Here is a 288,358-nt window from a genome sequence, read left to right as displayed (position 1 = left end):
AGATTTGTTATAAAGTAACTCAGGCATGTCCAAACTACGGCCCTCCAGCTGTTGTGAAACTACAATTCCCATCATGCCTTGCCACAGTTTTGCTATTAGGCATGCTAAAACTGTGGCAAGGCATGCTGGGGTGTGTAGTTTCACAACAGCTGGAGGGCCACAGTTTGGACATGCCAGCAGTAACTGCACCATTGCTCACAATTAGGGAAGCCAATCCCAGAGCATTTTTTCAATCCCGGAATTCGGGATTGAAAAATGCCCAATCCCGGGATCCCGGGATTGGCTTCCCTAATTAAAAAAACCCGCCCCGACTGCCCCGCATATTTACTTACATGTGCAGTGCGGCCGGGCGGGTGTTCGGTGAAGCTGGGAGGGTGGGCGGTCCATTGCTGGAGCCGGGCGGGAGGCGGCCACTTCACTTCCGGAGCCGGGCAGGGAGGTGTGCGGGCGGCCGGGCAGGCGGCCGGGCGATGACAGGACGGGGCTGCGCAGCTTCTTGGCCTGCGCAGCGTGACCTCTGGCCTCGTCACGCTGCGCAGAGCCACAACGCCGGGACGGGAGTAGCCGGGCAGCGTCTGAGCACTTGCTCAGACGCTGCCGGCATTAGACTGCGCATGCGCAGTCTAATCCCGAAATCCCGGGATTGGAAACTCCAATCCCGGGATTGAAATCCCGGCGTTTTAGGGGCCAAATCCCGGGATCCCGCCGATCCCGGGATTGGCCACCCTACTCACAATCCACATTCTGAGCGAGGTTTGAGGCTGGATAAACAAATCATGTCTGGATTCCTCCTGTGAAAAGTGTCCTCTGCCTATTACATCTGCTATATTTGTTTTTTTTTTCCAAAAATGAGTTTATTATAGAACTGCACAAATAGTATAAATATTAACATGAATTATAGTAGAGTCATTTACATAAGTAGATAACAAATCACATATACAAATGAATAAAATCCTGTTTAGGCTTCGCTGCACATTCGCAGGGTTTCGGAGGGCTGCAGCATTCGCTGCCAGCCCCCCCTGTCATCCTATTCAATACCGCAGGGGCTCGTTGCCCCTGAAGGTGAATTTTAACCCTTGCGGTGAATACCGCAGGCAGCCGGGGGACGGAGGCAGGCAGGGAGATGTAAGCCTCCCTGCCTGCCCCACAATTTGTGGGGGAGGGCTCCCGGGGACACAGGCAGCAGAAGCTGCCCCCAAGGAGAGCTGCGACCAGTGTGAAGTGAATATAAGAATATTTAATGAGCGGCTCCCGGCCCCCCTGCTGGCGAATGTGTAAAAAAAATAATAATAATTTTTTTATAAAAATTAAAAAATGTAATATATATTAAAGTGTTTCAAGCACATGAATAAAAATAGCATGCCCCTTCACAAAAAAACTATTTCTGATTTTTGACACCGAAAAATAAAAAAAAATCAGGGAGAAAGCAATTCTCTTGGTGAATCCCAGTGAAAACCCCATTGAAATACACCAGCGAATTGCAGCGAGCATGAAACAGAGAACTGTCCGGCATTCACTGTTCGTTTTCGGTGAACATTGAATAGGGTGAATCAGATTTTCAGTGAAAAATATTCACTGCAAGGAGTGAAAACAGCCCGATTCGCCGAAAAAATGGTGAATCAGGAGCATTGAATAATGGCCATAGACCCACAAGAACCAAGAAAACATGAACCAATATTACTGAATAAAGAACAGTTTATGGACATGCAAAAATCAAAATGGAGGATTTCCTAAAGTTGAGACTTCTAAATTGTTCCATGAGGTTAATGATACAGTATTACCGATCAGATTCAATTTTTAACGGAGTGATCAAGAGTATGTATGTTTGCCAATGTGGATAGTGTTATTTTTTTTTTTAACTTGTGTAAAAAATAATAATTATTACATTGAGTAATAAACTAATAAAAATAATTGAAAAAAACAAAGTCAAAATAGTTTGTGTTGTATTGTAAAAAAAGAAAATAAGATAAAGTAAAATAAATAAGTAAATGCAACCCCAGCATTCGTGCCTAGTATTAGTAAGGTGTGTAAGGTGTGTAAGGTGCCAGAGTCCCAGAATTCCCCAGCTCAGTATCGGTGCAGGTCCCACCACCTGCAGATGGTGAGAGCCTTCCTCAGCTACCAACACATTTCCACCTGGCTGTATCTGACCGTGACATGTATTTCTATTGCAGCTGCCCTACAAGTGAAAGTCTGGATAAATCTCTGCCTTTATATTTGACCACCTGTCTATTGGCCAAAACATACACATCGCATCCTATGGAGGAGGACAGCTGAGATGGACAATATTGTGCTCAAACATTTAGGTTTCACCAAATGCAGGGTCATAGATACTGAAGTGGCTAAAATTAAAGCAGTTACATGTTGGTCCACAGAGGCTGAGACTGTGAGACTGGTATTAAGTGTTGCATGGAAAAGAAAAGTTTTCTTTGAATTAGTTTTATGCTATGTACTCACTGAATGTCAAATAATCCCTAGTACATACCTTTAGGTGGATGTAAACAGATGTATAAATAACGATCATTATCACCTAATTAGACCTTATATTTGTGCTTTTTGTTCCATCACTAATTGAAGGCTTATTTTCCGTTTCAATGTTTTACATCAACAGTTGAAAATTAACATTTCTCTCAATACGTCCACATTCCTGTAGCGAAGATGCCTTTACATGAGTGTAGTAGTAGTAGTAGTACGTTTATTTATAAGGCGCCACAAAGTGTCTGCAGCGCCGTACATAGCAAACAAAAAACAAATTACAAGGTAACGTACAGGGTGTGTTGATAAAATACAGCATAAATAAGGGTATAGCTGGCAGAACTAAAATCAGCATGAGTTCAGAAGTAGGTGTCGAAATTGTCGAGGAGACTGAAGATGAAGTAGAGGAAGGGAAGACCAGGGCAGGAGCACTGGTGAGGTAAAGAGGTAGGGTGAGTACGTGAGGAAGGAGGGCCCTACTCATAAGAGTTTACATACTAAAAGTATGTGCTTGGTGTGTATATGTACATGCATATTATACTTATAGATAACATGAGTTAGATCAGGCATTCCCAACCACTGTCCTCAAGGCACACCAACAGTGCAGGTTTTAGTGATATCCAGGCTTCAGCACAGATGGTTTAATCAGAATCCCTCAGATACTAATTAAGTCACCTGTGCTCAAGCCTGGATATCTACAAAACCTGCACTGTTGGTGTGCCTTGAGGACCGTGGTTGGGAATGCCTGAGTTAGATGATTCATTACATTTCATAGGTATCAGAATGAATCTCCAATGGCTGCAGATGTCGCTGCCTGCGAGTTTGCAACACATCAGACAATAGAACAAAAAAGGATATAGATCCTATACCGCTAAAGGCGCTTTACTGTGAGTGTGCTAGGCTCTAAGCAGCAATCTAAAAAAAGGGCAGTCAACCCCAATTAACATTTAAATGGCAATTGATTCAACATGTCCCAGTGTATAGTAAGAAAGGATAACAATTTAATAATAAAATATTAAAAACAAGTAATAAATAAAAAATGACATTCAGATCAATAGTCACCCTGAGTGTTTTCCAAAGTGCCAATTTATACCATGTTCTCATTGCCGCCCCTGCAAAATCCCGGGTTTTTCTTGCCGGATTTTTGGGGGGGCACAGAGCTTCTCGGCTCAAAAGACCCCTTCACACTGCACCTCAGACCCGGGAATTTCCCGTGTCTGCCCCTTTCACACTGCTTTCCATGGTCTGCCTTCCAACAAGTGTATGGAATGTAATAGCAGCTTTGATTGGCTGTAGGGAAATTTGTACTAATTACTGTGATTGGCTGTTTAAAAACATCTTTTATTGGCTGCCTAAAGATTATGTCATTTTAAATAGGGCTTTTTTTCACCAGCACACTGCATAGATTTTATCATGGCTATTACAACATTTAATAAAATATTAATAATAAGGACAAGACAGTTATGTTTTTATGTACATATTTTAATCATATGTACATTAAAGTGATTTTCACTATATACGTACTTGTATAGCATATAATGTATACGTACTTGCGTATAATGTATAATGCGTATATTGTATATGTATAATAATTGCGTATAATGTATACGTACTTGCGTAGCATATCATGATGGATGTCACATATCACATGATTACATCCCCCAATGAGCTTGTTTTTTTGGTATCATGTGTGAAAAACACGGGTTTGTGCTGTTCACACTGATGTACACCCGTGTATTACCCAGGAAAAACCCTGCAAAAAACCCGGGTTTTTGCAGGGGCATAACGCCCGGGAATTTCACAAAGACCCTTTCACACTGAGACAGGACATGGGAATTTTCAGCTTGCCCGGGAAGTACCCTGGTTTTTGCGGCAGTGAGAACGGGGTATTAGTTAGACGCTAGCAGACAACATACTGAGTGAATCCAACAGATTTGTATTCCAATTAATGGATGAGGGAACTCCAGGTTTTTTGGTGAGCTCTTACTCCACAGATGGTACCGGGCCTTTAAGAAGGTGGCGTGCCTAAATCCCACAATTAATTACCATACGTTGCCTTCTAATACAACACAGGACTTTTTTTCCCCTAAGTGGGAAACAAACTGAATGTGAATTTATTGGAATGTGTCTTCCAGTCCCTATATTGTACCACTTGATTTTTAAATTATCATTGTTTTTATTGTTGCTTGTTTTTTTTATATAAATTGAATTAATCAATATGAAAATAATAAATTGAATTAAATTTACTAAGCTGTGTGGTGCTCTCTTATAAAAGGGAATTTGCAAGTGACTATAACTTCACATGCATCTTTATCATTTATATAAAATTGTCATATGTCCACCCCCGTACACGTGCGTCACGGCCGGATTACCATACGCACGCCCAGAGTTTTCATGGGAACGCCCATGAAACGCAGGGCGTACGCATATGTTAATGAGCCCAAACAGCCCTTCACGCCCCTCTCCACCCCCTGTTCGGATTGTTCCAACCGATCGTTTTCTGTACAGAATTCACGCCATACTGTATTGCGCAGATACGCCTCTACACATGCGCAAACACCAACCATCGGCCGGCCATCCGCATTCGGAGCCATCCGACTCAACCAGAATAAGGGCCTAAGTTCAGTTCTCACAGATGTGGCATTCAAAGTGTAAGATTAGTCTAAATGTATTCTGAATTAATTACTATATATATGGACGCCTTGGCCATGGAGCCACATCAGTAATGTCTACTGTATTGCTTGCTGCCTGAGTGTGTGGACATTTCAGTCTTAATTTTGCTGCTTCTACTGTCACTTTGATTCTGGACATAAAGTTCCGTCTGTGCTGGTTCTTCCATGTTTGCCCGTTGGGGGCTCATTTGGATGTGGTGTGTGTGTATATGTATATATATATATATATATATATATATAAAGAAACATTCAGGGTATGGCACAAATCACACGATTACAGCAGGTGTGCCACCTGCTACAGACCGAAACCAGTTGCTCTCTCAGAATGGTCTCAGCAGCTGTGTAGGGAAGAGATTCCCCTGTCGCTCACTACACCAGCATGATGGAATATTTTGGCCTGCAGTTTCTAGCACCCCCGCAAAGTAAAACCCATTAGTTGGCACCGCTCTATAGACTGACCCCAAACAACCATTCCGATGTAACTATCACTGTGTGCCTGATTCAGCTCTATTTGATGGGCTACCAATTTGCAGCCAGAGTGATCATCGGGTCTCCTTTCAAACAAAGCCAGAGATGGGTTGTCATCACTGGCCATCGCAACAAGATTGACAAGCGGGAGTGCTGCGGAAAAACACAGACTGCTCTTGGCCATTGGTAGGGCTGCTGATGTCAGCAGTGTCCCTGATCTCCACCGGGCCAAAGCAGTGCTGAGTAAATCTAGGATAACGTGGCTGCTGCACATGGGGGAAGGTGTGTGAGGGAATCCATTCGATGATAAGTGATTGCAAATGGATTTCCCACTATTTGCATGGCCGCAATGCCATTCGCAGCCATGCACAGAGAAGGTGACTAACTGCAGAAAGTAGCAGCCCAGCGATCAGGCCTGAATCGGGCCCAGTGACTCTGAATTTTGCCCATTACCACACTATTTGTGTTATAGAGTGCAGCTGCATAATATGTAGTTGTCAGACAATAAATACATACGAGATCTGCCTTCATCTTTGTGTAATTATTTTATCCTGATGCTGTTTCTCCGAAGCTCATATAAATAGTTATATATAATTGCCCTGGTGTCTAGTCCTATCTACATAAGCCATACAATCATACATGATAGGTGCAGTCATGGTAAACTGCTCCTCTTGCCACACCAAGTACAGTGAGAATCGGATGCATAGGCGTGCGCAGCCCATTTCCTTAGGGGGTGCACCATTGGAGGAGCGTGTCCATCACTGCCTACTGGGCATGTCCATTGCCGCCTACTTGGCGTGTCCATCACAGCCTTTTTGGGCGTGTCCATCACAGTCTACTGGGCATCAATGCAAATGCAAACTTAATAGAAAGTAACTTATTTATGTATAAAAAAGTTACACCATAATGCCTATTACACATCACACACCCATTACATAGTAAACCACATACCACAATGCCCATTACACGTTATACCATACACTGTAATTCCCAATGCACATTACACCACACACTGTAGTGCCCATTATACCACACACCATAATGCCCATTACACCACAATGCCCATTACATGTTGTGCCTCACACTGTGATGCTCATTACACATTATGCCTCAGACTGTGATACCCCTTACACGTTACTCCTCAGACCATGATGCCCATTACACATTATGCCACATAAGTGCTACTTGCCTACATGCTCATTGCCGAGGGGTTTCTTGCTTGATGCAATGGGTTTACATGCTCATTGCCAGGGGTTTAATGCTCATTGCCATGGGCTGAGGGTGCGGTACATTTTCGCTACCCGTGGCTGCAGGAGCACAGCGTGCCAGTACTCCAAGAGTCAGCTGTTCTGGGTAGTGGTGGGCATACTGACAGATGCTAGAGGACCTTTAGCATCTGTTTCCTTTAAGGTGGTGGCCATTTTTTGAGTAACGCAGGGTCTCTGAGCCTCCACTTTTTTTACTTGAACAGCAGGTGCGGGATCCAGTTGGAGATAGGCAGCAGAGCGGAGTTCACTGGATTGTCCCCCTCCCCCCCCCCCGCTTATCCAGTGCTTCTGCCCCATACCTGACTGCCTTAAATTACCCTCCCCCAACGCGCGGTGAATAGCCAGCAGAGCGGAGCCTCTCCCTGGCAGTGGCGTCCCCTCACCCACCCGCCAAGCATTCCATGTTCCTGCTAGCGCTGCACTCGCGGTGCTCACCTCAGCAGAATCACCTCCAATCAACAGCGTCTCACTGAGATGGGGGAGCGCGGTTATTGGGAGGTGCTGCAATCGTGCGGGGAGTGCGGTCATTAGGAGGTGCCTGTGCACCCCCCGTGCGCACGCCTATGATCGGGTGTTAATTTTATGTCTTTTCTACGAGCCTCCTATCACTAAGCTGGGACTATTGCAGACACTGATGCACAATATTCTTATTGTAGAATTATGTTTGATGAGGGGAAGGACCTTTATTCATTGCTCATTACTGATTGCTCAGATTTATTTATTTATTAACAGTTTCTTAAATAGCGCATACATATTACGCAGCGCTTTACAGCGTATAGTTGAACATTCACATCAGTCTTTTTTTTGAATGCATGCAAAAAAGTTAAAATATACTAATGTGTAGTATGTTCAGTACTTGTTTCCTAGCACGATGCCCCCGATTTTGATCAAAGTGCATCTTATACAATCGCATCGCATGCAATATAGCGGCATGCAATGCGATTCGATTTTTAATTGTACAAGCACCCTAGAGGGTGCTTACAATGTTAAATGCACCCCCATTGTCAACGCCACCCCCACTATCAACGCCAACCCGAAACGTGGCCCGCGAGGGGCGGCGGTACGCGTCCTTGACCTTTTCATACCCCCACTATCCACGTCGGCGTGGAGTTGATTTTAGATAGTGTGGCGAGCGCAGTGAGCGGACACGGATTACTTTACATGTATTCCGCGTCCCCTTGCGGGGCTCGCTGTGCTCGCCACGCTTCGGGCTCGTATTCCGCGTCCCCTCACGGGGCTCGCTGCGCTCGCCACACTATCTAAAAAGAACTCCACGCCGACGTGGATAGTAGAGGTATGAAAAGGTCGGAGGACGCATACCGCCGTCCCTTGCGGGCCACGCTTCGGGTTGACGTCGATAGTGGAGGTGGCGTTAATAATGGGGGTGCATTAAACATTGTAAGCTTGTACAATTAAAAATCGCATCGCATGCCATTAGCTGGCATGCAATGCTATGTGATATTTCATTGTACAAGCACTCCTGTTAATTTAACGAGAATATCGCATCGCACACCACTAAATACGGTATGCGATGGGCGCCGTGCTAGGAAACAAGTACCGTATGTTCTATACAAAAGAATATAAAGATCAAGTGAATTGCAAACAGATCATACTCCAGTCACTTGATGGAAGGACGGGAATGATTTTTATTACAGTGTTTTAAAATGTTGCGAAAATACAGGGTCATTGAGTAAAAAATATATTTGTAGAAAATGCATCTGATAAAGAGAATTTGGTACTCTTTACCTAGAAGGGCACCCATCACGGCCATTGCAGCCATCGCATGTACCAAAAAATCGCATGCGATGCGATTACCGCGATTTCCCAGAGGGAACAATTTTAAATGTCCCAATTGACCCGATTTTCCATAGGGAACAATGTTAACGATTTTCCATAGGGAACTTCAGCTACCCTGAAGTGTGAAATGGCCCCCCCAATTGTTAACGCCACCCCACGATCAACGTCAACCCGAAGCGTGGCGAGCGCAGCGGTACGCGTCCTACGACCTTTTCATACCCCCACTATCCACGTTGGCGTGGAGTTGAGAATAGAAAGTGCAGCGAGCCACCGAGCCCGAAGCGTGGCAAGCGCACGCGGACACCTGTGAAGCCCGCGAGGGGATGCGTATACCTGTGAAGGTGTCCGCGTCCCCTCGCCACGCTTCGGGCTCGCTGCGCTCGGCACACTTTATATTCTCAACTCCACGCCGACGTGGATAGTGGGGGTATGAAAAGGTCATAGGATGCGTACCGCCGGCTCGCTGCGCTCGCCACGCTTCGGGTTGACGTTGATCGTGGGGTGGCGTTGACAATTGGGGGGGCCATTTCACACTTCAGGGGGACTATTTGGCCTCTGTGCTCCATTTAACATTGTTCCCTATGGAAAATCGGGTCAATTGGGCCATTTACCATTGTTCCCTATGGGAAATCGCGGTAATCGCGTCGGTCGCATCGCATGCGATTTTTTTTTTGGTCGCATGCGATGCGACCGACGCGATTTTTTTTCCTTACGATGCCCAAGATCAAAATCGTGGGCGCCCTTCTAGGTAAAGAGTACCGAGAATTTTACTTCCATCATGGTTTTTTAACAGGGCGTTCATCAATTTTTTGTTCCTCACTTACGTAAGTACAGAGTGAGAGAAACTCAACTGAGTTTTATCACAGCTGCTGATCAGCAAAGACGGGGCAGGCGCTGACGTCATGTGACATCAGCCACCAACCCCGAGCAAGGAACGCCATGCCTGTGTTCACCCCCCCTACCCCTATGCCAAATACGCGCATGCGCAGGACTCCCACCATCGGAACAGGGCCAAATGTAGCCCCGTCCAATCAAAGCTGAATCATTCTCTTTGTGAACAGGGTCAGGTTGCAGCACCCATGATATTGTGCGCAATAGATGCTGCTATGTGCGCTTCTGCGGCCACCCCTGAATCACGCTCTGTATGGGGATAGGGTACATTTCTCTGAATATTCAGTATATATCACCCCTTCACACATACGGTAACATTAGTTTATCAGCTACATTAACACATATTACACATTGTATTGTTCAACAAACTACCCATGGATGTTTCCTATGTTATAAAGAAAACGCATTTTATACAAAGCTCCCCTGGAAAACATTGTGGTAAATGTATTTTTGTGTATTTTATACACAGCTTCCCTTGAAAACACATTGTGAAACATTTAAGTAAGATGATCCCCAGCTTGGAGTTACTGGGAGTGCACCACCTCTCATTGTAAAGTAATTATGGCTGGCCAGACACAAGGAGATGTCCTGCGTGGGTGCTGAGGTGAATCATGTGGATTGGGCCCAGTCAGACGAATGTTTTTGCTTCCAAGGCGTAAGGCCTGGGCTTTGTTATTCTTGACAGTTCATGTAGCAGCCAATCCACATGTTACACTGACTGTCTCACACTGGGGCAATTCATCAGCCGCAGCAGCCACTACATGGAAGTACTGTAGGGCGCAGTCTCTGGGATCAGTGCCCCCAAATTATCTTTTACATGTTTGTTATGGGCACAGCTGTTATGTAGTATAATAAACAATAGGCCACATTTAGGCTTTTAGGGATTATCTGCCCCATAGTAGTTTTCAAGGCATCATCCTATTATTACAGAGGCTCTTTACTGTGCTCTAAACACCCCCAAAGTTTTCAAAACATTTTTTTTTTATAAATAGTTAACTGGATGCACTTAAAAATAATAAAAGTGTATGTGTATGTATATATATATGACACGGCACTCCAAGGACTTTTAATAGCAGTGATATTTAATGGCAACGTTTCGGAGCCTGTCGCTCCGTCATCAGCAGTGTAGACCCCTGGGCATAGCAATGTATTGGGGCACCTACCTATCCTACAGCGATAGGGGTGGTGAGTGCTATGGGCGGAAGATTTGATGTCCCGCGGGTGGTAGGGGGTAGTATATCAACCGCTCAGCATGTAGGACCTGGATCAGTAATTTCCACTAATTACCCCTTTACTGCACAGATGGTGGGAGATGGGGGCATTGGGCTGAAAGAAGGAGCCCTGATACATAACTTCCAGGGTGGCAGAGGATGTTTAATACGCAGAGGAGGGGTGTATAGTGGAGTGGGCTTATTATTCATAATTTTCTGGTGGGAGGACAGCTTGCTTGACTGCAGATATCTCCAGTTCCTGGAAATAGATTTCTTAGCTTTTAATGGAATTAAAAACTAGAGAATCCCAACTACCAAATAGTACTGGAGACTAGGGGATCAGAGTCCAGGAGGCAGAGCAATCTGCCAACGAGTATATAAAACTACATACCAGGTGTGTGGAGCTGGAGCAGTAACCAGCTGCTGGAAGGCCGATATCTCTGGTTCTGGGAACAGTAGAGACAAGCTACTAGTGTCCATCAAAGGGGGAGAGTCCCAGCTTTTGGAATATACCCTCAGAAAAACGCTTAGTCAGAGAGAACCTGAAATATCTGACTGAGAAGAGCAATTAACAGGTTTGGATGGGGACCACTGCTTTGAAGTCAGATATCTCCAGTTCCCCAGGGCCGATTTTTTTTAAATTCTTGTACCCATGGAAAGAGGGGACCCTCAGCTTTCAGTCTAGAGCCAGCTTTTAGTCTAAGATTCCTGGGGGGGTTTCTGGGTACCCAGAACCCCCCCCCCCCTGCACGCGCCACTGTTAATGGGATTGTGTTTTGTCTCACATTCAAAACCAAGCCACCATTTGTATGGAGTTTATTTGTTCTCCCCTTGCTTTGCTCTTGGTAATTAGTTTATATACCCATGCCTCCAACACATACTGGTAGATTAATTGTGTTCTGACAAATCTGTAACCCTACTAGGTATATTTCCCCCTGTTTTAGGGAATATATATTGTAAGTTCTTCTGACTGAAATATTCACTGTGTGCAATATTTGTGTGCTATATATACAAGTGTTAGTAATTATATGTAAACCGACTGTGCTTATGTTATCAGACATGTCTTTACTAAGCCACTCAAATAAGCAACATAAACCTTAAAGGATGCTGACACCCAACGCTACTCATTTGTACTGAACATTTACTGACTAATGACAAAAAAAAGGTAGAACTGTTAGTAATCTCTCACGAGCAGGGCCCTTTTCCCTCATGTGTCCTACCTTTTTTTTACCTGAACCATCAATACTTCCTTCGATGGCATCTAATCCCTATTACTGATTTTAATACTGTCTGCTGATGCAGAAATGTTTATATACCCTGTCCCTTTACTTGTCCTATGCTGCTTTCCCACTGCCAAGCCGTTTAAAGAACCGGTATTTTTAAACGGTATTTAAAACGGTTTTTGGTTTCACATTGCAGTAGATTACTGTTTTAATCTACTGCAGGGACCCCCGCCATTTAAGTACCATGCACATCACAGTCGTTTAATCCCCTCGTGTCCCCTGATACCTGTTCTGCTCCCCATCCCCCTGTACCTGCCAGCTTGTACCCTCCCTCCCTGCCCTGGTACCTTGCTCCCCCCCTCCCCTGGTACCTGGCAGCAATCCATCTGGGCAGCAGGGCAGTGCAGTAGGCAGCGGCATGCCAGGGCTCCTAGTCGGCAGGTCCACCACTGATGCAGGAGCATGATTTAGCAGCTGGTGCACAGACAGCGGGGGCACTGGGGATCCGGGCAGGTCCGTGCTCAGGAGGAGGAAGCGGAGGAAGGTCCATTAAGAGATTGTCATTTCATCGGCGTTGGTCCCTGCCGCGAATGTGAAATAGCGGTCCCGAAAATTACATATGCACATATCTAATTAGTTGCTGATTAAATATGCGCATATTTAATGAATGGCTCCGCTATTTCCCATTCGCTGCAGGGACCCCCGCTGATGAAATGACAATCTCCTAATGGACCTTCCTCCGCTTCCTCCTCCTGAGCACGGACCTGCCTGGATCCCCAGTGCCCCCGCTGTCTGTGCACCAGCTGCAGCCTCCTTCTGCATGATGCTTTCATGTATCAGTCTGGGACCTGCCGACTAGGAGCCCTGGAATGCCAGCTGCCTACCCTGTCTACCATGCTGCCCCGCTGCAAGGTACCAGCTGCAAGGTACCAGGGGAGGGGGGGGGGGAGACTAGTGTGGGATTTTAAATACCATTTCAGAGCCATTCTCACTGCATAAAAAAACGGTTCTGAAACGTTTAGGACTCTGCTTTGGAAACGGGTTGAAATACCGGTTAACATTAACCGGTAAATCAACTCTGGCGCTTTCCCACTGCAGCCTTAAACGTTTAGAAAGGGGAAAAAAATGGCAATTTACCGTTTAAGACCTGCAGTGGGAAAGGGGCATTATACTGTTTGGATTAAGTCACCGTTTTCTTGTTGTGTTTACATGTTTATAAACTCTGTAACGTGGGCGCTTCTGTTCCCTTTGGCCGCTATATAAATAATTGATAATAATAACAATAAAAATAATAAGGCCATAATTAACTAAATCTCAGTTACAACATTTTATTCAAGTACTTTTTGCCTGTCTTGAAGTCAGGAAATGTCTTTTTTGCCCTCCTTTCATTAGTTATAAGATCTTTAGCTTTGTCCTTAGACCCCACACAGTTCATGTTTTTCCAGATCACCTGTGTATTTTTAAAAAGTGACAGTGGTCCTGCTGGGTGACTTGGAAAACATGAACTGTCTCGGGTCATGAGGACAGAGTTTGAGAACCACTGAGCAACAGTAATGCATAAGAACATTGGCTCCTATTAAACCTTGTGTATCCTGTGATTTCTGGCTGAGGCCTCCGAGTTACCATCTTACCTTTCTCATATTTGTGAAAATGGCATTATGTAGTACTGAACATTGCGTAGGAATTCTAATTTCTATTGTGTTTATGAACATGCAGAGAGTGACCATTGTGCAACCTGATGCAGGAAGATTGTGCCACCTGGTGTGGAATGTACTGTAATTCATATAATATATTAACTGGTTTTCTCTTACGGGGCCAGATGCACTAGTGCTGCACATACACTTGTAAGATATTGCATACAATCATTTGATTTCAACCACATCTGGCCGATAAATCAAATGATTGTATGCATTTTAAAGGCATCATCCAACATGATGCTTGTGCCCTCCATCGAATGTCGCGTCGATAGATAGTATGTGCTGCACATAATACTGTGTATATCGAATTGCAAGAACAATCGCAAGTGGTTTTTGACCACATGCGATCGCTCAAATAAAATCTGGGTGGGGGGCGGAGGGAATGCATTAGTTGGTGTGGGGTTTGGGAAGATGGGGCCGGAGGGGGCCGAAGGGACTTCTGGTGGTGTGGAAGAGGGCGGGCAGATGTCGGTGGAGTAGCCTAGCGCGAGAAGTAGTGCTAGTGGGAGGCGGGGGTCAGCGGAGGTGGTATAATTGTTTAAAACACTGGTTAGCCCTCTGATTGGCTGAGCTCTCTCAGGAAATCAGAGGCCCACCCTGTGTTTAATTTTTTTTTCAAATTCTGCCGCAACGCTGACCCCCACCGCCTGCTAGTGCTACTTCTAGCGCTAGGCTACTCCGCCCCCCTCTGCGTGCCCTCTTCCAGCACCCGATGTGCCATCCCAAGATGGCATGCGACATTGGGGTCTGAAAGAGGGCAAGTTTTGCACCATGAGATTTGATCGGATTCGATGGACAGCGCTCTTCGATGTTGCCTCGAATCTGATTGCATAAGTGTATTGGCAGCATAAGCTTTAAAAAGTGATAAAATAGAGAGTGATAAACTACCAGCCCCTCAGCTCCTAACTGTCATGTTACAGACTGAGTTTGAAAAATGTCAGGCAGGAGCTGATTGGTTGGTTGTTTATCACTTTCCATTTGAACACTTTTTAGTTTAGGGCATCTGGCCCCAGGTATGTTTCCCACTTGGTCTGCGCTTTACCATACAAAGATATGAATCTCACATTTCTCCCCTGCTACAGTCCTACTTGAGTGTCCCTCAAGATTATAGAGTATAAAGGAGAAGACATAATACCTGGTATACACTTTATTATAACAAGTAAACATACATTTTAACACAGACATTACAAAACTTGTTTATTTTATAAATAAAATATATTTAGCATATATACAATATTTACACATCTGTTTTAGTAGTATGAACATATATGCAAGTAATTAACTGCACCCGCATTCCTCAACAATCATTTCTTCATGGTGTCTTAAAACCACATCCCTTCCCTCATAATATAGCATGGACAGGGGGCTCATCCTTATTGGAACGCAGGAAGGACATTCCACCCTCTCGGGTTGGTACAGCTTCACCACGCTCTGCCAAGAGATAAATAAGAGAAATAAGTTTCAGGACTAAATACACATAGGCACATGTCAATGAGAGCAATACTGGTTTATTACAAGGATATACTATGCTCACAGGTTGTCTAAATACAGCACCTACTGTATAGCAGAAGGTTTTGGACATTGATGGATTCCTGGTAAAGCTTGTCATTATATTGGCCATGGGACCTAGTGCCAGATGTATTAAGCTTCAAAAAGTGATAAAGTGGAGAGTGATAAAAAAATCCAATCAGCTCCTAACTGTCATTTTTTAAAACCCAGCTTGTAACATCACAGGTAGGAGCTGATTGGCTGAATGTTTACCACGCTCAATTTTATCTATTTTTGAATCTTGATACATCTGGCCCTAATGTTCTTTAGTTAGTATTACAGACATCAGCTTACCTTCATGTAGGCATGATTTGTTGGCTTGAAGGTCTCATTCAGTGGGATCGGACAGGCCCCCTCACATCTATAGGCATTGTATCGTTTGGGGTAGACAATCCAGCTTCCCCATCCAATTTCACCAAAGTCTACAATCATATCCACTCTTCGGCAAAGGGGAGTTCCATTTTCTATGGGTCTAAAGGGCACATTGTTCATCAGCGAATGGCTGTTCTCGTGTTTGTTCCTTCTGTGTCTTCTAATGCCGGGCAGTTTGGCAACCTTCTCCAAAATGACATATTTAGAGGACTCCACTGTTTTAATGAGACTGGGAGACCCAGAGATGCTGTTGAAGGAATTGTCCTTTGCAAATACCACCAACACAACTCTCTCTAGAGTGGACTCATGGACCCTGTTTGCGGCATGTTCTGGTTCTGCTTCCACATTGGAGTCCGAGTTCATCTCGGTTATGTATATGTCCTTCATGTGCTCACTATCCATGTATGTTTCTTCCTGGTGGAGGAAGTACTGAATCATTTTGGTGAGATCAAAGCTCATCCAAGCAGATCCATGTCTCTCAGTAGGAGTAATCTTGAATGATCCCAGGAAGATCTGTCTACCTTTCCTGCTGTGATAAATGTCCAAAGTTACGTTACGGGACATAGCAAAAGAAGGGAGGTGGATTCTTAGTTGTGCCAATTTTAACTCGTTGCTGGTGGAGATCGAAGACATATCGAATGATAGCATTAGATGGTTATTGACCTCAGTGCAATCTGGAAAACACAAAGCAATACAAAAGTTTAGTATGTATCATTGAGGTACTTAGGGCACAGAGATTAACACAATACACGTTATATACAATTTGAGCACTGTCCATATGACACATAGACAAAATAATTCACAATAATGAAATTAAATTAACGATAGCAATTTAATGGGTGTTATTAATCACTTTTTCACAATGTGGACATCATGCAGAACCCACATTGCTTTGGATAAGTATGATAATGGGCCAAATGTAATACCGGTACTACCCAAGTCCAACGGCTGCGTGGGATGCCAGCAGAACTCAGACTTTTTTTTTAAAGGGGCAATAACTTAGAAGGCATATTTTTTTTTCAGCTGGAATCCCCCATGGCCACCGTACTCGGGTGGCATTACATTTGGCCCAATGTGTTTGTCTGCAATCCTTAAATTGACCATCGTTAACGTGGAAAAACAATCAATATTTTTAAAACAACCAAAGTTGCTACTATGACATAGGTACTAATATAATGATCATGTAGTGTAGATAATGTACTCACTTTTCGCCACAAGGCTTAGAACAGTGTCATAGTCCGGTCTGTCCTTCTGTTCTATATGGGATATTTTGGTCTCGTTTTTCAGTAGAGTATGGTACAGCTGCATCATGTAGAGGGGATACTTTGCGTCATGTGGATGTCTATTTCCAGTAAGGATGGATGAAGCTTTCAATCCCAAGTAAGATCCTGAAAGCCCAATCTTAGTCTCCATGTCCAAAAGACCGGGCATCCCCTGGACCAGGGAGAGGAGTAGTAAGCACAGGGCAGTCCTTGGTGTGGTCATATCTGCACAGCTCAGGAGATGTGACTATCTCTCTCACCCTCTGGTTCAACACTGGACTCACACTGTATATATAGCAGGGAAGCCTGAGCTGTTGCTTTGCTCTTCACACCTAATGAGCTTTTTGATCTAAATGACCTCTGTATCAAAAGCCAATAGCTTCTAGGGCTGTCAACTTAATGGTTCCCTACTGTTAAACTAATGATATCACAGTGGGGTTCTTGTAGATATACAGTATCCATACAAGCCTCATTCCCTGTACAGATACAGTTGTTCGGTTCAAATATACACTACAATGTATCTAAAACATACAGTACACTTATGCAAATGAATTACCCGCCGACTTATAATGCAAAACAGAATTATTGAAAATTCAGACATGCCCTTATGTCTGAATGTTCTGCAAATTTAGCTCTGACAATCGCTGTGTGCTGAGCGATCTTGCTGAGCGTACTGAGCGATCTAGCATTGCTCAGAACACTCTGCAACTCTCTCCGTATATAGGCCGCCTAAACATTTTATTTAAAAATGCAGAAATGCCTATCTATGGGGGAGATGTACTAAGCCTTGGAGAGTGATAAAGTGACCAACCAATCTGCTCCTAACTGTCACGGCACAGGTGGTGTTTGAACATTGGCAGTTAGGAGCTGATGGGGGGGTTCACATTTTTACTCTCCAAGCTTAGTAGATCTGCCACTAAGGCTACAGACCATGCTTGGACTTGGTGTAAGAAGAGGTGGGCAACATGGGGAAAGTCTGTAGTGCAGAGAAATCAAAATGGAGCTAAACCACTTTGGAAAGATAAAGTGGCAGGAGGGTATATATATAAAATAAATCATAAAATGAGGGGCCACTAGCTTAGTCTAGGGCACTGGTGTTTCCATAATAGGTGAAGTGTGTGCGGCCCCTGGGTCCAAAGGGGTGGGGGGTCACCAACTGCACACACTGTATCACTGTTTTATTACTTACCTCACTGCAGTCCAATGTTGGAGCTGCAGCCTCTGTGAAAAGTTACGCCCTTGCCCGCAAAGCTGCGGGTCCTCTAAATGCCGCCTGCAACCTACCCCCCCCCCCCCCGCACACCGATTTCCCTGGGCAAAATAATTTGATAGTTGCCGACCATCACATGATTTGTACAGCGCTCGCAGATCTAAGACACCTTTCTGGTGTCTTAGATCTGTGACATCCCTGTGTGTGAAGCGAGCAGCTGACATCAGCTACCCGCCCCGGCACCCACATCACGGGCGCATTTCCGTGGGAACGCCCAGTGTCTTCATGGGTGCCACCCCTTGCCACCTCCCCACGTCCACCGCTAGCACTGCTAGGTGCGAACGGGCCGGTGAATAAGCAATCCGCTGTGCCCGCTCCCACCAAATGGCTGCACATGCGCATAAAAGTTTACGCACATGTGCAGTAGCTAAACATTGCTCAGCAAAAGTGACCTGAATCAGGACCTATATCTATGGTGGAAATATTCATGAGAGACATACTGTAGGGCCAGATTCTCTAAGCTTCAAAAGTGATAAAATAGAGAGTGATAAACAGCCAGCCAATCAGCTCCTGTCTGACATTTTTCAAACACAGTCTGTGACATGGCAGGTTGGAGCTGATTGGCTGACTGTTTATCACTCTCCATTTTATCACTTTTGAAGCTTAGAGAATCTGGCCCACAAACAGATGAGCACATATATACTCCCTGGATACCTTGTTATCAGAAAACATAGCCTCATAAATTATTTTTCTAAATCGGCACATATGAAGAAATTTATGGCTGCTTCATAATGGCCCTTTGTAGATGCATGCTTTTCTTGGCTTGAAGGTCTGCACACCCTTACATCTGTAGGTGTTGTTTCCTCATAGCTAGACATTGTGGTTAACACAGTGGTTCCCAAAGTTTTTTGAATCACAACACCTTAAGGAATAATCATTTTTGTCACAGCACCCCTAGTATAAAAGTTACCTACCCTCCTGCATTGTGCAGGTGACTCCCTGAAATAGCAGCAATCTCCCTCTCTCCCTCATTAGTCTAGCAATCTCCCTCATTTCACCTAGCACGCATTACACGGTTACATTTTTGGGGAAAAAAGGAATGAGAGACAGATACATTTTCATTGAATCATCAGCGCCATTTGCCAGCACTTTATCGAGTATAGCAAGTCTTACTAACTGCTTTGGGGCTCATCTACATTTGGATATAAGTCAATTTAAATTACACACCCATGCTTCTAGGTGCCACTTTCACATTCACTTTTCACAATCTCTCCATATATGGAACTAGACACGCCCTTTGGGAGGAACATGACACGCCCCCTGAATGGGGCGCTTTGCAAAATTCTACTACCAACTATAATCTCCCTGAAACTAGTTTTCAAAAGTAGGCATGTATGGTGAGGGGGAGTGACATCACTGAAAGAGAATATCAGTCAGTGTGTATGCCCTATATTGTTGTCTTGTGGCAATGCCATTCTAGTTATTTGCTAATGTGTATCCAGCTATAGGTTGAGTTATGCGGTGTTTGCACTTCTATTTTTCCACATAGTTTAAGATTGACCGCTACCAGTCATGAATAATTTGCATCAGTTCTAGACCACCGGCCCAAGGCACCCCTTCAAATGTCCTGTGGCACCCCAGGGTGCCTATGCACACGGTTTGGGAACCACTGGGTTAATCAAGGTCATCAAACTCCACCCCTTTTTCTACAAAGGGAGCGCCATATTCCACTGCTATGGATGGGAGCTGTCAAAAACCAGGTTATCCAAAAATCAGGTTATGCTTTATCAGGTGTCTATGTATGTATGATGCTTTACATTCTTAATGAGCCTGGGGCAGACAGCATAGCACTTGTCCCTGGCACCCACAATATTTGACCATTCACATCAGACTGGTGCTAAAAAAACTTATGGCCCAAAAAGAATAGGTGTATGAGGACACCTCTGTATGCACTGTGCTGTATGCACTGTACACCTTTATTGAGATAGGATACATATTTAAAGACATCATGCAACGATCTGCTGCTCCTTGGAGGAAAAACAAAAGACATTTTAGCCTTTAGACAACAAGCAAAACCACAGTTTTGTGTAATTGTGTCCTCCTGCTCTCACAGGTAACATGTCAATCATGAACAGACAAAACAAAAACTGTTTGGCCAAATGTCACCACATGGAGATGTGTATTCGGCTCATGCACTGGTCTCAATACACAAAATGTAAGGGCACAATGAGACACTCATCCATCACCATGATAAAGGAATAATGAAAATAAACAGGTCACAATAAACCATTAGGATGTCTGTCTGAAGAAAAGAACTCCTATTTGGGAAACATAGGAGTATTCAGTTAACTGTATTTTAATGCATGTAATATTTATACAAGATGTGTCTGCCCTCTGCTGGTCTGATTGGAGATTAAGAAGAACTATAGGGATGGAGAGACTGATTTACCGATACAGTGCCATGTTTGACAGCCAATAACAGAGATGAGACTAGGGGCAAATAAGTCGGTCATAGCTTTATTTATCGTTACGTGCCACCTGGGGCAGGCACGGACCACTCCTGTAGGCACAGGACCACCCACTACCAGCTTTTTCCCATGGGGCTAGCCCAGCCCAACCTTCGAGGCATGCAAATATGCCCCCTAAATTTTTGGAACCAGTTACCATCTTCATAGCACCCTCACGTGATGTGTAACCCATATGACCCATGCCACATTTTGCTGGATATAAGGTGTGGGGCTGGCTGTTGGTGAATATGTGAGGCGTTCTGACAGTCCCCCACTTACCATCCTTGCGCACTGCTCCTTCCCTGCCACACAAAGTTCTAGCGACCTAAGGACCAAAGCCCCCACACTGCGGCCCCTACCACTCCAAGCCTTCCAGAGAATCCTGCAAGGCAGGGATTAATATGCCTGGGCTTATTTTGGATAGGTGTCCTCCATTGCTCCTGTACAACCCCCCTACAATATTCTTCTACATTGTTGAGCTAAATTGTGTTTCCTCTGTTAGCTGCAACCAATTTACTGATGGTTGCGTTTACTTTTTCCCTGGCCCTGGACAGGGGCGGATCCAGGATAAAATGACAGGGGGGGCACCATGATAAAAGAGGGTTTAAGTGGGGGAGGGGCGGTGTTAGTGGTGCCTGTGTACATGCTAAGAGAGCGGCAGAGAGAGGGTGGGAATGGGATTAAAAATAGGCCCTGACATTTAAAGTACGCAGACCCACCATGGCGACAAAAGTGAAGGATGTAGTTGTGCGCGGGCCGAAGGCGCGCTCCGGAAAAGGGGGTGTGGCCACTCAACAGGGGGTGTGTCCTTGAGTGTAGTGTACAACACCATATACAACTTCTACACATTATGCAACAAAATACTAGACCCCATTATACTTGCCCCTTACACATGATGCCAAATGGAATGAGCCAAAATTCACATAATGCCACATGGATTGAGCCAAAATTCACATAATGCCACAAGGATTGAGCCAAAATTTACATAATAACACACGGATTGAGCCAAAATTCACATAATGCCAAATGGATTGAGCCAAAATTCACATAATGCCACATGGATTGAGCCAAAATTTACATAATGCCACACGGATTGAGCCAAAATTCACATAATAACACACGCATTGAGCCAGAATTCACAAAATGCCACACAGATTAAGCCAAAATTCTCAATACGCTTCATAAACAGGGACATTGTCCACCAAAGGCGCCCATTAAACATTTACACCATTACGTGTCCATTACACATTAAATTACACGCCAAATTACACGCCATTGTTAAATTACACGCCACTACTTCCGGAAGAGGCCGGGGGTGGTCGCATGGACGTGGAGCTCCATCTCCCCATCCACGGAGCTCCACCATCCCCGGCCTCAGAAGCAGCGTTCAGCGAGTGGCGGAGGGTGGACAGGGATAGGCAGACGAGGCGGCCAGGCAGCGGAGGCTGAGGAGGAGTGTGCGCCGCCGGAGAAAGGAGGAGGCTGAGCGGCGAGCGCCGTGGACTTTGGAAAGCAGTGCGCCGCAGCCCCCGCAAACACCATCAGCCGGGAGGCACCCGGCAATGAAAAGCAGTGCAACGCACTCCCCCGGAAACATCATCAGCCGGGGTGACCCAGGACACCATAGAGGTACCCGGTCGTGAAAGCAGTGCGCCGCAGCCCCCGGCAACACCATCACCGGGGGACACCCAGGACATCAGAGAGGCGGCACCCTGGGAAGGCAGATCACCTTCCCTATGGTCACAGAGGGCCGGGCACAACCACAAGCAGACCCCGTGAGAAGGGCTCCAGCTCACTCTGCGAACCATCCCAACCCTCCCCCCGGCTAGGACAGGAGGGGGGCCATCGGCATTTACACAGAGGCTGGTAGGACAACACCCCCCAGCAGGCCACATCAGCCCCGGGTAATTCCACACCCACCCCCCACTGACTCTCCCCCGGCCTCGCTGACTGACTCTTTCTTCCCACGCCCTCACCACCACCCACGCTGCTCTACAGGAACATTCAAGATGGCGCCGCAATGGCTGCCTAGGAACTGTGCACTCAGCAATATGTGTTTCCCGTGTCTCCTGTGTGATAACTGTACTGTCTCTGCTGTAACTTTGCTGTCTTTGCTCATACTATTCCTCATACCATGCTCATACTGTTACCCCCCTGGCTGCTGCAACGACCAGTGGCGCCGCTGATGGCTGCCTAGGTGCTGTGCAGCTCGGCGGGTATGTGTTCCCTGTGTGATTACTGTACTGTCTCTGCTTATATTGTCACCACCTGGCTGCTGCAACGACCAGTGGCGCCGCTGATGGCTGCCTAGGTGCTGTGCAGCTCGGTGGGTATGTGTTCCCTGTGTGTTAAACCGTATTGTCCCTGCTTATATTGTCACCACCTGGCTGCTGCAGCGACCAGTGGCGCCGCTGATGGCTGCCTAGGTGCTGCGCAGCTCGGCGGGCATGTGCCCCCTGCATGTAATGTCTTAATGTAATGTATGTAATGTCCCCCCCCCTTCATCCCCTGCTTGATGCTGCACTGTAATCCGCAAAAAATTCCTAGTGTGCGCAAGCACACATGGCCAATAAAGTTGATTCTATTCTTTTCTATTCTATTCTATTATGTATTATGCCTAACCTTAATGCATATTAAAAATTATGCTACATAAGTGCTGCTTATTTACATGCTCATTGCCAAGGGTTCCATGCTCATTGCCAGAGGTTCCATGCTCCTTGCCATGTGGGATTACATGCTCATTGCCAAGGAGGAATACATGCTTGCGGTAAATGGGGTTCAGCCGCGCCAGGCAGAAGTGATAGCCACTGACAGTGGCAGAGCCTGGCTATATTCAGAGCACTGCAGGACCCGGCTATTTGAAATAATACCCTTAATCATTTTTTCAATCATATATGTTTATTAAGAGATCAAAAAATTAATCATGAGTGCTTTTCGGAGGATAGCAGTAGAGATGAAAGAAAACAAAAAAACTACAGAGAACGGCAAAACAAATTATATACTTCACTTGAAAACTTGGGGTGACATTAAAGATGCGAAAATTAGATTTTTGCCATTTTTTTTCCGCCAAAAACGTCCGAAATCACACTTTTTCACGAATTCGCAAAGTTAATGAGATGCGAAAAACGGCAAAACCGCAGATTCTGAAAGTGCGATTTTTAGTCGCGCCAGAACTCGCATCCAGATGTTTTCCCATTGAAAAGTATACAATTTGCATATTTAATGAGATGTGAATTTGGGAAAATTTGTCTAAAAATCGCCAAACATGCAGGGTTCTGCAAATTGGCCAGAACCCTGCACAGATCATTGAGATCTGTGCAATGTCCTGTGTAAAAAAATGTGTGAAAGTTTTTTTTTTTTTTAAACGGCGTGAGGTCCCCCCTCCTGAGCATAACCAGCCCCAGGCTCATTGAGCCGGATCTGGTTCCAAAAATACGAGGGACAAAAAGCATAGGGGTCCCTCCGTGTTTCTGAAACCAACCCCGGACTCTTGGACCGGTCCTGGTTCCAAAAATACGGGGGACCAAAAATCTGGGGGTCCCCTGTATTTTGAAACCAGCACCGGGCTCCAACAGCCCGCGGTTTCATGTCACAGCCGAGGGACACTTTTTATATAAGGTCCCCCGGCCGAAACATGAGCACCGTGGCTATTCAGCCTTGGACGGGGTCCCTCCACCAGGATTCACCCGTCCAGGGATGAAGCCCGGGGCTGTCACCGGCATCCGTGGCCAGTGGACGCCGGCCTGATAGGGTTAAATCTCACATACCTAGCATTGCTTTATGCAGGAGAGCTACAAGTGCCAGCAGACCTCCCCCGCATGCTGGGACTCGGTGAACCACAAGTCCCAGCATGTGGGGCATTAATGGGCCCATTGGGACTTGTAGTCCACCTGTAAAAAGAATGTTAAAATAAAACACACACACAGAAAAGTATAACTTTATTTCACACACAAACACACACCTCACTTTTACACCAATATACTTACCAATCCAGGATCCAGTGCTGGTCTGTCTCCTGCATAGCCAGCTCACCAGCACTGACAGCGGGGTGATCCGGCTTTCTGCTGCGAAAGTAACACCTTCTGTAGCGCTGTCCCAGCACTACAGAGGCTGTTAGGGTGATTGGCCGATGCGTCTCCCTGATTGGCTGAGCTATGCATCTCCATGGAGACACATAAGCCCAAGATGCTATCAGCCTCTGTAGCGCTACAGAAGGTGTTAGCTGCGCAGGAGAAAGCCGACTCACCCCGCTGTCAGTGCGGGGGGAACTGGCTATGCAGGAGACAGACCAGCGCTGGATCCTGGATTGGTAAGTATGTTGGTGTAAAAGTGAGGTGTGTGTTTGTGTGTGAAATAAAGTTATACTTTTCTGTGTGTGTGTTTTATTTCAACATTCTTTTTACAGGTGGACTACAAGTCCCAGTAGGCCCATTAATGCCCCGCATGCTGGGACTTGTGGTTCTCCAAGTCCCAGCATGCGGAAGAGGTCTGCTGGCATTTGTAGTTCTCCTGCATAAAGCAATGTTAGGTATGTGGGATTTAACCCTATCAGGCCGGCGTCCACTGGCCACAGACGCCGGTGACAGCCCCGGGCTTCAGCCCTGGACGGGTGAAGCCTGGGTGGGACCCCCTTTTATTTGGGGGGTCCCCACTCCTCCAGGTACCTCGTCCAAGGCTGACCATCCATGGAGCTCATGTTTCGGCCTGGGGACCTTATATAAAAAGTGTCCCCCGGCTGTGGCATGACACCGCAGGCTGTTGGAGCCCAGTGCTGTTTTCAAAATATGGGGGACCCCCAGATTTTTTGTCCTCCGTATTTTTGGAACCAGGACCAGTCCAAGAGTCCGAGGCTGGTTTCAGAAATACGGGGGGGCCCCTATGCTTTTTTCCCCCGTATTTTTGGAACCAGGTCCGGCTCAATGAGCCCGGGGCTGGTTATGCTCAGGAGGGGGGACCTCACGCCGTTTTTTTTTTTATAAACACAAGTCCGCACATTACCTCAAATTTGCACATTTTGATGCCTAAAAATCGCAAATTTTCATGCCTAAAATTCGCACATTATCGCACTTAATCGCACTTTTTTCCCCGGAATACGCACCTCATTAAAAATGCGTATTCACAGCAAAAAATGTGATTTAAAAAAGTGCAACAATGGGCCGAATTTGAAAGTGCGAAAAAAATCGCATTCTATTAAATGTCTCCCATGGTATTCAGCGGGAACAATAGGTAAATAAAAAATAGAAAATAACTAATAGTAGATAAAGAGTTAAGGGGTGTACAAACAGTTCTGTAGTATCCACTTAAACAAGATGGTAGCTATGAGTCCAGTTTGGATAAGGATACAGAGAAAAATGAATGGCGAGAACAGGATTTGAGATGCGGATCTCAGAGAAAATAGCTCAACATAGCAATAAATGAGGGTATTACCAAGAGCGCTTGGTAGATCAGGAGTAAAGAGTTGCAGACTAGAGTTCCCAGAGACTGTGGGAGAATAGAGAAGTGGGAAGTCTAATGAGAAGAAGTAGAAAATAATTAGACAGGAAAAGTATAGAGCAGAGGATGGGAGGGAGAGCAATCCGGGAGCGGGAAGAAAAATAACCAAACAGAAAATTAAATAGGAGAAAAAAATAGGGGACTTTGAACAAGTAGTAATGGGAAGCGTGGGAAAAAAAAGGAAAGTTGTCAGGAGAGCAAAAAACAAACAAAACAAAAAACCATGTAGTTAATATTACCTGGGAAGGGTTGCATTGTATAGCTTGTACCATGGTGCAGTAATGTTCTGGAGGCTGGTGAGGTATTCCATTTTGGCCACCAACCAAACATGATTATGAAGTTCCTGGTGGGCCGGAGGGGAAGGTTGTTTCCATGATCTAGCAATCTGGTATTTAGTTGCACAACTGATGTGTAGCAACAATGTATTCTCATATTTGGATAACTATGTAAGTATGGGATCACAGAGGACACAAGTGTGTGAACTATTGACCAAAAAGGAGCTCATTCAGGGTACGTCCACCATAAGTGGAAAAAAGATCCTACCTGACCACACTGCCGCCAACACAGAGCAGTGGTATTGGAATAAATTTGATGTAGTCATTCTAGGGTACCAACAGTTATACACTGTCACATCCACCATGGCATTTACCCAAAACCCCTGTGCTGTACTCAGCCCTAGGCTCTCTAGCTGCACTTATAGAACCATGGCGCTCACCTCTGCTTGTGTTCCTGGCTCCGGTGGGGTACATGTGGCCACATTGTCATCGCGTGGTGACACTGGTGCCATGTTCTCCGCTCCTATGCAGGGTATGGGTGGCGTGCCGCCATGTGTGTTTGTGCCTGGATAGCTCTCTGACTGAATGCCGGCGTTGCGCAGCTGCGTACATCCAGGCCGTCTGAAATCTGTCGCCCTCACTGGCGGGCGCCATCTTGTTGGTTACCTCAGCCTCTCCTGTGCGGCTCTGCCTTCCCTGTCAGATTGCCTGACCTATCGCTGCACAGTTCACCTGTTAAGTACTGACTGGCCGAGTTAGACCGGCAGTCAGTACAATGATGTCGATCCCTCAGCATCATTGCTCCAGCCTGGCTTTGTAGTTATCCGCTACAATCCTGAGCGTTCCCTCTGAAGATTTCCTGCTGGTCGTTTACTGCTCCAAGTGCCAAGGACTCCCTACCGCCAAAGAGGATCCAGCAAGGTTAGCCCTGCCAAGGGGTCTCTCCTTGCTTCCATTCCCAACAGTTACTTCCACGGCCACCTCTGTCTGCAGCCACGACCATACTCAGCAAGGACAAGTCTTCTTCATTTATTTATTCATCCATTTACCTCCAATCTTCATTCACTCATCCAAGCTTCTACTCAATCATCCAATCCTCCATCCAATCATTCAATTCTCAATCCAATCCTCCATCCAATCCTCCATCCAATCCTCCATCCAATCATCCAATCCTCAATCCAATCCTCCATCCAATCCTCCATCCAATCCTCCATCCAATCCTCCATACAATTCTCAATCCAATCCTCCATCCAATCCTCCATCCAATCATCCAATCCTTCATCCAATCCTTCATCCAATCCTCCAATCCTCAATCCAATCCTCAATCCAATTATCCAATCCTCAATCCAGTCATCCAATCTTCAATACAATCATCCAATCTTCAAATCCGATTCTTTATTGTTCCTACAACTCGTCAAACAATCTTGCAATATTCTTTCAAGACCAAGCATCATCATCTTCTGCAATAATATATTGGACTATTGACTCTATATTTTCATATCTGCCATATATATTTTATGCCATCAGTATCATTGTCTTGCAATACCTTTTACTAAATCAATTTAATTTTATATTACTTGTTTCACTCCATTCTGTCGTGGATGCAACCCCCATTTGTTAAAGCACCCAGCCTACGTTACTCTGCAGCTGGTGCTTCTAAAAGCGTGACAGTTTGTACTGACTCCATGGATCTAGCATCAGGTCCAGAGAGAGGTGCTGTTCCTGTACAACAACTTGCAGCTCACCTGGATCAACAGGAGGCTGCTCAGGAGCAGGTTATTCATGCCCTCCAGAGTCTGACACAAAGACTGGACACTATTCAAACTACGTTGCAAGGTCAAGGGCCTGTAGTTCCATCTGCACCATCGTCTAGACCTATGCCTAATGCGACAGGAGTTACTGCTCACCTTCAACTGCCTACTCCAGCTAAATTTGATGGGAACCCCAAAAATGTTAGGTGTTTCATCAATTAATTTGAGATTCATTTTGAACTCCAATCCTCATATTTTCCCACCGAGAGGTCCAAAGTGGCCTATGTGATATCTCTTCTTACTGACTCAGCCCTCAATTGGGCATCTCCCTTATGGGAAAAATCAGATCCTCTACTAGCAGATTATACCCGGTTTATCGCTCCTTTCAAAATCATCTTTGATGAACCAGGGCGTGTCAGTTCCGCCGCTACAGAAATCCTCAGGCTGCGTCAAGGATCCAGAACAGTGGGTCAATACCTACAGTAATTCAGTTCAAAATCTTAGCAGCCGAGTTGGCGTGGAATAAGGAGGCCTTTTTAGTAGCATTTATGAATGGACTCTCAGATAAAATCAAAGATGAGCTTGCTGCTAGAGATCTACCCCCAAGCTAGAAGATCTAATCTCATTATGCACAAAAGTTGATCTGAAGCTCAGAGAAAGGAATCAAGAGAGAAACAGGACTGATCCTAAAACTATTTTTCTTCGTACTAAGCCATCCTCTTTATCAGCGGACGAACCTATGCAGGTTAACCAATCCAAATTGACTCCAGCTGAGCGTAAACGTCGCCAAGTTGAACATCTCTGTCTGTACTGTGCTGATCCCCAGCATTCCGTCGATTCCTGTTCTAAGAAGCCGGGAAACGCCAGAACCTAACCTGTACTAGAGAGGGCAGGTTAGGGGTTGTTAGTACCTCTCTAAACACCAAAGATTGTATTTTTCAAATTTCTTTGCAGGCTCAACATCAGCTCAGACAGTTTCCAGCTTTCCTCGATTTAGGAGCAGCCGAAAGCTTCATCACCACTGATGTTGTCAAGCATTGGCAGTTACCCACTACACCGCTTCACCGACCTGTATATCTCACGGCAGTGGATGGGAGTCGTATACTGTGAGAGACTGTTACCCAAAAAACCAAACCTTTGACTATGCAAATTGGCCTACACAGAGAAAAAATACAGTTCTTTGTCATTCCCAAATCCTCCTACCCAATTGTTCTGGGACTCCCCTAGCTACGTACCCATAATCCCAGTATCTATTGGGCAACTTCTTAAATCCAAACTGAAACTGTACTAACTGTACTAAATTATGCTTTAACTCTTTGGTACCAACCCGTCAAGTCTCTCTTCAAGTACCAGAAGAGTCAACCAATCAATACCAAGAGTTCTTTGAGGCCTTTTCTAAACAGGCCATAATTAAATTGCCTCCTCATCATTCATGGGACTGTTCTATCAAATTAGTACCAGCAAAAGTGGAAGCCATTCAGTCATGGTCTTGTCCTCATACTCTCCAAGGTATCCAAAGATTCCTAAAATTTGCAAATAATTACAGGAAATTCATTAAAGACTTTTCCACAATCGTTGATCCCATAACTGCTCTCATTCGCAAAAATGCTAAATCTCCCAAATGGGATACTAAAGCCACTGATGCCTTTTTGTTAATCAAGAAGAAGTTCATCTCTGCACCAGTGTTGACTCAACCGGATGTCTCTTTGCCTTTTACTCTCGAGGTTGATGCTTCTGCCATTGGTATAGGTGCAGTTCTTTCCCAGGTGAGAGCTGATGGACAGTTGCACCCATGTGGCTTTTTCTCTAAAAAATTCTCCCCGGCAGAACAGAATTATGCTAAAAGGGATCAAGAATTATTAGCGTTTAGAATAGCCTTAGAGGAGTGGCAGTATCTTTTATAAGGGGCAGTTCATGTTATCAATATCATTACTGATCATAAGAATTTGCTGTATTTAAAAAATGCTCAATGTCTTAATCCCCGTCAAGACAGATGGGCATTATTTTTTTCAAGATTTAATTTTAAATTGTCTTTTTTCTCCTGGAGCAAAAAATCGAAAGGTGGATGCCTTGTCTAGGTCATGGGAGACTGAGGAGGAAGCGAGATCCTATAAAGGAAGCCCTATTGTCGATCCACTGGCTTTTGCTATAACAATGGTGCAAGTTCCAGTACCACCAGGTAAAACTTTTGTCAAGTCTAATTCAAGACAACAGATTCTTCGTTGTCTTGTCTAAGTTTTCTGGCCATCCAGGGGTTCAGAAAACCTATGAATTCCTGTCACGTCAGTATTGGTGGTCGGGTCTGAAAAAAGATATTCATGATTATGTTGCTTCCTGTCCTCACTGTGCCCAGCACAAATCCTCCAATCTTGCTCCAGTAGGTCCATTAAGACCATTATCTATTCCCAAAAGACCCTGGTCTCATTTTTCGATGGACTTTATCACTGATCTTCCACCATCAGAGGGTTATACCACCATTTGGGTCGTCATAGACAGATTCTCCAAGATGACTCATTTCATACCTCTTCGAGGTCTACCTTCAGCTCCCAAACTGGCTGAATTATTCATTAAAGAGATTTTTAGGATCCATGGGTTACCTGAGGAAATTGTGTCCGATCGGGGTGTACAATTTGTGGCAAAATTTTGGCGAGCTCTGTGTAAAGTTCTCAAAATCCAGCTTAATTTCAGTACTGCATACCACCCACAGTCCAATGGTCAGACGGAGAGGGTCAATCAAGACGTAGAGACTTTCCTTCGTTTACATGTCTCATCCTCTCAAGATGACTGGGTGGAAGTATTGCCGTGGGCCGAATTTTGGCATAATAACCAATACCATTCATCTTCTTCTTCTACTACTTTCTTTGTTAATTGTGGCTTCCATCCTAGGGTTCCTGATTTTCAGCAAGTACCTGTGACATCTGTACCAGCCGTAACTTTGTCTCTCCAGCAGCTTCGACAGCATTGGAGAATAGTCAGGAAATCTCTAACAAAAGCCTCACAAAGGTATAAAAGGTTTGCAGATCGAAAAAGAAGAGCTGCTCCTACTTGGAAAGTAGGAGACAAGGTATGGCTTTCCACCCGAAATCTTCGTCTACGTGTTCCATCGATGAAGTTTGCACCTTGTTTCATTGGGCCATTCCCGATAATACAAATTCTCAACCCAGTTGCCTGCAAATTAAAATTGCCAAGTTATTTAAGGATTCCTAATTATTTTCATGTGTCATTGCTAAAGCCGTTTATACTGAACAAATTTCATCATGCCTTGCCTAAATCTCCTAAAGTTTTTACCCATAGGGGCATCGAGTATGAGGTGGCTCACATCCTGGACTCTCGCATCCGGTACAAGAGGTTACAGTATCTTATTGACTGGAAAGGCTATGGGCCGGAGGAGAGGGCTTGGACTAACGCCTCTGAGGTACATGCTCCTGGAATGGTAAATAACTTTCACAGGAAATTCCCAAACAAGCCTAGAGACTGTCCTGGGGCCACTCATAAAAGGGGGTATTGTCACATCCACCATGGCATTTACCCAAAACCCCTGTGCTGTACTCAGCCCTAGGCTCTCTAGCTGCACTTATAGAACCATGGCGCTCACCTCTGCTTGTGTTACTTTCTTCCGGTGGGGTACATGTGGCCGCATTGTTATCGCGTGGTGACACTGGTGCTATGTGCCCCGCTCCTATGCAGGGTATGGGTGGCGTGCCGCCATGTGTGTTTGTGCCTGGTTAGCTCTCTGACTGAATGCCGGCGTTGCGCAGCTGCGTACATCCAGTCCATCTGAAATCTGTCGCCCTCACTGACGGGCGCCATCTTGTTGGTTACCTCAGCCTCTCCTGTGCGGCTCCGCCTCCCCTGTCAGAATGCCTGACCTATCGCTGCACAGTTCACCTGTTAAGTACTGACTGGCCGGGTTAGACCGGCAGTCAGTACAATGATGTCGATCCCTCAGCATCATTGCTCCAGCCTGGCTCTGTAGTTATCCGCTACAATCCTGAGCGTTCCCTCTGAAGATTTCCTGCTGGTCGTTTACTGCTCCAAGTGCCAAGGACTCCCTACCGCCAAAGAGGATCCAGCAAGGTTAGCCCTTCCAAGGGGTCTCTCCTTGCTTCCATTCCCGACAGTTATTTCCACAGTCACCTCTGTCTGCAGCCACGACCATACTCAGCAAGGACTAGTCTTTTTCATTTATTTCTTCATCCACTTACCTCCAATCTTCATTCGCTCATCCAAGCTTCTACTCAATCATCCAATCATCCAATTCTCAATCCAATCATCCAATTCTCAATCCAATCATCCAATTCTCAATCCAATCATCCAATCCTCAATCCAATCATCCAATCCTCAATCCAATCATCCAATTCTCAATCCAATTATCCAATCTTCAATACAATCATCCAATCTTCAATACAATCAACCAATCCTTCATTCTTCAAATCCGATTCTTTATTGTTCCTACAACTCTTCAAACAATATTGCAATATTCTTTCAAGACCAAGCATCATCATCTTCTGCAATAATATATTGGACTATTGACTTTATATTTTCATATCTGCCATATATATTTTATGCCATCAGTATCATTGTCTTGCAATACCTTTATTAAATCAATTTAATTTTATATTACTTGTTTCACTCCATTCTGTCGTGGATGCAACCCCCATACGTTAAAGCACCCAGCCTACGTTACTCTGCAGCTGGTGCTTCTAAAAGCGTGACATACACTTTGTAGGAGATGTTGAGACGAATCACCTCCCATTTTTCCTCCCCAGAGTATTACCAAGATCCAGTTCCCAGGAAATGTTGTAAGTCGCTAGGGCTGAGTGATCTTGTGTTTAGTATTAGGGATGTGCACCGGCCACTTTTCAGGGTTTTGGGTTCTGGTTACCTTGAGGTTTTGGGTTCTAATGGGTTTTGGCAAAACACCTCCTAAGTGTTTTGTGTTTGGATTTTTGGGGTTTTGGGTTCTGATTTTTTTGTTAAAAAAGCATAAAAACGGCTAAAATCGCAGATTTAGGGTGTTTTTTTTTTTTTGCTCCTACGCTATACTAACCTCAATAACATTCATTTCCAGTCTATTCTAAACACCTCACACCTCACAATATTGTTTTTAGGGCAAAAGGTTGCACCGAGGTAGCTGGATAACTATGCTAAGCCACACAAGAGTGCGGCACAAACACATGGCTCATGTAAGAGTGGCACTGCAGCGGTAGATACGGCAGTACTAGGCACCAGACAGGTAGATAAGGCAGTACTAGGCACAAGACCGGTAGATACGTCAGCAATACTAGTATGTGCACCAGCAGAATTTATAATAATGAATTTTATTATTAGGTACTGCTTGGCAGTGGCACTCAGTGGCACACGTCAGTGCACCAGCAGCATGGAATTATTTTTTACAGTCCCACAAAGCACAAGTATTATTTTTTAATTAAATTAGATATAGCAGCCTAGTATGTAGTTGTACTACTAGGTAGGTACACTTAGGCAGTAACACTGCCAGTGGCAACAGTGGACTGAGTAAATAATACTGACAACCTCTATTCACAGTATTCAGTGCAGGCAGCACCAGTGGACTATATATAATTCAATTAATTAAGTATTAATAATATAGCAGCCTAGTAGGTAGAGAAAATAAACTACTAGGTAGGTAGGCAGGCAGTAGCACTGCCAGTGGTCACCACAAAAGGTAGTTATATTACACACCACCAGTAGCTTTATGCAGTGCACCAGCAGAATTTATAATAATTAATTTTATTATTAGGTACTGCTTGGCAGTGGCACTCAGTGGCACACGTCAGTGCACCAGCCGCATGGAATTATTTTTTACAGTCCCACACAGCACAAGTATTATTTTTTTATTAAATTAGATATAGCAGCCAAGTATGTACTATGTAGGTACACTAGGTATGCAGTAGCACTGCCAGTGGCAACAGTGGACTGAGTAACTAAATAATACTGGAAGATTCAGTGCAGGCAGCACCAGTGGACTATATAAATAATATAATTAATTATTCATATAATATATATTACAGCACAGCACCAGAGGTAGGCCCCAGCACAGAGGAGACAGTAGTTTGAAAAAACTCAGGAGCCCGAGGTGTGCTCCCCACCACCAGTGCTGTGCCTAAACACGTGCAAAGGAGGCCGTGCGATCGAATGGGTCCGTCTCTGAAGAGACAGGGCCCCGTTTTTCCCCTAACCCCTCTCAACCATAAGGCCGAAGAGGGGAAAATAGGGAACGGTGGGTCCTCTTCGCCTAAGCTCAGAGAGACCCTCATTCCTCAACCCCCGAAAGGGTTAGGACGGTGGGTCCTCCGCACCCTGTGGTTTGGAGGAACCCGCAGTGGACTTCCCTCCGCCTTGCGGCTCGGGGTCGTCCTCGGGGGGACCGAAGCTCTCCCCAAAAGGCGAGAGCTTCGGCACATTGGGGAAATGGAAGGCCCAGAAGGGTCGACCACACTACCCAAAAAAACGTGACAAACTACAAAAAAAACAAGGAACGTGAAAAGTGACAAACGTGAGAGGGGGAAGAGAAATAAATAATAAAGGACCCTAGCCAGAAGGCCAGGGTGGGGGTGTGAAAAATTGTCCTACCCCATCCAAAAGGACGAGGTAAGGACGTGAAGCGCATACCTAGAGGGAAAGTGCGCAGTGCTAGTGCTTACTAGTGCATGGTGATTTTGGGATCACCCGTGCATGTTCGGCACCCCCGAGTTTCCCCGGGGGCACAGTGCAGCCTCGGACTCCAAGCAGCCAGCCAGTCAGCGTCCGACCAAGTGTTTCTCCGTCTCAACAGCAGGCACTTTCCAGCCCCTGGCATGGGAATGGGTACTTCACTGGGCTTTTCGAAAGACTCCCTTAGGGGCTGCACCCCCCTCGGAAGAGCAATCTACTCAGTCCCAGTGTTTCTCCGCTCCCAGGGTTAAGATACTAAGCTGAGCTTTTCGCTGTGCCCAGGCCGGAGGCTCTGTTTCCCCCGACCTGGACCAATCTACTCGGTCTCAGCTTTTCTCCGCTCCCTGGGAATGGATACTAGACTGAGCCTTTCGCTGTCTCATCCTTCGGGGGCTACAAACCCCGTCAAGAGAGTCAAACTACTAGGCCCAGTGTTTCTCCCCCCCTCTTACCAGTGGATTTACGGAAACAACACCTCCTACCAAAGGCAGAGGTGAAGATACTCAGTGAGACTTTTCACCACTCCCAGGCAAAAAAGAGGGGTCCCACACCCTCCGCCCATCAGAGCAGCTACTCAGTCCAACCTTTCTCTATTCTCTGCCAGAGGCCAGTCCATACCCACTGATAAGAACAGATACTACACTTGATCTTAGCCAAAAGGGAGAGGAGACAGTAGTACTACAGGTACACAGTTAGACTGTCCTCCTTGCTAGGGAGAGCCTACCCTAAGCAGAGAGGAGAACAGAGTACACAGCAGCACTGAGGGAGACAGCCCCAGCGAATAAAATAATTACAGCACAGCACACCAGAGGTAGACCGCACAGAGGAGACAGTAGTAATACAAGTACACAGTTAGACTACACAGCAGCACTAAGAGACAGTGAATAAAAAATATTGCGTTCAAGGTCAAGCTCAAGTTTAAGCCCCAGCAGCAGCACCAACACACCCTCTCCCAACCCACTACTAGACTGGAGTGAAGATGGCGGGCGCAGCAGCTGCTATTTAAAGCCTCGCGAAATCCGGCGCCGGGAGATGACGTTCTGACCACGCGAATGGACCCGAGGCAGACGGGAATCTCAGAGCGCTGCTTGGAACCGGGCTCGGAATGATGACGTTCGTGGGGTATCTCTGGAATCCGAGTCTGCACATCTCTAGTTAGTATAGCAAGATATATGTGGGAGATGGCACCTCTATCAATGGACCAATAAATACAGAGATATTCCATCACCGTAGGGTTACTGGGTCACAGTCTATTTTTCTATTCAATTTTGATGCTGCAGGTTCACACATTGGGATCGAATGCGTTTGGTTTCCATTTGTTCTCAGTTCAATTTCATAGATAGAATAGATGAAATATAATTGTGTATACCCTATTACTGAGTTTTTTACAGAGCGCATATGCAATATTTATATTTATTTATCTCATGGTTAGATTTAATGCTACACTCGAAAACCATAGTCTCCAAAATGTACTTTTCTTTTTTCTTTTTTTACTAAAAACCTACTGGCTACATCTGTAACTGGCACTACTGGGGAAATAACATGTAACTGGCACAACTGGGGAAATAACATGTAACTGGCACTAAATATGTGCAAGGACAGGATTTCTTGGCATTCACATTCAGTTTCTGAGATAGGACACAAACTTTGTTTGATTTTTTTATAACCTTATTTCATACACAAATAAAATATATTTGTGTGAATTTCATGTGTTTGATGTCCTTATATGGCATAAATGAAAGATACCTCATACAAATATAAATATATTCTAAAATATGGAATAATCCATTATCCAAAATTCTTCTGGTCCCAGGCATTTTGGATAAGGGATTCTCGACCTGTTTTGATAAAAAAGGGCTTGATCGAAAGCCCTATGGATGGACATTGGAAACACACCATCAAATAATGGTTGGGCTTTGGTTTGTTCATATGTTTGTAAATCCAGTCATAAGGACACAGAGACATGGGAGTTCACTGCTGTGCTGTTTTATTCCCTCCAACTGCAGACACACTGCCTCAGGATCACCCACTTCACATCATAGGCTTCTGCTATCTAATCTTTTGATGTGATGGTAACTGAAGCTTGCAGCTTACCGAGAACCTGTGTTGCCGCCCTGTTGAATGCCCGCCTCCACCTACCTTTTTCCCTCACAACCGTACAAAGGGATGTGTTTTGAGGACACATTGCCTCACATGTGCCTGCAGCAGGAGAAATTATTTCCTCTACCTCCCCATGGCAGCCAACTCATGGGTTAAGTCCCGAAGGGTAGTACTCTGGAAGGAAACAAAAAAGGAACACTGGCCCCTATATAAGCCACACCTCCTAAGGACTCAGTGTCTTTTTTTTTCCTTCCAGGGTAGTGGAAGGGCTTACCCTGAGCTGCGGCCCTCTCCGCTGCCTAGAGCAGTTGGGGTTGAGGCATGGATTAAAAATACGGGTCCCCGCTGTCGAGGGCAGTAAGGGGTACCTAGGGTCTGCTGGAGCCGGTGGCCGGAGGTTTTTTCTAATGTTGTGAGCAGTAACGCTTGTCCAGGGCAGCGGCAGCGCGAGCATGGGACCTGGAGGCTGGCGTCTGGCGTCGGGTGTCCGGCGTATGGCGTCTGACGTCAGGAAGGCGCCGCGCGGGGACGCAGAGACCGGGCGCCCGTCGGGCGTGTAGCCCAGGGATCACATGCAGCGGGCGTCTGACGTCACGGGGGCGCCGCTCGGACCACGGGCGCGTCACTGGGGCGCGACAGGAAACCTTAAAAGCGGCGAATACAAATAGGGAAACTGCTGGTGAGCAGTGGAGTGTCCGGACGCACGTGCAATACATTCCAGCAGACGGTAAGACTCCGCTGACAGCGTTAAGCTGGAGGAGTTGTCATAATCCTTATTGTATGTCATTGCTTTTAGCTGCAGGCTAATAAAGCTGTCAGTATGGATGAGGAGAAGAAGCAGCAGAGAAAATCAGGGTAAGCCAGAGATAGGAACTGTTTTAGGAAGCATTAATGGTACTGACTATTATATGTATGATTCTAGATCAGATACAAGCAAGGGGCAGGCGGAGGCAAAGGCTAAACATAAGAAACATCACCCTGCTAAATGCAGCCTGTGTGATAAAGCCCTGCCGGATAAATGGATAGGATCCGCGTGTAATGCCTGCAAACTAACCCAGCAAATGGGTATGCCTCAGATGACTGAATTGGTGTCTATGCTGAAGACTGCTTTGGCTGACACTTTTATGACTAAGCAAGATGTGGAAAGAATGCAAGCAAAAAGGAGCAGAGCGGAGCTCTCGGGGGGTCCCAGGACTCTGCAGAGGGTCCAGCTTTTAGAGAAGAGGAGGTAGAAGAAGGAGAAATAACGCAAGATAAGGCGGAGGCAGACTTTAACCCCGTATTATTGGAGAACCTGTTGGTTCTTATCAATAAGTCTCTGAAAATAGAAGAGACTCAGGAAGAAGAGAAATTGCAGGACCTGCTTTTCCAGGACAAGAAGAAGAAGAGCAAGACATTTCCATTATCAAAGCAGAATATATTAGAAGACAGGGTAGGGATTGTCAGAGGTGTGGTGCACCAAGAGAGAAAAAAAAAAAAAAATTTTAACACATAAAATATACCTTTTAATGGTTTCTTTTAAAACTGCGAAATATACAGACTAACATGTAACATAGAACAGTGAGTACAGTGATTTATTAAAAACTGCACGTGCGGTATCAGCATGCAATGCCTCCTACTGTGGTGATCCACTCTCCTAATATCTTGTACACGTATATGTCCCTTATGGTATCTGGTGGCTTACATTAGCCTTATTACAGATATCCGCGGGTGAGTGTACTTATACCAGGATATCGAGTGATCTGTATAGATATCACTAGTGTCTCTTACTTTGATATATTAATGTCCCTGAGTCCGTGTTAGGGTTAGTGGTCAGATTATCACTGATGAATAGGAGATTTTTTATATATATGTGTATTAGGTGATATCCGATTGAACCAATCCCCAAATCTCCTGGTGTGTATGGTATTTTCAATATATGCGGTGTTTAGTGCACATTCAGATTGGAGATCTGATGTTGGCTTTTAATGGGTATGATAAATCACTTTATTAAGGGGGATAATGTCCCTATTGGGTCCCCTTTATCCTTTTCCCACAATATATAGATTTTTGCACTATCTCAGTTCTCCAATGTTGGTTTTATACACATATTCGCGGACAGTGTTTAACAGGGTATATGTCTGCTGGTGAACTAATCTGATTAATATCCTAATTATAGGTCAGTTATTGTAGTATTTAATTAGTGCTCTCCACGGGGTTTAGCAGCAAAAATAAGGACAAGGACAGTATTTGTCTTTCATAGGTTATTGTCCTGCTATTAATGGCCCTCGTGGGTGATGTTACAAATAAGCTGATACAGTATTTTGTTAGCGCTCTCCACGAGGTTTTAACGGCACAGATAAGGACAGAGACACTGTTTGTCTGCAATAGATAACCGTCCTGCCGTTAATTGCCCTCGTTGGGTGGCGTTACAACTGGTTAATGCTCTCCACAGGGTTTTGACGGCACAAATAAGGACAGAGACACTGTTTGTCTGCAATAGATAACCGTCCTGCCGTTAATTGCCCTCGTTGGGTGGCGTTACAACTGTTTAATACAGCATATAATATGATATGAGCCGCTGCATTTAGTTAAATCAGGGGTATGACCGTGAGTGTCAGTAACTTTTATAGCCGGCGAAGTACAGCAGTGTGGAAACGGAGCGATCGGTTCTCGCATAACAGGGCTGGAGACCGGATCCTGTAACCCTCTCGGGTGCTCAACGGAGTCCCTAGAGCTGTTAGGTTCACTTTAGGCAGACATAATAAATTATTTAAACATTTAAATCATTAGAGTCCTTACAAGGACTAGCATCGCGGACACAGTGATTAATATTAATAGGAGTCCTTACAAGGACTATATCAGGACACAGTCTGAGGCATGCATGTGAGGCGACCGCACGGCTAAGGTGGCCGGCGTACGCTTCGCAGATCTTCCTCAGGGCAACCTGCGCTGTTGTCCTGAGTGGGTTTAAGTAGGCAATGTATTATTTGAATTCTCCAATCCGCAGCTTCCATCGCCGCGTCATGCCCATAGCGTCATCCGTGTGACGTGGGTTTTGACAGTACTTCTTGATGCAGGTATTTGGTAACGATGTGTCAACTTATACTTTGTTGTGAACTTGTTCGTTTGATTTGCAAGTGTGTCATCGCTAGTGTTTAAGGTTACTTATGTATCAGTCAAGGCTCCAATTGTACATTGTTGTTTTAATTGCGGACATCGCCAGATAACGGCAGGTAATTAATGCTCTACACTCCAAATGGTAGGTATAATTATTATTTATAGTATGTCCTTCGTTCAAGCTATTTTATTGAGCTCATTCTCATCAGTTTTTCATATGGGAGTTTAATATATTGAGTATCATGTCTATGCGGTTATTGACAGTCGTGAGCAGGAGGCTCTGTTCATTCATAGGTTGGTTCGTGGATTAGTATCCTTTATTGGTCAGGGTGTTCAATCTGGGGTTGTTAAGATCGATTGATTATGTTTATTATTAACAGTCATATTTTTAACTTTTTATGCATTATAGTAATAACAGATTGGTTAATTTTTGTTTATTCATTTGCAGGTTCACCACCGAGAGTGTCCCGGGTCCTGACATATGCAGGTAAGTGATCATTCTTATGCATCTAGGTGCTTGACATTATTGGTGTCCAGTGTAATGGTACTGATTCAAGGTATTGGGGCCAGCGCGTCCAATTGGTCTATTGGTATTTATTTTAAGCTCTAGGAAGTCTCCTGATATCAGATGTTTTTTATAGTTACTATAGCAGTGTCTTATTATTGTGTACCAATGTGTAGGGTTGGTTTTAATATTGTGATAACCAGTGATATTAGGTAAGAAACCAAATAGGGGAAGCGGAGGGGTGGAAATTGCTAATATTCCGTGCCGTCGACACTACAATAGGTCGATTGTTGTGTCGTCGGAATTATTCATGTGAGTAGGCTGATGCAGCGTGAAGTTGCATTTTGAAAGTGATAGTATGATGCCAAGTCCAATTGGATCCTGAGCAGTGCTAGGGGTGGAAAACGTGATAACCAGAAAAACACTTGGTGCAAATATTGTGAGAATTGATTTTAAAACAACCGTGATTGACTGCTAGGATGTTGTTGTGTTGCAAATCCATAATCATCTATGTCAGCATGCATTAGCTGTGCATAATATTTTGTGGATAGTGGTGTTGTGGGAGGTGATAATATCCGAGTGAAATGGTGTATAGGTCCTGTAGATTTATAGATTGGTTGACCAGTGTGTGGTTGTGGGGATAGTGGATTAGGATGTTTAAATATGATAGTATAGGGGTCACATGAAGGTGAATCGAGTAATAATTCGGGGAACAATATTATCGTTCGTTTATCCAAGAAAAGCTGCATAACTATTTTCCTCATTAAGACCCTGCGGGGTCATTGTGTCCATGAGGAAAATGAGCCTAGTTTCCTGTTTGAGCAGTTCCCTGTCTGTATCCCCTTTTCTGATACCTAAGTTGACTCGTAGCATGCCAAATGCTTGTAGGCCAGCTGGGTTGCTCTGATGGTTTTTATAAAAGTGTTTGGCCACTGGGGTCAAGTTCTTCATGTGCATTTTGTCCCTGCTAGCATTTCGTATGCTGGACATATGTTCAAGTAGTCTTTGTTTCAGGGGTCTGATGGTCTTTCCAATGTATACACGATTGCAGGGGCATCGTAGATTATAGATCACTCCCGGAGTAGTGCAGTTGATTTGGTCTTTAATTTTCCAATTTTTGTCAAATTTGTCTGTGTAGGACGTTGTGGTGACCATGATTGGGCACGCCTTGCAATTGCCACATTTACGGGATCCTTCCTTCGATCTGTTACTGGTGTTTGGTACATTACTCTCCAAATGACTGTGGACTAAAATGTCCTTTAGGTTCTTGCTCCTCCTCCAGCACATTTGGATGTGGTCACCCAGGATGCCATCAAGGTCTTTGTCTGTTCTCAGGACACCTATATGTTTATTCAGGATTCCTTGAATGGTTTTCCATTCCTGGCAGTAGGTGCCTATAAACCGCACCTCATTGTTAGGTCCTTGTGGGTCCCTGATTTTGGGGATTAATAGCTGGTCTCTTGGGTATTGACTCACTTCTCTGGCTGCTTTTCTAACTGCTCTCCTGCTGTATCCCCTGTTCTCTAGTCGGTGTCCCACCTCTTTGGCTCTTGTCATGTAGACCTCTTCATTAGAGCAATTCCTCCTTGTTCTTATGAATTCCCCTTTGGGGAGGCCTTTGAGGACTGGTGGGAAGTGGGAGCTGGTCTGGTGCAGTAGGGAATTGGTGGCAGTTTGTTTCCTGTAGAGGTCAGTGGAGATATGTCCATTCTCCTCAATTGTCAATCTGAGGTCAAGGAAGGTAACCGATTCTTGACTGAGGTCATAGGTTAGTCTGAGATTATAAGGGTTTTGGTTGAGGATACTGATGAATAGCATGAATATCTCCCTGTCTCCCTCCCAGATGATCAGGAGATCATCTATGTATCTCAGCCACAACTGGACATGTTGGGTGTAGGGTTCGTTGGCCTCGCAGAAGACCACCTCCCTCTCCCACCACCCCAGGTACAGGTTCGCGTATGTCGGTGCACAAGCACTGCCCATAGCGGTCCCCTGTACCTGGAGGTAGAAGTTGTCATTACAAGTGAAAAAGTTGCGTTTTAATACAAATTCCAACAAGTCAATCAGTAAGTCATTGAATGTGCTCTCCCGTTCCATACTTGTGAAATATCTGATGGCATTGATGCCATGCTCATGTATGATGCTCGTATAGAGGCTTTCCACATCCAGAGTAATGAGCCAACAGTTCTTATTGAGGATTACATCCTGGATTTTGTTCAGCACATCCATGGTATCACGGATGTACGATGGCAAGGTTAGGACATATTTTCTCAGCCAGTGATCTACGAATTTGCTAGCGTTTTCTGTAAGCCCCCCCATTCCCGAGACAATTGGTCTCCCGGGTGGGTTCTTGTCATCTTTATGGACTTTGGGTAGCAAATATAATGTTGCTACCCGAGGATGTTCTATGTCCAAAAATTCCGCTTGGGATTTTGTTATGACACCCTCATTAAGGGCTCCCTTTAGCAATCTCCTGTATTCAGTCTGGTATTTTTCCAGGGGATTAAATGTCAGTTTTTGATAACACTTCTTGTCCTTCAGTTGACGTTCCAATTCACGGACATATCTGTCACGACCCCACAGGACAATATTACCACCCTTATCCGATGGTTTGATAATAGTGTCATCCCATTTGCTGATTTGGTTGACTGCCTGTCTCTCCTCCCTCGTAAGGTTGCCTGGTAGGTGGTCAGATTTATGCTTCTCTAATGAGTCCAGGTCCCTACTGACCAAATCCATGTATGTCTTAACCTGCGGGCATAGTTTGGAGTCTGGGTAATATTTCGACTTCTTTTTCAGGGGGGTGTTGGGAGTTCCAAATTCTCTTGGTTCGTCCTCATTTAGTTCTCCAGGGTTTTCATTTGCTAGTTCTTCCAATATGGCAAGAGTATCTGTATCTTCTTTAGAAAAGAAGTCTGTAATTTTAGTTTGATCCTGAGCTTGGTTCATGTTTTGTGATATATATTGCTCCTGTTTGCAGTATAGTTTTTTCAGGATGAGTTTTCTCCCAAATAGGTTCACATCCCGTTCAAAATCGAATCGGTTAAACGATTGCGATGGACTGAAGGAGAGGCCTTTACCAAGAACTGTAGTCTGTAAGGGGGTTAGGACATGATCGGTGAGGTTAATGATACGGAGACTGTCTGATGTTTCTAATTCCTGTATTGCCTGTTGTCCCTGTACTCTTCCCTCCATTCTCTGTTTGTTCTTTTTCTTCTTTCCCCTCCTGATCTTACGGGGTGACCGCCTATATTCTCTCTGGTTTCCCTGGGGGTAACCCCTAAAAAATCCTGTGTTGTTCTGCGTATATTTTGTTGTTCATGTGTCGATTCACTGCCAGAGGAGTCAGCATCGGATGTGGTATAATTTGTGCCCCTAGTATTAGGTGTTCTCCTGTTAGTATGACTCCATTTATATACTGTATTAGTTGTGAAATCCTGTATGTCTCTTTGAAGTTTCGATTTTTTACGACTGATGGTGTCTCTTTCCAGATTATCGATCTCACTTTTGAAACGGTGGTACATTTTTTGGAATTTGTCGAGTCCCTCAAATTCTTTTAATTTTGAGCTAAGTCTGGAGATTTCTGTTGCGTACTGTTCCAGTTTTATCTCCTCATGTTTTGTCAATATATTGATCAATTTGAGGGAACAGTTTGTCAATGTTTGTTCCCATTCTGACTTTAAGTTGTCGGAGGCTAGTTCGAATGATGGGAAAACCCTGGGGCGTAGGCCTCTTGGTGTGACCCTTTGTTTGGTGTAGCTGTCAAAAGTCGCCTTATTCCAGAAGGCTTTAGATTGTTTTATTAGTGTGAATTTTAGTGCATGCAGGTCATTGACCCAATCATCGTTTGTCTGTATTTGTGAAATGTCCTTGGTTAATAGGGTATCCATACAGTTTTTAAGTTTGGTCTGTCTCTCCGTTAAGTCTTGGCATAGACTAAAACTAGTGGACGCCATGGTGGATTCCGTACTGGACATTTCGTTAAGGTTTTGCTACTTGTCCCACTCAGAAATGACAACGCGGTTGAGTGTTATTATTTGATATGATAATCTTTGCTAATCACTCTTTATGTAATCTGTGCTGATTGACCAGGAACGTGACTCAAGGTCACATGCAGAGCAAGGCGAAATGGGGTTTTTTGGTAGGTTCAGTCGCACAAGATTGTAGTATTAGAAATAGGTGATGATCTTATCATAGGCCCTCTGCAAATATTAGTGTCTATGTAACACTTGGAGGTGCAGGGGTGTGCTACCACAGACAATTTTTAGGCAGAATATATTAGAAGACAGGGTAGGGATTGTCAGAGGTGTGGTGCACCAAGAGAGAAAAAAAAAAAAATTTTAACACATCAAATATACCTTTTAATGGTTTCTTTTAAAACTGCGAAATATACAGACTAACATGTAACATAGAACAGTGAGTACAGTGATTTATTAAAAACTGCACGTGCGGTATCAGCATGCAATGCCTCCTACTGTGGTGATCCACTCTCCTAATATCTTGTACACGTATATGTCCCTTATGGTATCTGGTGGCTTACATTAGCCTTATTACAGATATCCGCGGGTGAGTGTACTTATACCAGGATATCGAGTGATCTGTATAGATATCACTAGTGTCTCTTACTTTGATATATTAATGTCCCTGAGTCCGTGTTAGGGTTAGTGGTCAGATTATCACTGATGAATAGGAGATTTTTTATATATATGTGTATTAGGTGATATCCGATTGAACCAATCCCCAAATCTCCTGGTGTGTATGGTATTTTCAATATATGCGGTGTTTAGTGCACATTCAGATTGGAGATCTGATGTTGGCTTTTAATGGGTATGATAAATCACTTTATTAAGGGGGATAATGTCCCTATTGGGTCCCCTTTATCCTTTTCCCACAATATATAGATTTTTGCACTATCTCAGTTCTCCAATGTTGGTTTTATACACATATTCGCGGACAGTGTTTAACAGGGTATATGTCTGCTGGTGAACTAATCTGATTAATATCCTAATTATAGGTCAGTTATTGTAGTATTTAATTAGTGCTCTCCACGGGGTTTAGCAGCAGAAATAAGGACAAGGACAGTATTTGTCTTTCATAGGTTATTGTCCTGCTATTAATGGCCCTCGTGGGTGATGTTACAAATAAGCTGATACAGTATTTTGTTAGCGCTCTCCACGAGGTTTTAACGGCACAGATAAGGACAGAGACACTGTTTGTCTGCAATAGATAACCGTCCTGCCGTTAATTGCCCTCGTTGGGTGGCGTTACAACTGGTTAATGCTCTCCACAGGGTTTTGACGGCACAAATAAGGACAGAGACACTGTTTGTCTGCAATAGATAACCGTCCTGCCGTTAATTGCCCTCGTTGGGTGGCGTTACAACTGGTTAATACAGCATATAATATGATATGAGCCGCTGCATTTAGTTAAATCAGGGGTATGACCGTGAGTGTCAGTAACTTTTATAGCCGGCGAAGTACAGCAGTGTGGAAACGGAGCGATCGGTTCTCGCATAACAGGGCTGGAGACCGGATCCTGTAACCCTCTCGGGTGCTCAACGGAGTCCCTAGAGCTGTTAGGTTCACTTTAGGCAGACATAATAAATTATTTAAACATTTAAATCATTAGAGTCCTTACAAGGACTAGCATCGCGGACACAGTGATTAATATTAATAGGAGTCCTTACAAGGACTATATCAGGACACAGTCTGAGGCATGCATGTGAGGCGACCGCACGGCTAAGGTGGCCGGCGTACGCTTCGCAGATCTTCCTCAGGGCAACCTGCGCTGTTGTCCTGAGTGGGTTTAAGTAGGCAATGTATTATTTGAATTCTCCAATCCGCAGCTTCCATCGCCGCGTCATGCCCATAGCGTCATCCGTGTGACGTGGGTTTTGACAGTACTTCTTGATGCAGGTATTTGGTAACGATGTGTCAACTTATACTTTGTTGTGAACTTGTTCGTTTGATTTGCAAGTGTGTCATCGCTAGTGTTTAAGGTTACTTATGTATCAGTCAAGGCTCCAATTGTACATTGTTGTTTTAATTGCGGACATCGCCAGATAACGGCAGGTAATTAATGCTCTACACTCCAAATGGTAGGTATAATTATTATTTATAGTATGTCCTTCGTTCAAGCTATTTTATTGAGCTCATTCTCATCAGTTTTTCATATGGGAGTTTAATATATTGAGTATCATGTCTATGCGGTTATTGACAGTCGTGAGCAGGAGGCTCTGTTCATTCATAGGTTGGTTCGTGGATTAGTATCCTTTATTGGTCAGGGTGTTCAATCTGGGGTTGTTAAGATCGATTGATTATGTTTATTATTAACAGTCATATTTTTAACTTTTTATGCATTATAGTAATAACAGATTGGTTAATTTTTGTTTATTCATTTGCAGGTTCACCACCGAGAGTGTCCCGGGTCCTGACATATGCAGGTAAGTGATCATTCTTATGCATCTAGGTGCTTGACATTATTGGTGTCCAGTGTAATGGTACTGATTCAAGGTATTGGGGCCAGCGCGTCCAATTGGTCTATTGGTATTTATTTTAAGCTCTAGGAAGTCTCCTGATATCAGATGTTTTTTATAGTTACTATAGCAGTGTCTTATTATTGTGTACCAATGTGTAGGGTTGGTTTTAATATTGTGATAACCAGTGATATTAGGTAAGAAACCAAATAGGGGAAGCGGAGGGGTGGAAATTGCTAATATTCCGTGCCGTCGACACTACAATAGGTCGATTGTTGTGTCGTCGGAATTATTCATGTGAGTAGGCTGATGCAGCGTGAAGTTGCATTTTGAAAGTGATAGTATGATGCCAAGTCCAATTGGATCCTGAGCAGTGCTAGGGGTGGAAAACGTGATAACCAGAAAAACACTTGGTGCAAATATTGTGAGAATTGATTTTAAAACAACTGTGATTGACTGCTAGGATGTTGTTGTGTTGCAAATCCATAATCATCTATGTCAGCATGCATTAGCTGTGCATAATATTTTGTGGATAGTGGTGTTGTGGGAGGTGATAATATCCGAGTGAAATGGTGTATAGGTCCTGTAGATTTATAGATTGGTTGACCAGTGTGTGGTTGTGGGGATAGTGGATTAGGATGTTTAAATATGATAGGGTAGGGGTCACATGAAGGTGAATCGAGTAATAATTCGGGGAACAATATTATCGTTCGTTTATCCAAGAAAAGCTGCATAACTATTTTCCTCATTAAGACCCTGCGGGGTCATTGTGTCCATGAGGAAAATGAGCCTAGTTTCCTGTTTGAGCAGTTCCCTGTCTGTATCCCCTTTTCTGATACCTAAGTTGACTCGTAGCATGCCAAATGCTTGTAGGCCAGCTGGGTTGCTCTGATGGTTTTTATAAAAGTGTTTGGCCACTGGGGTCAAGTTCTTCATGTGCATTTTGTCCCTGCTAGCATTTCGTATGCTGGACATATGTTCAAGTAGTCTTTGTTTCAGGGGTCTGATGGTCTTTCCAATGTATACACGATTGCAGGGGCATCGTAGATTATAGATCACTCCCGGAGTAGTGCAGTTGATTTGGTCTTTAATTTTCCAATTTTTGTCAAATTTGTCTGTGTAGGACGTTGTGGTGACCATGATTGGGCACGCCTTGCAATTGCCACATTTACGGGATCCTTCCTTCGATCTGTTACTGGTGTTTGGTACATTACTCTCCAAATGACTGTGGACTAAAATGTCCTTTAGGTTCTTGCTCCTCCTCCAGCACATTTGGATGTGGTCACCCAGGATGCCATCAAGGTCTTTGTCTGTTCTCAGGACACCTATATGTTTATTCAGGATTCCTTGAATGGTTTTCCATTCCTGGCAGTAGGTGCCTATAAACCGCACCTCATTGTTAGGTCCTTGTGGGTCCCTGATTTTGGGGATTAATAGCTGGTCTCTTGGGTATTGACTCACTTCTCTGGCTGCTTTTCTAACTGCTCTCCTGCTGTATCCCCTGTTCTCTAGTCGGTGTCCCACCTCTTTAGCTCTTGTCATGTAGACCTCTTCATTAGAGCAATTCCTCCTTGTTCTTATGAATTCCCCTTTGGGGAGGCCTTTGAGGACTGGTGGGAAGTGGGAGCTGGTCTGGTGCAGTAGGGAATTGGTGGCAGTTTGTTTCCTGTAGAGGTCAGTGGAGATATGTCCATTCTCCTCAATTGTCAATCTGAGGTCAAGGAAGGTAACCGATTCTTGACTGAGGTCATAGGTTAGTCTGAGATTATAAGGGTTTTGGTTGAGGATACTGATGAATAGCATGAATATCTCCCTGTCTCCCTCCCAGATGATCAGGAGATCATCTATGTATCTCAGCCACAACTGGACATGTTGGGTGTAGGGTTCGTTGGCCTCGCAGAAGACCACCTCCCTCTCCCACCACCCCAGGTACAGGTTCGCGTATGTCGGTGCACAAGCACTGCCCATAGCGGTCCCCTGTACCTGGAGGTAGAAGTTGTCATTACAAGTGAAAAAGTTGCGTTTTAATACAAATTCCAACAAGTCAATCAGTAAGTCATTGAATGTGCTCTCCCGTTCCATACTTGTGAAATATCTGATGGCATTGATGCCATGCTCATGTATGATGCTCGTATAGAGGCTTTCCACATCCAGAGTAATGAGCCAACAGTTCTTATTGAGGATTACATCCTGGATTTTGTTCAGCACATCCATGGTATCACGGATGTACGATGGCAAGGTTAGGACATATTTTCTCAGCCAGTGATCTACGAATTTGCTAGCGTTTTCTGTAAGCCCCCCCATTCCCGAGACAATTGGTCTCCCGGGTGGGTTCTTGTCATCTTTATGGACTTTGGGTAGCAAATATAATGTTGCTACCCGAGGATGTTCTATGTCCAAAAATTCCGCTTGGGATTTTGTTATGACACCCTCATTAAGGGCTCCCTTTAGCAATCTCCTGTATTCAGTCTGGTATTTTTCCAGGGGATTAAATGTCAGTTTTTGATAACACTTCTTGTCCTTCAGTTGACGTTCCAATTCACGGACATATCTGTCACGACCCCACAGGACAATATTACCACCCTTATCCGATGGCTTGATAATAGTGTCATCCCATTTGCTGATTTGGTTGACTGCCTGTCTCTCCTCCCTCGTAAGGTTGCCTGGTAGGTGGTCAGATTTATGCTTCTCTAATGAGTCCAGGTCCCTACTGACCAAATCCATGTATGTCTTAACCTGCGGGCATAGTTTGGAGTCTGGGTAATATTTCGACTTCTTTTTCAGGGGGGTGTTGGGAGTTCCAAATTCTCTTGGTTCGTCCTCATTTAGTTCTCCAGGGTTTTCATTTGCTAGTTCTTCCAATATGGCAAGAGTATCTGTATCTTCTTTAGAAAAGAAGTCTGTAATTTTAGTTTGATCCTGAGCTTGGTTCATGTTTTGTGATATATATTGCTCCTGTTTGCAGTATAGTTTTTTCAGGATGAGTTTTCTCCCAAATAGGTTCACATCCCGTTCAAAATCGAATCGGTTAAACGATTGCGATGGACTGAAGGAGAGGCCTTTACCAAGAACTGTAGTCTGCCATCGTACATCCGTGATACCATGGATGTGCTGAACAAAATCCAGGATGTAATCCTCAATAAGAACTGTTGGCTCATTACTCTGGATGTGGAAAGCCTCTATACGAGCATCATACATGAGCATGGCATCAATGCCATCAGATATTTCACAAGTATGGAACGGGAGAGCACATTCAATGACTTACTGATTGACTTGTTGGAATTTGTATTAAAACGCAACTTTTTCACTTGTAATGACAACTTCTACCTCCAGGTACAGGGGACCGCTATGGGCAGTGCTTGTGCACCGACATACGCGAACCTGTACCTGGGGTGGTGGGAGAGGGAGGTGGTCTTCTGCGAGGCCAACGAACCCTACACCCAACATGTCCAGTTGTGGCTGAGATACATAGATGATCTCCTGATCATCTGGGAGGGAGACAGGGAGATATTCATGCTATTCATCAGTATCCTCAACCAAAACCCTTATAATCTCAGACTAACCTATGACCTCAGTCAAGAATCGGTTACCTTCCTTGACCTCAGATTGACAATTGAGGAGAATGGACATATCTCCACTGACCTCTACAGGAAACAAACTGCCACCAATTCCCTACTGCACCAGACCAGCTCCCACTTCCCACCAGTCCTCAAAGGCCTCCCCAAAGGGGAATTCATAAGAACAAGGAGGAATTGCTCTAATGAAGAGGTCTACATGACAAGAGCCAAAGAGGTGGGACACCGACTAGAGAACAGGGGATACAGCAGGAGAGCAGTTAGAAAAGCAGCCAGAGAAGTGAGTCAATACCCAAGAGACCAGCTATTAATCCCCAAAATCAGGGACCCACAAGGACCTAACAATGAGGTGCGGTTTATAGGCACCTACTGCCAGGAATGGAAAACCATTCAAGGAATCCTGAATAAACATATAGGTGTCCTGAGAACAGACAAAGACCTTGATGGCATCCTGGGTGACCACATCCAAATGTGCTGGAGGAGGAGCAAGAACCTAAAGGACATTTTAGTCCACAGTCATTTGGAGAGTAATGTACCAAACACCAGTAACAGATCGAAGGAAGGATCCCGTAAATGTGGCAATTGCAAGGCGTGCCCAATCATGGTCACCACAACGTCCTACACAGACAAATTTGACAAAAATTGGAAAATTAAAGACCAAATCAACTGCACTACTCCGGGAGTGATCTATAATCTACGATGCCCCTGCAATCGTGTATACATTGGAAAGACCATCAGACCCCTGAAACAAAGACTACTTGAACATATGTCCAGCATACGAAATGCTAGCAGGGACAAAATGCACATGAAGAACTTGACCCCAGTGGCCAAACACTTTTATAAAAACCATCAGAGCAACCCAGCTGGCCTACAAGCATTTGGCATGCTACGAGTCAACTTAGGTATCAGAAAAGGGGATACAGACAGGGAACTGCTCAAACAGGAAACTAGGCTCATTTTCCTCATGGACACAATGACCCCGCAGGGTCTTAATGAGGAAAATAGTTATGCAGCTTTTCTTGGATAAACGAACGATAATATTGTTCCCCGAATTATTACTCGATTCACCTTCATGTGACCCCTACCCTATCATATTTAAACATCCTAATCCACTATCCCCACAACCACACACTGGTCAACCAATCTATAAATCTACAGGACCTATACACCATTTCACTCGGATATTATCACCTCCCACAACACCACTATCCACAAAATATTATGCACAGCTAATGCATGCTGACATAGATGATTATGGATTTGCAACACAACAACATCCTAGCAGTCAATCACGGTTGTTTTAAAATCAATTCTCACAATATTTGCACCAAGTGTTTTTCTGGTTATCACGTTTTCCACCCCTAGCACTGCTCAGGATCCAATTGGACTTGGCATCATACTATCACTTTCAAAATGCAACTTCACGCTGCATCAGCCTACTCACATGAATAATTCCGACGACACAACAATCGACCTATTGTAGTGTCGACGGCACGGAATATTAGCAATTTCCACCCCTCCGCTTCCCCTATTTGGTTTCTTACCTAATATCACTGGTTATCACAATATTAAAACCAACCCTACACATTGGTACACAATAATAAGACACTGCTATAGTAACTATAAAAAACATCTGATATCAGGAAACTTCCTAGAGCTTAAAATAAATACCAATAGACCAATTGGACGCGCTGGCCCCAATACCTTGAATCAGTACCATTACACTGGACACCAATAATGTCAAGCACCTAGATGCATAAGAATGATCACTTACCTGCATATGTCAGGACCCGGGACACTCTCGGTGGTGAACCTGCAAATGAATAAACAAAAATTAACCAATCTGTTATTACTATAATGCATAAAAAGTTAAAAATATGACTGTTAATAATAAACATAATCAATCGATCTTAACAACCCCAGATTGAACACCCTGACCAATAAAGGATACTAATCCACGAACCAACCTATGAATGAACAGAGCCTCCTGCTCACGACTGTCAATAACCGCATAGACATGATACTCAATATATTAAACTCCCATATGAAAAACTGATGAGAATGAGCTCAATAAAATAGCTTGAACGAAGGACATACTATAAATAATAATTATACCTACCATTTGGAGTGTAGAGCATTAATTACCTGCCGTTATCTGGCGATGTCCGCAATTAAAACAACAATGTACAATTGGAGCCTTGACTGATACATAAGTAACCTTAAACACTAGCGATGACACACTTGCAAATCAAACGAACAAGTTCACAACAAAGTATAAGTTGACACATCGTTACCAAATACCTGCATCAAGAAGTACTGTCAAAACCCACGTCACACGGATGACGCTATGGGCATGACGCGGCGATGGAAGCTGCGGATTGGAGAATTCAAATAATACATTGCCTACTTAAACCCACTCAGGACAACAGCGCAGGTTGCCCTGAGGAAGATCTGCGAAGCGTACGCCGGCCACCTTAGCCGTGCGGTCGCCTCACATGCATGCCTCAGACTGTGTCCTGATATAGTCCTTGTAAGGACTCCTATTAATATTAATCACTGTGTCCGCGATGCTTGTCCTTGTAAGGACTCTAATGATTTAAATGTTTAAATAATTTATTATGTCTGCCTAAAGTGAACCTAACAGCTCTAGGGACTCCGTTGAGCACCCGAGAGGGTTACAGGATCCGGTCTCTAGCCCTGTTATGCGAGAACCGATCGCTCCGTTTCCACACTGCTGTACTTCGCCGGCTATAAAAGTTACTGACACTCACGGTCATACCCCTGATTTAACTAAATGCAGCGGCTCATATCATATTATATGCTGTATTAACCAGTTGTAACGCCACCCAACGAGGGCAATTAACGGCAGGACGGTTATCTATTGCAGACAAACAGTGTCTCTGTCCTTATTTGTGCCGTCAAAACCCTGTGGAGAGCATTAACCAGTTGTAACGCCACCCAACGAGGGCAATTAACGGCAGGACGGTTATCTATTGCAGACAAACAGTGTCTCTGTCCTTATCTGTGCCGTTAAAACCTCGTGGAGAGCGCTAACAAAATACTGTATCAGCTTATTTGTAACATCACCCACGAGGGCCATTAATAGCAGGACAATAACCTATGAAAGACAAATACTGTCCTTGTCCTTATTTTTGCTGCTAAACCCCGTGGAGAGCACTAATTAAATACTACAATAACTGACCTATAATTAGGATATTAATCAGATTAGTTCACCAGCAGACATATACCCTGTTAAACACTGTCCGCGAATATGTGTATAAAACCAACATTGGAGAACTGAGATAGTGCAAAAATCTATATATTGTGGGAAAAGGATAAAGGGGACCCAATAGGGACATTATCCCCCTTAATAAAGTGATTTATCATACCCATTAAAAGCCAACATCAGATCTCCAATCTGAATGTGCACTAAACACCGCATATATTGAAAATACCATACACACCAGGAGATTTGGGGATTGGTTCAATCGGATATCACCTAATACACATATATATAAAAAATCTCCTATTCATCAGTGATAATCTGACCACTAACCCTAACACGGACTCAGGGACATTAATATATCAAAGTAAGAGACACTAGTGATATCTATACAGATCACTCGATATCCTGGTATAAGTACACTCACCCGCGGATATCTGTAATAAGGCTAATGTAAGCCACCAGATACCATAAGGGACATATACGTGTACAAGATATTAGGAGAGTGGATCACCACAGTAGGAGGCATTGCATGCTGATACCGCACGTGCAGTTTTTAATAAATCACTGTACTCACTGTTCTATGTTACATGTTAGTCTGTATATTTCGCAGTTTTAAAAGAAACCATTAAAAGGTATATTTTATGTGTTAAAATTATTTTTTTTTTCTCTCTTGGTGCACCACACCTCTGACAATCCCTACCCTGTCTTCTAATATATTCTGCCTAAAAATTGTCTGTGGTAGCACACCCCTGCACCTCCAAGTGTTACATAGACACTAATATTTGCAGAGGGCCTATGATAAGATCATCACCTATTTCTAATACTACAATCTTGTGCGACTGAACCTACCAAAAAACCCCATTTCGCCATTATCAAAGCCGCTGAAGGAAATGGTAGACGAAGAATGGAGACACCCGGATAAAAAAGTGGCGGTGCCGCTTAGGGTATCTAAGATGTATCCATTTGATAGTGAGCAGGTGAAGCATTGGGAGGAGGCCCCAAGGGTCGATGCGGCTATCGCGAGAATTTCCAAAAAAACTACGCTCCCACTGGAGGATGCAAATATCTTCAGGGACGCGATGGAAAGGAAGATTGAGGTCAGTCTGCGCAAACAGCACGTCACCTCGGGTGCAGCAATCAAGGCGTCCGCAGCTATGGCGGTAACAGCCAGGGTAATGAGGTCCTGGTGTCATGACCTAGAGTCAGACACGCTGGATGGAATTCAGAGATCAGATCTGATAAAAACCATCCAGAACATTCAAATTGCCGTGGAGTTTATGTGTGATGCGTCTGTAGATGCAGTAAAATTAGCGGCAAGATCAAGCGCTACTACAGCGGTAGCAAGAAGAGCGCTCTGGCTTAAGCCATGGGCAGCTGATACGCAGTCAAAACAGAAGCTGTTGTCTCTGCCGTTTCAAGGGCAGTATTTATTCGGCTCCAAACTTGATATATCATCACAAAAATCTCTGGTGGTAAATCAGTGTGGCTACCACAGGATAAGGGGAAGAAGCCCTTTTCCAATAGATCGCTTAAATTCCAATCGCCGGATTTTAAGGAAGCGAGAACGTATAGGCCAGGGAGAAGCTTCAGAAGGTCCTGGGCGGCAAACCGGAGCTTTTTTCGAGGCCAAAGGGGCAGAGACGGAAGATATTCCGCAAGGCACTCTAGCCAATGACGCCAGAGTGACAGTCGGGGGCAGACTGCTGCAGTTCAAGCAGATTTGGTCCCAGTCTGTCCAGGACAAATGGGTACTGGAGATAATAGAATCCGGGTACAAAATAGAATTTGCAGAGTTTCCGGGTTACTGGAAGACGGAGTCTCCAATACCTCGGGATACGCAAGAAAAAACCGCGTTGCTGGACAGCCTACAAAAAATGATCAACCAAAAAGTGGTAGTGAGAGTGCCAAAAGGGCAAGAATGGAAAGGGTGCCAATCAAGATTTTTTATAGTCAAAAAGCCTTCAGGAGGTTTTAGGACGATCCTGGATTTAAGAAGAGTAAATGCCTTTATCATAACAAAAAAATTCAGGATGGAGTCACTAAGGTCTATCCTACCGGATATCGTGGAGGGGTCATTTCTGACTACAATAGACCTTCGGGACGCATATCTGCACGTACCGATACATACGGGGCACCACAGGTACCTAAGATTCCGTCTTGGAGCGGTAGCATATCAGTTTGTCGCCCTGCCATTCGGCCTGGCTACATCTCCAAGGACGTTTACAAAAATACTGGTGGTGCTGGTCGCCAATCTGCGACAGCAGGGGATCTGCGTGTGGCCGTATCTCGACGACTTGTTGATTATGGCAAGAACAAGGAAGGAGGCGGAGAGAAGCACGTCGCAAGTAAGGCAATACCTGGAACAACACGGGTGGTTGATAAACCAGGAGAAGAGTCAACTCATCCCGGCGAGTGTAGTAAAGTATCTGGGCGTCTGGATAGACACAAATCACATGACAGTCAAACTAACAGAGGACAGAAGGGAGAAGTTAAGACGCGAAATATCCTCTCTTCAAAGCAAAAAAGTCGTTTTTTCAGGAGACTGCATGAAAGTGCTCGGCCTCATTTCGGCAGCGTTAGATGCCGTACAATGGGGTCGGTTCCATATGAGGGCTTTCCAAAGCTGCTTCCTTATGCAGTGGGATGGCGATGGAAAGAACAAATTTCAAAAGATTGCCCTGTCAAGGAAGGCTCGTCAGGATCTAGCATGGTGGTCGGTCAGACGGAGGCTAGAGGAAGGGAGAGTGTTCGCAGTGACGAGACAGAAAGTGGTGACCACGGACGCCAGCCTGGCAGGCTGGGGAGCGGTCTGTGGAGAGCAGATGGTTCAAGGGGTCTGGACCCAAGGAACAAGAATCAAGCACTCCAACGTCCGGGAAATGAGAGCGGTGCTTATGGCCTGCATGCACCTGCAAGAATCCCTAGTGGGAAGACATGTTGTTGTAAGGTCCGACAATCAATCGGTGGTGTCTTACCTAAACAGGCAAGGAGGGACAAAAAGCCGAGAGCTCATGGCGGAAGTATCGGAAGTGATATCCTGGGCAGAAAATCATGTAAACAGTCTCACGGCAGTGTTCGTGGCAGGCAAAGAAAACCTGCAGGCAGACAGCCTCAGCAGGCAGCTCATGCAGCCGGGAGAATGGGAATTGTCCCCAGAGGTGTTCGAGCAAATCATAAAGATGTGGGGTCAACCTCAAGTGGACCTCATGGCCACAAGGAAGAATGCGAAGCTCCAGAGGTTTTTCTCAAGGCATTGGGATCCTGGGGCAGAGAAACAGGATGCGCTGACGGCAGTATGGGAAGCGGAATTAGTGTACGTGTTTCCGCCGTTTCCAATAATAGCGAGGCTGTTGAGGAGAATTCAGCAAGAGAAGGTGACTGCAATAGCGATACTTCCGTACTGGCCGAGGAGACCGTGGTTCTCCAAACTGCTGGAGATGGCGATAGCGGAACCATGGCACCTGCCGGATCTAGACAACTTAATAGGTCAAAACAGATTATGGAGGGCACAGCCCTTTACCTGGAAACTGACGGCATGGCTGTTGAGACGCAAATGTTAGAGAGGAAAGGGTTTTCCAACAGAGTAGTAAGAACCTTGCTCAAGGCCAGGAAAGGATCTACATCCATTACGTACCATAGGATTTGGAGGAGGTACGTGGAGTTCTGTAGGTCAAAAAACAAGCAGGCAAAAGAAGTAAGGATAGTGCTGGAATTTCTGCAACGGGGGCTAGATAAGAACTTGTCTGTGAGCTCGATTAAGGTACAAATCTCGGCCCTTTCGGCTATGCTGGACTGGAAGCTAGCAGATAATAAATACATTCAGAGGTTTATTCAAGCAGCTAAACGAATAAAGCCGTCCTTTCATAACCCGTTGGCGCCTTGGGACCTTAATCTGGTCTTAAATGCGTTAGTAGAAAAACCATTTGAGCCGATGCAGGAAGTATCATTAAAAATGCTTACTATGAAGGTTGTGTTTTTAGTCGCAGTCACATCTGCAAGAAGAGTATCGGAACTCCAGGCCCTTTGGGCGGAACAGCCTTTCCTGAACTTTTTTCCGGACAAAGTAGTCCTAAGAACAAATCCGCAGTTTCTGCCCAAGGTGGTGTCCACCTTTCATATTAATCAGGAGATTATCCTGCCTTCGTTCTGCACGAATCCTGCTAATTCAAAGGAGGAGAGGCTACATACATTAGATGTAGTTAGAGCATTAAAAATATACTTGGAAAGAACTAAATCTCATAGAAGAACAGAAAGGTTGTTCGTGTTGACCGAAGGAAAGAATAAAGGGCAGGGGGCCAGCAAAACTACGATTTCAAGATGGATCAAATCTTGTATTGTGGAAGCGTATAAAGTTAGGGGCCAAGCCCCACCGGTAGGCTTAAAGGCTCATTCAACAAGAGCAGTATCGGCCTCCTGGGCGGAAAAGGAGGCGGCATCAATTCAGGAAGTATGTAAAGCAGCGTGTTGGTCCTCAGTACATACCTTCACCAAACATTACAGAATGGATGTAACGGCGTCAGCAGATGCCCGGTTTGGTAGGAAGGTGCTGAGCGCAGTTGTTTAAAGTAAGGTGATGTAACCCCTATTATTATTTCGTTATTGTTATTGGTATCGTGCCCACCCAGTGTGGTAACTGCTTGGGTATTACCCATGAGTTGGCTGCCATGGGGAGGTAGAGGAAAGTACAGATTCCTACCTGCTAATATGCTTTCCTCTACTCCACCATGGCAGCATTATCCCGCCCGGTTGTTGGTGGTTAAAAATTGTCTAAGTGAGATGTAACTATATATATGTTGGCTATTTAATCAAGACACTGAGTCCTTAGGAGGTGTGGCTTATATAGGGGCCAGTGTTCCTTTTTTGTTTCCTTCCAGAGTACTACCCTTCGGGACTTAACCCATGAGTTGGCTGCCATGGTGGAGTAGAGGAAAGCATATTAGCAGGTAGGAATCTGTACTTTAATGGTAGCCTACCATTGAATGATTTCTCCTGCCTTCGCAAATATGTCAGTTGAGACTGAGGAGGCTTACATCATGTAACATCAGCCGCCCCTTCCTGCAGACTTCGTCCCGCCCACATTACCATGGGAACTCCCAGCATTTTCATGGGGACGCCCAGCATTTTCATGGGGACGCCCAGCACCACCACCCCTGTCCCTCCCCACTGTGAATGGCCCGGCGACATTGTAAATTGCCGAGGCCGTTCGCAGTCGGGGTTTGCACATGCCCAAAACCCGACCATCGAGGAAGGGGTCGAATTCGGTTAACAATGAGTGAACCAGAATCGGCCCCATGATTTGTGCATGCACAAAAATAAAAAAGCCCTTTTGCACATGTGAAAAAATCATCAGCACGGCCACGCATGGCTGGCCGGCAGGGGGGCGGGACCATCGAATCACCATCAAATGTTTACCATTCGATGGCGGCAGACATTGGAATGCCTCCATCGAATGGTAAAAGTACAACCATCAAAACAAAATAATCGATGGTTAAGAAAATTGTGATGCAATGTCCATCCCTAGTGCAGTCCCCATCTTGTCAGCAAAATATAAAGTTTATGCAAAGCATCCAATAGCAGTTATATGTGTTATCTTGAGCATCACAGGACTTAGTTTTAGGTATGAATTTGGGGAGCGCGAGGCTCCCTGGAGTGATTTGGCCTGGTTGTTTTGGGAAATAATTTTGTAACACTTAATATAGAACAGTGGTTCCCAACCTTGGTCTTCAAGTACCCCCAACAGTGCGCGTTTTCCAGGTCTCCACACAGAATCACAAGTGACATACTGTAATTAGCTCCACCTGTAGATCTTTTAAAATGTGTCTGAATAATGAGTGCACCTGCTGGGTGACCTGGAAAACGTGTATTGTTGGGGCTATTTCACACAATCCGGCTCCTGCCGGGTGGTGAAATCCCGCACGGCCGGAAGCCGTGCATAGTAGTTACTAATGGACACGATTGTGTCCATTCAAACGGGACGGCCACGGCCCGGCCGCCCGGTTGCAGCCGGGATCCCACCACTGGAAGGGACGGCTGCCGGGCTGTGGCCATCCCTTCCATTCTAAACTGCTGTGTGCTGCACGGCTTCCTGGCTGTGCGGGTTTTCGCCGTCCAGCAGGAGCCGGAGTGTGTGAAATAGTTCTTGGGGGTACTTGAGGACCAGGGTTGGGAACCACTGATCTAGCACTTTCTTTGTACATCTATTGTTTTTTTTAACCAATGTAACACATTTTAACATTTTAATTATTGCTTCTCACCAATGTAACACTCTTAACACACAGCTTCTACTATGTACTTATGTAACACTTATAAGAGCTCCATTAGTTTATTCCTAATTAATCCATTAAGACCTTGTACTACCTAACAAATCACCCCTGAACCATAATTACACTAATAACAATAACAAATTAAACACAGTTTACCAATTAATGAACCCTTGTTTAAATAAAACTATATACAGTATACACTCTGTGTAAAGGTTACAGCTTTTTATTAAATTATAATTAATCTGTAAGGATAAAGGTGGCCAGAAGCTGTGGTCTAGTGCACCAAGACCTAGAGCAGTGGTTCCCAAACTGTGTGCCTAGGCACCCTGGGGTGCCTCAGGACACTTGCAGGGGTGCCTTGGGTTGGTGGACTATGATCAATTCATATTATTTATGGTCAATGTACCAGGCAAAACCAGTGCTGGTGGCTGCCAATCATAATATATGTGGACAAACAGAAGCAAGTCCTGTCCCTCACCAGATAACTGTGACATATAAACACAATGTACTTAATTTAATATATTTTTTCTAAATTTCTCAATAAGAAGCATTTGGCCTAGGGGTGCCTTGAAAACATTTTGATGCTCTAGGGTGCCGTGATTCAAAAAAGTTTGGGAAACACTGACCTAGGGGATGACTAACCCCCAACCCCCCCCCCCCCTTTCGTCGCACATGATGCGGTAACTAACCTCTCCTTTTGAAACAGTCTGAATGCTCCTGCACTAGAAGGGCCCTGGGCCCCCGCACAGAGCAGGACAAACAACCCATGGACACCCCAGCCCTCCTCTGAAGAAAGCAGTAAAGCCATAAAATCATCCCAAAGAGGGCCCACGAACACCAATACAGCTCACCATGTGACCTCAGAAATAACAACTCGTCCCCTTGAGCAAACCCGTGCTGCTCAGCCCAATTTAAAAATGGTAATCCAAACCTGCCCCAGAAGATCCTCACTGTAAATGAAAAAGTCTAAAAATGAGCCACTGCACCACAACCAAAACAGGGACAAATGGACACACATCAAAGTAATAAGGAAAACCGAGCACCTGGCCAAGGAAAGGGGAAACAAAAGAACCTAAATAAAGCGGCAAAAACAAATGACCTGATGTGTTCCTCCAGAGATGAAAGAACAAAAAGCACCCCTCAAATCTCCATTTTACTAACACTGACCACTCCACAAATGGAGAATAAGCAGCATTTTTGGGTTGGCGCAGTAAGCACAACATAAGACTTTTTGCAGAGGATTTCCATCTCCCAAGAGCCTGTATAAAAGAACTTGAAGTAACAGATGCTGCAGCAGAAGTGCGGCCCCAATACAAAGCAACTGCTATACAGCCCTAAAGCAACGAAGCAACACCAAAGAATACAGGGTTCGCAAATACTCGCTATAGCGAGTATTTTACCCACTGAGTACCAGGGACTCCTTTTTTATGAATGGCTGTGTCCCCTGGGACCCAGCCATTTCGGTGTGCACGCCGTGTTAATATGTGTGACAAGGGCGGAGGGATCTGTTTTCCCCTCAGTTGTGATGTGACCGTGGAGAAGACACAGCATGACTTACGGCCGCTTCACACATCTGCTGGGTGTGAAAATGAAAGGGTAACTATTACCACAGAGTCATAGGCAGCAGTGCACGGAAGCCACAGAAGCTGGCTCCTGCACTGTGCCTCAACAACAGACAGCTGGAGCCAACACCAGAAGCAGCTGCTCAGCAGGGGAACAGAGCTGCGGCTGGTGTGATGACGGAGCACGAGGAACTGAAACCAGCATTGGGGGACAGAACCAGGGAGGTGTGACAGTGAGGATGGAGCAGACCCGGGCAGGAAGTAGAGGTTAGAGGGGTGCGTGGTCCATTTAGCAGTCTGCTTGGCTGTGTCATGTAAGGGGATGTATTGCTAGCAGGACTCGGGCTGCAGACTTCCCTCCTCCTCTCCTACCTCGCGGTGCTGCTCTCGTGTGTCACTGTCACCTCCTCCAGGCTCTGAGTGCTGGCTGTTAATGGCCCACTTGTCCCCTCCTCCCCTCACTGCATGGCTGGCAGAGAGGCTGCAGCTCACCAATTAACTCTAGTTAGTCTGCCTGTAGGAGAGGAGCCTATAGACTCAGCTGGGATTTCACTAATTCTATCCCTCCTGTTCCTGCTGCCATTACTTTTACTCTCCTGATTGGTGCAGCACAGGTGTCCCTATTCCTTTCTAGTATATGTGTATCTTGCTTTATGTGAGTAGGCAAATTGCCAATTGTTCCCCCCCCCCCCCCAAACCCACAATAGCCACAGTTTTGGGGTGCCCAAATCTATGTTTGCTTACCAAAAAAAAAAATAGGCTCAGGCTGGCCCTCGGCTCAGGGTATATGCCATATGGAAGAGTGGAGGAGGCTTCTGTATGTGCCATGCTGGGGAAGGGGAGAGGAGGCTTTATTCCGTTGGGACCCAGTAAAGGTCAAGTAGGACCCCGATTTTTGTAAGTGGGGGGGTCCCATAATTTTGGGGGGTTTTCGCGATCACTGGAATATATATAAGACTATATAGTCAAAATCGATAGCCAGAATCGCACCGTGTTTAACCCTTAAGCGATGTTTTAACCCTTTGAGTGCCAAGTAAATTTGTCAAAATATTGCCAAGCAAACATTTTTATTCACCATAATGACCTGTAAGGCTTACCTTGCATAGGATATCTGTTGTTACACATGTTTTATTTGAATTTATATAACACATGTGAGCGACGCTGGCATTTTTAGCAGATATTTTGCGCATCTCTCACGGAGATATTGGCACTCAATGGGTTAAATCATATCGCTTATTTTGTCGCCTCTGAGCGATATCATTTATAATATCGCTTAATGGCCCTTATTCCGGTTCATTCGCAGCGGGCCGCGAATTCACACGGGGGGACCAATGTTTTGCGTATGTGCATGCGCAGCAGCATTTCTGCGCATGTGTATACGCTGGGTGCGTGCGAACTCAGCGAAAAGTCTGTTCGCCGGGTGCACGCACCCAGCCTTGCGAGCAGGGGGTGGAGAGGGTCGTGGGGTGGCGGCCTGGACCATTAGCATGAAAACGCTGGGCATACGCATGCTAATGCGTCTGTGGCGCACGTGTGGGGGGCGGACAGCTGACATAACCGGATGTCAACTGCCCACCTATTTCCCTACAATTCTACACGCATATGAAAAGGTGGTCTGGACCACCCTTATGCTGCCAATACACTTGTGAGATATTGCATGCAATCATTCCATTTCGACCACATCTGGCCGATAAATCGAATGATTGTATGCATTTTTAAGGGGACATTATGTGCTGCACATAATATCTATCGAATCGCAGGAGCAGTCGCATGTGGTTTTTTAACCACATGCGATGCTCGAATGCAATCCGCAGGTGGGGGACGGAGGGAACGCTTTTTCATCGGCGTGGGGATGGGGAGAGGGGGCCGGAGGGACCACTGGCAGCATGGTAGACGGTGGGCAGATGGCGGCGTTATGTAGCGCAAGAAGTAGCCCTCTGCCTGCCCTCTTCCAGCACCGGATGTGCCATCTCAAGATGGCATGCGACATCGGGTGCTGCAAAGGGGGCACTTTAGCACCACAAGAAGCGATCGGGTTCGATGGACATCGCACTGCGATGTCGCATCGAATCCGATCGCACAAGTGTATGGGCAGCATTACATATGCATGTGCCTTCACCATCATTTGATGGTCGTCGACCTTCGAAAGATGGTGGAGGTTCCTACTGGCATGCGAATAGATGTTCATGTAAAACATCCATCAGCAATCCTTGCGAACGAATTCCGCTTGCGAATGGGTGGCGCCGGCCAACCATTCCTAAGGCGGTGTTAGGGTGACTCACAAGGATGCGAATTCGCATCTGAGTGAGTCATCCAGAATAAGGGCCAATGTGTATGTTTAATATCATCAATGTTGCGCACTCCCACATTATGATGTCCTCCCTCGTCCTGCATGAATGCAGCAAACTTTCTATATTATTTCAAATCCATTTGTTTGCGTTTGGTTGAGTAACTTGTCCAGACAGAACTTGTGTGATTTCCCCGCCTCTTCCATGGTGCAGTCAGTCAGTCCCCTGTCACATTGAGGCTGCACAATACCTGTCTGTTTACTTTTGTAAACTCATTGTTGTCTAAAATAATGTACAGTTCAAGACAGTATCCAATTAGTGTTCAATAGGAGCAAATCTACAGAAAATACAATATACAAAGACAATGTCTATTTCTAAATCCATTCATCAGTCTGATATTCTGTTTATTACACCCTATTTGTACGCTAATCCCTCTGACCTCACAGGTAATATGCCGCTGAGACATCACTGAAACTCAGAAGCCTGTTGTCAAAACACCGGAGAGGGTAGTGAGGGCCCAGGGGGCATTTTGTGCAGAGAACTGTTCCACAATATACAGTGACATAATACCCCTTTTACACCAGGTCTCATAACCCAGGTTTTTGCACAGGAGAGCGATAAGGCCCCGCCTACGGGGATGTCACCCGCCTGGCATTATGCTGGGGAGGCACGTGGGTGTGAAAGGGTTCAAAAGCTGGGTTGCACCAGGTTGGAGCCGGGTTTTAAAAACCCAGGTGTGACCCGGCTTTTATATGCAAAAAGGGTATAACCCAGAACAGCCGGAGACAGCTATTCATATAAACCATGAACTCTGTTTCTCATTCATTCATTTTATTGTGCAAAACGTTATATCACACGTTTCATTACTATGAAATAGTTTTCTAAAAATAACATTATGGGGACATTTGCACCAATAATGATCTGGAGTCTTAGGCCCTTATTCAGATCTGAGCTCAGTACAAATTTGTTCGGAAAATGGACAAAACCATGTGCACTGCAGGTGGGGCAGATGTAATATGTGCAGAGAGAGTTACATTTGGGTGGAATGTGCTGAAACTGAAATCTAAATTGTAGTGTAAAAATAAAGCAGCCAGTATTTACCCTGCACAGAAACAAAATAACTCACCCAAATCTAACTCTCTCTGCACATGTTACATCTGCCCCACCTGCAGTGCACATGGTTTTGCCCATTTTCAGAACAAATTTGAACTGCAATCAGATCTGAATAATGCCCTTATTTTTAATGGTTTTGATTTAATTGGGTTTTTAGGGCCTTATTCTGGTTCACTCTCAGAGGCAAATTCCTTCTCATATGGACAAAACCATGTGCACTGCAGGTGGGGCAGATGTAACATGTGCAGAGAGAATTAGATTTTGGTGGGGTTTTTCATAAAAGTGAGATCTATATTGCAGTGTAGAAATAAAGCAGCCAGTATTTACACTGCACAGAAACAAAATAACTCACCCAAATCTAACTATCTCTGCACATGTTACATCTGCCCCCCTGCAGTGCACCTGGTTTTGTCCATTTGAGAAGGAATTTGCCTGTGAGAGTGAACCAGAATAAAGCCCCTAATTCTTAAGGCAAAATTTGATTCCAGGTACACACTTTACGATTTTTTGGACTTTTTTTTGTCATCCATGGTGGAAAGCAATGTAGTGCGCATCCTGAATTGGGAGGTTGCATCATCCCATTGGATGTTCTTCATGTCCAATGGGATGATTTCATGAATGACGCTGTTTTGTCACATGAAGAATGTAATGATATATTGCCTCATTGTATGATGCATCATGCTAAGTTGATAACCAAAGAGGTTCGGTACAGCAAGAGAGGCATAGTAACCACTAGCCAGCAGCCTCTACTCACAAAAGTTGGCAAAGTTGAAAGGAATTTAAGCACTGGCAAATTTTATCTATGGGCATGCTGAAATCCCAAAAATTGGACAGGGTAGCAAATTCAGGTCCTCATTCTGGTTCACAGGCAATGCTGCGAACCAGCGCTGATGCATGCTACCGCATAATTGCCGCCGCTTATCTGCTGGTATTACCAGCAGATGAGCGGCAGAGAAGATGGCCTTCCATAGCGTCCTGCTATGGAAGTCGTCCACCCGGGTGAGGGCAAAATATGCCCTTTTTATATGCACTGAGCGTTTTTCAGCACAGCGATGTTCCCCATAATCATTATCCATACACGCTGGGCATAATCGCCCAGTGTGTATGGACCTCAAGTTGTGTGTATTTAATAGCCCGGACAGTCTGTTCCACAAAGGAAAATGTGAGATTATCTCCTATTCCCCCCAACTCTGCATAGAATGGGAGTTTGGGAGTTGGCTAAGGGGCATCCTAGTGCTTCATGTGTGCAACATACCCCCATATGTGATGTAACTATGCCACCATCATTACATGTCTCCCATTTTTATTACTTTCATATATAACCGCTAATCAGAATCAATGATTCAAACTTGTAGTGTTTGTGTATGCAGCAGATCAGAGCCCCTTGTTATGGATACAGCTATGTTCTTATGACATACAAGCCAATTAGACAGAAAAAGCCCTGCAGCACACCAGGTCGATGGGGCCCATTTACCATTGCATATTTGCGGTTATGCATAAATCATGCATGAGCCCTTATGCTGGCACTACAAGTACAGAATAATAGAGTAATTGTGCAGACAGGGGTGCATCTGCAATGGGTGCTGGTGTGCAGTGCACTTGAGACCTTTCCTGGGGGGGGGGGGGGGCAGGGGGTGTCATACAGCATACCCTACACCCAAATATTACAGTCTAGTCACCTCTCTGGAGTCCCATTTTTTGTGCTGCTGAAATCACTGGGAAAATGGCATGGCATCCATTTTCCTGGAGATTTGCACATGCACAGTAGAGAAATCATCAGAAAAAATGGGGCGGCAACCATCTTTCTGGAGACCTGCACACATACAGTGGAATCTGACACTGTCTCATAATCTCTAATCACCTGCATTGCCCCACAGAGGGCCCATACATAGACTACACACGTGCCACCTCACCTTGTGTACAGACATTGTCTTATTAAAGAACATACATTACTGCTCCCCCATGTTAGTAACTAGATGGTACTGTTGAATACAAATAATGGCGTACCCAGTCTGATCTGCATGGTAAAATAAACGCACTACAAAAGGGACGGTTGTCCATGCTTGTCTCACTCTAACCATTTAAACGTATACCATACACTCTCTGTGTACTCAGCTAGGCTTCAGATAAACCTATACCTGCTTGCAGAATCATGTAGTGTATGAAGACCAAAGGGAAATTGCTTTCTATATTTTTTTATTGTAAAATATAAATATAAAGTTTCCATATAAATAATTATATTTACACATTCATACCACAATCATCTACTTCCATGTGCAATGTATAACTTCTCAATTACATCCACAGGTCTCCACCACCATCTCCTCGTGGTGCTTCAGTGTCACATCATCCCCTTCGTATAGCAACATTGAGAGCGCACTCATCTTCACCGGTACGCAGGAGGAGCACTCCACTTTCTCCGCATCATACATCTTTACCAGACTCTGAGAGAGTAAGAAATAAGATTATACATCAGGATTACATAACCTGTCATCTGTGTTCCCAAAATGGGGAATGCATTTCTGGTTTATATAATACAACAGGCCTGGTATTGTTTATTTATTTGGTTATGCTGATTGGCCTGCCCCGGTTATGTAGTGGACTGGTAAAACGTGTGCAGTACCACAAAAGGTTTATGAGTTTATAAAATGACCTGTGTCTTATCTGTGTAGAGTTTGTATTTTTCTCATTGTGTTCATGTAAGCTTCACTCAAGGGCTCAGGCTTCCACCCACACTCAAAGAACAAATGAGTAGGTTCATTTGGGTATGGATCATTGGTCAGACAGCAACTAGGTCGACATGGGGTTAGATCAACAAGGTCATTAGGTCGACATGGGGAAGGTCGACAGTCAAAAGGTCAACATGGGGTTTTCACTGTTTTTTGTCCTGAATTTCGACAATGTCGACATGGACACCGAAACTTAGAACCGTGTCCTCTCGCATTGCTCGCCGTGCTTCGGGAACACTCTTTTTTTCTTCCACTATGCCCTAGTGCAGTGGTTCTCAACCCTGGTCCTCAAGTACCCCCAACAGTGCATGTTTTCCAGGTCACCCAGAAGGTGCCCTCATTATTCAGGCACATTTTAAAAGATCCACAGGTGGAGCTAATCAAATCACTTGTGATTCTGTGTGGAGACCTGGAAAACATGCACTGTTGGGGGTACTTGAGGACCAGGGTTGGGAATCACTGCCCTAAGGGATGGTAGGGCATGAAATACCGCCTGTTGGCACATGTCAACTCAAAAAAAAAGTGAAAAACCCTACGTCGCCCTTTTGATTTTCGACCTTCCCCATGTCGACCTAATGACCCTGTCGACCTTCAGTCATGTCAACCTTAAGGCATATCGACCTTGTGGTGTTGACCTAATGCTTGTAGACCTAGTGACTGTATCCCGTTCATTTGCTGAGATCCAAAAAAGTGAACCCCAATGTGAGAATGTCGGGTAGATGTATGAAGCAGTGATAAGGGAGGAGAAGAGATAAAGTGCCTGGTACTTTATCGCCGGCCAATCAGCTCCTGACTATTAAGTTACAGGCTGGGTTTAAAAAGGGACAGTCAGGCCGGTGATAAAGTACCAGGCACCTTATCACTTCTGCTCCCTTATCACTGCTTCATACATCTGCCCCTGAGTGTATCTTACTTATATTTCCTATTGTCTCTGTACAGCACTGAGGGCGAAATGTACTAAGCCTTGAAAAGTGATAAAGTGGAGAGTGAAAAACCAATCAGCTCTTAACTGGCATTGTCAAACACAACAGTAATAAGCTTATTTGCTGGTACTTTATCACTCTAAATTGTATCACTTTTTAAGCTTAGAACATCTGGCCCTGAGTAACAAATAGTTATATATAAATAAGGCGGCTCCATGCTGGCCGAGAGCAATATATGGGAAATACGACAAATTACCACATTATATTGATTTACGGTATGTCTTTTCAATTATTCATCAAGAAAAAAGTTTGATATTAATGATTATTAATTTCTCCTCTAAATGAGAAGTCTACAGATGCTTGATAATTACCTTTATAAAAGCATGGTTTGTTGGCTTGAATGTCTCATTCAGTGGAGTTGGACATACTCCCTCACATCTGTAGGCATTGTACCTTCGTGGGTACACAATGTGGTTCCCCCATTCAATCTTCTCAAACTCCACCCACATGTCTACTCTTCTGCAAAGGGGTGCGCCAGCTTCCGCTGCTCCAGATGGGATGCTGTTTAGAATGATGCTGTGTTTTGGGTTGAGGTTCCTCCTGTTTCTGCGTAGATCAGGAACCTTGTTTGTCTTCTCTGATATAATGTACTTTGAGGACTGTACAGTCTTAATGAGGCTAGAAGAGCCAAAGTGGCTGGAAGAGGGCTTGTCTCTGGCAAAAACCACCAGCATCACTCTCTCTGCTGGGAAATAAGTACTAGACAGAAGATCTGCATTGTATTGTGGTTGTTTGTGACCAGCAAAGCTGGAGAGCCTGGACTTGCCTTCTGGTGGAATATATTCTCCATGTGAGACCGGCTCCCCCTTGTGGATTGAATTCTGCAGAAACCTGGTCAAGTTAAATATCTTCCAGGAGTCGCCCTTTGAAGCAGATGGGTAGGTCCTGAAAGATCCCAATAGAAGCTTATCCTGGCCTGTCTTGGAATGGTAGATCTCCACTGTGATATTTCGTCTCTTTCCAAAGGAAGGGAGATGAACTTTGAGCTCCACCAACTTCAATTCCGTGCTGCTGGAGATAGAGGATATATCAAAAGAGAACCTCCACCGCCCTCCAACTTCATTGCAACCTGGAGGAAACACAAACATACTGTATCATTTTAGCCTCCAGACAGGAAATATATGTTCTGAGAATATTATGTATTTTAGCAACCTATTCCCTGCTTTAACAAGTTATATTGATTGATATTCTCAAGTTTCTAATCTTTGTTCTGTTTCTTAAGGCATTTTTTCCCATTTAACCTCTAGCCCAGTGGTTCCCAAACTTTTTGGAATCTAGAGCATCATAATTATTTTCACGGTACCCCTAGGCCTTGCATTGGACCTGATGGCATGTCATATACATCCGATTTTGTCCGATTTCTCTGCCTGATCTGTTGGAAATGGGTGAAATTGTCCCAAATCATCGCAGTGTATGGGGGCCTTAACAGATCTTATCTTTATCAACACAATGGGTGGTATTCAATCATTGCTGATATTTCAGACAGAATAATTGGCACTTTTTAGCCGATAATAGATCAAATTTAAATTCGACCCATTCAATCTATCCGAACGCGGATCTACAAAACCGGCTGCGAGATTGACAATTCAGCATCTATTTTCGCCAATGCAGATTCAGCTTTTAAAAAAGACAAATATGCATCGGCAAAAACGGCAGTTAATTTGGTGAATTTGCAGCAGTTTTCACCAATCCGTGTCTGCATTGAATAGGCAAGTGACGATATTTCCGCCTTTCGGAACTATCAGCACACATTGAATACCGCCTAAAGAAGTTTTATACAAGATTAACATAAGATCTGAATCCGCTGAAGAACTGGCACAATTTTAAAAACAAGGATCAATATAATACAGCATTACAGCTGCGGAACTAACAGGACAAAATAATATCTTACATAGCAAGTAACCAATAGATAACCAATGGATTTCCATGCCAAAATGGAAGAAGCAAGGATAAAGCACTTACTCTTTGCAGTAAGACTCAGGACAGTGTCTGATTCCTGGAGGACCGGCTGTTCTAGACCAGAAAGATCTGTCACATTCCCTGTAATGAGTGACTGGTAAAGCTGCATCATATAGAGCGGGTACTTCAGCCTCTGGGATTGTGTGTTGCTACGAAATAGTTCCTGTAAATCTGTATGTCCCTGCAGAGGAATGGCCAAGACTACAGAAATATGTACAAGGCAGATGAAGCTGCTCAGCAGAGCCATGTCTGCCTGCTGTAGAGGCCCAGGTCTCACCTAAATGACCAGGGACTGACTATTTATAGTATGGTGGCATCTTCACACTTGAGACACTTCACACCTGTTGCCTATTCATTTGAATGAGCTCAATATCATGAGCCACAAGTCAGTGACATGGCAACGTCTGGCTAATCTGGTCTACTGTTATGCTAATGCCCACTGTCTGAAATCACTCCTGTCATAGACCCACTCATAAAATACATTCTGTAATCACATTGGCAATGTAGAACAGACCAACATAATAGCAATAGTGGATACTTAGAAAAATTGAATTGTGGCTAAATATTTACAATAATCCAAATAATTCAGCAAATCTAGATGAGAAAATCTTCAGTCAATGTGTCATTTTAGTGGTCTGTATTATACAAAACATTGGCCCTGTGGTGTTGTCCTCTGCTTCCACCATGTGTGTAGGCTATACTGTACCTCCCTGTCCCTGTTATTCAATGTCCATATTACTGGCATTCAATACCAAGGTGTTAGAGCAATGATTAAACGATTCATCAGAAATTATGCCAGCCTCCTAGACCTTGCACTTTTAAAGGCGGATGCGGGCGGTGTAGGGCATGGGGTGATGCCGGCTCTTGGAGATTTGCCTGCCTTGCCAAAGGGTTGGGAGTGCCACCGGATTTTTTTGTGAGCCTCCGAGAAGATCCGGGAGGTAGGTAAATATGCTGTAGCCTAATTAAAACTATCTAATGATGGATAATATTTGATCAGATCTGAAAGAAAATCAGAAATGCCTCCCCCTCCCCCAATTATGGTGTGCCTCCAAAATATGCCCAATATTTACCCAATGAGGAAATAGGGCAGTATAGTCAGATGGGATGGAGGCAGTCAGGGGATGGTGCATGGGGATGCCCAGCATTTCTTCTAGTCGTTACCACAAAAATGGAGGGTGCGCCCAGCAAAACACTGGGTGTCCCTATCCAAACACAGGTGGGCTGAAGCCTGCATGGGGCGGGTGCCTGGTGTCACATGACATCAGGCTGTCCCGTTCTCCACCATGTTTTTCGGAAATAAAAGTCAGCCTAGACTGACTGTTGTTTATGGACAGGTCAAAAATCATTCGATGGTCGGTGACTGGCGAATGATTTTTGTCCCATACGCTCCCCTGCAAATGGCTGTGTATGTGAAACATCTATTTGCATTGTGGTGGGTATGTATGCATGGCGGCGGGGAGCTGTAATTTGCTCGCATGGCAGGTGTCATTAAAGGGCTCGCTAAGCAGGGAATCTTCGCTGCTTAGCAAGCCTTACTGAATTAGGCCATAAGTGCATGATTCTGGCTATGTTCTGCAGATGAAAGACTGAGGATTTGATTGTGGCTGATATTTGATGATTGTGTTCTGAAATTCTGAACCGCCAAGTGTAAGTCCAGTTGGTTGTATATGCAGCCTTATCCTTCGATGTTGAGGGCCTATCATAAGGGCAGGGCCGAATTAAGGCCCAAATTGACCTGGAGCTGGAAATGTTTAAGGGCCTATTATAATAAATGGAGGAGGTGATGCCAGTGCCTTGCAGTCATGTAGAACCCATGTACTATAGCCCTTATTTTAGATGATTCGGACGGATGCGTATTTCGGAAAGGAACCGAGTGTTCTTAGCCCCACCTAGTGTACGGATCGCACACACCGTCCGAATGCGGTAAGACACCGAGCGTACGGACCGCAAGTGGATGTTTCATGTGAACACTTCCTCCATCTGTGGGAACCTCCCCCATCCTCCGATGGTCGCCGACCATCGAATGATGGGCCGAGCGGTCACGCAGTACTGAGTGCTCCAGAGCACTCGGACAGTTTTCCGTATGAAAGCAGAGATATGGGCGGGCAGCTGACATCCGGCTATGTCAGTTGTCCACCCCCCACACGTGCATCACAGCCGCATTACCATGCGTACGCCCAGTGTTTTCATGAGAACGCCCATGAAACGTGGGGCGTACGCATATGGTAATGAGCCCAAACAGCCCTTCACTCCCCTCTCCACCCCCTGCTCGGATGGTTCCGTATGATCGTTTCACTCCTTGTTCGGACATGCGAGGAGTTCGCACATGTGCAGATACGCCTCTGCAAATGCGCAAATACCAAAAATCGACCATCCGACCGCACACAGAGTCGTCCGACTCAATCAGAATAATGGCCTATATTCCCCAGTGTCTCCCTAATTACATAACAGTACAAAAATTGCATAGCTACTCTACCCTAGTCCCTGATATTCTTTTGGTCATATCATGAACAGGAAAGAAGAAAGTTTGTCAATAGTGTGGTGCACCTGGAGTTTCTCACAAATTAAATAAAATATAACTTTTATTACTATGGTTAAAAACCAAGCGAAATATAACAAACACACATGTAACAATGACAGGTGAAAACAGGGAAGGGATAAGGTGTGTTAAAAAATACAGTGGCACTGTTTAATGAATGATTTATTATAGTATGATAATTACGTTGTTGACACAAACACTATATAATAAATTACTTTTGAAAAAATCTTTGTGTAGAAGCGTCTATTATTGTGTATTGGCTACTGTTATGGGGGTATGTCGGGCTGTCCCAATAAAGATATAATCAAATAACAGAATATATCACATTAATTATGGGGTCTAAATCTTGTTCACCAGTGAGTGTTGATTAGGTCACCCCTTGAATAATTTGCGTCGTCTTTAGTAACAGCTCTGTAAATTCTGCAGCAATGTTATGAAAATAGATGTATTCTTTTTAAATGACTGAAGTTGCGTACACACGGGGGAGATATATTGCTAGCCATATATTGCTGAGCCATTTATTGCTCAGTTTCTCCTTTTCATCAGCGACCAGAGATGGTCGCTGATGAAAGGGAACCTCTGCCGCCGGTGCCACAGAGGTAAATCAGCTGGTCGCAGGAGCAAGCTCCTGCGACCAGCGTTTAGAACGAGGCTGAAAATGGGAGCTCGCACCCGCGATTTATAGCCGGGGCACACTCCCATCACTGGCAATATGGTCGCCAGCGACCATATTCCCAGCAATATCAGCCCCTATCGCAGCCGTGTGTACACGGCTTAAGATATAACAGTTGTATCAGTTTTAACAGACTGTCTTTTTATGTTGGGGTCAGACACAGTAATGTTACATGCGTTGCAATTTTATTGTAACATAGGACAGTGAACACTCCTGTCGGGGATGACCAAGATTTCTATGTAAAATTAAACTGGTGGGACAGAGTGACCACTATATGTGGAAACCGGTGTATGTATAAAGTATCTATAGTTTCCTTATGGATATATTTGAACCAACTGGGATTGGATATCCTGGGAGAGGCAAAATTTCACAAAAAAAATAAGACATTTTTATGTGTGCCTCTAATTAATCATTTGGTGTATGATAACACCTGTGCCACATAAGCCTGCTATTGCCTGAGAGAGAGTTCAAGGCAGAGTCTCAGTGTATTATGGTATAGTAAAGCATTTTAGCTCTACACTTTCCACCATTAATCGTGTTAAGCGCTCATGTGTTTATGATACATAGATTTCTATAGTAATATCTGCACCAGGGCTTAATAGAGGCACCCGCTGTATCATGAAAATCACAGGAATCACAGCACCCAGATGGTACCCCGTGTGGTAACTGCTACGGATAGGGTAACACACGTCATACATGATGCTTTATATAAGTCAGGGGTGTCCAAACTTTTTGCAAAGGGCCAGATTTGGTGAGGTGAAAATGTGTGGGGGCCGACCATTCGGCCTGAATGATGTATCACATGAGAAGACTCCCCCCTTCTCTGTATGTCCCCCACTCTGCCCCCATTCAGTGTATTTCCACCAGCCTACTCCCCCCTTCTGTGTATTTCCCCCAGCCTGCTCCCCCCTTCTGTGTATTCCCCCCAGCTTGCTCCCCGTTCTCTGTATGTCTCCCACTCTGCCCCATTCAGTGTATTTCCCTGAGCCTGCTCCCCCCCTTCTCTGTATGTCCCCCAGTCTGCCCCCATTCAATTTATTTCCACCAGCCTGCTCCCCTCTTCTCTGTATGTCCCCCACTCTGCCCCCATTCAGTGAACTTCCGCCAGCCTGCTTCCCCATTCTCTGTATGTACCCCCACTCTACTTCCCCTTCACAGTATATTCCCCTGCCTGACCCTCCTTCTCTGAATGGCCTTCTCTGTAAGCCAGAGGATGGAGAGGCCAAGCAGGCACCACAAGGAGAGGAGACACATGCCTGAGCTCCCTGCTCCCTCCATCACCCTCCTCTGCTGAGTCTTCTGCTGCCATCCCTCCTCCTCTCCTCCCTCCTGGTATACTGGAGAGGAGACAGAGGCCTGAGCTCCCTGCTCCTGCCGTCACCCTCCTCTGCTCAGGGCCGGTGCAAGCCCCCCGCCCGCCCCAGGCAAAGCCCCCCGTGCCGCCCCGGCGGACGATACTGCGGGGGGGTTCGGTGGGTGCGTTACAGCACGGAGGCGGGAGTGTGTGCGGGCAATAGTGGGGGGTGTTGGTTCGGCGGGTGCGTTACGGCATGGGGGGGGGTAGTGTGTGCGGGCGATACTGCCGCACTGAAATCCCCCCAGCGGGGAGCAGGAAGCGGGCGGTGCGGAGGGGGCAGCGTTAATTAATGGGTGGGATGGGGGTCGGGAAGGGGAGAGGGAGGAGGATGACATACTCACCTGCTCCCTGCTCCCTCTCTATTATACCTCGACGGTTCAGTAACGCCCTCCAGTGGCCGGCGCCCTAGACAAATGCCTAGTCCTGCCTAGTGGTGGCGCCGGCTCTGCTACATCTGCTCCGCATGCTGCCATTCCCCACCCCCTCCCCTCTCGGCACACTTTGATTGCGGCAGGCCGCAGGGGGAGAGTATCCAGAGGATGGAGCAGAACGCTGGCGGAGGATGGGGTTGGACACAGACTTGTGGCTGCCGACACCCTGCACAGTCACACAAGGTAATGCGCGCTCACCTCTGCAGTTCCACGTTGTGTGCGCTGTGCACCCTGCTTCTGGCTGGAGGCTACAGGGCGGGCCATGTAAAGTGACATCACGGGCCGCGGGCCGGACTTTGTGCATGCCTGATATAAGCAATAGTGTGTGAATTGGTTTAGGGTTGCCGTATCACAGGTTTAAAAAATAGGCAGAATCAGCAGTCTCTTGGCATTATCCCCCATAGGTAGCCCAACCTGAAAGAAATTTATTCAAAGGGTGACCTAATCAACACTCACTGGTGAACAAGATTGAGACCCCATAATTAATGTGATATATTCTGTTATTTGATTATATCTTTATTGGGACAGCCCGACATACCCCCATAACAGTAGCCAATACACAATAATAGATGCTTCTACACAAATAATTTTTCAAAATTAATTTATTATATAGTGTTTGTGTCAACGACCTAATTATCATACTATAATAAATCATTCATTAGGCAGTGCATGGTCAGTAAGCCACCGTATTTTAACACACCTTGAGGGTTATTCAGGATCGCAGCCTTGCGAGTCCACCAAACCCCGCCCAGCGAACGACCGCCCCCCCCCCCCCCCCCCCCGCCGCCCCCTCAAAGTGCGGCTTCGCCCAAACAGCTGCGAATGGATGTTTTGCATAACTGTCCATCGAATGATGTTTAGTGTGCACGCATATATAAGTGACTTTTCAGTTGCGTACATTTGCGTGCATGCTGGCGTGGATATAGGCGGGCAGCTGACATCCGGTGATGTCAGCTACCCGCCCCCCACACCCGAGTCACTGCCTCATTACCATAAGAACGCCCAGCGTTTTCATGGGAACGCCCATGGAACGCTGGGCGTTCCCATATGGTAATGGGGCAGCCCGGCGTCCCCCGCCCATCTCCGCCCCCCCCCCCCCCACCGGCATGGGTGCGTGCACCCGGCGCCCCGAAAGGTCGCTGTGGGTGCACGCACCATACGCCTGCACATGCGCAGATACCCGCCTGCGCATGCGCAGACGCGCAACATCGGTACTGTGTGCAAATGCACGCAGTACCGAATTGACCTGATTGAGGCCCCTTATCCCTTCCCTTATTTCACCTGTCATTGTTACATGTGTCTTTGTTATATTTCGCTTGTTTTTTAACCATAGTAATAAAAGTTATATTTTATTTGTGAGAAACTCCAGGTGCACCACACTATAGACAAACTTTTTTCTTTCCTGTTCATGATATTTCCTATTTTCTTTGTCTCAGTGGTAGCACACCTCCACTAAACACCTTGTTATTTTAATAAAAAAGCAATACTTACGTGTTTAGGGGGGTCCTCTCTTTTTCCTCAAAAAAACATAATGAGGGGTGTGCGGGTAACAACCCTTGTGCCCGTGTTATTGTTTTGGTCAGACTGTGGTGTTACAGTAACATCAAAACATATTTTGGTGACATTAACCGTACTTTATCTTTTTAAGGATATCCTTATATCTATCCCAATCTTGTTTATGTTGCTTGACTTTTTTAAACTATACCACCTCTGATGGAAGATTATTACATTCATCTACTACCCTTCTGTGAAATACTTTTTCTTCAAAATTTCCCTGACCCTCCTTCAATCCTGTGACAGTGCATGTCCTCTAGTACTCAATGCATGTCCTCGTGTTCCAGTACTCCCTCCTGTACCTTGAAAAAAAAAAACTAGCAAAAATATGTTTATGGTAGTGTTCCATAGTATGTACTTGTCCTATACCTAGCTGTTGGTTATTAAACATATGCTCTTTTAATCTGCTATTTTATTATGCTTTATTATTTATTTATTCATTTATTTAGTTTCTTATATAGCGCACACATATTCTGCAGCGCTTTACAGAGTATAGTTGTACATTCACATCAGTCCCTGCCCCAGTGGAGCTTACAATCTATATTCCCAAGGGCGTAACTACCATAGGTGCAGGGGGTGCAGCTGCTATGGGGCCCAGAGCTGAGAGGGGCCCACTTTGCCTGTCAAAATATTATGTGCTATATACATTTTTTAGCATTAGCTGATGAATAGGGGCCCTTACAAACTTTTGCTATGGGGCCCACATGTATCTAGTTACGCCACTGTATATTCCCTACCACATGTACACGCACACGCAGACATTCTAGGGTTAATTTTGTTGGGAGCCAATTAGCCTACCAGTATATTTTTGGATTGTGGAAGGAAACCGTAGTACTCGGAGGAAACCCACGCAAGTATGGGGAGAATATACAAACCATACCTCCCAACTGTCACTATTACAGCGGGACAGTCCCGATTTTCGGGTCCTGTCCCGCTGTCCCACCTGCGGCAGGCATTGTCCCGCTGCAGGGGTGGCAGTTGGGAGACCCCCCAATCTAATAGAATAGACGCTATGCACATGCGCACAGCGTCTATTCTCGTATGAAAATGAGGTTGCGGCTAATTAGCATAAGCCGCACCCTCATTTGCATACGCCCGCCCCCGGCGAGTGTCCCTATTTCATCAGCACAGAAGTTGGGAGGTATGTACAAACTCTGCACAGTTAGAGCCATGGTGGGAATTGAACCCATGACCTCAGTGCTGTGAGGCAGTAATGCTAACCATTACACCATCCGTACTGCCCTGTCTAAATTTACGTATTATCACCTTGAGCAGCAAAATGGACCCTTTTTGGTCTTTATCAATAAAGGTTGATAATCATAAAGGAGAGGTTTTTGCAATCTTATAGTTCACAAACACATGATCACCATAGGCAAGCTATTTTTCCTTCAGTTGTACTAATGTTTCCAGATTTAGGGCCAGATGCACTAAGCTTCAAAATGTGATAAACAACAAACCAATCAGCTCCTGCCTGACATTTTTCAAACACAGTCTGTGACATGGCAGGTAGGAGTTGATTGGCTGGCTGTTTATCACTCTCCATTTTAGCACTTTTTGAAACTTAGTGCATCTGGCCCTCAAAGCTTAATATTACTACAGCAAATGGCCAAAAGAGAAAATCTGGCACAGGCAAGGTGCACAGAAATGTGACATAGTGAGTGGGTGCATTTAGAATGTAATGATCCCACCACTCACTGCAAGAATAACGGTGTTTATTAATGCCTTATGCATGAATATTGTAGCAAGGATATCTCTCCCAGTAAGATCTGTCCTTTGTGATAGAAGGAACTCTGGAGTTCTGCATTTACAATGTGTCATACGCACCGCAGGGGGTACCCCTTTCAGGGGAAAATGTAGATATAAGCCCATAGGCTTCCATAGGGTAATGCCACCCAAAGATGGCATTTCCCTCTGCCTACTACTTCCAGAATATATCATATTTCAGAGTTTGGCGTATATGAGATAAATGCATCCCATCCCTTGTCGGGTTTAAAATTTAAAATGAAGATCATTGGGGGTGCGTGCTACACTTGGGTATCACCAATTGAGGGTTGGCACCAAAGTGCTGGCTTCAGCTCAGTGACAGGAGCTCAGTGACAGGAGCTGCACTGTAATGTTATGTTCAGCACCTGGCTCCTGTTAGTGGGTAGGGGCCGGCTCTTGCAGCCACAGCGCTCCCTGAGGGTAGCCTGCACCTCCCAGACCCCCGTATTGATGAAAAATGGGGGTTCAGCATGCAAAGCCATGCCCCTTTTCCAAAATGCTGCACCAGGTTTTATATGGGCAAGTGGCGCCCCTGAAGAAACTATAATAATAACGCAAAAAACATTTCCTTTTAGAAGAAAATGACCAAACTTTCTAAACTGCCGACAATAACTTTCCTTTTTATTAACTTTTCTGAGCAGAACCTGTGGGAGTTCGGTGTAATCTCCTCTGCACTTCCATGGTAGTCTGTCTCCTGTCACATAGAGGCTTCACAAAGAAAACAGACGTTAACTATTAACTGATTGTTGTCTGAAATAATGTTCGATTCAAGGCAGTATGCAATTAGTGTTCAATAGGAGCAAATCTACAGAACACACAATATACAAAGACAATGCCTGTTTCTAAACCCATTAATCAGTCTGATATTCTGCTTATTACACGTTGTTTGTACACACCCACAGGTAATATGCCGCTGAGACACCACTGAAACTCATGAGCCTGTTGTCAAAACATTGGAGAGGTTAGTGAGGGCCCTGGGGGCAGTTTGTTCAGAGAACTGTCCCACAATACACAGTGCCATAATTAGCATTTACTATAACCCAGTACACTGGGGACAGCTATTCATATAAACCATGAACTCTGTGGGTGACATTCTATGCTATGCGCTAAATGCGCATGTTTTATTTGCGCACCACATCGCCGCAAATCGCCTATTTTAAAATCGCATTTTTCAGCCTAAATGCGCATATTTAATGTGATGCGCATTGGAGGCTGAAAAGTGCGAATAGGGGCGATTTGCAGCGAAGTGGAGCGCTGTTTTTAGTCTTGAAAATGTGCGATTTTCATGTCTGAAAATCGCACATTTGCAGGACAGCGCAAGGTTGTAAAAAAAAGAACCGAGCGCGGGGTCCCCCGCCCGAGTCTAACCAGCCCCGGGCTCACTGAGCCGGTGCTGGTGACATAAAATCAGGGTCCCCGACAAATAGGGGTCCCCTTGATTTTATGAAACCAGCACCGGGCTTCCTCCTTAGGTACCCCTGGGGACTACCACGGATCCCGGACCCCGGATTCTTCACGCCAGGAGCCCCGGAACCCCAGAACCAGCCCCGGAACCAGGACCAAGGCCCCGGAACCGGACTGTTCTGCCCTGGAGCCCCGGAGGACGGACCCAGGATCCAGGGACCGACCTACGGGCTCAAGGTAGGTAAGTATCGGTGTGTGTGTGTTTTGTGTGTATTAAAGTTTTATTTTACAGGGTGTCAGTGTGATTTTGTGCACTATTTTTTACACTGCAGAACTACAAGTGCCAGCGGGCCCTTTAATGCCCTGCATGCTGGGACTTGTGGTTCCCCAAGTCCCAGCATGCGGGGTAGGCTTGCTGGGACTCATAGTTCGCCAGTGTAAAACAATAGTTTTCATTCTTTTTTTTACACAAATCATCAGCTCCATGCCCACAGCCCAGGGGCATGGAGGACAGCCCCGGACTATCAGCATGGGCTGGTAAGTCCTGGAGGGGGGGGACCCCACTTCCCCAGGACCCCTGCCCATGCTGACCAGCCAGGGGGTTAATGCTTTGGCCGGGGGAGACTTGTATAAAAAGTCTCCCCCCGGCTGTGGCATTACCCTGCTGGCTGGTTGTTTCCGGTGCTGGTTCTTAAAATACGGGGGACCCCTAGTCACTTTGTCCCCCGTATTTTGGGAACCAGCGCCGGACCTTGAGCCCGGTGCTGGTTTCATAAAATCAAGGGGACCCCTATTTGTCGGGGACCCTGATTTTATGTCACCAGCTCCGGCTCAGTGAGCCCGGGGCTGGTTAGACTCGGGCGGGGGACCCCGCGCTCGTTTTTTTTTTATTTAACCATTTCTTTTATTTTTTACAGCAGAACCCTGCACGGAACATTGCGATCTGTGCAGGGTTCTGGCTAATTCGCCTAACAGACCCAGGTCTGAAATAAGTGCGATAATTAGTCACTTAAAAAATGCGATGTGCAAATGCGCATTGCATTAAATAAGCGACTTGTATACTTTTCTGTGCGAAAACATCTGGATGCGATAAAAATGCGAATTAATCTCGCATTTTTATTCACCAGACCTTAACGCACATAATATGCGATTTCAGCCCCTGTGCGCATCCCATTAAATAAACGATTTCATGGGAAAATGCGATATCGCCATTTTGTGGTCTAATTACCGCAAAATAACGAAAATCGCATCCCATAGAATGTCACCCTGTATTTCTTATCCATCTATATAGTAATGGTGAGTGATCCGGAACCGGTTGCTGAGAATTCCAAATGCATTCTCAACATCCCAATGGGTATAGAAAGGCGGTAATTGAATGTGCGTCTCTCGTGGTTCAGGACTTTTTTGCGGGTAGGGCTTCATTATGTGTTTGTGCAGTGCGAAGGCCTCGTCTGTCATGAACACAAATCCCAGGGCATTTTTTGTCTGCTCAAGAGGCATCAGGTGAATGGAGTTGGTGGTGAGCCTATGGTAGAACCGGGTATTCCTTAATGACCCACCATCTGAGCATCGCTCATTTTTCCAACATCCAGGAAAAGAAATGAATAGCTTGTGTTGACCACCACCATGAGAACAATGCCAAAGTAGCCCTTATACTGTACTTAAAAAAGTCTGAGCCGCTGTTGGTGGGTTTGGTGATGTGCACATTTCCCATCTTTGGCACCACCACAGTTTGGGGAATTCCAGCGACTGTCAAATTCCTCTGCTATGCCTTGCCATTCTTCCACGCTTGTAGGGAACTGCACAAATGAATTTTTTTTTTTAAATGTAATAAAAAAAATTCCCAATACAGTCACAAGAACTACTAAAGACACCTGAAGACCTCAGCCGTACTCCTGACCTACAAGACACATCACACATAGAGGCCTCCAGGATCTCCACCGCAACAGGACATAAGGAGGAAGCCATGGAAAATTAAATTTGTGGAAGACCCGCTACTATTGGAGGCAAGTTCACAATTTCTCCGGAAACTGGATGAATTTGATGTCTTGGCGTCATATGTTGTCAAAATCATGCGTAAACTTTCCCAGCAAGTAGAGTGCCAGCGCCTATGTCAGAGGTTTTGTACAAGGCACTCACAGGCAAAGTGACACCAGATTAGATCGTTCATGGGCCACAACCTGAAGCACCTGCTCCTCATATCCCTTTTACCTACAGCTCACCACCCGCCACCTACCCTTCCACAAGTACCCATCCTCATCAGCAGCCCACCTACCATTCTGGTTATGCACAATCCCCGGTGTCCACTTACCAACCTCCTCAGACCCCTCCTCAAAACAACCACTCTGTCCCTTACTGTCAACACCCACCCCATCCATCCACCCACCCACCCTTCCACCACTCTGCAGTCTCCTCCTCAATTCCAGTCTCCTCCCCGAGACAGGGACCAGCGGGAGGTGGAGGAGACAAGTCTCTTAAATTATCCAGGGATTAAAGATACCATTACTTGCATGTGTGACGAAAAATGTAAGTAAGTGCGATACGAAGCAAATTGTCTCCATTAGCGCTGGTTTTCACTATTCCGTTTTTTTCTTTGCATATGAGATAGGTGAAGCTGCAGCATTAATGGAAAAAAGTGGTGGAGCGCTCAATAAATGTGGATCAATTAGGTAGCACAATAGTATATTTATTAAACTGATATTCAGTATTTAAAAATAATGATATTTATCTAGCAGCAAATGAATAAAACAATAAAACAATTTCAAATGCAGAAGTAAAAATGCAATGATAAGGACAAGAGAGATTTTATACTTAGTGATTGGCGTCCCACTGGTTATTTAGTGTTTGCTTCGTGACCATGTGGTCCCTGGTATATGTCCGGGCTGAAGAAAGTAATGTAAGGGAGTCCATATACCTTGCAGGATTTAAGGCTTCGCTGGAGGGTAATAGCAGTCCTCAGTCACAGAGGCATCCTCACGATGGTGCGATCCTTGTAACCAAACTTGGAGCAGGTGGTGGTATCAGGGCCGCTGACAGGGGGGTGCTGTGGGTACAGCTGTCCCGGACCCCGGCCTCTGGAAGGGCCCGGGTAGCTAATTTTGCCCATCGCAACCCCCTTCCCCTCACACACACACTGCCTGTGCTGCGCCCCGTGCACTGAACGAAGCACAGGCTTCTTCAATGCAGGACGCCGGCAGCCAATTAAGAGCTTGTGTACTGTTAGCCAATCAGAGCGGCTGCCGGTACACGAGCTCTGATTAGCTCACCAGCCGGTGCTGCATTTTAATTGGCCGCCAGCATCCTGCATTGAAGTAGCCTGTGCTTTGGGACATGCTGTGTTCAGCAGGAGGGGTTGGGCGGTAAGTGAAGGGAAGGGGGGGGGGGATGGGGAGGAGGGGCCCAGACTTGAAATCAGTCCCAGGCCCCAAAATTCCTAGTGGCAGCCCTGGGTGGTATCCCAATTTAGGCAGTTATAAGGGTGTTTTTTCCAGATTTGTAACCAGGAACCAAAAATTTAGACCGCTGTAGTTAGAAGCTTGAGTACTCCAATAAAACTTCAAAATCAAGTCCAACAAATTCAGAATAAGCAGGTGCTTCCTAACATGTTTGATTGTTGAATGGCAACTTTATCAAAGTGCAGTTCTGCAGCAGAAGGAGGCATGCTTACTAACCACACTGGTGCTCAATGCCTAGTACAGGTTGAGTATCCCGTATCCAAAATGCTCGGGACCAGGAGAATTTTGGATAACGGATTATTCCGTATTTCGGAATATTTTAATATTTCAATGATGTATTTTGAAGTATCTTGCATTTATGCTGTATAAACACATAATATACAAACAAATATATTTTATTACCACATAAATTACACACAAACATATTTTAATTGTTCAAAAAACAAGGTTTCAAAACGTGAAACAAAATGTGTGTACTATCTCAGCACTGAATTTGAATGCCAAGCAATCATTGTCTTGCACATATATAGTGCCAGTTACATATCATGTCCCCAGTGATGCTGTTACATATGTCCCCAGTGAGTTTTTAGCAAAAAAAAAATTTTTTTTCACTTTCTGGAATGTCCGTATTTCGGAATAATTCGGATAACGGATATTCGGATACGGGATACTCGACCTGTATGCTTATATGTTCCTGAGTAACAAACATTAACCTTAAAAGTGTCACAACAAGATGAATGTGAAGAAACATAATTATATTAAAATAATATATCACAGGGATATTGGGCATGATGTTTGAGATCTTCCAGTAAAAATGTCTGGCAAAGTAAATAGAATATTACCATCCAATTGGGTTCTTCTGGTGTATATCTGTATCCAGAGAGTTGTTGACACAGTAGTCCTGGATGGTAATATTCAATTTACTTTGTCAGCCATTTTCATTGGAAGATCTCAAACATCGCACCCAATATCCCTGTGATATATTATTTTAATATTGTGCATTGACTTTTAATGTCTAATTTCTCACCTGAAGTTTTTTAGTTAATAAATTGTGTATTTTAATTGAGAACCGTCTTGGCTAGTTATTGGGACAGCTAGCGCTGGCATACTTTTATTATTTAATCTTTCATATCTAACTAGGGTCTGACAACCCTGTGCCAGCAGCTATTGACACCACATTTTCTCTTCTTTTTGTTCTTTACATAGTTGAATGTGCTGACAACAAAATCACACAAAAACTATCAATGGAAATCAAATTTATTAACTCATGGAAAACACACTACAGGCTGATCCAACTTTGATGTAATGTCCTTAAAACAAGTCAAAATGAGGCTCAGTAGTCTGTGTGGCCTCAACATGCCTGTATGACCTCCTGGGCATGCTCCTGATGAGGTGGCGGATGGTCTCCTGAGGGATGTCCTCCAAGACCCTCATATATATATTGTGGGGTTTTAGCATCAAACGGGTAGGCACAGGTGAGGATTTGGCACAGACTTAGACAGTGACATCACGGCTTGGGTCCAAAACAGGGCTTGCCTGAGTTTTATTGCAGCACTCAGAGCAAGAAACTAACAACAGCCTTTACACTTCAGGCAAAACAGAAAACAAAAACCTGCTCGTCTGAGCTCTAACTAAACAGAATAAACGTCCCTCTCTATACCAGGGCCACACTATGTGACACTGGACGCATACAGCAGATATAGATCAAGTAATGCAGTACTTACAGCCTTGTCTCTCTCTAGCAGCAGCTTACTGCCTCCAACACCCAGGGAGAGAGAGAGCACTATGGAGAGGGCTGACTCCTTTTTAAAGAATCAGGTGCTCTCCTGATTACCAGCCCAGGACAGAACACCCTTTGTAAGCCGGAGCTTACCACACAGATTGAAATAGCCTGCAGTCTATATGCCATAAGACAGGATTCTAGGGGAAAAGTACCTGCCGTCTATGACTTTCCCTGCCACTGTCTTACATACCCTCCCCCTCTGTTCGAACCTGTGGGGTCGGACACTGTCTGCCAACTGGCAGTATGTTCGAGATAGGGCATCGGCATTACCCTGAAGCCTTCCTGCTCTGTGTTCCACTGTAAATTTGAAATTTTGCAAATTGAGAAACCATCTCATGACCCTTGCATTTCTCTCTTTGGCTTGGTACATCCATGTAAGTAGGGAGTGGTCAGTGATTAATCTAAAGGAGCGTCCTAAGAGATAGTACTTTAGGGATTCAAGGGCCCACTTTATTGCTAAGCACTCCCGCTCGACTATACTGTAGTTTCTCTCCGCAGGTGTGAGCTTCCTGCTCAAATATGTTACCGGGTGTTCCTCTCCACCAACTTCTTGGGAGAGGACAGCACCTAGTCCCACATCAGAAGCATCAGTCTGTACGACAAACTCTTTTTTTAAAATCTGGAGTGATCAGGACTGGTTGATTACAAAGGGCCACTTTTAATTCTTGGAATGCCCTTTCAGCCTCTGGGTTCCAGCTGACCATAACTGCCCTACCTCCTTTGGTAAGATCGGTTAGGGGCGCTGCTATGGTTGCAAACTGGGGAATGAACCTACGGTAATACCCCAGAATTCCCAAAAAAGCCCTGACTTGTTTTTTTGTCGAAGGACGAGGCCAGTCTTGGATAGCCTCCACATTATTTATTTGTGGCTTTATTATACCACTCCCGATAACATACCCCAGGTAACGTTTTTGGACCTCCCCAGATATGGCCTGTCTACGCGCTTCTGGTACTCTATAGGGTTTTAAGCGTACCCGAACTCCAGGTTCGGTGACAATGTCATGTTTTATGGCTGTGGTGCGCCCTGGAAGTTCTGAGAACACATCATAATTCCTTTGTACTAACTCTTTAGTTTCCTGCTTCTGGGATTTGGACAGGGTCTCTGACACCCGCACCTCTGGGCTATCACTAGAGGGGGCACTTACAGCTGTCAAAGTCTCTCTGTCTTTCCAGGGTTTAATTAAGTTCACATGGTACAACTGTTCTGGCTTCCGTTTACCTGGTTGATACACTTTATAATTTACACTTCCCACTTTTTTATCTACCCGATACAGTAGATCCTGGTTAATGGCCATCTTTGGGAACTCTTTGTCAGCATTGGGGTATTGGGGCTCACCATTTATGACTTTAGGATTTTCCCTAGCTCTTAATAAGGTGGGATCTCTAAGTTGAGCAGTCCCAAAATTATCACGTGACATCTCTAGCTCAGGCATGTCACCTGCTTCTTCCTGCTCCTCAGCTTCACCTGCAAGAACAGCTAGGGGAAAACGGTCAGATTCAATAGTGGTCACCCCTACCGTTTGAACCTCAGTATCCTGATCAAAAGGCTCAGGACTAATCACAGGGCACACATTCTCATTATTAACAGCATTTCTAGTGCAGTGTACACTCTGTTTCCACAAGTCCCAGAACAATGGGAAGTCTCTTCCCAGGATCACACTATGCATCAGGGTCTTTACCACGCCCACTTCATGGGACACAGTTCCACAAGTACTCTTTAGCTGGACTAAAGCTGTGGGATACTCCTTGGTGTCCCCATGTATGCAGAAGACCCCTATGTAACGTCCTATGAGTGTCCCAGGGTCTACCAAGCTGGCATGGACGAGAGTAACTAAACTCCCAGAGTCCAGTAGAGCCCTCCCGGGATAACCATCCACCTTTACATGACATATTTGCTGTCCAGTTTCTGACACAGTCTCAGCAGAGAAAACAGAACGTGCATATAAAGAGCTTCGCCAGGCTGTATCACACTCCATTGGCTCAGAAGTAAGGGGGCAATTGGCAGCAATATGCCCAGGTCCATGACAACGCCAACACTGTATGCGGCCCCAGTCTTTTTGCGACCCAGGTTTGGACCCCACTGTCCCTTGGGAACGCCTCTCCACTGTTTGTTCCCCATCTAGGCCACCTCCCTTTACAACATTATTCACCCCTCTAGTAAACGGAACAGTCTTACCAGATGATCCGGCCGTTTTGCTGTTCTTGAGGGTGGAATGTCCAGGAGGCACTTCTTGGAGTAGATTTTCAGTAGCTCTGTACCTCTCAACCAAGTTGACAAGCCCCTCGGCATCATTAGGGTCACCCTGACCGACCCAGCGCTGAACCTTTGGAGGTAAGGAACAACGATACTTGTCCAGCACGACTCTCTCCACGATCTGCGCTGGTGTAGACTCCTCTGGCTGTAGCCATTTCCTTACCAGGTGGACCAGGTCATACATTTGGGACCGCGCAGGTAACTGTTCAGAAAAAGTCCAGTTATGCACCTTCCGGGCACGCACACTCATGTTTACGCCTAAGCGAGCAAGGATCTCTCCCTTGAGTTTCGCGTAGTCGTTAGCATCCTGCTCACTCAGATCAAAATACGCCTTTTGTGGTTCTCCAGTTAGAAAAGGTGCTACCACACCTGCCCATTGATTACCACGGGTAACTGTTCACGCTCTGCTACACGTTCAAACACCGCAAGAAAGGCCTCTACATCATCCGTGAGAGTCATCTTTTGCAGAGATTTCTGTACTGCAGCCCGTGTGGTTGGAAGCAAGGGTTGGGGTGTTTGCACACTCTGCGCCACACTCTTAGCCACATTCTGTATTTGCAGATTAATTTGCTGCTGTTCCTTTAAGGCTAGTCTGTTGGATTCAAGCAGCAAAACATTGGTTTCAGCCTGGGCACGCATGGCCTCCTCATGCACCTTTTGCTGACATGCGTTTGCCTGCACCAAGTGTTTTAAAATGTCCTCCATTTTAACAGTCTCCTGTTGCAGTGTTACAGCAGCCTTCAGCCAGGACATGCAAGTATCAGTGCACTCCAGACACTCACTTGTGGCTGGTTGCCTTTAGCAACAACTTCCAGCTTGCTGTAGCAAAAGTCCTATAGTTCGATGTATGTCTCTTTAAGTGAGATGCTTGCTCGCATTCTCCACCATATGTGGGGTTTTAGCATCAAACGGGTAGGCACAGGTGAGGATTTGGCACAGACTTAGACAGTGACATCACGGCTTGGGTCCAATACAGGGCTTGCCTGAGTTTTATTGCAGCACTCAGAGCAAGAAACTAACAACAGCCTTTACACTTCAGGCAAAACAGAAAACAAAAACCTGCTCGTCTGAGCTCTAACTAAACAGAATAAACGTCCCTCTCTATACCAGGGCCACACTATGTGACACTGGACGCATACAGCAGATATAGATCAAGTAATGCAGTACTTACAGCCTTGTCTCTCTCTAGCAGCAGCTTACTGCCTCCAACACCCAGGGAGAGAGAGAGCACTATGGAGAGGGCTGACTCCTTTTTAAAGAATCAGGTGCTCTCCTGATTACCAGCCCAGGACAGAACACCCTTTGTAAGCCGGAGCTTACCACACAGATTGAAATAGCCTGCAGTCTATATGCCATAAGACAGGATTCTAGGGGAAAAGTACCTGCCGTCTATGACTTTCCCTGCCACTGTCTTACAATATATATATATATATATATATATATATATATTTATATATATAGTTCCAAGTATAGACCGCACTCTCACTAATAATTGAGATATCACGGGGTGCCAGATAAAGGAGATGCGTGTAAAACGTATGTCCAATTATAATCCAGAGTGTATCCACACCTATACAGGTGTAGAATATCCAGCACTCTCCAAAGTATGAGTCCCAAACAGGCTTGGTAAAATCCAAATAACTGAAGTTTATTCAATTTGCACACGGTGTCAGGTAGATAAGATCACAAGTGTTTTATAGAACATGCCCCGACGTTTCGATCCCACACAAGGGGATCTTTCTCAAGAGGCCTACAATACACAGTGAAAGTAACCTATCAGTAAATTTTATCATAAAAAAAGTTTTTCATAGGAAAAATAAACATGCATCAAGTCACAATGAAGCAAGAGAACAAAAGGTATCTTACTTTAGGTTCAATGTTACAGCAAATTCAGCGAAGAGTCAAGGGGAAAACCCTGGGTGACCGGAGCAGCTGCTACATGATGCTGCCCGGGCCCAGCTATTTATTCACTCTGTGAGTCAATGTGGCACGTGGACGCGGCGTCCGCGTGCTGACAGCGCTACTTCCGGGACCGGAAGTTCGGGACCGGAAGTGTACGTGCGGTGACCCGCACTGCTGGAACGCACGGCTTCCTGTCTAAGACGGGGGCTGTGTGTGCGCTCTGAAAGCAAGTTCTCAGCAGCGATATTTGAGTAGTACTAAGCAATTAAGTAATATCAGGAGCAATAAGAATTAGGATCTGCGCTGTAAATCTTAATGTTAACGTGATATATTAATGTCCTCAAACAGTGGACTAATATGACAGAGGAAAAAGCTGGGGGCGGAGTTAAAATAAGAGCCTAGTATTGGTGTTTAAACAATATAAAGATATTCTCATAGATGGTGTGATAATTATAGACAATTTACTGGCTAATATTAAATAGAACTATTGCTGGAAAAATTATGTTTTCTTAATAGAGCTAGTGTTTATGGGTTTTTTTTAAAAATAAATTTTTTTATATTTTTATTATCTTTTATTCTAATTTTGTTATTTTTTATTTTTTATTTTATCGGTTTTATTATTCTAATTACAAAGGGAAAATGGTCAATGTCCCAGTGTAAGCTGTAGAAAAAAAATATAGAGTTTTTTTTAAATATATTGCATTTATGCATATATATACACACACATAATTGTGCATCAGCGTACAAAAAGAGGAGTCTCAATGATAAAAAACTGTTTATGTATGTATGTATGTATATACATACACACATATATACATCTTTTCTGCATATATTTCTTGGCTCAAAGAGACCAAAAAAAGGGGAGATTTCGTAAACCAATATCTACAAGGGTATTATAAAGACGAATATTTAATTAGTTTAAATCAGTCCGTAAGGAAGGGACAGTTTCTTTTCGGCAGAAAGAAAACTACCCTTAGTTAAATGAGCAATCAAAAAAATTTTTTTTATGGTTAAAGATCAATGGAGAATGGGATTCTTGAAAAAAGTGTGGTGAGAGGGTCACCCAGTGTTGTGACTGAGGAGGTCCTAGCACTAAAAATCAAAACATCATGGTCGTGAGACGATTTGGTCTATACATATGAGTGGGCTGGAGAATTGAAACAGGAAAAAAAAGGGGAAAAAAAGGGGAAAAAATATATATGGAAAAAAGGCAGAACAACAACAGAAAAAAGTCCATAGTACGGTAGTGTTATTTCAAAAAAATGTTATAAGGATTGTTCTCGTTGAGGCCCTTCGGGGCAAGTGTCCCAAGTTGATGAATCCACCTGCTTTCTCTCTTCTTGAGTAACAGGCCACGGTCGCCTCCGCGGGTCGGTGGTGGTATCCAATCTATCAACCGGCAACGAAGGGCAGATACTTGGTGGCCGGCTTGTAAGAAGTGACGGGGTATTGGGAGGTCAGCTTTACCTGTCTCTAAGGCTGCTCTCACTGAGTTTCGGTGATTAGCCATGCGTTCACGGAATTTCCTGGCTGTCATCCCGACATATGCCAGTCCGCATGGGCAATTTAATAAATATACGACGTGATCCATCTGGCAATGGAGTCGATGTCTAATTTTAATGGCTTTGCCAGAATGTGGATGAGGGAATGTTGTCCCTGAGATAAGGCTGTTACAGGTGGTACACCCCGTGCAGCGAAAACAGCCTGGTCTTCTGGAGTGTAGCCAAGTGGTGTTTTGCTCCAAGTTTGGTGTGGCCATTGGTCGCATGAGAAGCTCTTTTAGGTTTGGACCTTTCTTATAGGCCATCATTGGGGGTCCAAATCTTTGGAGTTTTAGAGTATGATCCGAGGCTACAATAGGCCAATGGTTCTTAATGCTCTTTTGGATATTGGCTGAAGTATGATCGTACTTATTCACATAGATCATCCTGGGTGGTACTTTCGGTTGTACAATTTGTGTTGGAGCAAATTGTTTTGCCGTTATATTGTGTCTGGCTTTGCGCAAGCATCTGTTCAATGTGGTTTTGACGTAACCTCTTTCGATGAATCTATCCGTCATTTCTGCCAGTTGTTTTTCCATTATTGTTGGCACAGAGTTGTTTCTAATCACCCTCATATACTGAGATATGGGGAGATTCTCTTTCAGAGTAGGGGGATGTTGACTTTCTACAGAAAGCAAAGTGTTGCGATCTGTCGATTTCCGAAACACACTAGTTTGTAGAGTGCCATTGGAGAGGGTCACAGTGATGTCCAGGAAATTTATTGATTTAGAATCAATCACATGGGTCAATCTAATAGGGCCATTGATATTGTTAAGCTCGAACATCATCTCCTGGAAGGCTTCAGTTGAACCGGACCAAACGAGGAAGATATCGTCTATAAACCTTTTATAGTACCTGATGTACTTCTGATATTTCGCCAGTATGTGCGTGTTTTCATAGTCACACATGTAAAGACCCGCATAGGCGGGGGCTAAATTAGAGCCCATAGCAGTGCCAGACACTTGGACGTAGTATTTCTTGTTGTATAGAAAGTGATTACAGGTGAGTATGAGCCTTGCTAGATCAACCAGAAAAGCTGTTGGTGGTATGCACTTGGGTCTTGTATCAAGACTTGTCTGTAGAACCTTAAGGCCTTCTTCATGCGGGATCACCGTATACAGTGAGCTGACATCCATAGTGGCCAGTAGCAGCTCCCCTGAAAGATCGATGCATTTCAGTTTGTTGATAAAATCCTCAGTGTCACGAATATATGTATCACTGCTGGTGATCAATGGTTGCAAGTGGTGATCTACCAATTTAGCTAATGGTTGAAGTAATGATGCTCTAGCAGAAATGATTGGCCTGCCCGGCGGATGGTGCAAAGATTTATGGATTTTTGGTAGAGTATAGATAATTGGGCATACTGGGAAGTTTACTGTTAAAAAGTTGTGATTCTCTCTGGACAGCCAGCCGGCCGTGAGTCCTTGTTGAAGAAGAAAGTCAACTTTTCTTTTAAATTCGGGTATAGGATTTTGTTCAACCATTTTGTATGTGCTCTCGTCAGAGAGTTGTCGGATGATTTCGTTGTGGTAATCCTGCCAGTCCTGGAGAACAACGGCCCCGCCCTTATCGACCGGTCTGATTACTAAGTTGTTATTTAGTTTTAATTCATTGAGGGCTTTGCGTTCTTCAAGTCTCAGATTGTAGTATCTTGGTTTTTCTGGGAGTTGTTGAGCTTCTTGTTCAATTAATCTACTGAAGGTTCTGATACTAGGGTTCGTTGAACAAGGGTCAAAGGTTGAAGCTGGTCGAAATCTGGAACTGTCCATTGGAGTGTTGGAATCTCCGAATTGTTCCCGTAGTCGCAGTTTGCGGCTAAACTTAAATAGCTCGATCGACGTGTCGAATTTGTCATGAGAGGAGGTGGGTACAAAAGACAGGCCCTTCGCTAAGACAGAAATCATCGCTGGTGTAAGGGAGGTGGAGGAAAGGTTGTAGATTAGGTCAGAACTGGTTTTCTGTTTCGCTTTCCTAATACCTCCGCGACGAGGGTGTGGTCTGCTCCCCTTCCTCTTGGTCGTCTGGGGGGTTTTGAAGCGCCACTGTTCCCTTCTTCTAAAAAATCTGACTGCTGGCTAGAGAAGTCAGTGTCCGAGGCTGAGGCCGATGTAGATGATCCTCTATTGGTGGTGTATTGATTCCTCGATTGTTGTTGTTGTTGTTGGCGTCTAGGTTTATATGGCCTAGTTGTACGTCTGGTGTTGGAATTGGGGCCTCCTGCTAGCCACCGATATACTGAGTGATTTTGGTAGTCTGATGTTACTGCCGTCAGTTTGCTCCTTTTGAAGGAGATTAGCTCGTTTTTATATGTTTCCAATTGTGTCGTAATTTTATCCATCAAGTTGCTGGTTTTTTCATTCCTGATTGTAGTCAGGTGCATGGTGTTGAAGTCCTCGATGTCTTTTTGGATTTTTTTGAGCTCAGTTCCCACTTCTTCAATGACCAGTAACATAAGGTCTAAGGAACATTTGTTAAGCACCCCACACCAGCGGCTGCAGAATGTGGGGTTGTTCCTCCCAATGGTGGGTATATTAGGGACCCTAAACCCTCTCGGTATATATCGTTTTCGGTGGTACTCAGATAAAAAGTGGCCGTGCATTGACAAATCTGTTTCCCTTTTTCTGAGCTTTAGTAATCTTTGATAGAGATCAGTGGCTGATTCAGTTGGAAGCGTATCAAAGTCAGATTGGTCAAATAGCACCTTATCGGCATCATCATCTGTTAGTGAAATTATTCCCTGCTCGGCTTGTAGGAGCAGGTTGTCGTTAAGGAAGCCCAATCCCCCAGATGCCATCTTGACGTGAAAGGAGACAAAGCTAGTGGAGTTAAATTAACCACTATTGAGACCTCAATTTGAGTTGGAATTATACTCAGATTTTTGGGATAGAGAATCACAGTCGAAAATTATGAAAATGATGATAGATGATGTAGGTGATCGTTCCTTGTAGATTTTTTGAGAGCTTTGTTATGGGTGTGTTTTTATTAATTTTTTTTATATTTTTTATTTTTTATTTTTTAACTTCTTTTCAGAGAAACGTGTCCAGCAAAGAGGTTTGCAGCATCAATATAGGGCTGGTCCGGTGCCCTAGATAAGGGATTTCCTGAATGTGGGTGGCCGGTCAAGAGAAGTCGGTGATGCTAGTCACCTGTCTCAAATGTAGTTCCAAGTATAGACCGCACTCTCACTAATAATTGAGATATCACGGGGTGCCAGATAAAGGAGATGCGTGTAAAACGTATGTCCAATTATAATCCAGAGTGTATCCACACCTATACAGGTGTAGAATATCCAGCACTCTCCAAAGTATGAGTCCCAAACAGGCTTGGTAAAATCCAAATAACTGAAGTTTATTCAATTTGCACACGGTGTCAGGTAGATAAGATCACAAGTGTTTTATAGAACATGCCCCGACGTTTCGATCCCACACAAGGGGATCTTTCTCAAGAGGCCTACAATACACAGTGAAAGTAACCTATCAGTAAATTTTATCATAAAAAAAGTTTTTCATAGGAAAAATAAACATGCATCAAGTCACAATGAAGCAAGAGAACAAAAGGTATCTTACTTTAGGTTCAATGTTACAGCAAATTCAGCGAAGAGTCAAGGGGAAAACCCTGGGTGACCGGAGCAGCTGCTACATGATGCTGCCCGGGCCCAGCTATTTATTCACTCTGTGAGTCAATGTGGCACGTGGACGCGGCGTCCGCGTGCTGACAGCGCTACTTCTGGGACCGGAAGTTCGGGACCGGAAGTGTACGTGCGGTGACCCGCACTGCTGGAACGCACGGCTTCCTGTCTAAGACGGGGGCTGTGTGTGCGCTCTGAAAGCAAGTTCTCAGCAGCGATATTTGAGTAGTACTAAGCAATTAAGTAATATCAGGAGCAATAAGAATTAGGATCTGCGCTGTAAATCTTAATGTTAACGTGATATATTAATGTCCTCAAACAGTGGACTAATATGACAGAGGAAAAAGCTGGGGGCGGAGTTAAAATAAGAGCCTAGTATTGGTGTTTAAACAATATAAAGATATTCTCATAGATGGTGTGATAATTATAGACAATTTACTGGCTAATATTAAATAGAACTATTGCTGGAAAAATTACGTTTTCTTAATAGAGCTAGTGTTTATGGGTTTTTTTTAAACCGAAAGTACCACCCAGGATGATCTATGTGAATAAGTACGATCATACTTCAGCCAATATCCAAAAGAGCATTAAGAACCATTGGCCTATTGTAGCCTCGGATCATACTCTAAAACTCCAAATATTTGGACCCCCAATGATGGCCTATAAGAAAGGTCCAAACCTAAAAGAGCTTCTCATGCGACCAATGGCCACACCAAACTTGGAGCAAAACACCACTTGGCTACACTCCAGAAGACCAGGCTGTTTTCGCTGCACGGGGTGTACCACCTGTAACAGCCTTATCTCAGGGACAACATTCCCTCATCCACATTCTGGCAAAGCCATTAAAATTAGACATCGACTCCATTGCCAGATGGATCACGTCGTATATTTATTAAATTGCCCATGCGGACTGGCATATGTCGGGATGACAGCCAGGAAATTCCGTGAACGCATGGCTAATCACCGAAACTCAGTGAGAGCAGCCTTAGAGACAGGTAAAGCTGACCTCCCAATACCCCGTCACTTCTTACAAGCCGGCCACCAAGTATCTGCCCTTCGTTGCCGGTTGATAGATTGGATACCACCACCGACCCGCGGAGGCGACCGTGGCCTGTTACTCAAGAAGAGAGAAAGCAGGTGGATTCATCAACTTGGGACACTTGCCCCGAAGGGCCTCAACGAGAACAATCCTTATAACATTTTTTTGAAATAACACTACCGTACTATGGACTTTTTTCTGTTGTTGTTCTGCCTTTTTTCCATATATATTTTTTCCCCTTTTTTTCCCCTTTTTTTTCCTGTTTCAATTCTCCAGCCCACTCATATGTATAGACCAAATCGTCTCACGACCATGATGTTTTGATTTTTAGTGCTAGGACCTCCTCAGTCACAACACTGGGTGACCCTCTCACCACACTTTTTTCAAGAATCCCATTCTCCATTGATCTTTAACCATAAAAAAAATTTTTTTGATTGCTCATTTAACTAAGGGTAGTTTTCTTTCTGCCGAAAAGAAACTGTCCCTTCCTTACGGACTGATTTAAACTAATTAAATATTCGTCTTTATCATACCCTTGTAGATATTGGTTTACGAAATCTCCCCTTTTTTTGGTCTCTTTGAGCCAAGAAATATATGCAGAAAAGATGTATATATGTGTGTATGTATATACATACATACATACATAAACAGTTTTTTATCATTGAGACTCCTCTTTTTGTACGCTGATGCACAATTATGTGTGTGTATATATATGCATAAATGCAATATATTTAAAAAAAACTCTATATTTTTTTTCTACAGCTTACACTGGGACATTGACCATTTTCCCTTTGTAATTAGAATAATAAAACCGATAAAATAAAAAATAAAAAATAACAAAATTAGAATAAAAGTTAATAAAAATATAAAAAAAATTATTTTTAAAAAAACCCCATAAACACTAGCTCTATTAAGAAAACGTAATTTTTCCAGCAATAGTTCTATTTAATATTAGCCAGTAAATTGTCTATAATTATCACACCATCTATGAGAATATCTTTATATTGTTTAAACACCAATACTAGGCTCTTATTTTAACTCCGCCCCCAGCTTTTTCCTCTGTCATATTAGTCCACTGTTTGAGGACATTAATATATCACGTTAACATTAAGATTTACAGCGCAGATCCTAATTCTTATTGCTCCTGATATTACTTAATTGCTTAGTACTACTCAAATATCGCTGCTGAGAACTTGCTTTCAGAGCGCACACACAGCCCCCGTCTTAGACAGGAAGCCGTGCGTTCCAGCAGTGCGGGTCACCGCACGTACACTTCCGGTCCCGAACTTCCGGTCCCGGAAGTAGCGCTGTCAGCACGCGGACGCCGCGTCCACGTGCCACATTGACTCACAGAGTGAATAAATAGCTGGGCCCGGGCAGCATCATGTAGCAGCTGCTCCGGTCACCCAGGGTTTTCCCCTTGACTCTTCGCTGAATTTGCTGTAACATTGAACCTAAAGTAAGATACCTTTTGTTCTCTTGCTTCATTGTGACTTGATGCATGTTTATTTTTCCTATGAAAAACTTTTTTTATGATAAAATTTACTGATAGGTTACTTTCACTGTGTATTGTAGGCCTCTTGAGAAAGATCCCCTTGTGTGGGATCGAAACGTCGGGGCATGTTCTATAAAACACTTGTGATCTTATCTACCTGACACCGTGTGCAAATTGAATAAACTTCAGTTATTTGGATTTTACCAAGCCTGTTTGGGACTCATACTTTGGAGAGTGCTGGATATTCTACACCTGTATAGGTGTGGATACACTCTGGATTATAATTGGACATACGTTTTACACGCATCTCCTTTATCTGGCACCCCGTGATATCTCAATTATTAGTGAGAGTGCGGTCTATACTTGGAACTACATTTGAGACAGGTGACTAGCATCACCGACTTCTCTTGACCGGCCACCCACATTCAGGAAATCCCTTATCTAGGGCACCGGACCAGCCCTATATTGATGCTGCAAACCTCTTTGCTGGACACGTTTCTCTGAAAAGAAGTTAAAAAATAAAAAATAAAAAATATAAAAAAAATTAATAAAAACACACCCATAACAAAGCTCTCAAAAAATCTACAAGGAACGATCACCTACATCATCTATCATCATTTTCATAATTTTCGACTGTGATTCTCTATCCCAAAAATCTGAGTATAATTCCAACTCAAATTGAGGTCTCAATAGTGGTTAATTTAACTCCACTAGCTTTGTCTCCTTTCACGTCAAGATGGCATCTGGGGGATTGGGCTTCCTTAACGACAACCTGCTCCTACAAGCCGAGCAGGGAATAATTTCACTAACAGATGATGATGCCGATAAGGTGCTATTTGACCAATCTGACTTTGATACGCTTCCAACTGAATCAGCCACTGATCTCTATCAAAGATTACTAAAGCTCAGAAAAAGGGAAACAGATTTGTCAATGCACGGCCACTTTTTATCTGAGTACCACCGAAAACGATATATACCGAGAGGGTTTAGGGTCCCTAATATACCCACCATTGGGAGGAACAACCCCACATTCTGCAGCCGCTGGTGTGGGGTGCTTAACAAATGTTCCTTAGACCTTATGTTACTGGTCATTGAAGAAGTGGGAACTGAGCTCAAAAAAATCCAAAAAGACATCGAGGACTTCAACACCATGCACCTGACTACAATCAGGAATGAAAAAACCAGCAACTTGATGGATAAAATTACGACACAATTGGAAACATATAAAAACGAGCTAATCTCCTTCAAAAGGAGCAAACTGACGGCAGTAACATCAGACTACCAAAATCACTCAGTATATCGGTGGCTAGCAGGAGGCCCCAATTCCAACACCAGACGTACAACTAGGCCATATAAACCTAGACGCCAACAACAACAACAACAATCGAGGAATCAATACACCACCAATAGAGGATCATCTACATCGGCCTCAGCCTCGGACACTGACTTCTCTAGCCAGCAGTCAGATTTTTTAGAAGAAGGGAACAGTGGCGCTTCAAAACCCCCCAGACGACCAAGAGGAAGGGGAGCAGACCACACCCTCGTCGCGGAGGTATTAGGAAAGCGAAACAGAAAACCAGTTCTGACCTAATCTACAACCTTTCCTCCACCTCCCTTACACCAGCGATGATTTCTGTCTTAGCGAAGGGCCTGTCTTTTGTACCCACCTCCTCTCATGACAAATTCGACACGTCGATCGAGCTATTTAAGTTTAGCCGCAAACTGCGACTACGGGAACAATTCGGAGATTCCAACACTCCAATGGACAGTTCCAGATTTCGACCAGCTTCAACCTTTGACCCTTGTTCAACGAACCCTAGTATCAGAACCTTCAGTAGATTAATTGAACAAGAAGCTCAACAACTCCCAGAAAAACCAAGATACTACAATCTGAGACTTGAAGAACGCAAAGCCCTCAATGAATTAAAACTAAATAACAACTTAGTAATCAGACCGGCCGATAAGGGCGGGGCCGTTGTTCTCCAGGACTGGCAGGATTACCACAACGAAATCATCCGACAACTCTCTGACGAGAGCACATACAAAATGGTTGAACAAAATCCTATACCCGAATTTAAAAGAAAAGTTGACTTTCTTCTTCAACAAGGACTCACGGCCGGCTGGCTGTCCAGAGAGAATCACAACTTTTTAACAGTAAACTTCCCAGTATGCCCAATTATCTATACTCTACCAAAAATCCATAAATCTTTGCACCATCCGCCGGGCAGGCCAATCATTTCTGCTAGAGCATCATTACTTCAACCATTAGCTAAATTGGTAGATCACCACTTGCAACCATTGATCACCAGCAGTGATACATATATTCGTGACACTGAGGATTTTATCAACAAACTGAAATGCATCGATCTTTCAGGGGAGCTGCTACTGGCCACTATGGATGTCAGCTCACTGTATACGGTGATCCCGCATGAAGAAGGCCTTAAGGTTCTACAGACAAGTCTTGATACAAGACCCAAGTGCATACCACCAACAGCTTTTCTGGTTGATCTAGCAAGGCTCATACTCACCTGTAATCACTTTCTATACAACAAGAAATACTACGTCCAAGTGTCTGGCACTGCTATGGGCTCTAATTTAGCCCCCGCCTATGCGGGTCTTTACATGTGTGACTATGAAAACACGCACATACTGGCGAAATATCAGAAGTACATCAGGTACTATAAAAGGTTTATAGACGATATCTTCCTCGTTTGGTCCGGTTCAACTGAAGCCTTCCAGGAGATGATGTTCGAGCTTAACAATATCAATGGCCCTATTAGATTGACCCATGTGATTGATTCTAAATCAATAAATTTCCTGGACATCACTGTGACCCTCTCCAATGGCACTCTACAAACTAGTGTGTTTCGGAAATCGACAGATCGCAACACTTTGCTTTCTGTAGAAAGTCAACATCCCCCTACTCTGAAAGAGAATCTCCCCATATCTCAGTATATGAGGGTGATTAGAAACAACTCTGTGCCAACAATAATGGAAAAACAACTGGCAGAAATGACGGATAGATTCATCGAAAGAGGTTACGTCAAAACCACATTGAACAGATGCTTGCGCAAAGCCAGACACAATATAACGGCAAAACAATTTGCTCCAACACAAATTGTACAACCGAAAGTACCACCCAGGATGATCTATGTGAATAAGTACGATCATACTTCAGCCAATATCCAAAAGAGCATTAAGAACCATTGGCCTATTGTAGCCTCGGATCATACTCTAAAACTCCAAAGATTTGGACCCCCAATGATGGCCTATAAGAAAGGTCCAAACCTAAAAGAGCTTCTCATGCGACCAATGGCCACACCAAACTTGGAGCAAAACACCACTTGGCTACACTCCAGAAGACCAGGCTGTTTTCGCTGCACGGGGTGTACCACCTGTAACAGCCTTATCTCAGGGACAACATTCCCTCATCCACATTCTGGCAAAGCCATTAAAATTAGACATCGACTCCATTGCCAGATGGATCACGTCGTATATTTATTAAATTGCCCATGCGGACTGGCATATGTCGGGATGACAGCCAGGAAATTCCGTGAACGCATGGCTAATCACCGAAACTCAGTGAGAGCAGCCTTAGAGACAGGTAAAGCTGACCTCCCAATACCCCGTCACTTCTTACAAGCCGGCCACCAAGTATCTGCCCTTCGTTGCCGGTTGATAGATTGGATACCACCACCGACCCGCGGAGGCGACCGTGGCCTGTTACTCAAGAAGAGAGAAAGCAGGTGGATTCATCAACTTGGGACACTTGCCCCGAAGGGCCTCAACGAGAACAATCCTTATAACATTTTTTTGAAATAACACTACCGTACTATGGACTTTTTTCTGTTGTTGTTCTGCCTTTTTTCCATATATATTTTTTCCCCTTTTTTTCCCCTTTTTTTTCCTGTTTCAATTCTCCAGCCCACTCATATGTATAGACCAAATCGTCTCACGACCATGATGTTTTGATTTTTAGTGCTAGGACCTCCTCAGTCACAACACTGGGTGACCCTCTCACCACACTTTTTTCAAGAATCCCATTCTCCATTGATCTTTAACCATAAAAAAAATTTTTTTGATTGCTCATTTAACTAAGGGTAGTTTTCTTTCTGCCGAAAAGAAACTGTCCCTTCCTTACGGACTGATTTAAACTAATTAAATATTCGTCTTTATCATACCCTTGTAGATATTGGTTTACGAAATCTCCCCTTTTTTTGGTCTCTTTGAGCCAAGAAATATATGCAGAAAAGATGTATATATGTGTGTATGTATATACATACATACATACATAAACAGTTTTTTATCATTGAGACTCCTCTTTTTGTACGCTGATGCACAATTATGTGTGTGTATATATATGCATAAATGCAATATATTTAAAAAAAACTCTATATTTTTTTTCTACAGCTTACACTGGGACATTGACCATTTTCCCTTTGTAATTAGAATAATAAAACCGATAAAATAAAAAATAAAAAATAACAAAATTAGAATAAAAGATAATAAAAATATAAAAAAATTTATTTTTAAAAAAAACCCATAAACACTAGCTCTATTAAGAAAACGTAATTTTTCCAGCAATAGTTCTATTTAATATTAGCCAGTAAATTGTCTATAATTATCACACCATCTATGAGAATATCTTTATATTGTTTAAACACCAATACTAGGCTCTTATTTTAACTCCGCCCCCAGCTTTTTCCTCTGTCATATTAGTCCACTGTTTGAGGACATTAATATATCACGTTAACATTAAGATTTACAGCGCAGATCCTAATTCTTATTGCTCCTGATATTACTTAATTGCTTAGTACTACTCAAATATCGCTGCTGAGAACTTGCTTTCAGAGCGCACACACAGCCCCCGTCTTAGACAGGAAGCCGTGCGTTCCAGCAGTGCGGGTCACCGCACGTACACTTCCGGTCCCGAACTTCCGGTCCCGGAAGTAGCGCTGTCAGCACGCGGACGCCGCGTCCACGTGCCACATTGACTCACAGAGTGAATAAATAGCTGGGCCCGGGCAGCATCATGTAGCAGCTGCTCCGGTCACCCAGGGTTTTCCCCTTGACTCTTCGCTGAATTTGCTGTAACATTGAACCTAAAGTAAGATACCTTTTGTTCTCTTGCTTCATTGTGACTTGATGCATGTTTATTTTTCCTATGAAAAACTTTTTTTATGATAAAATTTACTGATAGGTTACTTTCACTGTGTATTGTAGGCCTCTTGAGAAAGATCCCCTTGTGTGGGATCGAAACGTCGGGGCATGTTCTATAAAACACTTGTGATCTTATCTACCTGACACCGTGTGCAAATTGAATAAACTTCAGTTATTTGGATTTTACCAAGCCTGTTTGGGACTCATACTTTGGAGAGTGCTGGATATTCTACACCTGTATAGGTGTGGATACACTCTGGATTATTTATATATATATATATATATAGGGCTGGCGCAGGGGAACACCCAGTATTTTATGGTGATGCCTGCTCTGGATGGGCGGGTGACATCACATGACGTCAGCGCTTGCCCCCTTTTCATCCCTCTCCGTTGTTTTATTTCCAAAGCGGAGAAAAATCATTTGATGTTTGGAGAGGTCAGCGGGGTCAGCAGCGGGGGGGGCAAGGCTACCAGTGCATATGCAGACCCCCCAGCACCCAGCTGCGCACATCGCAGGGATGGGCTCCTATTACAATGTGCTCCTGGGTGGAAAGGTTTTGGCCAGATTGCATTGTATATGCAATTTTTCTTAAATATGCCCTCTAATCTGCGTCTTTCATGTTGGACAATCTGCAATGGGAATTGTGATCTTTTTTTGATCTCAGTGGGCAGTTGGAGAAGCCCATATAACAGCAATGATTTAGGGCAATCTTCAAATAATTCTCAAATTGTCCCTATCGGCCATACATCAGCAATGTTCAAGCCATGATTTGAAGATTTGTAATCCATGATTGCACAATGTCCCAATCTTACAATCTACAGATTTTACCAGCGATTTGCAGATCTTCACATTTAGGGGTACATTTACTAAGATTGAATGGGTATGAATACCTATTCTCTCTTAACTACAGCCAGAATCAGCCATTCGACTGATTTACTATCAGCTGAATTAGGCTGATTTGCCAGTTTTACAAATAGCAACTTCAGCCGATTTCCGGTGTACAAATGAGTAGACCATTGATAGAACTCAGCTGTATATGGCCATGAGTTCTAGATTGGTCAGCTCGTTTACTAACTCGTCCTGCTGAATTCGGCTACATATTCAGCAGAAAATACAAATGAAAAATAGACCTAATTTTCCATTCATATTTAGCTAAAGCCTGCACGGATCAGTCAGATATATGCAGGCTTCTCTGTGTCATTTTTTTTTATAATTAAATAATTAATAATAATAAAAAAAGGCATGGGGTCCCCCCAACAAGCATAACCAGACCCGGGCTCTGTGAGTCGGTCCAGGTTTTCCGAATACTGGGGAGAAATCAAATAGAGTCCCCCTGTATTCAAGAAACCAGCACTGTGCAATTGGACAGATCCTGTTTACAAAAATGTGGGGGACAGAAAAAATAGGGGTCCCCCATATTTTTATAACCAGCACCAGGCTCCAACAGCCAGCGGTGTCATGCCACAGCTGGGGAAATAAGTTCCCACCGGCCAAAACATGACACCCTAGCTGGTCAACTCTGGGCCCGGTCCCTGAGGGAGTGGGGATCCCACAATAAAGAGGTCCCACATCCAGGGAAACCCCAGCCAGGCTGAGGCCTGGGGCTATCCCCAGCGACCCTGGGCAGTGGTTGCTGGGCTGATGGTAATTAAATGGTTAAGAAAAGTGTAGAAGTAAGATATTGGGTATTGTAGTAGAACTACAAGGCCCAGCAAGCCTCCCCCAAATGTAAGGACTTGGAGAACCCCAAGTACCAGCATGCGGGGCATTAATGGACCTGCTGAGACTTGTAGTGCCAAAACAGAACCAGTACCGAAAAAACTGACCCACACACAAAATTGCCAATTTGTTTTACCCCTGGATGCCTGCTACGGACTGAAGAACACCAATCTACTACAGGGGTGGTAAGTATAATTATTTTTCACAGGTTCCCATTTGGATCTTCTACAGGAGAAGATGGCCAGGATTGCAAAATCTTTAAGGTTAGTATTGTAAGCTTGCAGCAGGGCCCTCCTTCCTCCACGTAGGTCTGTTATACCCAGTTTGTTCGTTCAATGTTGTCAAAATTTGTAAAGCGCAACGGAATCTGCTGCGCTATATAAGAAAGTGTAAATAAATAAATAGTATGCTAAACCTTCCCACCCCACCCACTAAACCTCACACCCGCAGTCTAATGTTTTTCTTTATTAAGGCAAAAAATAGAAGCACAAGGTTATTAGGGTTATTATATTTTAATATTTTATGTGTGAGAATATAAAATAGTTAAAAGATAGTCAAAGTATGCCCAATAACATTATACATAACATCAAAGTCAGAGGGGTAGGGTGCAAGAAGCCAGAGGTCCAAGATTTCATCAAGACAGTCACAAGGCAAAATCAGTTTAGTTGTGCCTTGTAAATGATTGGCGCTTTAAAAATATGACCATTCTCGGATAAAGTCCTGGACCTCTAGCTTCTCGTACCCTGTTACAACTTCCCCATACAGTCTTATTTCTACCTTGTTTATTATGTAGAAGGACATGTGGATTTATCCCTCAAATTACATACAAAATAAAAATCCTAACAACCATAGCTCAACATGAGTAACTTATTAACTTTTCAGTATTATACAATTATCATAAAAGTCTACTATTCTATTCAACAGTATTATATATTCTAACATTATAAGGACATTGTGCTGCCTGTTTGTTGGCACAAAAATAACTGAACCAATTTCTATGCATCATTTTGTAGTGGAGACTCCTAAAAGTAACCCGAGATTTGTTTCATATTAATCCATAGAGTTAAAACTGGGCAATAACAAAGCCAAAATGTATTGTCATCATCAATGCAAGAGATTGGTGTAGAATCATGTGTGTGGCCTCTAAGGGTTTGGGGGAGAGGTGCTTTGGGCCCACAGTCACTTGTGTCAAACAGGTATGGATAGTGCACCCTTGGGTGCCACCCTGCGCTCAGTTTCACCTAAACTTAATGAAGTCTGCTGAATTTTTTTTTCTAGCAATACTGTATATATCATGCACACCGTTGTTTAATAAATAAATAGTGAGTTTCTTGAAATCCTCAAAGATTTAAAACATAATATGTGACATTAATCAATGCATGTAGATACATGACATAATTGAACAATGTATACGCAATAAAAAATAATAAAATAAAAAATACAAATATCAATAAAAATATATACCAATAAAGGGTGAGCTGTGGAAAAAAAGTTATTTGATCAACAATGTAAAAAAAAAAAAAAATATATAAATATATATATATATATATATATATATATATGTTCAAAAACAAGCCCTTTCGTATCCAAACTTCATCTGATGAAGTTTGGATACGAAATGCATTAGGGCAGGGCTAGTGACGACAGCTTTCCTTGCACCCGGCTTCTCCTGCTCCATCCACGTTCGCCTACACGCTGATACGCTGCTTGTCTTGGTGGCTAGCCGGCAGTCTGTTCGAGATCCAGCGGCGCCTTGGAAGGTGGTAGGAGTTATTGCCTGGGAGTTTTATGTCAAACCTTGTGGTAACCAGCCCACAGCGGTTATCCGCCTGGTACGAGTCTTTATTGATCTGTGTACCTGCACTTGTCTGTGTTTTAAAATAAATACGGTTTTACACTATGAGGCGCACCTCTTCTTGTTTTTGAACAGATTACCCCTTTCACTCCCGGAGTCCGGAGTGCTTCTTGGAGGTTGCTGCAGTCTCACCACAGACTAAGTGTTTTCTACAATCAGTGGACTGTCTGATTGGTTACAGCTGGTGGTTGGCTATACACTAGCGCAGGTTTACCTATACCTTTGTGCTCAAAATATATATATATATATATATACATATAGATTGGACCAAGTACCTGTGGATTCTGTTAGAGTGTGGCTGTTAGTTAGTTTGTCCTAGTACCGGTACACATACCACAATGGGGAAGGTGGGGGGTAGGGGTGACACACATAGACTAACGTAGACTAACACAGTCTTTGTGGTACCAATAAATATGTATCGATGTACATGTGCCACAGACTGCGGCTCCTGTGGTCAGTTGGATAGGTGGGAACTACTACTTGTATCAAACAGGCTACATAGCAGTCTGTGCACAGGGCACACAGTAACATCAGTTTAAGTGGTGGGTGAAGGCGCTGCTGCTACCAGTCAGTATAGCGCTGCTGGTCACATGAGCCACTTCCTTGACGTGCCTCATGTAATACAACAATAACACCTCAAATAAAAAATGTTGGCAGAAGCAATTTCATTATTGTGGGTAACAGCTAGTTCTAAATGAAATAGGAAAGGCAGAATATAATCGGTGGTTTCCATTCAGTGCCCTTTTATCAGCTAGAAGCACAGTCTTCAATTATCATGTCGTCATGGTGTCTCAGAACTAGATTACTATCTTCATAAAAGAGGATAGACAATGGGCGCATCTTCATGGGGACACAAGGTGAACAGTCCACACTCCCCGAATCCTGGAACTTCACAAGGCTCTATAGAAACAAGACACACACAAAAATGAAATACATGACAATTTGCTGCTGCTCTCAGTTAAGGCTCTATGAGGACCTTTTTGGGTGTTTCTCACAAGCCAGTCCAATCTGAATGTTCCCCTCTGTACTTAGGGTGTACTTTTATGGAGTGTGAGTCACATTTGCTAGATTAAAGAAATGCTGAGATTGGGGTTCCTTAAAGCTGGGCTACAAGCTTAAATGTAATGGTGTGTAGTGTACACACTTGTACAATCTGCATGAGATCCAGATGAGATTTTGACTATATAGTCAAAGTCTCATCTGGATCTCATGCAGAAAGTCTTGGCTGCATAGACTATATAGGGCAGATCTGCACTATATAGTCTAAAGTGTATGCAGATAGTCTAAATTGTATACATAGTCTAAATTGTACAAGTGTGTACACACCTTAAGGAGCAAAATATGCTTTTACATGGTAGGTACACACACAATTGCAGGGGTGGTGACAAGCATACAGGCAATTGTACATACTCTGTTGTTAAATTCAAATATGACATTAATATAGCTGGTACCATGTGTTTATAAAGGTAAAACTAAGTATTGGCATATTTATTTTCTCTCTTTTTTTATCAACTAATTATCTACTACCCAATTTGTGATGCTATAATATTCAATGTATATTTTAATCATCTAGGTAAATAAAGAATAATGTATATTTGTTGTTTACACAATAATTACAAAAGCATTACAAAACAAGTAGAACACACTACACCTATATTCTAGGTAACATTACACCTACATTCTAAATAACACTACACCTATATTCTAGGGAACACTACACCTATAATCTAAGTAACATTACACCTACATTCTAAATAACACTACACCTATATTCTAGGGAACACTACACCTATAATCTAAGTAACACTACACCCATATTCTAGTTAACACTACATCTATATTCTAGTTAACACTACACCTACATTTTAGGAAACACTACACCTATATTCTAGGTAACACTATACCTATTTTCTAGGTAACACTACACCTATATTCTAGGTAACACTGCAGATATATTCTAGGTAACACTACACCTATAATCTAGGTAACACTACACCTATAATCTAGGTAACACTACATTTATATTCTAGGTAACACTACACCTATAATCTAGGTAACACTACATTTATATTCTAGGTAACACTACACCTATGTTCTAGGTAACACTACACCTATGTTCTAGGTAACACTATACATATATTCTAGGGAACTACACCTATATTCTAGGTAACACTACACCTGCATTCTAGGAAATACTTCACCTATAGTCTAGGTAAAACCACACAACTATATTCTAGGTAATGCTACACCTATATTCTAGGTAATGCTACACCTATAATCTAGATAACACTACATCTATATTTTAGGTAACCCTACACCTATATTCTAGGTAACACTATACCTATAATCTAGGTAACACTACACCTATAATCTAGGTAACACTACACCTATAATCTAGGTAACACTACACCTATATTCTAGGTAACACTATACCTATATTCCAGGTAACACTACACCTATAATCTAGGTAACACTACACCTATAATCTAGGTAACACTACACCTATATTCGAGGTAACACTACACCTATATTCTAGGTAACACTACACCTATATTCTAGCTAACACTACACCTATATTCTAGCTAACGCCACCTACATTCTAGGTAACACTAAATTTATATTCTAGGTAACACTACACCCATCCAATTTAAGTTTATATATATATATATATATATATATATATATATAAAATTTAATAGATTGAGGGCCAGATGTATCAAGCTTCAAAAAATGATAAAGTGGAGAGTGCCAAGCAGCCAACCAATCAGCTCCTAACTAACAGTTCCAGGCTGGGTTTGAAAAATGACAGGTAGGAGCTGATTGGCTGGTTGCTTTTTTTCACTCTCCACTTTATAACTTTTTGCAGCTTGATATATCTGGCCCAAAATAAAAATAAATTTACTGCAATATGGCAGAATGCTCTGAGCAAAGCTCTAGTAGTTTTCTTACATTCAAGGGACGAGAATATAATGCAGAATCTCCCTTATACAATGCACCAACATAATGCGGGATGCGGTCATTTGGTCTACAGCAAGATGGTCAACAGCCATTACGTCGACATGGGTCTAAGTCGACATGGGAAAAGGTTCGACAGGTCACTAGTCCGACAGGTCATTAGTTCGACAGTGTCTAGGTCGACAGAAGGTTGACATGGGGGTTTTTCACTGTTTTTGAGCCGGCATGTGCCGATAGGTGGTATTTCATGCCCTACCATCCACTAGGGTGTGGCGGGAGAATAAAATAGTGTGCCGAGTGTAGCGAGGCACCGTGCCTGAAGCATGGCAAGCGCAGCGAGCGATGTGAGGGGATGCAGTGCACTTTAAACTGTGTCCATGTCGACTGTGTTGACATTCGGGTAAAAAAAGTGAAAAACCTCATGTCGACCTTTTGACTGTCGACCTAGACACTGTCGGACTATTGACCTGTCAAATTAATGACCTTTCGACCTAGGTCAGTGTCTGCCTTTTCCCACTGTCGACCATCATGCTGTAGACCAAATGATCCCAACCCCATATTTAATGGGGGATGGGTTGCTAATGACTGCTATATGTACAGTATATAAGATTACTCTTACCTTTATGTAGTCATAGTTTGTTGTCTTTGATGTCTCTTTCAGTGGAGTATGGCAGGCACCCACACATTGGTAAGCATTGTACTTTTTGGGGTATACAACCCAGTTGTCCCAGCCAATTTCACTGAAGTCTACCAACATGTCCACTTTTTTACACAAAGGTTTCTGTTCTTTCTTTGTTGTATTAGTGACGTGTGGATCACTCTGCTGTTTATCATTTCTAATCTTTTTGTGTCTACGTAATCTAGCCATATATTTAGGGTTTTCTGCCAATTTTTTGATGAGGCAGGAAGACCCATTTTTTGAAAATGGTGTATCCTTAGTAAAAAACACAATAATGGCTTGATCTGTTCTTGTCTTATGTAGCGAGACATGAGCTGTGGTATATTCTGATTGAGATTCTGTATTGTCTCTTTTAGCCCTCTCTTTTGATTGTGTAGCGCCATCTTCATGGATGGTCAGTGTATTTCCCCATTTAAGATATTGTTCCATCATCCTGGTGACATTGAAGGATTTCCAAGAAGAATACTGTTTAGCAGGTATATTTGCCATAACTGACCCCAAGAAAAGTTTACCCTGACCCTTTGTGGTGTGGTAGACCTCCAATGTGACATTGCTCGATTTCACAAATGTTGGGAGATGAATTCTGAGTTCAACCAGACGTAGTTCCTCTTTCCTCAAAAGTGGAGACAGGTCAAAAGTCAGTGACCAACGATTATCCTTTACAGTACAATCTGGAAATGAAAAATAGGATTTTAGCTTCTGGAAATATAGATAGATACTAAACATAAACAACATTGTTATTTCAACTGATATAATTGATGTGATTTCATGAAAAGTTACAAAAATGCACACAGATAAGCTGGTTTCACATTGCAAAAACCTGCTTTCAACTCGTTTTTGTAAACTTTTTTTAAATGGGTCAAAACCCAGTTAAACCCCTTTCACATTGCATGTTGTAACTGGTATATTGCAGTTTCAATACCATTTTTGTACCTTCAGATTCAACCCATTTCACCCATAGAAAGCCATACAATGTCATTTTAAAAGTTTTTTTCCTGCTTGTGGGCGGGGATAATGTGTGGTTATCATTTGTAGCAAATACCGTTTCTGAGCTGTTCAGACTGCAGGAAAAACGGCTCAGAAACGTGTAGGATCCTGCTTTTAACACGTTTCAAAATACCGGTATTTTGTAACCGGTGAATTAATTGTGGAGCTTTCATATTGCAGCTGGTACCGTTTTAAATCAGTTAAAAATCGGCAATATGCCGTGTTAAAACTGCAATGTGAAAGGGGCTATATTCTGCAGTGCTTTACAGATAATATTTGCCCATTCACCCATCCATCCATCAGTCTCTGCTCCAGTGGAGCTTGCAATCACTACACATGTACGCGCTAGGGTTCATTTTTGTTGCAAGCCAATTAAACTATCAGTATATTTTGGATTGTGGGAGGAAAGGAGTACTCTGAGGAAACCCACACAAGCATAGATAGAATATACATATACACAGTTAGGGCCATTGGAATTGAACCCATGACCTCAGTGCCATACACTGTTACACCGTCTGTATTGCGCAAATAAAAAAACATTTTGGCAAAAACTATTATTTGTAGAGCAGAGCTACACACAACAAACAGTACATTAATACAATTATAAAAATGAATAAAATACCATATATAAGACTATAAAAAAGTACTTTACTCACCTTTTGCAGAAAAGCTCTGGACAGTGTCTGATTCTTTCAGTATTTGATCTTCTGGTTTCTGAAGATTGTTTTTATTCCCCAAGAGAGTTTGATAAAGATGCACCATGTACGGAGGGATCTTCAATGCATGTGGATGGCTGTTAGCTCTTGGATGAGGAAATATGGAGGCCTTTTTGTCTAAAAGAATGGGTGGCCTTCCAAGTATAACACAGATGGATGTAAAATATAAGATGATCTTCATGGTCATCTGTAAAGACATGTTCTATATTATGTCCTGACCAGCTATAGCTCTGGAGATGCTGGCTGCTCAGATGCTCTCTGGATTTAGTGAAGCTTTATGCAATCCCAGGCTTTATATAATGGTGAGGACTGAGCTACCCTTGATCTTTACACCTAGCACTCATTGACCTTTGATGTGGGAAAGTAAACAGAAGCTGATTGATTGACACTTTGAGAAAAATTGAATAGGATGAGAGATTCAGAAAGTGAGAGATTTGGTAAGAAATCTCCAGTTGTTTTTAAAGCGGCAATCATTTACACCGCAGAATCAGTTTGATTTTAAAGTGTAAATGATTGCCGCTTTAAAAAACCTGGAGATTTCTTACCAAATCTCTCACTTTCTGAATCTCTCATCCTATTAAATTTCACCCTTTATCTCTCTCCAGTGCTCTATACACCCCCCTCATAGAGAGACAAAAGTAACTAATGTCACTTTTGTAAAGTTCTCCAAGAAACAATACATGATACAGTGGACGAGGTTTAATAGGATGAGAGATTCAGAAAGTGAGTGATTTGGTAAGAAATCTGCAGTTTTTTTAAAAGCGGCAATCATTTACTCTGAAAAAAAACAAAACAGTTTGGTTTTGCAGGGTAAATGATTGCCGCTTTACAAACCTAGAGATTTCTTACCAAATCTCTCACTTTCAGGGTGAAATTTAATAGAATGAGAGATTCAGAAAGTGAGAACTTTGGTAAGAAATCTCTAGGTTTTATAAAGCGGCAATCATTTACATGGCAAAACCAGTTTGCCTTTGCAGTGTAAATGATTGCCGCTTTAAAAAAACTGGAGATTTCTTCCCAAATCTCTCACTTTCTGAATCTCTCATCCTATTAAATTTCACCCACTGTTTGGCCATAGGTATGCAGAAACTGTATATAATTAGAAAAAATGTATTATGGATTAAGTCGTTTTTCTGTCATTTTATCATATATGTTGCTAAATATTTTTATCTATTAACCCAATCTGTGCTGTAGAATTACAGATGTGTTCTTTTATATCCTTGGTGTGATGTGCAAGAACAGCATGGCATAGTAGGGCGCATGCAATCACACACTCCCGCTATGCCATAGAATGGGAGCCAGTGTGCGCATGCGCACAGCTCCCTCACTTATGCTCATGGCATGCCGCAATTCATTCGCATTGCGATCCAGTACAGTCTGCTGTTAAGAGCAGCAAGGCACAAAAAGACACATCTGTATTTTAGTGTTGTCCTTATTACAAAAAGTTACTAGTCACCTGAAACGAGCAGGCAGGATCATTGAGGACAATTCTCACCCAGCACATGACCTGTTCCGGAGGTTACCATCTGGCAGACGGTAGAGCTTAAGGCCTACAAGGATGACTAGACACAGAAATGGGGTTTTTTCCCCAAGCGGCCATCCTAGTCAATTCCTCACTAGCGTAGTACTCACACATCCTGGTCCTGAGCATTTTGGATAAGGGATAATAAACCTGTATTGAAAAATATTTTCCACATTAAAATATAATCAATACATTTTATTATTCAGATATATAAAGAACATATTATTATTATTATTTTAATCAAAATGTTACTTTTTACAAATGCCAAATAAATGTAGCATAAAAAGTGCAATTGGGGCATTTATAACTTTGGATCAGGTATCAGTTAGTCTCAGTCAGTATCACTGTATTTGATATTAGAGTGAAATGCTAATTTATGTTTATATGTTCACACCTACAGTAGACTTTCATACATGAAAGGTAAAAATCTTTTCTTTTTCTTTGATTTGATCAATCAATAAATACAGTTGTTCTTTTACACAAATATGTAAATGTTTTAATTCCTTTGATCATTTGCAATCCATACCTACAGTTATGTGTCACATATATGAAGACTCCTGTTCTGTAGAGAAATAGTGCCAACACAAGGTGTGCGAATCACGCCTATAGTTATATAATTACATTTTGAATTATTTTTCCAATATATATTAGAATCTCTTTTTTTTTAAAGTTGCTTATCAAAAGATAAGTATTCATACTCATTTCTAAAATGTATTTGAATTAATTGTAAAGGTTTGCAATTTATTATTAATAGGCAGAAAATAAAAGAGTTTTTAATCTGAGTCGAGATATTTTAATACTCAAGGTAAATATAATGCAGAATATATAGTAACTAATAATGTAAAGCTCTATCTTTCAAATAAGTCTTCTAGCCTTGTTGTGTGTTATATTATTATTATTATTATTATTATTATTATTCAATAATAAGAGTCATTTAAGTGTTATAACTGATGACCATGCAGGATGCTGAATGATATTGGATGTTTTTACAAAGGGTTTTCCTTGTAAATGATTGGCTCTTTTTAAAAAAAATGTCTGGGTTCGTCCGACATGCACGGCCGCAGAATTTGGACTTCATCCAGCCCTTGGTATTAACATACAAAGAGGTAATATGAAAAAGTGGCTATTGTGTGTGTGTGTGTGTGTGTGTATATATATATATATATATATATATATATATATATATATATATACATATATATATATAGAGAAGAGATAATCCGGCACTCCACTAAAGAAGTAAAAAGGCAGCTTGCTCCGGTGCCTTCCCAGAACCACGCAGGTCCAACACAGGTAAATCAGGCAACAGGCGTCACTCGGAGTCTTGAGGTAAATAAAGTGCTTTATTGCATATCAGGTCACCTGATATGCAATAAAGCACTTTATTTACCTCAAGACTCCGAGTGACGCCTGTTGCCTGATTTACCTATATATATATATATATATATATATATATATATATGTATATATATATATATATATATATATATATATATATATATACATATACACATATACATATACTCGGATATTCGGACCGGCACTCTCCTCAAAGTCGCATATAAAGTGCTGCGTGCCTTTGGAAAGTAAATATACAGCTGAGTTCCCACTCTTTGCAGAAAAGGAACTACACGTCACTGCAGCAAACAAGTGTAGTCTTTATTGGAGCCTCAACGTCTCGTTTCGGGGCATCAGCCCCTTTATCAAGAGGCAATCTGTCTTTTTTGCCTCTTGATAAAGGGGCTGATGCCCCGAAACGAGACGTTGAGGCTCCAATAAAGACTACACTTGTTTGCTGCAGTGACGTGTAGTTCCTTTTCTGCAAAGAGTGGGAACCCAGCTGTGTGTATATATATATATATACAGTGGTCGAAGTCTGGCGGTATGGGACGGTATGTCATACCGTCACCTTTCCTCCCCCGACCCGGAAATGTTTTTTTTAACACTAATTAGCATTCAGGGGCCCGGGCTATCTGTGCTGCAGGAGCAGAGGACCGGGCGCGACCAATGGAGGAGGAGACCCGGCGGGAGCAGGTGACACAGCATTGCCGGGGGAGGAGGAGAGACCCAGCGGGAACAGGGGACACAGCATCGCCGGGCAGAGGCGTAGGGAGGGCGGAGCTCTCTCCCCCGCCCGCTCCCTGCTGTCTCCTCCGACCGCTCCCCGCTCTCTATCATGCCCGCTCCCTGTTGTCTCCTCCGCCCGCTCCCCGCTCTCTCCCCCGCCCGTTCTCTGCTGTCTCCTCCGCAAGCTCCCCGCTCTCTCCCGAGCCAGGGCCGGATTTCTCCCAAGGCAGTCACCTATCATGGGCGGCAGGCTGTGACCAGACAGCCGCCACCAGCCAGGGAGAAGTCGGCTCACTACAGTAGTTCCATTCCGGCACCGGGATACCTCTGTCTAGCCCTGAACAGCTGCAACTGCTTTTTGAAAACCCCCGAGCCCCGTGCAGACAGGAGAGAGCTCTGCTACTTTGTTATGTCTCCTGCTGCCGCTGCTCTCCTGGCCGGGCAATGCGGGGACTGTGTGTCCGGGACAGTGCAGGAGCCTGAGGACAAACAAAGCTGCCAGGTGCAATGTAAGCAATCACAATTTTATTTTGCGTAGGGGTGCTGTGTGTCTAGGACAGAGCAGGAGTAGAGATTGGGAGGCAGCCTGAGTGGGATGTGAAAAGTTGGAGCTGAAGTGGGAGCTGCACTGGGTATTTATGAAAGCATTTTCTATCATGTCTTCCCTGACCTATGACCCTCCCTCCACTACACCCACCATCACCACTAGTCAGCCTTCCCTGCCCTGTGCACCCCCATTAAGTACCTGTTCAGCCCACGCCCCCTGCCCGGCATCCCCTCTTTTTTAAGAAATTGGTTATTGATGCCTCCGTCCCTACGCTAAGCTGTAGCTCCACCCAAAGTATTTACAGCTCCACCTACCCTGACCATCACAGCAGGCCCGCGTCCCCCATCTGCCCGCCCTCCCTGCTGCTGTGTGAAGTGTGGAGCTGCAGAGAGGTGATAGGCTCCGCACTGTAAATTTGTGCTGGGCTAAAATATATTATAATTGTTGTCAGGCTCTGGGTCATATTTATATTGATATACAGTATATATCTATATCCAGTGGTCGAAGTGGGGCGGTATGGGACGGTATGCCATACCGCCACTTTCATATGGGGGTTAAAAAAAAAAAAGGAAGCCTGGCAGCCGCATATCTTTCCTGAGCGGCCCGCCAATGACTGATCGGAGAAAGCAGGCGCCGGGGGTGGGGTGGATGTGCAGTTAGGTTACTGCCCGCCACTAGCTAGAAACAATTTCTCTGAATACCTGCTGCTCCCTCCCTCCTTCTTCAGCACAGCCGCGCAGCTCACCCGCAGTGACAGCGGAGTGAGCCAGGTCCCCGGCGTGGAGGTCAGCAGGGTGACCCAGATGACCTCCGTGCCGGGGACCCGGCTCACTCCGCTGTCACTGCGGCTGAGCTGCGCGGCTGTGCTGAACAAGGATGGAGGGAGCAGCAGGTATTCAGAGAAATTGTTTCTGCTGGCCGAAGGGTGACCCGGATGACCTCCGTGCCGGGGACCCGGTTCACTCCGCTGTCACTGTGGGTGAGCTGTGTGACTGTGCTGAAGAAGGAGGGAGCAGGTATTAAGTGAAATTGTTTCTTCTGGCCGAAGGCTTAGGGTGGGGGGCATAGGCGGAGACATCTCTGAAGCAGAGGAAGGAGAGCGGAGAGTGTGCGTCGGCGGGCTGATATGTCCTACACGCCGGGGGAGAGGTGAGCCGGCGGTGATGGAGACAGGGACCAGAGACACCCTCCCAGCCAGTGGCAGCCAAGCGACCGGAGGGGCAACTGAGTGCGGTGGTGTCTGCTGTCTGATGCTCTGGCGGACATCAGAGAACCGGAGTAGACCGCCCACGTATGTGCCCAGCTACTGAGGCAGCGAGGTGGGGAACGGCAGCATGACCCGGAGCGGGAGTTCGTGATGGGCAGGAGCCTGCAACTTGATGCAGCATCCAGGTATACCCCACCACGCAGTGCCCACTCGCTCACTCTCACCCCTGAACAGTGCCAGCAAGCCGCACACCTAGTAAGGCCACAGCAGTGCATTCCCCACACACCAAGACCCCAGCCTGGTGGTTATCAGTGTCAGCAGGACTCTGGTGAATCCCTCTTGTAGTTAGGGGCCCCATAACCCCCACCAGGAGTTCCAGGGAAGCGGGTAGTGTATCTGGACAAGAGGACACCCCATACGGGGAAGAGTAAAGCTGCCAGACACAAAGGCATTGCGGTGTGCGGCATATGTATAATGGAAATCACGTGTGTGGCATATGGATAATGGGCATCACGGTGTGTGATGTATGTATAATGGGCTCATTATACATATGCCACACACCATGATGCCGATTATACATTTGCCACACACCGTGATGCCCAATATACATATGTCGCTCTCTTCTTGTCCCCGCTGTCACTCTCCCTGGGCCTTATTCTAGTTCACTCAGAGGCAAATTCCTTCTTAGCTGGACAAAGCCATGTGCACTGCAGGTGGGGCAGATGTAACATGTGCAGAGAGAATTACATTTGGGTGGGGTTTTTCTTCAAAGTGAGATCTATATTGCAGTGTAAAAATAAAGCAGCCAGTATTTTCCCTGCACAGAAACAAAATAACTCACCCAAAGCTAAATCTCTCTGCACATGTTACATCTGCCCCCCTGCAGTGCACATGGATTTGTCCAGCTAAGAAGGAATTTGCCTCAAAGAGTGAACTAGAATAAGGCACCCTGTCCGTTTGTCCTTGCTGTCCTTGAATTTTGGCTCATACCACGTGGCACAATGTGTAAGGGGCACTAGTATTAGCTAGTATAAGGGGTCCTACTAGTGTGGTATATAAGGGGTATGTGGTATGGTACGCTACACTTAAAGACACGCCCCCTTTTCAGTGGCCACACCCCCTTTTTCAGAGCGCGCGCGCGGCTTCGGCGCGCGCATAAATAAGTCCTTTGTTTTTCCATACCCCCACTTTTAAATTTCCACTTCGAGCACTGTATATATATATATATATATATATATATATATATGTGCTGGATAACTGGCACTCAGGTGAGGACGGGTTTTTAGAAGCCTTGGTGCACTGGACACCTGGTCACCCAGGTAATGTAGAGGGTGGAAGAGAGCAGGCACTCGTCGGACTTGGCAACAGCAGAAAAAACTGGACACAGGGGTCTGACAGTATGCAGCAACGTTTCAAGCTTTACTCGCTTTTCATCAGGCTTAATACACAATGACATACATAACGTTTAAATACACCTTACCTCCACCGTGCTCCCCAGTCACCGTGCACGCCGCCCGTCCAGTTCCGGGTCCGTCCCCGATGACGTCACCACGCCTGTGGCGCACAAAGGCTCCGTAACCCGGCTGGGCGGGTGGTTGCCCGGCAACCTGAAATAAACAAACATGTTTAAAAACAAACCATAGTGAGCGCACAGAGATGAAGAAATCGTGATGCACCAGCTGCACATCGCGAGAAGACATATATCAAAACAGACTGAATAACATGATGTAAAACAGATGGCATGTAATATGACATCTCTAAAGGAACATAATAGAAAGGAACGACATAAATCCTATGTCCATAGGGGGTGTCGGGATCTACCTACATGCAGAGGGATAAAAGAGGCTGAATATAATAAAGGCAAAAACATGTCTAAAAGAACAAGTGACATGCATGGTCGACCTAAAATGTCGACAAGATCAATCAATATGTGATCACAAAAAGCAGTGGAAGCTGCAATATTCGTTCAGGCCCGCTGGGAACACCGTATTTAAACGGTGAATCCAGCGGGTCTCGCACTGTAACAGGAGTCTATCACGGTCACCCCCTCTTTGGCTAGCAGGGATTTGGTCAATTATCTTGTACCTCAGGGTTGACAAGTTGTGTCCCATTTCCCTAAAATGTCTGGGAACAGGCTGTTCATTGGATGCAGGTTTGCCTTCAAGGGATTGTCTGATCGTGGACCTGTGTGTACCCATGCGTTCTTTAAAAGACCTTGTGGTCTTCCCCACATAGAGGAGACCACAAGGGCATCTGATAATATAAACCACATGGGTACTGGCACATGACAGGACCTGGCGAATAGGAATTTTCGCCCCTGTATGGGGGTGTTGAAAAGAATTGCCCGTTTCCAGGTAGCCACAGGTGGTGCAACCCACACACCTGTAGCATCCTGGTTTTTTAGTAAGGAAATTGGTATTACACTGCTTGTCAAACCCCGTGATATCATTCCTCACTAGCCAATCCTTTAAATTCCGCTGTCTTTGGAAGCTGGGTAACAGAGAACTATTTTTAAAGGTTTTTAGGCCCGGGTCCCTCTGCACCAGGGGCCACAGGTCACGTGCTGTTTTGACGACATTAGGACTAATGTTGGAAAATCTTTGTACAAATGGAATTTTCATATCCCTTGATTGGGGCACTGCAGCTTTGGGTGCTAAAGTGGCACTCCGGGGGATGGACAATGCTTTGTTTTTAGCACTAATCAAATCACCAAATTTGTAACCCCTTACCAAAAATTTTTTAATCATGAGGTCCATCTCACCCTCAGCCTCCACCGGGTTTTCGCAAATGCGTCTTGCCCGGAGGAACTGTGAGTAAGGAAGTCCCCTGATGGTACTAATGGGGTGCTGACTGGAACAATGGAGCAGCGTGTTCCTGTCGGTGGGTTTTTTGAAAAGGCCTGTCTGAATCCTACCATCATCGAGTGTCAAAATGACGTCGAGATAGTGAACTGAGACTAAGCTGATTTCAAAGGTGAATTTAATGCTGCAGTCCAATCCATTGATGCGCCCAATAAGGTTTTCAAATTCTTGTTTACTTCCTGTCCAGATACACAGCAAATCATCTATGTACCTGGTCAGGAAGAAGATGTGTCTCGAAACCTCAACATCAGAAAAAAAGAGATCTTTTTCAATTTCAAACATGAAACAATTAGCGAACGCCGGAGCTACGCAAGAACCCATTGCGCAGCCCCGGCGTTGGACATACCATTTGCCGTCAAACAGAAAATAGTTGTTAGATAACGTAAGAGACAGTAATTCAAGGAAGAAGGATAACTCTGGGCCCTGGTATAAAGGGCTGGTAGAGAGTAACCTTCTAGCAGCCTCGACACCAGCACCTTGGGGGATGCTGGTGTAGAGGCTGACTACATCAAGGGTGCATAAAAAGCTACCCTGCGGAATATGTGGAAGGCTATTGAGCTTGTTAAGTAAAGAGGTGGTGTCCTTAAGGTAAGTATTTTGGATCTGAATGGTGGGCTGAAAATGCAAATCAAGAAATTTCGATACATTGTAATAAATGGAGTCCCGGGCGGCAATGATGGGCCTACCCGGAGGGTTGGAGGAATCTTTGTGGAGTTTGGGTAATGAATAAAGGACCGGTGCTGTGGGGTATTGCTGGAAGAGTTGCTTTGCTGTGTCGTTGGTGATCACTTGTTCTTTCACCGCCATCTCCAAGAGCAACAAGAGTTCTTTATTAAAGCGGGTGGTAGGGTCAGACTGTAGGACAGTATATACTTCTGTGTCACTTAACTGCCGAAGGATTTCTTGACGATATTTGTCAGTGTCTTGTATTACGACCCCGCCCCCCTTATCGGCGGGGCGGATGACGATGCTTTTATCCATACTTAGGTCCTTCAAAGCAGCGAATTCTTCCTTGGATAAATTGCTGGGTTGTTGTTGTGAATCTTTGCCCATTTTTAAAGTCTGATAGTCCAATACTTTATTAAAGCTTTTTAGTGCTTGATTGTTGGTGATGGGGTCAAATTTTGATATTTTTTTGCAAATGTTGGGTTTGGCTGTAAGTTCCTCCGTTCTGTATGGTTCCTTGGAGGGCTTGTCAAAGTGCTCTTTCAGTCTTAGTTTGCGATTAAATCTGAACGAGTCAATTTGCCATTGAAACTCGTCAAACCCCTTAGTCGGCACAAAATTGAGGCCCTTACTCAGGACCGTCATCTCCGTATCTGAGAGCGGTCGACTTGATAGGTTGAAAATTATTTCGCTTTTGTTTTCGCACCTCTCTTCCCTTTTGAGGGTGCGGAGCCACTGGCCTCCTCTTCTGATTGTGCGATGGTTTTCCCGGCGCGACGCGCTCGGGTCTTTACCCCTAAAGGGGGCTTCTTCGTTTTGGAGGTATCTTCAGACTCGCTTTGGGTGGAAAAACCTCCACTCGATGTCTCCGTCTCCCACCCTTTACGGTTTCTCCAATTTCTGCGTTCTCTTTTGGCAGGGCCTGCAGGTGTATTGTATACCCAGGAATATACGTTGTTATCTGCGTAGTCCCGTTGGACAATTTCCAACTTATTCCTTTTAAACTTTACCAGGTCCCTGCGATATGTATCGATTTGAGTTGAAAGCTTATCCAGCCACTTGGTTTGGGGATCCTCCCTCAGTGTCGCGATATGTGCAGCCTCAAACTGGGCGATCTTCTCTTTGATAGAGGATAGTTCAACTGTTGCCTCAGATATAACCAACAGAATGAGGTCCAAACTACACTTGTTAAGAATCGCCACCCACCTACGGCAGAACTCCGGATTGTTCTTACCGATGGTGGGGGCGTTTCTTATGCGGAAGCCTCTGGGGATATGGCCCACCCTGTGATAATCAGACAGGGTGACCCCGTGGAGGTAAAAGTCCGTTTCTTTTTTTCTTAAACGGAGGTACTTCAGAAAAAGTTGCTCATTAGATTCCTTGCCCCCTGTTTGGGATAAGTTGTCTTTCCAGCGGATAGAATCCGCGTCAGCGTCTGAAAATGTCAGTAGCTCACGTACTGGGAGAGTCACACTTTTGTATCCAGTGTGCTCTTGCATGCTTCTCCGCACAGGAGAAGTGCTGGTGCGTCTCTGTGCAGCAATAAGGAACCACACTTGAGGAAAAGGGAGGATAAATAGAGACTCAGTGGTGCTTCAGTTAGAACCAATACCCAGGTGGTGTCGATCAAGCGATATCCACTTCCAGTAATGGTCCACAATATGTGCTGGATAACTGGCACTCAGGTGAGGACGGGTTTTTAGAAGCCTTGGTGCACTGGACACCTGGTCACCCAGGTAATGTAGAGGGTGGAAGAGAGCAGGCACTCGTCGGACTTGGCAACAGCAGAAAAAACTGGACACAGGGGTCTGACAGTATGCAGCAACGTTTCAAGCTTTACTCGCTTTTCATCAGGCTTAATACACAATGACATACATAACGTTTAAATACACCTTACCTCCACCGTGCTCCCCAGTCACCGTGCACGCCGCCCGTCCAGTTCCGGGTCCGTCCCCGATGACGTCACCACGCCTGTGGCGCACAAAGGCTCCGTAACCCGGCTGGGCGGGTGGTTGCCCGGCAACCTGAAATAAACAAACATGTTTAAAAACAAACCATAGTGAGCGCACAGAGATGAAGAAATCGTGATGCACCAGCTGCACATCGCGAGAAGACATATATCAAAACAGACTGAATAACATGATGTAAAACAGATGGCATGTAATATGACATCTCTAAAGGAACATAATAGAAAGGAACGACAAGATAATTGACCAAATCCCTGCTAGCCAAAGAGGGGGTGACCGTGATAGACTCCTGTTACAGTGCGAGACCCGCTGGATTCACCGTTTAAATACGGTGTTCCCAGCGGGCCTGAACGAATATTGCAGCTTCCACTGCTTTTTGTGATCACATATTGATTGATAGGCCACGACGCTCCTATTGTACCTCACAGCTGATGTCTGGACCCTGGTGACCCCTACACGCCTCCCTGCAAGCCAGCATAGCGGTGATTTCGGTGGTTCCATGTTCCAGCACCAAAGCGTGAGCAGTCTAGCCCTTGGCTACTTTTAAACCTTGTGGTACCCAGCCCACAGTGCTTTTATATATGGTACGAGTTCATTTTGACCTGTACCAGGATTTTCATTGTCCAATAAAACCATTTACTTACAATACTGCACCATGAAGCGCCTTCTCTCTGCCTCTTTCTAGATATATATATGTGTGTATATATATATATATATATATATATATATATATGTATTTTTTAAATATAGAAAAACAACTGTAACTATATATAAACTGTGTGGGTCAGTGGTAGATGGTGTCTACAGTGATTAAGAAGGCAGCTCTATAGTTTGGTATGCTCACAGCTTATAAGGTATGGAGAACATGTTTTTATATAAAATAAGGCAGATAGTGGGCACAAAGGAAGAGGTAGAGTTTGGGGGAACATTTGAGACATGCACATATGCTATGGTGACCTACAGCCATAAAATAAGGAACTTTGAGGAAATACACTTAATTTAAATAACCAGGCTCTCACGGTGACACACTGGTGTGTGGTTGTGCCATTGAAGTGAACTTGTTAAAATGGCTGCAGATGAGCCAGGTGATGCATTATGTGTGCATGGCAGCATAGCTAAAATGTCTTATTTACCATGACTAACCAGATCCAATGCTAAATGTGAAACTGTACATAAGCTAAGGAATAACGGCATAGTAATACTGAATTTATCATTAGAGGGATTTACCTCCTGTTCCTTCACATCTTAAAGGTTCTCTGCCGGACTGAGATCTGGTGGCAGAGCGTGCCATTACAGTACATTAAACTCACTGTCATGCACTTGAACCAGATGGGGATGATGTGTGCTTTGTGACATAGGGGGTGATTCAGACCCCGCTTCCGCAATGGCAGGAGTTTGCATACATATGCATACAAGGAGTGATTGGCTTTGGGGAGTTTCACCCTCACCAGGCCATTTGCTGCAGTGGGGGGCAGTCAGGAGCAGGGCAGCACCCAGTGTTATATCCCCATAAAAACACTGGGCAGTTACCTGGGAACACAGATGGGTCGATGCCTGCTGGGGGCAGGTGGCTGATGTTACAGGACGATCTACAGAGCAAATAAAAGTCAGTTTAGACTGAGTTTTATAACTGAAGGGGAGAGAAATCATTTGATGGTCGGCGATAATCGAATGATTTCTCTCTCCTTCAGCCATATGCAAGGGGATGTGTTCCTGTACGCATCCCCTCTCATGCTAGAGAGGGGATGCAGGCGGCCCGGGTGGGGGGGCAGGTGTTTGGTGCAGCAGCGAGCGGTGCTGACCTGTTCGTTATGCTGCGAGTATAGGCAGCCTAGCAAACAGGTCTGAATCAGGCCCATGGTGTGTTATCCTGCTAGATGTAGTCATTACAAGATGGATAGACTGAGGTCCTAATGGGCTGCACATAGTCACCATTACACCGCAGCCTCCAGCCTGAGCCACTGACACAAAGCAGGATGGGTACATGGATTTATGATGTTCATGACAAACTTTGACCTGTCGCCCCAACGCACGCTCACCCCCCCTGCCGCCAGCTCCACCCGCATCCCCTCAGTAACATGCAAGGGGATGTGTCTAAGAACACGCGGCCGAAGGGATGACCATCAAATGATTTCTCTCCCCATCAGAAATAAAAGTCAGTGGGGGAGATTCTCTAAACGAAAAATGCTGTAAAAACCCCATTATCGGGTTTTTACCGCATTTTGGGATGCTCTAAGCATCCCCCGCCGGGTTACCGCAATGGGGTCATTACCAGAAAAATCTGGCGATGCCCCATAGAAGTCTTACCTGTGTCCGGGCAGCACAGAGCTGTGCTGCCTGGATCTGTGACCTCCTCCCTGTACTATGATCCTCTTCCGGGTGCAGGGAGGAGAAGAGCCCGGCGAAGCAGCAGCACCGAGTAAGGGAGGCAGGGGAGAGCCGCCGGGTCCCGGTGGGACCTGCTGACTCTCACCGCAAAGGACAGCTTTTAACACAAGAGCTATCCTTTACCATAATTATATGCAATAAGAGCATATGCAATAATTATGTATGCGATGAGCAGCGAAGGGGGGGCGGAGCTGAGCTGTGGATGTTTGAACATCACGCCCACTGACTTTAGCTGGAAATGGCCAAAAAGGGGAAGGCACTGATGTCATGTGACTCACCTGCTCCGGCCCGGTGTCTGCCCCATCCACCCACCCCCCTCCCTCCCCACCCGCACGAACGCTTTGCCGAGTGTGATACTCGCCGAAGGCATACGCACAGGGGGTCTGCACACGTGCTAATACGCGTATGTGCAGACCTACCACCATCGGAATGGCCATGAATTCGGGCCCTTCCAAGTAAGCCTGAATTAGGCTGCACATTTCTTATTAATACAAAATAAGTACACAGCTATGAGAGAGATGACTGAATAATATTAAATGTTTGACTATAACGGTTATAGATTGTTGTTATAGGTTGTTGTTTGACAAAAGACCATAAAACACATTTTTAACTCAGTAGGAACAATAACTAAAATGTAATGAATTAAATAGTGAGCTATCACTATTATGTTTATTTTATTTACATGTCATGTTCATTTATACATTACATTAAAACTTAATATTTAATTTTTCATATTTTAACAGTTTAATTTAATACATTTAATTCTTAATCTACATAATAATTCCTCAACAGAGAACATATAAAACAGAGTTCTCACTTCAATCTGTTTTTCAATTAAAACCACAGTCTTCGACTATCATGTCCTCGTGATGTCTTAGAATAAGATCTTGATTTTCGTACAAGAGCATGGACAATGGCCGCATCTTCAGAGGGCCACATGCGGAACATCCCACTTGCTTTGAATCTTGTAACTTCGCAAAACTCTGCATAAAAAACATAAAAACAAACTATTAGAATAACTTATCACTTACACAACCGAATTGTTAGTGACAGTAACATTCAATATAGAGGTTTTATTCCTTTTGGTAGACACAGAATATTCTATATTTGTAACTTTCTAAATAACTGGAAAATGTTTTCAAATTCTGCTGTCAAGAGTTTTAAAGCACACTTATATTCTATGTGCAATGAAACTAATAAATGTGGATTAAGATTGATAGTGCCCAGTCAGTAGGTCAACTCCAGATGGTCAACAGGGTCAAAATGTTGACATGCAAATGACAGACACAAAAAGGTAGACATGTTTTTTTGTGTTATTTTAGCCCTAAACCTAACCCTTTCCTAGTGCCTGAACCTAACTGTCCCATTTCACAGCCTAACCCTCTACAAATGCCTAACCCTAACTGTCACCAGTGGCAGCATAATCCTCCCTCAAGGGTTTAGTCCAAACCCTACAAATAATAAAAACAAAGTGTCAACCATTTGCGTGTTGGCAGTAATCCGCATACGCTCGCCACACTATATAAAGTCAACTCCATGCGTAGTGGATAGTGGGGTTAGGAACGGGTAAAAAATCGCATCGGATCGGCCGATATCGCATCCGATATATCGGCCGCCTTGAAACTAAACAAGTACCAAAGATCAGTTTACAATAATATGGCAGAATTCAACTCTAGCATGTTTCTAATATTTCAGGGAAGTAAATATAGTACACTTAACTCCATTCTACAAAATATCCACATATTTAACGGGGCGTGAGTTGTTAATGACTACAATGTGTGTATAAAATGATTCTTACCTTTATGTAGTCATAGTTAGTCATCTTTGACTTTTTCTTCAGTGGAGTATGGCAGGTACCCACACATTGATACGCATTGTACTTTTTGGGGTAAATAACCCAGTTGCCCCATCCAATCTCTTTGAAGTCCACTAACATGTCCACTTTCCTACACAAAGGCTTTTGCTCTTCCGCTAGTGTGGAACTAGTGATGAGTGGAGTGGATTGCGGTTTATGCCTCGTGTTTTTCTTTCTGTGAATTTCAGCTATCTTCTTAGAACTCGCTGACAATTTTTTTATGCGGCCAGGAGACATGGTTCTGGAGAATGACGTGTCCTTAGTAAAAAGAACAATGATGGCTTTGTCTGTAGTGATCTTACTGGGATCTAGGGAAGCATGATTTTTATCTGTAGCATATTCTGAGTGAGAAGAAGCATCTTCTCTTTCATGCATATCTATTGTTTGTGAATCTCTACCTATCTGAATTGCCAATATATTTTCAGATTGAAGATGAAAATACTGTTCAATCATTTTTGTGATATTGAAGGTTTTCCAAGAAGAATGCTTTTTAACTGGCATATTTGCATTGATTACCCCCAAGAGGAGTTTTTCTTGACCATTCATGGTGCAGTAGATCACCAATGTGACATTGCTAGATTTCTTAAATGATGGGAAATGAACTCTGAGTTGAACCAAACGTATTTCCTCTGTCGTCAAGATAGGAGACAGGTCAAATGTTAATGACCAGTAATTATTCTTCACAATGTAATCTGAAAATAAAAGAGAAAACGTTACTGTAAGTGAAATGCATGTTTTAAAAAGAATACACCACAATTTTCAATTGTCACAGTTTATCAAATAGAATACAAATTTTACTTCAGATTTGTTTGTTTAAATGTCATAAAATAAAACAAAAAATGGTGCAAAATTACAAAAAAAGAGCAAGTTGTGTTTAATAAAAAAAAATACCAGACTTACAAACTATAAAAAAGTACTATACTCACTTTTTGCAGAAAAGCTCTGGACAGTGTCCGATTCTTCCAGTATTTGATCCTGTGACCTCTGGAGATCTTTTTTATTCCCCAAGAGAGTTTGGTAAAGATGCACCATGTATGGAGGGATCTTTAATCCATGAAGATGGCTGTTAGCTCTTGGAGGAGGAAATACAGAGGCCTTTTCCTCTAAAAGAATGGGTGGCCTCCCAAGTACAAAGCAGATGGATGTACCATATAAGATGATCTTCAAGGCTTTCCCTAAAAACATCTTCTGCACTGTGTCTTGACCAGTTGTAGCTCAGGAGATGATGACTGCTCAGATGCTTTCCAAGACTAAAATAAAGGTTTAAGTATTCCAAACTTTATATAATGGGGAGAACTGAGCTACTGTTCTCTTCACGCATACAAATGTTTGCTCTTTGAAATGACATAAACAAAAGGATCAAAGTAATTAAGATCAATTATTGTAAAAGTTAATTAGAATGAGACCAGTAATCCCAATACATCAAGGTCACCCACTTAGCATTTTTTCATATTGCATGTTAGCTCTCCTTTTCCCATAGATTGGGCCTTTCCACTCTTATCTTAATACAAAATGTATTTAAGAATATTTTTAGGATAGTTTAAATCCATTTTGCGGTTACAAATATATATATTTAGAAAACATTATTGATTTGTTAGTTGTAACTTCTTATAGTTATTATAATTAGAGATGTGCAGGTTCTGATTTACTCTGATTTCAAAGCAGGATCTTATTGGCTATCCCAAATCACATGACAACTGTTGACAGTTGATAGCAATAAGATCCTGCTTTGAAATCAAAGTAAATCAGAGTAAATTAGAGCCTGCACATCTCTAATTATAATAGAGCTATACAAATTGGAAACTTTTTTTACATACTTTTAATAATGGGATACTAAATGTTTTATATTCTTATTTAAGGTTAACATTTAATCACTCCTGCAGTGTAAAGTTCCAGTTGTCCACATTACAAACTGTAAAGTTATGTCTGTAGTACTTCCATGTCCAAAGAAATGTGGGATCATTCCATGATATACAGTAGATTAAACTGGAAAAATGTGATCCTTTATTTAATAATGTTTCAATACTGTGATATACTCTCTCTCGCCCTCTCTCTATCCCCCCTTTCTCTCTCTCTCTCTCTATATATATATATAAATACTAGTAAGCCCACACAAAGCGAATGCTTCGAAAGCTAGTAGTTTCACTTGCTGCCAACAGATGGCAGTGTTTCGAAATCACACAGACAATAGACATATATATATAGATGATAGATCCTCACAGATGGTCCAGCACTCAAATAGATAATAAAACCAAATCTACTTGCTCAGTTAAAAGGAGGTCTGTCATTCAATACATCAGAAACAAGAAGCGTCACTCCGGGATTCTTTAAAGTAGATTAAGCTGGTACTTTATTGTGTCAACAACGTTTCGGGCAGCACACGTCTTCAGGACATAGAGTAAGTGCAAACAGTACAAGAATGTGAATACATAGGTTACTGTACATACCTGGCCGGCCCCTGTCTCCGGTCCATCCTCCGTCCGGGCCAAGCGCACCACCTTCCCGCAACTGGCCAGGAGTGATGTATTAGGACTCCGGGCAGGGTGAGGGATTATTCACTGGTGAGAATACAAAGTGCACTGCAATCAATGTTATATAATAAACAAATAATAGTGTTACAAAAAAAAAATTACATTACATGGTGACAAAAAAAATCTTTGTTTACATAAAATGTAATGTCGTGATTGTTACAACTCTTTACTCCAGTGGGTGGTGCTATCAGACAAATCTAAAATGCTACAACTGCGGCTGTATAAAAATAAAACTATCAACGATATTTTATGCTGAATATAATAAGTGTGTTAATTATGACCAATAGTCATATTAATTGTATTTTATTGGCATGCAAAGTTTTTGCACGGGCCACCCCATATACACAGTATGTGTGTGTGGGGGGAGGGGCAGCACGGATGATGTAATGGTTAGCATGACTGTCTCACAGCACTGGGGTCATGGGTTTGGTTCCCATCACGGCCCTAAATGTGCGGAGTTTGTAAATTCTCCCCGTGCTTGTGTGAGTTTCCTCCGGGTACTCCGGTTTCCTCCCAGAATTCAAATATACTGGCAGATTAATTGGCTGTGGAAATATAGAGAATGTGCACCCACTGGCGAGGAAATGTTCATCATACACATATAAGGATCTTCAAACTTACATAAAACACATTGAATACTGCTGGTTCACAGTCAGAGTAAGTAGGAATCTAAATAAACTTCAAAACAGACAGACCATTGTGCAATATTGTTAAAAACAGGGAGTTCATGTATTTTATCTCAGTGCACTCACATAATTGCGAAATATAAACACATATTCACAGGTTCTTTGGTCTCCTTTCTGTTTGAGCTCTAATAAACTTGAAAAAAGGGGCGGATCCGTTCAAAAGCAAATGGACTGCTTAATTGGCTCCCAACAAATGAACCCTAGAATGTCTGTGTGCGTGTACATGTGGAAGGGAATATAGATTGTAAGCTCCACTGGGGCAGGGACTGATGTGAATGTTCAACTATTCTCTGTAAAGCGCTGATGAATATGTGTGCGCTATATAAATAACTGGTACAGATTGAGTATCCCATATCTGGAAATCTATTATCTGAATTATTCCAATAACCGTTTTTTTGGAATAATTCAAATTATTTTTGGGGGTTTCCCCCTCTGCCCCTTTTTTATACTTACCATGTCCCCCGGTGTCCACGGCAGGCCTTCAGCATCCTCTCCGGCATCCCCAGCGGTCCCAGGAGTGCATTGCGTGAGTGTGCGCACGCGCCGGTGGCGTCACCGGCGTGCCTGGGAACTTGCGCAATGCACTCCTGGGGCCGCTGGAGACGCCGGAGATGATGCTGAAGGCCTGCCGTGGACACCGGGGGACACTGCGGACACCAAGGGACCATCAGAGCAGCACCAGGGGACAGATAAGTATGTTTAAAAAAAAATCCCTTATCCAAAATGCTTGTCGTCCCGAGCATTTCAGATAGGGGATACTCAACCTGTAGTAATAATAATAATAATAATAATAATATTTTTTTTAAATTATCTATGGTTTCAAAGCACAATATTTTTCGATTTTTTTTGTAAGCTTTAATCACATGAACTGTTATGAGGATTGTATAGAGATCAGCTATTTATAATACACACAATTCTATTACCTGTGCCCTTTGATCTGGTATCACTCAGATTGACCTAGTTTCTCTCTAGTTGATCTTGCTATCTAATATGCTAATTTGCAATCAGATGCTGACACCTCATTTTTTCATACACAAGTGGTTAAAAGCTTTATTTCTTTATTGTAAACACTCAACTTTTTTGATGTTTAATTACAAAAATATGCAAATAGGTCTACTATCCTTTAATCTTTTACAGGTGATATTTACACCTCTACCTATCAAATATCTCATGGCTTAAATGTTTTGTAATTCAGAAATTAAATTTAAAACTTTTTTTTACCCATTGTTTATCATTGTTTTTTGTAATGTTTCCACAGGGTAAAATGATCTATTAAGTAAAAAGTCCTTGGTTATAAAAATTGATTATTACATTTATTTAATTTTGGAATAGCTTATATCCCTGTGTTTTTTTAATTAGTAGAGATTTGTAAACAAAAAAAAAGGATTATTTTGAGTATTCTGAGAGAGTAATCTACTTTTGCTCATTTTCATGTAATTCATTTTTTAAAAGTTGATATTTTAGATTTTAGTTAACTATATGTTTTTAGGATTGTTCAAATCTATTTTGTGCTTAATTCTATTTTATATCCTCTATTTTAAATTGAACACTTTATGCATACTTATGTCAGCCGTAATCTATAACATATTCTAAAATCTATTTTTATGTGATATTTTTTATTTTGGAAAGGTAAAGTATAATCACTGCATAGAATTTGGCCCATGACATACTGTCATTTTGCTGGGGCATCATTTTAGGTTTTCAATAGATGATGAATTTTGCTTTGGAATATTTCAATTTTGTATAAATAAAATAAACTCATTGGATTAAAAGATTAACTATGGGGTGAATTTAATTACAAGTGAGGGAATTGGGGCATTTAGTATCTTGGTATGCCTAGATCTATTCCATTGACAGATAAATAACATTTTTGCACAATATTGGTAATTTATTGGAATGCATAAGTCTAACGCTGCTCCTCACCTCTGTGTTGCCACCGCTGGCCACTTCAGCGGGTATAGCTCTATTTGGGACACAAACATCACATACACTGTTCATCAGAGCCGGCCTTAGGCATAGGCAAACTAGGCAATTCTCTAGGGCATTTGGATTGCCTAGGGGCATCAGCAGATTCTACTGATTAAAATGATATGCAGCATGCCTATATTCTGTGTGTGAGTGAGGCTGCATCTGCATATGAAATAGTGTATTCATGGAAATTACTGTAACGTAGCATTCCGTATGCAGGTACAGCCACAGTCGCACACAGAATATAGGCATGCCGCATATCATTTTAATCATCAGAAGCTCCTTGTGTGTGCTGGTCATAACAATGCAAATAAGATGAATTTTCAGCAACAAATGCACCCAACGTTAGCAGAACTGGCCAGGAGCTGCAGGGCTTATTGAGTCAAGATGTATGAGGAAACATCTGTATCCAAGCAGAGGCAGAGGTCACAGTGTTAGCGGCTGTGCGAGTGCTGTCTGCGGGTGGGTTGGTTGTGCAATAGTGTTCGGCATATGTGTAAGGGGCATTATATGTGTGTCATGTATAAATGCATTAATAATGTGCAACATATGTGTAATGGAAATTATGTGTGTCATGTGTAAAAGGGCATTAATAATGTGCAACATATGTGTAAGGGGCATTATGTGTGTCATTATGTGTATGAAGGGCATTAATAAAGGTTGGCATAATGTGTAAGGGGCATTATGGTTATAAGGACATTAATAATGTGTGTCATGTGTAAGGGGCATTACTGTGTGGTATTATCAGGGGTGCCGAGAGAAAGGGGAAGGGGGCAGTGTTCCCTCTAAGCTGTGCGCACGTGCGCGCGCACACAACTCGACGAGCGTGCGCACAGACATTACAACAGAGCGCACAAAGCAGCAGTGGTCCCTTTTTGCAGTTGTGGACTCAATTAATGTGTGTTTCACCCATTAACTACATTGTGTGCTGTGTTTTGAATGTTTAAATGTTTAATATCATTTTGAAGTAAAGTTAACACAAATGCTGAACGTCATTTTCCAGTTATATATATGTGACGCACAAACATTTAAATTTCCTTCCAAAGTTACACAGCCAAAATCTTTTGCCGCACACAGACTTCATAAAATTAGAGGGAACATTGGTTATAAAAATGTTGATATGGATGTGATTTTTTTTCTGACTGCGGTTTCAAAACCATGCACCAGAATCCACTTCTTTCAACTCAGTAATACATTTTGGATGTGTACCTAGAGTTTAAAGCAGAAAAACAGGAACTTTTAGAATTTTCATTTTTTGACCAAAACGACAGCCCCGTGGGTTATAAATATGTTGATATGGATGTGATTTTTTTTCTGACTGCGGTTTCAAAACCATGCACCAGAATCCACTTCTTTCAACTCAGTAATACATTTTCGATGTGTACCTAGAGTTTAAAGCAGAAAAACAGGAACTTTTAGAATTTTCATTTTTTGACCAAAACGACAGCCCCGGGGGTTATAAATATGTTGATATGGATGTGATTTTTTTTCTGACTGCGGTTTCAAAACCATGCACCAGAATCCACTTCTTTCAACTCAGTAATACATTTTGGATGTGTACCTAGAGTTTAAAGCAGAAAAACAGGAACTTTTAGAATATTCATTTTTTGACCAAAACGACAGCCCCCGGGGTTATAAAAATGTTGATATGGATGTGATTTTTTTTCTGACTGCGGTTTCAAAGCCATGCACCAGAATCCACTTCTTTCAATTCAGTAATACATTTTGGATGTGTACCTAGAGTTTAAAGCAGAAAAACAGGAACTTTTAGAATTTTCATTTTTTGACCAAAACGACAGCCCCGGGGGTTATAAATATGTTGATATGGATGTGATTTTTTTTCTGACTGGGGTTTCAAAACCATGCACCAGAATCCACTTCTTTCAACTCAGTAATACATTTTGGATGTGTACCTAGAGTTTAAAGCAGAAAAACAGGAACTTTTAGAATTTTCATTTTTTGACCAAAACGACAGCCTCGGGGGTTATAAAAATGTTGATATGGATGTGATTTTTTTTCTGACTGCGGTTTTAAAACCATGCACCAGAACCCACTTCTTTCAACTCAGTAATACATTTTGGATGTGTACCTAGAGTTTAAAGCAGAAAAACAGGAACTTTTAGAATTTTCATTTTTTGACCAAAACGACAGCCCCCGGGGTTATAAATATGTTGATATGGATGTGATTTTTTTTCTGACTGCGGTTTCAAAACCATGCACCAGAATCCACTTCTTTCAACTCAGTAATACATTTTGGATGTGTACCTAGAGTTTAAAGCAGAAAAACAGGAACTTTTAGAATTTTCATTTTTTGACCAAAACGACAGCCCCGGGGGTTATAAATATGTTGATATGGATGTGATTTTTTTTCTGACTGCGGTTTCAAAACCATGCACCAGAATACAGTTCTTTCAACTCAGTAATACATTTTCGATGTGTACCTAGAGTTTAAAGCAGAAAAACAGGAACTTTTAGAATTTTCATTTTTTGACCAAAACGACAGCCCCGGGGGTTATAAATATGTTGATATGGATGTGATTTTTTTTCTGACTGCGGTTTCAAAACCATGCACCAGAATCCACTTCTTTCAACTCAGTAATACATTTTGGATGTGTACCTAGAGTTTAAAGCAGAAAAACAGGAACTTTTAGAATTTTCATTTTTTGACCAAAACGACAGCCTCGGGGGTTATAAAAATGTTGATATGGATGTGATTTTTTTTCTGACTGCGGTTTTAAAACCATGCACCAGAACCCACTTCTTTCAACTCAGTAATACATTTTGGATGTGTACCTAGAGTTTAAAGCAGAAAAACAGGAACTTTTAGAATTTTCATTTTTTGACCAAAACGACAGCCCCCGGGGTTATAAATATGTTGATATGGATGTGATTTTTTTTCTGACTGCGGTTTCAAAACCATGCACCAGAATCCACTTCTTTCAACTCAGTAATACATTTTGGATGTGTACCTAGAGTTTAAAGCAGAAAAACAGGAACTTTTAGAATTTTCATTTTTTGACCAAAACGACAGCCCCGGGGGTTATAAATATGTTGATATGGATGTGATTTTTTTTCTGACTGCGGTTTCAAAACCATGCACCAGAATACAGTTCTTTCAACTCAGTAATACATTTTCGATGTGTACCTAGAGTTTAAAGCAGAAAAACAGGAACTTTTAGAATTTTCATTTTTTGACCAAAACGACAGCCCCGGGGGTTATAAATATGTTGATATGGATGTGATTTTTTTTCTGACTGCGGTTTCAAAACCATGCACCAGAATCCACTTCTTTCAATTCAGTAATACATTTTGGATGTGTACCTAGAGTTTAAAGCAGAAAAACAGGAACTTTTAGAATTTTCATTTTTTGACCAAAACGACAGCCCCGGGGGTTATAAACAGTGTTCCCTCTAAGCTGTGCGCACGTGCGCGCGCACACAACTCGACGAGCGTTCGCACAGACATTACAACAGAGCGCACAAAGCAGCAGTGGTCCCTTTTTGCAGTTGTGGACTCAATTAATGTGTGTTTCACCCATTAACTACATTGTGTGCTGTGTTTTGAATGTTTAAATGTTTAATATCATTTTGAAGTAAAGTAAACACAAATGCTGAACGTCATTTTCCAGTTATATATATGTGACGCACAAACATTTAAATTTCCTTCCAAAGTTACACAGCCAAAATCTTTTGCCGCACACAGACTTCATAAAATTAGAGGGAACATTGGTTATAAAAATGTTGATATGGATGTGATTTTTTTTTCTGACTGCGGTTTCAAAACCATGCACCAGAATCCACTTCTTTCAACTCAGTAATACATTTTGGATGTGTACCTAGAGTTTAAAGCAGAAAAACAGGAACTTTTAGAATTTTCATTTTTTGACCTAAACGACAGCCCCGGGGGTTATAAATATGTTGATATGGATGTGATTTTTTTTCTGACTGCGGTTTCAAAACCATGCACCAGAATCCACTTCTTTCAACTCAGTAATACATTTTCGATGTGTACCTAGAGTTTAAAGCAGAAAAACAGGAACTTTTAGAATTTTCATTTTTTGACCAAAACGACAGCCCCGGGGGTTATAAATATGTTGATATGGATGTGATTTTTTTTCTGACTGCGGTTTCAAAACCATGCACCAGAATCCACTTCTTTCAACTCAGTAATACATTTTGGATGTGTACCTAGAGTTTAAAGCAGAAAACAGGAACTTTTAGAATATTCATTTTTTGACCAAAACGACAGCCCCCGGGGTTATAAAAATGTTGATATGGATGTGATTTTTTTTCTGACTGCGGTTTCAAAACCATGCACCAGAATCCACTTCTTTCAATTCAGTAATACATTTTGGATGTGTACCTAGAGTTTAAAGCAGAATGACTGCTATGATGAGGGTTGATGGTGCTGGGAAAGGGGAGCAGGGTCAGAGGCGGAACTAGTAGCGGTGCTAGGGGGCACCAGCCAAAATCTTGCCTAGGGCTTCATTTAGGCTAGGGCCGGCTCTGCTGTTCATATATTCACTGCTCCCAATCGTCTTCCATATTCTGCACCCCTCACCATATAATGCCCCTATATATACACTGCACCCTCATACCCCTCCATTTAGTGCCCTATATATAGAGGGAGTCACACTCCTCCATATACAGATCCTACCATACAATACATAATCTTTGCACCCTCCTCAATATACTATACTATGCTGTAAAACATACCCCTGGGGCTGCTGCTTCTGGCTTTGGCTGTTTGTGACCACTCTGGGAAGTTTGGGGCTCTTGGGGATGCCTAAGGAGAGCTATTGTGTTCGGGCGCTCGGGCACTCGGGCTTTCATGTGCTCGGAACACATGAACAGCCAAGCACTTCTGAGTAGCCCGGAAATTCCCCGAGCACGACGGGGAGGATCGGCGTCAGGCTCCAGCGGCAGGGGGGAGTGAGCGATGTAAGCGCCGGGGTGAGCACTGGATGGGGTTGGAGCAATGGGGGGGGGGGGAGCAGCACTGGAGCTACCAAATTGTGCTGCACCAGTGGTGCACCGCTGGAGACACCATTGGCGCAAACCTGCTCATCAATGACTTGCCCGGAAATTTTCAGCCTAACCCGAAAGATTGATCCAGGTTGATCACAGCGGGTGCTATGGGCAGATCAGCAGGGGGTGCCAGACATTAGGGGCTGCTAGACAGTGTGTGGGGGCCCCAAGTGTGTGAAGGACCCGGAACAACCGCCTCTGTCACTCCATCTATAATCTGGCCTAGATTGTATAGCTGCTATATAAAGATCAGATGTTTATCTCCTGATGTTTAACTCCTGATTCCAGATATTAAGAAGTAACTGCACTGAAAACAATGCAGCCAGTTTGCCGCAGGAATGTTCTCAGTTACACAAGAATCTCACATGCTTGGGCTGCAGATCCGTCTATCACCCTGATAGTGATAGCAGGACTGCTGGGATGACGGAGAAATAGGCAGAGTGAAGAACACAGGCGTTCTACTTGTGACTAGAAAGGTAATATTGCTCCGGCCCTCAGGCTGCCATACAATGAGAGCACAGTCATCTGTTTTACAAGGTAAGGCTTTATGAAACATTTATTGTTACTAAAGTTTAACATTCTGAATTGCACAACTTCACTCAGTTGTTAAATGGACAACATGAATGTCACAATAAAAGATCTCGTGTGAAGGCAAAGCCGGGTCTTGTAATAACTAACAATGAGTGGTCGCAGTAAAATTTATTATAATTAGATAGTTCTATTAATGATTGTAGGTTGTCGTTAGGGTGGCTATAGGTTGATTTTTTTGTGAATAAAACAGAGCCAGTTCTATGTAGATACAGTAGTATAGTGAATATCAGGAGAAGATGTAAACCAAGGTTACTGGGCCAGGTGTACTAAGCTTCAAAAAGTGATTAACTGGATCAGTGGGGTAAGTTCATTCCAGTTGCCCGTAGGCAAGATAAATATTGGTGCCACCCCCCTCCACATACACACCACCTTATATAAATATATCTATGCATATATCTAATGTGGTGATATAGGGAATGACACTTGCAAAAACAATGTTTAGAATAAAGACTGTAGTGGGGTACTGCTGGGGAGGGGGGAATAAGCCACAGAAGCGATATGACGGCTTTCAATTACCTGATTCAAACTCGTAGGTGAAGAGATGTGCCTCCTTGGGAGCAGGAGCCCCGCGGCAGATGACTCCATTGCCTCCCAGAGTTACGCCTCTGAAGTGGAGAGTAATAAACTACCAACCAATCAGTCCCCAACTGTCAGTTTTTTTTACAGTCAGCAACATGACAGTTAGGAGCTGATTGGATGGCTGTTTATCACTCTCCGCTTTTTCAAGCTTAGTTCATCTGGCCAAATGTAGTTACCTTCACAGTTGCACTCATACTGGGCATACGCTATACAATTATCTGGGCAATCCGCCTAATATCTGCAGATCTCCGTACTTGTAGGGTGTATGCATCCGAATAATCAGAAAACACTGATGGTTCAGACATGCTAAATCATCCACTATGTCTGTCCAATGCAATACATTTTAAGTTGCAAGTCGTCTGCATCGGGCAGTGTATGCGCTGCTGCGGCTCACTGGCAGACATTTCCCTTGATCCTTCACAGAAGAGGAACAGAGAAATCTCTCCTCCAGAGTAAAAAAATGATTATATGATGTGCTGTGTGTCAGTATGGCAGGCAATTTATCTGACCGTGGGCGTGGTAGGAGAACAAAATAATGTGCCCAGCGTAGAGAGGCACCGTGCCCGAAGCATGGCGAGCACAGCTTAGCGGTGTTACGTTTCAGTGTCCATGTTGACTGTGTCAATATTCGGGACAAAAAAATGTGAAAAACCCCATGTCAACCTTTTGACTGTTGATCTACCTCATGTCGACCTAGACTCATGTCGACCTTCCATTTTGTGTCATGGGTACTAGTGCTTTGGGAATTATGTGTATGTGTATAAGCTGGAATACTACTGTGGGCATCATGTGTACTGTGGGAATCATGTGTCTTGTGTGCATTGTGTATGTGACACTACTGTGTGGCATACATGTATAATGAGTACTACTATGTAATATAACTTGAATAATAGTTTTAGCCCCGCCTTCTCCCCATGGAGCAATCATTTGCGGCCTTTACAACAATAGATGGGGCCTGATGATGTTAGGAATCCTGCCACGCCTGCAGAGTGATTACTTGCATCTCCTCTCCGGTCATCTCCTGGAAAGGTTGGTAATTAGGAATATGCGTTTTGTGATGCCACCTTCCATAATATCATGAATGAAAGAGAAACAGAGCTTACCCTGGGCATTGGGCAAAAACATCTTATGAAATGTGAAACTGCATATCTACATGTGAGGAACACGGCATCATTGTGGTCCATTCTCGTTGACATGTAACAGATGGCTTAGCACCTTGTGTTCCTAGCTAAGTGTATGTCATATTAATAACAGCTGACAAATTGTCCAAACCTGTGCACGTCAGTGGTAAATGCAGGATTTTTATAGCGGAGTTTCCAATTGAAATCCAAAATCTCCCAGTGTGCAGGGCATTGGAGTAAGTATGGGAGTCTGGGGGAGCGGTAACAGCCCCGAAAATTGGTCTTTTTATACACTGTATACTGTATGGAATACTGTACTAATATTTAACAGTCCAGATGGTCTATATAGTATAGGCTCTTTCAAACATTTAAATAAGATAAGTGGTCAGGAAAATGTTAAACATACAGTATAATAAATAAATACACAAACATAATAGAAACAGTACTGCACTTTCTAAGCTCACAATCTCCCACTTCATGGTAAGGCTCCTGTCTCTTCCTCCTGGCTGCTACTCTCTGGTCTAGTGCGATGTTTCAGGGCTCAGATCCACACATACTGTAAATGTGGTAGAAGAAGCTGGTACACTGGGCATGTGCAACAGCTCTGCTCTGTCCCTTACACTGTATGATGTGATGACAGCTCTTTCGATCATATTATACATCAGCTATCGTCAGAATTTAAGGCACTTGCCAACAGAAGGGGGTTTCCGGGCAACAAGTAACCTCCCTGCGTTTGCCTATGCAAGTGTTAGGGCCATGGTGAAAAGTGTGCTAGCAAGGAAATTAACCAGGCCACAATTTCTTGAGTTTGCAAAAGACAAGTGGCTAATTTGTGGGCCCACTGTCCCATGATGCTACAGGAGCTCATGGACAGCGGATGTGTTAGTCATATCTACCCTGAATTCTGCACTATGAATCCTGGAACAGGGAAGACCTGATTGTTTTGGGTGACAAGACACATGGAAGTGCATTTGTGGATGGGATGTATTAATATACATTGCCGCCCTTCGCCTGACAGCCGCCGCGATGCTGCCTCATATGTACTAACATATGCGGCTAGCATCGTGTTGCGGTGACGGAGACCCCCGCGATACCTGTGATGTGGTCTGCGGGGGTCTCGTCACATCCCGGCAGCTGCCAGTGTCCCCCTGCATCTCCTCCTCCCCCCTGCAGCCGGATGTCCTGCCGGCTGTGACACCTGCTAGGGGAGGAGGAGACAAAGGAGGACGGGGGGGGGGGGGGGGGGCGCATGGGGTTAGGCTTGGATGAGGCAACTCAATGCAAGTTTGCATCATCCAACCTCTGGTCTGCCCACTTAAGTCAGGAAGACTAGTCAATTCTGTTGGGAAACTGGGAGAGCCGCTTTAATTCAGCTACAGCTTGACTGGTTTAATTGTGGTAGGACTGTCCTCTGGACATATGTCTTCATTTCAAATATAATGGGAGCTTAGTGGAGTCCTTATGGGAAAAAAATGAAACAACCACTTTAGTGGTTTTAAAAGTTCTTTAATGTTGATTTTGAATGTATACTCATGTATGTCCAGTAGATGGCAGTATTGTATACTACTATGTACATACGAAGTACAACATTTTTATCTCACTGAAATAAACAGCAACATCATCATTTTATATCAGCCAGTCGGTCAGGAAGGACACTCAGCAAACATTACAAAACATTCCAACAGTTTATGGGGTACTTAAGTAGTAGCCGGGCGCCCAGAATGCTCTTAGCGTACTGGGCTATTCTCCGTAGTTAAATACACTATAACGACTTGTCCTAAGGACAAGTTGGGCCCAATTTCCCCTGAGCTCTTCTGCCAGCACCCTGGGAGAGCTCACTTACGATTTGGCACTTACAAACATAGAAACATAGAATTTGACGGCAGATAAGAACCATTTGGCCCATCTAGTCTGCCCCTTTTTTATCCTTCAGGTAATCTCAACCCTTTTTGATCCTTATTTCTTTGCAAGGATATGCATATGCCTATCCCAAGAATGTTTAAATTGTTCTACTGTCTTAGCCTCTACCACCTCTGATGGGAGGCTATTCCACTTATTCACTACCCGTTCTGTGAAGTATTTTTTTTCTAAAATTTCCCCTGAACCTACCTCCCTCCAGTTTCAGTGCATGTCCTCATGTTTTATTACTTATTTTCCTTTGAAGAAAATTTCCCCCTGTACGATGTTAAAACCCTTGATATATTTGAAGATTTCTATCATGTCCCCCCTTTCCCTTCTCTGCTCCAAACTATACATGTTAAGATATTTTAGTCTATCCAGGTAAGTTTTGTGATGTAGGCCATGCACCATTTTATTTGCCCTTCTTTGTACAGTCTCTAATGTATTTATATCCTTCTGAAGATATGGCCTCCAGAACTGGACACAGTATTCCAGATGAGGTCGTACCAATGACCTATAAAGTGGCATTATTACTTCTTTTTTTCTGCTACTGATTCCTCTCCCTATGCAACCAAGCATATGATTAGCCTTCCTCATTGCTTTGTTACATTGCTTTCCTGCCTTTAAATCACTAGAAATAGTGACTCCTAGATCCCTTTCCTCCTCAGCAGTTTCCATTATAGTACCCTGGATACTATATTAAGATTTTGAGTTTTTGAGTCCCAAGTGCATGATTTTTCATTTTTTAGCATTAAACTGTAGTTGCCATGCTCTTGACCAATTCTCAAGTTTACATAGATCATCAGTCATTTGATTTACCCCTCCTGATGTGTCTACTCTGTTGCATACCTTTGTGTCATCTGCAAAAAGGCATACTTTCCCTTCAATACCATTTGCAATGTCACTAACAAAGATACTAAAGAGCACTGGTCCAAGTACAGATCCCTGGGGTACTCCCAGGGGCGGGCTGGGGGGCAGGATGCCACATGCCCCCCGGGCCGGTATGTAGTGGCTGGGTCTGGGCCGGCTGTGTGCACTCACACTGCCGTAGTCGTCGTTGGGTCCTGCTGCCCCACACAGGCCTCCATGGCGATGGCCCCTCCAAAAATGGCCGCCGCCTAGGAGGAGACAGACATTAGAGGTACTGCTGTACCTCTAGTGTCTGTCAGAGGATGACAGCGCCAGGGGCGAATTGGCCATTATTTCTACCGTGAGCCCCGCTCACCCTCCTCCCGCCCATTGCTGTCTTACTGTTCCGGCGCTGCCCCGCCTCCTCCTCTAGCCGGGGATGTCAGCAGCGGCTGTTGTCAGCATATACATGTGCAGAGGTGGTCAGCAGATCCTCCAGGCACCGGGGCTGTGCGTGCCACATCAACCCACAGCGGTAAGATTGCCTCTGCAGAGGCAGACTGGGCTGGGGGGCACCCGGGTCGCAGTCACATAAGTGGCAAACAGTAATGAGAGACAGAGCACCGGCCGCTCTGTCTGTGCTGCAAAACAGTTGGAGCCTCCAGCATGTAGTTCCGCCTCCCTGAGCTTATCCCTCACAGATGAATATGTAAAGGCATGCATGCTGCTGACTGGCCACACCGCTGCGGAAAAGAAGGCTGCTGTTAGGATGAAGCTCAAGGAGGCTGAGCTACAAGCTGCAGCCTCCGATTGTATTGCAGCACTGACAGAGCGGCCGGCGCTGTATCTCTTATTACGGTTTGCAACTTGGCTGCTCTGAGTCCCAAAGCCTGCGGAGGCTTCTCCCCCTTCGCTCCATTGGCTGCCGCGGAGAGAGTAGCTGCTCTCTGCTGACTAGCTCCCCCCGCTTGCGCTGCATCCCGCTGACTCCAAGCAGCAAGGATGCTATTTGCAAGTCCCGCTACCAGATGGGATTAAATTCAGCGCTCCTGGGCCCCCGTCACTGCCTCACTTCCCCTTCTCATCAGAAGACACAGACCTGACAGCACAGAGGTATTCATCATGGAGGAGGGGGAGGGATTGCATACCACTGATCTGTGTATGCTGTATTAAAGTATGTTTACAATGTGTGTCGGTGTGCCACTGGACTGGTCCGTATAATATATGTGTGTGTCCTATACAATGTGTGGGGGTGACAGTTTGCCCCTGGTCCCTACATAATGTGCGTGTGTCTCAATGTACCCCTAACCCCGATACAATATGTGTGTCAGTGTGCCCCTGGTACCTATACAAGTGTATGTGTGTGCCCATGGTCCCTATACAATGTGTATGTGTGCCTCAATGTTCCCATGGTCCCTATAAAATGTGTGTGGGAGTCAGTCTGCCCCTGATCCCGATAGAATGTGTATGTGCGTGTCAGTGTGCCCATGGTCAATATACAATGTAGTCCCTGGGAAATAGATCTGTGTGTGTCGGTGTGTTGTAGTGCGGGAGCAGGTAGCAGCCACCCCACACTGCAGCATAGTATGCCCCAGCCTCTTTCTCTGATGCTGTTTCTCTTCCTTTCCCTCTTTTTCTTCTTAGGGCTATTTCACACGCTACCGCTCCTGCCGGGCGGCAAAATCCTGCACGGCCAAGAAGCCGTGCCGCACTCTGGAGTTTAGAATGGTGGGGATTGCCACAGCCCGGCAGCCTTCCCTTCCAGTGGTGGGATCCGGCTGCAACCGGGCGGCCAGGTCGTGGCCGTCCCGTGTGAATGGACACAACTGTGTCCATTATTAACTGGTGTGCGGCACGGCTTTTTACCGTGCGGGGCCGGAGTGTGTGAAATAGCCTGTACACTGTCTCTACCTCTTTTTCTCTCCCTGACACTCTCTCTATCTGACTGACACTCTCCCAGACACCCTCTCTGAATCTACCTGACACTCTCACTCTTGTTTCTCTCCATTTTTCTCTTGCCCCCCTCTCATCCCTTTCTCTCTCATTCCCTCTTTTTCCATGAATTCTCTTTCCTTCCTTCCTGACCACTTTGCCAAATATTTCTCACCCTCTCTCACCCTTCTCTCCCCCAGTGTCTCTCACTCCCCTCACTTTCTTTTTCTTTCTCTTGCTCCCCTAATGGAAATTGTAAAGACAACGTGGCAGGGGCCCTCTTCACAATTCTGATATGGGGCCCACAGAGTTCTACTTATGCCCCTGCACTTATATGTGACTGCAGTTAAAGCTGTCCATAGAAAAGGTGTGTTTGCTGGTGGTGGGAGGACAGACAAGTTGTTGTGAGAAGGGCTGCCCAGGTCTGTCACCTAGGAGGCGAACAGTGCTATATGCAGCAGCAGAAACTCAGCCTCCTGAGTCACTCCTTACTGCTGCTGCCTTTTGCCCTTGCGCTGGTAGAAAAGCTGGGCCACTTGATTGCATTTGCCCCCCAGGCTAAAAGTTGCCAGCCAGCCCCTGGGTACTCCACTGATAACATGTCATAGAATGCACTCCATTTACTACAACTGTCTGTTTCCTATCCTGCAACCAGGTTCTTATCCATTTAATTGTTTTATAATCCAATCCCAAACTTTCAGGTTTATTTAGCAGTCTGCGATGTGGGACAGTGTCAAATGCCTTACTAAAGTCTAGATATGCCACATCTACGCCCCCCTCCCCCCTTCATCTATTATTTTGGTCACGGAGTCAAAAAAGTCAATAATATCTGTTTGGCATGATCTCCCTGCAGTAAAACCATGCTGTTTTGGATCCTGTAAGTTGTTTAATTTAAGATATTCCACTTGATATATAAATTGCATGCGGTTTATTGCATTTAAAGGCTCCCGGAGAGCTGCGGGGGTAGGAGATACAATTTGGGTCAATTTCACTCAATCCCGACAGATCGGGCCAAGAAAAACGGCCCAAAATTGGATGTGTGTGACATCCGCTCCGATCCGATGCGTGGTCCCGTTTGCATTGGGTCAGAACCCTGGCGACTGAACGTCCTGCACATAAAATCGATGGGATCGGACCCATCAATTACCAACCGCAGGTGCTTTTTAGCACCCGCGATGTGTTGGGTCTGATTCTGTAGGTGCGTGCCAGCAGTGAAGCACCGCTGTCATATACCTATGTGCAGGTATGTCCAGCAGAGCAGACAAGGTTGACCAGTGGGGCCTGCAGCGGTGAGTGGTGGAATGCGCTGAGCTCCCGGGGGTAAGGCGGTGGTACCTACCAGGTGACCAACAGCAGCATAATTAAAAAAAAAACAATTCAAAAGACAGGCCGAGTGTAAGAGCATTATTTTTTTATTATGCCCAGCACCTGCCGCTCAGGACTTCCTGACAGTGGACACTAGGGGCTGCTGCAAGGTCACTCCCACCCCCTGGTTGTTCAACGCAGCCCGGTACCCCCTGATATCCGGGACCTGCTGCTGCCATGAGCTGCAATTGTAGCATGGGAACCGACCTAACAAGTGAACCAAGATTTGAAGGGTAATTTAATTGTTAGTGTGTGAACTATTTCCTCAGCAATTTATGCCCATCAACATTGCGGACTTTTCTGCTCACAAATAGGGCTGCCACTCCTGGGATTAGGGATTGAAAAATACCTAATCTTGGGTTTCCGGGGACTCAGTTTGTCAATATAACCATGAACTATAATCCCCTTCTGTCCCCCCCAAACCAGTGTCACTTACAGTACCCGGGTGGCGGTGATGGTGAGGCCCAGCGATAAGGAGGTCGGGTGCCAGGCGGTGGTGTGGAGGGTGTGCATGCTGCACAGCGGGACCTCTGACATGCAGCAGCAGTACAGCAAGCCGGGATCAGGAGCAGCAGGACTTCCTTGGAAACAGCAGTGATAGCGGTGTATGGTAATGCATCAGGAGGCGTCTGTTACAAGCCGTCTCCTCGTGGTGCAGTAGTGATCCAACCTACGTTCTAGGACCAGGGCCCCTGAGAGGTGTGTCGGGCCCTGGTAAAATCTTGGGGAGTGGCCTAATCACTGGAGGTGTGGCCACCTCCCATGATTAGGCCACGCCCCCAAAATGTTTAATGGGGTGAAAAACACTCTAAAGTTGAGGGGACAGTGTTAACCCCCCCCTCGGCAGCAGCACACACCTACAGCATGTGCTGTGCTGACAGCAGGCTCAGCATGAGCTGTTACGCTGTCAGTGAGATGCTTATGCTGAGCCTGTTGAACAGGCTACCATCCACTAGGGCATGGAGGGTGAACAGAATAGTGTGCCGAGTGTAGTGAGGCACCGTGCCCGAAGCATGGTGAGCGGCTGCCGCACACTTAGACAGTGTCCAGACCTAGACATCTAGATCTAGACGCCTAAAAAAAGTAATATCAAAAAATGTGTGTCGACCTACTACATTGTCGACCTTCCGCCGGTTGACCTAAGGACCCTGTTGACCTTCCGGTGTCGACCTTTCTCGGGTCGACCAAATGATCCATACAATTTTATATTGTGGGACCCATTTGCGCAGTTGAAGAAGAGGTCCTGTGCATGCATAAATTACTCAAAATCTGTACTTTGCAACTCCCAATAAAACATCTCGGACGAGATTTAATGAAGTGTGATTTTTAGGCACTTTCCAAAATTGCACATTATCGCATTGTTTTAAAATCACATTTTTTGCTGTGAATTTGCATATTTAATGAGATGTGAATAACGGGCAAAAAAATGCGATAAAGTGTGATAATGTGAGATTTTTACTCATGAAAATGTGCAAATTTGAGGAAATGTGCGATTTTGTGTTACATTTTTTTTTTAAATGGTGTGGGGTCCCCCCTCCGTGCATAACAAGCCCCGGGCTCATTGAGCCGAACCTGGTTCCAAAAATACGGGGGACAAAAAGTGTAAGGGTTTCCTGTATTTCTGAAACCAGCCCTGGACTCTTGGACCGGTCCTGGTTACAAAAGTATGGGGGACAAAAAAACTGGGGGTCCCCGTATTTTTAAACCAGCAACGGGCTCCAACAGCACGCGGTGTCATGCCACAGCCAGGGTACACTTTTTACATAAGGTCCCCCAGCTGTATCATGCTCACCGTGGCTGGTCAGCCTTGGATGGTGTACCTGGGGAGAAGGGATCCTCCCAATAACGTGGTCCCCCAGGCTTTGCCCATCCAGGGCTGAAGCCTGGGGCAGTCACCAACGTCTGTGGGCTGTGGACGCTGGCCTGATAGGGTTAAATCAGCCCATGCTCACCGTGGCTGGTCAGCCTTGGACGGGGTACCTGGGGAGTGGGTCCCCCCCCCCCCCCCAATAAAGTTGTCCCCCCCAGGATTTGCCCATCCAGGGCTGAAGCCCGGGGCTGTCACCGCCGTCCATGGGCTGTGGACACTGGCCTGATAGGGTTAAATCCGCCCTACAAAACATTGTTTTTTTCCGGATGAACTACAAGTCCCAGCAGGCCTCCACCGCATGAAGGGACTTGGCGAACTGCAAGTCCCAGCATGTGAGGCATTAATGGGCCCTCTGGGACTTGTAGTTCACATGTAAAAAGAATGTTTAAAAAAAACACAGACACTGACAACACTACAAGTTTATTACACACACCGGTCCAAGAGCCCGGGGCTGGTATCAGAAATATGGGGGATCCCTACGCATTTTGTCCCCACATATTTTTAGAACCAAGTCCGGCTGAATGAGCTCGGGGCTGCTAATGCTCAGGAGGGGGACACCACACCATGGCCTTTATTCTGATCTGTGCGGAAATTCCCGCATTCTTACGGAGCGGTCCGCACGCCACGGTGTTTTTCCGCATGCGGCCATCGTCCGTAGAAACGCCCACGTGTCCTCCGCATTCGGACGGACTCACTCTTTAAGAACAGGGCGTGTTTACGGACGACATACAAACCATGCGTGTGCGGGAGAAACACTCCGATTCTGCACGGTATTACAGAGTATTACAGAGTATGCTCGGGAATACCGCATCCGACCGGGAGCCAAGCGGTGCTACCGCACGTAAGCGGAGGATTTACGCCAAACAACCCACTATGAAGTATCTTCTGCAATACATCACATGACCCACTTATTCAATTACCTACCCTCATAAAAAACAGCTTATTTGGAATTGGAATCAATTAGATTCCAATATATCCTTACAAGCATGCCTAACACATGCATAGCACACATTAACCCTTACAGCAATGTAAGTGCAATGGTTTCAATTAAAGCACTGACAAGCGGCCTATTAGTGAGTAATGAGTAAAGGAGTAGATTCTATTGGGTTCAGGTGTTAATGGTTGTAGTCATTAGGCGTACGTTCGCCTACCGCATGAACGAGTGGTGTCCGCAAAGCAATAGTACACTTGTGGACACCGCACATTTCTGCCCTTTTTGATCGCGTGCATTCGGAGTGGTTTCCGAATGTACGCCCCCCAACATAAGTGTACTCCCCCGTGTCCGCCCATGTTTCCGCCCCGTTTTGCCCACTTTGAAACTACGCCCATGTGTCATTCCGCATGACGCCCATAATACGCCCCTATTTCCCGAATGATAGCGGTGAACAGTTCTGGACGGGATTTGGCCGAACTGGTACCGAGTCAATGCGTGGCACATGCGCGTAGCGTTCTCCACGCAGGCGCAGACGCCATAAAGACGCGATCCGTAAGAACGCGGTAAAGTCCGCATCAATCAGAATAAGGGCCCATATTTTTTATTTTATTTTACTTTTACTCGTATTTTAACTCAGAACCATACAAAGATCTCAATGATCTGCGCATGGTTCTGGCAAATTCGCCAGTCAGAACCTGGTCTATTTTATTTGGCAATTTTTGGACTTTTTTTGGCAATTTCCAAATTCGCACACCATTAGATTGTCGATTTCTATATTTTTCAATGTGAAAACATCTGGATACGAATTGAGAAATCGCCACTTTTGAATGTGTGAATTAGTGGGAAAAAGTGTGATTTTCGTCATAATTCGCATCCCATTAAGCTGCCGATTTATAAATAATAAAAAAGTGCGAATTTGTTTTTGGCGATAAAATAGATCCCCCCCCCCCCCAAAAAAAATGGATTCCTATTAAATCTCACCTAAGATGTTTTTCTCCGTACAAGCACAGCACTACCAGGCAACAAAACTTTACTGATCTCAGCAGCAATATTAACAGCGCCCAATTGGCTTTTATGTAGGAAGCATTCTGGGAAATGCATTCCCCAATATCAAAGCAGTCAAACAATCCCCTAGGGGCGACAGTTTGCAGGTTATTGCAGGGATCATTTTTCATTGGTATTAGCAAAATGAAATAATGCTGACTGCTGCTCCTCTAGTCCCTGTGCTTCTGCACCAGCGTCTGGCTTATACTGCTGCCATACAGTAGAGACACTTCCCCTGTCACTAAGTAAGCTGGTAGGAGAGTTTTTAGGTTAACAAAGAAAAATACATGGTGCAGATGCAAACTCCATATTATTAATAAATAATAGAGGTTCTTGGTATATTAATTGGCCAAGAAATATTTGCCCACCAACCAGGTTCACGGTGACCTCATTTCTGGTGGGTCCCTAATACTAAGTTTAAATCTGGGGCGCAGAACCCCAAAAAGGTTGGCATAGGCCAGTCACCCCAGGGCAGCAAACAAGTGAAAAACTAAGCTAAAAGTGTATTAATAAGAAAGAAGCAGAAGCTCGAGGTTAAAAAGTGAAGTGCTAGAAAGTATAATATATTAGTGGAAAATAAATAGTACTAAATAAATGTTAGGGTGTGCCACCCCGAAAGCAACTCAGCCACACCAACCCAAGGGGAGCCGCGCCCCAAATCCATCCCAAGACTAGCATCCCCAAGACTAGGCTGAATTGCTTTCGGGGTGGCACACCCTAACATTTATTTAGCACTATTTATTTTCCACTAATATATTATACTTTCTAGCACTTCACTTTTTAACCTCTAGCTTCACTGACCATACCGCTGCTAGTTCCCATCTGCCGATTGCAGCCCCATGCAGTCACAGCGCTGCTGCATGTGTGTCCGATGGCGGCTGTGTGTGCGCACGGCGTAGTCATGCAGCCTTTTGAATATGTGCCGGGCCATGTCTGGCGCCTGCTACGCACAGTCTGAGCGTCGGCTACACAGGACTACGCCGTGCACACACAACCGCCATCGGACACACATGCAGCAGCGCTGTGACTGCATGGGGCTGCAATTGGCACCATTTTTCAAGGCTGGCACGCAGGTGTTTGGAATGTCTAAAGAGGGGCAGGTGTGTGGCATTACTAATGGGGGCAGGTGTGTGGCATTACTAATGGGGGCAGGTGTGTGGCATTACTAATGGGGGCAGGTGTGTGGCATTACTAATGGGGGCAGGTGTGTGGCATTACTAATGGGGGCAGGTGTGTGGTATCTGCCGATGTGACAATGATCAATGGTGTTGAGCATCGGGAGCTTGACCCATGATAACGGCACTTCCTGTGAAACCACGCCCTCATTTTTACTCTGTGGGGGTATGCCCAGGGTAGTTGCCAAATCCAAGTGGGCTAAAGAACCTTTCACACCCAGGGGGAGCATTTCACTATCCACGCCACCACTGGTTGCCTCTAGTAGTGAGCCCTTGAGGGTCCGTTTGGGACTCTTCTTCTGACCTTGCTCCTCCCCCTGTCCTGCCATGTCATGTTACAGGTCCCAACATTCTGTGAGCTGCTGGCATGCTCTCCAGTGCCAGTGCAAGGCACCAGAGCTCCCGGGGGGTGTGTGGGGGGGGGGGGGGTGGTGTGTTGGGGCACCCCAGGGGAGGGGTTGATGCGGCTGCGCTTTGGGGGGGTTCGTGGCAGGATATGCGGGGGGGGGTTGGTTGGTTAGAGATGCGGCTTCGGGTGGGCTCCAGGAGGGTTGGTGCAGGCGCTGCCCCTGCCACAGATTGACTGTGACTATGACCAGCACGGGGGGGGGGGGGTGGGGGGTTCGTCTCATTCACCTGCTCCCAGCTCCTTTTCTAGCTCTCCTCGGCGGGAGCTTTGCAGCTACTGCTGCGTCTTCTTCTGCTGCTCATTACCGCCCTCCAGTGGCCCTGATGCTCCCTGTCCCTTTCTCCCAGTGTATAGATGCAGTGCGCATGTGCATAGATGCCTATTGCATAATGCCCCCATCAATACTTACTGCTGCTTCTCCTACTCCTTAATTAGCCAGCCGCTAGTGAGGTGCTAACCGTAACCCCTCACAAAGCCGCACACACACGAACACCCCACCCCCGCCCAACAAAGCAGTGCGCACTGCCCGAGCCGACAGAGGCAGTGTGCAGTCCGTGCACCCCCCCCCCCCCCCCCGGAGCCAGTGTGCGGTCCGGGCGTCTAAGTGACAGGCGGGTCAGACAGCTGAGCAGGGGGAGCTGTCTTTGGGCCCATCATGAAGTTAGATAAACCTTTTAAAACACCCCCAAATAAATGCATCTTAAATCTTAGTCACTATTTCTACTATAACCTATTGTATTTAACAAGTCTGGTGCAGTTATGAATAACTTGTAAGGATTTTGTTCCCAGGCATCAGTTGTTACATTTATTTCTGATACATATAATGTAGAACCAGGATGTGTGTATCATACAGGCGACTTACAGAGCTTAGTGACAGTCTTTATCTATAGCTGCAGTAATAGTGGATAGTGTATGACTGTAGATGACACAATTGACAGTGCACCTGTGGCAGGGTGAGCTAAGTACAGCAGGGGTTAAGCAGGTTAGGACACTGGGACAGAGAGCTCTGTGATTGGCTCAGTGCTGTAGTTGGCAGCAGTGTCTCCTCACACTCCCTGCAATGCAGCGGCATCCTTACTGCAGCTCCCAGCTCCTAGAGGCAAGCCCCAGGGAATTACAGCCAGGGAATACCCCATTACATTGCTATGGGGGCAGCACTGTCCCACAGGAGGAAAGGGCAGCCTGAAATACCCTCACAGCCAAAGCCCTGCAGTGGGTAAGTACTAGTTTCTGATATACTTCTCTACATCATATACTGCTCTGCCTGCACACAGAGCTATGCAGACTACTTCTTCTGCCAAGTGCACCTTGGTATTTCTGTCCTGTATAATGCTGCTGAGTATTACATATACACTGATAATGATCACGCTGCACTGTATAATGATGCTGAGTATTACATATACACTGATAATGGTCATGCTGCACTGTATAATGAGGCTGAGTATCTCTATACACTGATAATGATCACGCTGCACTGTATAATGATGCTGAGTATTACATATACACTGATAATGGTCATGCTGCACTGTATAATGATGCTGAGTATCTCTATACACTGATAATGAGCACGCTGCACTGTATAATGATGCTGAGTATCTCTATGCACTGATAATGATCACGCTGCACTGTATAATGATGCTGAGTATCTCTATACACTGATAATGATCACGCTGCACTGTATAATGATGCTGAGTATCTCTATACACTGATAATGATCACGCTGCACTGTATAATGATGCTGAGTATCTCTATACACTGATAATGGTCACGCTGCACTGTATAATGATGCCGAGTATCTCTATACACTGATAATGATCACACTGCACTGTATAATGATGCTGAGTATCTCTATACACTGATAATGATCACGCTGCACTGTATAATGATGCTGAGTATCTCTATACACTGATAATGGTCACGCTGCACTGTATAATGATGCTGAGTATCTCTATACACTGATAATGATCACGCTGCACTGTATAATGGTGCTGAGTATCTCTATACATTGATAATAATTATGCTGCACTGTAATGCACACTGTAATTTTAATTAATATCTGCTTATTAAGTTAAAATCTCATTTCCCTCTCACATTTAAATCTTTAAAAAAGATTTGACTAAAATGTTCTCCATACTGTACTCCCAGGCACACCGCTATGTCTGGGACGCTGCTCAGTGTATGTACATCCCATATCAGCAGCATCGGAGATCTTATCAGCCTTCTGCTATTTACTCAACATCACACAAATCTCACAAAGTCATCTCCTATATTAATAAGGGAATGATTCATTTATTCACTTTTACCAATATAATGTTATGGTAAGAATGGTAGTAATACATACAAACAGGGGTGGCATGGATTCAGTATTTTGGGGAATGCAGCCTCATGACTCAGTGATATCTTCAGTTCCTGGAGAATGAATGAGGTAAATATTGGTTCATCCCACAAAACAGATGCCTTCACTGTGTGTAGGGAATAGGCAGGGCAGGTGGAACACAGGAAGTGTCCCATTAGACCACCTGCATGATCACCAGGCTGGACAACGAGTGCACCTCTACCTTGCAAGTATGAGTGGGGTTTTGGAGCACTCAGTATACGTGTGCTGAACAGGGGCGGTATAATAGATGTACATAAAATATATAAACAGTCAATAGGTCGACCCCATACAGTTGCATACCTCCCCACATTCAGCATTCCAGGATCGGGATGCCCGCACAGCCCAGCCGCAAATGATTCCATAAAGCAGTGGTTCTCAACCTTGATCCTCAGGACCCCACGCAGTTCATGTTTTCCAGGTCACCTGTGCATTTTTTAAATGTGACAGTTGGTGATACAGAGAGCAGCTGCTGGTGACCTGGAAAATGTGCACTGTGTGGCTGTCCTGAGGACTGGGGTGGAGAACCACTGCCGTAAAGGGACATGGCTTTGTGTAACGTGTCCTTTCCCTAGCAAAGACCCTGTTTTGACAATGGGGGGGGGGGCATGGCCAGCGCTATGAGAGCGCCTGGCCATGCCACCTGTTCCTCTGTCTTCTGTGAATAGATGCTGTGCTCATGCACTCTGCATATATTCACTGCTGTGACACAGGGACTCCCAGCTGACCCCCCAACCCCCGCTGCTGGACACTGCGGGCAAGATGAGGGACAGTTACCAAAAATCATGACTGTTCCGCAGAACTAGGGACAGTTTGGAGGTAATCAGTTGAAAAGCAAAAGGTCAACAGTAAAAATGTTTATCCGGGATTGACATAGACAAAAGGTCAACAGTGTTAAAAGGTTGCCATGGAAATTGTCGACACAAGGGGCCGGATGTAATGAAGTCTGAGTTGGTGGCTGTGCGGGATGCCGTGCAATTTTTTTTTGAAGGGGCAATCATTTACAAGGCATGGTTTTGCCTTGTAAATTATTACCCCTTTATTTATATACAGTTTCTTATATAGCGCAGCAGATTCCGTTGCGCTTTACAAAAACTTCCATGTTCAGTGTCGACCATTTGTGTTTCAACCGTTGTTATCTTCGTCAATCTTTTGACCATATCGACCTTCTGAACATGTTGACCTATTGATTGTCAACGATATGGGGTAAACCTATGGGGTAAACTTATTAATATGGGGTAAACCTATTACTGTCTACCCATTGAGTGGAACCCGTACTGAATAGTGCGTCACACTGCGTGCTCCTGCCTCAGGCAAGGGGAACCTACCAACAAGCACTGCCCATGGGGATGGGTACACCTTATTTCATTCATATGTGATGTGGCTTACTCCCATAATTACAAACTATAAAGAGTTAATGGTGTCATTTGGTAATGACAAAAGCAACTTCCCTCACAAGTTAGCTCTAGCAGAGCATATAAGTGTTATCTTGGGACCTCTGTAACTGTAGCCGTCCTTGGTTTAGGACAATGCTGCATTATAAGCTACAGAATGGAAATTGTGGAACAGAAACCGTCATCTAAAAAACTATACAATCACTGTTCTGATACCCGCTGTGTGGAGGATCCCAACCTTGTGTCCTTTTGCCCGGGGCATGCCTTTATAGTCCTGGCACACTAACAGCTGCTCTGTGGACTCTGGATACAGAGAAGTTCTGTTTTATTTGCACATTGATACTGGATGTGCTGCTTGTGGTTGTAGTCCAGTGTGTGGTTGTCTACAAAGACAATGAGATTTGCATCATTATGAGAAAACAGCATCAGTGTCTACTATATATGAACTTGGATGTGTGAGGTTTGCTTGATATATAGGTGTGTTAGACTCCATCACACACCAGTTTTACAGGAACCCTGATCATTTTACTGTAACTCTTAGAAAGCAGCAGCACCTTGGGTAGGTGTGAAACAGCGGCAAATCGCTTATGATTTTGACCATTAAATTGTTGGGTTTATTTAGCAGCTGTTTGGATCTGCTGATATTGCCAAGAAGAGACTGCAGCCAATCGTAGGTCAGCCGTGAAGGTTATCAGTTGCGAACTGGCATCTCTGCTGCACCTATATGGGACCTCTAGGACCCGGAACAGGGAAGGGAAGATAATCGCTGACCTATCCCATCCTGGTCCCTTCCTCTTTTAGACACTGCCATACCCACACATTCCTTGTTAAAACTGAGTACATATGACGATATCATTAATGACATTTTTGTGCAAATCGTTTAGTTTGTAGGCACTATATAGTTATCAACCCCCTTTGTCCTCAGGTAGTTCAAAGAAAATTGGTAACAATATAGTTCATCTGTTACCTCCAGGTAAAATCTATACCTATCGGCTATAATCAGAGGCAGAACTACCATTGGTGCCCCTGAGGACTGTCCATTGCCCAAAACCAGCAATGCGTTATCCCCCGGCCCTCCTGCAGACCATTTTGGGCAATGTTGGATGAATGCGGGCAGAGAGCAGGGTGGGCCCTCCATATATGCCGTCCATATTATGCAGTTATCTCATACATTCAGGGAATGCTTACAATATGTGGGTTTTTCCTTTTAACATGGAATGTTTTTTTGTGTGACACCCCCCCCCCCCCCCCCCCCCCTCACAAAAATTTGCTCTGGCAAAAAAGAACATATCATCCTTAGTTTTCTATGTATTCCAGGCTCAATGTGAAGTAGCATTCTGCCCCCTGGTACCCATGCCCATACCCAACCATCGGTGATGGGGCTGGATTCAGCCAGTAACTTCTAAGGGCAAGATGTACTAAGCCTTGAAAAGTGATAACATGGAGAGTGATAAACAATTCGCTCCTACTGTAATTTTTCAAACACCGCCTGCAGCATGGCAGGTAGGAGCTGATTGGCTGGTGGTTTATCACTCTTCAAGCTTAGTACATCTGGTCCTAAGTGATCTAGTCAGATTGCTTAGAAAATGGGCTAAAATCGCCCCGTGTCTATGGCCCTTAAACATATCTCCTAACATAACCCATTCCAGGAGGGACACAACCATCAAATTATATCTCCCCGCATTCAAGGCTGCAAATGGAGGTTTATGCTAAACCTCCATTTGCCACCATGCAGGAGATCGCCATGATCCCCTGAGAGGGGGGGGGGGGGCGGCATCTCGGAGATTCGCATGGCTGTGCGTCAACCAGAATAAACTTCTTAATGTGAGATTGACATCACCTGTTTTGGCTATCATTAATTATGAGGGAAGTCCTGGAATAGAGCATTCTGTCCCTCTGGAGAGCGTCATGTTGGGAGCTATGCTTAAGAGATACAAATATAGACATCTCTAATATTCTTTCTGGGATAGAGAGTGACTGAGAGTAAAGGGTTACAGTACATGGACTGATGATGTACTGTATGCACAGCATATGGCATTACCTTACATTGGTCACCACACCCTAAGCAGGATGTGTACCTGTGTGTTTTACTATTGACAGTTTTCAGACGGTCCCTGGGTGTGTCTGCTGTATTGAATAGGTGTTTTCACACATTCACTGATACATTTCTCTTCCCAAAGTCCTGTGTGCGGGCTATCAGGTAATCCTGGAACACGTCTAGCAAGTCTTACATGTCAGCATCTCAATATTTCATACACATGTACAAATGGTAATAATAAAAATAGATACCTCTCACTGACATCCAGTATAGTATGGCTGAATTGTCGGTGCCCCTCCCATGTACATAATGGAGATTAGACTTGTGAGCTGGATATTTAGCCACTGTGTATCTGCTCCATACGGAGAGGTATTGTTGCCAGAATGAGAACAATACAGTTTTCTATGTAACCTAACCCTAAATAAGTGAAAGACGAAGCTATACGCAGACCAGGTCCTTCTCCTGGGCTCCCGGGAAGGTGGCCAAGTCTCCCACTTTCTAGTGATAGCCCCCGCTCCCCCCTTGCCCGCTGGTTTAATTACCATAAATTGCGGGTCTGTGGTGAGGGGGCGGGGCTTAAATGACGCGATCGCGACATTTTTCGGCATTGGGGGCGGGGCCAAGTGATGTCAGCCCTGCCCCCCTGACGTGTTGAAATCAAAAGTAGGCAAGTATGGCTATACGCAGGACCGGTGCAAGCCTCCCCCCGCCCCAGGCAAAACCACCGCCCGCTGACCCACCGTGGGGGGGAGATTTCAGCGGGCAGTACACGCGCTCCGGTGGGGTGGGTGGGGGTATGCAGGCGATACTGCGGCGGGCGCCCGCACCCCCGTGTCCAGGGGGGGGGGGGGGTGTGTGCTCAGCGTTGATTCATGGGTGGGATGGGGGGGGGAGAGGGAAGCGCGCTGTCTCATCTGCTCCCCACTCCCTGCGTTCTTTCTATGGTACCTCGACGGCTCAGTACTGCCCTCCAGTGGCCACCTCCCTAGGCAAATGCCTAGACCTGCCTAGTGGTGGCACGCCGGCCCTGGCTATACGCCAACAGTGTATAATTTGTACAGCGGACGAATGATATATCGGCTGGGTCATCCGTGCATGGGCCTAATTCAGACCTGATCGCAAAGCCTCTTTTTTCTTAGCAAATGGACAGAGCCATGCTGCACTGCCGGTGGGGCGGATGTAACATGTGCAAAGAGAGTTAGATTAGGTGAGGTGAGTTCAAACTGAAATCTATATTGCTGTGTAAAGGGGCATACACACGGTGAGATATTGGCTTTGGACGATTTTGACTTTGCAATTTCCCCTTGAAGTGCATGGAGACGATTTTGGCTAAATGCACTTTTGCAAATTTGAATATGGGCCAAATGTAATATGGTGTCAATTTTTTGGGGGTAAAAAATGGCCAAAATCCCCCATTTACCGAAAATCTCATGCGGCCTGGCCCAATAATCGCACTTTTTCGGTCAAAACATCAAAATCGCAAAGTAATAGGGTGTAACTGTCTCATGGGGATGCAGTTAAAATCCCGGCGGTCGGGATCCCGGCGTTCAGAATCCCGACGCCGGAATCCCGACCGCCGAAATGCCGACACATTCTCCCTCCTGGGGTGTCCACGACACCCCTGGAGGGAGAATAAATTAGTGTGCCGAGCGTAGCGAGGCACCGGGCCCGCTGCGTGGCGAGCGCAGCGAGCCCGCAAGGGGGGGCGATCCACGTCCCCCCCTTGTCGGCATTTCGGCTGTCGGGATTCCGGCGTCGGGATTCTGAACGCCAGGATCCCGACCGCCGGGATTCTATACTGAATCCGTCTCATGATCAACAAAAAAATAAAAGCCCTGGTTCTGGCTGGCAAGTTTGACAAAACCGTGCACAGATTAGCATGATGTGGACAGATTATTTTAATGCAATAGTTTGGACTCTAATCCAGGGAAAATGCTGCATGTCGACATCAGGTGTTGACACTTTGTACCACCCCTTTATATAGATGACTCCAGATAGGATATTAGTTGTATAAACTAATGATAGGATTAAGTTGAATGTAAGAATCTGATCATTATGAAGTTATTACTGTAGAGTAAACAGTTTCCAGTAGAATTGTGATGACATTGTTGCTGTCAGACCCAGGTGTATACGCCAGGTGTTAGCCCAGTCTCATGTTACATACCGGCCAGGGAACGCTGATATTTCTATCCTAGTACTAATGGATCAGTACCAGCTCTGATTCTTTAACAGTTCATGGGGAGATATGACCTCTCTCTGTCAGGGTAGGACTGCATTTACCTCAACTTTATCTGAGCCACGAGTGTCAAATGTAACACAAGATTTCTACATTCCCTACAGGACTTTGCTGAACACCATGTCATACCGCGTTGCTAAAATGACGAAGAACTGGCACTTTAAAAGCTTGGAGAGTGATGCAGAGATAATGTACCAACCAATCATTTCCTGTCATTTTTAAAAACAGCCTTTAACATGACAGTTAGCAGCTGATTGGTTGGTGCTTTATCTCTCTCCAAGTTTTGATACCTGCCCCAGACAGAACAGTAATGGGGCCCATACACTCGTGCAATCGGATGTGATCGCATCGTAAGTGCTTTTCTCCAGCACCTGATGTCACATGCCATCAGGTGCTTGAAGAGGGCTGGCAGGGTGTCGGTGTAGCGGAGAGCTGGTGTGCAGTGGTAGTCAGTGGCAGGCGGCAGAATTTTAAAAAACGTTTCAAAACACTGGGCAGCCCTCTGATTGGCTGAGAGAGCTCTCAACCAATCAGAGGCCTCACATTCAGGCAGAAGCTGATTGCTCTCATGCTGCTTTCAGACCGCAAAACTGGCTTTGACCCTGTATTTGAAAACGTTTCCAAAAACGGGTCTGCCAGGTAAAACCCCTTTCACACCGCATCTCTTAAACGATATATTACCGTTCAAGTGCGTTTTTTTTTTACACTGGCAGGATCAAAGCCAGTCTTCAGCGACACATTTTTTCATGAGTGCTTCTGACCATACTGCACTGCCGGGATCCGCAATTACGGAGGTACCGGCTGCACAGGGGGGGGGGGGGGGTTCTTAACACATTGCGGGGAGTGGGTGGGTGGGGGTAGTCGACCCACGTGGGGGGGGGGGGGGGGGGGGGCGGCGTATGCGGCTCCAGTGCTGTGAATTTTTTAATGAGCGCTCATTAAATATTCACTGCGCTGAATTTAGGACCCGGCTCATTGGCTGGGTCCTAAATACCGTTTCAGACCCGATTTTGATGCCAAAATACCGGGTCTGAAACGGGTAGGACCCTCCATTTTAACCGTTTTACAAAATCGGCTTTTGTAAAACGGTAAAGTGGTCCTGCACCTTTCAGACCGCACAGATTACCGTTTTAAAACGGTTAAAAATCTGCAAAATACCGTTTTTTAAGTACGGTCTGAAAGGGGCATTAGAGTGTTTTGAAATGTGTGTTTTTATTAAAGAAATTTTGCATTACAAAGTATGCAGAACATTGCAAATATATAAAAACAATAGGCCGCCCAGTCTTGTGAAATGGTTTTTCAAATTAACTGATTCAAACTCAAGGAGAGGTGCCCCCTTGGGAGCAGGAGCCCGGCGGCAGATGACTCCATTGCCTCCCAGAGTTCAGCCTCTGGCCTTGACAAAGGTCCGCACCAGGACCGAAATGTCGGCAGGCTATCTATTGGATTAAACTCTGGACATATTTTTATTTTGCTCAAATGGAGCGATTATTTATTGGAGGATTCCACACATTATTACTGTTTTCTCAATTGAACACTTTAGTGCAGCAGTTCCCAAGCTTGGTCCTAACAGTTCAGGGTTTCAAGATGACCATGCTTGAACACAGTGGCTTATTAGTAACTTAGTCAATTTGATTTAACCGTCTGTGATGAAGCATACATATCCTAAAAACCTGGATTGTAAAGCCTCATATACACGTGGAGATTGATGCCTCATATACACGCGGACACTGATGCCAATATTGGCGGTGGCGAGGTTTATTTATTATTTATTTACATTTTCTTATATAGTGCAGCAAATTCCGTTGCTCTTTACAAAAGGAAACAGTGATAAAACAAACCGGCATAGAGGTCGGAGGGCCCTGCTCGCAAGCTTACAGTCTATAGGGATAATAGGTGGGATACACCAGGATAGGATTCCATAGCATGGCAGTCCCACCAGATTGTATGCAATTAGATATGAATGCTACTGGAGGTTATGTGGGAGTTCTGGAATATGATAGGCTTGCCTGAAGAGGTGAGTTTTCAAGGAATGCTTGGAAGTTTGGAGGCTAGAGGAAAGTCTTAATGTTCATGGAAGGATATTCCATAGGGTGGGTGCTGCCCGAAAAAAGTCCTGCAATCATGCATGGGAGCTAGTAATGAGTGTGATGAGAGACACAGATCTTGTGCAGAGCGGAGAGGTTGGGTGGGGATATATTTTAAGATAAGTCAAGAGATATAACTTGGTGTAGTCAGTGCTTTGTATGTAAGTAGAAGTATATTTTATACTGAATACGACATAATACAGGTAACCAATGGGGGGACTGACAGAGCGGATCAGCAGACGCTGAACATCTAGCCAGGAAGAGCAGCCTCGCAGCTGCATTTAAAATGGATTGTAGCGGTGAGAGTCTTTTCTTAGGAAGACCGGTAAGGAGGGTATTGCAATAATCAATGCGTGATATAATGAGTGCATGGATTAGAGTTTTAGAGTCTTGTGTAAGGCAAAGATGAATTTTGGATATGTTTTTTAGATGCATGTAACATGATTTAGACACAGTTCAGAGTAGAGGATGACCCCTAGGCAGCGAGCTTGTGAAGTAGGATTGATTGTTGTGTTTTCAACAGTGGTGGGAATATAATTAGTTCTGTTTTGGAAATGTTAAATTTGAGGTGGCGAGGTGACACACGGAGCAATACTGATGGTGACAATTCAGGGGAGGATAGATAGATCTGAGTATCATCAGCGTACAAATGATACGATAAACCCAAAGAGCTGATTAATTTGCCAAGAGAGGAAGAATAGATTGAGAAAAGCAGAGGAACTAATGATGGGTACACACCAGGACGACAAGGGTCCGATCCCATCAATCTAGATCCAATTCCGACTGATTGGATGTAGATTGTGTGATTGGGCCCTTTTCTGTCCTGGTGTGGATCAGATACCGATCCGATGCGCGGTCCCGCGGGTCGGTCGGTCATTATTCAGATCCTACCTGCAGCAGGTAGGATCTGGAAAAGATCATACTCCCGGGTGCCATAGGTGCCGATTCTGTGGGTGCTCAAGGGCCCGAGCACCCACAGGAATTAATGAGCACCCACGTGCCTGTAACTCCAGAGTCCCAATGCCGGGCCACTGTATTTGCTTGTTAAGCCTTTCAACAGGCTTAAGCACCCACCAGCAAAAACATAAATCGGCACCTCTGCCGGGTGTGGGTCGCCATCGGATTGGACCCACTCATGGTGCACATCGTGAGTGGGTTGTGTCCCCCCCGCGTCATCGTGAGCGGGTCGGAAGAATCACTGACAACCCGCTCACGATGTGCATTGTGAGCGGGTTGTCCTGGTGTGTACCCCGCATAAGACTGAGCCTTGTGGTACTCCAACGGACAGAGGTAGTGAGCAAGAGGTAGAATCAGAGAAGGGAACACTGAAAGAGCTGTTAGATAGGATGAGAACCAAGAAATGGCTTTGTTCTGAAGACCAGGGATTGTAGTGTTTGTATGAGAAGAGAGTGGTCAACAGTGTCAAAGGCAGCCGAGAGATCTAGAAGAATAAGAAGTGAGAAATGGCCTTTAGATTTAGCAGTTACCAGATCATTTACTACTTTAGTCAGTGCTGTATCTGTGGAGTGTAACTGAAGTTGGTCCATTAAGTTGTAGTCATTAAGGAAGTATGTGAGGCGAGTGTTTCGGCATCGGCAAGTGCATACACCACTGGTTCCCAAACTGTGTGCCCTGGCACTCTGGGGTGCTTCAGTGTGTGTGTGTGTGGGGGGGGGGGGGGGGGGGGGAGGCAGCATGGCTGTTGTCAACAAGGATCTCCCTTGCCTGTGCATGCAGGATAAGTGAAGGGGTCTAATCTGTATGGGGCAGGGCCGGATTAAGGTTTGTGGGGCCCTGGACAACAAAGGGTCCAGGAAACCCCCCCCCTCCTCATAGGAGGTAGGTTCCCTCCCTCGTACCTTCTTCAGTGCCATCTGGAAGATTTTTTTCTTTTTTTTTATTGAGCAGGGGCTTATTCTCTCTTAGGGGCCCATTTATCAAGCAATATTTGCGGCTAAATCCCCGAAAACGGATAACCACAAATATTAAGTATCACTGAAATGTATTAAAGGGTGACCGCAGCAGGAATCTCCGATCCCTGCTGCGATTCCCCCTGCAGCGCCGCCGGCCGCATCCCCCATTTCTATGGGCGATGCGAAGCTGCCCGATGTATCGACATCAAACATCATACATCCCGGTGATATGATCGCATTTTACAATGCGATCCTGGGCGGTAATATTCCGCCCAGATCGCATTGTAAATGCGATTTTGATAAATGCGACCCCTATTCTATTAATACTGTTAGGTTAATACAGATATGACACACAGAGTGACAGACACTAATACAATAATATAGGCATACAATATGATACGTAAATGAGAGGGGATAGATGGCAGTATCTCAGGTCACCATATCTTGTCCTGGTTCTATATATCAGATAGGGGAAGGAGTGTGTCATTATTGAGGCGACCTCCGGTACCTCTCACCTCTCTGGGAGCAGGTTTTGTGGGGGCTCCAAAATTAATGGGATACATTTTTTAATGTATTGGCTTGCACAGTGCTCATTGCTCAGATATGGCTGTTGTTGTAGGATTGTGTAAGCGATGACCTGATTGACTCGAAATTTATCCTATGTGCTGGAGGATCAATCTCTTGGTTACACCCAATGAGCATTGGGTCCTACCAGGGCCGGCGCCACCACTAGGCAGGTCTAGGCATTTGCCTAGGGCGCCGGCCACTGGAGGGTGGCAGTTCGCCCCTCGCCCCCCCGTGCAAAAGGGGTACCTGCTGTGCCATCTGGGGAGCGGGCAGGGGGATCCATGCTGGCTTCTGACAGGAGCCTGCAGTGGTGTCCTTGCCGCGCGGGTACCTACGGCACTGTGTATAAAGCTGTTGGCGGTGGGGGGTCCCTGCAGTGAATAAGAAATAACTAGCGCTATCCGCCGGGCTATGTAATGGCGCGGGAAGTGCTGCCGGGTTTGAAAACACTGGCCGTACGCTGATTGGCTGAGATTCAGCCAATCAGCTTGCGGCCAGTGTTTTCAAAACAGAAGCACTTCCGGCGCCGCTGCATAGCGCTAGTTATTTCTTATTCACTGCAAGGACCCCCTGCCGCCGCCAGCTTTATACACAGCGCCGCAGGTACCTGCGCGGCAAGGACACCACTGCAGGCTCCTGTCAGACGCCAACATGGACCCCCCTGCCCGCTCCCCAGACGGTGCAACAGGTACCCCCCGCCCCCACCCCCCGGCATCGGGGCGCCCCCACCCCGACTCGCCTGGAGCACTCCGGTGCCTTGCACCGGCCCTGGGTCCTACACATCAGGCACATCAGATTTTGTCTGATAAATTGGCCCAATCCATCTGAATTGGGTCAAATCTGACAAAATATCACAAGTGAAAAAGGAAAGTCTGAAGATGACTTAAAGGGAACCCGACAAGGTTTTTTGGGGCACACTTGTAAATAATAATATTATTATTTCTTCACTGCATCTGGGCAGTAAGGTAAAGCAGGCTGCGCCTGCAAGCAATCCACTGGACGGCAGCACATACACACCAGAGCCTTCTCACTAAACACAGCTCTGTGCACAGTACTTGCACATGTAAAGTATCGCAGCTGTAACAGGATTGCCTGCTTTCATTGTTTCATTTTTTACTTAGAAGATGAACAGGTGATATTTCATCACAAGTTGTGCTGTATATTGTATGTACTCTGATCTGCCGATTTGGCTTACTGCCAGGACCTGTCAGATCCAATCTACCAATTTGTCATTGTAAGAACAGTTTGGATCTATTTACTGCTTAGTATACGGTGTACCCTAAAGTCCATCTGCTCAGGACACCAGCAGGTGATATCTATATCTATAAAATACCGCAGGTTATATTGCTAGGATATTTATGCCAACCCAGACTATGTCCATTCTGTTTATTTATAACATTGATGCTACAACCTGTATTTATTTGTAGAGAAAGTTGCATGCAAATGGTATCATATGTAATACTGACAGGAGATTGGTGCCATATCTGAGTTAATCCAACTCATATACCTACAACACTACAGTGACAAGAATCTGCCAATTTGGCTAAATGTCAGAATCTGTCAATTTTTCCTTCTTTCACTAAACAGTACCTAAACAAACCCCGGGGTTTGAACTGGGTGATCAGACCAATTAAAAGCCTGACACCTAGAACACTAGCCATTTTTCTGGACTGAGGGTACATTCACTATTTTTATATTTTATCTTGTTTCTCTTATCTCTCCACCCTGACATTCAGTTATCTACTGAATTATCACCCTCCCTTACTCGTTATCCAGGGCAAACTGCCTTTTTTCCACTCCAGGGAGGATCGCCTCACCCCCTCTCTCTCATCCCCAATCCTATACATTGTAAGATTGGGGACAGCAGAAGTTGGGCCCAGGCACAACATTCTCCTTCTTTCTGACCACCCCCTATCTCTTTCTTAGTGGCTCTCTCATTGGCCCCCCAGCTAATTTTCACCCTGCAAGGCCCCGATGGTAACAGGGAGGATCTTTCTGCTGTGGGACCAACAGCAGAAGCACGCTTGAGCTCATTCTCCACCAGCAGGGCTCTCTCATTATAATTATACAGCCATACCTCACTGAGTCGCCTGGTACCATCCGAACCCAGAAGCTAAGCAGTGATGGGCCGGCCAAGTACCTGTCTGGGGAACTAACAGGGAATAGTCGGTGCCGTAACCTGTCGTAACAGCAGAGGCCATTTAGCTGTGAGAGTGACGCTTTATCTATACCCATATCTTTACCTCTCATCCTGTCTTCCTCTTGTTATGCTGTGACTCTTATCTTTTCTTTCTCTCTACACTTCATAAAATTTAATTCCAAATTTACTACCGAGGGGTGGTGTGTCCTGCGCCATCAGAACTGCAATTTCATACTTTGATGACAATCGGATGTCACAATCATGTTCTGTTATAGTTTTCATGCCAGGAAATAGCTATATGAGTGACTAATCTTTGCGAAGTTTGCTTGCAACTAAAGGCCCATACACACTTGAAGATTTTCATTTCAAAAGACTTTGCCAAAATCTTTGATAGATATATCTGTCACCAAAGTAGTGCGTACACACTGATCTATTTTCCCAAAAGAGCAAGAGATGTTCAGGAGGTGAAAGACTTTGCTGAAAATCTTTCATGTAAAAGGCTATTTACATAATGGGCTGGGTTTGATTTCCAAGGGTGGGAGAAGGGGCCATATTATTCTGTGCATTTCAGTTTTTGGGTCCTGATTCAGAATTGATCGCTGGGCGGAGTATATTCGGAGAAATGCGATTTTGCATGCGATATCAAACGCAATTTAATACCTCTTTATTTCCCGACTATCCACTATGGCGTGGAGTCGAAATTATATAGTGTGGCGAGCGCAGCAAGCCACTGAACCCGAAGCGTGGCAAGCGGACACGGATTATGGTACTTGTGTCGGTTGACGGCGACACCTGATATCGCATTCCGTGTCCCCTTGCGGCGCTCGCTACGCTCGCCACGTTTCGGGCTCGGTGTCTCGCTGCGCTCGCCACACTATATAAAATCAATTCCACGCCACAGCGGATAGTGGGGATATGAACAGGTATTAAATCGCATGCGATATCGCATGCGATATCGCATGCGATTTAGTGGCGCCGTGAAACTACACAAGTACCCGCCGGTCTATTGGATTATGTGTGTACGCAGCACGGGCTGAAAGATTAGCCACTTTCAGCACGCGTGCCGCCCCGCCGTCTCCCCCTGCTCCCTCCCCCCTCCCCCAGCATGCACCTAAATTCCGGCTACAGTACCCCTCCGAATGGCCACAATTTCGTCAGGCTGCTGGGCACCCCTCCGCCCGCAGGTCCTTCCGGCCACACGCCCACCTGACATGTCTGCCTGGATGCCCCCGCACCCCCGCAGCAGCTTCCAGGGTCCCCAGCCGCTGCCTCCTCATATGTTAAAAAAAAAAAAGCAGTTGTTAAAACGTTTATAAAATGAGACCACTGCCACCAATGTGAGATTGCCCACAAGTGTATTTATATTATAGATATATTTATGTATATATATATATATATAGATATATATATATAGATATATATATATATATCTATATATATATATATATTTATTATCTATAAATATAATATATATATTATATTTATAGATAATAAATATATATATATATATATATAGATATATTATATATAGATATATATATTTATATATATATATCTATAATATAAATACACTTGTGGGCAATCTCACATTGGTGGCAGTGGTCTCATTTTATAAACGTTTTAACAACTGCTTTTTTTTTTAACATATGAGGAGGCAGCGGCTGGGGACCCTGGAAGCTGCTGCGGGGGCAGCCAGGCAGACATGATCGTGGAAGAACGGGAGGACCTGCCGGCGGAGGGGTGCCCAGCAGCCAGACGAAATTGCGGGCATTAGGAGGAGTACTGCAGCCGCCCGGAATACAGGTGCGTGCTGGGGGAGGGGGGAGGGAGCAGGGGGAGGCGGCGGGGCGGCGGGGCGGTACGCAGGCTCAAAGTGGCTAATCTTTAGCCCGGCGTACACACACAGAGATGATGGCTGAATAAATCAGCCATCATCTCTGGCATGCTGGTAAAACCAGCAGATTAGAGACTTTGACAGCGATGATGCGGGAGCGCGCATCATCGCTAGTCTGCAATCTGGGAGGCATACACACTAGGCGATTTTCAGCGGAAAATCGCTCAAAACTGCTGTTTTGACCGATTTTCAGGTGAAAATCGTCAAGTGTGTATGGGCCTTAAGTACCTGACAGAGTCAGTGTAATTTTGATTTATTGCTCGGAGGTGGAGGAATCAATTGAACAATTTTGTTCCTTTGCAAATGTATACCCCCTCTTATGCAATACTTGTATTTTAAGTGTTTAAAAATTAAAAGTTATGTTTTAATTAATAGACACCATATCAAACGCATATTATTATTTACAAGTGTGCCCCAAAAAACCTTGTCGGGTTCCCTTTAAGTCATCGTGATGGGCCGGCCAAGTACCTGTCTGGGGAACTAACAGGGAATAGTCGGTGCCGTAACCTGTCGTAACAGCAGAGGCCATTTAGCTGTGAGAGTGACGCTTTATCTATACCCATATCTTTACCTCTCATCCTGTCTTCCTCTTGTTATGCTGTGACTCTTATCTTTTCTTTCTCTCTACACTTCATAAAATTTAATTCCAAATTTACTACCGAGGGGTGGTGTGTCCTGCGCCATCAGAACTGCAATTTCATACTTTGATGACAATCGGATGTCACAATCATGTTCTGTTATAGTTTTCATGCCAGGAAATAGCTATATGAGTGACTAATCTTCGCGAAGTTTGCTTGCAACTAAGTACCTGACAGAGTCAGTGTAATTTTGATTTATTGCTCGGAGGTGGAGGAATCAATTGAACAATTTTGTTCCTTTGCAAATGTATACCCCCTCTTATGCAATACTTGTATTTTAAGTGTTTAAAAATTAAAAGTTATGTTTTAATTAATAGACACCATATCAAACGCATATTATTATTTACAAGTGTGCCCCAAAAAACCTTGTCGGGTTCCCTTTAAGTCATCTTCAGACCTTCCTTTTTCAGTTCAACATTTGAACTCTATTTGGGAGCACCACCAACCACTAGCCCTTGCCGTTTAATCATACAGAGCAACGGCGTACATGTTGGTCAATATCTAAACCTAACATACCATTCTATACCTGTGCCAATCCACCTCAACCCCAAAAGAAGAAAATATCACAAGTGTAAGGGGCCCTAAAGGCCTCAATCTGCAGAACGACTAGCCCCCACCCTTCCACAGAGATCAGTGATAATAGTGCATGCATTGAGTTTCATTCACATTCCATGAGATTCCACAGGAACACGCCACAGCGGAATGCAGCTCACACACTCATCACTCACATGTGTATGTCAATGAGTCTTCAGCTGTACAGAACATAAAGGATAATCCTTTTATCTGCTTGTGTATATGCTCATGCCACTGTATGTATAGTAGGCAGAGCAAGTAATTACCCTTTGTCACCACTAGGTGGCGCACTGCACAATGATAATTCTATGTTTTTATCATAGTTTTTGCTGTAATGCTTACCAACATGTATACAATGTGCTGTGCCATTTCAAGGGGTATGGGTCATTGGGTCGACCCATAGTAGGTCGATATGCATTGGGTTGACAACTGAATGTCGACATGGCTGAGGTTGACACATAAAATAGGTCGACTGGTTGGAAGTTCGACAAAAGCATTAGGTAGCCAATGGGAAGGTTGACAGACAAAAGGTCGACATGAGTTTTTCCCGGTTTTTTTGTTCCGAATGTGGACAGTCAACATGGACAACGTCAATGTGTACCATGTCCTCTTGCTATGGGCATGATGCTTTGCTGAGCTTGGCACACTATTTTATTCTTTCCACCCCCGCCAGTCGGCACATGTTGGCTCAAAAAAATGTGAAAAACTCATGTGGACCTTTTTACTGTTGACCTTTCCATTGTCGACCTAATGCTTGTGTAGACCTTCCAACTCTGTCGACATTAGCCATGGCTAATACATGGTCGTCCCAATGCATATCGACCTAAATAGGGTCGACCTAGTGACCGTATCCCATTTCTAGATACAAAACTGATATATAACTGATATATACGTCTATCACATTTACCAATATCAACTAAATGCGACGCACAGTATAATTATTTATTTATTAACAGCTTCTTATATGGCGCATACATATTCCGCAGCGCTTTACAGAGAGAATATTTGAACACTCACATCAGTCCCTGCTCCAGTGGAGCTTACAATCTATATTCCCTACCACATGTACACGCACACACATTCATCCTAGGGTTAATTTTGTTAGGAGCCAATTAACCTTTCAGTATATTTTTGGATTTGTGGGAGGAAACCGAAGTACCCGGAGGAAACCCACGCATATGAGGCATAGAGGTGGCGGGCGGCCTTTGGTGGACTCTTCCGAGTCAACCTGAATAAGGTCCTAAGTCCCACAAGAGGGCAGAGGCTGAGAGGCTTGTGCTGAGTTCTGATTGGTGGAGCTCATCACATGCTTCTCAGGCCCATGGAGGACTGCAGCAGCAGCCTTAGGGAATTGCCATCGTTGCCATTGCCATCGATTCTGCAACTGGCCATCGATAGTGCTTAACTATGCAATGGATGACCATCGATATTTTTACATATCGATGGTCATCCATTGTGTTTGATTGTTTGGTCTTTGGGCCAATCAAAACACGGGGCGGGGCTTCGCGGGTGTCTTGGGGGCAGAGCTAAGCTCCGTGTCCTGGCACTTTGAAGAAAAAACAAAAGAAAAACATTGTTTTGCTGTTCCATCGATGGAGGGAAACCATCTGGTTCTCCCCCATCGATGGCAAATGTATTCGACATCGGCCATGATCCATCGATGATTTTGAATCATCGATGGTCGATGGCCATCCCTAAGCAGCCTTGTAATGGGAGGGTTTTTATCAGAGGCAGTGCTGAGCCTACAGAGTAGGCACTGTACCTTACTCCTACAGAGTAAGGTACAGAGGGACAAACACAGGCTTTTCATGTGCTGTATATATATACCCTCCCCCCTGTTTACCCGGTTGCCCGTTGATCCTTTAACTTGATTCCCTTATGAGCATTCAGAAACTGATGTTTTCAGAGAATTAGCCACATATATTAAATAATAAATGGGCCCCGAAAAGTTTAATAGGTATATAGGACTACAGTAGACACATTTTTGTTTAAAAACTCTTTCATCGGGGGGCGTGGCGAGGCCGAGAGGAAAGCAGGACGCTTCTCTGAGCAGCTCCTGCAAAGTGCCCACATAATAACCAAACGGGCTGCCCCTGCAGCCACCAGCACCCTCATACCTGCTCTCCCCGCCGCGGGGGACCCTCCGCACCCGCCGCATAGATTCTGTGGAGCCGGGGGACCGAGGACAGCCTCCCGGCAGAGTGAGGCCTAGCTTTAGCCGGAAGCCGCGGGCTCGATTTCTGCGGGTGCCCGGCGGCCGAGCTCCGGGAACGTATTGCGGCAGCGTCTGAGTGCCGGAGCCGCTGGGGGACCATACTGCTGGCCCTGGAGGTAAGCGGACTTGCCCCACATCCTCCGCAGCCCTCTGCCCGCAATCTACACCTGCCCTGGAGCCTCCAGGAGCAGGTGAAACTCAGCATCCCCTCTCCCCACTACCTGCGGCGGCCATCTTGGATCCTGGATCCTGCCCTGACTACTGATATAGCAGGGGGGATCTGCACACTGTGCCGTTTCCTTTGGCCACCTGGTACCACTTGCCTAAAGAAAGGATCAGTGATAATTGTGGCCAGTGCTGGCACGACCACACAACTCCCACCTAAGCTGAATGGCTGACATTTTAGCTGTAAAGATCTCAGGGTCCAGCTGTCCCTGAACATGACATCCTCAATTCCTTAGAGGTTGCTGACACACTCTCTCACTCCGACATGCTCTGAAATAACTTACTTAACCGATTACATGTTTATGACACAGCCTTAACCTGCCTACGGATCAGCGAAACCTCGTATTTGATCCTCACGCTATCCTGTGAATCCTTCCAACCGCTACCCTTTCTGCTATAGCCATGTATCCTAAAAAAGCCAAGGAACCCACTGGAGTTCCCCCAGTCAGCTTTTTTAAATCCTCATCTCAGTCCCCCAACCCAAAGACTGCTTCAAAAAAAGACACTGGCACGCCCACTTTATCAGCCCTCAGCGCACCATTTGACCCCACCATGGCAGGCAACCCCTGTCAGGGGATGACGCCCCACTCACATTGGGGTTGATGAAGCAACTATTGGCCTCCTTTAAAGTGGACATGTCAGCAGAATTCAAAGCCGCTCTTCAATCCTGTCAACAGGATATAGAGGCTATCGGAAATCGTACTGACCACCTTGAAAACAAAATGGATGAAGTGGTCAAATCACACAATGAACTTCTTGTTCTACACGAAGGAGTTCAGGATGAAGTAAGGGCCCTGCAAGCTAAGATATGCGATCTGGAGGACAGATTGAGACAAAATAACATTAAAATAAGAGGCATTCCGGAAACTGTCTCTAACTCGCCCCTAACAGAATACGTGACCGATGTATTTACGAAATTGATGCCGACTACTCAGATCACAGACTACCTTCTAGTTCGCATCCACCGATTACCAAAAGCCCGAAATGCCCCCCAAGATGCCCCTCGGGACACATTGATGCGTCTCCATTACTATCACATCAAAGACTTGATACTTAGAGCTGCCAGACCATCCAACCACTCGACCCCTATCTTGGGAGACCTCCAGATCTTTGGCGATCTATCTGCAACTACCCTCACTCTTCGCAGGTCGTTCTATCCAGTCACAAAGGCCCTCCGAGAAGCCGATATACCCTACAGATGGGTATTTCCAACAAGACTACTTATCCGGAAAAATGGCTCCACATTTGTGGCATCTACACCGTCTGAGGGCTCGCGACTCCTGGCCTCTTGGAAGTTCGATGAGGCCCCTCTGCAGAGTCCTGATGACTTGCGTCTCACCCGGGACTGGTCTGTGACAGGCAAGTCCACCTGAAGTCAAGCCCCTTTCAGGGCTCCGGATGGAGTTCCTCAACTTCCACACTGGACTATATCAGGTCATACTTTACTGTCCGATTTACCTTTTTTTGCTTTTCAGGTCATTCCTCACCCTGATTCATGTTATGATGTTATAGTAATACAAACTGGTACTGGGCCGATCCGATCCAATTAACATACTCAGGAATGCCCTACAGTGCTTTTTCTTCTTCCATGTGTTATGTTTTGATTCTCGCTTAATGTATCGTAGGTTATCTTCATTACAGATTCTGAACACGGTTACCCTTTATTCTACTAATAGTTGTATTTCCCTCACTTTATAGGGACAGAGAGGATTGCAATATAGGTTTATCCCATAAGCATATTTCCTTTATATTCCTCTCAGGTCTCATAGGAATGATGGAGGTGTCAGTTGCCCCCCCCCCCCCCACACACCCCCACTGTGTCGCCTATGTCGGTAGCCTTCAGTAGCCCCTTTACGGAGCTATTTTGTCTTTTTCAGTCCCTTATGTTCCCTTCTATTTTTTGTTTTACTCCCGTGTTGGTTTTACCTTCCCCTAGCTTTATTTTATTTGTATGTGAGATGCACACATTTGGTTTATTGTATCTGATAGGAACTAGTAGTGAACAACAATGCCTTCCTAACCGGGTAAATGGTTAAAGTGTTACCATTGAATGTCAAAGGCCTCAACTCACCTAACAAGAGGCGCTTAGCACTGAGATATTTTAGTAAACTGAAAGCCCATGTAGTCGCTCTACAGGAAACCCACTTCCTGCAGTCCTCTCCTCCTCAATTTTCTAACCCCTCCTACCCCCACTGTTTCCAATCCAATGGCCTCAGCAAGAAGGCAGGAGTAGGCCTACTGTTTTCCAGGTCCTGCAACTTTGTCCTAGAACAACAGATCTCCGACCGGGAGGGCAGGTATCTAATTCTGACTGGGAAATTAGAAAGTAAACTAGTAACGCTGGCAGTTCTATACGCCCCTAACTCTAAGCAGATCCCATTTATAAGGAAATTCTGTAACACCCTCAATGCATGCCGGAAGGGATTAGTTATGGTGGGAGATTTCAATTTAGTACTGGTCCCTTCCTTAGCTAAATCTGTGAAACTCAACAGACGTAGCAATAGATTTGCACCTACTCAATCCTCCGCATTTCGGAAAATTATACATGAATACGATATTTATGATGTCTGGAGAACTAAGAATCCGAATGTAAGAGACTATATGTTTTATTCCCCAGTCCATGGTACATACTCATGCATTGACTTAGCTCTTTCCGATAAATGGACCTTGCAGCAAATCACCAAAGCCTCCATCTTGCCAGTCACGTGGTCCGACCACGCTACGTTATGTTTACATTGGAATTTATCTTCCGTTCAGACCCCCCCCAGCCCCTGGCACCTTGGCGAGTATCTGTTGTTAGACAAGGAGGCAAAGCAGACTATCTCTGAGACTCTCTCTTTATATCTAGAAACTAACTCGCCAGAGGATACATCACCTTTCACCTTTTGGTGTGCATTAAAAGCAGTCACCCGAGGCTCTGCGATTCAAGCGGCTGCCCGCATACGCAAAAAAGCAATAGCCCATCAAGCGGATGTCAAAGCCCGTATGTCAGACTTAGAAGCTAGACATAAACTGTCCCCTTCTGACGGTAAGATATATCAGGACCTTCTTCAGGTCCGGGAAGAATGGAATGTCCTGGCCTTACAGGATGTGCATAGATCTCTATCTAAGCTTAAGCAAAAATACTGTATACAAGGCGATAGGGCGGGTAGGCTTCTTGCCAGAAAACTGAGGGGAAAAAACGCGAAGAACCATATACGATCCATCGCGGATAAACGCGGCATTAAGGTGACCAACCCGTCAGACATAGCTAACACCTTTGCGGCATATTATTCCAGCCTTTACAATCTAGCGACTGACCCAGCAACCCCACAGCCCTCAGATTATGCTATAGACCAATTTCTAGCCAGGATTACTCTGCCCTCTCTCAATGCAGATGCTCTCCACACACTGACACAGCCCTGGTCTTTGGAAGAGATTACTTCAGTTATAGACTCTCTCCCAGCAGACAAAACCCCCAGACCAGATGACTATATTAACAAGTTTTATTCATGTTTTAAAGATGCCCTTTCCCCTATCTTAGTTCAGATATTCAATGAAGCATCTACATTAGGTACCCTTGTTCCCCTTAGTTTTTGCACTGGCTATTGAACCGTTGGCCGAGACTATAAGATCATTGGAGGCCGTTTTAGGCCCGATAATGTCGGGTTTGGCATATAAAATATGTTTATTTGTGGATGACGTCTTGCTCTCTCTCACGGATCCAGAGTATTCCCTACCGACCCTACATAGGATTCTAGATGAATACTCTGCCATATCATATTATAAATTAAATGGGTCCAAAACAGAAGCGCTCCCTATTAATTTCCATCCAGACCTTCTTCAGTCGTTACAAACTAAATTTCAATATTCCTGGCAAACTAGCAGCCTTAAATATTTGGGAATCCACATTACCCCCACAACTGAGAAATTAATTCAAGCTAATTATGTCCCACTCCTTAACAAGATCTCGTTGATGTCCACTGACTGTAAGGGTTCTGGGAGTGTCCCCGCCAATCTAACTCCGTTGCCTCTGGCTGGAATCGACGGATGTGTGCAAGGCTAGGCTTCACCTGGGCCCGTCTCGGCTGAAGGGCGAATTAGGTCCGCCCCACTCCGCTACAGGCAGGTCTTATGTATGGACAACACGTCCGCCGAGGCCAGGAGAGAGCAAGGGGACAACTAACTAAAACACCAGAAACGGGGAACTCCCAGAAACCCATGGGGAGCAACAATGCTCAGCAGATGACACAAAATGAAAATGAATGCACCGGTACCAATAGTGCCAATACAGGGTGTAGGTGTAACAATACACTGAGATGTAATAAGCAACTGTAACCATATAAAGCAATAGACAGGTGGGTAATCCCCAACTTAGCTGAGAGATGTTATGCAGCTGAGAAGTTGGGACACCGCAGCACAGCCTTGCAGGACAACCCAGAACAGGTACACTGGATCACGGGGATGACACTCTGGGTACACGGTACATCAAACAGACTGGACAGACGAGGGTTAACCAGCAGGGACCAGGAACACCACTGAACAGCACTTCAGGATCCAGGGATCACAACAGACCGGCAGGGACACAGCAAGACTGGGATACAGACTGGACATCAACTGACTGGAAGCTGGACAGTGTGGAACTAAACAGTATGGAACTGAACAGTATAACTGGCACAGGAGTGAGTGTGCAGAGGGTTTTTATAGTGAGCACAAAGTGGTGCTGATTACACATTGCCTATAGGTGAGCACTGCAGGCTAGGAGCCTAATTAAGACACCTGAGTCCTGATAACACAGCACAGAAAGTAAGCTGCAATGGCCCAGGCTGACCACTGGAGGCCACCAGCGAGTAAACACACACACACAGGCTGGGATAAACCCAGGGAGCAGAATCCAGGGAAAACATGAAACTACACATTTACACCGATCCGCTGGAGGCGGATCGTAACACTGACTGGATGATACTACACATCTTATGGCTCGGCAGAATTGCAGCCTTGAAGATGATGATATTACCTAAGATACTATACCTATTTAGAACCATCCCTATTCTAATCCCCACTTCCTTATTAAATAAATTCCATTTAGTGTTTAGTAAATATGTATGGAAAGGGGCTAAACCCAGATTGGCCCGGAAGATTTTATCACCATCAAAACGGGAGGGGGGAGTGGCACTCCCAGACCTACACTATTACCAAGTTGCGAGTATTCTCTCTCAAACTGGAGCGTGGTTTGTGACAGATGACCCTAAAATATGGGTAATCCTGGAACGTAATCTAATATCCCCTTTTCCATTAACTGATTGTTTGTGGCTCCCCGCAGCAGTTGATATTCGCCTACTGGTACGGGCCTCCTCTGTTCTACATACCCGTAGAGCATGGCTAGAGGTGGTAAAGTCATCCCCAGGAATCTCATTACCTTGCACTCAGCTGTCACTCCCGTCCATTGCCTCCCAGATACCAGATCTCTCATTCACCTCATGGGTTTCCCAGGGGGTTTCATCTCTCGCAGAAGCAACATCCTCGGAACTTTATTACCTTACTCTCAACTACAAGCTCAATTCTCCCTCTCCCATAGGGACTTCTTTAAGTTCCTTCAACTTAGGCACTGGCTATTTGATAAAACCCCAACCCTTCATAATGGGCCTTATTTTGGTTCACTCTTTCTGACAAATTTCTTCTTAGATGGACAAAACCATGTGCACTGCAGGTGAGGCAGATGTAACTTGTGCAGAGAGAGTTAGATTAGGGTGGGGTTTTACTTTAAAGTGAGATCTATATTGCAGTGTAAAAATAAAGCAGCCAGTATTTACCCTGCACAGAAACAAAATAACTCACCCAAATCTAATTCTCTCTGCACATTTTGCATCTGTCCCCCTGCAGTGCACATGGTTTTGTCCATCTAAGAAGGATTTTGTCAGAAAGAGTGAACTAAAATAAGGCCCAATGTCTCCACTCTCCCCCTATATATCCAGAATAAATTGACATGTGCGAATAGTAGAGGGGGTATCACCTGGTGGTACAACCTACTGCTAGAACCAGCGGGCTTCGTAAAATTTCAGAATCAGAATCAGAATCAACTTTATTGGCCATGTGTGCTTGCGCACACTAGGAATTTTTTGTGGAGTACAGTGCAGCATCAAGCAGGGATGAAATGGGGGGGGGGGGGGGGGGGGAACGACGACACATTACATGCATACCATTGAGACATTTTACACATTCCATTGAGACATTAAACGCATTACATTGAGAGCATTAAGACATCACTTGCGGGGATCACATGCCTGCCAAGCTGCACAGCGCCTAGGCAGCCATCAGCGGCGCCCCTGGTCGTTGCAGCAGCCAGGTAGGTAGCAATATAAGCAGGACAGTACATTTATCACATAGGGGACATGAACCCGCCGAGCTGAACAGCGCCTAGGCAGCCATCGGCGGCGCCACTGGTCGTTGCGGCAGCCAGGTAGGTAGCAATATAAGCAGGGACAGTACAGTACATTTATCACACAGGGGACACATACCCACCAAGCTGCACAGCGCCTAGGCAGCCATCAGCGGCGCCACTGGTCGTTGCAGCAGCCAGGTAGGTAGCAATATAAGAAAAAAAATGCCCTATGGGCAAATCAGGCGCAAAAAATTAATAATATATATGTTTATTTATATTTAAGATACACAGCTCAAAAGTATGCTGCTCCCAGAGAAAAGACAAAGTCTTTTATACCAAGAACAAGAAATATATACTAAAAAAGAGAGCGCACTGTGTTGATCAATTTTAGATTTTACTAAACAAATAATATCACATTTAATACATTATAAAGAATAATAATAATATAAATATACAGACAGTAGAATTAAAAATATGCATAAAGCACTAGAAATACATTTAAAAACTTTCCGACCGTGAAACAAATTGATACTTTGTGCCTTCAATTGAGACAGTTCCTGGGGAATCAATAATAAAGTTCCTTTTTATGAATTGTGCTAATGTACAGCTGATAGCTATCAGTGGGATGGTGCTCCTTATAATAAAAAACGGGTTATATTACCAAGTGTCTCCTGCAGATAGGTGGGGTGGTGATGTTAAATCCAGACGGACCGCCCGCTTCTACCGGTGTTGCTCCGATGGTGAGGGAGCCGGTACCGGGAGCAGGTGATGTTGTATCCAGACGGACCCCCGCTTCTACCGGTGTTGCTCCGATGGTGAGGGAGCCGGTACCGGGAGCAGGTGTCTTGAGACAGAACTCAGCTAGTCTGCTGACAACCAGCGCGGCCCCGATGGAGAGAGAGCCAGCGCTGGGAGCTGACGAGGCTTGAAGAGTGAGTCACGCCGGACGGTCAGATGTAATGAACGTCTCTGCACACCTGTGCAGGGGACACCGGAGAGATGCACCTTAGGCTGTTAGTGGGAGCAGTCCAGCAATGTGGGGCACAAAGGAATCGGTAAAGGCAATCTGGAAAGCGGTCACGATCGGAATAAAGTACGTCTTGACGCGTTTCTCCGTCCTTCTATTGCTGACGGTTTCATCAGAAGATGGTCTGTGGGTGATCAGCCCAGGTATAAAAAGGTGGCCCGTCCAATCATTGGAGGGTAGCAATCTAATTCACCTGTTGATTATTTTGACGATTCACAGGTCGGAAAACATATTGCTTCAAATCGAGCTATAAGTGTTTGATAATATACATAATAAGTCCTCAAACTAAAAGGTTCTTCATACATAGTGAAAAAACATATAATATACATAAATTATTAGATAGTTAGTTGTCTTTTATATGGCATCATCAAAAGTTTTCTATTTTTTCATTTATATATAGAAAGAAATGGAGGGTATAAATTCATATAAGTTTACATTGTTAGAGACCAGAGCCGTCATAGCACTATGCATAGCGCACTCGACTATGAACGGCACAATGCAATGTAGGAAGGTTCAAATCCCACTCTAGGACCAGGATCAAGAAATAATTTTAATTTTAGTTTTAATATAATTCATAACATTTTCTTATTATAACTTTCAAGATATTAGATGAGGTGAATAAACAACAGAATATATTTTATATTATATTTTATATATACGCTATGATATCTTGTTTACACAGTACACTGGTTTGAAAACAACAAGCAAATAATGTCTCTAACTCATCTTATATAAAAATAAAAATAAATATAAATATAGATAAATTTGCACTAATGTGCAAATTCTATATGGAAGAGAGCAAGGGAGAGAAGAATTATCCAATTATTTTGTTTATCTAATGAGTAGTCAGCACGAGAGAGAAAGGACCTGTATTACTCTTAGAGATTGCTCAGTAGTACAGGAAAATGCAAATATATATAAGGTACTTTTTTGGATAACATTTATTATAGATCATTATTTCTCATTTTTATATATACACATATCATAGTTGATTAATCAAAAAATGAGAAAAAATGAGGAAAAAATGAGGAAAAATGAGAGGAGACCAACACAAAAAGAAAGAGCAAGGACATGTGATTAAAATCATTCAGTAGTACATCATTATGGGGCATTTCACCAGAAAAAAGAAGAAAGAAAGGAAGGACTAGAATTTTTATCTATATATTATTTAATTCTATATTATCATTGAGCCCCACTGGGAATAAGGTCCCCAATGAGAATATCCAATATGCCTCACGGGCACATAGACGTTCATAACGATCACCTCCCCTAGAAGTTTCCTCCACATGTTCAATGCCTTGTATTTTCAATACGTGGTGGTCACCATTATGTTTATTTTTTACATGTTTAGATAAGGAGTGTTTTAAGCATCCTCTTATCACATTTCTTCTATGTTCAAGAAATCTGGTGTTCAATGTGCGTATAGTACGACCCACGTATTGTGATCCACAAATACACGTTATTAAATAAATCACGTAGTTCGTTTGACAATCAATATGGTTTTTAATGATAAAGGAGGAACCAGAGTGTGTTGATTGAAAGGAAAGGTTGGGTTCTTTTATATGATCACATGTCATGCATCTCTTTTTTCTGCACTTAAAACATCCCTTGGTTTTAGCATGATTTGTTAGATCCTTTTTGTCTTTGTCTTCAAAATGGCTGGGAGATAGGATATCTTTTATAGTTTTATTTTTCCTGAAAACTATTTTAGGTTCCTCATCTAGGTGGGGGGCCAGCAAATTGTCACATTTCAGGACCCTGTAATTATTTTTAATTATTTCTCTCAATTGATCTGAATACGTATTATATTTTGTGACAAAAATTGGTTTATCCAAAAAAGCAGGTTCAGAGGTAGTTTTAGATTTGAGAAGACTATGTCTATCTATCTTCTCAGTATCTCTTTCGGCTTTTTCCAGCAACCATCTGGGATAGCCCTGTTCTAAAAAAGTTTCAGTGATCTCTTTTGTTTGTTGTTCGAACTTAAGTGAGTCGGAACAATTCCTCTTTATTCTACAATATTGATTTTTAGGGATATTTTTTATCCATGGTTTAAAATGACAGCTCTGGTAGTTCAAGTAACCACCATTGTCCACTTCCTTCTTGTAAGTGGATGTACTGATTTTGTTATCCTTTATAGAGACAGCTATATCCAAGAAGTTTATGTGATTTTTACTGATTGTTGAAGTAAATTTAAGGCCAAAAGTATTAGAATTAAGTGACTCCAAAAAAATCTGTGCTAAAGTGAGGTCCCCTTTCCAAATAAAGAATAAGTCGTCTATGTATCTGCCATAGCACACCAGGTTCGCCCTATGTGGGCTCTGCCACACATGTTGTTCTTCAAATAATCCCATATATAAATTTGCAAAGCTCGGGGCGAACCTGGTGCCCATGGCAGTACCAAGTGACTGTAAATAAAAAACACCATTAAATGTGAAATAATTATGTGTGAGGATAAAGTGGACAGATTGTAGAATGAATGCTTTTCTTTCTTCACTAAGATTCAGATCGGTATCTAAGTAGTGTTGTAGGGCCAGAATGCCCTTTTTATGTGGGATGTTAGAGTATAATGACTCTACATCACAAGTCATGAGTATATAGTCTGGCTGCCAGTCAATATCCATGATGAGTTTTAGAAATTGGGTAGTATCCTTAATATGTGACGGCAGTGAAAAAACTAAATCTTGTAAATGTGAATCAACAAAAGCAGACAAATTAGTGGTAAGGGACCCAACACCTGAAATTATGGGACGGCCGGGGGGTGAAGTGAGGGACTTGTGTATTTTGGGTAAGTGATAATATGTTGCTACTACAGGGTAAGGGTTAAATATATAGTGATATTCCTTCTTGGATATAGCTGCCTCTTCTACTGCTTTAGTCAGTAGCAATTTAAGTTCTTGACAGAAAGAAGGTGTGGGATCGGTATTTAACACTGAGTAAAATTTTTTGTCATTTAATTGGCGTAGGGCTTCTGCAATATAATCTGTGGTGTTTTGTATTACGACTCCGCCGCCTTTGTCGGCGGCTTTTATCGTGATCGAGCTGTCATCTTTTAAATTTTTAAGAGCAATGTGTTCATTTGGGTGCAAATTGCTTTTCTTTCGGAATTGTTTGTGATCAAGTTTTTTTTTTATTTGATCTCTTTGTGGAGTTAAATAGGTACACTAGAGACCTTTGTAGAAAGAGATATTTTCTCAGTCAAGAATTAAATAGAGAACAGCCCCTTAGTCAAATTAGACTGGAAGCATCTGACAATCATATTTTAGAAATCTTAGAAGATTTAGAAAAGGAGAATAATATTAATTTGCTTCCTGTTTTTGACCTAGAAAACTCCACAAGAAATAAAATACTAAAAAAGAAGTCGGAATTTTATCCGATGCAGCACAAAAGTGGGTGTATTGAGGCCTTTTATGCTTTAACACTAAAAGATTTCAATGAATTTTGTGAAAAACTTGATCACAAACAATTCCGAAAGAAAAGCAATTTGCACCCAAATGAACACATTGCTCTTAAAAATTTAAAAGATGACAGCTCGATCACGATAAAAGCCGCCGACAAAGGCGGCGGAGTCGTAATACAAAACACCACAGATTATATTGCAGAAGCCCTACGCCAATTAAATGACAAAAAATTTTACTCAGTGTTAAATACCGATCCCACACCTTCTTTCTGTCAAGAACTTAAATTGCTACTGACTAAAGCAGTAGAAGAGGCAGCTATATCCAAGAAGGAATATCACTATATATTTAACCCTTACCCTGTAGTAGCAACATATTATCACTTACCCAAAATACACAAGTCCCTCACTTCACCCCCCGGCCGTCCCATAATTTCAGGTGTTGGGTCCCTTACCACTAATTTGTCTGCTTTTGTTGATTCACATTTACAAGATTTAGTTTTTTCACTGCCGTCACATATTAAGGATACTACCCAATTTCTAAAACTCATCATGGATATTGACTGGCAGCCAGACTATATACTCATGACTTGTGATGTAGAGTCATTATACTCTAACATCCCACATAAAAAGGGCATTCTGGCCCTACAACACTACTTAGATACCGATCTGAATCTTAGTGAAGAAAGAAAAGCATTCATTCTACAATCTGTCCACTTTATCCTCACACATAATTATTTCACATTTAATGGTGTTTTTTATTTACAGTCACTTGGTACTGCCATGGGCACCAGGTTCGCCCCGAGCTTTGCAAATTTATATATGGGATTATTTGAAGAACAACATGTGTGGCAGAGCCCACATAGGGCGAACCTGGTGTGCTATGGCAGATACATAGACGACTTATTCTTTATTTGGAAAGGGGACCTCACTTTAGCACAGATTTTTTTGGAGTCACTTAATTCTAATACTTTTGGCCTTAAATTTACTTCAACAATCAGTAAAAATCACATAAACTTCTTGGATATAGCTGTCTCTATAAAGGATAACAAAATCAGTACATCCACTTACAAGAAGGAAGTGGACAATGGTGGTTACTTGAACTACCAGAGCTGTCATTTTAAACCATGGATAAAAAATATCCCTAAAAATCAATATTGTAGAATAAAGAGGAATTGTTCCGACTCACTTAAGTTCGAACAACAAACAAAAGAGATCACTGAAACTTTTTTAGAACAGGGCTATCCCAGATGGTTGCTGGAAAAAGCCGAAAGAGATACTGAGAAGATAGATAGACATAGTCTTCTCAAATCTAAAACTACCTCTGAACCTGCTTTTTTGGATAAACCAATTTTTGTCACAAAATATAATACGTATTCAGATCAATTGAGAGAAATAATTAAAAATAATTACAGGGTCCTGAAATGTGACAATTTGCTGGCCCCCCACCTAGATGAGGAACCTAAAATAGTTTTCAGGAAAAATAAAACTATAAAAGATATCCTATCTCCCAGCCATTTTGAAGACAAAGACAAAAAGGATCTAACAAATCATGCTAAAACCAAGGGATGTTTTAAGTGCAGAAAAAAGAGATGCATGACATGTGATCATATAAAAGAACCCAACCTTTCCTTTCAATCAACACACTCTGGTTCCTCCTTTATCATTAAAAACCATATTGATTGTCAAACGAACTACGTGATTTATTTAATAACGTGTATTTGTGGATCACAATACGTGGGTCGTACTATACGCACATTGAACACCAGATTTCTTGAACATAGAAGAAATGTGATAAGAGGATGCTTAAAACACTCCTTATCTAAACATGTAAAAAATAAACATAATGGTGACCACCACGTATTGAAAATACAAGGCATTGAACATGTGGAGGAAACTTCTAGGGGAGGTGATCGTTATGAACGTCTATGTGCCCGTGAGGCATATTGGATATTCTCATTGGGGACCTTATTCCCAGTGGGGCTCAATGATAATATAGAATTAAATAATATATAGATAAAAATTCTAGTCCTTCCTTTCTTTCTTCTTTTTTCTGGTGAAATGCCCCATAATGATGTACTACTGAATGATTTTAATCACATGTCCTTGCTCTTTCTTTTTGTGTTGGTCTCCTCTCATTTTTCCTCATTTTTTCCTCATTTTTTCTCATTTTTTGATTAATCAACTATGATATGTGTATATATAAAAATGAGAAATAATGATCTATAATAAATGTTATCCAAAAAAGTACCTTATATATATTTGCATTTTCCTGTACTACTGAGCAATCTCTAAGAGTAATACAGGTCCTTTCTCTCTCGTGCTGACTACTCATTAGATAAACAAAATAATTGGATAATTCTTCTCTCCCTTGCTCTCTTCCATATAGAATTTGCACATTAGTGCAAATTTATCTATATTTATATTTATTTTTATTTTTATATAAGATGAGTTAGAGACATTATTTGCTTGTTGTTTTCAAACCAGTGTACTGTGTAAACAAGATATCATAGCGTATATATAAAATATAATATAAAATATATTCTGTTGTTTATTCACCTCATCTAATATCTTGAAAGTTATAATAAGAAAATGTTATGAATTATATTAAAACTAAAATTAAAATTATTTCTTGATCCTGGTCCTAGAGTGGGATTTGAACCTTCCTACATTGCATTGTGCCGTTCATAGTCGAGTGCGCTATGCATAGTGCTATGACGGCTCTGGTCTCTAACAATGTAAACTTATATGAATTTATACCCTCCATTTCTTTCTATATATAAATGAAAAAATAGAAAACTTTTGATGATGCCATATAAAAGACAACTAACTATCTAATAATTTATGTATATTATATGTTTTTTCACTATGTATGAAGAACCTTTTAGTTTGAGGACTTATTATGTATATTATCAAACACTTATAGCTCGATTTGAAGCAATATGTTTTCCGACCTGTGAATCGTCAAAATAATCAACAGGTGAATTAGATTGCTACCCTCCAATGATTGGACGGGCCACCTTTTTATACCTGGGCTGATCACCCACAGACCATCTTCTGATGAAACCGTCAGCAATAGAAGGACGGAGAAACGCGTCAAGACGTACTTTATTCCGATCGTGACCGCTTTCCAGATTGCCTTTACCGATTCCTTTGTGCCCCACATTGCTGGACTGCTCCCACTAACAGCCTAAGGTGCATCTCTCCGGTGTCCCCTGCACAGGTGTGCAGAGACGTTCATTACATCTGACCGTCCGGCGTGACTCACTCTTCAAGCCTCGTCAGCTCCCAGCGCTGGCTCTCTCTCCATCGGGGCCGCGCTGGTTGTCAGCAGACTAGCTGAGTTCTGTCTCAAGACACCTGCTCCCGGTACCGGCTCCCTCACCATCGGAGCAACACCGGTAGAAGCGGGGGTCCGTCTGGATACAACATCACCTGCTCCCGGTACCGGCTCCCTCACCATCGGAGCAACACCGGTAGAAGCGGGCGGTCCGTCTGGATTTAACATCACCACCCCACCTATCTGCAGGAGACACTTGGTAATATAACCCGTTTTTTATTATAAGGAGCACCATCCCACTGATAGCTATCAGCTGTACATTAGCACAATTCATAAAAAGGTAGCAATATAAGCAGGACAGTACATTTATCACATAAGGGACATGAACCCGCCGAGCTGAACAGCGCCTAGGCAGCCATCGGCGGCGCCACTGGGCGTTGCGGCAGCCAGGTAGGTAGCAATATAAGCAGGGACAGTACATTTATCACACAGGGGACACATACCCGCCAAGCTGCACAGCGCCTAGGCAGCCATCGGCGGCGCCACTGGTCGTTGCGGCAGCCAGGTAGGTAGCAATATAAGCAGGGACAGTACATTTATCACACAGGGGGCACATACCCGCCAAGCTGCACAGCGCCTAGGCAGCCATCAGCGGCGCCACTGGTCGTTGCAGCAGCCAGGTAGGTAGCAATATAAGCAGGGACAGTACAGTTATCACACAGGAAACACATACCTGCCGAGCTGCACAGCGCCTAGGCAGCCATCAGCGGCGCCACTGGTCGTTGCAGCAGCCAGGCAGGTAGCAATATAAGCAGGGACAGTACAGTTAAGCAGGGACAGTACAGTTAACACATGATACATTTGCACAGTTCCTAGGCAGCCATTTGCGGCGCCAACTTGAATCTTCCTGGGGGAGAGCCGTGGGTGGTGGGGGGAGGAGGGGGCAAAGTCAGTGAGGCCGGGGGAGAGTCAGTGGAAGTGAAGGCGGGGGGGGAGGGCGCGGAGCTGCCACAGAGTTTACCCGGGGCTGGTGCGGCCTGTTGGGGGGGGGGATCCTACCGGCCACTGCGGTGAAATTGCCGGGGGTCCTCCTGGCTGATCTGCCTCCTGTCCTAGGTGGCGGGGGATGGGTCCCTTCTCACCGGGTCTGCTGGTCTTCTTTCGCCTTCTTTTGCCCGGCACTGCGTCCAAAGGGCAGTGGAGGTGGTCCTAGGGTGTCCCCCCCGGCCGGTGGTGTTGCCGGGGGCATCCGTTCACTATTCAGCCACTGTGAGCCGGCCGCGTCACCTGAGATGCAGGGGCCGCGTCAGAGCCGGCAGGAGAGGCCGCGGCTGCACTGCTTGGTCCGGGCCTCGATTTCCGGAGGCCGCGTCGGGATGCTGGCGGGTCTCGGGGGAAGTGAAGGGGTGACGCCTGGGCTGATTTCACACCCGCTCCATGCGGGTGAGCTGTGGCGGGCGCCTGGGCTGATTTGCACACCCGCCCCGTGCGGGTGAGCTGCTGAGCTGCGGCGAGCGCGTGAGGTCAGCCTTCTCCCCGCTCCGGCCGCATCGTCCTCGGGGGATCGCGGTGCACGCTTCCCCCCTCCTCCACCGCTGCCTGCCCGCCTCCTCTGACTCCGTCCCCTCCGCCGCAAGCTGCTCCTGAGGCCGGGGATGGTGGAAGCTCCGTGGATGGTGACGGAGCTCCACAGCATGCGACCATCCCCGGCCCCTTCCGGAAGTAATTTCCCTACTATATTGAAGTGGGAACAGGACCTGGCCGAAACAATCAGTGAAGAAGAATGGCATCAAATATTTCAAGTTTGCTTCAAGGCACCTAAATGTATTTCCCACACCGAACAATATTATAAATGACTCCACCACCTATATATAACTCCAGTGTTGTTACATAAATTCAGCCCAGCTAACTCTAATCTTTGTTGGCGAGGTTACGGATATGTGGGCTCCCTATTCCATATATTCTGGGAATGCCCATATGTCTCCAATTTCTAGACTGCGGTATTTGTACTAATATCAACAGTTTTAAAAATCCCTATTTCCCCGACTCCAAAATTGGCTATTTTTCACCTATCTAACAGTCTATCTAGTAATGAAAGATATATTGTAGGCCATATTTTGATCACAGCTAAAACCCTGATTGCACAGTATTGCCGTTCCACCCGAATCCCAACCATCCCCCAAATCGAACAAGTGCCACTGTGAATATGAAACCGCTGAAGTGCGCTACTCTCCCTCGACCTCCAATCCACAAATCAAGTGGCTTGGCTGGTCTGAGTACTGGACCACTAGAACATAATCCATACTCTAATATTACGGTATTGGCCTCTGTTTAAGTCCATAGCCTAGTCTCCCTTTGTTACTGAGAGCTTGCTGAGCGCCTCCTGATTGGCCTCTTTAGTAATGTTGAATTATAAATGCAAATATATATATATATATATATATATACATGTATGCGAATGTATCAATGTGTGATCTCCCGTTATTTGTCCCCCCCATTTTCATTTTCCTTTTCTTTATGTACCCTATTATTTATCCTGTAGCGTAAAAAATAATAAAAACTAATGTTTAAAAAAAACAACTCTTTCATCATTTACCATCCGAGCGGACTACAATGTGGGAGAGTAACCTGTACCAAGCACAGCGTGGTATCTTGCCCGAAGCGTGGCCCATGATGGTTAATATTTCCACTAATATGGCTTGGATATGGCTAAACATACAATAATCCTAATGAACCATTTCCACATTGACCTTTTGACCCATTTGACCATTTGTACTTTTCATTTATTGACTGGGAACATATTCATTGTCAATCTTTTAATCCACACTCAAATATAAACTATGGGCCAGATATATTATCCTGCAAGTGCAGCGATAGTCATCGATTTAGCGGCGATATTTAAACTGTCAGCTTTTTAAAAGACAACTTTGTTTACATTTTTAAATATTGTTGCTTGAGAGTTCCTGGTGAAATGACTATGGGGGTTATGGAATGTGTGTCAATATTTTCAACATTGGCAAATATCGGCACATTTGGGATCGGCGAGAAACTTGTGTATTTTGCTGAAAATGGACAGTTTTGACAATTTAGCCGCAGTTCTTGACAATGCAGATTCAACTTTTAACAAAGTACAGTCTGCATGGGGCCACATTAAAAGGGGCAGATTAGATGGGCCAAATGGTTCTTATCTGCCGTCAAATTCTGTTTCTATGAGCTGATATTTCTGACTGTTGGATATATCGTCACACATTGAATACCTCCCTATAGCTAATATCAAATGAGAATAATTACTACACTAATTTACCTTATTTTATACAGCAATTACCCCTTAGGATTCAAGTGGCTTGTATATAGAAATATATTCTTTCTATTATCAGATAAGACCCGTGTGTTGCCTGTTTATCAGCTTACTCCCATCTCCACCTGTCTTTTATTTACCGTTTCGGTTTCAGTGACGGCCATTCTGCGGTGAGAAAGGATAATGTTGCTGAATGAGAATGTTGACAAATAATCGAGACAGCTGGAGTTGCAGGGAGCGAGAAGATGAGGGCGGGTAAGGGGCATTGTGGTGGGATTCCAAAGCACAGCAGCTGTTGCTGGTCCTTTAAGTTAAACTGCTCATCTATGTTACCCAGATTAGTGAGAGTATGGATGTTACCAGGAAGGAAGGGGTGCAAATAAAGTTTAAATTACATTCTGTCCCCAGTGTACAATGTCACCTTTCTTTCTTCACAAGAATTTACTCCATCGTCAAATCAAATGTGTTTAATAGCAGTAATATTAATAGGGTGAAGAGCATTCAGGTGGGATCGGATCTGTTCATAGGACTTATGGGGCCTACACACAGGGAGATTTTGCTGAGTGATCTGAGCTATGCTAGATCGCTCAGCACACAGAGCCGGACAGCGATATGTGCGGAACGATCTGTCAGGGCCGGAGAACACTGGCTCTGAACTGGCGATTTAACTAGATTTATCCAGCATGCTGGATCTTAATTGCTGGGCGATCACTATCACTGCTACACACGGAGCGATGTACAGATGGAGCAGCTCCGGTGATCAAATCAGCAACCGTGTGACCCTTTCCGATGGAGCCCTCCGCCGCCCGCTACAGCTCCCTTGATGCCCTCAGCAGCTTTCCCCAGCTCCCCCCGATCCCTGCCCATCTCCCGGAAGTGGAGATGGGCAGGGAAATCGCTCCCCACCGCCATGTTGACAGGGACACGCGTGCATGTGAGATGGTCGTGCATGCCCGTCAGATGGAGCGCCTCTCCGGCAGTGATCTCCAACTTAGGGAATCTGGTGATTCCCAGCGCTGGCTGAGAAGTGGTCCATCTGTAGGCACATTTTCTAAGCGATCTAGTCAAATTAAGTCAAATCGCTTAGAAAACAACCTGAAATCGCCCCATTGGAGGTATCTTCTGAGAAGCTGGGGAAGTCTATAAGGGAATGATTATCCCCGCCAGCACCTCGGATTGTGTTTATTAGTTATTTATAAAGACTCACCCCTGGTGTGTGGTTTCCCTGTGTTATGTTCTAGCAGAAGAACTTGACATGTACACCAATGACTGAGGCAATGGGTGTAGTAAGTAAATAATGCCCAGATAGGGCAAAATATGTGTAATAGGACAAAAAAAAGGGTGAAAGATAAATCAGGCAGGTGGCGTAGTGTATCTCACACAGATATGTAGTAAATGCATTGCACAACAGTTAGTTGTCAGAATATGACAGGAATGTGGAATATTTGTTACTGTCAGTTCTGGTAAGAGGAAACGTCCCCAGAGGCGTGGAGTCTTACTGGGCACTGATCTTCATCAGCAACCCCCAGGGAAATGTGACTTCAGGAAAAATGGAAGAGAGGAAGCATGGAGGTGTGAGGTGCAGCAATTGCTGGAGGGACTGGTTTATACTGGGAAAAAGACAAGAAGGAGAACTATACTCAAGAGCAGAGGTAGGCCAACTGTGGAACTCCAGATATGCTGCGGTGGAACTACACGTACTAGCATGTTCTGCTATAGTTTTGCAATTAGGGTATGCTAAACCTGTATTAGGGCATGCTGTGAGGTGTAGTTCCAACAACTAGGGTGCCACATGTTACCTGCACCTGCTCCAGGGGATAGTACCAACACAGGACCAGTGGCTAGCTGTGAACATGACTGCAGATATGGACAGCCCTCAGACTTGGCAGCTACTGGCAGTGCCCGGTGCACTGGAATTGCTCTGGCCTATGGGTGGGTAAGGAAATGAAGCCGTCACGGATACTGATGTACATGTACATCACTCACCCGACGCCTGCAGCTATATTCCGTGCACAGATGCATGACATGAACTTCACATGTGCAGTACAGGTCATGCACATACATAGAAAACTGTCATATCATTTATTCTGTGTCTGACCATGAATCAGACCTCTAGCCCGGATTGGTTGGCTCCGGCAGGGCCGTATTAAGGGCCGAATGAGCCTGAAGATAAAATGTTTAATGACCTATTATAAAAAGTGAAGGTGAGGCCAATGCCATGTGGCATGTAGAACGCATACACTGTAAACTCCAGTGTATCCCTAAATATATAAATGTACAACAATTGCATCATTTTGTGTGGAATATAGAAATGCAATTTTAATACTTAGAATTTATGGCCGACCATGTGGCCAGCTGGTGAGCATCATGCTGTCATGATAATGGGCCTATTTTTATGTGGAGGCCTGGAGCTGCAGCTCCATCCACACCATTATTACTCTGACCCTGGGCTCAGGGCAGTTGACTTCTTATCCTACAACACACATGTGTATTCATGACCAACATACACATTTAAAAAATCCATAAGTGGTGATAATTATTTCACTTGGTATACTGAGGTGAACTGCAAAACATGCACTGTTAGAGGGCTGGAGTGAAACTTGATTAAAGCATTGATTGATAAACTGTTAACCCCTTCCTGACGCAGCATGTTTTTGCCTTCCTGACAGAGCCCTTTTTTTCAAATCTGACATGTATCACTTAAGTGGGGATAACTTTTTTTGCTTTTACTTATCCCAGTGATTTTGAGATTGTTTTCTCGTGACACATTGTACTTCAAGTTAGTGGTAAATTTGGGTTGATACAGTCTGTGTTTTTTTGTGAAAAATACCAAAATGTCGTAAAAAAATGGAAAATTTAGCAATTTTCAAAATGTTAAATTTTCTGCTTGTGAGACAAATAATCATACCACTCAAAATAGTTAATAACTAACATAGACCATATGTCTACTTTATGTTTCCATCATTATTTCAACATACTTTTAATTTTTTTGGACACTAGGAGGCTTAAAATATGAATAGCAAATTCTCAAATTTTCAAGAAAATTTCAAACACTGATTTTTTTAGGGACCAGTTCAGTTCTGATGTGACTTTGAGGGACTTGTATGTGAGACACCCCCATAAATGATGCCATTTCAAAAACTGCACCCCTCACAGTATTCAAAACAGCATTTTGGAAGTTTGTTAACCCTTTAGGTGTTTCACAGGAATTAAAACAAAGTGTAGGTGAAATTTCAAAATTTCATTTTTTTTGCAGATTTGCAATTTTAATACATTTTTCTAAGGAACACAGTAGATTTTACTAGAGAAATGTGACTAAAAATTGATTCCCCCAATTCTTTTGTTTTCATAAATATCCTATATGTGGCCCTAGTGTGCACGTTGACCAAACCACAGGCTTCATAATAGAAGGAGCACCTACTTGATTTTGGAGCCTCCTTTTTATGAGATTATTTTTTAGGCACCATGTAGGTTTCTAGGCACCATAAGATGCTAAAAGTTAGGAACCCCCCCACAAGTGACCCCATTTTGCAAACTACACCCCTCAGGGAATTCATCTAGGGGTATAGTGTACATTTCAAACCCCCAGGGGTTTCACCAATTTTGATACAACTGGGCTGTGCAAATGAAAAATTACATTTTTTACACAAAAATGCAGTTCTGGCTCCAAATTTTTCATTTTCACAAGGAATGAAGGAGACAAAGCACCCCAAAATCTGTGCCCCAATTTCTCCCGAGTACGGCAATGCCTCACATGTGACCAAAAAATACCATTTGGGTGCATGGCAGGACTCAGAAGGGAAGGAGTGATTTTTGGATTTTGCAGCTCAGATTCTGGTGGAATGTTGGTGGGTGCTATGTCGCATTAGCAAGACCCCCGAAGCACCAATACAGTGGAACCCCCCCACAAGTGACCCCATTTTGCAAACTACACCCCTCAGGGAATTCATCTAGGGGTATAGTGTACATTTCAATCCCCCAGGGGTTTCACCAATTTTGATACAACTGGGCTGTGCAAATGAAAAATTCATTTTTTACACAAAAATGCAGTTCTGGCTCAAAATTTTTCATTTTCACAAGGAATGAAGGAGACAAAGCACCCCAAAATCTGTGCCCCAATTTCTCCCGAGTACGACAATGCCTCATGTGTGACCAAAAAATGGCAGGACTCAGAAGGGAAGGAGTGATATTTGGATTTTGCAGCACAGATTCTGGTGGAATGTTGGTGGGTGCTATGTCGCATTAGCAAGACCCCCGAAGCACCAATACAGTGGAACCCCCCCACAAGTGACCCCATTTTGCAAACTACACCCCTCAGGGAATTCATCTAGGGGTATAGTGTACATTTCAAACCCCCAGGGGTTTCACCAATTTTGATACAACTGGGCTGTGCAAATGAAAAATTACATTTTTTACACAAAAATGCAGTTCTGGCTCCAAATTTTTCATTTTCACAAGGAATGAAGGAGACAAAGGGTACTTGTTTCCTAGAACGGCCACAATCGTGAGTGATCGTGGCTCTTAATTAAGGGACACGATCCTCACGATGTGGCCGATTTTTTACAATTTTTTCACTTTGATTGACAGAAATCGGGTCAATCGGTCGGTCGCGACCAATTAAAATCGGCCGCGATGCGACCGACCGATTGACCCGATTTTTCCATAGACTTCAATGTTAAAAAATCTTTTAACATTGAAATCGGTCGGTCTTGTGCCATTATAATGGCACAAGATGAGATGGACTTGATTAAGTCCATCTCACATAGGGAAAAATGATAACAAAGGTGAAATGGGCCAATATGACCCATTTCACATTTTTTATGTGCCCGCCATGACCCCACGATAGACGTGAACCCGAAGCGTGGCGAGCGCAGCGAGCCCGCGAGGGGCGGCGGTGCGCGTCCTCCGACCTTTTCATTCCCCTACTATCCACTAGGGCGTGGAGTGAGAATAGAATAGTGTGGCGAGCGCAGCGAGCCACCGAGCCCGAAGCGTGGCGAGCGCAGCGAGCCCCGCGAGGGGACGCGTATACCTGTGAAGTTAGACGCGTCCCCTCGCGGGGCTCGCTGCGCTCGCCACGCTTCGGGCTCGGTGGCTCGCTGCGCTCGCCACACTATTATATTCTCACTCCACGCCCTAGTGGATAGTAGGGGAATGAAAAGGTCGGAGGACGCGCACCGCCGCCCCTCGCGGGCTCGCTGCGCTCGCCACGCTTCGGGTTCACGTCTATCGTGGGGTCTAGCACACTTATTAACATTTGGGGGGGCAATTGAAACCAATCTGGTGAAAAAAAAAAAAAAATCGGGTGAAAAATCGGTCGATCGGATCGGTCGCATCGTATGCGACCAAATCGCATGCGATGCGATCGATCCGATTTTTTATCTTACGACCACAACGATCTAAATCGTTGTGGCCGTTCTAGGAAACAAGTACCAGACAAAGCACCCCAAAATCTGTGCCCCAATTTCTCCCGAGTATGGCAATGCCTCATATGTGACCAAAAAATACCAGTTGGGTGCATGGCAGGACTCAGAAGGGAAGGAGTGATTTTGGGATTTTGCAGCTCAGATTCTGGTGGAATGAATGGTGGGTGCTATGTGGCATTAGCAAGACCCCCGAAGCACGGTGAAATGATGAACCTAATAATCCATAGATGTGTGGTATATTTTAAAACACTCCTTTTTACATAGGCCGGGTTTGTCGGGGCAAGTTTCACAGTGGAAAATAGTATCCTTTCTTATTCCCTTTTTATAGCAAACTTTGCACCTTTTTTGTGTCCTGCCCTTTCTTGCAGTGGAGGGGATTTCGTTAGGAAAATGCTGCCCTGGTACAATACGGGGGCCAGTACTAGAAGTACTGGGGCCCTCTGCCTGCTGGTTCCCAAATATTAGGCCCTTTATGACTTCCTCTTGAAAGTGCATAAATGTCCCCCTCTGGCTGGTAGAACGGAATAGCAGGTAAGCGTTATACAGTGCCATCTGGATGATATACACGGCCAGCTTCTTGTACCAGATTTTTGTTTTCCGCAGTGGACTGTACGGCTTCAGTACCTGATCTGAAAGATCCACTCCGCCCATGTACTTATTGTAATCTAGGATACAATTAGGTTTTGAGGTGTGGGTACTGGTACCTCGTACAGGGATGGAGGTGGTACTGTCTCCATGAATTGTTGTCAGTATAAGGACATCCCTCTTGTCCTTATATTTGACCAACAACATATTTTCGGTGGATTGTGCCCTGCTTTCACCCCTTCTCAGTACTTGGGCAATGTGCGTTTTTGGGAGGCCTCTTTGGTTCTTGCGCACAGTACCGCAAGCTGCTGTACCTCTTGAACCAAGGGCCTTAAACAGGGGGATGCTAGTGTAAAAGTTATCCACATAGAGGTGATAACCTTTATCCAGGAAGGGGTGCACTAAATCCCAGACAATTTTTTCACTAACACCTACGAGGGAGGGGGGGCATTCTGGCGGTTCAATTCTTGAATCCTTCCCTTCATATACCCTAAACCTGTGGGTGTACCCTGAGGTGCTTTCACACAGTTTATACATTTTTATGCCATACCTTGCCCTCTTACTGGGAAGGTACTGGCGGAATTTAACCCTTCCTTTAAAATGTATAAGGGACTCGTCGATACAAATAAATTTTTCAGGGATGTACATCTCTGCAAATTTGGCACTGAAATGATCAATGACCGGCCTGACTTTGAATAGCCGGTCAAAGGTGGGATCATCTCTGGGTGGGCACTGTGCATTATCGGTGTAATGTAAAAATTTAAGGATTGTCTCAAAACGAGTCCGAGTCATGGCCATACGGTAAAATGGGGTGCTGTACAGAACATCTATACTCCAATATTGCCTAATTTCTGGCTTTTTTACTATGCCCATATGTAACACCAGACCCCAAAACGTCATCATCTCTACTGCATCTACAGGGGTCCACCTAGCAAATGATGACGTGGGGTTTTGAGCAATAAACTGCTGGGCATATAAATTACTTTGGTCCACCATTAAATTTATAAAATCATCAGAGAAAAATAATTTGAAAAAGTCAATTTCTCTGAGACCTGTTGAATCAAATTGGATTCCCGGGATGGCCAAAAACTCAGGAACCTGGGGCTCAAAATTGTCTGGTGGTGGGGTCCATACGGGATCAATCATTTGGGGGGGGGGTCTCAGCTGCTCTACGGGGGTGTCTTTGAGGGGGTCCCTCATCACTAGAGGAGGAAGAGGAGCTTAAGACGAATCCTTCAAATTCCCCGCTTGCATCACTGGCTGTGTCAGAGTCAGAGGCAAGCATGGCATATGCCTCCTCCGCTGAATACATTCTTCTGGATGACTGGGATGACATTTGGGATGACATTTGGGATGACATTTGGGATGCCATTTGGGATGCCATTTTTATTTTTGTGTTTCTGTAAGTGTAATGTTTCAACACGTGTATAGTGTAGGGGGGGGGTACAAACTTTATTTCAACACGGGGGGTATGTAGTGTGTAGTGTGTATGTAGTGCAGAAAAAAAAATACTTTATACAGGAATTTGATCCCAATAAAAAAAAAAAAAATTGAAGGGGTTAAAAAAAAAAAAAAAAAAAAAAGGTCCTGCGCCAAAAATTGAGCACAGATGTTGGTCAGTAACGTCCGTCACTGAACAGCGCTCAAAGGCAACAGGACACCCACAAAAGCAACGTGGGTGTAAAAACAATAAAAAAAAAAAATAAACCACAGCACTCTCCAAAAAAAAAACAATTTAAAAAAACTGCAGAAAAAAAATGATATCAACCCTGTGCCAAAAATGCTGTTCAGTGATGTACGTCACTGATCAGTGGCCACAGGACACCCACAAAACCAACGTGGGTGTAATAAACCACAGCACTCTCCAAAAAAAAAAACAATTTAAAAAAACTGCAGAAAAAAAATGATATCAACCCTGTGCCAAAAATGCTGTTCAGTGATGTACGTCACTGATCAGCGGCCACAGGACACCCACAAAAGCAACGTGGGTGTAATAAACCACAGCACTCTCCAAAAAAAAAAACAATTTAAAAAAACTGCAGAAAAAAAATGATATCAACCCTGTGCCAAAAATGCTGTTCAGTGATGTACGTCACTGATCAGCGGCCACAGGACACCCACAAAAGCACCCACAAAAGCAACGTGGGTGTAAAAACAAAACCCCACTGCAATCCCCCCCCCCCAAAAAAAAACTGCAGATCAGTGATGCAGTGATGCGACACTGATTAGCAGTGAGGGGCAGCAGGCAGACAACTGTGGGTGCAACCTGACAGGGTATATATAAAAAAAAAAAACCCTGGACCCCCAAAAAGTTGCTGATCAGTTAATTAATTTAAACTGATCAGCACAAAAGGGGGGGCAGCAGTCAGTTGCACAGGCAGCACAACCTTTGGTGCAACTGACAGGTATATATATATATAAAAAAAAAACCCCAAAAAGTTGCTGATCAGCACAGATATACTGATCAGCACAAAAGGGGTGCAGCAGACACAAAATATAGCACTCTCTATCACTCTCTATCACTCTCTGTCACTATCTGTCACTATCTCTCACGATCTGTGACTCTATGACACTGCAGCAGCAGGACACAGGAAGTCACAAGATCCAGGAAGCATCCAGCTGCTGGCAGCACGCTACCAGCGGTGATCAGCGGTGATCAGGTAAGTATCAGGCAAGGTTCAGGTATGTATATCACGACAGAGTGGCCGGTGACCGCTCTGCACGCAATTCCAGACCGGAATGGCGTCTGCAGCGCAGTCACCGTTAGTTTAAATGACGCGCCTTGGCTGTGATTGGTCCGTCGGTCCGACGGACCAATCACAGCCTTGGGGGCAGGTGGGGTGAGGTGGGGTGAGGTGTGGTCATCACCGGTGACCCCCTCATGCCCCCTCACACCCGGCGGTGATTGACACCTGTGTTACCGAGCGTCTGATTCGCCGGTAACACAGGAAAACGCTGCGACTGGCTGTTCACATTGAACAGCCAATCACAGCGATCGCCGACGGGGGGGAGGCATCACCACCCCCCCTGGGCATGCAGGGACATGTCTGCTGTCAGGGACAGCAGACATGTTTAAACTGTCACCGCGTCTATAGATGGATGGATGGCTTCCGATGGTAAAAGTTGTGGGCGCATATGCACTGCGTGTGCAGCGTCATTGCGTCCAGCGGCATTGCTGCGGGCGGCCCGCCCCGCCGGAAGGTGCGCGCATGCGCAAAAGAAACTTAAACTGGATTGATGGCTAAAGTTTCTTCTGCGCATGCGTGCGGATCCTGGCTGCCCGCAGCGACCCTTCCCGTGACTCTGCGCATGCGCGGCTAAGCGATGGCAGGAACCATCGATGGTGTGAGATAGAATGGTTTATAGCCATCAATGGTTCCTGCTCTAGAAGCCATCGATGGGGGATGTGCCGATGGCCATCCCTAACCCGGAGTCTAATCCGGGTCCTTACATAGTCCCATTGGTACTTCCGAATCTTTGCAGTCACTGCGTACACCTCGGAAGTTACGTAGTGTACGGCGAGCCGTGAGGGTTACTTTTGTGGTCCACGCCGCTCTCCTGTGTCCATGCCCCCATCTATTACCTTTGGTAAAGTTGAGCCTGAAGCGTGGCCAACAGACAATCGTAGTGTCCGCAAAGATGAGGAAGTACCATAGGCTTCAGCCCAAATAAGCCCCATAAAGTCTGTTTAAGTTCTTCCTCCTATACCTGTACCATGTATACCACTTTCCTGTATGTTGCAATCATAACATTCCAGAACTTCCAGGGCTGACGTTTCTTGTTCATTCTATTGTAATATAGAAACAAGGGAAATAACAGCAGCAACTCCTGCAGCACAGACCCCAGTGCAGCAGCTGGGGCACTTCCTTGCCTGTGGCCGCTGTCGCTGTGGTCAGGAAGCAGCTGCATCTTGGGCCATACTACTAAGTAAGTATCACTGTGTGTGCACTGTGCAGGACAGCAGCAGCAGCAGGTTTCCGATTACTTTTTTGTTCTCCTAATGCCCTGCACTTTCAGACTGAACCATTCAACAACCTGGGAGGGGTGGAGGGAAAACACAAAAACAAACCTTGTGGCCTTTATTCTCCATCACAGCTCAGTGGGCGATGGATTCACCTAGCCCTGATGTGATAGTACATACCAGAGAGGAGGTGGATGGTGCCTGTGTACAACTGAATTGTATTTCATTACAGACAGAAAATGAGGGGTTAAATAAATAAAACATTGCTGTGTATGTGTGAGATACAGCGGAGGGCGTGCAGTAATGTAGGATGATTAGACCCACTTATTGCTGGTAATAGGACTGGGATATGTCCCGGCCGGGCTGCAGGAAGATGGGGAGCTGCTGCTGCTTCCTCCTCCTCCCCGTGTGTGCAGTAGTACATTCTGCAAGGGGGAGGGAGAGGAGCAGCAGCCAGACAGCTGATTCCCAGCAGCAGCAGCAGCGCGCACAGCAACCGCCACCGCTGCCACTCTCATCCCGTCACCGCTGCTGCAGTGTCCGAGCCGGCACCTGGCGCTATAGCATGTGCTTCGCCCGGGGGTGACAGAAGCGACAGGATGGCGTTCAGTTCCTGGCAGATACTCTCACCCGTCCAGTGGGCAAAGTGGACGTGGTCTGCGGTGAGGGGAAGCGGGGGAGAGGGCACCGAGGATGAGGAGGAACATTCCCAGGAATCGGGGTGAGTAGTGCCCATAACAAGCCATAGATAAAGCGCTGTCCTGGCCCTATGTACGTGCCCAGCCCACCGCAGGTGTCCCCTGCACTACTGGGCTGTGTACTGATACATGGTGCTGCCCTCATACTGAGCTGTATGGTAGATACAGTGATACATGCCGGGACTAAGTAAAAACCGGACCCGGATAAGACACCGGAACGCCGGACCAGACATCAAACTCTGCATTCCGGAGCTTATAGTGTCTGGTCCGAGGGGTGTCCCATGCGGGGGTGTCTTGTCCGGGGGGAGAGGGGGGAGAATACAGCCTCACCGCATGGTCCGGGGGTGTAATAAAAACTGGAACGTTCCAGACCACACGGGGAGGCTGTAATCACCCCTTCCCCATGTCCCTGGTGTGAGCAATCACAGGCATCCCCCCGGACAAGACACCCCCCGCATGGGACACCCCTCGGACCAGACACTATAAGCTCCGGAATGCAGAGTTTGATGTCTGGTCCGGCGTTCCGGTGTCTTATCCGGGTCCGGTTTTTACTTAGTCCCTACATAAACAAGCAAAACAGTGACTTCCAGCTTAATACAATAGAGGACAGGTACAGGGTTACATACACATAGCTGCATTTGCAGATGACATCTCCTACTGAGCTGTATATGGGCAGTGATGCATAGTAAGAAGTCATAGCCTGATACTGAGCTGTATTATATAGAGGTACGTGGCCACGGTGACCATCTCCTGATGCTGGGCATGTGGGTGGCAGTTGGTTATGGCTGCGCTGTAGATGAGCTCTGTGCCCAACCTCCCACGTAATCATCTTCCCACACATATCACACATCTGTGCAGGCAGCAGGGATTACACGGTCCTACAGAAGTGATCACACACGGCTGGTCAGAAGATCTGCTGAATACCATAATAGTTTATATGCTGGACCCAGGAGTACCACATGTCGCTGCTGCTTTCCTCTGGCTCTCTAGTCCTTTTTGGTACGTGTTGTCCCCATTGATGGCCTGCCTCTGATGGTATAATATCCATGGCTGAGCCCGATGGTGAAACACCAGATGCACATGTGCAAAAGCATCAGGCTATACACGGTTACTCTGAACGAACAGATAACAACACAAGTGCCTGAGCAAAAGCCTCAACTACACCTAAGCAAAGGAAGGACATTGAAGGAAGCTAAAGTTGGATACACATTAGACTATGTGTACCCAGATCGATACTGCGAGCTGTGGGGAATCCAACATCAGTAATTGCATACACACATGCTGATGCTGGGTGTGAAGTGCAATAGTGGGGACATTATAGCCCTCGCTAGCAATATTCCCTGTCCTGCATGTACAGACGATAATGTTGTTACCATATGTCGTTATCGTGTATGAAATCGTCTAGTTTAGTCTGCTCTCACATTCCATGGAAGCGATGGTGATCCAATGCTGTACCTTCAGTCATAGCATTCAGGTCACAGATACTGCCAGAAGGCGACTTGATAGCACCACTGTGCAATGCAGTGTGGAGTATTTAGGTAAGCAGGGAAATCCTTGCTTGTATTTGCCCAAAATAGAGGTAGGAAAGGAAAAAAACAAACAGTACTTGTTTCCTAGCACGGCGCCACCGATTTTAATTGTATGAAATCGGGTCCATCACATGCAACCAAATCGCATGCGATGCGATCGACCCAACCGACCCGATTTTTTACATTGGAACCAATGTTAAATGGTCCTTGAGACCCGAATTTTTTTTTTTACATTGGTTCCAATGTTAAATGCCCCCCCCCCATTGTTAACGCCGCGCCACGATGACGTCAACCCGAAGTGTGGCGAACGCAGCGAGCCCGCGAGCTCCGACCTTTTCATACCCCCACTATCCACGTCGGCGTGGAGTTGATTTTATATAGTGTGGCGAGCGGACGCGCATTACTTCAGACGTATTACGCGTCCCCTCACGGGGCTCGCTGCGCTCACCACACTATATAAAATCAACTCCACGCCAATGTGGATAGTGGGGGTATGAAAAGGTCCGAGGACGCGTACCGCCGCCGCTCGCCAAGCTTCGGGTTGGCGTTCATCGTGGGGTGGCGTAAACAATGGGGGGGCATTTGACATTCAAATGACCCATCTGGGTGGCTATACAATCAAAAATCGGGTATGGGGGGCCATTTAACAGTGGTTCCTATGTAAAATCAGGTCCGTCGCATCGCATGCCATTATAATGGCATGCGATGGACCCGATTTTTACATTGTTGGGAAAGCTCTTAAAAAGCCCGAAATCAGGTCAGTCGGGTCCCATCGCATTCCTTAAGTTAAGGTATGCGATGGGACCCGACGGGCGCCCTGCTAGGAAACAAGTACCAAACAAACAAGGTTTTCACTCCTAGAATTACCTCATACTTTTCACCTCTCTCTAATTATCAGAGAGACTCCCTGAAATCTCTGCACTCTCCCTGATTGCCCATTAAACCCATTATCTAGCTCAGGGCTGGGCAATTGCGGCCCTCCAGATGTTGATGAACTACACATCCCAGGATGCTTTGCATTAGTTTTGCTATGTGGCCATGCTGAAACTGATGCAAGGCATGCTGGGATGTGTAGTGGAGGGGGAAAAAAAGAAATGTGAGATACATACATTCAGATTGGATCATCCGTGCCATTTCCCTGCATTGGTTATAAGGCATATCATTGGGGCAGATAAGCCTGGAGAAGAGATAAACTGGAGATAAGGTGAAAAGAGATACAGCACCAGCCAATGAAATGTGTTTGAAAATGACAGCTGGGAGTTGATTGGCTGGTGCATTATCTCATTTCACGTCATCTCCAGTTTGTCTCTTCAGGCATAATACATCTGCCCCAACAATCCCTATGGCTGCATGCATGTTTAAATAAAGGGTACTTGTGTATTATCACGGCGCCCATGCCCGCGGATCGCATGCAATTTGCATACAATGCGATTCGTCGGCGTGGAGTTGATTTTATAAAGTGTGGCGAGCAGATGCGGAAAATGAGCCCGAAGCGTGGCAAGTGGGCGCGGATTACATTACATGTATTCTGCGTCCCCTCGCGGGGCTCACTGCGCTCACCAAGCTTCGGGCTTGTTTTACGCGTCCCCTCGCGGGGCTCGCCATGCTTCGGGCTTGGTGGCTCGCTGCGCTTGCCACACTTTATAAAATCAACTCCACGCTGAAGTGGAAAGTGGGGGTATGAACAGGTCGGGAGGATGCGTACCGCGGGGCTCGCTGCGCTTGCCATACTTTTGGGCTGACGTGAATAGTGGTGGTGTGCTAAATTGCATTGTATCATATTTGCGTACAATTTGCATACGATGCGATCCTCGGGCATGGGTGCCGTGATTATACACAAGTACCAAATAAAGTTTGTAGTGCCCACTCACATGGAATCTCTCTTAAACCACAATGGGCGGGATTTACCAAGCATCGGAGTTACATCCCATCACCAAGATGCTCATCGCATACGTGCTAACATATCGAAAGAGCTGCCCTCTGCGAGCACCGCCAATGCTTGGACTTCCGGTTCGCTGACAGGAGATGCTGCAGTGCATGCTGGGAGTCATCTATGTAAGATCCCTCACAAAGCAGCACTGTGGAGAGAAGCCCCTAGGCTTGTATAGGGTAACACCAGCTACAGCACCAGCTACCCCTGCTTCGGAGCCCTGCCGGAGCCCTGTGGGCTTTAGTACACGTCCGAGCTTATATAGATGTTGATGTGTTCATGGTTGCCTCTGCCATCCCTGCTGCAATGCGGGCACATCCCATGATGGATATCTTTATTTAGAAAATTGTCACTCGCCAATTCAGACACAACCATACATGCTCCAGGGTTCCAGAAGAGAAGCCTGCTACACATGACAGTATCTACGGTTGGTTGCACATGCGCATAATAGAAAAAAAAAAAGGAAAGACTAGAAGGAAAGACTAATACATCAGAGAACACAAGCGGTGGTAATGGCAGCATGCACCGGAGAAATAACAAAGACAATGCAAAAAAATGAACCTGTAATTGATACATTCTAACCATAGTCTCCCTGAACATGGTACTGGACACGCCAACTGAAGCTCTTCTTATGTGTGCTGACTGCCCCTTTCCCACTGCAGGCTTTACACGGTAAAATGCCGTTTTTTTTAGCCTTTTTAAATGGCTAGAGCTGCAGTGGGAAAGCTCCAGGTTGCTTTACACGGGTAACAAATACCGGTATTTGTTAACCGGGTAAAAAGCAGTGTTTTTACCGTGTAAGAGCCGTTTTTTTGGCAATGGGAAAGGGTTTTAAACGGTATTTAGAAATAATAATAAAGGTTAAGAACATGATTGGTGCATGTGATGTTTTTAATGACAGGCAAGGTTTACTAGAGAGTTTAAACGTGTTGCTTTGTGGTTTACACGGGTAAGTGTGAATGGGACATTTACTGCTTTTAAACGGTAATTTACCGTTTAAAAGCTGCAGTGGGAAAGGGTCTTTGTGGCTCTTACCTGGGTAAAGACCCATTTAAAAAAAACAGGTCTTTACCCGGGTAGGCAGTGGGAAAGCAGCATCAGGTTGTATAGACTGGCATAATATTTGTAGTGAGAAAGAGAAGTTAAGTATATCTTTGAATATACTTATACAAAATATATATGGCTACGGATCTTTACTGCTCTCTAATTACCGACGCAAAGCCTGCCACTAATCTGTGTGGGGTTGTATTTATTCCCTGGATCATGTGATAGATTTTATATATATATATATATATATATATATATATATATATATATATATATATATATATATATATATATATATCTCTCTGCACAGTGATAGAATGTGCAGCACCTAATGCTAATGACAAGGAGGAAGGAAATGTCAGTAACCACTAACGGCTCTTTGGTAAAGTACAACACTTGCTGCTCCCTCCCCACGCCACAATCACCTAGTTATTCATTGCAGGAACAAATATATTAAAGTTCCCTTGGTACATACTGTGTACACATTTGCGGTAGCCAGTATTCATGTGAATGTGTATATATATACTGGCAGACTCTCAATTAGTTTGGTAATATCACTCGGTGCATGAAAGGGAGGGATAATACTAAGTGAAGACCCCATACATTAGGCTTAGGACAAGTCAGACCTAATTTTCCCTGGGACAGGTTAGATACGATTAGGCACTTGATGTGGCACTTTTTACATGTGATAAATTGTATATGCCTTATCACATGCAAAATCCTGGGGAGTGGCATGCAGAGCGATACGGGAGCCAGGCTGCAAGAGGCGACGAGGGGAGCAAGGCTAAGGGTATGCAAATAGGTGTCGGGGAGCCGAGAGCCAAGCTGCATACAAAAAATAAATAAATAACAACATACGAATTAATAGGAAGCCACTGATTTGGCTGAGAGCTCACAGCCAAACTCTGGCTGCCCATTCATTTGATTATTTTTTTTGTAATCTTTTTTTTTTTTTTTGTGTCCGCTGCACGGCTTCCCCTATCCACCTCTCTGGTCCCCTTGCCGGCTGACCGCATCCCCTAGCTGCTGCCCCTATTCGTCCCCCGGCCGCTCTGTGCCTATTTGCGCTCTATTTGCAAATATATAAATAAGCCCCAAAGGTGTCAAGGCTATATCTAGGTATGGAACCCCAAAAATCAGCGTAAGCCAGAAAGCCCAGAGCAATACAACAGTGAGAATTCTAAAGTGTTCAGAAGGCAGAGCTATATACAAAAAGTGATTCAAAAGTAATTAATGTAATTCAAATATTAAATAGTGTTAGTGAAGAGATTAGTAAGAGAAAAGTGTTACATAGAATGTAATAAGTGCCACCTCAAAGCCATCCAGCCACACCAATCCAGGGGCACTGCACTCCAAAGCCATGTAATTAGTAGTATTCTTCAATTAACTAGTATATGGCCACATGAAAAGGGCTCTTTCTTAATTACTAGTTAGCCTGCTCAACGAAATCTAGAATGCTACCTTGTGATTGCATGTGTGAGAGAGGAAGTTATGTTTTCTCTTGCTGCCAACAGATGGCAGTGCTTCGGTGTACCTCTTCTTAATACTAGTTCCCTTCTGCCTCCCACAACAGACCTATATCTACTGGCAGATGCTCAATTGATTTAGTGATTTCACTCAGGTGCTTTATGATACATAAATATCAATAACCAGATTTAAATACGACATAACCATAGAATTCAGAGATCTTGGTTACATATGTTTACAAATATATGAATAAGGCCCCAAGCCGTACAGTCATGGGAGCGTAGCCTATCCGTTCATGTGGCTTGTCCCCAGCCACTGCTTCCTTGTGAATAATGGGCGGCATTCTCATTGTTGATCACACAAAATGGCTTCCTCTACTGTGCGGCTATTTAACCCCTTCCTGACGCAGCATGTTTTTGCCTTCCTGACAGAGCCCTTTTTTTTCAAATCTGACATGTATCACTTAAGTGGGGATAACTTTTTTTTGCTTTTACTTATCCCAGTGATTTTGAGATTGTTTTCTCGTGACACATTGTACTTCAAGTTAGTGGTAAATTTGGGTCGATACAGTCTGTGTTTTTTTGTGAAAAATACCAAAATGTCGTAAAAAAATGGAAAATTTAGCAATTTTCAAAATGTTAAATTTTCTGCTTGTGAGACAAATAATCATACCACTCAAAATAGTTAATAACTAACATAGACCATATGTCTACTTTATGTTTCCATCATTATTTCAGCCTCCTTTTAATTTTTTTGGACACTAGGAGGCTTAAAATATGAATAGCAAATTCTCAAATTTTCAAGAAAATTTCAAACACTGATTTTTTTTTTAGGGACCAGTTCAGTTCTGATGTGACTTTGAGGGACTTGTATGTGAGACACCCCCATAAATGATGCCATTTCAAAAACTGCACCCCTCACAGTATTCAAAACAGCATTTTGGAAGTTTGTTAACCCTTTAGGTGTTTCACAGGAATTAAAACAAAGTGTAGGTGAAATTTCAAAATTTCATTTTTTTTGCAATTTTAATACATTTGTCTAAGGAACACAGTAGATTTTACTAGAGAAATGTGACTAAAAATTGATTTCCCCAATTCTTTTGTTTTCATAAATATCCTATATGTGGTCCTAGTGTGCACGTTGACCAAACCACAGGCTTCATAATAGAAGGAGCACCTACTTGATTTTGGAGCCTCCTTTTTATGAGATTATTTTTTAGGCACCATGTAGGATTCTAGGCACCATAAGATGCTAAAAGTTAGGAACCCCCCCACAAGTGACCCCATTTTGCAAACTACACCCCTCAGGGAATTCATCTAGGGGTATAGTGTACATTTCAAACCCCCAGGGGTTTCACCAATTGTGGTACAACTGGGCAGTGAAAATGAAAAATTAAATTTTTTACACAAAAATGCAGTTCTGGCTCAAAATTTTTCATTTTCACAAGGAATGAAGGAGACAAAGCACCCCAAAATCTGTGCCCCAATTTCTCCCGAGTACGGCAATGCCTCACATGTGACCAAAAAATACCATTTGGGTGCATGGCAGGACTCAGAAGGGAAGGAGTGATTTTTGGATTTTGCAGCTCAGATTCTGGTGGAATGTTGGTGGGTGCTATGTCGCATTAGCAAGACCCCCGAAGCACCAATACAGTGGAACCCCCCCACAAGTGACCCCATTTTGCAAACTACACCCCTCAGGGAATTCATCTAGGGGTATAGTGTACATTTCAAACCCCCAGGGGTTTCACCAATTGTGGTACAACTGGGCAGTGAAAATGAAAAATTAAATTTTTTACACAAAAATGCAGTTCTGGCTCAAAATTTTTCATTTTCACAAGGAATGAAGGAGACAAAGCACCCCAAAATCTGTGCCCCAATTTCTCCCGAGTACGGCAATGCCTCATGTGTGACCAAAAAATGGCAGGACTCAGAAGGGAAGGAGTGATATTTGGATTTTGCAGCACAGATTCTGGTGGAATGTTGGTGGGTGCTATGTCGCATTAGCAAGACCCCCAAAGCACCAATACAGTGGAACCCCCCCACAAGTGACCCCATTTTGCAAACTACACCCCTCAGGGAATTCATCTAGGGGTATAGTGTACATTTCAAACCCCCAGGGGTTTCACCAATTGTGGTACAACTGGGCAGTGAAAATGAAAAATTAAATTTTTTACACAAAAATGCAGTTCTGGCTCAAAATTTTTCATTTTCACAAGGAATGAAGGAGACAAAGCACCCCAAAATCTGTGCCCCAATTTCTCCCGAGTACGGCAATGCCTCACATGTGACCAAAAAATACCATTTGGGTGCATGGCAGGACTCAGAAGGGAAGGAGTGATTTTTGGATTTTGCAGCTCAGATTCTGGTGGAATGTTGGTGGGTGCTATGTCGCATTAGCAAGACCCCCGAAGCACCAATACAGTGGAACCCCCCCACAAGTGACCCCATTTTGCAAACTACACCCCTCAGGGAATTCATCTAGGGGTATAGTGTACATTTCAAACCCCCAGGGGTTTCACCAATTTTGATACAACTGTGCTGTGCAAATGAAAAATTACATTTTTTTTACACAAAAATGCAGTTCTGGCTCAAAATTTTTCATTTTCATAAGGTATGAAGGAGAAAAAGCACCCCAAAATCTGTGCCCCAATTTCTCCCGAGTATGGCAATGCCTCATATGTGACCAAAAAATACCAGTTGGGTGCATGGCAGGACTCAGAAGGGAAGGAGTGATTTTTGGATTTTGCAGCTCAGATTCTGGTGGAATGAATGGTGGGTGCTATGTGGCATTAGCAAGACCCCCGAAGCACGGTGAAATGATGAACCTAATAATCCATAGATGTGTGTTATATTTTAAAACACTCCTTTATACATAGGCCGGGTTTGTCGGGGCAAGTTTCACAGTGGAAAATAGTATCCTTTCTTATTCCCTTTTTATAGCAAACTTTGCACCTTTTTTGTGTCCTGCCCTTTCTTGCAGTGGAGGGGATTTCGTTAGGAAAATGCTGCCCTGGTACAATACGGGGGCCAGTACTAGAAGTACTGGGGCCCTCTGCCTGCTGGTTCCCAAATATTAGGCCCTTTATGACTTCCTCTTGAAAGTGCATAAATGTCCCCCTCTGGCTGGTAGAACGGAATAGCACGTAAGCGTTATACAGTGCCATCTGAATGATATACACGGCCAGCTTCTTGTACCAGATTTTTGTTTTCCGCAGGGGACTGTACGGCTTCAGTACCTGATCTGAAAGATCCACTCCGCCCATGTACTTATTGTAATCTAGGATACAATTAGGTTTTGAGGTGTGGGTACTGGTACCTCGTACAGGGATGGAGGTGGTACTGTCTCCATGAATTGTTGTCAGTATAAGGACATCCCTCTTGTCCTTATATTTGACCAACAACATATTTTCGGTGGATTGTGCCCTGCTTTCACCCCTTCTCAGTACTTGGGCAATGTGTGTTTTTGGGAGGCCTCTTTGGTTCTTGCGCACAGTACCGCAAGCTGCTGTACCTCTTGAACCAAGAGCCTTAAACAGGGGGATGCTAGTGTAAAAGTTATCCACATAGAGGTGATAACCTTTATCCAGGAAGGGGTGCACTAAATCCCAGACAATTTTTCCACTAACACCTACGAGGGAGGGGGCGCATTCTGGCGGTTCAATTCTTGAATCCTTCCCTTCATATACCCCAAACCTGTGGGTGTACCCTGAGGTGCTTTCACACAGTTTATACATTTTTATGCCATACCTTGCCCTCTTACTGGGAAGGTACTGGCGGAATTTAACCCTTCCTTTAAAATGTATAAGGGACTCGTCGATACAAATAAATTTTTCAGGGATGTACATCTCTGCAAATTTGGCACTGAAATGATCAATGACCGGCCTGACTTTGAATAGCCGGTCAAAGGTGGGATCATCTCTGGGTGGGCACTGTGCATTATCGGTGTAATGTAAAAATTTAAGGATTGTCTCAAAACGAGTCCGAGTCATGGCCATACGGTAAAATGGGGTGCTGAACAGAACATCTGTACTCCAATATTGCCTAATTTCTGGCTTTTTTACTATGCCCATATGTAACACCAGACCCCAAAACGTCATCATCTCTACTGCATCTACAGGGGTCCACCTACCAAATGATGACGTGGGGTTTTGAGCAATAAACTGCTGGGCATATAAATTACTTTGGTCCACCATTAAATTTATAAAATCATCAGAGAAAAATAATTTGAAAAAGTCAATTTCTCTGAGACCTGTTGAATCAAATTGGATTCCTGGGATGGCCAAAAACTCAGGAACCTGGGGCTCAAAATTGTCTGGTGGTGGGGTCCATACGGGATCAATCATTTGGGGGGGGGGGTCTCAGCTGCTCTACGGGGGCGTCTTTGAGGGGGTCCCTCATCACTAGAGGAGGAAGAGGAGCTTAAGACGAATCCTTCAAGTTCCCCGCTTGCATCACTGGCTGTGTCAGAGTCAGAGGCAAGCATGGCATATGCCTCCTCCGCTGAATACATTCTTCTGGATGACATTTGGGATGCCATTTTTATTTTTGTGTTTCTGTAAGTGTAATGTTTCAACACGTGTATAGTGTAGGGGGGGTACAAACTTTATTTCAACACGGGGGGTATGTAGTGTGTATGTAGTGCAGAAAAAAAAATACTTTATACAGGAATTTGATCCCAATAAAAAAAAAAAAAAAAAAAAAAGGTCCTGCGCCAAAAATTGAGCACAGATGTTGGTCAGTAACGTCCGTCACTGAACAGCGCTCAAAGGCAACAGGACACCCACAAAAGCAACGTGGGTGTAAAAACAATAAAAAAAAAAAATACCACAGCACTCTCCAAAAAAAAACAGTTTAAAAAAACTGCAGAAAAAAAATTATATCAACCCTGTGCCAAAAATGCTGTTCAGTGATGTACGTCACTGATCAGCGGCCACAGGACACCCACAAAAGCAACGTAGGTGTAAAAACAAAACCCCACTGCACTCTCCAAAAACAAAAAACAAAACTGCAGATCAGTGATGCAGTGATGCAACACTGATTAGCAGTGAGGGGCAGCAGGCAGACAACTGTGGGTGCAACCTGACAGGGTATATATAAAAAAAAAACCCTGGACCCCTAAAAAGTTGCTGATCAGTTAATTAATTTAAACTGATCAGCACAAAAGGGGGGGCAGCAGTCAGTTGCACAGGCAGCACAACCTTTGGTGCAACTGACTGGTATATATATATAAAAAAAAAAAAACAACCCAAAAAGTTGCTGATCAGAACAGATATACTGATCAGCACAAAAGGGGTGCAGCAGACACAAAATATAGCACTCTCTGTCACTCTCTGTCACTATCTCTCACTATCTCTCACTATCTGTGACTCTATGACACTGCAGCAGCAGCACACAGGAAGTCACAAGATCCAGGAAGCATCCAGCTGCTGGCAGCACGCTACCAGCGGTGATCAGGTAAGTATCAGGCAAGGTTCAGGTATGTATAGCACGACAGAGTGGCCGGTGACCGCTCTGCACGCAATTCCAGACCGGAATGGCGTCTGCAGCGCAGTCACCGTTAGTTTAAATGACGCGCCTTGGCTGTGATTGGTCCGTCGGTCCGACGGACCAATCACAGCCTTGGGGGCAGATGGGGTGAGGTGGGGTGAGGTGTGGTCATCACCGGTGACCCCCTCATGCCCCCTCACACCCGGCGGTGATTGACACCTGTGTTACCGAGCGTCTGATTCGCCGGTAACACAGGAAAACGCTGCGACTGGCTGTTCACATTGAACAGCCAATCACAGCGATCGCCGACGGGGGGGAGGCATCGCCACCCCCCCTGGGCATGCAGGGACATGTCTGCTGTCAGGGACAGCAGACATGTTTAAACTGTCACCGCGTCTATAGACGCGGGGACAGTGTAAAGTCATGACGTATATATACGTCATGTGTCGGGAAGTACATCCCGGCCATGACGTATTTATACGTCAAATGTCGGGAAGGGGTTAATGCACTTCACGGCTTTGTGTTTTGTCAATGTTTGCATATATTTCTATGCAAAATTTTGTGCTCTCATTGTCAAATCATGTTTCACTGACTTTGTGGAAGTTCCCTCAATAATAGCTGACTGCATGCTTATGGTGGACTTCTCTCTGTACATTGTAATGGTGGAGTGAGAAAGCAATTCTACTTATGATCTTATTACAAAGGGTCCTACATCTAGATCAGGCATTCCCAACCCCTATCCTCAAGGCACACTTATCAGTCCAGCTTTTACTGATATCCATGCTTGAGCACAGGTGACTTCATTAGGACCTTAGTTATTTTGAGTTAACCATCTATTCTGAAGCCTGGTTATCCCTGAAACCTGCACTATTAGTGTGCCTTGAGGACGGAGGTTGGGAATGCCAGATCTAAATGGTAACTCCGAATTTAGCTGTTCTGCACCAGTCCTAATCACAAACCTAGATTACAGGCTCACATTTTGCACCTGATTAAAGATGGCTGCAGAATGATTGGTTGCCCAGGAAATGACAGAACACTTCCTTCAAACAGTATTCCGCTCTCCCAGACATTTGCTGTGCTGTGACATTCTAGTCCTGATGTGATGGCACAGAAACATGTGAAAACTGTGATAGAGCACACTCCTTTCATCCGATCATTTGGTGGCTTTTGCTAACAATATGTCAGGGTTGACGACTTTCTTCTTCTCCTCTCCGGGAGAAGCCCGGAGAGGAGAGATTCAGTAGCCGCTCAGGGGGCGGGGCTTAAGCGTGACCTCACCATGGTGTTAAACCAGCTAATGTAGTGATCTCCGTTGAGGGGGCGGGGCTAAAATGACGCGATTGTGTCATTTTAGCTCCGCCCCCTCCTCTGAGACCCGAGGATTGCGGCATTTTAATGCCGCGATCCGGGGTACAGCGGGGGTCCCCCCTGAATCCGGGAGGGTTGCCCACCCTTCCGGGGGGGCCGGGAGGGAGCCCCGATTTTCGTGAGACTCCCGGAAATTCCGGGAGGGTCGGCAACCCTGCAATATGTACAGTAATATTGTTAACAATATTTTTATTCCTATCGTCTAGTGTGTATGCACTATATCATTACGGGTGCACCCACAGGTTGACAGCGACCTCCTCTGTTGTGTGTACATGCAGTACCATTTAATGTGTATGCACTGTATCATTTGCCAGGGAGAACAGCCATTTATTTATTTACAGTTTCTTATATAGCGCAGCAGATTCCGTTGCGCTTTACAATAGTATTTCAAGGGAAACATGTGACGGCATTGCATCATTTGTGGTGTCTTATGTGTACCCAGCTTATTCTTCGTCTTGGATGATGAATATGACAGAATCACTGTGGGAAGAAAATGTAGTAACACTGGGGTAGATGTATGAATCCGTGATAAGGCAGGAGAAGTGGCCATAGCAACCAATCAGCACTGAAGTAACATCTATATTTTGCATAATATAAAATTATTCAGAGCAGCTGATTTGTTGCCATGGGCCACTTCTCCTCTGGCTCACTTCTCCTCCCTTATCACTGCTTCATATTCTACCCCTGTATTCTGTGGTGACTGTTAGATGTAGGCATTTCTTTATCTGGAATAAAATGGGGAACTTTGCTTTCTCTCTTCCACTTGTATTTATCTACGTAACTTTGGAAAATAAAATGTTAAATGTTTTATATAAAGACAACTTAACTAATTTGTTGGCTCTTAAAAATAAGCTAAAGACAAATCCCAGAGTTTATTACATACTGACCTTTGTCACCTCTCGGGATGTTGTGTCTACTCTACAAAGCCCGGTTCCTTTAAGCAGCTGTCCTGACTTGAAAATAAAGACAACTGATTGCTACAAAGTGGGGGAAGGCTATAAAAAGGAAGATGTCTAAACACTTTCAGCTTGGAATGTGTACTGTCAGAGACACCATTAAGAAATGGAAGTTCTGTGGAACTGTAAAAGTGAAAGACGCAGGGAAAGTTCTTGTAATCGGGTGGAAGGAATGCCAACAAGTTGCTAATGCCCCAATGCTCGTGATGAAATTGAAGCTGAACAGAGGTTTGGTATTTCATCAGCAGGTCCAGAACTTCCCTCAAATAAAAAAGTATGTCCATCCTAGAGGATTAAACACACACTTTCTTATAACAACCATTCCCTTTCTCTTATACCGCTTTCACATTGCAAAGCTGTGTCTGACGTGTGATCTCAATACTGGGTCTGGCCCTTTCACATTAAACCCATTATGCACCGCGTGACCTGGGTTTAACCCTTCTTATATACCGGGTCAAAATGCTGGGTTGGTCCACCCAGGTTATAAGGTTTGGTGCTATCGCACCGCTCCTCAACCTGGGTCGACCCAACAATACTCCTTTCACGCCGCACCTCAAACCCGGGTTATTAGAGAACTGAAAGATGCAGGTTCTTAAACAGACATTAGTCAGTCCATAGACTGGACCAATGTCATAAAACAGGAATTCAAAGACTCAGGTCAATGTAAAGGTTGATGGTAAATTTATTGCAGACTGGAAGAATTCTCTAGTAGTTGTTCTTTCTGCTGATTGGCTGGGTGTCCACACATTTTCCCCCACACATTCCCCTCAAGATATAAAGTTCAACCAACAAATAATAATTGTGCATTAATGTTATGTTTCATTTTGTACAGTGAAACACACAGTTGGACCTCAATTGTCCATTTTCCTTCATGCCTATTGATCTCCTAGACCTAGACCATGGGTCTTCAACCTGAGGCCCTCCAGATGTTGTGAAACTACATGTTCCAACATGCATTGCCACATTTTTTCCGATAAGAGCAGTGCATTATAGGACATGTAGTTCCACAACATCTGGAGGGCCACAGGTTGAAGACCTGTGTCCTAGACCATAGTTGCACAGCTACATTGGAAAAGATTGCCCAGCGTAGCAAATTAACAAAGATCAGAGACACTTGTGCATTTATGTCAGTCTCCAGCAAGGAAGGAAGGGGGGGGGATATCTTGGTCATGGAGTCACCTGCTGACCTCTGCATGGAGTTTGTGGGGTCAATACAAACAGCAGCTGCAATACAAGATCACATACCATACTAATCCACATCCTATTACTGTGTTACCTCAGTAATTCATTTTAGATCTCTGCTCTATTGTAGTTCCCGGAGGATGTACCAAACAAACTTTAAGCAGACTAATAACTGAATTTTAGGTTCATGAATTCCTTTCATGCAGTAAAAATCTGTTAAATGGTAAAGCATCATATTTACCAGTTATATACATATACCTCAAATGGCTTATGTACTGTATTAAAGATGTCTACGTAATGGTGTCTGTGTTCTGGGGACCCCTTATTGCTATTTTGTGAGTCTTTTGTGCCTTCGCATGGTTCGAACAGCTGACTGCTGCTGTCCCCCACATTGCTCAGGTTTATATGCAAATGGAAGACATCATGGGGCCCTTTGTAAAAATAATTAAAACAGATACAGGTTATGCTATTCCGACCCACTCCATGACTACTGGCCTTAACTAACTAGTTACAAAGGAATAATCCGACACTGATAGGAAGAAAGAAAAAGCTGGGCACTTAATTCTTTGTGGCTAATGGGAGCATGTTGTTTTATAGTTTATGCCATTTTATACACAGTGGAGGCAGCCATGTTGTTGCTTTAGTGTTTTCAGAGTCCTAATATTCATTTAGTAATGCCCTAAATCCCAAAATGGTGTCCATATCTGTATGTGAATAACTGCTGAGGCCTTTCTTAGTACTTGGAAGTCCCAGTGGTAGTACTACACACACCTCAGGCGGCATACTATTATGTTTCATACCATTATAAAATGTGTTGGGTGGTTTTTCTGCTTTGCACATGCACCCAGGCTTTGTATCCTATAATTTGCATAGAGAGTGCAGGTAGTAGTGCAGATATGTTCTCAGCAGTCACCTTTGCCAATGGCTGGGAACTACTCATCCTGACTGAACAATGTGCATGTTGTCTAATCCAGACCAGACCTTTAGATCATTGGGAAACAATGACAGGAATCTAACAGAACTGGTTTATTGTCTTCCACAGGTCAGACTCCGAGGGCAATTTTGACACGCCGGAGGCAGATACTCCGATCTCCTCACCAGTGAAAGAGGCATCTCGAGGTAACCATCTGTGTATATCGCGATCACTGTGTAATGCTGGAATCTGTTATTGTTGGTTTCCAATGAAAGTTGGTGCAGACTGTGGAAGCTAACCCTCTGAGACACATACAGTACCTACAGCCAGGCTGTATTTCACAAGAATGGCAAGCATATATACACAAATATCACTAAGGTTCATAGTAATAGTGAATATCTACATATAGGCCCTTATTCTGGTTGGTGCGGCCAGAGCCGCACACGGGGCTCCGGCCGCACAAACCAATCCCCGCCCACCCTACGGATCGCCACGGCCGTCCGTACACGGACGGCTGGCGATCCGCATAAAAATGGTGGAGGCTACGCCTCCACCATGGTGGGAGCTGCCCCCTGCATTCGATGGTCGTCGACCATCGAAGGCAGGTCCGCACGCCGCGGCAGCTCCCGCAAGCTGAGACCACACGGACAATCGTCCGTGTGGTAGCTTGTATGGGGGCTGAAAGCTGACATCCGGCGACGTCAGCTTTCCGCCCCCATGAGTTGCGTCATGGCCTCATTACCATGCATACGCCCCGCGTTTGCATGGGAACGCCCATGAAACGCGGGGCGTACACATAGGGAAATGAGGGCATGATGCCTCTCACGCCCCTATACGCCCCCTTTGCGGCGGACGAAATACGTCTGCGGCGAAGGGGGCTGCACATGCGCAGATTCACCTCTGCGCATGTGCAGAGTAAAAACATCGGCGGTACGGCCGCACGCGGGCCGTACCGATCCGATTAGAATAAGGGCCATAGTGAGGGTGTGTTCATTAGTGATAAAGTAATCCAGGTTAGCCTTAAGAATTCTTCCCTATCCAGGCATTGCCAAGCTATGGCCCTCCAGCTGTTGTGAAACTACAAGTCCCATCATGCCTTGCCACAATTTTGTTATTAGGGAATGCTAAAATTATGGCAAGGCATGCTGGGATGTGTAGTTTAACAACAGCTGGAGGGCCACAGATTGACCATGCCTGCTATAAACCACACACTCATTATGTAACAGATGTAGGGGCGGATGTATTAAGCCTGGTGAAGAGATACAATTGGAGATAAAGTAGAAGGTGATAACCCACCAGCCAATCGACTCCCAACTATTTTTTTTCAAACCTAGCTAATTGGCTGGTGCGTTATCACCTTCGGTTTTATCTCCTCTTTTCTTTTACCTCTTCACCAGCCTTTAGACCTATGCCCCGTAGTCACATGTTTAAACAGTGCACAGAAGAAAATCAAATCAAACTCTAGGCATTATGGGTAGAGAAGCCGGTTGTCCTTATTTACCCCAATTCTATAGTATTTAAAACACTAGAGCTGTAGATACATGTTCTTAGCTTGCAGACTGTCTGCATCAGCCTTGTTGGGGAACCCAATACATGAATATGTGGCTTCTGCTGTGCGGGGCTTGGGAAGTAGCCAACATGGCATACATTGGCAGTAGGAGACCTAGCTACATAGTGTCTCTGTAGCTCTCGCCACATCTGTGTGAGGAAGATCTGAGATTGCTGCTACACCTATATGCAGCACGTGCAGTAATCCCGCTGTGCTGTACACTGGTGAGAATATTTTAACTACGCTGTAGGCTGTGCTGTGATCTGTGTACATGTTGGTAATAATTATATCTTTGTAGCATTGCTGTGATTCATTCCCCCTAATGTAGATGCTGTATCGTGTGACTGATCTGCTCATGGCTACAGTATAAAGCTTTCACGCTTCAGAACAGCTGGTTTCCCTTGGTTTGTGATTCAGACATTCAGTATGTGGGTGAGTGACTCACAGGAACTGAGGAATCCTAAATATATCCTTCACTCTGCAGAATATCTCTCCAGCTAATCTTATAGCTGAAATGTGAAGGTGTGTGTGTGTACAGATACACGCGCACGCATGTACCATCTTTAGGTAAATAAACCCCTTGGAGCAGTGGCGGTTTTTCCTATGGGTTGCAGGACTGCCGCCCCGCCAGGTAAAATCCGCCACTGTCTCTGCCTAAGTGAAGCCAGATGCATTCTGTGAGACTGCATACCCTCCAACATGACCCATTGCATTCGGTACACAATGCTCTGCTCCTGGACTTCCCTGGTAATGTAGGATTGCCAGCACCTGTGTGGAACTAGGTAATTGACGAGAAGGTTGTTTCAACACAGGTGATGACAATAATACATTACCAGGGACGTCCAGGAACAGAGCATTGTGTACCGAATGCAATGGGTCATGTTGGAGGGTATAAGACTGCTCTGGCTTCAATGTGACTGGCAGTGACTTCCTATTGGAAGTCCGACCTGCCAGTCACTCAAGGCAGTCCCATTGGGAGGTGCTCCCTCCCTCCGGGATGCCTCTCTCTGCACAAATGCGCGGCAGCCCCCAAATTGGGTTCTGCGCTTGGGGATCATGGCAGGGGCATTTGCAGTATATGAGGGGGGGGGGGGGGGGGCGCGCATTGCAGCAGCCCCCTCCTCCTTAATAGTCCGGATATCACTAAATTAAGGATGACTCCATGGCAGTGGCGGCTCTTACTAAGGGGCATTCCAATGGTATGGAGCACCTAGGCAGCTACCTAATGGAAGAGCCACCCTGCATATGTCTATATATGTCCAATATCCCCACACTGTACAAATCCCCCTCCTCTCCCCCCATCCGCTAACCCGATAGCACCCCCATTTTACCATTTAGGCCAATTCTATGTGTGGCAATTGGGCTAATATTGGTAAAGGACTGATGTTCTAGGGTTAAGATATTAAAATACTAGTTTTCTGTTTAAGTGCCTGATGTTGAGCCCCACACAGGCAGGAACATAGCGGCTGCACTGTAATGCAGATGGACTGGTAACGCAATGCTCTTGTGCAGCAGCGGCTCCTGTCTCAGTGTTGGAAGTGGCTGCCGCGATGCAGCCCCCCACCTTCACTGCTGCCACCGGTCCCTGCTGCCCCCGCCTGCACTGGTCCCTGCTGTGGCATCATCCTTGGTACTGTGAATTCGGTGACCCAAGGCTTCTACGGGCGGCTTACTAACATTATCCTATTACTGCCCTTGCTCCTTCAAGCCGCCTCCCTGCAGATGTTACTTCCTGTGGCTAAGTGGTCCTGTTACTTCTACCTCCTAAGTGTAGCAGGTACTGCCCAACAGGCTCTGGCCAGGATTATACACTTTATTTGCTGGGCCTATTTTTGTCTTGTTTAGGTTATGTTTTATACATATATATCCACAAAAGTACATACCAGCCCGCACTGGAAGTAAATGTCAAGAGCATTCTCCACTGAAAGGATTCCTGTCATTTTTCTATGGCTGCCTCATTTGGCGTCTTTCTCCATTAACCCCACAGCTACCAAACATGTTTCATAGAAGTGCCCCGTGCCATCCAAAGCTGGTAACTGCCAGCAAGGGTTCACTGGGCGTCAGATAGTGTGCATCACTGTGGCATTCTATCCTGATAAACTGTGTGTGTATACACATACAGAACATATGTACAGACAGAGTCTACACTGTTCTGCTTTGCCCTTGATGTGGCTGTGGGGGTAGTGGAGATAAATTGTGTGAGAGATTCAGGGTAATGTAAGGTCAGGAAACAGTCTCACAAAGGGAGTATGAACAATGCAGGTTGTGTCTCATTCCGTGACTTAAATATAAAGACATTAGAAATGGGAGGGACGGTGGGAAATCCATGCTGAGGGAGACAAAGCCAGCCGTTGGCCCCAACCACAACTTTCCAAACCACTAGTCACTGAGAAGAGATTCCTGTGTAGCAAACATATTCTGCTTCCAAGTACACGGATCACACACAGAGCGTACATGCAGCCATTTTGGAACCACATTTGAATGCAGTCTATCATTTCACTAGGTAGTAGGAAATGGATAGCTTGTATTTAGAAAAGGGCAGACTACAGTAAATGTGGGTGTTCTTGAAAATAAGTTTGTACTTTGTGTGACAGCCAGTAAATAAAAAAATAATAAAAAAACCCTTTCTTTTAGACTCTTCGGGGTAAATTTAAGAAGATGGTAGTTCTATTGCAGATAGGATGTTGCCCATAGCAACCAATCAGATTGTACATATTATCTTTTAGAAGGTGCTAAATAAGTGGAATCTTATTGGTTGTTATGGGCAACATCCCATCTTCAGTAGCACTCCCGTCTTAGTAAATGTACCCTTCCATCTGCGTACCATGCCACCTGAGGGTGTGTAATTAGTTTGCTCTGTTATGAAAATCGGCTGTATCGTTCCTTGCGATTTTAGTTATGAAGCAGCGAAAAGAGTGGAGGGGTTGCTGATGGCAACCATCCAGTTTGAGGTAAATTCTATGAGCTTCACACTATTACCTCTACCCAGTTTGTTTAATCACTGTAGTTTCCAATTGTAAAGTGCAACGGAATATGCTGCGCTATATAAGACTCTATAAATAAATAAGAAGGGGGCGGCAGCATGGGAACGCCCAGCATTTGATGTGTATGCCCCTGCAGACAACATGACATCCGTGTCTGCCCCGAATTTGGCAGATATCGGGCGCTAGATAATTCAATGGAGACTGACTTTTCTTAGCGAAGGCAGGAGAAATCAATCGATGGTGAGTGACCATCGAATGATTTCTCCACGTTACGTCCGTGGGCAAGGGGAGGAGTTAGCTAACACCTCCGCTTTCATTCTATGCTCGATGGGTGGGGTGGTGGTGTTGACCTGTTCGCTAGCGAACCGGTCTGAATCAGGCCCTTGGTACATCGATCCCTATGTCTATACAGAGCATAAAATGTAATTACTGTACAGTGTGTAAATCTGAGGATATTCTACATTGTACTATCAAAATAAAGCTGGATATATTCTCTAAAATGGTCAAATAGTCTTATGCTGGGTACACACCAAAACGATTTGGATTGGATGCAAATCGTATGCAAATCATATGCAAATCAGATCGTATGATTTGCATACGATTTGCATACGATTTGCATACGATCTGATCCCCTCTGTATTCAGATGAATGGATCTTTTACAGATCCTACTTGCAGCAGGTTGGATCGGATTTGGATCCAATTCAGATCCAACCAAACGATTTTGACCAAATCTGCATCCAATCAGTCTGAATTGGATCCAGATTGATGGGATTGTGCCAAAATCGTTTTGGTGTGTACCCTGCATTAGAAATATGAAATAGTTATTCCTGAAGCCAAGGTTCTGGTGCGCAGATGCCTGCCTCCATGGGGGGAAATGTTGGTTTATCCTGTAATAAAGGCTGTGCAGTTAGATGCCCATACCTGTTTAGGTCTAGCGTGGCATGCTGGAACTTTTAGTTCTGCCATAGCTGGAGAGCCCCAGGTTACCAATCTCTGTGCTTTACGGAAAATACTTTATATACGGCCATCTTAAAACGCAGGAGCACTGTTTCAGTAAGGGGCTTTAGAACAGAGAAGGGAAAGGGGGAACACATGATGTAAGAGGAGCAGCACAACACGAGGACATGCACTGACACTAGAGGGAGGATGATTCAGGGGAAATGTGAGCACAGAAAGAGTACTGGATAAGTGGAATAGCCTCCCATCAGAGGTGGTAGAGTTAAATAAATTAGGGCAATTTAAACATGCTTGGGATAAGCATATTGATATCTTTATAAAGAAATAAGGATCAAATATGGTTTGAGGTAACATGTTTAATAAAGGGGCAGACTAGATGGCCAAGTGGTTCTTATCTGCCATCACATTCTATGTTTCTATTAAACTGGTTGTTAGGAAGGCATCAATGTGTGGTGCTTGCACTGGTATACATTGTTGGGTCAACACACCTCAGGTTGACATGCATTGGGTCCACCACTGAAGGTTGACACCTCAGTAGGTCGACATGGTCATTAGTTTGACATGGGGAAGGTGGACGTGGTCATTAGGTCGACATGTGGAAGGTCAACAGTCTAAAGGTCGACATTGGGTTTTCACTCTTTTTGTGTGTGTGCTGACAGGTGGTATTTCATGCCCTGCCGTCCACGAGGGCGTGGTGGGAGAATAGTGTCCCAAGCTTGTGTCGACCTAATGACCTTGTCGACCTAAGACCATGACGGCCTTCTGAGGTGTCTACCTAAGCCCATGTCGACCATCCTATGGTTGACACTATGACCCGTACCCTGTGCGAGGTGTGTCTGTGACATTAATATTGCATATCGCTGCTTGTATGTAATGTAAAAATGTCGAATTGATGCCTGGGCACACCTTGCTTCTGCTCATTACCATATCTGCTGCCCCAGCGAATTAGCACAGCGGAATCCATCCATTACATTGGCAGACCTGCATCAAGCCATCCCACGGCGGCCTGTTACTTGCCACTGTTGTAGCTTTAAATGTGCAGCTCTGACTCCAGAAGTGGAGATACAGGTGTGCGAACTGATCTAAGCTCACGTGTACCCTCGTTTTACACTCTGATCCAGGCCTGTGGTCTTACCTGGGTCAGTGCATTGGATTAGTGGCATTTAATGACGGCTTTCATTTGTAATTGCTGTAATTATAGTTTTACATGTAACAATCCCATTTATTGGCTTAACATGAAAGCATTGTATTTGTAATGTAATTACACTCTAATACTCGCCCAGAGCCATTGTAAATTAATGTTTGCTCAAAGTATTTATAGAAACTGTACATATTGAAGTTGGTTCACTAAAGTAAAATATTCTGGTAAACTGACTCTCTGAATACTCATTGGGCCTGATTCTGGTTCCCTTGTAAAAGCAAATTCTCTCTTTAATGGAACCAAAACCATGTGCACTGCCGGTGGGGCAGATGTAATGTGCAGAGTTCAATTTGGATGTTATTTTGTTTCTGTGCAGAGTAAATACTGGAAGCTTTATTTTTACACTGCAGTATACATATCCGTACCTTAGGACAAGTCGGATCTGATTGTCCCGGCAGCTCCCCGGGAGGGGTCACACGCAATTAGGCACTTCATGTGCCAAGTTTTGCATGTGATAAATCGCATGCAACTCCCAGGGATCGGGGAACGGCAGTGGACTGGTGATACCCTCGACCAGAGAGCCGGGCGGATGGAGCAGGGGAGCCAGGCAGCGCCAGCGGGAGCCCCTAAAACCCACAAAAAACAAGCCCATACAAATGATTGGGCAGCCACTGATTGTCTTTTTTTTTTTTTTTTTTTTTTTTTTTAAAGTGCGCCCACTCCCTGGGTCACATCCAGCACCTCCCTCTGCCCAGCTCTCTGGTCGCCGGCATCCCCCGTTTGCTGCATTCCACACCCGGCTCCAGGCTGCACATAAAATTTAGCAAATCTTATGTGCAGCCCGTCCGACCTCCCGACTCCGATTCGATGTGCAGGGGACCGAGCATCGGGTCTGAAGGTATGTCTACATGTACGATTTGGGCCAATTTCGCTACCCATTCATCCAAATCGGGTGAAATCATGCCCAAATTGCATAGTGTATCCTTAACTCTCTCTGCTCATATTAGAACTGCCCCACCTGCAGTGCACATGATTTTGTCCATTAGAGAGAGAATTTGCTTATGCGAGTGAACCAGGCCCATTATCCGTATCTTGAAAGGTATCCCGTGTTGAGACACATGTGTGTATATATATTTATATATGTATATATATATATGCGTACAAATATCTAAATGGAGCCAAACCTTACTTTTAAACTGTTAAGAATACTTTAAAAAAACCTATCCATATCCTGCTGATACTTCAGAACTTGGATCTTGTGCTATGTACAGTATAATGACATGACAGCTAATGGTCCATATTCAGGGGGCCATTCCAGCCCCATTTCTGAGCGATCTGTCCAGATCGCTTAGAAATGAAGCACAGATACTTATGAATATTTTAGATCTTTATTTGTTCATATTTCGTGCTGACCATTTTTAATAATTTGCCAAAAAGTCACTTAGCAATGAGGTTTGTTTCCTTAAACATCAGAATAAGAACTTTCAATCATTTTTGTCTCATGGAATTTTTCTTTTCAGTTTTGTTTTCAGAATCAAAGAAAGATGTCACCAAACTCTTATCTGATTTATCTTTGACTGATAACAACAACTTATCCAACAATGGGACCTCTGGACAAGACCTTGATACAAAGCCACCGAGTAAGACGACTGGTGACTGTGTTCTAGAAGGAGTCCGGGGGGTTCCTAGTGATTACTCTGATGTTCTGCTCACCAAAGTTTCAGACGGTGATCTCCAAGAATCCGCTGTAGAGACAGTTCTTGCCCAAGAAGGCCCAGCGGTAGATATAGTTCACCTTCAAGCATGTGCACTTGATGGCAAAGACAATCAGCCTCAACATAAAGTAGTGAATGGAGAAAACTCAGAGAATGGTGAGGAACAATTTAGTAGCAATAATGGCCTACAGACAGAGAGTGACTCTGCAACGCATCCTTCTGAGAGAGACCATAATGATCAGGAGTCTATAATGGAAACATCTGAAAATGTCATCAAAGATCTTCCAAGGAAAATCAGGAAATCTGGGAGTAAACTTCCATCCAAGAAGCAAAAAGACCATGTCAACCGGACAACAAGCCTCGGGTGTCAGGAGAAAAATTTGGAGACCCCTGCAAACTTGGATGATATTCCTCTTTCCAAGTCTTCCTATAACTTTGATCCAGATCAATGGGAAGACCCCAGTTTCAACCCATTTGGTGGAAATTCTGCCTTGCCTCCTTCCCCAGTTGTCACACAAGCACCAACTGGATTCAGCAAGGAGCCGACTGATGGTTCTTTGGCTCATTACAAGGCTTGTAAGACCCTATCTGGCTCCGAAACCGACCTGACCCAGGAGACTAAAGCAAATAAAGGAACTGGAAGTGCCAAGTCATCGCCAAAGTTGTCAAGATCACGTCTAATCACGTAGGTCTTAGGACAGCTGTGTCAGCTTTTTCTTTCTTTGTATTATTTATTTATTGTAAGTGCACTAAACAAAATGGTTCCACTGATCAAGTGTATGTGTTGTCAAAGGAAAATACATACTTATTAAAGGCACTCTATCTAAGGTATACAGGGCCTTATTCCAGTTCACTCTTTGACAAAATCCTTCTTATATTGACAAAACCATGTGCACTGCAGGGGGGCAGATGTAACATGTGCAAAGAGAATTAGATTTGGGTGAGTTATTTTGTTTCTGTGCAGATAAATACCGGCTGCTTTATTTTTACACTGCAATATAGATCTCACTTTGATGTAAAATCCCACCCAAATCTAATTCTCTCTGCACAAGTCTAAGAAGGATTTTGACAGAAACAGTGAACTAGAAGAAGGCCCTCGGTCACTAGGTCTATAACAACTAGGTCGACATGCATGAAGGTTGACAGGGTCATTAGGTCGACATGGGTTTTTTCACTTTTTTTTTTTTGGAGCAGACCTGCCCACAGGCGGTATTTCATGCGCTACCATCCACTAGGGCATGGTTGGAGAATAAAATAGTATGCTGCGCATAGCGAGCCACCATGCCTGCAGCATGGTGAGTGCAGCACACTTTTTCTTTTTTTATTGTCCATGTTGACTATGTCGACATTCGGGACACGAAAAGGTGAAAAAACCCATGTCGACCTTTTGACTGTTGACCTAAGCCCATGTCAAACTTCAGTCATGTCGACTTTCATGTGTATCGACCTAGTGGTAAGCCTAGTTGCTGTCTATCCAATGATCCATACCCCTATCTAATAGAACAGTGCTATAGGTCAGGTAAGATTGCATAAACCTTTGTAAGATGTGGAAGCATTAGTCACTGTAGCATACACAATTGGCAAAAATGGGTCAGGGAAATGTTTCCTTTTGAAAGGACTATAATTTATATTGACTCGGAGGGGCTTGCTACAGATGTCCCAGCATGCATTTATCTACGGGCAAATTAAATCCTTATTACATATTTGAAGAAAGCCATTGTTTTATTCAATAATTTTACTTCAACTTAAATTTTTCATCTGCATCCCTTAAGGGGTAATTCCACTCGCATATGATGTTGCCATCATAAAAATCATCATGTGTGGTTCTGCAATTTAGTTGTTGATCTCCTTACATTTGCAATAGGATTATTAAAGTAAATTGGCTGCTAAAATCTCAGACACACGGGGTGAAATGTAATAGAAATCGCATGTGCAAAAATCTCATATGTAATGAGATGCGAATTCGCGGCAAAAAAGTGTGATTTTGGGCGATTTTTTTTTTTTTTTTAACCATGAAAATGTGCGCATTTTCAGTCATTTTGTCCCCCCGTATTTTGTGAACCAGGACTGGCCCTTGAGCCTGGTGCTGGTTTTGTAAAATCCAGGGAACCCAAACTTGTTTGTTCCTGTGATATTTTATGAAACTAGGACTGGCTCTTTGAGCCCGGGGCTGGGTATGCTCAGGAGGGGGGACCCAACTTTTTTTGCCACGTCCTATTTCATGTGTAATTTTTGAAAAACGTGCACATTTGCCCGTTTTTAACCAAAAATCGCACATGTCTAAAAAATCCCACCCTATTACATTTCGCACACTGTGGTGGTGCTATTGTGGTTTGAAATCGCAGACCAGTTGATATGTGTTCTGTGAATTTTGTTCGTTTTCACACCACGGTTTCAATTATTGCTTAAGAATGTCGGTTGTTGTGTCTTTTCAAGAGGCACTTTCAGGCAAAAGTCATAATCTAAGTATCCAGAGTTATTTCAGTGGAGCTACACTATGTAGACAAAAGTGATTGAACCATTTTTTTGTTAGTGTCTAATGATATTTTATTGATGTCGGTACTTTGTAGGTCCACTATGTGTAGATATTGTCCTTGGCAAACTGTCCAAAAGTTCCTGGACAAGAGCAGGCGGTATGTTTTGCCATTCCGCTCAAAAAGTGACCAACTGTGACACTGAAGAAGGTACAGTGCACCTGTTTCTCCAGTTCTTTTCAGAGATTTGCAATGGGGATAAGATCTGGACTCTGAGCTGGCCACTCCATCCAAGTTACCAAACTTTCTGTGAAACCAGCTGAAACAGCAGAACCCCTCCAGCTCCAATGCTTTGCTCTATCTACTGTAAACCCTGGTATCAAACGTTCTCCTGGCAATTGCCAAATCCAAACACGTCCATCTGATCTGAAATGTTTTATACCTTCATGAGCAAGTCTCCGCTGCAGGAGCATACCATATCGCTTGTGCAGGGCTGTCCAATCACTTTTGTCTACATAATAAACTTAGGGGAAAAAAAAAACTCTAACCTATTTCCATATCTCTCAATTGTAACTTTTCCTATGGTGGTTTTATTTTAAACCATTGCGCTTTCCTGTTTGTCATACATATTCTCCCTGTACTTCCTGTTTTTTTTTATATAATCTTTCTAGAATGTACAATACAGGGTGTTTCATAATTCCCTCTGGGGTTTGGAAGGGTTATAGTTAAAAAACAAACAAAAAAAAAAACAATAAAACTGAGGAACATGGCAAAAAAGTTTCACATCACTATAGAGCAGGGATGGGGAACCTTCTCCCCTCTAGCTGTTGTTTAATTACACATCCCAGGATGCCCTGCTACAACTGTTGCAGGGCATGCTGGGATATAAAGTTCATCAACAGCTGGAGGGCCGGAGGTTCCCCATCCCTGGTATAGAGAATCACTTCAAGTTTTTAATTAAGGAATTTGCTAAATGGCAGCACTTGCAGCACAAACAATTGTTAGACCGTTTCTAACAGAAAATTGCCTTTATGGTTGTATAAAAGGCTTATATTGTGTTTGTTCATTAAATGTGAGTCTGTATGAAATCTCCACTGTACTGTCACAACAAAGTACCAAATTAGAGCACCTGCAGTTAAGAAAATTCATGCGGCATACAAAAAGTTCAGTGTAACCGGAGTCATGGAATGCAAATTGGTTTGTCGGCAGAGACATTTTTGAGGAGTCCATTGACTTGAGAAGTCAACTCATTGCGCAAGTCCTGAATTGCAGAAGACACATCAAACTGTGTGGCGTATTTTATGCAAACACCATTGTGTGAAACCATGCAGCGTGCACCTTTTTAGTAAATTGTAAAGGTGCCCATACACGCTGCAATGTGTTATGGGCTGGATCGCATAGCAATGCATGCGATGCGATCCGCAGGCAGCACAAAAATGATGTGCAGCACATACTTTTAGTAGTGTGCAATGTCCGCGGGAGCGCGCATCGCATAGCACACTGCTATTGCAGCGTGTATGGGCACCATAACATACAAAAAGCTTTTTGTAAACCCATAAACACCATTTTCTGTTAGAAACCTGCCTACCAATGGTTTGTGCTCTTACCGAGTCCAGAAGGAATAATGCCACACCCTGTACCTTTTATATAATCCATTCTGTTATTCCATATAACTGCTCCATTGCAGAACTCCTGTACCACCCTGTATCCTCTCCTAATACAACCACTAATTGTCCCCCTCTCTTCATATCTATAATTCACGAATCAAGACCCCGATGAAGTGAGTGATGTCTCTCCATTCTCTCATGCTTCTCACCTGTCCTCTCCTCTCTTTGCTTCTTTGCCTCAGGACTTCTGAGCAAGTGAAATTTCTCTGTTTTCTGTTGTAAGTATTACTGTCCTCCATTTTCTGAGTACGTCTCAATCATGAGCTATAATGAGGAGCATGAAATAGGAGGATGTCTATGGAGAGGATATATGGAATACTAGGAGTTATAAGGCAAGGCTATATGGAGTAATAGGAGGAATGATTGAAGCAAATGGTTCTGAAGCCCAGTTCACTCCCAACCCTCTTCTTTCTCTGGAGATACCTCTACATCAGGCATGTCCAACGTTGGCCCTCCAGATGTTGTGAAACTGTACATCCCAACATGCTTTGCACTAGTTTTAGCATTCTCTAATAGCAAAACTGTGGCAAAGCTTGCTGGGATGTGTAGTTTCACAACATCTGGAGGGCCAACATTGGACATGCCTGCTCTACATTGTTGCGGCATCTGTTCAAGTAAACTTAAAACGTAAAATACTACCCAAATTCCCAACAAGCTGGGACCTACTTAGCAGAACAGTGCCCTGAATCGGGGTAGTTGGGGAAGGTATGGTTATAGAGTTATCTATTATTGTTGAGCAAATGTATGTATATATTTCTTTCTGAAAGCCAAGAGGGCTTCCTGAGAGAGGAGTGGTAGAGGGGAATTCTGTATTGCATGCAGTTGGGTAGCCAGTCATCCAGGAGCCCCACTGCTAATGTTGGGCCTGACCCTTGTACATGTCCATCACCGAGTTGTGTTTTATTTTTCTAATTTATTTCATTTTTCCTTTTTATTCTGTTTTTTTTATTTGTTCAAGTGAGCAGAGATGAAAAGATCTCCTCCACTATTGTAAACCCTGATTGGTAGATTCCAAAGAGTAGTTGCCTAGCTTGGCTGGAACCAATATGCTGGATTCTGGATGTGCCTGTAGAATCCCAGGGGCAGATGTGCTAAGCCTTGGGGAGATGAGCTGATTGGGTGGTAGATTATCCCTCTCCAAACTGTCAATTTTAAACCCAGCCTGTAACATTGCAGTTAGGAGCTGACTGGATGATACTTGATCTCGTTCTTCTTTATCGCTCTTGCATGCTTAGTACATTTGTCTCCCTTCCTCTCTGCAGCTGGCAGACGGAGAAGTCTGGTACTGGGCATATATAGTGTTCCACAGTAAGTGTCCTAAGGGTGAGGGGCAGGGCCAGATTTAGGGGTCAGACCGCCCCTAAGCACAACATATTAACCCCCAGGCACAACATATTAACCCCAGTCCCTTTTGGCAGGGGCACCATATGCCGTGGCAGAGCAGATTACGCTACAGCCAGGGATGGGACAGCGGTGGAAATTGTGTCTTGTCTCACCGCTTGCCTGTTAGAGTAGGCGTGCAGGAGAGGAGGGAGCCGCCGCCACTGCCCAGCCGGCACTCATCTGCTGCAGCTTGATCCAGCGAGCGCAGCCCGGGATTACCAGGCTGCACGCATCCCCACTCTCCCCGCAGCCACTCACCTCTCCGGCGCCCGCAGACAAGCCAGTGGACCGGTCTTCCAGCAAGGAGGAACCAGAAGTCGTCTTCAAGGGGGAGAGCGATCGCATCCTTTGCCTACCCCTGTATCTGTCCCTGGTTATACAGGCAGCGCAGCAAAGGCACATTCATCAGTGCTGCTGACTGCTCACACTTCCTGCTGCCCGGGAGGAATGTAAATTCTGGTAGGGCGGCAGCCACCCACTCCTGATTGGCCCCTTCATAACTCGATGCTGCCCTGTGATAGGTGCCGCCCCTAGGCCTAGTGAGAATCTGCCTCTGGTGAGGGGTAGATTGGGGCCTAGGACCCTCAGGCCGGTTTTTGCTTGGAGCACTACTCTGAATGCATGGATCAAGTTCATTTGCCACAAACACTCATCACACACCACCTGTGCTAGTGTGCTATATATAGTGAGCAAAGTCTGCTCAACAGAAGTTGTTTTTTGTTTTTATTCTGGGCCTCACCTGGTGAAACCCCTGTACATAGTATCCGACCCGGCATACACAAAGCTTCCTCTCCAATAACAATGTAATATGTAGAGGAGGGCTTAGCGTTTTCCTTCACCACTGTTTCTGTTCTACCCAATGTAATTTACACAAATAGACACCTAATAAACACCCAATTTCCTTTTATTTTAATTATGACATCAGCACATGTAGTTAAACGAAGCAGTATTAAATCTGAATGTAAGCAGAGGCTGTTGGCTGGCTGAACTGTGATGCGACCCTTGCCTGCAGAGATTTCTGCAGCTTCAGGCACTGAAGGCCTCGATTTCACCTGAGAAAACCACAGTAGTCATGTGATGTCATGTGATGTCATGTGATGTCCTGCTTGGTGACTACCTAGTGCAAAGCCAAGGTGCCCATACAAAAACTATTAGAACAGGTACATTTATAGGTGGGAGATTCCGAAGAGCTTGGAGAGAGACAAAGTACCAGCTTAAAATTAATTTCTTATTCTGTTTTTTATTTGTTCAAGTGAGCAGAGCTGAAACAGCAGCATGGTGGATCCCAACCAATTTGGTGCCAGTGTAAGCAGTGGCAAAGAGACAATGGTCATAGTGAGGGAAGGACTGCAGTAGCATGCTTTTTCTGCATACATGAAATCCGTTGTCCTCTGTATAATATTTATTTATATATATAATATTATACCATTCTAGGTGCAGGAAACACGCCTGAGCATTGCATCCAGTTTATATGCTCAAGAAATTCATAAAACGTGTCTCTTTCATGCATTGTAACGGGTTGAAGTTAGCATAGGCTGCAGGAAGAGAAGGTTAGGGTTAGGCTGCGGGAAGTGAGAGATAGGGTTAGGTTCCTGGGTGGCAGGGTTAGAGGGGTGTGGTACAGGGGTCTGACAGTCGGGATCCCGACAGTCATTAGGCCGACTTTGGGATCCCTACTGGCCGGACCCAGACAGCATGGCAAGCGCAACAAAGCCCTTTGCAGGCTCGCTGCGCTCACCACGGTGCAGGCACGGTGGCTCGCTACGCTCGCCACCTATTCTATTCTCCCTCTATGGAGGTCGTGGACCCCCACAAGGGAAAATAGCCGACGGCCGTCGGGAACCCGGCTGTCAGTGTTTTGACAGTCTGGATCCCGACGTCTGGTAAATGCTTGTCGGGACCCCGTCCGGCACCTGGGTGACACCAAATTATCGGAGCAACTATTTTACGCTGATGTTAACCCCCGCCCCCCCTGCTTGGATAGTGGCACAGCGTATGTATCCACACTGTTTTCTTGTGCTGTGACAGGAGAGGGAGGGAAGGGGCTGCCTAGTATGACGCAGGGGGAAAGGTTGAGAGCCACCCAGCCTGCCGAGAGCGCAGGGGGAGAGGCTGCCCTGCATATTGAGTACAGGCTCAATCATTCCAGTAGGTATGGCTGTGCGAAGTGAGGGAAAAGACACTGCATTACTGTCGCACCAGGTGTCCTCACAGGTAGCAGTGCGTCTGGGTATTGTGTTTATGGGTGAGAAAGCAGTTTGTGTTTTGTTTAAAAGTTTTCTTACTCTTCTTGTGATGGTTTTTATTAGGGATTTGCACCGGACTCTCTTTGTGTTTTGGATCTGTATTTTTGTGGGGGTAAAAATTGCTAAAATGACAGCGTTTAGGTTTTTTGTTGTTGTTGTCAGTAATAATAATAATAATGATATTTATATAGTGCTTTTCTACCAATAGGGCTCAAAGTGCTTTACCATTGTCTTTACAGCTCATAATACACAACAAGCTTAACAGTAGATGGCTAGATATTCATACTGAAGCCTATGGCGGGAGTCAAATGGCTAAAGTACTATTATGTAACTTTTTGTCCGCCAGTATATTCTACAGATTATATTTGCCGTTGGGGAACCTTCTCCTGGCCTGGCTCCAGCTAATATCCTCTTAGATGTTACACTTGTGAATCGGTTTTCCTATATAACATTGTAGCTTTCCCATACTGGTACATTTCCCGTCCTAGTTTACTGATGCTAAAGAATTTTTGGTACAGCGTGCAATAAAGCCGCACTGGGAAATAATGCTGTGCAATGCAGCTTGGGGAATTGTTCCCATTGTCTGTGACATGTCACATTTTCCCTGCAGAACCCATTGTAATCACAATGCCAGGAATTCCAGCAATGCGTATTGATCCCACATCAAAGTCCTCGTCCCATCCTAGAGGATTTATTAGGGATGTAGTGGTTTAACCAGCAATCCCAATCTCTGCCCTGCATCCCTGTGAGCAGTAAATCCTTGTAATATACGGAACTAGTGTTTTATTTCCATGGAAATTCACTTTTCTTGTAAACACTCGATTGACTATAACAAACTCGTACATTTAAATGGATTTTGCATGGAAACATCAAGTAGCTCAGTTATGATCACAGGCTATACAGACACTAAACATTAATTACTATTGTGTATGCATGCCCAGGTTTGCTTGGCGTACCAAGATGTCAGGGTCTACAGCCGTGATGGCCAACCTTGACACTCCAGCTGTTTTTGATCTACACATCACTATTTGGCCATGCTAAAACTGATGCAGGGCATGCTGGGATGTGCTGGGATGTGTAAATCAATAACCGCTGGAGTGTCAAGTTTAGCCATCACTGGTCTACAGCAAAACAAAATTGCATGAAATCCTTAATACCTTTTTGAAGCAAGCCATTGTTTTAATCAATGTACACACGGAAGGGATATTGGCACATATCGCTGGCATTATTGGTCACTCATCGATGAAATTGCCAGTGATTTGTAGTGCTGTGGGCGATAAAACACCGGCTGAGCGCTCCCGTGTGTAGCCCCATATGGTCGCAGGAGTATGCTGCGACCAGAGGCTTCCCCCAGCGCTGCATTTCACCCCGAGCAGGAGGTCAGTGGCGGAAAGACACCCATCCTCGGGAGCAGGAGCATCCCTGTCAGCAGTGGACCCCCCCCTGGCTGCTGGCTGTGTCCCTCTTCAGCAGTGTCTCCTTCTCATCGATGATGAAAAGGAGACATTGAGCAATATGATTGCTGAGCAAAATATTGCCAGCAATCCTATTTCTCCATGTGTACAAACCTTTAAATTGCTAATGTTGCCTCTTTAAAATGATCATGCATGGTGCTACAACTAGTGTAATATCCTGGCCCTTGAAATGGTATGTGGTCACTGGGTAGACAAAGTCTAGGATGCTAGTGACTAGTCGACACCTGAAATGGTTAACATACCCAAGGTCGGCATTGACAAAAAGGTTGACGCAAGCTTATGGTCAACATGTTTTTCAAGGTTTTTTTTTTTTTTGCCATACTTTACTATCCAGTGGGGAACATAATAATAATAATAATAATAATAATAATAATAATGATATTTATATAGCACTTTTCTCCCAATAGGACTCAAAGTGCTTCACACATTGTCTTTACAGCTCGAAATACAAAACAAACTTAACAGTAGATGTCAGTGAAATGCTTGAGTAAATAAGTATGTCTTTAGTCTATTTTTTAAAGGATTCTAGTGTGTCTGAAGCATGGCGAGCGGACGCAGCACACTTATATAGTGTGCATAGACATAGACACCAAATAATGTAAAAAACTCATGTTGACTATGTCTATGTTGACAATAAACTTGTGTCGACCGTTTGTCAATGTCGACCATTCCAAGGTATCGACCTAGTCACTGTCGACCTAGACATTGTCTACCATTTATACCGCAACCCTTAAAATAGGTTTATTGCTGTGAAAAGCCTGTTAAAATCTCAGAAACACAATTCTGATGCCATTTGATAGGTTGGGATAGGAGACCAAATTAGATGTCTCCATAGGTTACGCCATGTATTATGTCAATATTGTTTATTTTTCTGTCCCAGGTTTTTCATTTGTATTTAGGGTCAGTGGTTCACAACCTGTCAGTCAAATGACACTTAGATTGTTTCTGACTTTTCAAGAGGCACTTGCAGGCAAAAGTCTTGATCCAAATATCTCTAGTGGCGCTAACTTTTTTAAAGTTACATTTAAAAATACCCCAGTAACGTAATGTTGTTTCTCCTTCATCCACTAGGTGTCACTGGAGTTACACTGGGGAATAGAAGGCGACCACAGGGAGCATGGGCACTTTAAAATAATTAATCAGTGTGACCAACTCCTCCCCTTCTACTTCCCCTCCCAGGCAGTCTTAGATCGTGCCCAAAAGGGAGCAGGTCACATTTGGCTCATCTCCTGGGCTTTTTGATAATTTAGGGCATAAAGCAGCAAGTTTGCATTTGAGGACAGGCAGATAGTTGCTGCTACTATCTGCCTGCGACGTGGGAGCCTGCCGGAGGGAGCCGGCTGCTGCTTATACGGTTTGCGCCCGGCTCCCTGGCTGACAGAGACCACCGTCTCTGGAGCTGTAACGGGCGCCGCTCACAGTAGCGTGCACCCGATCCTCCCCCAGCCCCACCGCCGACGGCATGGCCGCAGCACTGTGAGTATTACCCTGCCTTCCTATTAGAGGAAGGTCAGGGACACAAACGGCGGTGCAGCAGAGGGTTTTTTAAACCTGGCGCCATTATGGGTGACGGAGCTGCCAGGCGGGGGGCGGAGTTACCGCGCGGTACTTCCCAGCAGCCTTGGCATACCCCAGCGTTCCTGCAAGTCGCGGCGGCCATCTTGGACATTTGGCGCCGTTTGAACACGCTGCTGGAGGCTCCACAGTTGCGCTGCAGATCTATCCTGACTGCAGCTGGGCGATTCCTGTCCCCTGGTGACCGTCCTGCTGAACGCTCTATCCGGTCTGTGAGTTACAGTGGGGATTAGAGCTAGGTGGAGACAGATTGGGCTGTGTCTCAAATTAGAGCTATAGCGCTCCTAGGTATATGCCATAGCGCTGTACAAGGCTCTGTGACAGCTCTTTTACTTTCACTGTCTCTCCCTTCCAGCATAATATATTGCTGCCTATCCTATACCTACTTTCTGTGATCAGTCTGGTAGTGTGTGGTGATTGCTGGGTGTTCTGTTGAACCATGGCAGGGGGTAACTCCAAAAAGGTTACTTGCAAGAAGTGTGCAGTTAAATTTACACCTTCTCAGGAGGGAGACTCTGTTTGTGATAAATGCGCTGCTTTACCCCCAGCTCCAGAGTCCCCCGTTCATACCCCTGTTTGGGCATCACAATTAGCTGATGTGATGTCTCATTTAGCTTGTGAGCTCTCTGCTACTCAAAAAGACAGAGAAACTTCCAGAACTCAACAGGCTTCCTTGACTTCTGCTGTGCAGAGTTTAACAAAGGCCTTGACACCAGCAGATGGCGCCATTGCTTCATCTTCTAGGCAAAATCCCCCTACCTTACTCAGGAAAAGGGTATTACAGCCCTCTGGGGATGCTGGAGATTATGATGATATGCCTGATCTGGAGGAGGGCGAATTTGCCTTTCCAGATAATGCTGATGATGATGATGACGATGTGGAACCTGAGCCTCAGGTGTTAGGCACACAGGAGCCGGCCCCAGCCACTCCGGGTCTGGAAGACCTTATACATATGGTAAAGGTTGCCTGCAAGGTGTCAGATGACACAGACATTCCTGCTCGTCCTTCCTTCTTTGGAAAGAGACAAAAGCAGTCACCCACCTTCCCCCCAGCGGAGGAGTTGGATGAACATATTTTGCAGGCTTGGAATCATCCTGATAAAAAATTCCAGGTACCTCAGAGGTTCCTGGCTGCTTATCCTCTTCCACTAGAGGGTAGAAAGAGGGTTGAGATCCCTCCTGTAGTGGACTCTTCAGTCTCTCGACTGTCCAAAAAGACGGTTCTCCCGGTTCCGGGTGCAACCACTCTTAAGGATACTTCTGACCGCAAGTTGGAGGTAACTCTTAAGAACATTTTCTCAGCAGCTGGAATTATTCAGCGTCCGGCCCAGGTCGGGTGCTGGGTAAACAAAGCCATGGGGGTATGGGCTTCTCAGATCCTAACAGAGGTCCGTGAGGGCTCTGACCCTGCTACTATTGTTCAGCTGGCTGAACAGATCCAGGAGGCATCCAATTATTTAATAGAGGCCTCTTCTGACGTCTGCATGGTTGCAGCCAGGGTTTCGGCCTTATCTATTTCAGCTCGCAGAGCTCTCTGGTTGCGCCAGTGGCAGGCTGACGCAGAGTCCAAGCGTGCTGTGGAGGTCCTGGCGTTCAATGGAGAGGTCCTTTTCGGGCCAGAGCTCGACAAGTGGATCTCCCAAGCAACAGGGGGTAAGTCCCACTTCCTTCCCTCAGCGGCTCCTCCAACTACACGCAGGACCCCTCATAGGCCCTCCTTTCGGCCTACGACCAGATTCAGAGGTCGTTCCAGAGGCGGAGCCCCATCTAGAGGCTCCAGAGGAAGAGGCAGGGGCGCTTTGGCAGCTGTCCAGGAGCCCAAGTCCGCCAAGCCAGCCGCATGACTGTCCACGGTCTCATCTGGGGGATCCCAGAGTCGGGGCCCGACTGCTGTCCTTCTGTCACATCTGGCTGCAGTCTTGTCAGGACTCGTGGGTAAGGGATCTGGTAACCCAGGGTTACAAAATCCATTTCAGAATAGTCCCTCCAAACAGGTTTTTCAAGACCGGTCTCCCAGTCTCAGGAGACAAGGCGCAACTTCTGTTGTCAGCAATCAACAAGCTGCGGACAACGGGAGTTGTGATACCAGTACCCGAGGAGCAGCGTACTCAGGGATACTACTCCAGTCTGTTCCTGGTGCCGAAGCCGGATGGCTCAGTAAGACCTATACTAAATCTAAAGGATTTGAATCCGTTTTTAAAGGCGGTCAAATTCAAGATGGAGTCCCTGCAGTCGGTGATTCAGGGACTGGAACAGGGAGAGTTCCTGGTATCTTTGGATATCAGGGATGCATACCTGCACATCCCCATCTGGCCTCCTCACCAGGCTTTCCTCCGGTTCGCTATACAGGAACAACATTGGCAGTTCCAGGCCCTGCCGTTCGGCCTCTCATCGGCCCCCAGGGTCTTCACCAAGGTGATGGCGGTGATGATGGAGGTCCTCAGGGCTCAGGGGATCACCATTATCCCCTACTTGGACGATCTTCTTCTGAAGAATCGTTCGAGGGAGGCTCTGCTGTCCAACATTCGGGTCACCCAGGAGACTCTCATCAGTCATGGGTGGATTCTGAACTTTGCAAAGTCTCAGCTACAGCCGTCCCAACGTCTTCTCTTTTTGGGGATGATTCTCGACACCCAGCAGATGAAGGTTTTTCTACCGCCCGACAAAGTTCAGTCCCTGCAGGTCCTGGTCAGGTCGGTCTTGCAACGGCCACAGGTAACGGTGCACCTTTGCACCAGACTCTTGGGAAAGATGGTGTCCTCCTTCGAGGCGGTACAATATGGCCGCTTCCACTCGCGCCCATTCCAATTGTCGCTCCTTCACCAGTGGTCGGGGTCTCACCTGCATCTTCAGCAGCGGGTGACCCTGTCTCCTCGAGCCCGTCTGTCTCTGTTGTGGTGGCTCAACTCCGAAAACCTGCAAAGGGGCAGGAGGTTCGGCATATGGGAGTGGACTCTCCTCACCACAGACGCCAGCCTTCGCGGCTGGGGGGCGGTAACACTGGAACACCAGTTCCAGGGGTTATGGACGAGGCAGGAGAGCTTACTCTCCATCAATGTGCTGGAACTCAGAGCAGTCTACTATGCTCTCCTGCAGGCGGGACACCTGCTGCGGAGCAGAGCAATCAGAGTTCAGTCCGACAACGCCACTGCCGTCGCCTACATAAACAAGCAGGGCGGCACTCGGAGCAAAGCAGCGATGAAGGAAGTAAGCAGGATCATCCTCTGGGCTCAGAACCATGCTCAGGCCTTGTCAGCGGTGTTCATCCCTGGGGTAGAAAATTGGGAGGCCGACTTTCTAAGTCGGCAACATGCCCACCAGGGGGAGTGGTGCCTCAACCCTCAGGTTTTTCAGTCCCTAGTACATCGTTGGGGCTGTCCGCAGGCGGATCTGATGGCGTCCCGCCACAACTTCCAGCTTCCAACATACTTCGCGCGGACCCGAGATCCTCAGGCCGCAGGAGTAGACGCCCTGGTCGCCCCTTGGCCGTTCCGGTTCGTTTACCTCTTTCCTCCCTTTCCGCTGATACCTCGGGTATTACAGCGCATTCGCAGGGAGGGGGTAACAGCGCTTTTGATAGCGCCGGATTGGCCCCGGCGCTCGTGGTACACCAACCTGACGGATCTTCTAGTCGACGAACCGTGGCCGCTACCTCTTCAGGAAGACCTCCTCAGTCAGGGTCCCTTCATCTACCCAGATTTAGGACGTCTACATTTGACGGCGTGGCTGCTGAGAGGTCCATCTTGAGACATGCAGGTATCCCGAGGGCTGTGATACCTACCATGATGAGGGCCAGGAAGGTAGTCACCTCCAGACACTATCATCGTATTTGGAGATCCTATGTGGCATGGTGTGAAAGACGCAGAGTGCCCTCTACTCTGTTCAAAAAGGCTAGATTGCTCCTGTTTTTACAGGAGGGATTCAACTCCGGACTTAAACTGAATACACTTAAGGTGCAGGTTTCAGCACTTTCAGTTTTTTTCCAGAAGCGCATAGCTCTCATTCCGGAAGTCCACACCTTTTTCCAGGGGGTGCTGAGGCTTCAGCCCCCTATCCGCCCACCTACGGCTCCCTGGGACCTTGAGTTGGTCCTCAGGTATTTGAGGTCATCAACATTTGAGCCGTTAGAAGAGGTAGATCTTCGTTACCTCACTTGGAAGGTGGTTCTTTTGGCTCTGGCCTCGGCCAGACGCGTTTCAGAATTGGGAGCGCTTTCTTGTCGCTCACCATTCCTCCAGTTTCACTCGGACAGAGCGGAGCTCCGTACCAGTCTTTCCTTCCTTCCAAAGGTGGTCTCAGCGTTTCACGCAAACCAACCCATTGTGGTTCCAGCTTTTGCAGAGGCTTCATCTGAGGATAGGTCTTTGGACGTGGTAAGGGCTTTGCGGATTTATGTTTCTTGCACGGCCTCTCTTCGCAAGACGGATGTCCTGTTTGTTACCTACGACCCAGTGCGTCGTGGATGGCCAGCGTCAAAGCAAACGCTGGCCAGATGGATACGTCTGACAATTCGTCAGGCATACCTTGCTGAGGCTCAAACGCCTCCTGCTAACATAGGTGCACACTCCACCAGATCGGTGGGTCCTTCATGGGCGGCTGCCCGTGGGGTCTCCCTGCAACAGCTCTGTCGGGCTGCAACATGGTCAGGTCGTCACACCTTTGCGCGCTTTTATAGGTTTGACACCTTTGCGGCTCCAGCTTCTCAGTTTGGCCGCTCTGTTTTAAGGGGATCTCAGCGCTCACCCACCCGGGTTGAAAGCTCTGGGACGTCCCCAGTGTAACTCCAGTGACACCTAGTGGATGAAGGAGAAAGAGGGATTTTGTACTTACCGTAAATCCTTTTCTCCGAGTCCACAGGTGTCACTGGACGCCCACCTCAGCGCTGTTCTCCACCTGTTACGTTCAGGTTAGGTTCCTAATGGGTAACCTCTGGAGTTTTCCCTTGTCAGGGTTAGTTAAACATGGTTATTACACACCGGTCTCGTCTGGTTTGACTTGTGTGTCTGTTGTTTTTTTTTTTTCATATTTTCTCTATATATATATATATATATATATATATATATATATATATATATATATATATATATATATATATATATATATATATATATATATATATATATATATATATATATATATATATATATATATAGTACTCCATTTTCAATCCCCAAAGGGAAGAAGACAAGTGTCACTCAGCGGGCTTCCTTAAAGGTCAAGTTGAATTTATTCCATCAATAAAGGTGATTACAAGGGCGTCATGTCGACGTTTCAAGGCCGACTGGCCTTTTCATCAGGACGTGTAGGTATCCCAAGTGCATAAAGTGCTGGTGGTGCTGTGCAAAAAATAAGTGTAAATAGTCCTACCTTATATAGCAGACTGTGTGCGTGTCTCTGCAGTATCGCTGCGGCGTGCGGGAGACGCTAGACCGGAAGTTGCAGGTGACGTGCTTCCCTCTCAGCGTGCTGTTCCCTAGCAACTTCAGGACGCTTGGGTATCTCCTTCCCTGGCGCCCGTGTGGCTGGTTGCCTAGCAGCGCTGTGTGTATACAGTCTCCTCGCTTTCTTCCGGCTAGTGTTCTCCTCTCCGCTCACCCGCAGTTCTGTACAGGGGACATAAATAAGACCAGCAATAAAAAAACGGCTGGAAAAAAGTGACTAATGCACATCTAACAATAAATAACGTTATAAAACTCTAAAAAACAGTCTGCTATTTTGTTTCTAACGGTGCGTGTATACAGGGTGTGAGTAAAAACTACATGTATATCACAGTTATTTATATTCAATGGCAGTGCTATAGTTATCAAGGCAACTGCTGTGTAATTATACTTATATCCTCACCACACTTTAAGCACCTCCCCTTACAATTCATGGGGCACGTTCAGTGTCTCTTGTTCTCAACCAACATTATAACAAATGTCACACAGTATGCTAAATTATAGAAAAGCATTCCAGGCTATCATCTCATTAAGTCCTGTGGGTGCCAATGCATTCAATCTGTATATCCACTCTGATTCCCTCTGAGACAGTAATTTTTGTCGGTCGCCACCTCTTAGTAGTGGGGGGATATGGTCGATGATTTGACTCCTTAAATCAGACAGAGTGTGTCCATTTTCCCAAACATTGCCTCGCCACGGGTTGATCTACTTGTTTCTTTTTGGAATATGCCAATATGGCTGAACGGTGTTGTGCCATTCTCTCCCTAAAAGTCCTGATAGTTTGACCCACGTAAATTTTCCTGCAGGGACATCGGATGGTATAGATGATATACTGAGATCTGCAGTTAACGACATGTCTAATTTGAAACTTTTTACCAGTTTGTGGATGTTCAAATTGGTGTCCTGTCTCCATGGTGTTACAGGTCGTGCAAGAAGGGCATCTGTAACAGCCCGGTTTTTTTGTTTGGACATTAAATAACGTGGGTTTGGACTTAGGGATGATGTTAGTTTTGACTAGTATGTCTTTTAGATTTTTACCCCGTTTAAAGCTTGGCATAATGGATTTCCCTTTGAAGGTTGGCAAGGTCTTGTCGCTTGAGACGATTGGCCAGAGTGCAGTAGTTGCTCTGGTTAACAGTTGAGTAGCTGGAGTAAATGTCGACACAAATGGGATTTTGTTACTTGTAGTTTTTTTATCTCTTGTTTTTAACAGGGACGTCCTCGGCAGGTTCAGGACTTCTTTTTTCTGTTGTTCTAGTATGTTGTACTCATAGCCCCTTTCCATAAATTTTTCTTGCATGGTTGTCAAATTCTTTTCTAGCTCTGATGGTTCGCTGGTGATGCGGGCGACCCTAATCATTTGGGACTTTGGGAGGCCCTTTTTAAGAGCCGGAGGATGGTGGCTACTGTACTCTAGCAACGTATTTCTGTCGGTGGGTTTATGGAAAATAGATGTAGAAATTTTTCCTTCCTTCAATGTTATTGACACATCCAGGTAATTGACCTGTTCCTTATCCAGACAGTATGTGAATTTTATGGGGCCCTCTCGTAGATTGATATCTTCAATGACCTTCTCCAAAGATGATGGAGGACCTGCCCATATCAGCAACAGGTCATCTATATACCTTGTATACAGTTTGATCTGCTGGGAGATGCTGGAGTCTGTAAAGAAAAAGTCGCTTTCCTGTTGGAACATAAATACGTTTGCTAGGGATGGGGAAACATTTGATCCCATTGAGCACCCTGTGAGCTGTAAATAATAATGTCCATTATGCAAGAAATAATTTTTGGTGAGGGTAAGGTGTAATAATTCCAAAAAAAGAGGGATATCAAGAGCAGAGAAATTAACTTTGTGCAGAAAGGTTCTCATGGCTACAATAGCTTGAGAGTGCGGAATGACGGTATATAAATTTTTAACGTCCATTGTGCACAAAGTAGAGTCCTGAGGTATATTGCCGAGTTGTTCCAATTTGAGTAGAAGTTGAGTTGTGTCTTTCAGGTAGGTTTTTTGAGATGTGACGTATGGCTGAATTAAAGAATCCAAAAACTGAGAAATTGGTTGAAATAATGAACCGCGGGCAGAAATGATCGGTCTGCCGGGAGGGTTTATGGGGTCTTTGTGGATTTTGGGGATAGTATATATAACTGGAGTTATTGGGTGGGGTTGTGTAAGAGAATGGAATACTTTTTTACTGAATTGGCCTTGTTGATAGGCTGTGGAAAGAACAGAGTCCAACTCCTTTTTAAACATGGGGGTTGGGTCGCCCGTCAGTTTGGTGTACGTCTTATCGTCTGCCAGCAGCAAGTCAAGTTGTTTGATGTACTGATCAGTATCTTGTATGACTATACCCCCGCCTTTATCAGCGGGGCGTATAGTGATTTCCTTACATGCGGCCAAAGTGCGAAGTGCTTCTGTTTCTTCGTGACTGATGTTGGACCAACTTTTTTTGGTAGTCTGATCGAATCTCTGGATTGAGTCGTCGACTAATTTAATAAACGTTTTAATGGACGGGTTGTGAGATTGTGGATCAAAAGTGGAATGATAATATTTAGTAAGAAATGCTTCATGTACGTCTGGATTGGGCTTTGGTGCCTTCTGAAAGAACTCCTTTACTCGTAGAGATCTCCCAAACTTGTGTAGCTCTGTGTTCCATTTGAAATGGTTATGGCGATTTGTTGGAATGTATGACAAGCCTCTATTGAGAACTTTTTCTTCAGCTGCTGCTAGAGGACGAGATGACAGGTTGAAAGTTATGGTTTCTTTTTGCCGGTGTTGGTTGGCGGTTTTGTGGATACGGTTCGTTTGCCCCCCTCGTCTGGTCCAATTCCGCGGGTTCCTCCGGTCCTTGCCCGGGTAGCCCGGCCTAAAGGGAGAGCTGATGTAGATGGATTCTCATCCGAGTCATCGACATAGAAGTCACTATCGCTAGTGTAACGAGATGGATCTCTTCCTTGTCTGTCTCGCCAGCTCTGTTTTTGGGGTCGTCTGCCCCTGGGCCTTTGGGGGGTATTGCCGGAAAGCCATCTGTACACTCTTCCGTCCTCATAATCGGCTTCCACTGTTTGCCATTTTTTCTTTTTAAATTTCTCTAGGTCTTTTTTGTGTTGGGCAATCGTCGCATCCAATTTATCCCACTGGGCTTGTAATTTCTTATCTTGGAACAGGTGTTTATGATCCTGTTTTACTTCTGTAATTTTGGATCTGGTGGTCTGGAGTATATGCCCCGCCTCCTCAATTACCAGAACCATTAGGTCCTGGCTGCACTTGTTGAGGATCGAGATCCATTTAAGACAGAATTGGGGATTGTTCCTCCCTATTGTGGGTGTATTGGATACCCGGAACCCTCGTGGGATCCGATGTGCCCGATAATAGTCGGAATATATATATATTCTTTTCCACTATATGTGTTGAATGATGTTATGTTGTGATGAACCTCCTCTCGGATGTGTGTTATATCTTTCTGCTCCCTTTCGGGCACGATCTTTATGACTGCCTGGGAGGGGAAGTAGAAGGGGAGGAGTTGGTCACACTGATTAATTATTTTAAAGTGCCCATGCTCCCTGTGGTCGCATTCTATTCCCCAGTGTAACTCCAGTGACACCTGTGGACTCGGAGAAAAGGATTTACGGTAAGTACAAAATCCCTCTTTTTCTGCATGTTATTAGCACTAGAATAGAAAATTAAAGCTTCTTATAATAATATTTTCAGTTTTGCCAACAAAAGGGTTATGGGATTTGAGTCTGGGATTTGGTTGTCCAATGTACATTTCAAGGCTTCTAACAAAAATAGTAAAGTTTTAAAACTAATGTATTTGTTATCTCTTTGGATAAGGAATTGTTAAAACCAGCTGCACATAATCTGCTAAAATGCTCCAGAGATACGCCTAATCTGTGAATGTAAATAAATGTTTGCTTGGGAATTCAGGTCTTGAGTGGAATCTTTTAAATCCCTGTCCTTTTTGAAGAGTTCTCCTTTTCTTCCTCAGATCTGGGATCACGCAGATTCTTATAGTTCTTTAAGGTTTTTCTGAATTTTTGCATAAACTCGGATTATAACCTTCATTAACTTTCTATACAGGGTGATCTTAGTAAGCATTTTACTGTTGATCAGTATTGACATGTATTCCATAGTCAGGTGGACAGTCAATGGGAATAATGCAGATGTTGGGAAGGTTTAGGGGTACTTTTTTTACTAAAATGGGAGTTCTGTTGAAGATGGGATGTTGCCCATAGCAATCTATCAGGTTCTATCTATTATCTTCTAGAAGGTGCTAAATAATACCTCCTTTTCCACTTGCAAGCTGGGTCGCACCCAGGATTTTTGTACCCGGGTGTGACCCGGCATGCAAATCCTTTCCCACTGGCTCCCCGACCCGGCATAAAGCCAGGCGGGTGATGTCATCAGGAGGCGGGTCCCAGGTCCAACCTAGGAAACTACCCGGGTTGGAGTTACCCTGGGATTTTGCATTTCCACTAGCAAAAAACTTTGGTTATTGTGGATAGAAATAAGTATAATGTTATTGGTTGCTATGGGTAACACCCCATCTTTAATAGAACTCCCAGTTTAGTAAATTTACCCCAACTTTTCCCAAAAAAATGTAAGATCTAAGCTGATGCAGATGGTTGCAAAATGTAGTTTAATCCTACAAGGTTTTGGAAGTACTGGAGAGAATGTGATGCGGGGGGACAGGGGTTACGAGCGAGCACCAAGTAGGGAGGTATAAAGGAGACGGACCCTAAAATGCATGAAAGCCATCTTATTATTTAGTAATTGTATGTAATTCTGCAATCCTTCAATCCCTCCCTACTACTCATTATTGCATCGCTTGCCCCCGTCATGCAGCCATCCCTGTGCTGGTGACCCTGATGTTCCCGAATAAGTGTTGTCACTTGCTCTAAACAGTGTATCTCGTAGCATGCCAGAATGTGTACATGCCTGCATGAGCACAGGTGGGCCAAAATGTCCAGTTCCAGCTTTTTTCAAGCAAAAGTTGTCCTCTGTGTAATCTTACTGTGTCTGTACCACAAGGACACTGTGCTAAACATGTACTGTTCTTCTCCTAGGAACAGCTGCAAAGTGCAGAGCTATGAAGGATCAAGTCTTGTGCTGGACGTCTGCCCTCAGGTGAGCCAACCAATTGCCTTGCTGCTCCTGTGTCTCATGCTTTACAGTCTGTGTTACTCTACCAATGTCATTACTCCTCACACCATCTCCCATGCAGCTGCATCACGCTCTCTTGTCCCTCATACCCACAGCCTTGCCGGTTACCCTCCCCTCAGCAATCGGACCACACATCCAATTCCTTAGTCTTATTGCTTCCCCCTTCTTAATTTTTCCGGAATATCTCCCATTCTCATTCTGGAAGTAACCAAAAACCACTGGTCCATGCTCTTATCATTATCCCTCATTGTCTATTCCAACATCCTCTTCTTCCCCTCGCCCGCCTTTCCCAACCCTGAATACAGTGGTGAGGTTTCCCTTCCTGTCCTGCTGCATCACTCTGCTAATCCCTTCTCTGTGCTCCTATCCCCTCTAGAATTCAATTAAAGTAGCTGAGCCTCACATACAATGCCCTGACCAACATTCCTCCTTCACACGTCTCTGACCTCATCGCTAAACAGCTTGACCTGTCCACTGCATCTGTCTTCCCACAACCATCTCCCACTCAAGTCTTCCCCCATGTTGTGCATTACGGTTGGGACCTCACCGGGGCTCTCCAAACTTTAACAGTATGTTGTCAAAACTCACTCCTACATTATTGCTTCCCCAACTCGCTCCTCTGGTCAAGCTCACTAAAGTCTCATTTGGTCCTACTGTCTCTCTGGGTATGGGTCATTCGGTCCATATGGGTCGTTAGGTCAACACATGAAAAATATCAACATGCAATAGGCTGACATTAAAAAGGTTGACATGGGAAAGGGTCGACAGAAGTTTTCATGGTTTTTGGTGTTTTTCAACATGGACACTGTGTTAATGTACCGCGTTCCCTCGCCTGGCTCGCTGTGCTCACCATGCTTCGGGTACGGATTTAATTCTCACTCTATGCCCACTGCGATGGCAAAGTAGGAACAAGTCAGTTTAAAAGAAAAAAACATGAAAAACTCACGTCAACCTTTTTCGTGCATTTATTCATATCTACATGATTTAAATGGTGAAGATTATGTTATGTTTTAAGTTACTCCTTTATACATTTAGTTTGTACACCGATGCATCTATACTACGATTGTGTCTGCCCATTTGGCACACCACAAACTTTGCAACTCAGTTGCTTATTGTGTCACCACAGACTATTTGACTTAATATGTTTTTTCATATTACCAATGCAACAAGATTACAGTGCACGGTACCCAGGGGGCGCTGACGCCGACCGTGCATGCAGCTGCTGAGGGCGACACTGATGCTGACTTACTGTAGGCCAAAAAGCGAAAGAGGGAGGACTGATATAAGTGTGCCACGCCATGCCTCCCGCCACACATCTGTGCTTGTTCTGCAACTTTACACCAATTCCTTTGTGACAGAAACACAAATGCTAAATGCAGGGACTTTGCTATTTCTGTGTTTCCTATGTTTCTGCTGACACTCCACCATCTTTCACCTGATGTGGGGACAGTATGGCTGATATGAGGCACAGAATAATGGCTGTGAGGGGAAGCGGTGGTCTACCTGCTCTGGCCTGGTGGGAAATTAGCATGAAATAGAAAACATTACACATGAGAGGATTTCAGGACAGAAAACAGAGAGTTACAGTAAACGGAGTACAGTCAAAGGAGGGAAAGATTACAAGTGGGCTACCCTCCAGGGATCTGTACTTGGACCGGTGCTTTTTAATATCTGTATTGGTGATATTGCAAATGGAATTGAGGGTAAAATGTGCTTTTTTGCAGATGACACAAACGTATGCAACAGGGTAGACACACCAGGAGGGGTAGACAAATTATTGATGATCTAGGTAGATTAGAGGAATGGTCAAGAGCATGGCAACTACAGTTTAATGCCAATAAAAATGCAAAATCATGCACTTGGGTCTCAAAAATCCAAAGACTAAATATAGTATAAATGGCACTATAATGGAAACTACTGAGGAAGAGAGGGATCTAGGTGTCACTATTTCAGGGGACTTAAAGGCAGATAGGCAATGTAACAAAGCAATGAAGAAGGCAAGTCAGATGCTTGGTTGCATAGGGAGAGGTATCAGCAGTAGAAAGAAAGAAGTAATAATGCCACTGTATAGGTAATTGGTACGACCTCACCTAGAGTATTGTGTTCAGTTCTGGAGGCCATATCACCAGAAGGATATAAAAACATTAGAGACTGTTCAAAGAAGGGCAACTAAAATGGGGCATGGCCTACATCCCAAAATGTACCAGGAAAGACTAAAAGATCATAATATGTATACTATAGAGCAGAGAAGGGAAAGGGGGGACATGATACAAACGTTCAAAATATATTAAGGGCTTTAACAAGGTACAGGTGGGAGACATTCTCCACAGGAAGAGGAGCAACAGAACACGAGGACATGCACTGACACTAGAGGGAGGAAGATTCAGGGGAAATGTGAGGAAGAATTACTTCACAGAAAGAGTAGTAGATAAGTGGAATAGCTTCACATCAGAGGTGGTAGAGGCAAATACAGTAGAACAATTTAAACATGCTTGGGATAAGCATATTGATAGCCTTACAAAAAAATAAGGATCAAATATGGTTTGAGGTAACATGTTTAAAAAAAAAAAAAAGGGGCAGACTAGATGGGTCAAGTGGTTCTTATCTGCCGTCAAATTCTATGGGGGGTATTCAATGTGGGATCACGGCTGTAGATCCCCGCCGACAGTCGTCATCCAGGCTCGTTTGCGGTCAGACCGACCGGTGGGATGCAATGTCCCGTCTGCTCTCTGCGCAAAGGGGGCGTGGCCGCAAAAACGGCCGTGGATTGTCGATTTGCGGCCCGGATAATGACAATCCACGGCCATTATCAGCAGAATGGGCCCGACAGTTTCTGAAGTCGGGCCCGTTCTGCCGTGATCCCTCATCAATGCTGTCGTTAATGACAGCACTGAATAGGGAGCTGCCGGTATTTCGCACGTCGGAAATAGCGGCAGCAGATTGAATACCCCCCTATGTTTTTATAAATTGATACCGTACTTATTGGACCACCCTTATAACTGGCATTAGGCTTACAATCCAGCCAGGGAAGGGAAAAAAGATAAAGATATAAGTTACAGAAAAGAGGTAAACCATTTTATAAGAAATTGCAAGGTTAATGTACAGGTAGCTGACACTGCATTTTGTCATCGCCCCGATGTGTAAGTACAGTAAGATGTTACACACACTTGGCTGTGCAATTTGGCTTGACACCTCTTCAGATGGAAAGCTGCGATCTGTGCATTAAACTTCTCCTCATTGGAGAGACCTGAAATAACAGGATATAAATAATATATGCGTCCGTCTGTTCTAACTTCACATTTTATTTTCACATTGCCTACAGCAAGAGGATGCTTCTCCTAGCATCGAGAAGAGAGAGGGCCACGCTACAGACGAGGAGAAGCTAGCAACTATACCGCCCCCCAAACAGGCTGGCACAGACCTCAAGTGCCCGCAGGAGGACGAGCAGGAGTTTTTTGAGTGCCCCAATGACTCCACGTCCGGTACATACAATGTTATTAGCCAGTGACTTTGTGTAGTTTTGTAGATATTGCTACTTATAATAACCTGTTAACTGTTTATTTACAGGAAAGCTGACCTCCATGGATAGCCCTGCACCTGCCTCTCCTGTAAGTACAAGTGTGTAAAGTGTTCTCACACATTTACATAGAAACGTAGAATGTGATGGCAGATCAGAACAAATTTGGCCCATCTAGTCTGCTCATTTTTTTTTATCCTTTCCAGGCATGTCCAGACTGTGGCCCTCCAGCTGTTGTGAATCTACACATCCCAGCATGCCTTGCCATAGTTTTAGCCTTCCCTAATACCAAAACGGTGGCAAGGCCTGATGGGACTTCACAACAGCTGGAGGGCCATAGTTTGGACACGCCTGCTTTAGGCAATCTCAACCCTTTTCGGACCATAAGTTCCTAGTAAGGGTATTCCTATGTCTATCCTAAACATGTTTCATTTGCTCTACCGTCTTATGGGGCCTACACACGGTGATGAGTGATGCTCAGCACACAGCCCTGCACCACTGAGCGACCTGCCAGGGCCAGTGCCAGGGCCAGTGTTCTCTGAGGAGATTTATATATGGGTATCGCTACACAGAGCGATGTAGGGGCATTTTCTAAGTGATCTAGGGCCAGATGCACTAAGCTTTAAAAGGGATAAAATGAGAGTGATAAACAGCCAGCCAATCATCTCCTACCTGACATGTCACAGACTGTATTTGAAACATGTCAGGTAGGAGCTGATTGGTTGGTTTATCACTCTCCATTTTATCACTTTTAAAGCTTAGTGCATCTGGCCCCTAGTGAGAGCACTTAGAAAATGCACTGAGATTGCTACGTGTGTAGGCCCCATAAGACTCTACCACCTCTGACAGGAGGCTATTCCACTAATCCACTACCCTAAATATGAATACTTCCACATTCTTTTATATAAATTGTCAGGGCCATTCATCAGTACAAACTCCGTATTGCAAAGCCATAAAAGTACCGAATCAAAGTTACAAGGAACATGTGGTAATCTTTTGGGAATGTCTGCCTGTATTGGGTGAGCGTTCACACAAAGTATAGGGTAACTGACGTAGCACAATGTCGTTATAATGCAGTGTGTATATAACAGTGTATACCAGATGATATATACATGGACCGATAAAGACTAACTAATATTTAGAATTCAATGATTCCTGGGAGCCCTTCTCTGTCCTAACCAGACAACCAATTAGAAGTACACATACAGCGACCTCTCCATCCATACCCGCACCAAGTACCGAGGACAAAATATATTGCACATCACAATCTTTTATCCCCCCTTAAATATTAGGGGCGGTGTCTCCCCAGATATATACACAAACTATAGAACATCATCTATACACTAGTGGTAGGGGACAGTATGTCTCTATTTATAGTTATATCTAAATAATAACATAAAAGATCATCTATTTACCTGTTCTCACGGCCACATGTTTGTTAGGAGAACCCGCTTTCTATGCAGTCCTTTTACACCCAGTAACAACCAAGCTGCACAGAACCCATGGGAAGAGGCAAATGTTCTCTTCACATCATACGACACACGCAGCCTTATATTGACTATCCGTGTGGGACAAGGGTTACGGTATTGGTATGAAATCCTGGTGGTCAGAATCCAGACGCCGGAATCCTGACCGCCATGCTCGTCAGTCATTTTTTCATGGACACCCATAGAGGGACAAAGTACCGGGATTCCGGCGTCGGGATTTCGACCGCCGGGATACTGACTGCATCCCAGGGTTACATAGCATTTAACTTTAACCCAGTTACACATGTGATGTGCTGATTGCTGTATAGTTATCAGTACTGTAACATACCCCCCAACATGACCCTCAGGAACAGAGCATTGTGTCGCTCCTGGAATGGGTCAGGTTGGGAGGTATGCTGTAATGGTGGTAGCTGTTACAGAGGAGACCCTATGCAGCAGACGTGATGAACACAAGGCTGTGGTAAGTGGCCTCATATTCTTTGGCCAAATATGATGCTAAGCACAATAGCGATCAACCCATCAAATCCAAAATACTTGTCTTGCATATAAGGATTTTGTTGCTCTATTATCGAACAGTAGGTGGCAGCAGTGATCTATGTGATGGTAGTTTTGTGCTGCCTGGTGTATGGGGGAATCTAGATTCATTTTTATAGGTAGTTTGATGAGCAGATCATTCCCATTTTTGCAAGTGCAGCTAGATATAAATAAAAAACATAGAGGAGAGCTGGGATTGGCTCATTTTACATACAAGCAGCACCATTGGCTTATCCACTGACACTGCAGGATACGGTTGTTCACTATGAAGGTCGAAATACATTAGGTCAACCACGGTTGGCAGGGCTTAGATCAACACATGAAATAGATCGGAGCGGCTAAAGTCCGAAGGTCAACACAAACATAAGATCAACAATGGGAAGGTCAACAGTCAAAAGGTCGAGTTTTTTCACGTATTTTTTATTTTTAGCCAGCATGGAGGGAGAATATCGTAGTGTGCGGAGTGCAGCGAGGAACCGTGCCCGGGGGATGGCGAGCGCAGCGGTACACTGATACGAGGCCCGTGTCTACTTACGCTGAAATTCGTGACAAAACAAATTCATGTCGACCTTTTTTTACCGTCAACCTTCCCATTGTCGGCCTAGTACTTGTGTTGACCTTCAGACCCTGTTGACCTTAGCTGTGTTGACTTATTTCTAGTGTCCACCTAATCCCTGTCTACATTTAGTGGTCGACCTTCATTGTGGCAACCCTATGACCCGTATCCGACACAGCAATCAGTCTCTGGTACACGTTAGATCGGTGGTTCCCAACCTCAGTCCTCAAGTACCCCTAACAGCTCATTGTGTTTCAGGTCACCAGGAAGGTGCACAGGTGAACTCATTACTCACTGGCACAGTTTAATAAAACCACAGGTGGAGCTTAATATTGCACTTGTGATTCGGTGTGGAGACTGGGAAAACGTGAACTGTTGGGGGTATTTGAGGACCAAGGTTGAGAACCGCTGTTACATATTAGTAAAGAAAAGTGACTGGTTGTTTTGACTATATCTGGATACACACTATATAAGATTCTTTCCAATAGGGTGCCTGATGACTCACCGATACTAGGGATTCCGACGGTTGTTTCTCTGACATTGGGAACCCGACTGTCAGGAGACCGACAGTCTGAATCTCAATTTGCACGGGCTACTTTCCCTTGCGGTGGTCCACGACCCCCATAGAGAGAGAATTGCCACCGAGCCTGCAAGGGGCTTATATGTCAGGCGGATTCCAGTGTCTGAGAAACGACCGTCGGAATCCGGCCTGTTGGTGAGTTATACCATACCCTTCCAATATGGCTGGTTGGAATGAAAATCTGGTAATGTCTGGGAACAAATTACAATCAACCACTTGCTCCCAATATCTGAAAAATTAACAAAAACATTTGCATAAATTGGTTAAATTCAAAGGCTGTAACCAATTTGTATGACCACTTATGTCTGTTTTACATGTTTGTGAGCAAAACTGTCATTTCCTCGTAGAAATTACCAGATTTTTATTCCAACCAGTCAGATTGAAAGATAATCTTATAGTGTGTATCCAGCTTTAGAGTACCTTCTGCGTTGGTAAGTCGGCTGTAGTGAACACGGACCCTTTTCCAACGTTCCGGTGATATCAATGTGCACAATGTAACACACACATGCTACAGTCACACTTTTTGTTTTTGTTGTTTGCTTTTTAATTTTATACTCATTACTATAAATTTTTAAATCCTTATTTTACGCACAAACTACATCTGCTTACTAGGATGGGGTCAATTAACGAAGATGGGTGTTCTACTGAAGATTGGTTATTGGCCATATCAACCAATCAGATTTTATCTATCATCTTATGAAAGATGCAAAATAAGTAAGACGTATAATCTCATTGGTTGCTATGGGCAATATCATATCTTCAATAGAACTCCCATCTTAGTAAATTTACCAATGTCACCAGACTCTCGTGCTGATGTTGAGCACTTCCAGCGATGCACCATATTTGCCTGAAAGAGAATGTAGAAATATCCAGTGGGAATGTGATGGTTCTCTATGCTCAGATATCGGTTGTGTGTGCAAATTGGAAAGTTGATTTATTCTACATGAGAGCAGAATGCCTAATGGGCCAGCCAGCCATTAAATCTAATATAGTACTGCCTAGGGGCGTGGCTGTGCTTAGTGACACCCATTGCGGTGCAAATACCCTGTGCGCACACCAGCAAAAGAAGGCTTGACAATGCGGGAAGGGGGCGGGACTTTGCCCCATCCCTTTTATTATCTCTACGGAGGTCTTGGAGATGCTGGGCCACCCATGGAGACTGTCTTCCTTCAGTGATGGCTCCTACACACTGACAAAAACCAAATGCTGCACACAATGTCACCGTGCAGCACCCAGCTCCTGTCAAGGAGGTGGAGGCCATCATTTATCGGGAACATGAGATCACTTTGGTGAATAGTTTTGGTAAGTGCAGCCAAATGCTTATGTGTGTCACTGTCATATTTTCTATTATTAAAAATGGCAGGATTTTACACTGTAATATAGCGCTGCTCAGTATAAGAGAACCATTTGTGATTGTCAGGAGCTGGGGAAATTAGCACATACTGCCAGAGACCATGTACTGAGGCTAAGCTGACAAGCCTAAGCAGCCTTGCTGAGGGACATACACCCTAGAGGAAGGTGAAAGGAATGTTTTATATTTGGGCTTTCCTCTACTGTGCAATTGCATCATAGATCATTTAATAATCTGGGGTTTGCTGGTGAGTTTTAGACTTGTGGACAAGTACTAGTGTTGGTCCATGAGCAGTGGCATTTCTTGGGTACTTAGCATGTGCTTCCTTCCTTTTATAGGAGATCAGTGTGGTCAGTGCTGAGGGATTAAAAAACCTACAGACACCTACACGGTTGTCTCATCTGTTTATAACACTATGCATACAGAGAGCATGAATTTCCCATGTTACAGATGCTGGTGGTATCTGTTGCCCGTTTGTTCCTAATCATTTGTGTGTATATATTAGTACACACACGCACACACCTAAAGATTTTAGTTTACCACAACTGTGATTAATTGCAGCAATCTGGCAATTGATTTCCCGCACATATTCACAGGACGCGTAACCTGGGTATTGTGCAGTAACCAGAAGCCGGCATTACTACCAGCGAGTAATGATGGGGAGCTTTGCTTTGTGTGCAGGACAACATTACTCCAAACGTGCCAGGAACTAACCTGGCCCCTTCCTATTACTGCTTGGACAGTAACACAAATACTCATTTCTCTGCTGGTGTCATTTCCTGGGCTCTGGTGACACACAGAGCCAGACTGTATATATACGGTTTGTTGCTTAGGATAGCAGGTTATGGCAGATTAGAAGATTACAGCAGTGTAGATGGGACACATTTAAAAAGGATGATCCCTTCAAGGTCATTAGGAGACTGTACTTATCACAGTGTCTGGGTGATACTGCCATGCAGCGGAGTTCTGTGGCTGGTAATAGTAGTAAGGTGTATATACTAATATAGTTAGTATCACAGTGTGCAGAAGGCAAATCTACGCAGCTTCATGGTATCCTGACATGCGGCAGAAAGGGCCTTCACTAGTAATGGCCTGAGAAAGCTAAAGTTCAGTCCATCAGCTACTAACTGCCATGCTGCAGGCTGTGTTTAAAAAATGACAGGAGATGATTATCCAGTACTTTATCTTTTGCTCTTTCTCTCTGAGGCTTAAGGCCCATACACACTGGGCGATTATGAGCTGAAAGTCGCTCAAAAAAGCCTGTTTGAGTGGCTTTCAGCTCAAAGCCGCCCAGTGTGTATGGCCCGGCAATGAGTTGTGAGCACCGCTGCGTGCTCCCGCAACATCGCCGGGAAAGCCGCTCATCTGCTGGTTATACCAACAGATGCGCTGCTTTCAGGATGGCTTTGCATAGCGCTCCAATATGCAACGCCATCCTCCCCTCTCCTTTGGCACCAGGCAGGGGGAAAGCCGCTCAGTGTGTATGCACTGAGCGACTTTCCCCGCAGCGATGAACGCGATCATCGCTGGGCATAGTCGCCCAGTGTGTATGGTCCTTTAGTACATAGGGCCAGATGTACTAAGCCTTAAAGCGGAAGAGTGATAACCAACCAATCAGCACCTGTATTTTTTTTTAAACCCAGCCTGTAAGATGACAGTTAGGATCTGGTTGGATGGTTGTTTATCACTCTCCCCCCCCCCCCCCCCATGTTATCACTTTTCATCTGTCCAATAGACCCCTAAGGGGCATATGGATGGAAATAGAAATGTGGTCAGCAGAGTTGTGTTGCAGCAGGGAACAGTCTTGCGCCAAGGAGGCTGGTAAAGGTTTGTGCTGACCGTGATTACAGCGATGATGACACGTGTATGCAGAGGGGCATGTGGTCGTATTGATGCACACAATCCAGGCATGTGGGAAAATTACAGCCAACTCGTTTTCTGCTCAACATCAACCTCTCTGCCATTAATAAAATAAGGCTGCACATTATGTCTCTCAGAATTCCGTTATTAAACATTGATTGACCATTACTAACATGCTTGGTAACCCTGTAAGTGGCAACATTGTACTTACTGCCTGCATATTGAGCAGACAGGCGGCAGATCCATTATGGCTTATATCCCCCAGAGTCCTTGGCACAGAAGTTCTGAAAATGAACAGAACCGGTTGCATTTATCCTTCCGTATATGAATGGTCACTAAGTCAACCACCGGAAGGTTGACATTCATTAGGTTGACACCCTCAAAAGGTTGCATTATGTCGACATATGGAAGGTTGACTGTTAAAAGGTTTTTTTTTAGTTGACATGTGCCGACAGTCTGTATTTTGTGCCCTACCATCCACTAGGGCAGCGGTTCCCAACCTTTTTTCTCCTCCATACCCCTTGATTAGGCTTTTCATTGATGAGTACCCCCTCCTCTCAATTTGAAATATAGACAGTACTTATGAGTGGAGCAGAAGTGAGCTGTATGTGTATCCTTATGCATGTCCTTATATTAAGGAGTAGCGGACAGGAATCGTGCCCTTCCATGTCTGGCCGCTGGTTGTGTATTGTCTCCAGGGTTCCCACTAACACCTGTAGGATTAATGCCACGGATTCCTCCATCCATGTCAGTGCAGGGCAGATGATCGCTGATGTCTGAGGGCAGCGCGGGAAGCTCCCCGTGGATTGCTGGTCAGGCAAAAGCACGGGGAGACGCTGAAGACATAACCATAGGTGATACAATGTGGTTCGTCTCCATGGCAATGGGTCTTCTGCCATCGAAATACTTTTTCATCTTCCGCCATTACCAATATTATTTTCAAGTACCCCCAACTGGTCTGCAGAGTACCCCCAGGGGTACTAGTACCCCAGGTTGGGAACCACTGCACTAGGGCATGGAGGGAGAATAGAATAGTGCGCCCGAAGCATGGCGAGCCATGTGAGGGGACGTGGCAAATAGATAAGGTGTCCAAGTCGGCTGCGTCGACATTTGGGACAAAAAAAGTGGAAACCCCATGTCCACCATTTAACTGTCGACATAATGTTTGTGTTGATCTAATGACCCTGTCGACTTAAACCAATGTTGACCTTTTGAAGGTGTCGACTTAAGGCCTGTCAACCTTCAGTGGTCGATCTAATGAATGTTGACCTTCCTATTGTCGACCATATGATTCCAACCCACCGCAGCTTGGGGCACACTTGGCAATAGCCCTTGGTATATTGGGTGCAGTGATTTTGGGGCATGAACGAGGGATTTTCTGTCTCTGCAGAGAAGCTCACTGAGTGTGGGGGCTGGGAGTCTGAGCCCCCTGGATGCCATCTATCTGTACGAACAAGCCGCAGTGCTCACTCTCATCAAAGAGGAGGTAACTCCCGCCCCAGGTGGCTACACCATCACTGGCTTGGCATGTAGCGCTCATCCATACCCTTCACAGAAGGCTCATTGCTCTCCTCATCATTAGAGCTGGAACCTGATTAGCATGACCGCATCCCACCAGCTTTCTTACACTCCATGTTGCCATAAACCTGTGATCCTCACGGCTGCATCATTACTGCTGTGTTATGTGCGTCATGTGGGGATATTGTTTGAGTGACCTCATAGTGGTCATCTGTTGTGTAAAGTGTGTCACCTCGCTATGGTCTAAGATATTCTGCTCTTACATTCAACCAGAGATGAACTACTGTCCGACTATAGATCACAAGCAGGAGCAGAAGTAGGAACTGCAAGGCCCTGTAGAAAGTTATAAAGAGCCCCTATTTCACCGAGCCCTGACACCAGAATACTAAGGCCCAATCAGGCAGTCCAGAAGCACAAGAGCATGATGGGTGCTGATGCTGTAGAGCGCTCCCAGTGGAGGATCTGGGAACGGACATGGACTCCAGTTATTTGCACCACTCTGGTGTTAGCGCGGCCCACTCAGCGCATGTATGCTGTTTTACCACATACAGCTCCATATTCCTGGCAGGTAAGTACTGGCCAGAGGCAGCATTAGCAGAGAGCATCAGTCAGCAGCCCTTATACAGGAAAGCAGCATATCGGCAGTGGGCGTTTCTGGGCGTACCACGAAAATGCTGGGTGCTCCCATGAAAAGCTGGCTGTCCCCATGCGAACGAGACGGACACCTGACTTCAGGGGGCGGGCAGCTGACGCCACCGGACTTCAGCTGTTCACCCAGTTCTCGGAGCAGTAGAGACTGACTTAGATTTGCGAGCACTGTAGAAATCATCTGATGATCGGCGACCATCAAATGGTTTCGAGCTCGCATGCTGGCCTGCGAATGGATGTATATGAAAATCATTCATTCGCAGTGCTGCATGTATATTGGCTGGGCGGCGGGGGGCATACATTCGAACACCAGGTGGGCGGCGTTACAAGGCTTGCTAAGCAGCTAACTAATGCTGCTTAGCAAGCCAACCAGAATGACCTCCTAAATCTCACTCTTTGTAAGGGAACTTCCCCATTTTCCAGAGACTTTTTTTTTGTTGACTACAAATCTGTAACATTGTTGTTTTCCATAGCCAGACCCCTGATACTGCACATGTGGGAGAACGTCTGGCTGCCTGCTTTTCTCATTTTGTAAGGGACAGACGTATGCCCTGAGCAAACTTTATATGGGTGCGCCCATATACATTTAACCATAATTTCAGCCGTCCCCTAAAAGTCAATGGTTTCACCTCTCAAAGATCTTTATTTTATCTAAAAAGTTACCCATTTCTTGTGACCGCGGCCAATCTATAACACCCAGTTACAGTTATGCCTGGTACACACCAGGACGACTAGGGCCCGATCCCCTCAATCTAAATCCAATTCCGACCAATTGGATGTAGATTGTGTGGTGATTGGGCCCTTTTCTGTCCTGGTGTGGACCGATACCGATCCGATGCGCGGTCCCACGGGTCGGTCGGTCGTTATTCAGATCCTACCTGCTGCAGGTAGGATCTGAATAACGACCGTTCTGCCGGGTGCGGGTCGCCATTGGATCGGACCCGCTCACGGTGCACATCGTGAGCGGGTTGTGCCCCCCCGCATCATCGTGAGCGGGTCTAAAGAAACACTGACGACCCGCTCACAATGTGCATCGTGAGCGGGTCGTCGTGGTGTGTACCCTACATAACTCCACCTGTGAGGAAAGGCTACTTTAGGTGGATTGTCAGCAAAGGTAGATCTCTTCAACTGCCAGAGAGAGCAGAGGCTCCCCAGTAAGATCTCCTCATTCTGGGGCTGGCGCACAATGGGAGTTATTCTGCTTCATTCGCTCGGATGCGAATTAGCATCCTTGCGAATGAACCAGATCCTGGCCCACCATACACAAGGCACTTACGTTCGCACTGGCTGCAAATGGATGTTTACATAAACATCCATTCGCATGCCACTGGGACCCTCCCACCTCTTTCAATGGTTGCCGATCATGGAAAGATGTGGAAGGTATGGTTGAGCATGTGTGTATGCTCGGGGGGAAGGGGGCGGGCAGCTGAAATCCGGTGATGTCAGCTGTCCGCTCCCGCATGTCCGTCCCAGCCGCATTAGCATTACAACGCCCATGAAACGCTGGGCGGTCCCATATGCTAATGGCACTGCATATGTGGAGCCATGCACATTTCAAGATGCATCTGCAACTTATGTGTCTAGTTTGCGACATCAGCAGTGCATGTATTTACACCTTTCCGGTAGCATGCGTATATGCGCATAACTGAATTGCTGCTCTGTTTGAACTGCATTTTGCCTACAAGAGAACAGAGAGACATGAACGTGACAGGGGAAATAGCGGCGGGAGCTCTGCACCTCGTATGTAAGCTCCTTCCTGCACCTGTTCTTCCATTCCACTAGTAAGTTACAACACGTGCACAATGGATGCAGGTTTGTAGCTGTACACATTTTCTAGTGTAGTACTCACTTTGGAATTTCACGTGTTTCTATGGCAGACATAGTCCTGGCACGTTCTGCTCCGTTATTGCTCCTGTCATCTGATCATTGTTCCACCGCAGAGCAGAATGACTGGCTGTCATTTCTTCAACTCTGTTTATGGAGTATAAATTCAGCAAATAGCAAAATTTCAGATACAGGGCCTGATTCAGAGATTTACGCAGATCTCCAGAAATCACTAATGGTCATTTTCCGGAGTTATGCGCAAACTGATCATTTATGGGAGTCAACCGGCCATTGTGTGGGAGCAGTCTGAACAACACAGGTCCAGACCGCTCTGGGGTAGGGTTGCGGCAGCTGTGTGAAATATGCAGCCACTGCGACCCAAAAGATGACCAGACTGAACCTGGCAGCCCGTAATGTGCAGTGAAGCGCTTTAGCAATGTGCCCACAACATTTGGCAGGCACATTCCAAGGTGGGACCCAGCATGCAGGGCAGCTCTGCTCCGTTTTCGTAAGACCCTCGCAGCCTGTTGCCACAGGTTGTAGTTTTGCAAGGATTCTCAAAACTAGAACCCACCCTGAATCAGGCCCACAGTGCTGAACGGCAAAGCAGCAGCAGAAGGCAAAGATTGTATTGCTGTCACATTGCTAACCATCACTGCGACTTCATTTGTGTCTTCTAGATATGTGTTGTCACTGGACAGAAAGTATTATATCATACCATTGTTTCTTTAGTCAGTGGCATTAATTATTACATGTATCTTTGTTGCTTTGAGTCATTCTAGTTTTCAGTCTCCTTCGTATTTAACGACTATGTTAATAATTACTGACTTTGTCTTATACATCTGCTCTTGGTGAACCATACTTCAGAATGTTTGCTCCTATTTAGAACACCATGGCTGCTGTAAGGTCAGTACTGTATAGTTGCACAATAATATATTGATATGCTTATTTCTGGATTTCTTCCAATAGATCATAATGAAAGAGATTGAAGCAAAGGACTGGCAGACCAAGTATGAGAAAAGTCACACAGAAGTGCTAGAGATGAGGTAACTAACAAAATATAATATTATATAACATTATATATTCTGTAATAAGAGTAACACCAACAGGTCAGGTGGTTTCCCGGGTTTCTTTACTCATGCACAGATGAGTTATTTTGCTTGGTCGGTAATTATCCTATCGGCTTACTCAGACAGAAATCCTGTAAACATGACCTGTTGGGGATACTAGAAGGCTGAGTAACAATGCAGTAGTAGTTGCTATGATGTTATAAATCTTATAAAGGCTATCTCTGCTTGTAGCTTGGTAATGTACTATAGTCACAATACCTAATAACGTCTTTATATTATGTGATTTATAATCTCCTCATAAATTATAGTAGGGAATACATGATTTCCTATAACAATTTACAGGCCAGTACATACAGTGCTAATTGCTGCATACTAGAAATTCCAATATATACTGTACACTATGGAATATGTTCTATATACAGTCGGTGAAGGCTTACTGTATATGGTGTATTAATATCCATCTGTCTTTCAGGAAAATTGTTGCTGAATATGAGAAAACTATTGCACAGATGATTGGTGAGATATTACATGTAACATATTCTGTATGAGTTCTACCCTTCCTCTGAGTGTTCCAGCTCTAGAATGACACCTCACTGGCCCTCCAATGCCTACAGTGTTTATGGCTACCTAGAACCATCCTTAAGCCTCACACTACTGCAGACCAGTCCTGTAAAGGATCTGTTATACTGTAATTTCCCCACATATTCACAATGTTCTCTGGTATCTAGTCAGAAATGAATTGCACCTAAGAAACCCTCACACATGTGACCACATAAACCTTTTAGACCAGAAGACGTGTAAAACATAATGCTGTAATTTTAACGACCAGATCATCAAACATTAACTATATATAGATCAATCTTCTTATTGATTCATGTTTAGAAAATATCTGGATCGTGTTTTTATCTTTTTGCTTACAAACCTGAATCTGGCCCAATGTGCGTAAATATTACTAGATGGCATTCTGCAGTCCTGTAACCGGAAAGTGCTCATTTGTCCGGCATGATTGGCTTGGTAATGTCCGTAATTTCCTGTTGTACGATTATACTTGTAGAGGACGAGCAGAGGAGTAAGATGTCTTCTCAGAAGGGTCTACAGCAGGTCACCATGGAGAAGGAACAAGCCATGGCAGACCTGAACTCAGTGGAAAGGTCTCTGTCTGACCTCTTTAGAAGATATGAGAACCTCAAAGGTGTCCTAGAGGGCTTTAAGAAGGTACAGCTTCCCTTTTTATGGGCGTTTATTTAATTATTGCGTATTCCTATAGCGTGACCCAATAATAGTGGTGGTCGCTTCTCTTTATCTCTAAAGAATGAAGAGGCTCTAAAGAAATGCGCACAAGATTACTTAGCTCGAGTGAAACAAGAGGAGCAGAGGTACCAGGCCTTGAAAATCCACGCAGAGGAAAAGCTGAACAAGTGGGTAGAATAATCTGCTCCTGTCTTCATATAGAGATTAGTCCTGGTGGTGTTCTAGTTAAAGTCTGTGTGCCATCACCACCATGCTTCACTTTTCTATACTATCACTTTGATGCCTGTACCACACAAAACCCCACAGACATAGGGGGTTATTCTAATTCACTTGGAAAGGCACAATCACTCTCTAATGGACAAAACCATATGTACTACAGGTGGGGCTGATATAACATTGTCAGAGAGAGTTAGATTTGGGTGTTTTATTGTTTCTGTGCAGGGTATATACTGGCTGCTTTAAGTTTACACTGAAATATAGATATCAGTTTGAAGTACACCCCCACCCAAATGTAACTCCCTCTGCACATTTTCATTAGTGATTGTGCCTTTCCGAGTGAATCAGAATAACCCCTATAAATATTATCTGTACTGTAGCCATACACTTCCTCCAAGTTTTCTGCAGCTTTAAACCCCAGTGAGCCAGGAAGGTACAATACAGGAGTCGTATGTAAATAGCCATCAGGTGTCCTGCAAGTGCTATTTTACATTGGAGGTCTGTGGCAGTAGATGTAGAAAATAATAATTATTTATTTATCTATATAGCCTTCTTTCTCCAATGGGACTCAAGGCACTTAACAGATAGAATGAATATAATACAGTACAGAAACAATGAAGTACAGAAAAGCTTTTAAACAATACTTAAGGGAATGATTGAGTAAACAGGAAAGTCTTGAGACTGTTTTGAAAGCATTCTAGAATGGGGGCCTCTTGAACTGTGCAGAGAAGGGAGTTCCATAATGTTGGAGCCTCATGACTAAAAGCTTAACCCCCAGATGAATTACGGGAGTTCCTAGGTACTGCTAAAAGTCCTTCATCTACAGACCGCAGTAATGGGGTGGGACAGTATGGAATCAGAAGCTGCTTCAGCTGCCTTGGTCATGTAGGGCTTTGAAACTTAGTTGCTCTTAAAAACATTTTGCCATTTTATGGGCAGCCAGTGAAGGGAGTAGAGAATGGGAGTTATGTGGCTAAAACGGGGCTGGTTGGTCAACAGCCTGGCAGCTGTGTTTTGTACCAGCTGTAATCGGTGCAGTTCTTTTGCTGGGAGACCAAGGTAGAGGGCATTGCGGTAATCCAATTGAGATTATACAAATGCATGTAGGACTTTTGGCAGATCTTCAGAGGATATAAAGTGTTTGATTCTGACTATGTTCCTCAAAGGAAGGAATGAGGATTTGATTGTGGCTGATATCTGATGTTTAAGTGTCAAGCCACCATTTAGCACCACGCCAAGATTCCGCACATGATCAGAGGTTTGTAACTCTGTACCCCCCATTGTCAGTCCAGTTGGGTGGCTATGCTGCAGTCTTGTCCTTTGATGTTGAGACCTCTTGTCCTTTGATGTTGAGACCTTACCATAAGGACTCTGTCTCAGCCAACTGGCACGCATCCATTCCTGGAGCTCAGCTTGTCAGCCATTTAGGGTTGTTGTTGGCTTCTCAGTGCCCTGAGCAAAGGACACATACAGTTGTTTATTATCTACATAGAAAAATAATGGGGCCCCTTTTCCAATGAAAGACTGATAAAGAGCACGTTTTGTGACTGTACCAGTCTGAACAGCTGGCCATAACCTATGGTCCTGTATACTACTAAGGTGATTTGTCAAATGTATCCTGTAAGGATATTACTAGAGTTTAGTTACAGCGCTTTCAGAAAGTATTTGCAACACTTCACTTTTTCCTCATTTTGTTATGTTACAGCCATATTCCAAAATGAAATAATTTTTTCCCCTCAAAATTCTACACACAATACCCAATAATGACAACTTGAAAAAGGTTTTTGGGAGATTTTTGCAAATATTTTAAAAATAAAAAACCTAAGAAAACACATGTACATAAATTCACAACCATTGCTCAATACTTTGTTGATGCACCTTTGGCAGCAATAACAGCCTCCAGCCTTTTTGAATATGATACCACAAGCTTGGCACACCAATCTTTAGGCAGTTTGGCCCATGCCTCTTTGCAACACTTCTCAAGCTCCATCAGGTTGGGTGGGAAGCGTTGGTGCACAGCTATTTTCAGATCTCTCCAGAAATGTTCAATGGGATTCAAGTCTGGACTCTTGTTGGGCCACACAAGGACATTGACAGAGTTATCTTAAAGCCACTCCTTTGATATCTTGGCTGTGCGCTTAGGGTCGTGGTCTGAAGAATGAACCATCGACCCAGTCCAGGGGTTAAGGTGGGGGGGGAACAGGGTGGAACGGAGTTCCTCCACCTGGTTTGGTAGGGGCAACTCTGTTCCACCTCCACCACAACCCTGCACAGTAATTCCAACAGAAAAGAATGTCCCAGCCACTTCCTTTTCTGGCATGGTGTATGTGATGTCATGCCTTCACCACCACTGAAGTGAAGAAAAGCCACTAAGAGAAGCAGGCTTTGTGTATGCTGAAGACAATGGGGTCAATTTACTAAAAATGGGAGTTCTATTTGACATGGGATGTTGCTATGGGCAACCAATCAGAATCTACTTACTATCTATTATCTTCTAGAAGGTGCCAAATAAATAATTTCTGATTGGTTGCCCATAGCAGCATCCCATATGAAATGAAACTCCAATCTTATAAATTTCCCCCCAATATGTTCTCCTTATATATGTGTGTATGACATACATGTTAGCATATCTTGAATAAGGGGCACTACTGTGTGCCATAATGTGATTACTTAATGGTGTAATATGAATCGGGCACTACATGTGGTCAATATGATTGTGCTGTGTGGAATAATCTTTAGTGGGGGCCCTATTGTGTGACCCCACCCCTCCTTTGTGAGACCACTGTCCCTTTGTAAAGTATGGATGGTAGGGAACAAACATGCAGTTTGTAGGGGGTGCCGAAAGCTCCAGAACTGACCTGGTCTCAGTCTAATTGTGGGAGGGAGGCAGGGGAAATGGGTTCCACCACCTCTCCAGGACCACTTTAAACCTTGCCCCAGTCCGAGGTCAAGATTTTTATTAAGGATATCTCTGCATTCATCTTTTACTATATTCTGACTAGATTCCCAGTTCCTGCCGCTGAAAAACATCCCCACCACCATGCTTCACTGTAGGGACGGTATTGGCCTGGTTATGAGCGGTGCCTGGTTTCCTCCAAAAAGGCTAAAGTTCAATCTGTTTCTCCTCAGACCAGAGAATTTTGTTTTTCATAGTCTCAGAGTCCTTCAGTTGCATTTTGGCAAACTCCAGATGGCCTGCCATGTGTTTTTTGGTCAGGAGTGACTTCTGTTTGACTACTCGACATACAGGCCTGATTGGTGGATTGCTGCAGAGATGGTTGTCCTTTTGCACAGAGGAATGATGTAGCTCTGACAGGGAGGTGACCAAGAACCTGATGGTCACTTTGTCAAAGGCCCTTCTTCTCCGATTGCTTAGTTTAGTCGGGCAGCTCTAGAAAGATTCCTGGTGGTTCTGAACTTCTTACATTTACGGATGATGGAGGCCACTGTGCTCACTGGGACCTTCACAGCAGCAGATGTTTTTCTGTACCCTTCCCCAGATTTGTGCCTCAAGACAATCCTGTCTGAGGTCTACGGACAATTGCTTTGACTTCATGTTTAGTCTGACTCTGCAACTGAATTTCCACAGGTGGACTCCAATTAAGCTGTAGGAACATCTCAAGGATAATCAGTGAATATCCACTTTGCCTGAGCTCAATTTTGAGCTTCATGGTAAAAGCTGTGAACATTTTCATTTTATTTAATTTTTTATAAATTTGCAGAAATCTCCCAAAAACTTTTGTTCACATTGTCATTATGGTGTATTGTGTGTAGAATTTTGAGAGGTGTGTGTGTGTGTGTGTGTGTGTGGGGGGGGGTGGGGGGGTAATTTATTCCATTTTTGAATAAGGCTGTAAGATAACAAAATGTGGAAATTGTGAAGCACTGAATACTTTTCGGATGCCCTGTACCGCTATGTAAATACAGTGAGAGTTTTGCTGATCTCTGTACAATACACTGAGCATCATGTTCTGACGTCAACCTGGTGAGAATGCTTTAAGTCATATTACTTTGTTGGAAATCCATATGCGACATTCTTATGTTCACATTGTTAGTGTCGCACATTGTGAACAATGGCATGAGAACCACAGCCTATGTATGTAAATACAAACATGCAAAGCAGGGCCCTTACCAGACTTCTGTGCATATTATAAGATGATCGCATAACAGCCTTTGGACTCTGTTCTAAACCGTGGAGAAAGATAAAGTACCAGCAAATCAGCCCCTAACTGTCATGTTACAGGCTTTGTTTAAAAACCTGATTTGGTTGGTACTTTATTTCTCCCCACTGTGTCACTATCACAAGCTTAGAACATGCGTCCCACAGATGAGTCCTGGATTATTAAAATAGATATTGGTGTATATCTGAAAATATCTGTCTAATCTCACACTTTGCGTTCTGAAGAATGTATTTACCTGTGTCCATTGCACTTGCTTGTAGTAACCAAGGGAGGCCTCTCAGCCTCTTCTTACCCAGAACAGTAGCTTGTACTAGGCCACTGTATTTGCTTGTGTCATTCAGCCAGTTCATTGTGAGAAATTATAAAGACTTTGACATTTCTGACCTCCATCTGATTTACATTCATCTAGAGCTAATGAAGAAATTGCACAAGTTCGAACCAAGGCCAATTCTGAGAGTGCGGCTCTCACTGCAGGACTGCGGAAGGAGCAGATGAAAGTGGAATCATTGGAGAGAGCACTGCAGCAGAAGGTGGTTACACTGGATGGGAGCGAGTTCATTGTTTATCTCGTCCAATCTCCTGTCTAAAGTCACAATGCTCTATATTGTTATAATTGCGGGTAGCTCCCATACAGGCCGGTATTAGCCACATAAACAGGCTAAATCCCGGCGTAACCTGAAAAGTGCTGTTTAGGTTCCTAAATGTCATATTTTGCACCTTCCAGCTAGCCAACCCAGGGGCTGACATGTGTCTTCCTATGGCACAGCACGTCTGAAAGGGTGAACAATTGAATTCCCTCCTGATAAGTCAGGAGGTTTGTAGTGCTTCGGCTATTGTGGCACAACAAGTCCCAGCATGCCTTTGGCTTCCAGAGTGTCATGGGACCAATTGTTCACAAAACTAGAATGCCTACACATAGTCTAATTAACACAATTGCTCCCTATGGTCTGTGGGCCCGATTCATACCTGATCGCACGGGCGTGAATTTGCACGGCCACGCTGTATGTATGAATGTGTACAGCTGCACATCTATTTGCATCCGAGCGAATATGTCCAATACCCATCGTAACAGGCTCACCATCTAATGATTTTTACCCTGGCCACAACTCATTGCATGCGCCATGTAGCCCTGGACTTACTCAGTGGCTGCGTTGAAGACTGGCATATCCGACCTGTTGCTGACCTCAAACACACACTCCCCTGAAATTATTGGGGATGCCTGTGTTTTCCCTGACCCTCCCAGCATTGTTTTCCAGCACACCTGTGTTTTTCTTCCCACTCCCACTAAACATCTGTTTCTGTCACCCTGACACCTACTTCCTGTCAATCACCTTGCGTACGGCGGGTGTATAGAAATAGTAGCAGGATTGGTCATTGGTACAATCTCATCTAGAGTATTGTGTTCAGTTCTGGAGGCCATATCTCCAGAAGGATATAAATACATTAGAGAATGTACAAAGAAGGGCAACTAAAATGGTGCATGGCCTACATCACAAAACGTACCAGGAAAGACTAAAATATCTTAATATGTATAGTTTGGAGCAGAGAAGGGAAAGGGGGACATGATAGAAATCCTTAATATATTTAAAAAATTCTGTCAAGGTACAGGTGGGATACATTCATCACAGGAAGAGGAGCAACAGAACACGAGGACATGCACTAGAGGGAGGAAGATTCAGGGGAAATGTGAGGAAGAATTACTTCACAGAAAGAGTAGTAGATAAGTGGAATAGCCTCCCATCAGAGGTGGTAGAGGCAAATACAGTAGTACAATTTAAACATGCTTGGGATAGGCATATTGATATCCTTAAACAAAAAAATAAGGATCAATATGGTTTGAGGTAATATGTTTAAAAAAGGGGCAGACTAGATGGGCCAAGAGGTTCTTATCTGCTGTCACATTCTATTTCACTCAGGATGACCTCAAGCATATGTACTGCAAACAGATGCCGTGCAAATTCTCAGCCGTGTAAACTGGTCTGATTCTGGTCTGAGCGCACAGTGAGAGATATAGCAGTAAGAGTAATTTGAGAGATTAAAATCTAAACTTCACTCTGGGGTAAAAAAAAAATTCCTACAGTACAAACCAATTTACGTTGTAGTACTGTATTTTTTCAAATGAAAAACCCATCTATAAAATTATTAAATATAAATGATAAACCATTAATAAATGGATGGTTGCCTTGTGCCGCTTCTGATATGTTGTTTCACACATTTTTAAATACTTTTCAAGGTATATTCGAAATGAAACAATGTTGCCGCATCTGTGCCTGGTCCACACATAGCCTCCAACACAGCTGGTGACAGACAGAGCAGCATAGGCGCTGCACAGCACAGCAAAAACTATGTAACACTTTAAAGCAGGCATGGCCAAACTGTGACCCTCCAGCTGTTGTGAAACTACACATCCCAGCATGCCTTGCCGTAGTTTTAGCAATCCCTAATAGCAAAACTGGAGCAAGGCACGATGGGACTTGTAGTTTTAGAACACCTGAAGGGCTATATTTTGACCATGCGTGCTTTAAAGAAAGTAAAAGATAATAATGTAGCAATGTAGGTCTGCTGGGGTGCAAATGTACAATGTGTGGCCGCACCTGATAGCTCAACTCTGAATCGCAGTGTTAAAATAAAGCTGCCCAGTGTTTATGTGCACATAAGCAAAATCAAAATAAATTGCATGTACTGTGTCGCAGCCGGGCTGGTCCAGGTGCAGATTTGCATCCTCTCACTAAACGGAACTTGCTCCTAAATCTAAATAAGGCTTATTGTGTACTCATCACTTTTTTCCCTAATTAAGTAATTTTAACTACAATTTAATTTTAACTGTAGTTTTACAGAACAAAAACCTATAAGCATAACAACTAAAACCATTACACCATCAACAGCGATCCATACATAGAGGAAGGCTTCTTACATTACCTCACAGCAGTCCACCTGGGTCTATTCTCACCGCCGTTTTTCTAACACCTTTTTCCATTTCTTTTCCAGAACCAGGAGATCGAAGAACTGACCAAGATTTGTGATGAGCTGATTGCCAAGATGGGAAGGGGTGACTGAGCGATGGTCCTCCAACCTCCCCGGAATGTCCTTTCCCGCGTCCCCTCATCCGGTGCCAGTCCGCATGAGTCCTGTGACTTTAAGAGGCCAAGAAAACCTCACCATCGGAGTGGTGTACCTGATACATGTCTGCTCCTATTTCTAGAGCGCACTGTGCATATAGTTTTTATTGTCATGTTCTAACATCAATGGGCCCTTCCTATTCTAGATTTATGTCTCCTAAATGGCGGTTACTATGGGCAGTAGGGTACAGGAAAGCGATCCTTTATCATCCTTGAGCATGGTCCTGTGACGTCTCTACATACCTATAATGCATATACTCCAGAAATGTAATAGCTCATGTTGGTATTGTGTTTTCTGTGTGATAACATGTATAGCAATACTGCCCCTACCGCTCGGAGCCGTTGAGACGCCTGTTCTCAGCAGTTACTCTGATGTAAGGCTAATTGAAGAACAGGATTTCCTAAGCCTCTTAAACAATAGAACTGCAGTAAAATGTGATAGTGGTAAACGGCTTTTCCTGTGCAGCAAATCCTATTTAAATCGCAAACTGGAAGCAGGGAGGATAGATGTAAGTTGGTTGGGAAGTTATACCACAGCAAGCAGACCTACAGCTGCTCTTGCTGCTGCCACGTATCCGCACTAGACATATTTCAGTCACCACGGGATGAATAACACTACTTACTGTACATTATTCATCCTACCTGATGCAAACCTGCATCGTCCTGGGATCTCATAATAGGATTGGTCAGGATTTAACTGTGCCTATAATGATGATTATACAATATTGGCTGGTCCAATAGATGGCTTATATTGTTGTCTGAGAGTGCTGCTGACTGGCTATTTTTTTAAAAGACATGTTAAGGAACATGTTGCATATTAAACACATGTGCATTGTTAAATGTAATTGCCAATAATATTAATAATGGGGCAGCGCAAATTTGCCAATCGCTCCCCTCTTACTTAGCCATCTGGTTACCCCACTGTTGCCAGCCATCAGCTGCCGGCCTGCTATATCTAACCACAGGGAGAGGAGAACAAAGTTAGGCGCTATACAAATAAAATGAATAGGGCTGCACATGGTATATATTAACAGATATGATTGGCTGCTGCTTCTGTCCAATCATCTTCCTCATACAGGCCATAACCACACAGCAGCGAGGTTGAATTTCCCAGACATGTGTAGACTAGTGCAGTCTTCCAGCACAGCCAAATGCAGGTGGTTATGGGGCTCCTCGTGGGCAAGAGAAGAGCTCATGAGACTGAAAGTGGACAACCCATTTAAGAAGCCAAATAAGCATAGTATATCAGACTTTAGCCCATTTTCATAGGATCCGTAGACTGGATTTCCTTGCAGCCTTTAAAGTGCCCATATATTTACATATGATGCTTTTCAACTAAGAAAATACTGATTTGTAAATGGCAGTCAAACTTTTACAGCGTAGACTACTCCGTGTAGTCATAGACTTATTTTATTTAGTATTTCCTTCTAGTATGTTAGTGACCCTTAAAATATACCAATAAATCAATAGATTTGTAATAATCTTACTTAGTGACGGAGACCTTCTGGGGTTATACATATTCTGCTGCTATCCTTTATTGCAAAAATAAATCTATATAAATATATATATGTATTGAAGGATATATTTTTCCATATACGTGGAAGCCAAACAGCCTTTGCCTTTTGCGACTCCCAGTCATAGCTTGTTATAAAATAACATCTGGCTTTGTAAAGCTATATATTTAACAGCAGTATATTTTATATACAGCAAATCCTTTTTTTATATATATATGTCCAGGTAAATATTTGATTATTCTCACACAGACAAGATAAAATGTTAACTAATATATGAAGACATATACAGTATATATATATTTTTCCTTGTTTGATGTGTATGTATAAATGGTGTTTCAAACTTGCCTGGGGCTGTGATGTTTTTGTATGTGGATTGATCTTTATATGTACTTTGTGTGTAAATTAACAGATTATGGTTTACAAACATGTGTTTAGCTTAGCCATGGTACATGACTTTTAGTTGGCTGTTTTATAATGGTGAAAGCCTACCATTGGCCAAGGGGAAGTGCAGTCACCATGACAGCATTCCTAATGGTGGCTTTCTGCAGAATGATTATTTTGGGGATTAGGTTGTAGGAGCAGAGAGTTGGGGAGATGGTTCTGAGAGGAATAGCATGCATACTAGGGAGGCCAATCCTGGGATCGGCGGGATCCAGGGATTTTGGCCTAAAATCGGCAGGATTTGAATCCCGGGATTAAAGCTTCCAATTCCGGGATGAGTACACCGTGTAAAATGCACTTCTTTTTTTTTTTTTTTTTTAATAAAGCCGGGCAGCACTGAGCACTAGTACATGGCTCAGATGCTGCCTGGCTGACTCTTCCCCCCCTGCGGCGCCGCTGTTAGGGACAGTGATCTGTGCTGACAGACATGGCGGCGCCCAAGCTGTGCAGTGTGACCTCTGACATTACGTCATGCTGCGCAGCCTGGCCGCCGCTATTCCTGTCAGTGCAGATCACTGTTCCGAACCCAGACGCCCGGCCACAGGCCCGCTGTGCAGCCCGTCTGCAGGAGACAGACTCCTGCTCCTGCCTGTCACAACCGACGTAAGTGACTGCACTGTCACTTACAGGGGGATGGGAGGATTGTCTGGGGTTGGGCGCTGGTTTAGTAGGCATTTAGGGGCGGGCAGTTTAGGGGGCGGGGTCATTTAAAAAATATATTAGCGAGGCCAATCCCGGAGATCCCGGGATTGAGCATTTTTCAATCCCGATTCCCGAGATTGAGCATTTTTCAATCCCGATTCCCGGGATTGAAAAACATTTGCAACCCTAATGCTGACCGTCGGCCCAGAAGACACTGCTACATTGCCAGAGCCGCTACAAAGTAAGTAATCACTGTACCAACAGGACACACCTTTGAAATGATGAATGATGATATAAACGGTCAATAATAATATGCTAAACAAGTTGACATTACGGTACTTATGTAGTAACTGGGCTGCCGATTTTGAAATCGGGTCCATCGCATCGCATCGCACCCGACCAAATCGCATGCGATGCGATGCGATGCGATGGACCCGATTTTTCCATAGGATTCAATGTTAAAATGGACTGAGTCCATTTTAACATGGAATTCAATGGGAAAAAGGGGTCCTTTTCATACCCCTACTATCCAAGTGGGCATGGAGTTGGATATAAACCTGTGGCGAGCGTAGCGAGCCACCGAGCCCGAAGCGTGGCGAGCGTAGCGAGCCCCGCGAGGGGACACAGAATACCGTCCCCTCGCGGGGCTCGCTTCGCTCGCCACGCTTCGGGCTCGGTGGCTCGCTACGCTCGCCACAGGTTTATATCCAACTCCATGCCCACTTGGATAGTAGGGGTATGAAAAGGACCCCTTTTTCCCATTGAATTCCATGTTAAAATGGACTCAGTCCATTTTAACATTGAATCCTATGGAAAAATCGGGTCATCGCATCGCATCGCATCGCATCTGATTGTATGCCTTAACTTAAGGCATACAATCAAAAAATCGGCAGCCCAGATACTACATAAGTACCGACATTACACCTATGTCAACATTCTCATGCCGAAAAAACAAACCCAACCCGCTCAGATTACCTAGAAAGCTGCATTGATGCCATGTGAGTTTATCCACCCTGTGGGACTCAAATGTTTCTGCTTCCTCTAACCATTTAAGCAAATGAAGGTCTGCACAGCATTCTGGGATGCAGAGAAAGGTCCTTACAATTTATATTATCTGTTTGGAGAAAGAGAAAGTACTCTCTCTTTGGGGGGGCAGTCTTATTTAAAATGTATCTTTTTAATTGACTTGTTAAAAATCTAGATACAGGAAAATGCACATCAAAAGACACACTATTACACACAAATACACAACACAATAAAGAAAATATTTGAGCAGGATTTGAAAAATTCAACAAACTTATACTTTATTACTCTCCGGGGAGCACCTCCACTTGAGTTATCATTCTCCATACCATTTGGTTTATAATTATCATTCTAGTGGATTTCTGTATCAATACATATTGCAGCTTGTGCACGAACCCCCTCCCCATACCTTTTTTCCTTCTCCATAATCTATATTCCCTACCACATGTACACGCACACACACTCATTCTAGGGTTAATTTTGTCAGGAGCCAATTTACCTACCGGTATATTTTTGGATTGTGGGAGTAAACCAGAGTACCCGGAGGAAACCCAGGCAAGTACGGGGAGAATATACAAACTCCGCACAGTTAGGGGCTATGGTGGGAATAGACTTCAGTGCTGTAAGGCAGTAATGCTAACCATTACACCATCCATGTTGCCCATGTTTGTATACATTGGAATTAACCTTTTACACCGCCATGTACCTGTCTCGCATCATATAAGCCCTTATTGAGCATTTTACATCTTTATTGGCTATATCAAGTGCTTTATTATTCATAAGGTGTGGTGTACTAGAGGTGTTGTGCTTTGTACTGACATTTGTAGCTTAAAATAAAGATTACCTCCTCACCCGCTCAGGGCTGTACACAAAAAACCCACAAATGTTATCTGGAAAGTGAGTGCAAGTTTGGAATGCAAATGTAATTCCCATTGTAAATTTGCCATGAGAATGGCTTGCAGGACACAACTTGCTTACTTTTCCTATAAATTTAAGATGATACAGACCTTACCCTCTTCTCTTAAATGTCAACCTGTGCAAAAGAGCCTGTACTCTGGCCCTTGTCATCAACGGGTGAGATCTGTGATAAATACTGTATATTGACAATGCTGTAGGTAAAATTTTAATAAATTAAATAATTTGTAACCAACGGAGAGAACCTGTTGTCATCAGTGGAGACTGTGTCTGAGTCTTTGTCCAGATGATCTCACAGATGGCTGTAGCACCTAAAGGGTGGTATTAAGTTCACATCTCTCTGTAATCATGTCATGGTCAGATGTCTAATCCTATAACAAAGACACTAACACCAAGAGCCCAGCTTTCAGCTCCTGTGCTAGAAGATCCTGCTGCAGCCACTGGCCTCACCTCACCATGAAGCTCCTGTTCCTTCTCAGCCTGGTCCTCTCTCTACCTCTGGGCAGTAAGTGCAGTCTGACTGCTCCTTGGGGATTGCTGGGCAGGGGTGGACATTACAATGATCTAATACGTAGTGAATCTTCAGTTATATCACAAGGAATATGTTGGGCTAGCATTATGCCAAAGCATTTGCTCCAATCTAAGAAAGAGGGTCTCTAGATCAGTGTATGAGATCTTCTAGAAACCATGTGGTTCTCTTTACTTCTGGAAATATAATTATTTTATTGTATGCATAGGTAGCTCCTATTCTGTATTCGGTAACCTAGAAGTGCAGTGCTGCATGTTCTGGATTAGCTGAGTATTATCTTAGGTATCTGGTTAGAGAAATGTAAATGTCTCTGGTTAGAGAAATGTAAGTAATCATAATCTAGACCAGTGGTTCTCAAGTCCCATTTCTTTCCACAGACAGAAATCCTGAAAACATGGCATTTTAAGGGGGGAGTGTACTTGGTGTCGACTCTACCATTAGGAAATTTTGCCAGTTGTCTAGTAGCTTCGGAATCTAGGGGACACTCCTGGGTCCTTCACAAAATTAATGATGATTCTGAGAGAGGCATCCTTGTTGAATGTAATGCAACCGGCAGGTGTTGAACTTCTTAGACACCACCCCCACACTTTCACCTGGGGTTCTGGAGAGTCTGTATTGGTATGTGGGTGGGTGGTGGTGGCGGCGGCAGCAGCAGTAGTCTGAAGTTTTGCTTAGGGTGCTGGAAAACATTGCACCGTCCTAAGTGTACTTGAGGACTGGACCTGTGATGGGTTTGTAAGGATGGTGCTAAGACCAAGAACTCTATAGCAGTGTTTCTCAATGCTGGTCTTCATGAAAAACTAGCAGAACATGTTTTCCTGATCATCTTCTAGGAGCACCGGTGTTAATTGACCAACACAATAGGTGCAATTGGTACTTCTTATTCTTGAGGATACCGTGAGAACTGCACGGTTAAAGTTCAATGACAACTGAGTTTGAGAAACTCCAAGTAATATAATGGATCATTAAGGAATTACTTAGGGGCATATTCATCATCACCTAAAAACGAATATTTACAAATGTTGCTTGTTATATTAGAACTGTAAAGGCCCCCATACATTACTGCGACATCTCCCCTTTGATCAGTCACGCAATCTTGTATGCGGTCCTTTCACATACGATATATCGCATGCGATGCCTGCCTGGCTTGGCTACGAGTCAGCAGATTGCTAGTGCAGCAGCTGCGACTGACGGGCTCCGGTGCGACCGCGCATCGCACCGGACCCGCTGTCAAATACAAGTTATTTGGATGCTTTTTTATTCGATTGATTGCTGAAATTGCATAAAAAGTGGCCAGGTTACACCCAAATTGCCTAGTTTATGGCCAGCTTGATGCTACAGAACCATTCATCAGTAGTGGATGCCTGTACTAAACTTCCAGCAGATGGAGGTGAATTTAGATATATAAGCAATAAATAAAATGGTCTATTTATCTGCCATTATCATCCAATCAGGGACATCCTGTAAATCCTTAATATTCTGTAATTTTTTATAGAATTTTGTGTTTTAATGCCTGGTCTTTTGTTTCTACCCAGCAAATTGAGCAGGTCATGTTAAAAAAAACAGTGTTAATGTAAAGCAGATGAGCCAGCTAGTTGTTGTTATCCTGATAAATCACTGACATCTTCATTTATGCCTAAATGTTCTAAAACATTTCCTGTTATGTACATGGTGTGATGTTCCAGTGGGTGACTTACATTCCTAAATAAAGGATTAAATGCAGGTTTATCTCTACTACAAAGCTTACACATTCCAGTATAAAAAAGCAACAATAGCATATGACAGAGGTGGTAGAGGCTTAGACAGTAGAACAATTTAAACATGCATGGGATAGGCATATGAATATCCTTACAAATAAATAAGGATTAAAAAGGGTTGAGATTACCTGAAGGGTAAAAAAAGGGGCAGACTAGATGGACCAAATGGTTCTTATCTGCCGTCAAATTCTATGTTTCTATATGTGTATTTACTGCTGCAGAGAAAGTGTATGCAATTTGTTGCACTCCAGCTTCTGTGGAACTGAACAGCATGCCCTGTCACTGTTAGCATGTCCTAACAGCAAAATGGGATGCAGGTATGTTTTGTTTTACAGCATTTGGAGTACCACAGGTTGCCTTTACTGTAATATAGAGCTTTGTTTCCCAACTCCAGACTTCAGGGAACCCTACTAATGCATGTTCTTCATATTCTGTTCTCAAGCACAGGTGTATTCCTAATATTATGGACAATAATTTGCACAGTAGTTAGCATTGCTGTCTCATAGCAATTCTAACCAGTTCTGTTTTCATTTGGGGCGGAATTGGCAGATACAATGGAGTCTGTTGCTTCTGGGCCCCAGGCCTGAAGGGGGGCACTTGTCCTCTATTGTCCTAGTCAGCTTGAAGCCCAAGTGATGGTGCTATTCACTGAGTATTATTCATCTGATGCCTGTGACAGCTGCCGGACACATTTATTAGCCACAGTTGGCACTATATGAGCACTTCTCCCTGGTATCCTCCCAGCCAGCCAGAAGCTTCACCTCCGAGATGAGTGGGGCCAGCTGCTTGCCTTGCAGAGAGAATGGTGGGATCATAGTAAGTGGGTCACTGGGGGCATGATTCCCTGGCCACCCTCCTTTAAGTGGCCATCTTAGATGAGCAGAAGGGAAGTTCTGTCTGTGTGCAATATGTGCTTCACTGCAAACTACTTATTGCGCCTTATAAATAACATGTAATAATGTGTGCAGAGCATTGTATGCGTAACTCTTTATACATGTGTAGAGTGGGTGGGGGCCTGTTCACAGGAGGTTCTGTATTAGGTAGGACACTCATTGTATAATATAGCAGGCACTGTTACACTATCTGTATAATAGTGGGGGTGGGTCAGGACGGCGGTGGGGACCGGCGGTGGCAGCGGGGAGCTCCGTCTCCACGGGCCGCACAAGCGTCTCATGCGCGCCTCCCTCATGACACCTGGCGATGGAAGTGCCAGCCCTTGCAGGAACGAGCGGCGCTACATCTGTATATAATTTCTTCCTCACATACTCACCCTACCACTTTCCCTCATCAGCGCTCCTGTCCTGTTCTTCCCTTCCTCTACTTCATCTTCAGTCTCCTCGACAATTTCGACACCTACTTCAGAACTGATGCTGATTTTAGATCTACCAGCTATACCCCTATTTATGCTGTATTTTATCAACACACCCTGTACGTTACCTTGTAATTTGTTTTTTTGTTTGCTATGTACGGCGCTGCGGACACTTTGTGGCGCCTTTATAAATAAACAAACTACTACTACTATATAATATTCGGTCACTATAATGTTCTCTGCATTATATGGTGGGCACCATATAATGCCATCCGCTCCATTGTTCATCTGGCCCTGATAGCAGTATATGGCTGTTATTAAAATGCTATCGGTATTGTCTGGTTGTCACTAAATTGTTCCCAGTATTATCTGCCAATCACAAAGAATAAAGATGGAATGAGCAATTTAGATTGTTACTGTGCACTTAGCTGAGATTTCACATGCCGTTATTAGCAGCCCAAAGCTCCAGAGAGCTTTGTGGATCCCACGGGCATAAACGAGCGGTAACAGTTTTGGAAAAAGGCTGTAACTGTATGGTGAGTGCTGAGGGGTGCAAAATGTGCGGTCTCTTCCTGACCGGCTCGCTGGGCATGCGCAAGATCTCCCTACTCATGTGAGATCGAGGGCCGGCGCCACCACTAGGCAGCCTTAGGCATTTGCCTAGGGCGCCGGCCGCTGGAGGGCGGCAGTTTGGAGCTGGTCCCCCCCACCCCCATCACCCAGCAAGCAGTCCCATCCCCGGGGAGCGTCGTGGCATGGCGACCTGCATCACCCGGCAAGCTCCCCCCCTGGAAAGTCACGGCACCGGACGCAGCAAGCCCCCCTCCCCTCCCTGGGGAGCGTTGCGGCGGCTAGCGCCGCATTGCACGGCAAGCGCCCCTCCCCCCCCTGGAACGTCACGGCGCCGCTCGCCGCATCGCTGGACCTGGCAAGCCCCCCCCCCTTCCTGGGGAGCAGTGTTGCGGCGGCCAGCATCACACGGGTAAGTGATTGAGCAACGGGGCGCCCCCCCCTCCCTGCCTGGGGCGCTCCGGTGCCTAGCACCGGCCCTGGTGAGATCTCCTGCACAGCCCAGAGCTGGTAGCAGGGACAGTGCTGTCCCTGCTGTGGGGATAGGGTATCGCCACCTGCAGCTGTCAAAGTCGATAGCGCCAGGGGCGGAACAGGCAGCGCTGCTTTTGCAAATGCTTTTGCCCTGCATATCGTCCTGCTATCATTTAGATGTCATTTAGCGCACCCCGGCTGCTTCTTACATGGGACAGAAGCGGTATCAGTGCGCATAACGTGCACTGATTCCCCTTCTACCCCTGGGTCACATGATACAAGTCTCTTTCACAGGACAGGGGCATGACATTTGTTTTTTTATTTTGAGGGCAACCTCTATCTTGCCTCTGGCCTATTGGAATGAAGTTACACCACTGCTCATAATTGGAGAGTTTGTACTCCCCGTTTTGCTTTGCTTTCCTGCCACTCTCCAAAAACATACTCGTAATACACTGGTTCACAAACTCTGAGCTCAGGACCCACACAGCTCACGTTTTCCAGGTCACCCGGCATGTGCACATGTTTGGGGTCCTGAGGACCAAGTTTGAGAACTTATGTGGTAGGCTAATTGGCTTCTGACTAATACATTAACCCTAGTTCTCCACCGTAACCAGTGGCATATTTATAATGGGTGCAGTATATGTGGTGCACAAGATCCTCGGAGTCCAGGGGGGTCAACACCCCATACGATGCACCCACTCTTATATTTACACCTCCGTATTCCCGCAAAAGGGTTAAACCCGGGTCACCCTGTGTATAATGGGCAACCCATGTTTAGTGTGAAAGGGTCGGGCCCGGCTTTGTGGTGTGGAAGCGGTATCCGTGCCCCAGGAAGCAAGTCGTTTTTTATATAGATGTGTGTGGTCTTTCACATAACGCACTGAAGCCAGGCTTTGGATCTTGCTTGCTCTCTCATATTAAGCATGATGTGAATGTACAGCATTCTCTCTATGCGGTTCTGCATGATGCTATGATGTAATGTCCACACTCTGATGGCTGAAATTATCCACCAAGTAGAGTGCATTATGCTAAGTGGCGTATATTGTGTAAGGGGCTTTGCGGTGTGTGGCATAATGTGTAAGGGGCACTATGGGGGGGGGGGGGCAACATTTATAGTAGCGCTGAATGTGGACATACAGTACTCAAACCTTTAGTTAGCCAGTAGTAGCTTCCAGGTGCACTTCAGTGCAAAGTGTATGCTAAGCCACAGTAACCAGATACTTGGGGTGAAATGTAATAGGATGAGAGATTCAGAAAGTGAGAGATTTGGTAAGAAATATCCAGGTTTTTTTTAAAGTGGCAATCATTTACACTGCAAAATCCAACTGGTTTTGCAGTGTAAATGATTGCCGCTTTAAAAAAAACCTGGAGATTTCTTACCAATTGTCTCACTTTCTGAATCTCTCATCCTATTACATTTCACCCCCAATCAGCAATCAGGTTATATTCTACCTATTGCAGGTTCACATGAAACCATGATGCACCTGCCCCAAATAAGCAGTGGTACACCTGCGTTTGCTGGGGCCTGTCCAGCATTTCTATAGGGGCACCCACCGTTTTCTTTGGGTACGTCCATGAAACGCCGGGGGACCACCCATGAACGCCCCCTGCCTGTCAGTCATCCAGCGTATGGCCAGTGAAGGGAAGCCTTTACATGGGCCATACATTAGGGGACCCCGCGCGTACCGTGCGCATGCACGGTTTATCGATGTTGGAATGGGCTACGAGTTTGCAGCCCTCCGAACAGATCTGAATCGGACCCTCTGTACCTAGCTGAATCTGTTGGTTAGTTACACTCTCTAGTAGCGTGTGTCTAGCAGTAAACAGATCACATCAAATCAGGAAATTTTCTTGGTACTTATTATGTAAAATATCATTTAGAATTGACTTGTGTAGACACTAGGTGGAGCTATTTGCTTACAGGAGCTGTAGGAGCTGTTTATATTTATGTATTATGTATATATTATTTTATATACTGTAGATATTTGATACTTTCCTATGTAGCACAATTTACTTTAATTTGATCTATTTATCTGTTGCTCATTTTCTGCAATTTTGCTAAGGTTTTGAATTTGAAATAAAATAAAAAGCCGGAGATCATCGCTGCTCTGCTCTGATCAGCTGGTGATCGCTGAAGAGATCGGTATCTGTATCTCTTCAATGCAGTGAGCAGGGAGGGAGTTGGGGCTGCCCAGCTGCTAGGGGAGCACTGAGCACCCCCAAAAATAATAAAACCGTCACGACACGCCCCTCTACATGATGCATGACCACCACTCCTTAGCTCCACTCCTTTTTCGGACCAGCCCCAAATCAGGCTAGGATTTAAGAATTGTTGGGAGATCTGAAAATGGCGACTTACAGTTGAAGACAATGGGCGGTATTCAATGAGCCTGATTCGCCATGTTTTTATGTCGAATTTGTGCTGTTTGGCGAATTTTGGACTAAAACGGTGAATCACCCTATTCAATGACCACATGGCGAATACATTTGAAGGTTTTTTTCGCCATGATTCACCGAGTAGCAATCGCTATCTTTTGATGGAGAAGTGGAATGTGAACTTTTAAAATAAAATGTTTTGTTTTGTTTTTTACATTTGGTGTCAAAAAATCAGGAATTTTATTCTGAGGAGGGGCATGCTACTTTTATTCATACATGAATATATATTTAATTTTAAAAAAATATATATTTTTTTTTTTACACAGCAGCCAGCAGGGGGCGCCGGAGTCGAGCCGCTCATTACATATTCATATATTCACTGCACCCGATCGTTACGATCGGGTGTAGTGAATATAGGTCCCCTGCTGGCAGCCCCGGGGGGCAGCCTGTGCTGCCTGGCACCAGGGAAGCCCACTTGCCCCCCACAAACGTTCTGGGGCAGGCAGAGAGACTTCCATCTCTCTGCCTGCCACCGTCATGCTCCCTGCGGCATTCGCCGCAGGAGCTCATATTCGCTGGTCAGGGGCTCGCTGCCCCTGACTCGTTGAATACCGGAGCCGGTGAGGCTCCGGAACGTGGCGAATGTGCAGCGAATCCAAAAAAGGATTCGCTGCACCTCGCAGGTATTCTCATTGAATACCGCCCAGTATATTACAAGTACAGGGTACATAAACATATCTGCATCAGCAGACAATACTGAAATAAGTATTAGGGTGGCAGAAAACCAAGGAATTTGGAGCCAGCAAAGGGAGTATGGAGTAGAAGAAAGTAATAGTAGGAAAAGCACATGAGGAGAGAGGGCCCTGCTTGTGAGAGCTTACATTCTAAAAAGGGAGGACATATAGGGGTCGCTGCTATTACACCCAAAGGGTGCGGATGCGCCCGGGGTTTGCGAATCATCACAACACCGGGTGCACTCTATGGCAGGCCGAATTCGCTGAAAAGTGCTCGCACCTCGCGAAGGGTGCGAGTTAGGGTTAATTCGCATACCTCCCAACAGTCCCGATTTCAGCAGGACAGTCTCGATTATCAGGGCCTGTCCCGCTGTCCCACCCGCGGGCGGCAGTGTCCCGCGGTGAGGGGGGGCTGTTGGGAGTCCCCCCTGTCAGCTTCTAAGCAGCGGGGAATAAACGCTGTGCGCATGCGCACAGCGTCTATTCCCGCAGCCAGGGGGCTGGGGGCATGGCTAGAGGCTCACAGAGCCTCTGGGTCATGACCCCATAGCGGCAAAATGGGGGCGTGGCCTCGTGGGAGAGGTGCGAGTATAGTCCACGCCCCCGGAATTAGGCCACGCCCCCTGAAATTTCCGGCGCGCAGCAGCTGCGTCCCGCATCGGTCTCGCCAGAAGTTGGGAGGAATGAATTTGGGTGCCGTTTTCAGAGTTAAAACTGCACCCGAATGGCAACTCGCACCCTTCGGGTTAATAGGAGCGACCCCATAGACAGGGGTGACACAGAGATTATAGAAAGGAAATATTAGAATATGAGAAACAGAAAAAAGGGGACAACCCCGTTTACATAAAAAACTAATTTGAGAATAGAGAATAAATGTTTCATTTTAAGATAAGAGGCCCATTTCTTAACATTATTTTTACATAAATAAATGCCCATGAAGCACTGGGCATTCCCATGGGTGCTACCTGTGGGCGCTGCCCCATGCTCTCCTGCCGCACTGCTACATGCTAACGGGTCAGTGAATAATAAATAAATTGCTAACGCGCAGGGGAGCGATCGAACTAGAATCAGGGCCTTGAGTCTCATGCTCAGCTTTCTCTGCACTTGCTGCTCACTTTACAGCACATGGGTCAAAGAAGAAGGAAGCCCCAAAGACCAGCAGTGCTGTAATAGCCGATACCTGCGGGTTGGGGAGTGTTACCAATGGTGGCGGTGGCGTTGTTTGGGTTGATGGTGAAGGTGGGTCCCGACAGCACATGCTTACTACAGAAACGGGGTATTGTTCATTAAAAATACCCTAATAGTGCTGTAGAGAACCACCGCAGGGACAGAGCCTTATTGTAGCTCTGTCCCTGCATGCGATAATTGATACATCTATGTGAAGTTTGCAATTATCGTATTGTGAGTTGGGCCAATGTTATCACAGCACCTCTGCATCCACAGATGCGGATGGTGATAAATCGGCCTCTATTTATATGTAAAACTTTTGTATAAGTAGAATATAATATATATCTTGATGGTTTATATATTTGAGATGAAGACTACATTTTTACATACCTTCTAACACTGACCACCCGGGAGGAGGGTCGCCGCTTCGCACCTCAGACGTGCGCCCAAAATTTTTCCTTGCAGTAAGTGGGCGTGACCTATTGTCACGAGGCCACGCACCCATTTTTGCCAATGCGGGGGCATGGCTAGTGGCTCTTGGAGCTGCTGGCTATGTCCCCAGACCGTGGGGCTGCATGAATAGATGCTGTACGTATGCACACAGCGTCTACTCGCAGGGGACAGGGGGGACTCCCAACTGCCCCCCCACCACCTGCCGCAAGACACTGACGGCCACGGGAGAGAAGCAGGAACATCCCAAAAAAAGTTAGCGGGACAGTTGGGAGGTATGTTTTACAATATTCCTTGTACAGTAATTGTATAATGTGTGTGTGATTATTGAACTTAATAGTGTATCACCCACTCCTGCATGTACCCCTGCTCGCACTGCATGAAAACACGCAAAGCAGGCTCTGCAAACAGGCATGTATGTTAGTCTACAGCAGCCTCTGTGTACCTGCCTTTTCTCACTGATGTGGCCTCTTATCATGATGCTTTCTGATTACCACTGATAAACTACGTATATGACTAGTGCAAATACTCCAAAGTAAGAAAATGCTGTATTGTTAAAATAGTTGTCTTTCCGTGTTCCTTCTGTAAAGGTAAAGCATTGAGATGTCACAGCTGTGTGGCGTCCAATGAGGAGGAATGCTACAAGCAGGGAACCCACGTCTGTCCACAGTATGCAGAGGTCTGCTCCACCATCACCGCACCAAGTAAGTGACTGAGGTCCTCATTGTAACATAGGGAACTGGTGATTCCATATGTAATATGTTGGACTACAACTTCCAGCATGCTCTGGGGTCAAGGGCAAAGATTACAATCCTTGAGTCCTGTTGGAGAAAGTGCACAATATAAATAAAACTTGCATTACATTGCAGTTCATGCAAAAATAGCGTAGCTGCTTACTACAGCCAAGAACAGAGTGTATCTTCGGCTCCAGAAAAATAACAGGTGTTCAGGAAGTTAGGAAGCATTATCATACCTCCCAACTGTCACGATTACAGCTGGACAGTCCCGATTTTCGGGTCCTGTCCCTCTGTCCCACCCGCGGCAGGCATTGTCCCGCTGCGGGGGGGGTGGCAGTTGGGAGACCCCCCAATCTAATAAAATAGACGCTGTACGCATGCGCACAGCGTCTATTCTCGTATGAAAATGAGGTTGCGGTAAATTAGCATAAGCCGCACCCTCATTTACATTCTCCCCACCCCCTTTCCGGGCGCTCGCGCGGCGAACGTCCCTATTTCACCAGCACAGAAGTTGGGAGGTATGCATTATGCAGTGTTATATAATGTTACTGTGTTATATTATAGTGTCTTACTTCTAGTTTAGGAGGAGGATTTTCACTCAAAGTTTTCTACATTGCCAGAAGCAGGGAAATCTGTAAATTATTTACAAATAATGGAAGTGTAACTGTAACCAGTAGTTAGTTATAAAGTTCCACTCGTTTGAAAATAAACAAAACATTCTGCATTCAGTCTCCGTGCTCAACAAGATGTAACACGCACAGTAATGAGCCCAATAAGCTGTAACACGCACAGTAATGAGCCCAACAAGATGTAACACGCACAGTAATGAGCCCAACAAGATGTAACACGCACAGTAATGAGCCCAACAAGATGTAACACGCACAGGAATGAGCCCAACAAGATGTAACACGCACAGTAATGAGCCCAACAAGATGTAACACGCACAGTAATGAGCCCAACAAGATGTAACATGCACAGTAATGAGCCCAGCAAGATGTAACATGCACAGGGGTGGATTGGGATAATGTCTAAAAAGAAGACCTACAAAAGGGGTGGAGCCAATGAAGGGGTTGAGTCTTTTAAAGAGGAGAAGGCAGGGGGGCCTCTTATCCATCGGAGACGCGAGAGTGAGAGCAGGAACAGGGAGACGCGAGAGTGAGAGCAGGAACAGGGGGAAACATGAGAGTGAGAGCAGGAACAGGGGGAAACATGAGAGTGAGAGCAGGAACAGGGGGAGATGTGAGAGTGAGAGCAGGAACAGGGGAAGACACAAGAGTGAGAGCAGGAACAGGGGGAGACGTGAGAGTGAGAGCAGGAACAGGGGGAGATGTGAGAGTGAGAGCAGGAACAGGGGGAAACATGAGAGTGAGAGCAGGAACAGGGGGAAACATGAGAGTGAGAGCAGGAACAGGGGGAAACATGAGAGTGAGAGCAGGAACAGGGGGAGATGTGAGAGTGAGAGCAGGAATAGGGGGACACATGAGAGAGAGCAGGAACAGGGGGAGACGTGAGAGTGAGAGCAGGAACAGGGGGAGACGCGAGAGTGAGAGCAGGAACAGGGGGAGACGCGAGAGTGAGAGCAGGAACAGGGGGAGACGCGAGAGTGAGAGCAGGAACAGGGGGAAACATGAGAGTGAGAGCAGGAACAGGGGGAGATATGAGAGTGAGAGCAGGAACAGGGGGAGATGTGAGAGCAGGAACAGGGGGAAACGTGAGAGTGAGAGCAGGAACAGGGGGAGACGTGAGAGCAGGAACAGGGGGAAACATGAGAGTGAGAGCAGGAACAGGGGGAGATATGAGAGTGAGAGCAGGAACAGGGGGAGATGTGAGAGCAGGAACAGGGGAAAACGTGAGAGTGAGAGCAGGAACAGGGGGAGATGTGAGAGTGAGAGCAGGAACAGGGGGAGATGTGAGAGCAGGAACAGGGGGAAACGTGAGAGTGAGAGCAGGAACAGGGGGAGATGTGAGAGTGAGAGCAGGAACAGGGGGAGACGTGAGAATGAGGGGAGGAACAAGGGGAGACGTGAGAGTGAGAGCAGGAACAGGGGGAGATGTGAGAGTGAGAGCAGGAACAGGGGGAGACGTGAGAATGAGGGGAGGAACAAGGGGAAACGTGAGAGGAGGAACAGGGAGAGACGTGAGATGAGGAACATGTAGAGAGGTGAGGAGGAACAGGGGAGATGTGGGAGGAGGAACAGGGGAGATGTGGGAGGAGGAGGAACAGGGGAGATGTGAGAGGAGGAAAGGAACAGGAGGAGACTTGAGGGGAGGAAAGGAGCAGGGGCAGACTTGAGGGGAGGGAATGAACAGGGGGAGACGTGATAAGAGGAAAGGAACAGGGTGAGACGTGATAAGAGGAAAGGAACAGGGTGAGACATGAAAGGAAAAGGAACAGGGGGAGAGGTGAAAGGAGAAGGAGCAGGGGGAGAGATGAAAGGAGAAGGAACAGGGGGAGAGATGAAAGGAGAAGGAACAGGGGGAGAGGTGAAAGGAGCCAGAATGGGGGAGACGTGGGAGGCGGAGAGAAAAAGGGAAGAGGTAAGAGGGAATGGGGGAGACATGAGAAGAGGATAGGGAATGAGTCAGACATGACAGAATTAGAGAAACAGGGGAGGCATGACAGGAGGAGAGGAATGGGGGGGCATAGGATAGGGATAGGTAGGAGAGGCACAGGCTAAGGCATAGGGAGGACGAGGCACAGGCTAGGGCATAGGGAGGATGAGGCAGTGGCTGTGGCATAGGGAGGATGAGGCATAGGTAGAATAAGGCACAGGCTGGGGCATATGTATGATGAGGGATAGGATGAGGCACAGGCTGAGGCATAGGTTAGATGAGGCTGTCACATGGGACTCATAAAAGCTGTGGCCAAGCATTGCTGTCCCGTGTGAAGTAAATAATGTTTTTTGAAATGTGAATAGCCAGAAAATATCTCTAGCCATTATAGCTGTGTGTGGCACAGAAATAGACAGTGCAGGGGCTATGTAGTGACTATTGGCAAATGAGCCAGGATCTGGTAAGGAATGGGTTACTATTCCTAGAGTATAGCATTAGTAAAAGAAACAGGTAAAGTCACTGGCATGATAGCAACTTATTTGGACTGGAGCTGAGCAGCTGATATATTGCACTATGAAAGGAGGGAGAGAATTATGTGATTGCATAGACACAGTTAATGCAGGAGAGTGGGGCCGGTGTGGCTTGTGCAAGGCCAGTAAACAAGGTGTGATAGGCTTGGACGCTCCCTCCATCCATCATTATCCCCCCCACTGGATACAATGCTCCACACTAGCGACCCTCTTCATCCTGTCCTGAGAACCTGATCATCCCTCCGTGGCCAGGGGGATGTTATAACGCTCTGCTGAGAAAATGAGCTTCCCTGTAACCAGAGCCGGCCTTATCCAATTTGATGCCCTAGGCAAGATTTTTGTTGGCGCCCCCTAGTAGATGATACCACCACCAAATATTCAACAGACCCCCCACACTCACCGTTTCCACCTCAAGGCTCGTCATTATATGCAGTGGGCTTGCTGCATTTTTGACGAGCCTCTCCGTTTTGGGGAATCCTCACTTCACCTCTGACAGGCAGAAGTTACAGCAGCGGCTGCAGTGCCAGAGCCCCAGGCATAGGGAAATCTAGAAATATGGTAATGAGTGGTCCCAGATCCAAATACTCAAGTTGGACCCTTGCATGGCAAAAGGGAGTGTGGTTTTACACATTAGACCACACACCATAATGTCCATTACACATTATACCAAACACTTTAATGCCCATTATACATAATGACCCACACCCTAATGCTTATTACATATTATGCCACACGCCGTAATGCCCATTACACATAATATCACACACCGTAATGCCTATTACACATATCACATGCCGTAATACCTATTACACATAATGCCACACATCGTAATGCTCATTACACATAATGCTTCAAACTGTAATGCCCATTACACATATCACACACCGTAATGCCCATTAAAAATTATGCCACACACTGTAATGCCCATTATACATTATACCACACACCAAATGCCTATTACACCTAATATCACATGCTTTAATGCCCATTACAAATTATGCCACACACCGTAATGCCCATTACAAGATATACCACCCCCTTTTTATTTGGGTACAAGGTGTTACACACACATAAGGGTAAGAGGGGATCAGACATCAGGGAAATTGGGGTACATAGGGTCACAGACAGGGGAGATGTGAGACGTTTTCAGCACTGTGCTTGAGTTGCCAGGGATCACTTCACGTGAGTCACATACAGCTGCCAGCTGCCTTGAAGTTCCCGCTGCTGCTGCTGGGGAGGGTTACTTACCTGACCCCTGTCGGGATTCCTTCCTTCAGGGTGCCGGCATCTTTATACCGGTTATCGCTATTTATTCTGTTGCAAATATGCCCAGCAGGATGCCATGAGCTCAGTTCCCAGCATTCTGTTCTCAGATTCTGCTTCATTTCTCCTCTCCTACATTCTCTGACAACATGGCACAGCTGATGTGTCACAATGTACTGCCCAACTGGATCCGCTATCACCTTCATGTCAACCCCTTGTGCCACTGAGACTGGCCCAACAACACCCCAGCCCTCCAACATTACCTATGTTGTTCCATGCTGACCCCACCATAGCAATGGAAAAACAAAAGGCAAGGTTCTGAGAAAAGTTACCATAGAGACCCGGTGTCCTCCTGGCGGCCACCGATGCCAATGTAACTAAGGACAGATGCTGCACCCTTACACTGAGGCCAATTTTTTACTTTTAGGAATAACTAAGATATGTCTGGTCTTCGGCAGGTGCTCTCCCATTCTTTAGGGCACCTGTTCCTCCTGTTTGATTCTCAGCACTGTTCTATAGGAGTTATTTTGGTTCACTCTTTCTGACAAAATCCTTCTTAGATGGACAAAACCATGTGCACTGCAGGGGGGCAGATGTAAAATGTGCAGAGAGAGTTAGATTTGGGTGAGTTATTTTGTTTCCGTGCGGGGGGAATACTGACTGCTTTATTTTTACACTGCAATATAGATCTCACTTTAAAGTAAAACCCCACCCAAATCTAATTATCTCTGCACAAGTAACATCTACCCCCCTGCAGTGCACATGGTTTTGTCCATCTAAGAAGGAATTTGTCAGAAAGAGTGAACCAAAATAACCCCGATAGTGAGCATGTGTTTTCTCTATGGGAGGATCCATGGCGTGGGTTCTGGACATGATTAGCATGTATAAGAGATTATATGCTGATTAGCACATGTGTAATGCGAGGATCACAGAGCTCTTTGTGTCTTATTTACAGACAGCATCATCAAGTCCTGCTCCTACAAGTCCTTCTGTGACCATGCCCGGCAGAGTGGAAGCAGCGCTACTGTTGAATGCTGTTTCTCAGACGATTGTAATGGACCACCCA

The 288,358-nt window shown here is 44.7% G+C and overlaps 4 protein-coding genes across 8 annotated transcripts; 1 reads left to right on the top strand and 3 right to left on the bottom strand.

The window, feature by feature from the left end:
• Positions 1 to 14,980: 14,980 nt before the first annotated feature.
• LOC146073119 (nodal homolog) lies at positions 14,981 to 17,107 on the bottom strand. The gene is made up of 3 exons (XM_083180299.1): positions 16,828 to 17,107; positions 15,545 to 16,296; positions 14,981 to 15,133 (listed from the first exon to the last, which is right to left on the bottom strand). Exons 1-3 carry the CDS (start codon positions 17,105 to 17,107, stop codon positions 14,981 to 14,983), a joined length of 1,185 nt encoding a protein of 394 aa, XP_083036425.1.
• Positions 17,108 to 67,292: 50,185 nt separating this feature from the next.
• Positions 67,293 to 70,919, bottom strand: LOC146073118 (nodal homolog 2-A-like). Its single transcript, XM_083180298.1, has 3 exons — positions 70,676 to 70,919; positions 69,025 to 69,782; positions 67,293 to 67,445 (listed from the first exon to the last, which is right to left on the bottom strand). The coding sequence occupies exons 1-3, from the start codon at positions 70,917 to 70,919 to the stop codon at positions 67,293 to 67,295; spliced, it is 1,155 nt and encodes a 384-aa protein (XP_083036424.1).
• A 35,104-nt stretch (positions 70,920 to 106,023) lies between these two features.
• Positions 106,024 to 111,819, bottom strand: LOC146075557 (nodal homolog 2-A-like). Its single transcript, XM_083184902.1, has 3 exons — positions 111,507 to 111,819; positions 109,804 to 110,534; positions 106,024 to 107,129 (listed from the first exon to the last, which is right to left on the bottom strand). Exons 1-3 carry the CDS (start codon positions 111,763 to 111,765, stop codon positions 106,977 to 106,979), a joined length of 1,143 nt encoding a protein of 380 aa, XP_083041028.1. The 5' UTR covers positions 111,766 to 111,819; the 3' UTR covers positions 106,024 to 106,976.
• Positions 111,820 to 151,684: 39,865 nt separating this feature from the next.
• On the top strand, positions 151,685 to 270,166 carry TACC1 (transforming acidic coiled-coil containing protein 1). 5 transcript variants are annotated; one of them, XM_083184899.1, is made up of 14 exons: positions 151,685 to 151,842; positions 214,961 to 215,037; positions 222,984 to 223,863; positions 227,502 to 227,537; positions 244,500 to 244,560; positions 247,919 to 248,078; positions 248,164 to 248,204; positions 255,872 to 255,967; positions 259,441 to 259,517; positions 260,014 to 260,057; positions 260,596 to 260,756; positions 260,853 to 260,959; positions 265,599 to 265,719; positions 268,178 to 270,166. In XM_083184899.1, the coding sequence occupies exons 1-14, from the start codon at positions 151,772 to 151,774 to the stop codon at positions 268,244 to 268,246; spliced, it is 2,001 nt and encodes a 666-aa protein (XP_083041025.1). In that variant the 5' UTR covers positions 151,685 to 151,771; the 3' UTR covers positions 268,247 to 270,166. The 5 variants fall into 5 exon arrangements, with proteins under 5 accessions (XP_083041025.1, XP_083041022.1, XP_083041026.1 ...); XM_083184896.1 differs by lacking the exon at positions 151,685 to 151,842 and adding an exon at positions 198,638 to 198,973; XM_083184900.1 differs by lacking the exons at positions 151,685 to 151,842; positions 255,872 to 255,967 and adding an exon at positions 198,638 to 198,973.
• The last annotated feature ends 18,192 nt before the right edge of the window (positions 270,167 to 288,358 follow it).

The sequence above is a fragment of the Crinia signifera genome, chromosome 4, assembly GCF_055691185.1.
Source record: "Crinia signifera chromosome 4, ASM5569118v1, whole genome shotgun sequence".
Taxonomy (NCBI): domain Eukaryota; kingdom Metazoa; phylum Chordata; class Amphibia; order Anura; family Myobatrachidae; genus Crinia; species Crinia signifera.
This window is presented reverse-complemented; position numbering and strand designations above follow the sequence as displayed.

Bases quoted from the DNA above. Each gene is read 5' to 3' on its own strand.
- LOC146073119 (XM_083180299.1), bottom strand. From the start codon at position 17,107: ATGACCACACCAAGGACTGCCCTGTGCTTACTACTCCTCTCCCTGGTC. The intron at 16,297-16,827 runs GTGAGTACATTA...TGTGTTTTCCAG, and splicing joins TCTAAGCCTTGTGGCGAAAA to ATTGCACTGAGGTCAATAAC. The intron at 15,134-15,544 runs GTAAGCTGATGT...ATCTCTTGGCAG, and splicing joins CAAATCATGCCTACATGAAG to AGCGTGGTGAAGCTGTACCA.
- LOC146073118 (XM_083180298.1), bottom strand. From the start codon at position 70,919: ATGGCTCTGCTGAGCAGCTTCATCTGCCTTGTACATATTTCTGTAGTC. The intron at 69,783-70,675 runs GTAAGTGCTTTA...TGTTTCCTCCAG, and splicing joins CCTGAGTCTTACTGCAAAGA to GTTGCAATGAAGTTGGAGGG. The intron at 67,446-69,024 runs GTAATTATCAAG...TTACTCTCTCAG, and splicing joins CAAACCATGCTTTTATAAAG to AGTCTGGTAAAGATGTATGA.
- LOC146075557 (XM_083184902.1), bottom strand. From the start codon at position 111,765: ATGTCTTTACAGATGACCATGAAGATCATCTTATATTTTACATCCATC. The intron at 110,535-111,506 runs GTGAGTAAAGTA...TTTCATTTCCAG, and splicing joins CCAGAGCTTTTCTGCAAAAG to ATTGTACTGTAAAGGATAAT. The intron at 107,130-109,803 runs GTAAGAGTAATC...TTGTTTCTATAG, and splicing joins CAAACTATGACTACATAAAG to AGCCTTGTGAAGTTCCAGGA.
- TACC1 (XM_083184896.1), top strand. From the start codon at position 198,852: ATGGCGTTCAGTTCCTGGCAGATACTCTCACCCGTCCAGTGGGCAAAG. The intron at 244,561-247,918 runs GTGAGCCAACCA...CATTGCCTACAG, and splicing joins TGCTGGACGTCTGCCCTCAG to CAAGAGGATGCTTCTCCTAG. The intron at 248,205-255,871 runs GTAAGTACAAGT...CTGTCTCTGCAG, and splicing joins GCCCTGCACCTGCCTCTCCT to AGAAGCTCACTGAGTGTGGG.